We start from the raw sequence: 235,946 nt of genomic DNA, 5'->3' as shown, positions 1-235,946 counted from the left end.
CGCACGGAATGAGACTTTAATTATAATAATAATTAATAATAATAATAAAGTAGGACAGTCCAAAGTAGACTATAAGGAAACAGAGACCCCGGGAAGTTTTGTCGTTGTGTTTAGTTTATATATATATTTTTGAATTTTTTGGTTGTTTTATTTTGGTTATTTTTTTCACCTCTCCTGGCTATTTATTTGTTTGGTATGAATAGATGTTTTAAATAATATGAACCGGACCTTCAAGAGCCTTAAATAGTTTGTTTCTTGGATAATTTATTATTATCATGTGAACTCTACTCACAGGGGGAAAGATTATTTTGTGAGGCCAAGCGACCTGCTCAGAGTCTATTTTTCTACATGCCCCTCGCCCTGACTTTCAGAAAGCGAAACTCTGCACTCTGCATTCCTCGTTCGCCACGCGCCTGCTTCTCGGCAAGTGTAAACTAAAACATGCTTCACGGGGGTCCACAAAGTATATTTTTATACACAGAATTGTAAATTAGATTTTTTGAGAGATCAATACTTAACTGAATTACATTTCATTTTTGAAATAGTGTAAAATATGAAAATATATTATTTTAATTTAACTAGTTTCCAGTGTGACACCTCCCCACGTCTTCAGGGTTACTGTTTGCTCCGTCATCACCATTTTGGCCACATTCTTGAAGTCAAGACTGTTACACACACGCACGCACGCACACACACACACCTTTTTTTTTTGGACAAACTGGAAGAACTCTGTTATTTTTAACTTCAAAGAATTTATTAGAAAATAATATTTTTTAAAAGCACACACAGTGAGGAGCCCACGAGGATGGAGCCCGTAGTTTGTACAGAGAAAAACAAAGGATGTTTTTGCATTAATAAATTGAGAAATAACTGCTGTAAATTTACTAAAATGTATTTTTGAATATTTTGTAATAGTTTTATAGAAATAAAATGTGCCACGCACAGACTGGTTAGTATATAAGAACTAAGAATTCCTGTCGCAGCCCCATTTTCTTTTCTGTTTTGGCTTCTTTGTTTGGGAAACCCGGTGCTGACAGGAGCGCCCAGCGTTATACTTAGACGTGTTGCTTATACTGTGAATTCAGATCAGCTCAAGTAGGAAACCAAAGTAGGGAACCAAACCAGCTTGTTGATTTCCATCATGGAGAAACCTCAGCTCTGTTTGTGTTTGTCGTGTGAACGTCCTCGTGCACGTCACAGGCCGGGGTGCCGTGTGCAGGTGCCGTTCTGCTGCCACCCCCCGGCCCTTAACCAGCGCAGCCCAACGCCAAGGCCCGGCGGAGGAGGGCTGCGGGCACCCACCCAGAACTCTCTCCCTGTGCTCCGTGTAGCTGCGGGCAGATCTCATGCCCTCGGCTTGGCTGCCCCACGTTGGAGGGCCTGGTCCTCTGGCCTCGAAGGGAGGAGGCCCCTAGCTGCTTTGTGAAGTCCTGGGGTACCCTTTCCAGATGGGTCCCCAAGGAGAGGGCCCAGTATTGATCTTCTCTGAACTGCCCCCCCCGCCGGACCCTCGTGGCAAACCCACTGAGGAGTGCATGTTCTCCACCTGCTCTCAGGGGGGCCCCATCTCCCCTCCTCCCCAATCACAGCTGCTAGTCTCAGGGCTGCTGGGGTCCTCGGGCCACGTTGGTGTTGTTGAGTCCAAGCCGTGTGTCCGGAATGGTTGTTCGGTGTAGACTTTCGTCCCTAGGGCATGGTCCTACTTTAGCGGGTGCCCTGTGGTTGGCGCACTACGTCAGCTGGGTCTGGAGGCAGCAGTCCTCCGTGCTTGACCTTGTGTCATAGACTCAGCTGAGAGGGGCTCGGCCCTTGGCTGTCACTCTCAGTGCTTTGGCTTTATCAAAGGCTACTGTCCTGACGTGTGTTTTGGGCCAACTGTCTAGGCAGGCTCGGCTTTGGAAGGATGGCTGCGTGCGCATAGGGTCTCTTAGCAACTTAAGCCTGTCTGGAAGCTGGTTTGGGTTTGGGGAGCAGAACGGAGCCTGACGGCTTCGGGCAGGCCTCAGTCCCCCCTGGGCGGGGGCTGGAGATCCTGCCCCTAAGGTTAGGCCTGTGGTGGTGTCTTCAGCCAGAAACACTGGTCCCTGAGGGGCTTCTGTGCTGAGGTCTGGCATGGTGTGCCTTTTCCAGGAGGCCGTGGGCCTGGAGGGACGGCGCTGGGGCCAGGGGCCCGGCGTGCACCCTGGACCTTGCCCTCTGCATGCTTCCAAGGGGCCAAGACCTCCAGGCAAGAGTGGTCCTCGGTTTTTCTCTGTCAAAGACTTTTCTTTGGTCTTCTCGGTAGTTAGCAGGTGCAAGGTTTGCAATTCCGGGTGGCGTTTGGTGGTCTCTGTCCTGTTGACTGTCCGGGTCTGAGTGTAAGCCCTGGCACCCCAATGGCTCTGGCTGCACTGATTGGCAGACTTGCTAGCGGTCAGCCTCATTGGCCAAAGAGAGAATTGGAGCGCTGGCCAGGCCCCAAGGGACCCACTGTTGGTGACGACCAGTGCTGGGGCACCATGGCCCTCAGCAGCTACCCCCCTTCAGGCGTGGTGGCAGCACCCTCCCACTTCTCCCCGCCTGCCCGGTTCCACGGCTGCAGCCCCTTTCCCACCTTTACGTTCGGAATCCTCTCTCTCACCGCCACCAAAAGGGAGCCACGCCGTCGAGAACCTCAGCACAGGGCGTCAGGGTGGCGCAGCCCGGTCCCGCCAGCCAAGGCGTCCGCTCCACCTGCAGGGTGGACGGTGTGAAGAGCTTGTGCAAAGTGTCCGTGCAGTGTTGCTGCCAGCCTCCCTCGTGACTAAATGCGTATCTACTCCTGTCAAAAGCGTGTATCACAATGTACTTGAAACTGTTCTCTTTGTGCTCTATTGTTTGAGTGATTAAAGAAGTTACAGAGACGTCCGGCCATGTCTGTTCTGTGGCAGGCTTCCTGTCCCGTACGGTCCTCTGCGAGTCTCACTTTCCTCTGCGAGCTTGTGCTGCCGTGTGAGAGACGATGTCTGCGGGAGCGCCAGCCGCGCGGGCCTCGGTGGTGGGGCGTGACTGTGCTGTGGGCGCTGAAGCACGTGGCTGGGACGTCCCGTGCAGCCGCAGTGCTGGGGGACAAGGCGGCGCTGTCCGCTCCTGGTGGAGTCCCTCAGCTGCCGGCGTCACACCCACGTGGCAAACTTGCACAGAATGCCAGATGGTTGCAAGATTTGGCAAGAAAGTGGCAACGCGCCTGCAGTGAGCCAGCTGCAGGGCTGTGCGGGGCTAGGTCTCCGACCGCATTCTGAGTTCTCTGATGACCCATTCTTCCAAAAGAACACGGAGCTCAGAGGGATTGGGAGGCCCTGGGAAGTGGACTTCCAAACGGCTTCTCATGAACAAAGCACCCAACACCAGGTGAGCCCTGGTTTGCTGCAGGCGCTCTGCTGGGTATACGTTCGCGGACAGGGGTTGGCACATTCCCCAGAGAATAATCCGGTCCTTGACCTGTTCTTATACAGCCCGTGAACCGAGATGGGTTTTCACGTATATTTTTTTAATGGTCGGAAACAAAAGACCTAAAGAATAAGATTTCATGACAGGGAAAAATTACATGAAGTTCAGACTTCAGTGTCCATGAGCAAGTTCTCTTGGAACACTCCCCCCCCAGTTCCTTCACACGCTGCCTGGGGGAGTCTTGGGGCACAGAAGTTGCATCAGGAACCACATGGCCCACAGAGCCTGAGATATTTACTCACTGGATCTCTACAGAGAAAGTTTGCTACACATAGTCTAGGATGGGAAAACCTAGGTGTGGGGAAACTGAGCCCCGCTATGGGGGCAGGAGGCTGGGGCCGGAACAGAGCGGTGTGTAACCAACAAAGCCTGTTTTCTGTTGGGATCCAAAGGATCCCCCCTCAATTCTCCTTTCTCAGAACCGTAGAGGGGGTGACAGATCCAGGAAGAGCTGCCAGCCGTCCCTTGGCCCTGGTGGTGTCCCGGGCAAAGCTGAGCCCTAAGCGGGTGTGGGCTAAGCGGGGAACGGGTGATCAGCAACCTCGGGCAAGGGCCGGCACCAAGAGCAGAGGAAGACGGGCGACAGTCATCTCCGGGCTCCGGGAAAACAGCCCCACGGTGAGAAAATAGTAAGTCGGATTTGGAGATGATCTTTCCTTTCTTTGGCTGAGTTTGATTTTCTCCAATTAAGAAGAAAATCATAGGAATTCACATTTTACCCTATAAGCAAGCTCTGGGGCGTGCTCCGCGAGACGAGGAAAAGGAAGATCACCTTTTCAATGCCTCGCTGTGGTTTTCGCAACAAGGGCCGCTGTGTTCCCAGACGGGGGGGAGCTGGCTTCAGTAAGGGGGTTGAAAAACCTGAAGACTGAAGATAAATTAGAACAGATATTATGTCCAGAATCCAAGGAAACCATTCCCCTGAACAAGAGAACTCGGCTTCTGGATGCAGTCCTATTTATCCCAGGTCAGGGTCTAAGTGTTTGCTTCCAGGGGAAAGTGATGCTCTCTCCCCTGGATGCGCCCCTCGTCCCCGCGGGGGAATTCCTTCCTCCACACCCCAGGAGAGGTCAAGGACTCCCTTTGAGAACCCTGGCCCCTGGCACTACAAGGCAAGAAAGCAGCCCCTTGTCTGAAAGGAGCCTCTGCTCACCGGTCCCTGCGTCTGCCACCCTGCCATCCGGGTCATCTGAGTCCCAGCAAATCCTCCAGCCAGACCGTGCCCACGCTCCTAGCTCAGCGCTGGGCCACCCAACAGGCAGGCCATGCATGGGCCCAGCCAAGCAGGAGCCTTGGCAGAGAAGCGGGGTGGGTGGGAGGAGGCTGTGGGAATCTGATATTTGGTGTTGCGGAAAGAGCTCCCAAGCGTCAGCATCAACATGAGAAGACCAAACATCGTTGGACCTGCCCACTCCCCTCACGGTTTATTGTCGATGCTGCCCTTGTGCTTGTTGTTGGGACCCGGTGATGTACGTGGGAAGGCACAGTCATCTCTCCCGTGCCCGGGGCTCTGAGGCTCTGAGAGCCTTGGCCCGGCCCCCAGCTCCCAGCTCCGAGTAGGGCCTCTGTGGCTGGCTTCCCTCCTGCGACTGCACAGCCCCATCACCGCCAGCACAGGACAGCCAGCTCCCACGGCCGGCTGTGCATCCAGCCCGCTGCCCGCTGCCCGGCATGCCACTGGTCCACACTGGTCCACACTGGTCCACACTGGTCCACACGGCTGGCCTGGGGAGGCTGGCAGGAGCGGGAGGCTGCCGGCCGCTCCCAGGTGCAGGCCGCCCCGCTCCTCACAGGGACTGTTCCTGGCACTGCCCCTAGCATAAGGCTGAGCGTAAGAGGAGGCCGGCAGCAGAGGGAGCTGGGGAGATATGGGGTGCTGGGTCAGCGTGGCGTGGGTCAGCGTGGCACGCTGCCTGTGGCTCCGTCCCTCACCCCCTGTCCCTAAAGGTGTCCTAGTGCAGCCAGCATCAGCAACTGCATCCGGGCTGGAGACGCTCCGGTGAGTGGAGTCCGAGCGCCCTCTGCTGGTGGCAGTAGGAGAAGGTGGGCACTGGCACCGCAGAGGCCGCAAAGCGGGGACGGTGACAGCCAGCTGGGGGTTCCTCAAAGTGTCTTCAAACAGAGAGCAAGTGACAGGTCTGCCCCCAGAGAGGAGTGTCAAGTAGACGTGGTGGGTCCAGTTGGAGGGGGCTGCCAGGGCCATCCGTGCATTCAGAGCGGCCTGCCTCCTTCCTGTCCTCCGTGACCCAAATTAAAGCTCAGCCGCCCCAGCGGACCGGCCCGAGTTGTGGGTCAGCGCTCTCCAGTGACTTTATTCTTGGACGCCCACGGTCGGAAAGGAGCAACAAAGATGCCGTCTTGGGACACGGAGAGGCAGTGTTACTTCTCTACCTGGTGCTGGAGCGGCACCACGGTCCCCGCACTTGGTCTACAGTGGGGTTGAGGCCTCCCCTTTCCCTGCAGAGGGAGGGGCGGCTGCTGCCATTTACAGAGCTGAGGGGCTGGGCAGACCCTCCCCCCAGCGGTCTGGGGCAGGGGTGCCTGGAAGGAGCAGGCTGCTGGCCGTGGGGGCCCCGCTGGGCTGCGCGGCCCTCGGCTCCTCTCCCTGGACCCGCTTCGCACGCCTTGCGGTAAGTGGGCGACCTGAGGGGAGGGTTATAGGAAGGACGGGGCCGTACAGGGGGACAGTGGTCATGGGGCCCCTCTGAGAAGCCCTGGGGCACCATAACCGTTTTCGTCGTGTGCACTCAGCCTCAGCGAGAGGGAGCCAGGGACTGGGGGCCCCTGTGGCCCCACCACTAACCCGCCTCAACACTGCCGGGCCTCTGTCCGCTCACGGGGAGGGAGGCAGCAGACCCACGGTCCCTTCAAGCCCAGAAATGCTCCCGCTTGAAGGCCAGCCAGTTCCTACGACCGATGCTCGGGCTCCTCCCGGATACAGGTGAGGCTGAACAAGTCTGTCTACACCCAGAGAAAGACTACCTTACAAAGTGAACATTCTGGAGATGAAGGCACTCTGATTCTCTGGGAGCAGACCATGGGGTCGCCCTAAGTGGGGTCACTGCCATCAGACACCAGCTGTCTCCTCAGGGCTGGTGACCACACCGGGCGGGCTGCTGCAGGAAGACACAGAACAACGTTACAAAGCGTGACTTCCTTCCAGGGTGGCCCACCTAGAGGGGACCCCGCACGTCATCAACAGGAAAGAGAGGGCAGCCTTCCGCCAGCTGGGTGTCCCGCCCCGCTCCATCGAGGGCAGTGACGCTGTAAGGAGAGTACCGTCCTGCTGCAGTCCAGGGCTGGCCACGTGTGAGCAGGGTGGGTGTGCTGCAGCAGGGTTGGAGGGCAGAGCTGCAGTCCCAGCTCTCTCGCTCTCCAGGCCACTTCCTTCCAGAATGCACGTTCCTCCCGGGTGCCCCCGATTACAGCCCAGGGGTCACTTCAATGCAGATCCAGGGCCACGGCAAAGCTCTGAGTGGCCTCTGGGGCTGGGGATCAGGAAGAGCGTCCCTCTCAAGGCTTTTTCCTTTTTAAGGAAGAAGTTTCAGGAACAACAAGACGTTTAATAGACCAGTGTTCATCAGATGTCCAGAACCTTCCGGCAGGAGTTGGCTGTAACTGTGCGCTATGTCTGACCACATCTGACCCCCACTGTGAGAAGCACGTCCCTGGAGCGCAGCCCTTCTTTCCCACCCGCAGTGAACTCTGGTATCTTCCGCGCTTCCTATCCAGACCAGGGCACAGACTGATTTCGGGGCCTGCCCATGGGTTTGGGGAGCAGCAGTGAGGGGCTCCGCATCCCCCTGGGGCCATATCGGAAGCAGGGGGACACCTCCTCCAGTGGCACCGAGCAGTGCGTCCCTGTCCTCGTGCGGTGGCCCAGAGGACCTACCCCTCTGTCTGGTCTCCGTCTGGCGCCAGGTGAAGACCCCCAGTGCACATCCCCGTGACAGGCACCGAGTGTCCCATGGAGCCCTCCCGCCCCTCACCGGCTCTTCCTTCCTTCCCTTGTGGGAACTCCCTTTCTTCCCCAGGCCAAGCCCGGAGGGGCCAGAACCAGCAGAGAAACTGAGCCAGCCCCCCCCCCCCGCGCGCCTGGGGAGTTGGGCAGGCGGGTCAGAGAGAGCTGCCCGGAGAACTGGCCTCGGCAGAGCGGGCGTCGTACATCATCGGGCAATAATTATGCACCACTGTGGGCAAATACAAGTAAAATCTAAAGCTCCGGGGCAACTTGTCAAAGAGGGGGGAGCAGAGCGGGGGGGAGCGGCCCCCTGGGGCCTGGCGGCTTCCCAGACAAAGTGAGCCTGGGGGGCGTCAGCACCCCAACGTGGGTTGGTTGGGATTTGAGGGACTTTAGGTAGGCGCACGTTTATTGCATTTTCCGTGTTTTCCTAGTTCAATGTAAGGAACACACTTCCATTGTTCAAAAGAATAAACTTATTTTTAGATTCGCGGGGCTCAGATCCTGCCACTGTCAGCACGCAGCTGTGGTTGGAGGTCGGGCCCACCCTCCCTCACCTCTGCGGGCCAAGATGCCCGTGGCCTTCTGTGCCTCCCCACACCTGTCCCGAGGGGGCAGGACGGGCAGCAGCAGGGGCCCCGGGGGTGACCGGCTCCAGTCCACGACGAGCCCCAGCCCGGCCCCACCCCGTGTTCTGCCCATGCAGCGCCCCACGCCGGGACCCCCGCTCGGGGGCCCCCAGACACCTGCAGGGGCCGGAGCTGTCCCCAGCGGCCTGCAGGGGCCACAGCTGCCTCCCCGGCTGGGGTGCTGAGCTATTTATAGGCCATGCTCCTGTGTCGGTCCTCAAGACTAGGTGTTAAGTCAAAAAAGAGCCTTTTTAGGTCAGGGAAATGAGTTTAAAAATACTTCTGTCTGCCTGCGAGTATGCCAGGCCAAGGCACACAGGCTCTGCCATCTTGAGCAATCCAGGCTGGCTTCTTCCAGGAACATGCACTCTGGGCAGGTGCAGGCAGCGCTTCTGGCCACGCTGCTGCCCCCCGCCCCGGCAGGCCGCTGGCCCAGCGCCCCAGCCCCTAGAGGCTGGGGCTTCGTCACCTGGCCCCCTGCCCCTAATGCCACCCGTGACCTCTGCTGTCCTCGTGGGGCAGGTGGGGCCCAGGGCAGCTCTGGGGCGGCAGGGCTCCCGCGGCTTCCCCTTTCCACACCACGGAAGGTGTGGGACATGAAGGGGCACCCGCACACACACACTGGAGAGTATTTTCCAGGGTGGCTGTGTGCACCTGTGAGTGTGTCAGTGTTCTGTGGGTGTGAGGCGAGTGTGAGTAGTGAGTACGTGTGGGTGAACTGTGAGCGTGCAGGTGTGTGCACGTGTGAGATGTGGGGGCTGAGTGTGCACGGGTGTGTTATGAGGCATGTGGTGAGGGTGTGTGAGCATGTGTGGGTGTGCATAAGGGTGGAAGAGGAGGGCAGCGGGCGGACGGGAGAGTCTCTCTGGGACTAGGGGTCCATCTCGCCCGTGGCGCAGTCAGGAGCAGGTGTCCCGCCCGCGCCAGGTGTCCCGGTCAGGGAGCAGCCTAGGCGGCCATCCCCCCGTGAGGACAGCGCTAGCCCAGGGCAGTCAGACTCGCGGGCGCTTCGTAAATATCAAACCCTCCTCTGAGAATAGCCTTTGAGTGGAATGGAACAGGGAGGGTGACAGCCCTGGGACAGGCGTCGGGGGGTCGGGGGGCAGCGGAGAGGTGGGGGCAGGCAGGGTGCTGGCAGCCCGGGCCGCCAGCTCACGCGGGGAATGCTTTCCCTTCCCGCCCTAGCGCAAGTGGCGGAGAAAATGGGGCACGAGACAAACGGGATTCTGGGATTTCTGGTTTCGGTCAGTAAGTGCCCGTTTGGCTCCTTAGGGACTTAGGGGGCTGTTCCAGGTGCTCAGGGAGCTCTGCGAGGATTCATGCATTCGGGGCACCTGGTGGCTCGGGCAGCGAAGCGTCTGCCTTCGGCTCAGGGCCTGGTCTCAGGGTCCTGGGATCCAGCCCCGGGGAGCCTGCTTCTCCCTCTGCCTGCTGCTCCCCCTGCTTGTGCTCTCTCCCTCTCTGTCTGACAAATAAATACAGAAAATCTTAAAAAATTTTTATTTTATTTTTTATTTTTTTTTAAAGATTTTATTTATTTATTTGACAGAGATAGAGACAGCCAGCAAGAGAGGGAACACAAGCAGGGGGAGTGGGAGAGGAAGAAGCAGGCTCCTAGCAGAGGAGCCTGATGTGGGGCTCGATCCCAGAACGCCGGGATCATGCCCTGAGCTGAAGGCAGACGCTTAACTGCTGTGCCACCCAGGCGCCCCTTAAAAAAATTTTTAAAAAAATTTAAAAAAAGGAATTCACACACTCTTCAAATTTCCTAGCAGGAACGGAAAAAACCCACGTTGTTACGCGTGAAACACGTGGAGAGTGGTTTTTTCTTCCCATCTTTATCACCAGTACGCGGCAGCAGCCCGCACGAGGCTTTGATCCTCCTACGGCGCCAACACTCCCCCTTCACGGAGGACAGAGGTACCTTTAGGAAAGCCAGTGGTTCTTCCCAGATTGCACAGCTAAGGGAAGGAGCTGGGCTGTGAACATCCAGCTTCGGAGCTCCCTGCGCCTGCTGCTTCATCAATCCCCCCGCTGCAAGGAGGGAAGGAGGAGACCCGTGCGTCCCCCTCCCTGGACCCCTCCTCCCGGCTCGCCCAGGCCTGGCCTCTCTGCCGAACAGCGGCGTCCCCCTCTTCTTCCCACATCTTTAAATTCTGCCTGACCCCCAGGCCCAGTTCCAGAGTAGATGGCGGGAGAAGTGGAAAGAGGAAGAGTGTTTCGGGTTGGCCGGGGATCGGGGTTGGACGGCCATGGGAATTGGTGTCACTGTGCCACCAGTAAGGCATCAACGCCGGGCGTTCCATGTGCCCCTGGGCTCAGCAATTCTGCTGTTGGAATTTATCCCAAGGCAACGACCAGGTTTGCATATGCTCTGGGTCTTACCATGCTTCCAAGGTGGGGCCCTTCCGCCTCCAACGCTAAGGAATTGGTGAAGTAAATTCGAGAGCACCATTCAACTAGATGGATCGCGGGTGCGGTTAGGCGGTTAGGCCAGATGACGCTAACACATACCCAACCTCATGAGGGCTACTTGCAATGTATCATACGTGAGAAAGAGCTGGTTCCACATTGCGTACATTTTGATCCCACTTGTGTGTGTGTGCGCGCGCACTTTCTTAGAAAAAAGTTTGAGCACGCTGAAATGTCACCACTGTCTCCAGGTGGCGGAGTGGCAGGCGACCTCATTTTGCCCTTTTGCTTATCTTTATTTTCCACATATGTTCTCAATGACAGTTCTTTGTAAGCAAAAATAAAATATTTTCATTTGAAAACATTTAAGCAATTTCTTCTTGCGCTTCGCCTCTAAATCCATCCTGGTGACCCCAGGTCACCAGTGAATCCTGGAACAGCCACCAAGCTGCTGCCCAAGTGGAAATCCTAGAGATCTGGGCACCCGTGCATTTGCTATTGCTTCTAGAAGGTTCTAAATGATCAGGAGTCATTTGGAGAAGCAAATGAGTTTGGGATGAAAACAAGTAAAGTCACATGTGTCCATGAAGTGCTGAGGCTCGTTTTACCAGGCTCAAAGCCAGCACCGAAACGACATTCCCCAAATGTTCTCATTGGTGGAAAAAGTGCCTTTTCCCCCCAGGAATGGGGCCTTCCCCATGGAGGAGCACAGGGGACAGGAGAGCCGGGCTCTGCTCTCAGATCTGCACAGCCTACCGTGGTCCCCCACAAGCCACGATGGCTCCCACGTGTTCTCCGACCCGTGGCCTCAGTGCCCTGGGGCAGCTCTGTGCCTGCGCGTCACGGCTCACGGAGTGGGTGGGCAGGGCTGGCGTGGTCTTACTCGAGGCTCTGTCCTCGGTGCCCGCCACTGTCGGGAGGCCATGTGGCAGGCATTCCGTAAGTACTGAATTAATGAGTGAGCGAGCCCACAGATGAACGAAGGCCTCCGCGGCATCTCACGGGACTGCAACTCGGCCTTCCCCGGTAGGAGAGCACCATCTGCTGGGGAGCCTGGAGAGGCGGCCTTGGTCAGCAGGGGAGCAGGCGGAGTTCCCGGAGGAGCCCACACCCCACACCCCCGCACTCTGCGCTCCTGTGACCGCCCCAGGGGTCATCACCTGGGGGGAGAGCCCCTGACCCAGATAAGCCCGGCAAAGGATGGGTGGCACGGGAGACTCGCCCCCAAGGTGGGAAGACCACCCCCCCCCCGAGATGTCGGGCGTGGAGATGTACACACGCGAGAGCGTCCCCTGTTAATATAATGTCGCATTTTCAAACGTAAAGGGGGGCCTCAAAACATGGAATTCACTATGAATTGCCTTCATATCTTCCTAAGACTCTTCACAAATCAACAGCCCCACTTTGTGCGGCATGTGCGGCTGATGGGCAGGCACAGTGCGTGAGTGGCCCCGGGAAGCTCAGGGACACGAGGGCATCGGTGCCCACGCCGCCACAGCACACTTGCGGTGTCCACCGTCGGCTTGGGGTCACCCTGCTGCAAACCCAGCCAAGTGTGGCCTTGCCCATGGGAGGCCGAGGCGCTGTAATGGAGCTGTGCCGACCAGGGGCAGCCACGGGCAACCGCCGGGAGGCCCTTCTGGACACCAGCAGGCAGGGTGGAGGAAGGGAAGGTGTGGTTCTGGCCGCAGCAGTAGGATGGGACTAGCGGGGCGGACGCTGAGCAGAGCCCCTGGTCCACCGTCCTCTCGGCTCGGGTGGGGAAGTGAGGGAGGAGGACCGGACTTCCGCTCTGCTGGCAGCTTTGCTTGTCCGTCTGCACAGGCGGACCGTTGGCCTACAGTGACCTCGAGGGTTGTTCTCAAGACTCCGGGTTTCCCAGGGCGGGTCCTGGGCCCCGTGCTGGGCGACTCTCTGCGCTTCAGAAAGGCTCTCTCTCCCCTGGGTGCCCCTGGCCCCGACACCGGGAGAGTCATAGGCACACCGGGGGCACAGACCTCGGCCAGCACGCTTCGGTCCACCAGCCCGCAGCCACGCGGTCTACAGTCAGTGCCTGCCCCCCTGCTGGGGCACCAGGCGGCCATGGTCTGATACCTAAGTTGCTTCTAGAGCCCTCAGTGGGGAAGGCTCCGGCTTTCCTCGACAAAGAGCTCCTGCCGCTGCCATCCGCACCAGGGCATCTGGTAAAACTCTCCCCCTGACAAGCAGGCAGCAAGTGGGAAACGGACCCTCCCCGCACAGCCCCATGACTGTACTCTGGAGCCACCACGTGACCATTTGGGGGCATTGCAGACAAAATGTCAGACTGTGACTCCGCAGTCCTGCCCCCAGAGTCCCTTTGAGACAAGCGTGTTCATGGCAACATGACTTCTATCTAACTGGACGTGATTCAAGTGGCCCCCGACGTGGATTTGGTTAGTTACCGGTTAATCCAATGGAATACTTGCCGGAATGAGCCACAAGAGGCTTGACGGCCTCGTCCCTGCCTGGCCCACGGATGTCCGACCGCGCGAGAGAAGCGGGTTAGCACAGCCCAACAGTTAGCACCCCGCGTGTATGTGAGTTGCTGGTTCAGAGCCTGAAACTCCGCACCGTTTACCGGTTTTCACATACAGAAATGGAAATCTGTGCTTCAACTGATAAACACACAGGAACTTTCCTGGGGCTACGGCCACGGACGCGCCTCGGCAGCAGGATTTCAGGTGACTTCTACTGTCTTGGGCCACAGGACAGTGAAGGCGCAGCCTCCGGAATCAGAGAGCTGGGGTCCGATGCAGGCTGCAGGCTGCCCGGGGCGCCGTGACGGCCTCACCCGGGGTGCGCGGGACTGCCCCACGTAAGCAGCACGCGTGCCGCACACATGCGCATACCGCACACACGTGAGGAGCGTAGGCACCACAGCCCAGCAGGGTGCCCGGTGAGGGGAGCTCCGGCATCTGCTACAAACGACGCCTGACGACCAGCAGGCACTGCTGGCCGCGGCTCTCATGGCCTGGGCCTTCCTCACACAGAGCTCAGGCGGGTCTCACGCGCCTGCCAAGGCACTCGTCATCGGCGATGCCTCCAAGAGTAACAGCAGCACGTGTGCAAGTGCATCTGGAGTGCTTGCCGGTGGTGGTGACCGTCGGATGTGCCCTCCTGGGGATGTCGAGGGTGGAAAAATGGAGTATCTCAGAATCGAGGTAAGATAGTACATTGTAGATGTCTTTTCTAGAAAATGTTAACTTTGTTTTATAAAGAACAAGCACCATGGGGACACCTGGGGGGCTCCGTGGGTGAAGCGTCTGCCTTCGGCTCAGGTCATCATCCCGGGGTCCTGGGTTCGAGTTCCGGATCGGGCTCCTGGCTCAGCAGGGAGCCTGCTTCTCCCTCTCCCTCCGCCCCTCCTCCCTGCTCGTGCGCGCACTCAAATGAATAAATGAAAACTTAAAGGAACAAAACGAGCACCATCAGGCCATACGTCTAAGGAGCACTTCCGGTCCCTCCTCGGGCTTCCGCCGAGTGACGGGAGGCACATGGGCCACAGACTGAACACGCTCTCCTCTGCCAGGTGGCAGTCAGTCCTATGGGGGCTGACAGAACAACAGGATGGGACCTTCTTCCCATCACAATGCAGTAACCACGACCCAGGGGCTCTCCTCCTGTAACAGGCACCAGCTGCGACCCCACACCGTCAGCTCCAGGGTCACCCGGGCCCGTGCGTGGACGAACTTTCCTGACTTCAGCGCACGGGGATGGAGCCCACGTGGAGGGCCGCGGGAACCTCTGGTGCAGGGTCTTGGAGCACATTAGCTCCACGAGGGGCCTCTAGAAACCCGCAGAGGGTCCCTGTAAGTCCCGGCACGTGTCCAGGACAGGGCGCCGTGGGGCCGGGCCAGCCACCGCAGAGACTCCGCAAGACACGTGTCCAGCCATCAGTGCACCGCAGTAAGGCCTTCCCTGGATCTGGCCAAACCTGGCTGGGAATCAAGTCTCAAAAGGGCCAAGCGAACCCTCCATTCGGTCAGCTGCCTTCCAGAACAAAAACGGACAGTAAGGCAGACTCCCAAAATGCTGTGTCCAGAATGTCCGATCCACAATTACCGGACGTCCTGAAAAGCCAGCCACAGGCAAGAGCCCCCGGGGGAACCGCTCCAGTCCAAGGGGCCACACGGGCAGCACGGCACGGGGGTCGCTACGGCTGCGACCCTGCCTGGAGAGGAGTGCTCGAGGCCGAGGCCGCAAGGAGGGCAGGGCGCAGAGGCCTGCTCCTCCCTGAGGGCTGCCACCGCGCAGGGGGAGCGTCAGGAGGGTGGCAGGGAAGGACGTGAGAGTGGTGAGCACCACTGAGTGGCCCGTGGGACTTGCATTCATTTGCGAGTGGAGCGGAGCGGACACGATACCTCCGTTTGGGGCGCACAGCCCCGTGAGCGGACGGGTGTGCCTGCCGCCGTGCTCACGCTACCGCCACAACTCTGACGACATGGCCCTGGCTGTGCCTGCCAGGCGGGATTTCCAGTCTCGTCTGCGCAGGGAGAAGCCACTGCAGCATCTGGGACGCAGTCACCTGACTCCCACTTTACAGGATCCTTCCCGCCGACGTTGGTAACAGACGGCAGAGGTAGGGCGGCTGGGGGGTCCAAGGGGGGCCCTTGGAGACCAGTCGAACCCATGTGACAGAGTTCGGTGGCTTTCGCTGGGGTGGTAGCTGTGGAGCGAAGGGAAGGGCTGAGATCCCAGACACTCCTGGAAGACAGAGCTGGCCGAGTAACAGAGTGTGCTGGAGAAGGCACCGCTGACCCCAAAGCTTGGAGTTCCCACCTCCTGAGATGGGGGGAGACCGAGGGAAAGGTCAAGAGCTCCGTGTATTGAGTTTGAAACAGCTGCTGAACATCTAAGCAGAAAGGGGGGTCTGACTGCCTGGGGTCATGCAGGGAGAATGGGGGAGGTCCAGGGGCACCCACCTTCAGCGGACAGGAAGACGGAGGACCAGGAGGACCCCACCAGGAGACCAGGAGGCAGATCCCAGCCAGGCAAGACGGAAGAGGTGTTCTGGCGGTCACGGGAGGAACGCCACCGCTTTTCCTAAGCTGACGGGTCGACAGGCGTCCTGAGGCGCCTATGGAGTCCATGTGAATTCTTGGCAGAAGTTTTGGGGAAATGTTGGGTTGAAAAGCCGGTCAGTGTGGATTCAAGAGGGAATTTTAGGGAGAAAATGCAGACAGCAAGAAAAGAAAGCCAGCCTTCTCGGTGAGTCTGCAGGCAGTGGGGAGAATCAGGTTCGAGGGGGGAAGGGAAGCGGAGGGTCTGTGCTCCCGGGAGAGGACTGGCTGGGAAGAAACCCGCGGGCCGACCAGAGACTCCACAGGCGCGAGGTCTTCAACAGGTGCACGGAAGGGGGTGCAGTGCAGGTGGGGAGCTGGCCTTGCCCAGGAACGGGGACACACGCCTGCCAGGAGGGGGACAGCTGGCGCCGTGGGGGCTCCTGCGGGCAGCCTGGCAGAGCTGGTGCCCGGCACGGCGGCCGTCTGTCTTAGTGGTGACGTGGGAGGCCTGGGATCACCTGAGAGACAGCAGGGGAAGACGATGTGCGCAGGTGGGGTGACAGCAGAGAGGAAATACTCCCCCACGAGAGTGACCGTGAACTGAGGAGGACTTCCCTGGAGCCCCGGGACCCCAGCTGGGCTGCAAGGCTGGAAGCACAGGGAATCCGAGCTGTCCAGACGAGCACCCTGAGCCCCGGTTCCGGGAGAGAAGAAAACGCAAGGAGTCAAAAGGTGCTCAAGGAGGCGGTTATTAAGTACAGTCAGAAAACCGACTTTGGGTGAGAAGGGAAACCTCAGACCAGGGTGAGGTGGTGCTGGCGGGAGGGGGCCCCGCAGGCGAGAATCGCTGGCCTCCAGCCTGGGGAGAGCTGGGTTCCTAGGGGTGTGAAGCTCCGAGACGCACAGGCCATGGGGTGCTTCCTGGCCATGACCAGGTCGGCATAAGGCCTGGCACTGGGCAGCTCCGCAGGGTCGGGGGAGAGGGAGGCCCCGTCTCAGAAAGACCATGCTGCGGAAATGACAAAAGTCATGGTGGAGAGGAAAACGGGGAGCTAGGTCAGCCAAGGGGGAGGCGCGACCCTCCACAAAGGGCGGCCACCAGTGGGTGGCGGGGAGCTAGAGTCTCACCTCCGGTTCTTGCAAGGATGTGGGGTCTCAGGCCAGGTTCCCTGAGGAAGGAGGAGGGCCCCTCAGTCACCCCAGACCCCGAGGCATTGGGGCAGCAAGGGAGAAATGCAGCCACAGTCCCAGGCCAGCACACGTAGCAACACCCTCCGGGGCCGTGCCTTGGCTCGCAGGGTGGGGTTTGGGCCGCCGCGGTGAGCCCCTCGGGAAGATCCAGTGTGGGGGTGCCGCCCCCGCCCCCAGCAGCCCGAGTGGACTCTGCCAGCTTACGGGATAAGTGCGGGCCAGAGCCAGGGCCCGGGAACACAGCACTATGGGGGTCTTGCGGGTGGAGGGCATGGGCCCAACGCAGTGCCATGGCCGAGTCACCCCGGGCTCATTAGTCCCAGAGCCCTCAGTGCCACCCCCAGGCCGGTCTCCGCCCCCACCCAGCACTATGGAGGGGTGGTCAGGGGTGCCACACGGGGGCCCCGGGAGGGGTGGGCGCGGCAGACCCGCCGGGTGTTCCAGGACGCGGTCCCGCTCCAGCACCACCCGAGCTCAGGTGGGCGTTTTACATCCCATCTCTGCACGGGCCCCCTGGGCCAGCCCCTCGTCTCCTTCTGTAGCGCCCCCCGGCCACCACCAGCCACCCTCTGGTCCCCAAGCCCGCCCCCTCCGTGACACTCTCCACCCACCCTAAGTTCCGGACGTCTGTGAGGCTCCTGGCATTGTTCTTCCTGTCACCACCCAGGCACAAGTTTGGGCGCGCGGGCGGCGCTGGGGCAGTCTCCTGAGGCCAACACACACTCTTCTGGAATTCGAGTGAGGCCCCCCAGCCCAGTGAAAGGGGCTCTGGTCACCCCCCGGCTGGGTGCGGGGCCCCGGCCGGGGCGGCTGAAGGATGGCTGGCCTGAATCGCAGACCCGGGAAGGAGACCCCTCTGCCCCCCACGCAGGCTCCGGCAACAGCCAAGCGCAGCCGGAAAACACCGCTTCCGAGTGTGGATCTCGTGAGCCAGCGTCTGGGAGCCGCCCTCCAGCCCAGCACCGCGCCTCCGGCCTGCCGTCCCTTCCCGCGGCCACACTCCCTGTGCACTGCCCCTCTCCTCAAGAACTAACTCTCCCCTAGTCTCCCTTCAGACTCGCCTGTAACTTCTCTCCTTCAAAACACGGGAAAGTGCATTCTGGTACAAGTGCCTGTCGGAGGCGGCGGACAGAACCCGCCAGCGGTGCGGACTTCTGCTGCCCTTCCGGGGCGGTGATGCGGGCACAGAGCACCTCCCAGCCCCCCGCGTCTGCGGGCGGCTCCCACCGCTCCCCAGCGCCTGCCACACGCACGCAGACCCCCGCACAAACCCCTCCCCAACCTCGGGGGTGCGGCCCTGCGCGGGGAACCAGCGTGGAGAGAAACCTCCGAAGGAGATCCCTTCCACCCGGTACCTCCCACTTGCTCCCCGACCCCTACGGGCACTGTCAGCCCCGTCTTCTGCAGAGATCTCATCACTCAAAGCAGAGGCCAGGCTTTAGACAAAGAACAACTTATCCATGGAATAGGGATTAAAATGGAAGAAAAACGGTTTTGGCTTCAGTCACTAGCCTTCTTCAGATTCTGATTTAGGGTTAAATTAATTCCACTAATTTGTTCCTGAGAAATTAATCCAACATGAAGACCTCTGCTAGGCATGGCTTCCTCCTCACTCAGATCCGATCTAAGGCCTCCTCCTCCTGTCGGGAGAAGAGGGACCAAGGGTGCCGCGGGAGGTCTCCAGCAGGAACATTTTTGTCAGTGAGGCCGTGGCAGGTGCAGCCACCCCCGCTTGTGGGGGCACCATGGTCACCCCCTCCATGTTGGCCTTTGTCACTAGAATTCAAGTAGGTACCATGCAGAGGCCAAATGAGAGAAGGGACCGTGGCCTTGAGGCCCGCAACGGGGGGCCGGGCTGGAGAGTGACAGTCACTCTTAAGAGAGAACACAGGTGGTTTTCTTTTGTCCCATGAAGGGCACAAAGACCTTGTCAGGTGAGCCCATATCACCCACACAACTCGAGGGACTTACTGGGGCGGAGCGGGGTCCCAACTGACCAACACCGTTTCACTGGATCTTCACAAGGTAAGCCCCCTTCCTACAGGTAAGAAAGGTGGGCTTCAGGAGGTGAGGAGAGGTGCAGCCACCAAGCGCCTCCCGCCTAAATGCCGTCCCAGCACAGGGGTGTGTGAGCCAACACCTGGGTCTCTTCTCAGAGGTTTCCGTGAACAGGTGGGGTGGGGTGGCGGGTTATTTTCAAAATACTTTGTTTTCAGAACAGACCAGAACTTAGGAGCGATCTGTAGCAACACAGAAAGCGTGGATGATGCACGAAACGGAATATGGATGCCCAGCTGCACGCACCGTGCGACTTCCCAAATGGAAACCGGGCGCCACACACAGCGGCAGCGCACGGGTGTGACATTGCGGGTGACCGCTGCTCTCCGGCTTCAGTGTACAGATGTCCTTTGAAAAGTAACAATTATTTTAATGTCTTAAAAAATGTAAAAAGAAAATATAACTCCCCCACTTCCAACAAAAGAAAATACTGTCAGTTGAGATCTCTGCAGACCACAGACGTGGGTGAAGACGAGCGGTGGCTCTGACCTTCCTGGGGGTCCACTAATTAGAGACCATTTCCAAGCCGATGCCTACAGCAGAGCGGGCAGCTCTGGGGGGCCTGGGACGCCCCCCACTCCCCGGGGAAACCCCACCCCGGTCCTCTGCGGGGTGGTCACAGTGCCGTCTGTCCACGTGGCTAAGATGTGGGACGGACCGCGTCCGAGTGGCGAGATCAAAGAGAAGGTACACGACAGAAGCAGGAGCTGCAGAGTACTTTATTGACATCTTTCCAATTACAGTACAGTCCGAGACACGCCTCGGGACGGAGTCACACAAATGATACACACACAATACATTTCCTTCCAACCACGTCACTACTGCTCTTCACATAGATTCCTGATAAAGCTGTCACAGTGATCAGCGCAAAGTGAAAAATGGGGTAAAGCAAGGCAACGTCCTTTCCCACAACGCAAATGTAGTGTTGGGTAGAAAACATGAAGGAGACCAACCCAGAGGAAAGCAACTCGGTCATCTGCGGTGTCTGAACTCTCAACGCACTCCCAATAAACACAGCGTCCGGCTCCAGCTCGGAGCTGCCAGGCGCCGGCTCGGCCGCACGTGCGCACTACGGTTAGGAAGGATCACGGCGAGAGCAGTAACAAAGGCTCAAACAGGCCGCCACTTCCAGGGGGAAATAGGCATGCCCCAACTAACACTGAACTCACGCACAAGAGGTCCTGCAAAAGTAGAGGGTGAGAACAAGGGGGTGATTAATCACACGCTGCCCGCCTGCGGCACGGCCGGGCGGCTGGGGGCGCCCCACACTCCTACAAGTCAAACTGCAAAACAACAGAAATCAGGCATTATTCTCTCCAACAGAGACCTGGGGGAACAAACCATGAGTCAAACCTGTCAAAGCAAAGGATGAGATGCGATCGAATTCCCACAAGTGCAAAAAGATTCCCTCCATTCTCATGCCCCCCCCAAGGAAGTCTGAATGTTAGGACTGGACACAGGAGCAAGAAAGAACGCAGCACCGTCAGCCGACGAAGAAGTCCGTCATCAACGGCAGGTGGGGAGGAGGAGGAGGACATCAGAGACCAGCAAGTCAAAGCAAGGGATTCTCCAGAAGGGAAAGGAGCGCTCAGTGGTGGCTGGCAGGCAGGCTCAGGGGAGGAAAGTGCAAGAGAACAGGAAGGAGAGGGGAGCACGGGGGAGGCCCCCAGAGGACGAGGCGCCTTAACACGGAGAAGCAGCTCGGAATGGAAAGATTTCAGGCTTCGCTGTGGTTGAACCTGGAAGTTAAGGGGTGGAATTAAAGACGAAGATGGACAGCTAAAATCCTCACAGAGGAAAAGCGATTCTGGATCCCATGCCTGTGAAAAGCAAAGATGGATTATCAACACAAAGGCTCCCCTGCCCTTCGGCTGAGAGTACAACACCTACGTCAGCTAGTCCGTCTAAGGCAACACTGCGGTGCGTAAAACTGAAACAGTCCCTAAAAAATTAGCTTCCACTACGTGTGCCCTTACGGAGAAAACTAATTTAAACGAAAATCACGCTAAAAAAAGTCAGGATCTACTTTCTAGAGTATATTAATCACTAAATACAGAATATATTAAAATAGTACATCTGTCCACTCTGCAATGTATTAAAACTATAAAACTCCATTTTTTTCTTTTTAAAGGCCCTGTATTTTTCTACATTGTTTTAAAATTAAATAAAACAGAGCAACACACCAACATGATCTTTTTACATTTTAGTTGGTTAGAAATAAAAGGGAAAAGCAACTTCTCACTAAAGATACCTGCTCTCCCTGGCCATCTTAATGAAAAGATTTCCTACCACAACACGGCACAGAAAAGAGAGAGTTAAGAGTTTTAAAAAACATTCTCTAGAAAAGGCAGGTTACAACGTGTAAAACCAACGATCCTTCCCAACCATTCGCTACCAGAAGAAGGTATACCTGGGATCCAATATGAATCAGTGAGTTTTGCTTTGGTTCTAGGACACAAAACCATAGGCGTTTTAAATGATGACAATTAAATAGGTTGCAAAAAAAACCTTACACAAAATCCTTAGGATTTACTAGTGAATCAAGGCCAGATGCCTTTGGAGAATTCATATTTACGAATATCCAAAATAACATGTCATTCACAAGTTTTAAAAATCGTTGAAAAGGTTAATCGAGATGCTCGTTAAACACAGTAAAATATCTAAACTTTCCCCTACATGATCTAAACTCCTGCAGCTTCCTTGGGGGGGGGGGCAACTGTCTCCTGGCCCCGTCTCTATCACCCGCCCCCTCCCACCGTTCGGGAAATTCCCTTTTAGAACAATATCACTTAAAAATTTGTAAAGAACCAAGGGCTACTTCTCAGAAGCACCCCCCCACTCCAAATAAATAAATAAAAAAGGTGGGTGGGGGGGTGAGGGGGTGGGACTCTACCTGACTAAAGGAAATAAAATTAGGTCTACCAGTGAATATATGAAACCAGAACAGTCCTCCAAGCAGGGAGGGAGGAAAAATTTAAAATGACCCAAGAAGGGCAGTGCACCCGCCAGGGAGCCCAAAGCCGTCTGCTACGGGCAGCACAGGCTGACGGGGATGCACGTCCTGATGGCCAGGCACGTGGGCTCTCTGGGGAACTATGCGGGACGAGGGGGGCTCTAGGGCGCTCCAGGCACTCGGCACACAGGCCTCTACCAAAACCCAACACCAGGGTCCCTGTCAGTCCAGCGATCTACCAGCATGGTGAGCTTACCTTCAATTAAATAACAAAGAAATTAATTTTAAAAAACCAACAAAATAAACAGAACAAAACAGAAAATCACAAGCCAAAAGAAAATGAAAGAAAAAAAGAATGGAAGTGATAGGTTCTCAAAACCAACCCTCTGAGCAAGGCCCTGCCTCCGTGCATCTCTACCCCACCGGAGCCAGTCCGGCCCCCTCCTGAGGAAAAGCTCAAGGCCCACGCAGGGAAGGGTGGCTCTCCCTGACGGGTGGGGCACCCTCCCATCCCCCAGAGAGAGCCTTCTGCGAGCCCACCCTCCATCTTCCAACTTGACTGGCTGACTCCTCCTAAAAGAGCCCGTGTGTCCGAAGTTCATTATGGTATACTCATTACAACTCCTTCATTCTGCAAAACTCTCCTCCCCCCACCCTTCCCATCGTTCCTCACTCCCTCCACCCTGGACAGCTCTCCCATTCCCCTTCCACGGGCAACAAAGTCTTCTGTTTGCAAATTAAGCAAAATGTTCTTTGAGAAAAGACCCCTGGGTGCAGGATCTAAGCTCTGTCACAGTTTAGAAATGCTACAGAACCAAGCGTCAACAATCGTTTATCCAGGACTGTTACAAATCAAGAGAAGAACGGCCCAACGAAAAGTAGCTCTTATGAAGCCCCCCAGCACCTCCAGTCCCGCCCCCCCCCGGGGCGAGGGTACAGGCACCTACTTGGGATGTTGCCTGTCCAGAAAGGGGGAACCCCTCAACATTTCTTTTTTCTCCTTTAGAAAAGTACCAGCAGAAGGACTTCGCAAGCGGCCGGACCCACGGTGATGCAAGGTTATGCTCAGGTAAGCGGCTACGTGACCTCGTATTTACAGCACAAAATCAAAACAAGACAATGCAAAAAGAAAAAGTAACTTGGCTCCACATCATCACCTATTATGTTTACCTTATGCGATATACTGGTATTTACTGACTTTAAGCCTCTTGAATTTGGGAACAAATAATACACAGGTCAGGATAAATGTATTGACTTACTACCATCTTTATAAAAATCGAATGTACACACAAACACATCAACAGTTATGGAACTGTATCCATGTAACTTTGATAAGACAACACAAAAGAACTAACAAAGAGCTAATAAGATTGTTGCTGAATTGAAAGCATTTCCAGTAACATTGTAATTGTAAAAGGTCCGTATTTACACCGTATGCTAAATGCTGCTGCATCTCGTCTTAAATGCATGATAAAGAAAGAACAAAGATAATGGTTGCAACAGATCTTCCAAGAGGGCTCAGCTGACGGTGGTCTGACTGCCCTGCAGAAAGTGCGCGACCACGGCAATCGCATTACTTTCTAATTCTGCTTCTTTCCTTTTCCGCAGTCCCCCTCAAGGAAACTAAGCTTCTGCTCCTGGCCCGGGGCGGGGGCCCTGAGGAGGGCCGCTCCCGATGGCTGTGCGCGCGGAGGCTGCAGCGCTGAGCCTTCTAACCACCTGGCCCAGGGCTTTCAAGAACATCACAGCAAGAGGACGCTTCCGCGTGTGTGCACACTCACGGACACACACGTCCCGGACACCCGTGTCCTACTCAGTGCCAGCAGCAGACCTTAGAGCAGCCACAAGGGCTGTCTTCAACAGTGCCGCCCACGTAGGACTGGTTAGTTCATCAGCACTAACTAGAAAATGCATGTTTCTGTGCCTACCTTCCAGAGACAACGTGCAGCTTTTCAGTTTCAAGGCTACAGCACACTCAGACTCTCCCATCTTACGGCGTCAGTTGGTCCTCGGCGAGACAGTAAGTCCATCAGCTGAAAGCCTGCCCACTGGCCCTCGAGGAGGAGTGGTCAGAGCTCTCAAGGAGAGCTTCCAGGCCGTCAAGCTCTTCACTTCAATGCGGCTCTCGGTGGGCCAGACCAAAGAAACTACGCTTTTCAATACATCAACACATCCGTGTCTACCTGTGACAAGCAGACAGGACCACCCGCGCCCGCCGGCTGAGGGCAGGCTCCCAGCCCTGACTCTGCCACCCTCCGCTGGACCAGCAAGGCCGCCCGGCGCGCGACACCGCCTTCCACAGCTCTGTCGGGCCTTCGGAGACCAGCGAGGCCAGGCACCTCCGCTGGAGGGTGTTCTAGTGTACCCTACGAGTGCCTGTTTCCTGGCACAACGCCTTCTGCAAAGCAGCCCTCAACAATCACCTCCATCTTCCAGGCCGACTCTCAGCACAGGACACGCTTCAGATCCACACTGTGGCCTCACGGGGTCTGCACACTCCCCTCCAGTTCAGCTAACTTCAACTGAAAAAACGCTAGAAAATGTCACCTGGGGAAACACAACAACACAGGTTCCCAGGGCCTGTGTCCCAGCCCCCAGAAGGCGGAGGTGGGAGGACGCCCGGCCGCAGGGGCTTTGGGGTCTACAGGGGGCTGCGCTGGGCTCACCGGAGGCGGCAGGTGGCAGCGGGCTACCATTTCCTCTAATTCTACTAATAAACCTGACGTGAAATCTTAGGTATAAAACACAGCTACAAAGTCAGAGGATGCCCTAGTATCTAGTACTTGCTCAAAAGAGGTCAGGTCCGCATGAGAATAAATCCACAACAGTGAATCTCCTTCATGAGCAGAAATACAATAAGGCACTTTTTTAAACATTTGCCCAGAATGAATTTTACTAAAGGCTGCTTTATGGGGAGTAAGTGTCTCAGCTAAAGAACCTACCCAGAGCTCAAGAGGGCTCATGGCGATACGAACACACTGCGATTTCACTTTGGGCTTGGCAGTCCCTCACACCACACTCCATGAGGGGTGACCTGCTCCTAGTCTGCGGAAGGACGGCGCAGCCCTGCTCAAAAGGCCTTCCAAAACAAGAAGTTAATCAAAGCAATGATAACCAGGTTCCCAAAGAACGCCCTATGTCACCGAGCCAGGGACACAAATATGCCCCTATGGGCTGCTTTTAAAAAGAGGAAAAAACCGCGACACAGGTCTGTTCAAGCTCCGGGCCGTCCCTCCACCTCGCGTGGTAGATGCGTGCTGCAGCCCGCCCGGCAGGGCGCTCCGGAAGGGCGGCGAGGCGGCGGCACTACGGGCACCTTCCCTGGGCCCGGGGCGGCGGGCGGGGCCTGCCAGGTGTGCTGCCTGATTTGGGAAGGGTAGAGGGGTGGGGAGTCCCCTCCGGAACTGGGAACGCAGTCAGTGCTTTTGGAGTACTCACAAGAAGCAGAATCCGCCACACGATTGGCACCATTCCCAACCACCCTCATACCCCGCTTTCCAGGATATGCAACTGTCAGTCGTAATCACCCACATTTTAATCTACGTTTTTCCGAGAGCCTTTTGAGGGCTTTCTGAGAAGACAGCGCAAGTTACGCTGGGCTGGGAAAACACTTGTCTAGCCTGCACTGAAGATAAGTGCAACCATTATCAAGTATTCTTTGCTGTGAAAAACTACTTATAATTTGTGACATTAATGTTCCTTCCTGAATCTAAGTCACTGTGACCGAGGACACAGTACGATCACGAAGAACGATGTCTACATGCACTGTGAGCACTTGGAAAACAAAAGCAAACGAAAACTATAGTTCTCTGTGGTGACAACAGAACATGAAGCTGTCTAACAGCAAACCCCAGTCCGCCGTGTCCCCAAGTTCAGCTCTGCTGGAATCGACACTGGGCCGTGCGGCGCTCCAAACAACAGTTAACGCAAGACCGCGGACGGAGAGGCCTACGCTCGCGGGGATTCTGCGCTGCAGCTTCCGTGAAGAAATCCACAGCGCGTACAGTGTCAGGTCAGCGTCTCCTGCTAGAAATCACTCAACAATCAGGGCCACGTTTATGTGGGACAAATCTATCATGTGCCTGTGGAAAAGCAAACACACAGTCAACATGAACTGAACTCCACACCAGCAGTCAACTCACCAAGGGACAAGAACACCGAAGTCAAGCGGGGGGTCCGGAGTAACGAAAAAGGTATAAAAATGCAGATGGACAGAGAAGATCGATGCAAAAACAGGGGGGTGATGACCCACATTACAGAAGTGTGAGCCGCGTGCGCTCCTTACACACTACTGGTGCATTTGTACAGCAGCCGGTGGGCACACGCACGCGTGCGAGACCACAGCCGCTTTGGCAGAGAGGCTCTCCCGCCCCCTCCCAAAGCACCCTAACCACGGAATACACCGGTACCTGTGGAATTTCTGCTGAAATGCTAACGCATGAGCTGGTTCCTTGAACTTAGCTATGGCTTTCCGTTGCTGGGGAAGCATCTGTAAACTCTAGAGGAAGAGAACAGAGAAACGTTTTAATATCATGTACGTGCTTAAAAAAAAAGAAAAAAAGAACACCCAACATATTTACACATAAGCTTTAAGACAAAATTCGAGTCCAGGCTGATACCTGGATCACTGAAGAAAATTCTATCTCCCTAGCAATTTTTCTTGTCTTATCCAGAGTATCTATCCCAAAATGGTCACCCCCACGAGTAGCATGTGTAACCTCCAGCCTGGTGTTCATCCGGCCACATGAGCCACTCAATCTTCTCTCAACCTTCTTTGTGAGGCCTGGTGGCAGACCCTCTTGGAGAGTTGCTTCCTGTCCGCATGCCTTCCTGCCAGGCGATTCTCTGAGGGGCCCTCACAGAACTTTTTAAAATACTCATCGGACAAGAGGAAAACTGCTGTCTGGCAGCGGGACTCCGCAATTACCACTGGGGGGAGGTGAAGCTTTCCTACATCTAGCCGGTCGGGAGGCACAGCTTCGCCGGTGGCGGCTGCCAGCACAGTGTGGTCACATTTCGTACTGAGAAGCTGATTCCTAAGTGACATCACAAATGAAATCTTCAGGAGCTAAACGCAACCATTCCAGAGGCCACTACTGTCTACAGCGAAAACCAAGTTAGTTCGTGAAGAAGACAGACAGAAAGAAACGATCCGTCGAGTGAAGAGAACCTTATTCGTCTGAAAAGCAACATCTGGACAGAGGTATCTCATGCCTGGTCCTCTCGCCTGCCCTGAGGAGGACACACGGCTCTGAGTTTTCCCTGAGGCCTTGGGGTTTAGGATCCGAGGATCTGGGAGGGGCAGGTCAAAGGAGGAGACCTGTGTGATCTCTCAGTGAAAACCCCTCTTGAGAGCCTCGTGTTTCCCAAGTATCCTGGGGACGCAGCCAGCTCGGCTCGTGTGTCTGGGGCACGGTGCAGGCTCCAGCCTCTGCAAAGGGCAGGGCACCCGGCAGCTGAGGCAGGACCCCTGCTCACCCCAGGACACACTGCCCGGGGACAGCACAGGACCCCATGCTTCAGTGTCTGCGCTTCTGTCTAGTGAAGTCGGACAGCCAGGAAAAAACTGATGGTAACACAGGACCCCTGGAGTGTTGACCTATGAGACGATTTCATTTTAAAGCACGTGTCAAAGATCTACAATGGAAACACATGGCTGAAACATCAAATACTCTTCATTTTAGTAACCACAGAATGTCTACCAGTTAACACGACCAGGAGAGCGCTAGGAAAGCAGCCACCTTCCCCAAAGTCACTTCCGGTGCTTTACAAAGAACGACACCGTGTCAAGTGTGCAAACTACACTGGCTGTGCACACAGACCCCGGAAGAGGAGCGGTCAGCCGGGAGCCCGCCCAGCCGGCGGGGACGGCCCCTCGGGCAGCGCGGGCTGGGTCTGCCCGCCTGCTGTGCTGAATGAAGCAAGCTTAGGACAACGCGACATTTCTTCTCTTCTTTGGGATATAAACACGAGTCCTCGGTGGCTACACCCTCGGCAACGCGGCCTCTCTGGCCTCGGAGGCACACCTGAAGTGCGGGGGACAGGCCCGCTTTCCCTTCCAAGCGGCCGGCCTCACCCTGCTGCCCACGCCCAGTCTGTGCCTCGTCCGTGACTGAGTTCAGGCTGGTGCAACTCTGGAGCTCGGTCACCGGGTGGGGCGGGGGGACTACGGGCCAAGACCCGCGCCTCGGTTCATGGCAGAGCCAGCTTCAAATCCCACCTTGTCCCCGAGCACCCGCACAGGGCCCACTGCCAGGCCCTTCTTTTTGCTTCTGTGTGCCTCTGGCCTGCTCTCCTCTCCTCCAGCCACGGTACTCGCAGGCGCCGAGGGCAGCGCTCCCACAGCGACTGCCACCAGCGCTGTGACAGACCTCATGCACGAGTCAGAGGAACTCATCTAAGCTCGCCTCATCTAAAAATTTAAGAATTTTATTAGGAACAGACAGGAAAAACTAACTACTTATGACAACCCAAGTAATTATTGACACTACAATTCACACGTGGAATCTGGACTATGAAAATACCATGTTCTTTTTTTGAGAAAAAAAATGTTTCCAGATTTCTAGGGTGATTTCCTTTGGGTAACTTCACAATATGAAATGAAGGCATGAAGCTTCATTTTTACCATTTACCACATAAACGTAAATGGTAAAGTGCCTGACGCAAAAGAATTTATTTGTACCTAAATAGTTTATACCTCAGGCTGACCGAGGAGGTGCCAGTCAACACAGCATCAACTCTCAGTGAAATTCCTAACAAGGAAGGACCAGGTTCTCAAGTAACACTTTGCACTGAAAGCTGAAAGACTTCCTGACGCTCGCCGGCTTCCGATCGGAAAACACCTACGTCTGCAAACCAGCAGCACACATTCGCACAGTGAAACACCACTTCACACAGAAGCCAAAACTCAAAATGCGTCTCAAGGCCTCTCCCACAAGTGCCTTACCGGCATGCAGGGGGGAAGCGGACACACCAACTCTCATCCTGACCGGCTTCTCATTTTCAGAGTGAGACCACTTCACTTCCTGAAAGTAACTGTGCTTCTCTACGTAGCAAAATGCACGGAGCTTTGGTTGGCAGCTGCCTGCGTGGACACCCTGCCACCCCACACGGGGCCCGCCCGCTCTGTCCTGACATGCAACAACGCGAGCAGTGACAAGCTCTGACAGCCTGTGGTTGGATCCCAGGAAGACTTCTGTGTCGTTCAGAGCCCTGGCCTCCTTCCCCCATTAAGAAAAGCTCCTTCTCCTTCTAGGAAGTGCCTGTTTGCCTGTGTGCATGCATGCGTGTGTGTGTGTGTGTGTGTGTGTGCGCGTGTGTGCGTGAGTGCATACGCTCAGATAAACTAAAATGCTATGGAGACACAGGGTTCTGCAGCACTGAACATCTGTTTAGACTTCTTCCCCTCCAGGGCCACCTGGCTTGCTCAGTTAAGCATCTGCCTTGAGCTCAGGTCACGATCTTGAGGTTCTGGGATCGAGTCCCGTACCTCTCTCTGCCCCTCCCAACTCATGTGTGCACGCTCTCTCTCAAATAAATAAAATCTTTAAAAATAAACTTCTTCCCCTTACACCTTCAGTGAGTAGCCAAAAACGGTACCAGTTGCTTTAAACACAAGTGACACTGCTTGAGAGCAGCCCCACTGCAGCCCTGACCCAGACACCCATGGATGGGCCCCCTCTGAGGCCAGCCCGAGCGCCATGGAGAGCACAGAAGCCTCCCCTTGCGGCCAGTGCCACCGACCTGCTCTTCCCCAGGCCCAGCAGGCCCAAGTCCCCACGCGGCACAGGGCGCCCGCAGCAGCACACAGCACTGACGGCAGGAAGCGTGCACCGCACGGTGGGCCGGCCACACGCTCACGCAATCAGCCCCCGTCCCGTGCCTCCGACACGCACATCTGCTGCTGCAACGGCCTGGTCCGCTCCCGTCTGCTCTGGTGCCCAGTCGGGGTCGTTCCTGAGGTCCCAGGGCTTCGGCACATCCCCCCGTGGTTCCGCATGCCCTGCGGCATGCCGCTCATGCTGACAAGGCGCGACAACCTTCGATGGCCACCACTCCCCTCGCTGCTGTTCCCGCTTCCCTCCAAAGAGCTCTCGTGCTGTCGCACTGGTCTCCTGAAAACCTGTTCTCCTTTTGGGTTACTGACACGGTGTTTTCAGGGAGGGTTTTTCCCCAGTGCAGCTTCAGACCATGTGTCCACACTTGTATTTTCTTTACGCCTCGTGGCATGGGTCTGTCGTCCGTCTACTGCTGACCACACCTAGTGCTTTCTTTCCCAAACGTCCTCGACTTCGCAACGACTAAACTGCCTTCACTCGAGTCGAACCTTTTCTACCTGGCCGACCAGACTCGTCGGTGGGTCAGAACGAGGTGCACCTTCAGAGCAGGTCCGACTCCCGGACATGAGCTCCACGTGGGGCGGACTGAGATGCACTGCAGGACAAGACGCCCCGGAACTGCAGTGTCGTCGGGAGGCAGCGGGCAGGCTTGGTGTGTCCTGGAGGGCTGTCTTCTCCAGCCTGGAGCAAGTTCAGGAGCGCGCACCCTCTGGGCCAGCAGTCCCCTCCTGAGGGCACACTCGGACACCTGGCGCACCTGCGGCTCGGCTCGTCCTCACAGTCTCGATCGATGCCCCTCGAAGGTGATGTGGAGGCCATCTCTCCCATCCCCCGAGGTGTGCCAGGGCTTGATGGGACAGTTACAAAGGAGCGGTTAAGTTCTCCTGTGGGTGATGAGAGTCTGATGGGAGGACAAGTGCTCTGAGAATTACACACCAACCGGCAGAACTGGGAACTTGCCCCGAAGCCTTGTCTCAGAGCCCGACCCCGGCTGTGACCCCGGCTGTGACCCCGGCTGCACGGTGAGGGGCCCGTCCAGCCTCAACCACAAGCTGCCCGGGGCCACCTCCCCTCTCGTCTCAGCTCAGGAACGACTCACAGGACTGCTGGGAGAAGTGACTACAGAGGGCAGCAGAGAGAATGCCCACAGCACTCCTGCCTGTTAGGTCACGGTGACCCGAACACAGAACGGCCAGAGTCTCACTAAGTGATTTCAAACGTCCTGCTTTTGTGAGGAAACTACTTTTCTGTTCTTACACCATGACGTTTCATTTATTTATAGGATAACAAATTTTTCTCCTTGGCACCATTTTAGGCATAACCTAGTACTCGGGGAAACAAAGACAATGAAGCAAAAAACCCACAGGTGTTTTAACTAGCTTACTTCCTGACCTCAAGAGCCCCCTTGGCTCCCTGCTTCAGGACAGAGCAGGAGGTCAGGGTCACTCCTGCGGGAAGCCGTGCAGGTCCCCGGAGAGCAGGGGGCGTGTGCTCAGCGGCTACAGCAGCCCAGGCCCTCCCCGAGAGCGAGGTGCCTCCCACTGGGTCTGGGGCTCCGGGCACGGCCTTGTCTCAGACGCAGCCTCGTGGCATCGCTGCTGCTGAGCGCCCCGTGTGGCTCTCTCGCCGCGCCCTCTCCCCTGAAACTCTGAATACGTTCCTGTACTTTTCAGCCCTTGCTACCTTCCGTTGTAACACGTCCACAAAACCTTTCCGTCTCTCCTTCTGTAAAGAATGGGTCAGTACAGGACTTTAACATGGACTTCCTACAGAGACTTCTGAGCACCGTTTAAGGGGACACTGCACTAATCTGAAAGAAACGTGGCGACCTTGCCACAGCCCACTGTCAGCGTTCAAGCAGCAGAGCTCACATGCAGTGGCTGTGACTTTCTCTAATTTAAAGGCCCAAAGGAACAGGGGACGACCTTCCTGCTCTCGACACCACCACTTGCCGTTACACCAAGTGGACGCGAGGTGGTGCCAGAGTCCAACACACACAGAAGCTCCACACACACACTTCCTGCCGTCAGGACCGCAGAAGGTCTGGGTTACCCAGAGCCATCCCCGTCCAAGCCCACTTATACTTAAACCATAAGCGAGTCTTGTTATAAATATCTTTCTAAAATGTGTACTTAATATATCACTCTTCAGCTATCTAACATTGGCACGGACTTGTTATAGGAGTTTTTTTTTTTTTAATTAAGAAACTTGACATTTTGTGAATGCGGTATTTAAAAATTTACAAACTCCCCCTCAAAACCATCCTATGGGACTAAGACTGGCAAAATGTGAGCACTCCGCTTTGTTCCCCGGGATGGAAAAACAGGCCCTATCTAAGTGCTACATTCATCATTCCACAGGGACTTCACCAGGGGCATATGAAAGCTCACCTTCACCCCATTTGAAGGGTCACTGATGTAACCTAAACAATTCGTTCTCCTATCTTTCCCTCGCTTTCTAATTAGAACAAGGCATTAAATAATCCAACATTGTTTTTGTTTGCCTTTAGGTTCCCTCAGTCAAACTTTACTTATAACACCCTGATCTCTAATTCTTTTCCGAACAGGAAGGAAAAAAAAAAAAAATAAAGGCCATTCAAGAGATCTATAGGCCCCAAATGCAAAATTAAAAATTCAAGTTTTAAGATGGGTAAGACCAAGGTTAGGTGGCTTAGCAATGGCTGCAAGCAGCCACTGACCCTCAGTGTGATGAGAAGCAAGCAGCACCACTATTCAGATGTCAGCACCACTTTGATTCAGATTCAGATGTCTGTCAGCAGAAAGAAAACCACATCCCAGCTGAGGACACTCGGGAGAATTATCAAGACCGCGTGTAAGGAAGCAAAGTGGCTCACGTGTAGAAAGCGGCCATGCTGTCACCCCCCCGGGCCACATGGAGACAGAGACACGGGGACATGAAATAGCCCACGAGCCCCCACAGAAAATGCCAGTCCTCAGAACTCCCACATTAGGCTCTGGCTTGTTAGTCTGGACTCACTGGTCCTGGAGCCCAGATTCTCCACCACCACGTGCAGGAGAGTCTCAGACCAGGGCGAGCATGTTAATAAACCTGCCAGGCTCCAGTGTCACCTGTGCTCCTGCAGATCCGTCCCCGTCGTGGTGACCTGTCTGAAGGGGCTGCCTGCGAACACAGCACGAGAGCCCCGGGTGACCGACAACGGTCTCCACCGCACCACCGCGCGACCGACGGCACTGAGCACGGAAGCCCAGTGTTAGCTGTCTATTATGACACACAAATAGAAACCAACCCTAACCATCTCCCTAGGAGTCCAAAAATGACGGTGGAAGTTGCTATGCCTGAAGAACAGGGCGGGTTCTGGAAGGGCTTTCATCCACGCCTCACGTTTTGAGACTCTCAACAGCAGACAGATTTCAAACATGCTGAAAATCAACTCTGGCCTGAAAACGCTCCCCATTCACTCCTGCAGCAAGAGGCTATAAAACATCTTGAAACGAAAGCTCGCAGAAATCTGATATTCACACTCCACGCCTTGCCCACATGAGCTCTGACCGGTGCAGACGGCGGCTGGGATGGGGACCAGAGAGACACACGGCTCAAGGAACACCAGGTCAACCTGCTTCTCTGCTGCTTTACCTACAGGACTCGAGAAGATGCAGACACGAGGGGTCTGAACAGAGCTTTCTGCTCACTGCAGAACTGGAGACATACTGCAGCCAGCTCAGTGGACATGTTCAAATAAAGACATCAAACTATAGTCTACGTTATTTCACGTCTGTAAAATCTAAACCAAGTCTCACAGTAGTTAACATGTGAGCTATTTCTGGGAATTATGGTCAAGAAGGCTTAGTGTTTTAAAAGTTTTCAGTTATTACAAACAAAAGTGTGTGACAGCACAAAATCTACCTGCGTACAGATGCCTATGTAAACCTTAGGATAACGTGAGGGTTTCAAAGAATAATTTGTTCAGTTGGAAAAATTATTTCATAAATTTCGTAACTGAGCACCTGAAAATTTCCAGATAATCTAACTCTAAGGCAAAAGTCCTGCTATCAGGTATGCACAGTCAATAAAATACGTGTCTTTCTTCTTGAACGTACCACTTTACCATAAAGTGAGCAACACAGAGGGACTGTGAGTCCGGATGGAACAGTCTTGGCGCAGGGCCCCAGGCAACCCACCTGAATGGGGCCTACTGACATCAGCAGGTTCTTCAGCTGGACGTCGGTGGTGGACGAGGACAGCCCTTCCACAGACACGACGCAGGGCTGGGGCTTACACTCCACCACCCGGAGGTTCTGCTTGTTTGGCATCAGGCGTCCTCGGCCCATCGCTCCGGCCACGCCTCGGCCTCTCCCATGCATGAGCACCTGGCGACGGCAGAAATACCATTTCACTTTTAAGCTTTGGATTTTTTTCCCCACGGCTGCTAAGATTATACAAGTGGGCAAACAACTCAGAATCCATTAAAATACACCACAAGCGACAGGATCGTCTGTACTTTCCATCCACTACCAGAGCAGGGCTTAATGTCGAAGTGAACCCACCCCCAGCAAGTCCACGTGGAGGCAAAGGAAGGAAAGAGAAGTAGCTAAGTGTGACTCCATCTAGGTACCAAGAGCAGCACGAGGAGGCACTTTCTGCGTTAACCACCGTGCGCAGACGAAGCAGCAGATCAGAGGGGTTGAGAGACTTGTTTGGGTCTCGTCCTAACAGGCCCAGAGCCCAAACTGCCCCCAGCGTAGACGACGCACCCACCACAAGCCACAGCGGTGACTCCGTGTGGCCGGCACCCTGAGTACCTGCAAGGCGGGTTCTGTAGCTGGGGTCACCTTCCGGATGCTGCACGCCACCATCCCATACACCACAGCGCTTTAACAACACCAGAAAAAAACCCAAGCCACAACAATGCGTGCCCATACCCACCACAGTGATGATGTCACTGGTCTAAGGGAGAGCCCAGACCTCAGAAGGTTTTTAAGTTGCTCAAGGGTTCGAAACCACTGTTCTGGGGTCTTTTAAAGAAGAGGAGACGGCTGAATCTTTCTGGTATATTCTAATTAGAAAATTAGCTAAAGCGCCAAGTGCTAAGTGCTTTCTCCAAAACAAAAGTCCATCTCTGCAGGCAGCGGTGAAACGCAGGCAGCAGGTGGGCTGAACAGCACCAGAGCTTCCAGACACCCTAACCCCAATTCTGCCCTACAGCTGGGTACAAAGGGACAAAATGGCCCCCGTTCCATCACAGAAAAGGCAGAGAGGAAGGTAAATGGAAATCAGAATGGAACTTCTGCACATGAACAGGCACCACACAAAAGGAAAGGCGTACAAAACAACATTTCTTAACACGTCGCAGAAGGCGGCAAAACTCCTCCTGGGAACTGAGTTTTTGAAAAATGCAAAAGGATATTTCAACAGAAGTCACACTGGAAAACACACATCGAAAGGTGAACGTAAAACACATCAGTAAGAGAAAGGATAAAAACAGTACGATCATTTCCACAGATGCAGAAAAAGCATCTGACAAAGTACAATATCCATTCACAACAAAAACCAACAAAATAGATCCAGAGGGAACATACCTCAACCGTGATAAAGGTATATATATGAAAAACCCACAGCCAACATGATAGTCAAGGGGGGGGAACTGAGAGCTTTTCCGCAAAGATCGGCAAGGGGAAAGGGGTGTCCACTTCCACCAATGTTTTTCAACACAGAACTGGAAGTCCTAGCCACAGCAATCAGACAAGAAAAAGAAAGAGAAAGCATCCAAACTGGTAAGGAAGAAGTAAAACCCTTACTATATGCAGATCGCATGATACCATATACAGAAAAACCTAAAGACTCCACCAAAAAAACCACTAGAACTGATAAATGAATTCAGTAAAGTCGCAGGATTAAAAAAAAAAATGTACAGAAATCTGTTGCATTCCTATACATTAGTAATGAAACAACATAAAGAGAAATTAAGCAAATCCCATTTACAGTTACACCAAAAAAAAGATACCTAGGAATAAACCTAACCAAGAGGTGAAAGACCTGTACTCTGAAAACTATGCAACACTGAGGAAAGAAACTGAAGATGACATAAATGGAAAGAGATTCCATGCTCACGGCCTGAAGAACAAATTACGTTAAAATGTCCATGCTACTCGAAGCAATCTACACGTGTAATGCAATCCCTACCAAAATACCAACAGCATTTTTCACAGAACTAGAACAATCCTGAACTTTGTATGGAACCACAAAAGACCCCAAACAGCCAAAGCAACCTTGAAAAGGGAAAGCAAAGCTGGAGGCATCACAATTCCAGACTTCAAATTATATTACAGAGCTGCAGTGATCAAGATATTATGGTACTGGCACAAAAACAGACACACAGATTAAGGGAACTAGACAAAAAACACAGAAATAAACCCACAACTATATGGTCAATTAATCTTTGACAAAGGAGGCAAGAATATGCAATGGGAAAAAGACAGTCTCTTCAACAAATGGTCTTGGGACAACTGGACAGCCACATGCAGAAGAATGAAACCGGACCACTTTCTGACACCATACACAAAAATAAACTCAAAATACATTAAGGACCTAAATGTGTGACCTAAAACCACAAAAATCCTAGAAGAGATCACAGGCAGTAATTTCTCTGACATTGGTCATAGCGACATTTTCCTAGATTATGACTCCTGAAGCAAGAGAAGCAAAAGCAAAAAACAAAAAACAAAAAACAAAACTACTGGGACTACATCAAAATAAAAAGCACAGTGAAGGAAACAATCTACAAAACTAAGAAGCAATGGAATGGGAGAAGATATTTGCAAATGATATATCTGATAAAAGCCTAGCATCCAAAATACATAAAGAACTGATACAACTCAACACCCAAAACCCAAACAATCCAATTAAAAAACGGGCAGAAGACAGACATTTCTCCAAAGGAGCCACCCAGATGGCCAACAGACACATGAGAAGATGGTCAACATCACGTGCCATCAGGGGATGCTAATCGAAGCGACAGTGTATCACCTCACACCCGTCAGCGTGGCTAAAATGAAAACCACAAGAGCTGAACTGTGGAAGCAGCCCAAGTGTCCACAGAAAGATGAGTGGGGAAAGAAGATGAGGTGTGTGCGTGTGCACGCACATGCACACGCACATGCACACACACACACGCACACACACTGGAATATTACTCAGCCATAAAAAAGAATGAAATCTTGCCACTTGCAAGGACGTGGATAGAGCTAGAGAGTATTATTCTAAGCAAAGTAGGTCAAAGACAAATACCATGAGTTCATTCTTACGTGGAATTAAGAAAGAAAAATGTACAAAGGAAAAAAAGAGGCAAATCAAGAAACAGCCTCTTACCTCTAGAGAATAAACTGGTGGTTATCAGGGGGAGGCTGGCGGGTGGCTGGGTGAGACGGGGGAAGGACTAAGAGTGCACTTAGCACGGCGAGCACCTGGTGATGTACGGAACTCACCGAATCACTATACTGCACACCTGAAACTAATGTAACACTGATGGTGACTACAACGGAATCAGAAAAGACAAAGTTGCAAGTAAAACTGGCTGGAAACCAGCAGTAAATAAGTATTCTTATGTTCTAGCTATAAGAAGTTATAATACTAATAAGAGAGTATTATATAATATTAATACTATTAATATTATTATATAATATTATACTACACATATCATATATGTATTATTATATAATATTAATCAGACAGTATGTCCTTTACCAAATACTTCCTTATACACCAGGGACCATGCTATTTATACGCATGTTCTCAGGAAGTCCTCCCAAGAGCCCGCATGAGCTGGGAAACTGCTGCTCTCACTTCACAGGAGAGTAGACGAAGCCTTCAGAGGAGCACAGCTGTATGGGGGAGGGGGCCTCTAAAGTCACTCCTCATGGATGGACTGGGGAAAGCCCCTGACTGAAGCCGGTTTAGACTTGGGCAACCTTCAAAGACTGAAGCTAAGATTTAATGTCTGTACCCATCTTCTGTTGCAAAAAGGGGATAATTCTGTTTTCTCCTACATATTCAAGTGCTTATGAGATAACACAGACAAAGTCATTTAAATACTTCAAAGACCCAGAATGGCCTTCATATTAAGACTATTACTATTTAATTATCAGAAGGACAAGCAGATAGGAAGAGCTAATAGACTGCAGAGCTTTCTAGAAGAAACTCAAAGCAGTGTTGCTGCCCTGCTTCCTAGCTTGTGTAATTCCATCACACAAGGGGCATCTGGACTTAGGCCCCAAGAGGAGACAATATTTACTGTCAGGCAGGGGCGCCTGGGTGGCACAGTGGTTAAGTGTCTGCCTTCGGCTCAGGGCATGATCCCGGCGTTATGGGATCGAGCCCCACATCAGGCTCCTCTGCTAGGAGCCTGCTTCTTCCTCTCCCACTCCCTGCTTGTGTTCCCTCTCTCGCTGGCTATCTCTATCTCTGTCGAATAAATAAAAATAAAATCTTTAAAAAAAAAAAATATTTACTGTCAGGCAGAGAGGTGAAAGCTTTGGGGAAGCTACAGAGACGGCTTCCCTACCAGCTGAGGAGAAGGGCGCCCTACCACGGGGACATAACAGGATGAGGAGGACGCTCCTCTCCTAGGGGAGGTTTAAATTCAGTGTGCGAAAGGAGAACAGGCACCTCCGTGGGAGGCATTCTAGATGCCTTTGTCTCTCGTCACACAGTCCGAATAAGAGCCCCTTCCATCCCCAGGGCAAAGGAAGGAGGAAAGATCCAGAGTCAGGGCCACTTTCCTTGCACAGGATCCTTCCCCTGCAAAGGCCCTGCTTTCCCCCTTGTGAACTGGGTAACAGCAAGAAAGTGGCTGAGCAGAAGTCTCTCTGGCTCTGTGCCAGCAGAGTCTGGAGAACCAGTGAGCAGGGGGACGAAAGATGCCCAACTGGGATCTATGAGCACAGGGTCGTCTCCAGGGCAGGGGTCAGAGCTGCAGAAAACAGCCACAGCCCCGGCTGTGCGGCCTTTCCCCTATGAGTCTCATGACAAAGTCACGCGAGGAAAGTGCTTCTGTGAACACATTAACTTTCAAAGCCAAAACAAAGGAGATTACTGTTCATTTATAAATCTGCTTGGGCCCTCCTACTGCGCGTGAGGCACTCCCATCGGAGAACTGCCCAGACGCCGAGCGCTGTTTTAACTAGGACGACGTCTCCGCGTTCCCGGCCCTCGGCCTCGGTAACAAGCAGTACCTTCTTGGCCGGATGAACTCCCTGGATGCTCTTGATGGCCGGAGGGCCGGCCGAGTGCACGTGGGGCCCCACCGGCGGGTGCTGGGGCTGCTGAAGGGCCCCCTTGGTCAGCGTCACCTTGCGGGCGGGCTGCTGTCTCACTTCTGGGGGCTGCGGGAGCCGCTGGGGCTGGCCCTCAGGGTGAAAAAAGCCGTCGCTCTCTCCTCCCTGCTGAAACAAGGCAGCGTGCTGGTCAGTACCTGCGCAGCCGGGCGGCCTGCCCCAGCGTCGGGGGGTCCGCCTCGGTGAGCGCTCAACCGAGAGCAAAGCTATCTCAAACAAGTGAAACACCAAACCCGCCAGTTCACTACAGCCACTAAGGAAATTTCTCATCTGACCGTGTTTGGGTTTTAATCATATTACTGAAATTTAAAACACGAAGATCTTTAATTACTGTACCCACTCAAGAGGTCTGTGATTAAAGTAAGTGCTGTTCAGCCCAGTGAAATACGGCTGAACTTTAAAAACACTTCATACTCAACAAGCATTTGCCACTTTTGAGAGAGTTCTTGTTAAAATCTGACAGTCCGCACAGGCAGTGGTTTTAAACTTTTAACCCGTCTTCAGACCTAATGCAAAGGGGACTGTCGTCAGGACGCGCCTCACTGGCCCTGGGGACACAGCAATGACCCCTGGTCCTCTCTCGGCCCCTCCCTCCCGCGGAGCCGCAGTGCCTCATCCTCCCGTCAGCGATCTCAGAGGAGGGACTCGCGCGCCTGTGACAAGCTTTACAAGGGTCAGAAATGTAACCTTTTGAGTCTTAATAACAATCCCTTGTTTCTTGACCTTAAAAACCGCTGTATTTGTTAAAAAGAAAACCACACGCCCGAAATGGTGTCACTTAGACGGAGCTCCCAAACTGAGGCTCGTGGAGTCATCAGCCCCCCCCAAAGGTGGTCTTCGCCGGTCAGTTGGGAAGTGCCCCCCCCCCGCCCCGGGAAGGTGAGCTCACCTGCCTAAGACCCTCACTTTCCGCCTAGGGGAGAGTCACCTGCCTGAAACCATCCTGCCTCAGCCAATAGCTTCCCCGCCCTATTCTCCCTCTTTAAGCAGCTTCCATTCTGCACACCTCCCAGGGGCCTCCTCCTGGGGGCCTCCTCGGCTTGCCGGATGGGATGGTGCCCAATTCGCAAATCATTTAATAACGCCAGTTACATCTTTAAAACGTTCTCAAATTTTTGCTACTGAATACATTCAAGCTGTACTCTTTATGTTTACGATACCACCCGGCAGCACAAACAATCTCTCTGGATGGTGCCTGTGGGCTACTTTCAGTATTAAGTGCAGCGTCTCTCCAAGAGAGTAGCTGGTGACCAAGAAAGAAAGTGGACAGCAAGAAAATCCTATCTTGCCCTACTAAATTACGTAATCTGAGCAGAAACGGATGCCTGAATGTGCGCAGTGAGACTCCGACCCTGGTCAGCACGAGGCTCCAGTCCTCACGCCCACAGGGGCGGGGGGCGGGTGTCAGTGAGCCCAGCCCCGCGGCTTGCTCAGCGGCTTGCTCAGCGGCACCAGTGCTTCCCAAAGGAGCTGGCTGAGTTAGCGCAGCAGCAGCCCTGTAGCCTGTGCCTCTCCCGTCTCTACGCTCATCTTTCAGAGACAGGGTAACGGAATAAAGTGAAAGGACAGGGGCTGGAGCGAGATAGGTGTAGATAAGATTTGTGTAAAAACTGCCCAAAGTAATTGGGCCCCAGGAGAAATGGGATTAAAACTGTCACCTACGGCAGGGCTTCTGGCTACGGCAGGAGGAGAGGACAGCAAGTCTACCCCACCTGCCCCCCCCATAAATATCTGACAGACAAAACCACCCAGAACAAGCATTTCAGGTCTCTGGGAGTCGAAGAAAGTGAAATGAGTCACGGAGCAGCAACTACTCCTCAGACCTGGTGTGCAGGGCAGGCTCCCAGCTGACAGGGAAGGGGGTGGGGGCAGAGCGGGTGAGGCCTGCCAGCCTGAGAAGCCCCAGCAGCACTGTCAGTACCAGCAGCAAACCGGGGGGGGGGGGGGGGGGGGGGGGNAGCAAACCAGCCAGTAATCAGAGGCACAATGGGAAATTCTGGAAATCAGAGCTCCCGAAGGCCTAGGTAAGTGCTCTCCACGAGGGTGCCAGGGAAGCTCACACGGGTAGGGGGCGGGTAGGAAGGGCTAGCTGAGGTGAGCTCTGACAGCCGGTGCCCCCCACTCACAGACCACCCACCCGCCAATCTCTTCTCGAATGACTGACTGGCCGACCAACAAGCTATGTAGCAAAAGGGTTGACCCCTAGGAAGCCAGGCTAAGAAATGAGGTAAGAATAGAAAACTCATAAAAAAATATTCTGAACTGAATAAAAATGCAACATATCAAAATGCAACATATCAAAAACTCTGCAACTGAAGAGTTATGTCAGAAAGGAAAGAAATCTGAAATCAATAACCTGAGCTTTTATCTCAAGATGCTAGGGAAAAAAGGAAATCAAACCTAAAATACGAGGAAGGAAAAGATAAGATCACAGCAAAAAGCAATGACAAGGGAAACAGAAGAACAATAGAGAAAAATCAATGACACCAAAAGTTGCATTTTTGAGATCAACAAAACCGATGACCTCTAACTGAACTGATCAAGAAAAAAGGAGAGAGGGCACCAATGACCAAAATCAGAAACAAGAGAGCAGGTCATCACAACAGGTCCCACCAAAATGAAAAAGGACGTCACGAACAACTTATACCAACAAGTCAGGCCACTGAGGTGAAACGGACAGACTGCATAAGAAATGCAAAACACCAAAACGGATTCAAGAATAAAGAGAAAATCTGAAAATCTGAGAAGACACTGAATTGGTAATGAAGAACGTCCCGCAAAGAAAAATCCAAACGGACTCACTGGTGAGTGGTGAGCCCTGTTTCAGGAGGAAGACGACCAATCTTACACACAGCAGCCTCTCTCAGAGAAGAGAGGAGGAGAAAGAACCTTCCCACTCACCCTTTGAGACCGGCATGACCCGGATAGAAATGCTAAACACCTCACAGGAGAAGAAAGGCACCAAACCACACCCTCACAAACATAGGTGAAGAAAGGTCCCTACCAAAATAGCAGCAACCGGACGCATCCACACAGAAAAGGGACCGTGCCCCACGCCCGAGCCAAGATTGACCCCAGGAACGCAAGGCTGGCTGGACACCGCAAGACCAAGGAGTCTAGCTACACGGGTCTACTGACTGATTCTCCAACTTCCACCCTATTCACCCACGTGAATAAATGAACTGGCTAGGTGGATAGTTCTATGGGAACGCCCTCCACTGTAGCGACGCGGGGGGTCTAAATAAACTCCCTGGGAGCCTACCGACCAGGGACAAGTTCGAGGATTCCTATAGCATACGCTATCCTGTGAGCATCTACAGAAACCAGAGGTTTAAACCCTATCAGCCTGTTTTGTGCACCAAGCTGGAATTTCCTGCATACGCCAAAGGTACTGAGGTTATCTACTGAATGAATTAATAAATAGTGCATCACACTTTAAAAACAGGAGTTTTCAACCTGCCAGAAAAAAAAGGATAGTATCAGGAACCTAGGTTACAGCCACTGCTGGTTAGCACACGGGTATTTACTCCACGTCACTACGATACCGACCAGGCCAGCTTTCAAGGCAGCAGCACTACCTTGTGTGTCAGGAACGATTACGCCACGTTGCAGAACAGATAATTAGCTGGTACGTACGGCCTAAAAGGATAATGTCCATATACATGATGGAAAAAAGAACGAATATTGTCATCATTTTCTTTCTTTAGTAAGCCAACGCTAAAAACATGATCTAGACAGTGAACTTTAACTTAAAAAGAACAACTTGCACCAAAAGTTAAGATATTATAACTTGCCTCTTTTGAGGTAGACAATGTATATAAGTATTTGGACGATAAATATAGAACACTGGCGATCAGATGATTTTTAAACTGGGAACTGAATTGAGAACATAAACATTTAGTCAAGAAACACTCCAAATAATAAAAATTCTCTTCATTGTTATTTTGGGTAAGAGACTGGTGGTAATTTACTATAAGTGGAGACGTTAACGTCAGATAAAAACCCTGAAAAACAAAGTTCCGAACTTTCATTTTCTTTCAAGAGAAGTTTACTTTTTCAAGTAGGCTTGATCCCCTCAAAGTTCAGGACAAACAGGTACCACAAACAAAAGCCTCTCCTTTTCTCATCCGTGAGAACAACTCAGCTTTCCTTCTGCAGAGTATGAAGGCTCGTGACACGAAGAAAGGGTCCCATTCATGTTGTAAAGGCCTCTTTCAGGGTTTTCTAAGAGATCACCTGAAAAGACACGGTGATGACACCATTTCTGCAGATCTGCACGCACCTCGTCTCCTGCGGCTCTGGCCCCAGGGCGCGCACTGCCGGGCCAAGGGGTCCCTGTCCTCCTCCTCCCTGCCTGGCCTGCATCCTCCGAGGCCCCCACAGCACTCTCCGCCCCCAGGGCTCCCCGGCCAGGAAGTGCTTTGTGCTTCACACAACTGTTCTCAGCAAAAGTTGAAACAGAAAGGACTAGCCCTCCTGCACTGCATGAAGGGTCACTGTGATGCTTAAATAGAAGTTATTCCGCATTCCTGACTGTTCTGGACAGGAGTGTACTGCTGACGCCTACACTCACACACAGACCCAGACAGAGGTCAAGAAGCAGACTGAACGCGCCCGTGCATCTGGAATCTTCTGTAACTTACACAAACAGTTACTGCACTGAAGGAGGTCCTAAAATCGTTAGTACTTTGGTGTATACATTTGAAAATACTCTTGAATTCAAATTAGGATTTTCAGAAACCTGCCAACATTAATGTAAGGAGACTGGTCATTTGTGGACACAAATGATGACCTCTTCAAAAAAAGTCAGTTCCCTTTCAAAGTGCATCTCTCTAGGTGGCCCAGCTCCCTCTCAAATTCCTTGTGTAGATGCTAGTTTAAGGATCTGCCACTTCCTCTAAACACAGATGAGGCGAAAAAAGTTTAGCGTATCTTAGACCAAACCAGAACTATTTTGTTGGCTGTCTTCTCAAATGATTCTAATGAATACTGTAGAACGTCTTTTCGGAGTAGTTTTTCTTTTTTAAATGTAAGAGGTACTATCTGAATTAAGTAAGCCTAGGGAACACTCTGTATCAGCTTAATCATTACCAAAAAATGAGGTCTGAGGCCAGCAACATTAGCAGGACAAATTTATTTATAACAAATGCCTTAAATGTATAGATAAAAATGCCCATTGATACTGTCAGGGTTTCCTGCAATTTGACAGATCAAATCTTATTTTCATTCTTAAACCCCGTGAAGAAGTGATATCACTGACTCCCATTCACTAGTGAGCAAATTGATTAATCCCTCTCTATAGAAATCTCAACTCTTGATTACACCTATCAGACGTTAAGCAGCATTATTCTAGAGTGACAACACTTGACAAATTCCCCAACCATTTTTCTCAGCTTTTGTGGCCCTGCTAGCTTGTATTAACCCTGATGAAAAATTAATTTCCCTTATCTTCTTCTAAACCCCAAAATCCAAATCCGCCAAACTGGCAACTCTTTCTGTAAAGGTATTATGAAAACCTCTAAAAGATTAATTGCATGTCTTCAGGTGACATTAAATTAATTTCTGTACTCATGACAGACATTTGATACTCCGTACTGAGAGGACAGATAACATTGTCAGGACACACACAAGGACAGTGGTTAGGGTCCCAGGGCAGCCTCCTATGAATTCTCCTTCTGATAAGGCCCACTTCACTGTCATGGCAATGCTGCTGATCTTACAGCCCACAGACCTCACGGAACAGGTTTCTATTAACTGCAACAATGCTGGGCCTAGCCCTGTAATCTTTAGAAAGCTCACTCAGGATCTGGACAATAAATGATATGCATGCTACGTGAAGTTTCTAAATATAAATACATTTAAAGCCTCTATTTTGTTTTTGAAGACTACTCTTTAAAGGAGAAAAGGTAAAAGAAAATAAACAGGCTAACATTTTTTCCCCCCAGGTTTCCAGGTCAATTCCCTAATAAAACTGTTACAATAGAATAGGACGTGAGAATATTTTATATTTGTTGATTCTCTGCAATCAATTATCCTTACACGTAGCAAGCATGCAAAACATGTACACAACTTCAGTCTACAATACTTCCCGTAAAATTTCAGTAACAGGCCCACACGGGTTGAGTGAAGCAAAATCCGTAAGGTTAAAGAGACCGGGGCACACAGACCCCGTAAGTGCCTGGGCCTCCTGAGATAAAAGGACCTGACCAGTATGTACGCTGGACTTTACGGTACGGTGCTGACACGGCACAGTTCTCGAGGGCCCGCCCGCTTTCTCTCACCCTTTTACCCTTCTGAGATGAGTCAGGTTTGGGGAAATCTTTAAAACACAAAATTAACTGGCCTTTGGGGGAACAAAACAAAGCCCCAAGCCCCCCCGGGACTGCCCAGGACTCCCCAACCTCTCGCACGAATGGACGCCTCTCGAAAGGAAAAAGTGGCTGAGGGTAAGAGAGTGGGGCCCTGCACGCTCAGGCTCTCCAAGCAGCAGGGCTCCTGTAAACTCGGGCTCTTCCAGCGGAGCCCCCCACGTGGGTGGGGCTCCAGGCCAGGGAGAGAAGCTTCCAGCTTGCCCTCAACCAGCAGCTTGGAAGGAGCTACTTGATGGTGTGAGGCCAGAGGCAACTTCCCTGCGGAGGCAGCATGGCTCTATCTTTGGCAGTTGCTGCTAGTCAGGAGAGGGAAGTTAACCAAGACACCAGAGAAAAATGTCCTCCTCTGCTGGGGAGAATGAGTTACTGCATCCCGATTCCTAGTTATACATGAAGTACTTCTGATTTAAGCACTTATCTTACTCCCCAACATCATACCCCTAAAAAACCCCCAAAATTAACGTAGAGAGACTGATTCATTACAACTGATTTCTGTCCTCTAACGAACTGCGGATTTTGCCCAAATTTAGAAGCCACGTGTTTAAGAATGCTTAATCACTTGGGCAAACTGGGAGAATCTACTACAATTAAACATATATATCCTTAAACTCAGCAATGCCACTCAAAAGTATGTATATATTCTAGAGAAATTAATAAATATATCAGTAAAAATCATGTGCAAGAAAAAAAAGAAAAAAAAAGTCCTTTCTTTTTAAGTTATTAATTCTGCCCACTAAAGCATTTCAAAGCTTTACATACAATAGCTTCTGCTCCAAAAGGAAATTTCTGGAATATACATATCCTCAAACACGGGACTAATCAGGATTCATGCCCCAAGTCTCTTCTGCTAGTTGCCTTCAGGCCCTCTGATGGCTTATGAGCACCTGTCACAGGGAAAGGACCCTGCAACCAATGAGCCCACCCCCACCCCATCAGCCCCCTCGCTACGGGAGAGGGATGAAGCCTGCAAGGCAACAGCCTGGACTCACCCTCACCCCCGGCCCTCCTGGCTCCCCCATCTGGGTTCAAGCAGCTTCTCTTACACTCAGTTTCCCTGACCGTCTGGTCTTCCCAGAACCCTTCTATCCCAAGTCCGCGGCAGCTCTGTCCTTTCGTACCTCACTTCCAACTCACTTCCACCCGACTCACTTCTTCCCGATCCTCGAGCATGGTCTCCGCTCCCAGAGACTGCTTGACACCACGTTAGCTTCTGCCAGAAATCCAGTGAGTCAAGAAGGCCGTGCCCTCTGCGCTGGTGAGGCAGCTCAGCGCAGGTCAGAGAGTGACCTCCACCGCGCGGGACGCGCTCTGCCTTGGCCCACATCTCCACACGAAAAGTCCTCCCACATACCCGCCACTCAACACAACCCAAAAAGTGCCAAACCGTACGCATGATATAATCCCACTTTGTACATCAAATAAAAAAGGAGTTTGCGAGGGAACCATAAATGTTAGCGTGAAAAGACAAGCAGGAGGATTAATAACAAGAGTTAATGCTACTTTCCCCCATTTTGCTACCCGGTGCCGTCCCCATGTCTCCAAGAAACAGCTACTACTTTTAAACCGGAGTATTCATGGAAAACAGTGTTCAAATTTCTTCTTCGGTATTGCGTTAAAGAAACCACACACAATGTCCAGATTTTTAAAGCGAGAAGATACTTTCTCAATCTTTTCAACAAATGTTTTTTAAAATATTTATAGCATTCCTGAAACTGTCCTCCACCCTGGGCACAAAAAGTGAGCAGGAGCGCAAGCCCAGCCTCAGCAGGAGCAGTAACCAGGAGACAGCTCTGTGGACCCGTGGCCGCGCACGGCAGGTGGCACGCAGGGCAGGTAGCCAGCAGGCCAGAGGCAGCAAACAGGCCACATCCGGAGAGCGGGAGGCAGTGAAGGTGACCAGTCCAATCCCACCCTCTACGCGGAGGAGCTGTAACTCCCCCTCAAAGCAGGAGTCCCCACACGATGACAGACGGCTCCAGGATGAACACTGTCTCTAAATCCAACGCTCAGGAGTTGTGCCTACGACTTTCTGTGTATTAACGTTAAAGGTAGAGCCTCAGAAAAAAACCAGCAAGTAAGGACTAGTTTAGACATATACTTAAAAAAAAAAACAAACAAGGTTCAAAAACGAGGTCCATAATAATCCCTCTGCTGAAACCTCCCAATGGCTCTCACTGCTCTAGTGATCAAGACCCGAGGCCTAGAACAGCCTGTAAAGCCCCCCTCCACTCACTTGCTCTCCGCACTCTGGTCCACCTGGCCTACCTACAGCTAGAAAACTGGCCGTGACTTCCCTGCCACAGGACCATCGTCCAATCTCTCCCCCATGTGCCCAGAAGGCTCTTTCCTTCCCCCTGCCCTCCCTGCTTCAGCCAGGTGGCTCCTCCTCTTCACTCAAAGTCACTTCATCAGGTCTCCCTGTCTTGCCCCTCACAAGCCCCCTCAACCCGCACAGCACCCGGGCTGCGGAGCAGCTCCTACTCTCCTCGTGCAGCGGAAGGAGCTCCCATCCTGTTTGCCTGACACGCTCTAGCCCAGCTGCCCGGCTCAGGAACGCCGGCACCAGGGGAGCACCCTTCTGAGATGGACCCCACCCCGAGAGGGACTGAGCTGTGTCCTCGCTACAGCTGCCAGTAAGCCCTGCGCTCATGCACGGCAAACAGAACAAGACGCAGAGCTACAACTTCGGACCCTGCACATGCCAAGACCACCGGGCCCCTGCCACGGAGGGGGGACCCTCAGACACGCTCCCTCTTAGTACTGTGCACCTCAGCCACTGCCAAAAGAACATGCCGTGGCTAGCCTCTCCTTGTCCATCAAGACCCTCATGTTCATTCACACAGAAGCTCTTTTTGATTCATTCTTCTGCCTTTGGAACTCACCGTGGAGGGCTGGGCGTGCGCAGACAGGGCCCAGAGCAATGGCGCTCGGCGAGCACACCCGGCGCCCCCCTCTCCACGATGCCGAGGCGGGACTGACCGCAGAGCTGAGCCTCCCCTTCTTCTTGCACCAGATTTCAGGATGTGTTCGAGGAGTGATGGAGACACATCAACGAACACAGAGCCACCCTGAAGGGGCTCTCACTGGCCCATCTGGGACAATTCAAACCTCAAAACCAATGACAGTAACAATGCACTGGATAAAGTAAGAATCCATAAGCCCATACTGCTGTAAATAAATGAACCAATAAGTAAGTGAGAGAAAAGAGGGAGCTATCACAGTAAGCGCACAGAGTGTGCTGACATTATAAAAATGCCAAGGCTTGCTAATAAAAACAGTGAAAATCTGACTAGAAATGAGACATTTCCGTAGTCCGGAAGTATCTTCTCATAAATTACTTATCAATTACAAAGAGTGGGACCATAACCCTAGGGGAAGACTTGGCAAACACCACCTCGCTCAAGTGATCCGAGTTGCCAACACTGGACAAGCCCACCAGGAGCCTCCCGACAGGACCCACCAAGGACATGATGTCCTTCTGTGAGGCTCCTGCCCAAAATGCATAACCTGAAACAGCACGAGGAGAAGTAAGACAAATCCAAATTAAAGGGCATTTGACAAGACCACCAGCCTCCCCTCTTTAAAAAAGTCAAGGGCAGAACACACAAAGGCCGAGATGCTGTCCCAGAGTCGTGGGGACTATGAGGACCGCACGTGCCCCTGCGCCGGGGTCACAGAGGAACGCTGTGCCAACGCTGCGTCTGGAGTTCTGATGTGTGTACCTGCGGGCTGCGCGAAGGGACAGCTCCCTGCTGAGGAGACGTGGCGCGGCTCCAACGTCCTCCCCAACAGTGGCGGAGCATGTGAGTGCGAGGGGGGCAAAGAGAAACAGCGGCAATGCAATGTGGCAGAACACCACCTGCGGAAGCTGATAAAGGGGGCACAGGAGTTCTTACACTATTTTTGCAACTTCTCTTAAATTGTAATTACATCAAAATAAAATGTCCTCCACCAACCACAGACAACTCAGGTATGAGTGTGATGCCTCTTCTACCAGCTCCCTAAAGAAAGTCTGAGAATAACTTCGAGCGAGGGAGGGTGCGAAGGAACCTACGAATACAGTGCAACCCCTGAAAGCGAGCTCGAGCACAAATAAACTGGGACCTTTTGCAAGCAGCATTTGACAGCCTTTTAAAAGTAAAACACAAGAGTATCACAACTGGACAGCTGGCCTTCCTGCTGAGGCATTCTGCGCTTCTCCCATTTCTCTGTGTGGCCAGCAGGACAAAGGGCTGTTTACTTACTTTGCTGCCAAATTCTTAAAATTTTTATTACCTCAATTAGAATAAAGCCACTGAATTCAGAGTTTGCTTTCATCTTCTTAAAGAGCATTAGGAAGTCCTGCTCTGAAGAAGCCACTGCTCCTCCCTCGGGCTTCAAGGAAAGGGTGGTCAGTCACCCTCCCGAGAGGCTCCTCACACCCGTGACCACCTGGGAACCCCCCCTGCCCCCCGCCCAGCCAGCCTGGGGGAGCACGCCGCATTTTCCTGAGGAGACCGGGGCCCACTGGGGCCACGAACCAAGGTTACCTGAAACCACGACCCAACGTGCCCTGACCTGGACACGGAGCTGCAGTCCTGATTAAAGTCCTTCAGAGGAAGCGCCTGTGGCACATGCCTGTTCTAATTCTATTTCTGGTGCATGATCACAAAGGATGGCTGCATGACTAGTTTACACTGAGTAAACACTTTACATTTTTGTATTTGCTCTGATATTACTTGAATAGTTTTCCTGGATTATGTATTGGTTATGAACAAAATTACGATTTAAAAAGATTGCTCTTTGGGTTTCTGAAAATTAAATACTTAAGTGGCTTTCGGAGAAACGAGCAAATGAATTTTTCCATATTTTAAGAGTAATAATAAAGAACCATTCCATCAAATACAGCTCTTTAGGTAAATTACTTATATATAAGTAACCTTCAGGGAGGCATATGAAATTCTGGAACTACGCAAGAATATTCAACACTTTTCATAAACCACCACTCTACACACACTTACTCCTTTTGTAATCTCCCCTAGCAAAGCCAGACCACAAACTAGGAGTGGGAAAACTAAATCCACATATATATTGATGAGCCTCACAACACAGGTCTCTTTAAATAGCAAATTCCCCTGGTTTTCACCCCAGTGTTTTATATGTAAAATGTGCCCTAATCTGACTCACACGGAAATGTTCAAAGGTCCGTTTGGAGCACACGGCAGGATACCCTGCCCCTCACTGCACCAGACCAGGGCCAGGGGCCCTGAGCTTGCCTACACGCTACAGTTCCAGAACAGCAATGACGGAAACCCGGCCACTCTCCAGTCTTGTAACCACACAGCTGCGGCTCTGCACCCATCGTAACACTTCTCTCCTACTTCAGAATCCTTCTCAACACTTTCCAGTCAGTCACTACCACGTGGGGTTGGCAAGGAAAGTGAAACCTAATCATCGCCCTCATTCGAGAAGCCCCAGCTACAACTTTTCTGAATCAATTCTGCTACGTACTCACTGGAAGCAGTCGAATATTATCCCTGATCAAGAACGAAGGAGCACTTTGGAACAATGCAGCAGCAAGAACAACCATTATGAATACTAAGAACCTCAGCTCTACCAGCGAGCAGCTGGGTGGCCCCGGGCTACTCACGCAACGTCTCTAAGACTGAATCTGCTCCCCTTGAGACGGGAATCCAAGGCTCTGCCTCGTACAGGTGCTCGGAGCAGATGCTGAACACTGCTTGATGGCCACCCACTATGCTGTAAGGAATGAAATCACAGACTGCATTCTTGGAAGGGGCCTTAGGAGCACCCCAAAAAGAAAGCAGACACTCATGGAGTGCCTTCCACGTGCCAGAAGGCTCACTGACTCTGTCCCACAACTACTTTATAGCCCTGTCCACTGCCTGGGGACTGGGGTTCAGAGAAACGATGGATAACACACGCCCATCCAAAATGCGGGTCCTCCTCACACAGAGCCACGGTTTCCACCACATCGCGCCACCACGGACGGACGGATGGACGGACGGACAGAAGCGCTCGGTCCTGCCGAGGGACGGCTTCAACAGCTACCATTGGAGAAAGGGAATTTCGCAACAACCAATGACGAAGACGACGCTAACAGAGAGCCCCCGCAAAGCTGAAGAACCACTCTTCGAGCTTTCCCACGCCGCTGCTCGCCATGACTGTGAGAACCAATGCCAACAAAGAATTTGTATTAAATTCTTTTTGAAAACACTTCCTACGCCCGTGATGCATTAGCCATAACAAAGAAAAATGATATAAAAGGACGAGAAATTCCCTTAGGATGATTAGGGTGAATTAAAATCACTTAGAAATAAAATAATAAAAGAGAAGACTAAAAATACAACTACTGTCTTAAGACTCAGGCTCCTTCACATTTTAAAAAACCCAATTTAATAAAACCCAAAGATAAATTATCTGATTATAAATAATGAAAGATGGAAAATAACAAAAGAGAACTCTGTATTGATTCACAATCGCCTCACAGGTAAAAGTACACCAAGAGAATCCAAATTAAATTTTAAGGTACTTCCAGAATAAGAGTTCCAAGACTTTCTTACCCATTTGACGGACACCTATCTGAGCTGTGATCTTCACCAGGCCACTCTCTAGCATGACACTGTGCACTGCCATGGTCCTGTGTCCTCTCTGGAGACCAAACAGTAGAACTAGAGGCGGCTACTGAATGGAAAGAATAATCTAATTGCATATATTTGATGCCAGTTTAGATTAGAAAAAAGTAAAGGGAACAAAACTGACTCTCTCCAGAGGCAATCTCTCTAGGAAACCTCATAAATACAACATTCTGTGCCTTTGTACTAATAGGATGTATAGAAGTCCAGGGCTCACAACAAAAGACAAGAACATGAAGAGACAATGAGATGCTTTTATTCCATTAGTAATTATAAACCTGAAATGCATAAATAATATTTTGCATGGGTGTGACGTGCTAAGCCCGTCAGAGCCTTACAGGGGTGCTGGCTGAGCCCCAGGCCACGGCCCACAGAGGAAAGAGGGAGGGCCAGCAGGGGCAGAAACAACAGTCAGGAGAAATGTGAGCTCATTTAGCACCTAACAAAAGAGTTTCCTCTTTGTATCACCCACACAATTATTAATCAGCTTTCTTAAAAACAGTCCCTATCCACACAAAAAAACCCAAAGCCTCTAGGGAAATACTATTTTTTCCGGTTCAGAGACAGACACACAAGGGACATTTATCCTCTGATAAGTGGAAAGCTGCCAAGATGCTACTGTAGGACTTGCTGGTTAGAGAACTTAAGAACTCAAAAGAAAGCTAAAAAGTTGTTCCAAACTTTGGCAAGTAACTATTTTCACGTAGCATTCCTCTGTTGTTTCTCTGTGTATTGTAAAATTACACAGCATAATTCTGGACTACAACCTTGTAAAAAATACATCGCCCCCAACCCCGACTGGAGAAAAAAACAACAAAAATTTAAGTAGATAAATTCTTTTAAAGGAGAGGTGCTTATTAGTTTGAAAGCTGCGCCCTACACCCCCAGCCCACGAGAGGCCCTCACTTTACACCAGCCACACCACACACAGCACCAACCAGGAATGCCACGGGAAAAGGGCTACTCCCAATCGTGGCCCCGTGGCCCCATGGCCCCTCCTCCTAAGTTTTTAACTCAAGTAAAAAAAATGAGACCTTGACAAAGTCTCCCTAAAACAAGGTCAAAACAGAACACCAGAGATACCATGAAACTGCCTAATGCTTGGGTTCTGGCCTGAAGAAAACAAACGCACACAATGATAAAACACAATGACGTGATAGAGGCCATCTGCTTATCCACACTCTGAATCACGACGAATGGAGGTGAGAAAAAACAGATTTGAAAAACCAGCACTGGGTTTGTTAAAGATGGAATTTCCTACTCATATTATTCTATCAAAATTTTTCTTATCGCACACGAGAAAGTCACACTTTTAGTCTACAGACCTAGAAATAAAAACAATAAAACTCAACTCGTGAAACCACCAGTGAGGAGCCGTTCCTAGGCTGGCACAGCCGCGCCCCTCTGCACCCCTCCCCAGAGGCGTGGCGAGCCCCGGCGGTAGGGCCGCTCTGGTCCGGCAGGCCTGCTCTAACAGCCCGCATCTGCAGTTCCTCCCTTCCTTCTGCAACGTGCAGCACAGACAGCGCACGAGGGGCAGCGCGGCCCGTCCCGACGCAGAGCCAGACCGCGGGGCACCTGCGGCAGGACTCGCCGCCATCCACACTGGAGAGCAAGAGCACACGGCCGGGGAAGCAGGTACGGATGCTAGAGAGCGCTCCCCGACGGAGAGCCGTCTGCAGGGGGAGTCTCTGCGGCAACTGTGTTTACTCTGAGTACAGGACCATCCAAACCGCAGTGACTGCGCCTCACTAAAACTGATCTAGAAGGGGCACCGTCCAAAAGGAAAGAAAGGAGGCGCGCTCCACTTCTGAAAGCATATGGTCAGATCATACATGATTTCACTTTAGAATTCCGTTAATCCTTTCGTGTTTTCCACCAGGGGAGATTAGCCTGAAAAGAGAAGACAGGAAACAGCCTCCGAAACAATGCTGCTTGAAGGGAGCCACGCCACAGCCACGCTCGCCCCCACCCACAGGTGCTCCCTGAATCTAACGCTACACACAACAGATTACTTGTTTTGTGGTAAAGGAAATTTTATTTTTAAAACAAACTTGATGTTCTATCACAAATTATCTACAAGAATAAGCTAAAACTGAGAAACATCTAATTGGGGGACTGTCACATGGTCTTTCACGAAGACTCAAGACAGACAACTGAAACAACACAGGTCTCAGTCGGAAGAGAATCTAAATGACAACTCTCGTCACCGACTGCAAGCACGGAGAGGCTGGACCCCAGGACGGTAACAGAGGCGATTCTGACTTCCCTTTCTTCAGAACCCTTCTCTGGGAATTAGGACATTCTGAGTGAAGCACAGATTCCAAGAGGCACCAGTTACCTCGTCAACTTACCCCTCCTGACAACTTAATCACCCTGACCTTGGAGCTGACGTGTGGCCCATCTCCGCCACCGCTGTTTGCCCGGTGCATGACAGTCCTTTTCGCGCCAGGCTTGGCGTCCGGGGGCCGGCCCTGGAGGGACGCCACTCGAGCGGTCTGTGAGGGGGGTGGCGGCCCCTCCCCGTCCGCAGGTTTTACCTGCAGGACTTTGTGCTGAGCTGGACTCTGAGGTACGGTTCTGGCCTGTCTCAAATGTTTCAATGGTTTCATCTGTTGTCCTTGATACTGCAAGTTAGCACCAGATGGCACAAAATTTGATGTTTTGGGCTGAACATTTGAAACAGTGACATCTTGGTTTTTCACGAGAAGTCTGTTTTTCACATTTTGTCTGACCTGGGCGCCTGGGAAGGGTAACAGTGGGTTTCCATTGGTGGGCGACGGCGAGGCCACCGGCCGCTCCTGCTCTGCCGCGGCGGGGGGCAGGTGCAGTTGCTGCTGCTGGGCCAGCCTCTCGAGAAGCTCCTTCTTCCTTGCGCCCGCCTGCTGCTGCCGGCGCAGCTCCTTCTGCTTGAGGATCTCTTCCCGGAGCCGCTTCTGTTCTTCGATCTTCAAGCGATACAGCCTCGTTTCTTCGTCTTCGTCAGGAAACTGCAAGAGAACACATGTCTGCTTTACTGCGGAGGGGGAGGAGGCGAGAGTGGCCGACCTGGTCGAGCGCAACGGACTGAGAACATGCACCTTCCAAAAACGCTCAGTTCAGGATGGGCAAGAAGCCATTCAACATCTGCGTATAGACTTTAAGTGTAACTCCCTCCTCTGGGGAGGGGGAAAAAATTACACACAGCTAAAGCTCATTTGGAAAATCTTATCAGAATATTAAAAACTATTGAAATAATGTAAATTTCCACTCATTTACAAGTTTGAAACCAATTAAACTATTCATTTAAGATATCAAAATATGTTTCGAATTGAAACAGCAACAGTGGGGAGACCGAGCTGCCACAGAGGTTTTATCTGGCTCTTCTCTGACGAACCAACAAAAGGTGGGTATAAATGACCTGAAAGGGCCTGATTAGAACTATTGATTTTTCGTACAGAATTTTCAGCCTGATCTCAAACTCATTTGTCACAGAATAATTGGTTATAATGAACAGCACAAGTCAATCTCTCTGACCTTGAACTCATGCACTCTCCACAGAATCAAAATGCTGCCAATTGCAGTATTCGAATATTAATGGTATATAAGGAAAGCCTTTAATATGCCAGCCCCAAACCACTCTGAAAGTCTGCCCAAAAAATCTTTGAGAAAATTAGTAACTTTATAAAAAGCATCCCATGAGGAAAGTTTATTAAAAGTTAAACATTTCGTTAAGAATTATAATAATTTTCTTAAAAAAAAAAAATCGCAGCTACCGTCATCCAAGGATCCTCTACAAAAGAACATAATAGGATTTAATCTCTCTACAATTCAGCTAATAACAAATAAACCTTAAGAATTAGGAATTAAGACCAAAAGACAGCTGAGGAGTCCGTGGGTGCTCCTAGAACCCATGCAATTGACCTACGGGACAGAGTCGGGCCTCATCAGGACTTGCCTGGCGTTTCAGAAGCCATTCCAACCAATTTGGTTATCTATCTTCAAAGTCTACAACACATCTACAGCAAACCTAAAGGCAGATGAGCGCTCAAGTAGGAATCCAGAGCAAGACAAGCGTTAAAGGGAGGAAAGACCAACAGAAGGATGTGGATAATAGCTCAAAGGCGCTGGGGCTAGCCGGGCTTTCAGGGAGAGGCAGACTTCTGAGGGAAGCATGCAAGTCCAGAGCACCTGCTGTCTCAACACAGGAATAATTCACATTCACCAAGGATTCTCCCCAAGCAATCAAGAAAGAATTAAACTATGTTCAAATACACAGGAAGAAATACTTGTACACAGATCTGTCCTTTGTGGTATCATTACCAATTGGGTGAATTTAAGAAAATAAACCATGTTTACCCAAGCCAAACAAATACAAGACTTCTTAAAAAGTAGAACGGTCTCACTCTTGGTCCCACCGCATGTGTCCACAGAATGACAAGTGAATACATGAAAACAGTCAACTTACACTACGGCTCCCTGCAAGTCTCACTTCAGAAACAAAGCACCTGCTGGGTGCCACAGAAAACGTCCCCCAGAAGCGGGCCTCAACTGCTGTGAAGAGAACAGCCCGAAGTGGCCCGTGCTGAGCTTAAAGCTTACTCCGCTCAGTTCTGTCAGTGTGACTAGAGATATATAAATCAAGTCACTTAATTTTTCTGAGCCAAATGAGGTTACACATGCAAGGAGCTGCTAGCTATTGGGACTACAAGCAGGATAAAATTTTTAGCAAACACTTCTTTTTATAAACTACCCGGAACCACGTTATAAATCTACCTAATTTTTTCATACATTGACCTTAAAACCAAGAAACTCACCCTTTCTTCTAATATGATCTTAGTAAATATTAACTCTATAGTTTTACTTTGTGTTTACCTCCTCATGTGGCAACACTTCAATGCTACAAGAATTTAGTAGGAAAACCTGGGCACCTGGGTGGTGCCGTCGGTTCCACATCCGACTCCGGATTTTGGCTCAGTTTGTGATACCAGGATCGTGAGATCCAGCCCTGTGTGGGGCTCCACACTCAGCAAGGAGTCTGCCGGGATTCTCTCTCCCTCTCCCTCTCCCTCTGCCCCTCCCCTCCACACACTCTCTAAAAAACGAATAAATCTATCTTAAAAAAAAAAATTTATTAGGAAAATCTGACCCCACCCCCAAATTTCAATGGAAAGATAAGTGATTAAGAAAACGTGACTTATTCTTTCACACCTATATTACCTAAGGAAGTTCTTCACGCTCATATTTTCATTATATTATGTTAATAAATGACACTAACTTACTATATACATTCCACGTAGTTTTTAAAAATACTGGTCTTCCACATACTCGTCTTTTCCCACATCCCAGACACTAAAGGCCACTGCTAGCAATGGTGGACCCTTCCCAGGGCGTGTTACTAACCTATGGACAGCAGACTCCCATTCTTGGTCAGAACCTACATCTCACAGATACTACTCAACTGCTGCATCTGTATGTCTAGGGAGCAGCCTGGGATGGAACCCCCATCGCATGGAAGCATCAGGCAAACAGATCCGATCATCTGCTCTCCCCCACCCCCAGGAGACAACACGTTCGACAGCACCAGTTACAACTGCAAAATACAGAAACACTGTCTGACATCACAAACCCATGAGGATGAAAGTGTGTCTCACGTGGACATGGCTGTTAGGTTCAAAGAAGGATCCGGTTAGAAATAAGTGAAGATTTTATGAAAAACTCACTGGACCAGAGTACGCTAAGAGGTACAAGTTGATTATAAGGCTTCCTGTTTGAGATCAAATATTTTTTAATCAAAACAGTCTTACCTCTGGTTCTGTTTTTGCCTCCTCTTTGGGCTGAACCACAGGGCTGACTGGCTTGACTTTGGCTTCACTCTTGCCCTGTGCGCCCCTGGGCCCACCCCCTGGCCTCGTGGGCGGTGACGTGCTGGCAACAGGTTTTCCTGGAGCTGCGGGCGTGGAAGAGCAGCGGCTGCTACTCATCTCCATAACGTGCGACGGTGCTATGGGCAACTCGCGCAGGTTACTGTTTCTTGGAGCAGTTGGCTGCATTGGCTGCATTGGCCGTTTGGTTACATTCTGAGACGTTGTATTCTATCATAAGAAGAAATTCGAATTACAACAGGATACTTCGGAGAAAGAACACAAAAAGGCACATATTATTAGATAAAAATATTGTAAAAAGCATTTTAATCAGTAAGTGACTTCTCCTTCTGGGGTGCAGGTAACTTTCCCATGGTGAACACTTTTTTTTCATGCATGAATGTTCCTGCTCTATGGGGCAGCACACGCTACTGCTGAGGGAAGGACTGGTCAAGGTTATCCTACTTGCCTACAGACAAGGCTCCTCTTAAAGGGAAATTACACCAGGGGACCGCAGTTGGTACCTGAGTATGGGGACTGACATTTCTAACAGAACTCATAGGGCCAACAAAGGATTACTGGCACCACTTTTCCTGGGCTCCCTAAATTTAAGGTGCACCAAGAAAAGAATCAAGCAGTAAGTCAGTGTCCTAAGAAAGCTATACCCTGCCAGAAAAACATGCTCAAAGGTTTTACCCGAGAGGAAATTCTTAGTCACTCTCATCCCCTGGACTCTTCTTTATTTTTTATTTTATTTTATTTTTTTTTTTTAAAGATTTTATTTATTTGACAGAGATAGAGACAGCCAGCGAGAGAGGGAACACAAGCAGGGGGAGTGGGAGAGGAAGAAGCAGGCTCACAGCAGAAGAGCCTGATGTGGGTCGATCCCACAACGCCGGGATCACGCCCTGAGCCGAAGGCAGACGCTCAACCGCTGTGCCACCCAGGCGCCCCATCCCCTGGACTCTTAACAGAGACCCAAAAGCTGGAGGAGTTTACAGGTAGGAGGGATGGCTGGGAGAGGCCTGAGCTCTGAGAGCACCGGGTCAGTATTTAAGGGCACAAGGCAGGGGCTGTATCTGCCACTGCTGTAACAAAATGAAACCTCAGTAACAATGCACCTCTCCGAAAGTCCCTCCTCATTTCTTCTATCATGTTAGTCTCAATGCTACTTTAAGAAAGAAAGAGGCTGGTGTGAGAAAAATTGAAATTAAAAGTAGCTAAGTGGCATGCTTAAAGCTGCGGGTCAAAGGGACAATACTAAAAGGAAAACCCAAGTGCCTGCCCTTGGCCCAAAGCTCTAACCGTGAGCCTCTTTAAGGAGTTATTAATGGAGGACAAGGCAATAGCAATGACTACTATCGTGTGTTTGTGGAGCAATGCACACTTCCGAGTTTCCGTCAACGGGTACCTGAGCCCGTACCCTCACAACTAAATGCACTGTTAACCCCCCACCATTAAATACAGGCTTCAGGAAGGCAGGAAATTGGTCTCTCTTGTTCACTGGTGCATTCCCAGGAACTGGAATGGTGCCTAGCAACAGAGGCTAGTCAGACAATTCTGCCTGAATTCATTTACTTATTGATTCAGAGCCCAAGGAGAAAGAGACACCCTAGCCAGCAAAAAGCAAGCTACTGGCAAAGGCAGAGTGCCCACCACCCACAACTACTTGATGAAATTACGCGTCCACGAACAACACCATCCATCACTATGAAAATACCTAGATACACGCAAGGTGAGGAAGTACAGAATATCAACGCAGTCTTTTAGGCACAAACAGGGCTTCATTAATTTCTGTGGTCAAGAATACCCGTTTCCCAAGCAGTTTTTTAAACATACACTAACTTTAGAGAAACGTACCATACACGTTTCAGTCATTAAATCAGAAATGGAAAATATTCCAGCTCCCAGGTCTGCTCCTTAGTCCCGTGCCCTCCGAGCCCCCCCCCCCAGTAAGACACTCACATGCCTCAGCCCCTGGCGCTGGGGGCACTGCATCCGGCCGCTGCTGGGCGGAGGCTGGGCCGTCTGCACGTGAGGCCTGAACTGCGGCTGCGACATGGGCATGAGCGGCGGAGGCGGGACGGAGAGGTGGTGGTGGTGCTGGTGCTGCGGCTGGTGCGGAGGCTGTGGGGGTGGCTGGTGCTGCGGGGGCGGCTGGAGCGGGGGCTGGTGCTGCGGCTGGAGCGGGGGCTGCTGCTGGGGCTGGGGCTGAGGCTGGTGCGGAGGGGGCAGTGGCGGGTGCAGGGGCCCCTTCCGTGCCAGAAGAAAGAGAAACAACAGTTTATAAATGTAGATACTTGTGACGTTCCAATTTGGCCATCCCCTTAAAACCAACACCAGAAACTTGAAGTGGTGCTAAAATTCATTTAGAATTTGCAGTTTTTAAAAAGCCAAAAGCTATGCTCGTGCATTTTGTATTTGCCCTAAGTCCTCTTAACCCCCAAATCCAGGGATTTGTTCTAAGGAAACAACTAAGGGTGCAAACAAACACGACGTCAAGGATTCTAATACCAAGTACTGAAACCAATAAACATGTCCAAAGAGCAGTGGCCGCCGTAAAACACACACTTGTGCGGCACTTTTTAAGTGATGCAGTGAGAGGGAATTCTTGAACAGGAGATCCCGCTACATTAACAAGAGCACGGCGACGAGGATGCACTAGGACAACTGGGGAAACCATGCAAGCACCCAAATCCTGGTGGTGACCGTTCCTAGACGATGGGATTTCTCAATTTCCTTTTTAAATACTCAAATACTTCTGCAAAGGAAATGTATTCATATTTTTTAATACAAAAAAATGAAGACACATTTTATGCTACTTTATCACCCAAAATAATTTTTTTTTTTAATTTCCACAGTCCACGTGTTTTTAAATAGTTGATTCAAGTATACCATCCTTCTGTATCTTACCAGTAAGCTTAAATCTGAGCAGTATCACATGGGGCAAGAAGGATCTCCCAGAAGCTCCAGGCCCCCCATAAAATACAACCTACAGCAGAGGGCACTCAAATCTTTCAAACAACGGGGTAACAGCAACTCCGTTTTCTCCTCCATGCATACAATCTTTCTGCTACATTTTGCAGGAACATTATTTGACAAAGAACGTTACTTCCATTCGTGAACACTTCCAGAATCTTCCAATGATGAGCAAAGGTATTATCAAAACATGTCCTAACTTTATTAGCAGTACCACCAAAAAAACTGAATACTGAATTTTTTCATTTCCCCCAAACTGACAATCACTTTTTTCTATTTTTCCTACCATATCAGGGAGAAAAACAATATTGTCAAGAAAGTTGCCTTTAAGCAGTAGCACATTTAAGACTAAGCCCTTATTCTTTACATCATCTCCACATTCTAGAAGACTCAGAGAGCAACAGGAAACTTCATTTTACGAAACACAAAGACCCAAAGCTCCAGGTGCACGCCTCCTCCCCGCAGCCCGCCAAAATGCATACCTGCAGATTAGGCTGGGCATGGGCGGGCAGAAACGGCTGTCCCGGACCAGGCAGGAAGGGCTGCCGAGGAGGGATGAAAGGCCGCGTGGCCGCTGAGCCTGGCTGGCTGAAGTGAAGGATCCCCACTGGACCTGGCGGCTGGAGGGTAGGCCTGACGGGCCTCTCTCTCGGAAACACGGGCTGCTGTCCCTGCTGATTGAACGCTGGTCCAGGCTGAGTGAACGGTAAGGGACTAGGAGTGGGCACTGGGTGAGTGCTGCTAAGAAGCGTGGGGGGCGGTGGCGGCGGAGGGGGGCTTCGCTGTTCCAGAAAGAGATGACTCGGGAACCTTGGTTCACCTGAAACTGAACAGTGGTGCAACATTACCCTCAGCTTGTACACAACATGCCTGCCGCACAACAGCTGTTTTATGAACCATCTTACCAGAAACAAGAACTACAAGTGGTGGGCAGGTGTGATGTCCGAAAAGAATCCTACATTTTACAACTTATTTCTAGATTGTCTCATTACTCATTTTCTATGGAGCAAGGACTGCCTCCCTTTGTATGAGAGTCTCACACTGCAGCTATCAACAATGTCCAATTTTAGCATCTGAAATGACAGGAAGTGCTCTGGTACAAAAAACTGACACTCTTTACAAAAATCTACTGGAAGCTCAATTCGATCTAAAACATGAATGTGTTCAGGCACATCACCCAATATGACTTGGTTCTGGGAGCCTGCACCAGTCTTTACCTCCTAAGAAGAAAGGGTCTCGCTCCTGTGGCGGCGGCGGGGCCCTCCACTGGTCCTGGAGAGGAAGTCGTGGGGGCTGGCTGAAATTGCTGGGAACAGGCCCAGGCGTGTGCTGCGGGAACTCTGGAGGGCCCTACGGAACAACGGGAAAACAAGATGAGAGGCAGAGTAGTCTGCCATTTCCAGACATGGATACATACGTGCTTCCCACCTGAAAACATCAAGGAACTGCCTTCCATAGCCAACCCCCCCCCGATTATATAACCAGATGTTACAAAGTAAGTGATCCTACTATAATGAAACAGTCAACATCAAAATGCAGCATCGAAACACGGATTCCATTTTCTAACATCACTATAGCAGAACAAGAACATTATTTTTTTTTTAAAGATTTTATTTATTTATGTAACAGAGAGACAGCCAGCGAGAGAGGGAACACAGCAGGGGAGTGGGAGAGGAAGCAGCAGGCTCCCAGCCAAGGAGCCCGATGTGGGGCTCGATCCCGGATCACGCCCCGAGCCGAAGGCAGAAGCCTAACGACTGCGCTACCCAGACGCCCCAAGAACATTATTTTTAAGCTTCCTGAAATCCATGCAATTATTGACCCTTCTTGCCCATTAATCTAAAAGGCTAAATGTCTACTTTCAGCGTCCTTGGCATTGATCTTCCGGAACATGCCATAATTTGCTACATTTTGAACACAACCATAAGCTACAACTATGAAGCTGCTTTATTTCTAAAGAAGAAAAAGACATTGAATGTGTCCCATCATAAACATCAGTAAGCTCTGATGAAACAGGACAATGGAAAATGTTTAAGAAACCATATTGCTATAAAAGAAATGTTTCACAGTCGGATTCCACTGCATAAGACACTTTGAACTCTTACAGATTAACATTCTTCCACTAGAACTCTATTTAGAGACAAACTAAATTACTTCATTTTTCAACTGGCCTTTTAAGTACTCGTGGAGTTCTTTAAAAGCACCACATTTGCATTTTTTTTTTGGTGAGGCATTTAAAGAAAGCCTCACCATTTTTTTTTTCACTTCTCCAGAAAGAATTCATTAATTATACAGATCATCAAAATAATTTTCTTTTAAAAACATCTTCTTTGAAACTCAGCCAGTATTTTTCAACTTTTAAAAATCACATTCCCTTCTCATGAACTTGACCCTGAGCTCATGAACACACAGCAGGAGCAGAAGTCCCATTTCACAGCCAAGAAAATGGAAACTCAGGACATTAAATAATTTGCCCATGGTGATACCATTCTATTTTCTTTCAAATTTTATTTATTTTATTATTATAATTTTTTAAGTAGGCTCCACGCCCAGCATGAAGCCCAATATGGGCCTGAACTCACGACCCTGAGATCAAGACCTGAGCCCAGACAAAGAGCTGGGCGCCCAACCAACTGAGCCTACCCAGGCGCCCCTATTTTTTTCTTAAATCAGAGATTTCAGTACTCAAGAAAAACAAGTTAAAAAGCTCCCAAAGGGTTCATTTTATTCCTGACGTGAGAATGAACCAGGGGAAGTTTCAACCCATATGATATAAATCTTATTAAAATTACTAAATGTGGGGATTTTAAAAACCAGATTTTCTCTTGAGTTAGACATGAAAATGACAGCCTACAGCCAACTCAGAATTGTGAATTCTGGACACCATCACGTCATACACAAACCTCCGTATTTCATACCTCATCCCTCTCTTGGAAAATTTTTCACTCTACACGCTGTCTCAGCCAAAATACAAAATCTCTACAGAGAAGGACTTCTCCTTAAGTCCTCGGTACAGACACTCCACTTTCTCTGCCCTACTTCGCTCTCTCGCCAGCTCCCTGTCTGGCCGGCTCATGATTTCAGGAGACCCACCCTGCACATGGCCCATGGAGGGACCCACGCGTCCCACTTCTCCACACACCGAGTTGCTGGATGAAGCTGCAATCACTGGAAGTGTGGATTTAACTTTAACTGGCCAATCAATGTCCCTTGGCAGTTTCTCATCTACTCCTGCTCAGGTGCTCCCACCACCCTCACAATGCTGTCCTCCCTAAGGCTCCTATCACATTAGGTGCTTCCTCCTCTGGGCTGACAAGGACTCCCAGTCCTCTCCCCCTACAACGCTCTCTGCATCCTGTGTCATATCTGCTTTCATTCCCCTCTATCTACACAGAACATTCTAGCATGAATAATGTGCTTGCTGCTAATTTTCACTCTATTATTACACTGGTCAGATTTTTCATTAAAAACTAGGAACGGTATGCTAAACTATAACCAGGGTTAAAAGTATTACATTACATTACATCCTGAACTTGAGTCAGCAAACTTCAGGGCTCGTAACTCATGAGCTGCATCAGTCACTTCTATGTTAATGAGTTGACCAAAAAACACAGACACAAGGGCACAGTGTCAGAAAAGAGGACAGACAGAATAAAAGGTATTTTCTGAGAAAGAGTAACCTCCGGGGTTACTTTCACTCAGTCCTTAAATCCTGTGTTGTAACAAGAGCTGGAAAGCAGCTGCATTCATTGTGAGAACCTCTTATGAACTTACAACTGTTTCACCTATTCCAACAAAGGGGAGAGCAAAGTGTAATTTCTCCACTGTCCCGAACCACTCCTGGATCAGCACTGCTCTCTCCTGCCCTAGGCAAGCCCGACCTACACTCCTTTCCTGTGAGCGACCTACAGGACCCAGTCTGCGCAGCACTCTCCCTCCGGGTCACCCACGCCCGGTCACCACCCAGTCCCAGGGAACTGCCTCTGGAGCTGGCACTCCTTCTCGCGGCTGCACGGAAGCCGGCGACCAGCAGTTTCTCCTCACCTTCTGTCCCAACTCTACTCACAACTATGGGAAGAGGAAAGAGGATCCTGACTTTTCTGTCTCGACTAAAAACCACGGCTTACTTCGTGATTTAGTATGTGAAGGCCCGATACTTTCTGCTAGTCTTCTCGCCAGGCTCACATCATGCGGTGCTTACAGAGACCTGGAAAATACTCGGTTTCTTCTGAAATTTGTCGTAAGCGATAAAATTCCACGACTGCGTTTTACTGGCCCCCATCCCTCCCCTGCTGATGAAGCCCCAGACAGGACTGGTCATGTGGCTGCAGCAACACAGCTCTTCACACCCTTTGTTTTCTCCTTCCGTTAGAGAATTAATTTCCAGTCCTCCAGAAGATAGGTTTTCTCATTACAGATAAGGCAAAATGTAACGGCAAAAGTAGACTGGCCCCCCTTCCATTATAAGTAGAGGGTCTGCTAAGTTTTGATTTTGACTTTGCCACAGGCTGAGATCCAGAAACGTATTCTCAACCCCCTTCATCTGTTTCTAAAAGGAAGCAGTTACTGAATTACAAGAATGAACTCAAAGAGGAACCACTGTGGTTCGTTTTCAATAAAAACTCCAAGCTGCCTGAGAACTAGGTACATTCCTGGGAGATTATTTTAAATATTCATAACTTCTAAAGACGTTTTTTGTATTAAACTGAAAATACATTGGGATCATAAATCTTGCCCCCTTTGGAATTCTAGTATTGTGATTTTCATCTCTTCCCAGACCTTCTTTCCTTTTACTAATTATCTACATGCTGTCTAACTGCATTTAGACACAAGTATTCAAATGTAAGAATATGTAACAAGGCCCCCCAAATCCTTTCTTCATCAGTCACTATTCAGCCAGAACCTCGGTCTTCCAGATGGTCCTCTCTCCAAAAGGCGCGGGCTAGCAGAGGCTGAGCAAACAGGTGGCAGCGCCGGCCCTCCCATCACCTAACACAGCCCCAAGCATGCAGCCGAGCCTCTCTGGGCCTCTGTTTCCTCATCTGGAAAAGGCAGACACTGATGGTGCCTGTACCTCATGGGAGAAGATGAAAGAACACGTTCAAAGTACCTACGACAGTAGCGGGCAAATAACAGAAGCGCTCCATGTTTGCTATTATTGTCCTTTGTACATGACGTTTTTGCAGACAGCATTCCATACTGTAAGCCTAACACAGAGCTGCTGACAAGTGGCCTGTCTCCTTATACACTGCAAGACAGATCAGCACAGACCCCCTTCCTGCATTCTCTCTCCTGAGTCACAGAAGGAGGCCTTCACAGATGAGCCGTCAACATCCTAGCAATTCCACCCTGTCGCAAATCCACTCCCACCGCTCTCTGCCCTTCATCTGACAGGTCCGCGAGGGGTGAGACCATGGTCTGTTTTATTCACCAATGTATTTTCATGCTTGGCACAGGGCCTGGTACACAGACATTTACATGTATTTAACAAATGCATAAACTGCCTATTTGTAATAGCAAGGAAATCCCAGCCCCACATTCGAATCTAAAGCCTGGCTGCCCACAAAGCATACAGACAGCAGACAGCTGAGTGCTCCAGGAAGGACACAGGGAGGCGGCAACAGATCACCCAGGCACTGGGCAGTGAGTCCCAGAGGCTCATGGCTAACAGACTCAGAAAAACAGAGTACACCAGGACCAAAGAGAAGCCAACATCAACAGAATCTAGTTCTCTGACTTAACTGTAGGACAGAAATCATTTTAACTTGCTTTATCATGACATAAAATACTTAGAGGAAACGTGAGATGAACGTGGACTCTTCTTCACCCTGCAACCACCCCCTATTTTTAGAGAACAGAAAATGAAGAATGAAAATTAGATGGATGGTCTGTGGGATATCCTTCCAAGGCCGCTGTTAAGGAGTAAGGCCTAGGCCAGTTTTCTTCTGGGCTGTAGGCTGAACTTTAGAATCGTAACACCCATGGGCTGCCTGGGGGGCTCAGTCGGCTAAGCGTCTGCCTTGGGCTCAGGTCATGATCCCAGGGTTCTGGGATCAAGCCCCATGTCAGGCTTCCTCTTCAGCAGGGAGCCTGCTTCTCCCTCTCCCTCTGTCCCTCTGCTCATGCTCTCTCTCAAATAAATAAAATCTTAAAAAAAAAAAAAATCATACACCTGTAAAGATGCAGGACACTCATATAAACCACACAGAAGAACTAGAGTAAAATGAAAAAACAAATAAACAAAAACCCGCTTCACTTTACTCCAATAATAGTACTTAGCAATAATCGTGCCCCACACATATGATAACAAGGCATTTTTACAGGGTCAATCCTAAAAGTAAATACAGATGAACAAGTTAGAACTATAACCCTTCAGCCAGAAAATGCTCAAGGAAAAGTAAAACATGGTAGGAGCAAGTCTGCATAATGGCAAACCTGACCATACTACCCCAACAGCATGATAAAATACATCCATAAGTAAAATGTGTGTATATGTATATATATAAATGTGTATATACACACACACACACACACACACACACCCATTTGTAAACATAAACCAAAAAGTACACAATATAAAAATAAATGCCATTTTTTGGATAGACCTATATGGCAATCTGTCCAAGTTCTAAAGATAAGGGTAGAAGTGGATGTAACATCTTGTTAATGTTGCAGGATGCTCATGAAATAGAAGTCAGTCTGTATTTATGAGGTTATTTGGCTTTCTATAAAAATTAGCCGCCCTCCTCCCCAACGAGGGCACAGACCCCTGACGCTCCCCACATGTGTGCCACATCTTCCTGAGCACCAGCCAGGCTCCGTCTCCCACCCAGTCCTGCAAGGCAATGTGGCTGGCCGTGTGGGCACGTACAGCCGACAGCACATGAGCAGAAGTGATACAGGCCAGTCCCAGACCTGGCCAGTCACAAACTCCCAGGAGTGACCCTCACCCTTTCCCCACCAGACAAGTGAACGCAGAGGTCTGTGAGGCCCAGAGAAAGTAGCCCAGAGGGCGAAGTGAGTAGAGAACACCTCGCAGTACCGAGCCTCTGAGGGCTCAGGGCTGGTCAGTCACTGCACTTCAGCGGATCCTCATGCGGGACACTCCGGGGCCATCGCCACACCCCCTTTACGTGCAGGTGCTGCAGGCCCCAGCTGTTGCAAATGCTGTCCTGGCCGATGGGTGCTGTTCCTCCAAGGCCTGCCTGTGACAGTCCAGAGCAGACAACTCTGAGGGAGGGCTTATGCTCCAGAGGCCCCCTTCCACCCGACCCCACCCCCGCCCCCAAGGATCAGGACAGGGCCAGAGACTTTGACCTGAGGCTACACAGTAGCCCAGTTCCACCCCCTTCCCATCTTGTATCCCCAGCACCCTTACCTAAGCCTGTGCCCCCAAATCCCCATCTTGGGCTGTGCCCCTGCTGATCCAAGGTTGCAGCCCACCTACTGCTGCTGCTAGCTAACTGCAAGGGACTCCTCTGCCATCTCCTTCAAACCCCAGGGATTCTGCTCACAGGATCTTCTGAGCATTTCGATATCTCATACCCAGTACACGGCGAGTAGTGGCAGAGCCTGGACTCACTCCCGGGTCACCCATCTCCACAGCACACAGTCACCCAACCGTCCTTGTTATGAACGGTTATTTCATGTTCTGTCGTCTGTCTTGCTGTTTCATTATCACATATGTATATGTAACTGGGGGAGAGTATGTGAGTGCTGGAGAGTCAAGAAAAACCAATAAATACTAAATCAAGTCTACAGTCAGACAGCCATGAAGAAATTCCATGGCTGGCCTGAATGGTAAGAGAAATTAGCAGTTCTTATCTGATCAACCTATGAGAAACAGATAAAGGAGGCCAGACCAGAGATGTTATCTACAATTTAGAAGAAAGTGCTGACTCAAGTTGAGTAAACAAGGGAATTTCTGGCTTTGGTATTTGTCCAACAGAATAAGAATGGAAACAGAGGGTTTTGCCAGTGCAACCTTGAAACCACAGGCTGACACCAGCCAGGTGTGATAACCCAACCCGGGGCAGCCAGGAGGAGGGCACTGATTATGGTGGGTCAACCAGGCCCAATGACACTGGCACTGGGGGAGCAAGAGCTTTACTGGCACCTGCATCAAATCCAACCAGAAAGAAGCCCATTTCCAAGATGCCAAATGCCTGCATAAGAGCCAGGAGGTAGGAAGATTAGAAAAAAGGGGCAGATAATACAAGATATTATTCAGAGAGAAAGTCAAAAGCTGATACATAAAATAAACCAGAGTGACAAATGTTACTTCTCTGGAGGTAGCAGATCACGACCGACACAAAGGAGAAATCATCTGGGGAAGACACGCGGGCCCCTCGTTGTGTCCACTGGCCTCAATGGATAACAGACCCCGAGAATTTGAATACTTACATGAACTTTAAAACTTCTAAGCTTTAAGATCCTAAAAGCTTGACTATCATCAGTATGGCCTTTTTGAAATAGAAATTTAACAATTAGCAGGTATCATGAAGCTCACAGTGTCATTTTCCTCACTGGTTTCTCTTTCACTCTGAACACAGAGGTCACTTTTTCTGTATTTACATAACTTAAATTCCAGCCTTAAGTGTTAGCCATGTGGAAAAGATCGCTCATTGCTTACCTAGTATAATTCTCACTTCTTCCTAAGTAGTAAAAGGGCAGCACTGCCCATCTAAAAAAACCTTAAACCTGTAACAAGGATGGTCATGTGACCAGGTCCTGGCCAACAAGACTTCGCTGGCATTGTGGGATGGGGGCTCTAGGGAGGCTCCTTACAGGCTGCCTCAGCTGGCACACAGCTTTTGTCCCCATCCTTCCTCCTCTTTTGGCCTGCAAGTTGGGCAGAAAAATATATGGGTCCCTGTAACATCACAGAACTGCTATATCAACCCAGAGCTTTCTCATTTTTATGCAAAAAATAAAGATACTTGGATTAAGTCATTGTTAACGGAGTTTTCTGTCGCATGCAGCCTCATTCACATCCTGACCCCAAACAAGTCAAGTACAACACTGTATCTTTCACAAACACAGTGCCAAGAAACAGGCACAACAGACAAGTTTCCCTTTAAGGGATGAGGAGACTCAGGTTTACAGAGTTAAAAGTGGATCAGCCCAAGTTCCACTGTCCACACAGAACTCAGGACACAAAGGCCCATTTTCAGACTCTTGCTTTATAAATTGCTCTTTCTGCCGGCACACACTGCTTTCTGCTGTGACCAATGTGTCTTCAGGTAATGCTGAATAAGCCACGGTTCCAGGCTGGCATTCCCCATCTCGGAGGCTCTCCTGATGGGAGCATTCATTTAAGAACTTCTATCATTTCACGGGTATAAAAGATAATAAATTACCAATTCCCTCTACCAAATGCACAATTATTTTAAGACTGTTCGTGAGCTGTGAATACATCACTTAACAGAACTTTCAGTACTAATTCTTCTGCCTCTTGAAAGAAAAGGCTACCTTAATCCTCTCGACTAATTGCTCTATTTTGCTTTTCTTTATATCCCTTTAAGAGTCTAAGGTAAAAAAAAATTATCATTCTTTCTCATATGATTCTATACAAACTGCACTCTCACTTGTTCCGCATCTCTTGTTAATTACATGATGTTATCTGTGTTAATCCTCCTCCGGAGGAACTGACAACTTCAACCACAAAAAAAAGAAAGATGAGAACTCTGCATAAATTGCTTAGCCCAAAGTTAATCGTATAATGCGGAGAATAAAGAGGCTCTAACAGCTATTGTATGACTTATCAGCTTCCCTAACAGGGTCACTTGGTATATTTTAATAAGACTAATTAAATAACTAAACAATGTCATTGAGACTTCATGAATCTTTCAATGAATTACAACCATCCTTTACAGCATGTTTTCATTTATTAATCTCACTTAAAATGCAAAGAACTATATAAGAGACCAACAGACACTTAAGAATGCCTCTCAGTTAATTCTGATTAAATGTGGGTTAAATGCAAAGAATAAAGACCACTAGTAACCCCTGACACAATGAAAATTATGCCCTTCTATCACAATATTAATCCTCTTATTTCGGTATTTTCATAGATCTTTTTTCTTTCAGATCGCACCTTGTTTAATACCTACATTTATTCCCTAAAAGGTACTTTGGTATTGGGAGATGCTTTCTAAACGTTCTGAAGCAGCACAACTAGGGCTAAGCACCAGCCTTCACAGATGGGGGACTGGGGTGGGGGAGGACCCCACCTGGACTTAAGTACATGAAGATAATGCTGTTGGCTCAAGCAGTGAAGCCGGAGCACGGAGTACACACTGTAACATCTTTAACTTAGTACAAAACACTGCTTTGGATGAACATACTGAAGCCTATTTATTTCTCTTATTTCATACAATGAAAACCCCTTTATCCCTGCACCTTACCCCTCCCATTGTCCTCCCCAAACAATCCCACCCAAGCACAGTAGTGGCCCTCCCAGAACAAACAGCCACTTCAGCTCTTACTGACTGTCACAATCTTAAATACAGTTCGGATCCAATCTGCCAGTTTACTCATGTGCATTTTAATACTCAGAAAAGAGAGAGGTACACCATGACTAAGAGACTTGGGGCTGCCGGGGCTGCAACCCCATCTCCTGCACACAGTTACGTGAACTTGAGCAACTGAATCTTTCCAAGACTCAGTTTCCCCACCTGTAAACTGAAGAAAACGTTACCTTCACATGGCTGTTGAACACAATCTCTGAGCAAACTCTGAGACACAGTGAACACTCAGTAACTGTCTCCTTTCCCGATGATTTGCAACCGTATGTGCTGAAGAAGACTATCTCCTCGCTCAAAAAAGGACGAAGTTAAAAACCAGATCTGCAGCTCTACCAACTGAGAGCACAGTCTGTTTAAAAATTCTCTGTGAATACACCCACCACATGACCCACAATCCCCACGCCTAGCTATTTACCGACAACTACGATAACAAAGAAAACGATGCACACGTTTATACCAACTTTATTCATGAGAGCCAAAGACTAGAAATAACCCAAATGTCCACGTAGTGAACGGACAGACTGCGGTACATCCACACAGAATAATACTTGCCAATAAAAAAGACGAGCCACTTCCAGGTGCAACATAGTGGATGAAAGAATCTCAAGAGCACCGTGGCAAGGGCAAGAAGCCAGACTCAAACCAAATATGCCACAGGAGTCCACTCACAGGACAGGATTTCAGCGACAGGAAACAGATCGTAGCTGCCAGGGGCTGGGATGGGGAGGAGTGACCACAGAAGGGCAGCACGAGGAAGCCCTCCGGGAGACAGGACTGCTCTCGACATCTAAACTGTTGTGATTACACAACTGTATGTACTTGTGAATTTTCACAGGCTTGCGCATCAAAAGGACTAAGTTGGAAAAAAAGAGTTTAAGTGTCTCGTCTTTTGGAAGAAGTACTTTGCATCCTTTATAATAAAATAGCGCCTCTTTCAAAGCTTATCTTTAAAAATGCATTTTAACACAACTACAGGTCTTCAGAGACTCCAAAGAAAATAAGAATTTAAGATGAAAATTGGTGTGCTTTGCAGGATGCATCAATAAAAACAGGCCATAAAGATGTTCTTGGCACATACAGGAGGTTCTGAGAATTTGACAATCTGTATTATAGTCGACCCTGCACTGGCTGGAATGTTACATCACAGATGGGTAACCTGCACTCGAGACTTTTAGTCTACTATTTATGAAAGGATGCAGGAAAGGTTTTCATTTCAACGTAACAGTTTTACTTAGCCAAAGATTCAACACGACAGTTTAGCACACACTTTTAGAAGGTAGCTTTATAATGTGGCCTACTGGCTGACTTACTGTATTAGAAACCTACTTCATATAATTTCAGTCGGTACTCCCGGGGCTCGGACTTATGTGTGCGGACTCCTGCCCAGCCAATCTCTACCCGGCACATACGATGTACACTGGCAGGACGGCAAGTCAAGTCAATGGGGTGCTGAATCTCATAACCACCATACTTAATAGCTGTTACCATAGTGTTTAGCTGTTCCTCTTACTGCTGCAGATGGGAATTCATTGATATGATTAAATTTGATGGTATGATAATATATGGTAATCATGATTAATCAGAAACCCACTAGCAAATGGAGGCTGTTGGGTATTATGTCACCTGCATTTTAAACTGCATTCTCTCCCTGCAAGCCTGACAATTTTTGACAGCTGGAAGGCTCTCATCCCACACTCGCCTGCTACTACTCGTAGATCTGATAAGAGGAAATGCCCATCATTCCTTCCTGATCTTAAGTGCTAATAATTACAAGGCATTGCAGGCAAGTTGTAAAAACAGTTAGGGGTTCAAAAGAAAGGCTGGAATAAAGTCTAGATTCACATCTGCAGGGGCTCTAATCAGAAAGAAATGGAATTTGAGGCAGCAGTCTCATCAAACATGATTTGCATGAAATGCCATATAAAACACATCCAGGACCTGTCAATCACCACCACCTGATACCATGCACCCGCTCCATGGGAAAAGAATGCACTCAGACCTACCTGTGAGGTGCTATTAGCGCCACAGTAAACACAAATGGAAATCTTACTGGGTTAACCTAAATAATAATGTAATTGCTAAGAAGACTAATTTAAACTTATTAGTAGTCTTTTCTTTAAATGTAATTGTTAGTTTTAATTACAACAAAAATCACTGAGAAATTACTCAGCAGCCAAAGTACTTGGTATTTAACTGGCTACCCTGAAATACCAGCCTTTACCTAGTACATCAATTCAAAATCAATGACTGAACAGGTTTCAAAATACCCTAGGTCAAGAATCTTTACAACCTGAGTTACTCAGGATTCATCCATATGCTTAAAACCAGCAATTGCGCCAAAACTTAAAACAAATTAGGTTAGCAAAATCTAAAAGCAACACTTTAAAATTATTATTAACCAACATTTTAGTGATACTTTAAGTGGGCAAACTTTAAAAACAATAAACACCTCTCTGAGGATAAATAGGTAACTAGAAAATATACTTATGGATAAAAACAAGACTTCGAACTTTACATTAGTGGCAAAAACATCAGGGACAGCCTTTGTGGAAAGGGAAACCTATCAGACTAACACAAAACAAAGAGCATTTGGAAATGAAAACAGAACTGAGACACAAAGAGAACAGCTCATGTGCAGAAAGGTGAATGAGCCTTCCCACCCCACTCCCCCACAAAAACAAAACAACAAAGAAAACTACAACTGTTCTGTGAAACTACATTCAAAGGTCTTAAGGTGAATGAGAGCATGAGGGATGGCAGGTGGTAGACGGCAAGACCGGAGGAGCACACAGACCAGACGGAGCACAGAGCGGACGCCCACCGAGCAGGCGGACGTGGAGGAAGGGACGCACCCTCACGCAGCACCTGTAACACCTAAGGGCAGACGCTTACTTCCTGTGCCATCAACTCCTGGGAGGGCTCACTGTTCAGAGAGCTGAGCCATATTTTACATTTGGCAGAGTCATTGTGATACAAAAATGAGTATGAAAAGAATTCATTCTCTGATAACGCTATCAACTGAGATATATTTTTATATGTCAAAGAAAGGTTCACAATTCAGATCTGAAAAAATAAAACAACCTGGGAATTAAAGTTTGTGATGAGAAACGTTTTAAAGTGCAGCGCTAAGAGCTGTATCCGTAGCGAAACTTACATACACAGATCTAACTCCTGGATGCAAACCTAAATCACAAAGCACTTCACCTAATTCCAAAATTGGGGGGGGGGGGCAGACACAGAGCCTGATGGGAGCGCAGAAGGGGCAACTCGATGCCAAGAGCTAAAGCAGTATTTTCCAAAAGAATCAAATCGAAGGATGCTTCTGAAACTTATTACTTTGACATTCAAATCTTTGTCTTAGAAACTCTTTATTCAATTCTCTCAATAAAATTCACCAACAGGAAATAAAAATATTAGTTCTCCTACTATATCACGCATAGCCTAGAATACCGTATTTTCACCTAAGATTTGAATTTTTGAAACAATCTTAAATAATTCTATGAAAAATAGGTTTAATATTAGGTTGCCTAGAATTCTCTGATTTTTAATTAAAAAACTAGAGGCATTACCACCTAATACAATTTCGAGGCGTACTAGTTCTCAATTAAGAATTTCTCAAGTTTTCATAAAACTGTCAAACAAAATGGATTTTTAGGAAAGTAAAGCTTGTCACTGTAGGGGAAGAGCAGGAATACCTTAGCATTAATACCAACTAGATACTAATTCCTTTAAAATTTGGAAATTTAATGGTACTTGTACTGGCTGCCTATTTTACTCTTTAGTCAGATGGGTAGAGCTGAATTTTTGTAAGTGAGCGTGATGTAATTCTCCGGAGCAAATTCACATATGTATCATTGAAAACAACAAGTAAAAAAACTAAATTACATACCCCTTCTCCCAACTACTCATTTTATGGAGGGTTCATCATGGAGTCTGTCTGAGTCAGTAGGCGTCCCTGACACACCAACAGATGTGAACTACGGAAACATACTGAGCAAAGGGAAGCTCACAACAGTCCTGTCCTTCCCCAGCCTAAGCTCCTTGAATGACTCCGTACTGCTCCTCGCATCAGTGAGGTTCTCGCTGACAGCTCAGGAGTCCCTGATGCACGTCTGCAGGTCAGCTTCCATACAGAGTCCTACTCGCCCTGTGCCCAGCAGAGCTGGCCTAGCCCTGGGCCTTGTGCACACAAAGTGCAGATCAACAGCGGGTGCATAAGTGACACAGCAAATCAGTACTGAGCGATCTTGCTATGAGACTGCAGTGAACTTCACTTTGTTCAACAGATCAGCATAATTCACACCTGTTCGTGTGCCACGGAAGTCTACTGATTCAAAAAGACCCATGATGATTCTGAAGTTTGGCTTCCTAATGCAAATGTTTTATCAGTTTGGGGGGGGGGGTCATCTTACAAGCAAACTTCAGTTTAGTGAAAGTAACAGGACAGACCCCAGGGCAGAATGCCATCAGTAAGAAATCTCCTGCTGTGTTGTTAAAACACAGCAAGACTGTCCCCACTAGTTTTATCATTTTACTCTGGTCAAAACTGGCTTCACTGAACTAGCTAGTCTGTTTTATGGTTTGGGACTAGCACTCGGCAGAAGCACTTGGCATGAAGGAGAAGCTCAACACGCTCACAAAACTACATTTACACTGACAGCAACCAAGTCCGACCTAGGAGAAAAGGAAACAATTTTATTCAATAAAGATCTGGTCTACATAAAATAACAGGAGACGGCCCAGAGTTCGTCCCCCTTCTTAATGATATTTTAGTGCACTTTTTAAAACATACCACCTCTTGTGTGTGTGTTGCTGTTTTTAATTTTTTTAAGTCATCTCTATGCTCAACGTGGGGCTCCAATTCACGACCCCAGAGCAAGAGCGGCACACTCCGCTGACTGAGCCAGCCGGGCGCCCCCACCTCTTGTGTATTTTTAAAAAACAGATTCCACACCTGATTCCCTTCTCTAAGGAGGACCGACTACAGAAGTAAGTAGAGCACTGCACTTATCTTTCTTTTTTTTTTTTTTCTTCTCTTTTTTTTTTTTTTTTTTTTTTCTTCTCTTTTTTTTTTTTTTTTTTACAGTCTTGAGGTCTTTTATTTTCTTTACACTTATCATGCCATGAATTCATAGGGAATGGGTCCCAGCAGTTCAGGCTCCTTTCCACTGGTTCTCCCAAAGTGTGCTTCTCCGCCGGGGGGGGGCGGGGGGGCGGGCAGGCTGGCGCTTCAGCTGAACCCAAGTACCTTTCTCTTTGGCTTCCTTCTTTTTCTGATCATTTTTCTTCACACGCTTCAGGAAGCTATCTCGGCTCTTCGAGTGTTTAATATGCTCAATGTGTACGTTAATTCTCTCGGCAAGAGTCTTGCCCTTGTTTGTTTACAACAATGCCAACAGCATGCTGGGTAACATTGTAGACACTTCCAGTTTTGCCATGGTAACATCTGTGGGCATTCCCTTTTGAACAATGCCCACTCCCTTGATGTCCACAACATCCCCTTCCTTAAGTTTCGCATGTACGTGGCCAAAGGAACAACTCCATGTTTTCTAAAAGGCCTAGAGAACATACAGTGGGTATCTCTCCTCTTTTCCTTTGTGTTGGTCATTTTGGCAAATTACTGGAAGATGGGGGTCCTGGCCGAAAGGAGCACTGCACTTTCAAGAGCACAGGTACACTGTAACTGCAGCTCAAGGTTCAGCATTTGGGACTTCAAAGGTACAAGAAGTGCTAGACACTGACAGATACATGAGCTGAAGAGTCTCTCCTACCGTCGCACATACGTAATTCCTATGTTGCCCAGCCACTTCCTGCCACCCATACATACTGCCCATCTCAAAAACAGTAACAGAACAGAACATCACACCTTGCAGAAACTTTTCCAAAAGCAGTTCAACAGCATTTACTACCCCCACAGTACTACATAACTTAAAAATAAGTTCACAATTTCGGGGTGCCTGGCTGCTCCATTGCTGGAGGGTGTGACTACTGGTCTCGGGGTTGTGAGTTCAAGTCCTACGTTGTGCGTTGTGTGTAGAGACTACCCGAACATAAAATCTTTTTTAAAAAAATAGTTAAGTTCAGTTTCTCAAAGAAATATTGTTTAGGGGCTCCAGGGTGGCTCAGTAAGTTAAGCGTCTGACTCTGGATTTCATGATCTAAGGTCATGATCTCAGGGTCATGGGACTGAGCCCTGTGTCGGGCTCTGTGCTTGGTGGGGAGTCTGCTGCTTTCTCTCTCTCTCCCTCTGCCCACCCCCCTTGAGCTCTCTCTCTAAAATAAATAAATAAATCTTTTTAAAAAAGAGAGCAAGAAAGAAAGAAATTTTCTTTTATTATCCCCTTATCCTCCAGGATTGTGTGGTTTGCTTCTTCTAGCATCAGATAAATTATATTTGCAGAATGGAAAAATAAAAATAGATGAAAATTACAAATTATTCTAATTTTATATTAATAAACACATTTTTATAAAAATATCAAGTACACACAACACTGTTTCATGTTTTTCTTAAACTACAACTGGTTTTCACATCAAATTTTATCCCTATAATGCAAACAAAACACAAAAACAAGTGTAATAATGATTGTTAACACAGTTGCTTACGTTTCCGAAAAACAGCAAAAAGTACTTAAAATATTAGTACTTTATAGTAACTAGCAGTTAAGCTAGTAACTAGCAGTTAAACGTCACCAGAGAAATGCATCTAACAACTAAATCGCATGTGCCTATCACTGGGCCATGCAATTAATAAACCCTGGCTGTTACAAGTGCTTTGAACAGAAAATTGTACTCAATAAACACCACCTAATTTTAAAAACCTAGTTTTTGTTAGCACTTTGTAAATAATTTAAAGGAAAATTAGTTATTATAAGGGAATAAAATCATTAAGAATCAGTTTTAGAAACCATATAATTCATAACTACAAATCAAAGACGTTTCTAAAAAATACTGTGAACCTTAAATCCAACACTGATTTTATTTCTGAATAATCATCTGACTAGACACCTAGAGCTCTCGTTAAAACCTTTCTGCTAAATGCCTTATAATAAATATGCTATCTACTTAAGTGTCAAAGCCAGGGTCAAATATATCTTGTAGATATTTCCTGAAATCAGAGATTATCCAGTCTCAACAAAACTGTATCTGTTTTACATACAAATGATACTAAAATTTTACAGTCGGATCCATTTTTTTAACACTGTAAAAAGAACATGTCCTCACTGATTAAATGAAACCAAGAACTAATGACAAATCTAACCCAAAACCCAAAAAAACCCAAAATTTATTTAAACGGATGTAACTACTTAATGGACAATTTTCTTCTAGTTAAAATGTACTGAAGAATGGACAAAGTTAAGGAAAGCATAGCAAAGTTATGGAGGGGGGAGAAACCTGTGCTTTCTTGTAAAGATATTTTTAAAGAGAAAATCTTCATTTTAAACTATAAAACCCATAGCTCATTAAGACTTTTGAGGTTTGGCTGGTTGTTTTTTTCTTAAGCAAGTAAAGATCTCTCTTTTTTTTTCTTTAAGATTAACTTATTTATTTGCGAGAGAGAGCACGGACAGGAGACCGGGGGGGGGGGGGTGTGGAGCCCAATGCTGGGCTCAATCCCAGGACCCTGAGATCATGACCTGAGCCGAAACCAAGAGTCAGACACTTAACCAACTGAGCCACCCAGGCGCCCCGAGAGATCATTATTATTCCCTAGAATTTCACACACATACCCACATGAACACAAATTCACACGTGCGTGCATGCATGCGCACACACACAATAATAAAGCAAGGCCCTTTCTCACTTAACATACAGCAATAATGAAATCAAAATTCATACTCTTTAAGATGAAAAGCATTGTATGATGATCCTGATTCAACACTTTTACAGTTAAACAAAATTAATTCCATTCTCAAAAATCCATTGACCTTAAGCTTTTAACAAACATTTTCCACTGCAAAAATTATTGTCAATATTTACAAATCTTTAAACTTATATTTAGCTGGAACCACTTGTATTTGCTGTATTAATATTTCTTAGTGAATGTATGCTCATCGCTACCAGAGCAGAAGGAGCAGCTGCTACTCACTGGGAATCTCTGGGGCCCCACGGCGGGTCTCGGCTGGCTCGGGACTGGCAGCAAGGGCACTAGAAGAAAACACCTTTGGTTACAAACACCGTTTACTTCACAAACAAACCCACTGACAAAGGAATACAATATGTTAAGTTTAATATAAAATATATACTATGTGTAAAATACCAGTAATATATTAAGTTTACACTTAACCTAAATCCCATAAAAGGGAAAAGGAGAGAACGCTCGCCAGCATACAACAGCATATGCAGAAGCTAAAATTTCAGCAGGAAATTCCTATTTAAAACTAAAATTTTTGCAATAGAAAAGAGCTTACTCCTCTAAAATAAAAACAGCCTTGTGTTTCACATCCATATCCCAGTTATCCACACTATCTATTCCAGTTACATTTTCTGACCCCAATCAAATAAATTTAAATCTAAATCCTCTAGAAACATGGGGGGGGGCAGAGAAAGGAAAGCACACACACCCATGGTAGTGTTACGAAAAACCATCTACTAAACATTCTACTATGCCAAGACTTTCAGTTTGGTTTTGGTTGTTGTTTTTTAAACAAGCAGAACTCCAATCCATCTACCAGAAGAACACAAAATCATGTCATTTTAAAACAGGCATTTTACAGCAGGGAAGAAGCCACATGTTAATTTTATACCCTGGGGCTCAATCAGGTAGCTGAAGCTACTTGAAACATACGCGTTGTACTGATCTTGACTTTGGAGTGAGGAAAAAAACAAAAACAAACCACACCTGCCTGGGGAGGGGGCTGCTACCCAGTGGAGCGCCGTAGCTGTCATTAAAATGTGCGGCCGGATGCACGTAGTAAGCTCTCAGGCGTTCAGGTGTCATGGGCCGACCCGCGACCCCCTCCCAAATGTGTAGGCTGAAGTCCCAGCCCTCAGTCCCTCAGAACAGGACTGTATTTCAGCCAGGGACCTTTAAAGAGATGATTGCAGTAAAATGAGGTCATACGGGTGGGCCCTGATCCAGTGTGACTGGTGTCCTTATAAGACATTAGAACACAGACATGCACGGAGAACAACCAAGCCATGTGAGGATACAGAGAAAATAAAGTATCACATACCAAATTTTTTATTTAAAAAATGTCTGGTGAATGAGAAACAGAAAAATGATACAGCTTAAAGGTCAAAATTACTTTAAAAACAGGGGCGCCTGGGTGGCACAGCGGTTAAAGCGTCTGCCTTCAGCTCAGGGCGTGATCCCAGCGTTGTGGGATCGAGCCCCACATCAGGCTCCTCCACTATGAGCCTGCTTCTTCCTCTCCCACTCCCCCTGCTTGTGTTCCCTCTCTCGCTGGCTGTCTCTATCTCTGTCGAATAAAGAAATAAAATCTTTAAAAAAAAAAAATTACTTTAAAAACAGAACACTAAGATAAATATTTACTACAGGTATTCAAGGCATTCTATACGTCAAGCCTTGCGATGAGGGTCAGATGCCCACAGGTCCAACTGAAAGTGCCAGCGTGTATGGGGCAGGGTCGCTACCCATCCAACACAAAGTGTGGCTAAAGGAGACTGACTCGGATAAAATGTAAAACGGCAGAAGCCCGAGAGAGAGAGCTCCTAATCCAATGAGTCAAAATTTCAAAATGAGAAGAGGTCAATTTGAGAGACTCTATACAGAACAAGCTCCAGCCCCCAAGTCTACACAGCCTCCTAAAAAGCACTGGGGGAGGGGGAGGAGTTCATCAATTTATCTGAAACAAAATAGTAGATTGTGAAGTGGAGAAAGAAACAATCAGAGTCCCTCAAAAGATCATAATGAAAGGGAAGGAGAAATAAACTACCTATTAAACAATATAAAGACGATGGTGTTTAAATTAAGACCAAATATAAAGTACCCAGACCTTCAAGACTATGTGCCACTAATTTTTAAACTTGGCATTTAAACATCAATTCCTGTCAGAAACCTCCAATACAATGAAAAGATTTAAAAAAAAAAAAATTAGGTCTCTTTAACTGGGGGGAATGAGAGCAAGAAAGCTAGGAGCGATCCTGGGAAGAAATCTGATTATAATTAACAGATTTCTTACACAGAAGGAACCTGGTTAGCTGGCTTTCTTTTATTTGGGGGGGGGGGGCGGGGGTTGGGTTTAAGTAAACCGTAAAAAGCAACAAAAAAGAAAAAAGGGAAGAAAAACAGACGTTGACAGAAGAGAGCACCTAAGGATGGTGCCAGAGAGGCAGATAAGAACTCCAGCCAGAGGGAGGGCTCCGGCCAGCCGGCCAAGGCCTCTCTGCAAAGTGTCGTTCAGGAGGTCTGCGGGCTCCTGGGCTCGCAAGCAGGGACACTTCCAACTGGCTGCCTTCCTCTGTGCCGTGAGCAGAAGGATTTAATACTTGTAATGGTTAACACCATCCTAGTTGAAACCTGGACTCGGAAGATCTGATATTTAACATTTACCTTTCTGTTGTCCCATGTATTTAATGGACTAAACTGATTAAGTTTTTAATTCATTATAAGAGTTTAATAGGGAAAAAATCTAGAAAACAAGTTAAATTTCCATCAAAACTAGTTAATTATAATATGATGGAACCTTCTATCCCTGAAAATGTGTGCCAGTAGGAAAAGACGTGCTTATGCTGTTACTCTTTTTTTTAAAACAACACTTTCATGTACCTTTCAAGGGCCTGCAGCTCAGACCCTGGGGGAGTGAACGGCTTATGCACAGGAGACACGCACACACCACCAGCCTCCCTCAGAAAGAGCTCGCTCATTTAGTGAACACACGACTCGTCAATGGTGCCCTATGTACACGCCCAGCTAGGATAGGGCTGTGCTCTCCCCCAGCAGCCTAGGTCAAGATCAAAGGTGCGCTAACGAGAAGGAACATGGGCTCTACAGCAGTCACCTTCAAGTCGAAAAATCATTTAGCTGGTTCGAAGACTGTAAAAACTATTGTCAGAAAGCTGATCTTGTATTTACTGAACGATGAGCTTTGCGGTGTAAGGCCTGCATTCTGTATCTGTCAGGCTGCTGACTTTTCGGCAAGGCACACAGTTTTCGTATCTGGAAGACGTCCTGGGGTTTCCTGGGAGCTTTCCCACTCCGGACTTCTAATACTATTTGTTTTTATTAGGCTAAAGAAAATCTGTGCACCCTACCGACTGCCAGTTTTCCACTCGGTGCTTATGAGGAAATACACAGTAACAGATGCTGGCCTCAGTAAAATGCTTCTGACAATGACACTGACTGCAGGTGCCTGTCCAGGAAAGCCACTGTGGAAAGGGCTACTCCAACGTGGGGGTTCGCGCATCCCACAGCTGCTGCAGGAAACCCAGGCTGTGTGCCAGGCACAGGGACGGAGGCAGGGAAGTGCAGCCGCCATCCTGCTTGCCTTGGGAGCTCAGAGCCCCGGCAGAGGAGACCGGCAAGAGAGTCCAGTATAAGGAGGGGACAGGCGGAGACTGTCAGGGGGTCCGGGACCTGCACTGACTCTGCTTCCCAGGTGTCTGACACAGGAGCGGTCTCCCATAACAACACACCAAGGTCAGCCTGCCACTGTCACCATCACTGACGTGGCTCTAAGGGCACAGCACGATTTCAGAGTGCCTCCAGGCCACCGGCCTCCTCCCACACTTCAAGTCCCATCTCGGGCTTCTCCCCAACTTCTGCAACTTTGGGATTCCAAGTTCAGTGTCAGCAGAGCCCATGGGGGCCTCAGCCACCTCCTTCTCGCTCAAAGAGAAATCCAACGCTCTCAAAGATGGGGCTGTTTTCCTCCCTGCCAGCTCTGCAGGTGGGGTGGGGTCCCTCAGGTCTGTCAGCGCTGTTTCAGACCCCAGCTCTGGCGCTCACATCATCTGATGTGTCACACCTACCCCCAGCTGCTGTCTGTCTACTGACCCAATTGCAGCTCTGTCTCCCAGAGTTCAGCTCCTGTCTTACCACTGTCTCCAGCCCAGTCTCTGGCCTTCACAGAGACCATGCTTCCCAGACCCGGGTCCCCGACTACTGTCCTCTATCCCTCTGCAGCCACACCCAAGACCTGGCCGTCCAGGTTCCAGGCCTCGGGCTCTCCCCACACTTCAACTTCCGTCCTCTGGGCCTCTCGACCTGCCTGTGTGACAACCAGCCCGCAACTTGTGCTTGCGCCTAGGCCCCCTCGTCCGAACACTTACTACCTCTATACCAGACACCTCCACCTGCAGGTCTCGTTAGCACCTAAGACGCAGCACACCTGGAACAGAACCTGGGGCCTCCCCCCTCAACACGTACTCTGCCCCACCACACGTGGTGGCACGTCCATCCTTCAGATGCTCAGACCCCCTGGCCTCACGTCCGCCTCCTCCCTCCCGCACACCCATCCGGTCCACCACCAGCTGGCTCTGTCCTCAGCTCTATCTAGCATCTGATGGCTTTCCACCATCACTGCCACCGCCCCAATCTGAGCCACTGTCATGTGTTATCCGGATTAGTGTCATCTTCCCCTGGCTGGACGCCGGCTTCCAACCTTACCCCTACAGCCCACTCCCAACAGGGCAGCAAGAACGACCCTTTTAAGACAGACACCAGATCACGTCACTCCCCTGCTTAAATTCCTCCAGTCACAGCCCATTTCGCTCAGAAGAAAAGCCATAGCTCTTAGAAGGGCTTGAGGTCTTACATGACGTGGTTCTTTTCTGTTCTTACTCCACTTACGCCATGTCATCTCTTTTTGGTTTCCGGAACACTCAAGGCATGGTCTCGCCCTCTCTTGCTGACCCCTCTGCCTGGAATATTGTCCCCTGAAACAGTGACATTACTGGCTCCCCAACCTCCTTCAACTCTGACTTCTGCAATGAATCCTACCCTCATGTCCCACGTTACACAGCCGGCCCCAGGCCCTTGCTCTGCTCTCTGTCCATGGACATGCTGCACACGTTCTGTGATGCTTCTCACTCACTGCCCACCTCTGTGTGCTAGAAAGCGAGATCACCGCCGCAGAAAGCTGTCTGTACTGTTTTTCAGCAATGTATCTCAGATGCCAGAGATAGACAAGTATCTCAGTGTGTGCTGAACAGATGCATGACGATCTGCTCCACAGCCACTGCTCAGAAGTGGCTTCCTAGCGGCAGCACCATGTGTCTGTAGTAACAACACTGCAGGTTACTCACTTACAACAACCACAGAGCATACCGAGGGGCAGGCACTCACCGCGCACACATTCCCACTAGAGAATTCATGAAGGGTACCAACTCGGGCATTTCCACAATGACCTCTGCTGCCCCTGAAATTCAGAGGTTGCTCAGTGCTCCCCACCACATTATAAAATAAGAGGTACAAATTCTTAAGCAAATGAGCTGGCCCGTCAAGCTGACACAGGATGGGGGGGGCGGTGGTGTGCAAAGACGCCAGGTCGTCCTTACAGACTTGCTCGTGACAACGGCCTGGCCACCGCAGCCTGCGGCTGTACGACAGAAGACACACGTACCTTGCACGGGCGTCACCACTGCCCCTTTGAAGTGGGGGTTTATGTGTATGTTCTTGGGCTGCTGCGGGGTCACGGGGGGAGGGGTCATCATCACCCTCGGGGCCTCGATCTGGGGCGGCAGATGCACTCCCTGGGGGGGCGAGGCGTGGTGCGGGTGCTGCAGGGGGAGCAGAGGCTGCAGCTGCTGCTGCTGGAACAGACTCCGGATGGGTTGCTGCGGCGGCGGCGGCGGCGGCGGTGGCGGCTGAGGCTGCGGAGGAGGAATTAATCTTGGAGAGTGCGTCTGAAAACCAGCAAAAACAAAGACAAGTTCACAGAAATCAACACTTAGAGGGAGAGTAGTGAAAGCCTAAGGCCTCACGGATTTACACCGGCTCAACAGGAAGAGCGGCGGCTGAGAAGTCCGTGCACAGCGACAACCTGCACGAACGCAGCGGGACCGTACGCTGCACCGCTGTACTGGCGAGCGCCGTGGCCTCACAGTGTGAACCAGCTCCGGGCAAAGAGGGAAAACTGCAGCCTCAAAATAACTCGCACGGATCCCAAAGTTAAAAAAATTTCAGTTCAGCCAATAAAACCCCCCAGAGCGAGCCAAGCGCTGCGCTGTGGGCAGAGCCCAAGCTGCCCTCGGCCTCCTTGGAGCCAGTCCTGCTCCTCCTCCGCCAGAAACACCGGGGAAGAAAGACGGGGACGTGCACAAGCAACCGCACCAGACGTGAGGCCTGCCTAGCTCCCAGGAGGGGACGGGAGAAAGGACGGAAAGGGCAGACACACACCTGCTGGGGAAAGCCACAGAGCAGTGTGGCCACAGCCATGGAGGCGGAAGACGCATGGAGGCAAGGGTGTGAGAGCAGACACTCGAAGCAGTCAGGGGTCCCGAGGGCAGGGAAGCGGCCACAAGCACGGCGACTGCCGAGCATGGGGCTACCCCCACGGGGCTACCCCGTGTCGTAAGCACCTATTGCAAGGTCCGAGTACAGAGTAACTGTCTTCCCCCTGACAATGCGCAGAAGGGGGTCCTCGTGAAGATCCTGCTTTTACGAATCAGGGAGCTGGTAAGCAGAAGAGCTGCAGGTGGACGGCAGCCCACCTGACTCCCCAAGTCCTGCTCGTGGCCACGCTCTGCAGCACAGCCGGTGCGGTCTCACGCAGCAAGCTGCCTTCCCTGCGAGAGTGCCAACGGACGGAGGCTTCCAAACTCCACCACCGAGGGAGGGACACGTCGCTCCAGCACACACCGCGCATATGAGGAACTACGGACGGTGACGTGGCGGACGGAGTTCACAGCGAGGGAGACAGACCACTCAGCAGGCCACGGCAAGAGCTGAATGGATGGATGAAGAGTGATAGGGAAAGAGACATTTCAGAGAAACAAAGAGAATTCTGAAACCAAACTCTTTGACCTTGGTCTCAGGGAAGACTTTTCCAGAGACTCCAGTGCCAGGCTACATCCACGGCTATCCATGCTCCGAGAATCCCGCGTGTTCCCTCTTCTAACTCATGGCAGGTGAAACGTGCACCTCTGCACAGGACAGTTAGGGATCCCGTCCTATCACCACGGACAGAGGGTCACCTGAGTCCGATCGGATTGAACCGATGGTGAACACACTGCAGGGTCATCCACTCAAGGGCACAAAGGCATTTTAAGGAAATCCCGTGTATGAAACAAGTGAGTCAAGGGGCCGTGAGATGCCTGGGTGGAGAGGCACAGCGCAGCCAGAAAGCACACGGGGAACTCGGAGCTGGCAAGAAGTGAGGGCTGGAGACTCCGCCTTGCAGAGAGGGCCAGTGGCAGGAAGGTGAGGCCGCCCAGCAAGAGCTCTGGCCAAAAGGAGGGCTGACGAGAAGGAAGCTGAAGGAGGGAGAGGAAGGAGAGCAGAGCCCAGGCCTACGTAGGAGAGGCTCAGGGGCAGAAGCTCACTCGGACGCCCGAAGCGTCAGAACGCAGCAGGAAGGACTGGCCCAGGGGAGGCAGCGATTCTGACAGCACCCTCAGGAAGAAGTGAAGGGAGGGGAGTCCAGGCGGCAAGGTACCAACCTAGGAGAAAATGCACTGATGCAAGGACATGAGAAAGAATATTCTTCCCAGAACTCTGGAGAGTCAAGAAGACAGACAGCTCTGGGGTAGGGAGTAACCAGGATCAAGGGCGTTTGTGGTCTGAGGACAGACAAAGGTGGGAGCGAGGTTAAGGTGATCTCTGACAGCTTTGGTCCTCCCGATAAAGTGAAACTTTAAAACACCGTGACTAGCAAAGGTGGGCATAGAGCTTATAGCCCAGAGCACCACGAGGCCAAACAGGTCACGCCACAGGCTTATCCCCAGTTCACAGTGAGCTGCAGAGCCCACCTCGGTCATGAGAATTCTGGAGACACCACACCCCCCGCAGGGCGGCCAGGCCATCTTCCGCTTGGCTAACAACGTTGAGGAGCTCACAGTTCTCTCAGCCCAGCCACTCTTGAGGAAGGCTGGCTGGGCACACCTCCTCTCTTTGTGGATAAGAAAAGCTACCGTTCCAGAATCACAGAACTACAATTACACAAAAACAGGTCGCCGTGTGTGGTTGCCCCCCTCCCTTCCAAAGAGGCCAACATAACCAAACTGGCTGTTCAGTACATGGCAAGCAGAGGCTGGGGGTGAGGCTGGGGGTGAGGGTGCAGAACAGGGAAGAAAGGAAAGGTCCAGCCTTTTTGCTATGTCAGAAGCTTAAGATCAAAACAGCTGCATGAACAAATAGCAGCTATTAACATCATCAACTTCTCTACACTGTCATTAACCCACCGACCTCTCTCCTTCCTTTACTTCAAAATTGGGATTCTCATGCTGAAATAGTAAGGCACGTCTTCTACCTTGTTATTTCACAAGTGAATGCATCCTAACACTGACCATTTCTACAAAGAGGCAAAGTGTGACTTTCCCCTAAATTCGGATAAAAAGGTAGGAGGGACATGTGGTAGACAAAGTGGAAGACATATTTGTATTAAATAAGTTTGTCCTTCAAGACTGACTTCTGAAGGAAAAAGCCAGAAAATCCTAAAGCAAACCAAAAGAACATAAAAATCTCAATTCCTTGCTTTGCTTCTGTGATTATCTCACCTTTGAAATGCAAACTGAGCTGAAATTCCAAGTATATGATCATGGACAGGATAGGACGGTTACTGTCCGAGAAACTGCTATACTTAAGGAGAAGCCTCTGGTAAAGTGTATAAAAGACAAACTATTTGATGAAATACACACCACCGCCTCCACTCTACACGTAGCACAGCCGCCTGTTTGAGCTCGGTGCTCAGGAGCAGCAGCCCTCTACGAGCAGGGAGAGGGCGGAAGCCAGGCTCCTCTGCGGTTCTTGTCACTTGAGGACATTAGCCTCTTGTTACTTCTTTCTCCACAAGGAGCTGCGTACAGAATTCTCCCATTACTGCGCGAATACCAGGAGGACTGAGTTAATAAGACCACAGATGAGATCATAGTTTAAAGAAACTTTCTCCATTATTCCCACTATTAAGCCTTAATTTCACACTAGGAGATACACACCAAGTATGAAACCCACAACGGCACACGTTCATTTGTTCTAAGGTCTTGGACGATCACAATAAAACTGAACATTACCACGCCAGGAGGCTGCGTCGGAAGCAGGGCAGGTCTGTGATCTTTTATTCTCGCACGCTCGCTGTTCTCTCTCCTCTGGTCTCCCATTCCGCGACACACCACAGGGCCTCCTCTCCTTCCTCCCCGCCTCGAACCATAGCGCCCCTGCTTATGCTGTCGCTCTCTTTCTTCGAATTCAAGCAACGCAGCTTTGGCTTCTGCTGAAAGCTCTATTTGAAAAGATGCATATATGTTAGATATCTTCAAATAGCCTAAACCCGATTTACAGGGAGAAAACGGGGAAGACATACATGACAAGACATCCTGAAAGAGCAAGTGCCTCACGCCTGGGGAGATAACTAGACTAGCGGCAGCAAGCAGGGCCCAGCCAGAGCCACCCACAGCCTGTTAGCGACACCTGTTAAATGACGACATGCCCCTCCCAGGTACCACGTAGTGAGGCACAGGAACCATACACGGAATTTTCACCTGAGACCACAAAAATGTACAGAGGGAGCTAAAAGGAAGGGGCCGGGGTCCGACTTCACACAGCCCTCAAGCCGCTGCGATCCCTTCCTCACTGCCAGCGGGCGGCACCAGGGAGGAGCGGGCTCGGCCAGGCCCACGCCAGCACAATGGCCTCAGTGAGACCAGTACAAGTAGTGCGGGTGCACAGCCGCACGCAGGCTCCAAACGGAGAGGTAAAACACGTTCCTGCTTGTTCTGACGTAAACGAAACTATTAATGAAAACACTCTCAAATCTATTTCATACAATGGAAAACTCATTATCATTTCAGATCAAAAAAGAGCTTTACTCTGCGAAAAAAAGACTTCTATCCATGCAGTCTAATATGGAAGCTGTATCCGATGAGAGCAAAGTCACAGAAGAAAAAACTCATTAATGCAAATGCTTGTGGGACACCGAGGAGATGCTCACCTCTCTGACCAATGCTTTAAGGACATAAAACACACAGACTCTGGCCCTACAAGGCTTCAGCTGCCACATTATTCTAAATCCCTAAAAGGGAAAAGCTGACTTACTCATATACGGTTCCTTTACTTTAAAATATTATCTGAACTGTGGTATCTTACATTAACAAATGTATACCTTCTAAAGGTTTCACTGAATCCCAAGAGGCAGTCTTACACCTTCTTCTACAGTGAAGGGCAAATTTTAAACATTACCAGCTCATCTCCTACCTTGGATTCCATAATCATCTCCAAACTCTCCCAAAACCTCTAAGCCACATTTCATTTTCTTGATATTGTTTCTATGGTTATTCCCCTCCCCTTCAAATAAATCTAGACCCCATTCAAGAGAAAATTTAATCTCTTCGTAACAAGCACAGACTTTTACTCTAATCTTGACTACATGATTGGTTCACATACACATTTTATGCAGTGAATCAGCAATTATTTTCCTAGTGGTTCTAAGTGTCAAGATTAATTTCACTATCCCCTGTAATAAAATGGTTTCAAATGACATCTTTAATCAGCAAGTAAAAATGCTTTCCTCCAATTGAGACAAGCTGTCACAAAAGGTCACCAAAATATGACAGGATGGAAATTACATTTGTAACTTCAACTGAAATGTTAATTTCCTCTTAAGTGTTTTCTGAACTATGTCCATATTCTAAAGTAAAGAGATATGGCTCAATGAAACAAAGTTTTACACTGTATTGTCCTTTTCTAAAATGTGCTTAAGAAAAACATTTGCATACAACTAATTTTTATAACAGTTGGACTAATGCACAATGAATAAACATTTATAAAATACACAGCTTATTTGGCAAAATAAAAATAACAAATGGTAGTCTGAATTTTTTTTTTTACAAGAGAATTCGGATCAAGGAATTTGTAAAAAAAACAAAACAAAACAAAAAAACAAAAACAAAAACACCTTGCTTGTAATACAAGGACAGCTGTGTAAACTGAAGCCAGGATCCTACTGCCAGCACTAGCAATCTTGAACTGTTTATTACTAGATGAAAATATTCTTCCCACAGATCCTGCGCCTTGAACAAAATTAACTAAGGATATTATTTCAAGAGAACATTATGTGGACATGATAAGAATGTTCTTTAGGCTAAAACAATAAAATACAATTTAATGTATTACATGTGCCAATAAAATTTAGAATATTGCAAAATCTAGATGCCTACTCATAGACCAATGGATAAAAAAGGCCTAACTAACATTAATGTTGTCTTTCGGGTACTGTGTGTACTGCCCTCAAAGAGAATCTCAGGTCCACCTCCTAGGGCCAAAGAACCAGCAGCTCTGAACTTCTGTGCTGAGACGTTAGGAAAACCAGTCACGGACACCTACTTTTCAGAGATGGCTTTTGACATTTCCACTCAAAATACATCACTCCCTTACACGTATCAGTTCTAGAAACCCTTCTCAGCTGGGTTCCACCAGAGAGGTAAGTCCTTAGACCTCACGGCATCCTTCGCAGAAAACGAGCGAATCTACCTGCTAAAGCATGTGGCTGTGCACCACCCTCCGGGAAACTGAGAAAAAGTCACACTCGCTGAAAGGCTTAGTTCCCAGAACGCTGGCTTGAGCTCCTTACTTAAGATCTTAACCTATGTGAAAGCCCAAAATTCTACGTGAATTCAAAATGCACATCAGCAACGATGTGTCAGGTTCTATAGCCATATACGAATCCATGGTCTCCCCACCGAAGGATGGCGTCCCCGATCTAAATGCGAGAACCACTAAGAGAGACCCAGCACCTTGCAGGTTCTGAAGGGAACTCACGACCCACATGCAGACCAATGGGTCAGGACAGGGGACGCCAGAGCGTGAGTCCAGTTTTCTTTTCAAAGAGTGGAAGGTTCTCAACATTAATCGATGATACCACAAAATCATTTTTATTTGTATTTAAAATGTTAAAAGACATCATTTGTCAAGAAATACATACATAAGAGATGACGAATGGACTCTGGTAGCAAGACATTTTAATCCCATTACAAAGAGTGGGTAAACAGCTTTATACAGTCAAATAAATGTTAAGTATTTCTATACAGAACCTGGAACTGATATCTCTATCACCAGGAGCACACAAACTGATGGGTAAAACTTATGCAGATTTCTAGTTTACCAAATACTGTAGCAGCTTCTCTTTCTCAATCAGTATTTTCTTATATGTAAAACTAACCTTCTGTTGGGGGGAAGGGGGTCAGGGTAATAAGAGCACGCACTGTTTTAGGAAACCAATCTGTAAATGGACAGAAAAATCCTTTTTGTACTGGGAATAAGTCTAACTCTGAGTTACTAGAGAACTCGTGTTTCAAACACTAAGCTTGCTTATGTCAGGGCTCATGCATATGGAACAGAGAAAGACACTTTTAAGCCCCATTTCCACTTGCCCTATTCCTGGCCACAAACGCATTCAAACCTTATTTCTTAATGTTCAAAAGAATGGTAAATTTCAAACTGTTTATGCTTACAGTCCCTCTGCCTCTGAGGACTCCAGACTCTCTCCCCCTGTATTTAAAGTCTCCAGCTTGCCTACCACTAACCCCTTCCAACCTCTTCTCTCAAGAGGTACAAATGACCCTGAGAAAGGCAAAATGAGGCAAAGGTCCTGAGATGTAGGAATGAAAGCAACACAGATGATGAACAAAAACAGCATGGACGCCTCAAGATGTGCTGTCAGTGCCTGGGGCAGCTACAATGCAGAGAGATGACCCTGGCTGAGGACAGACGGAGGAGGACGGTGTCGAGGCTCAGGGGAAAGTGACCTCCATGCTGGCCTATAGGGAGCTGGCTATAGACGGGAAAGGCCCTTCTCGGTGTTTGCCAAGTGATTTCACATCCTTAGAACCTGTAGCTATCCCAGTTATAATCTGATACATCAAGTTCCCCAACTTATGTGACAATGTCACAGCCACTACAAAACCGCAGAAAAGTGATGGATTCACCCCCAGCCCCAACCCTAAGCCCCTTCTCTATTAAGATGCTGCCCGATACCCTCCGCTGTCCAGCCAGGGGCACTCACTCTCCCTTGTTCATCTTACTCCGCCGAAGCCTGACATGTCTGCTTCCATATGTAATGTTACCAATTCCTCCGGCTGAAAGATAACTTTTGGGTTTTTTTTTTCCCCATCCTCCTTTTACCCAAGGCCAACTTCAGATCCACTTTCTTAGAAACTCAGGTTGTCCTGCCTTCAGACCAACTGGCAACTTTACAGCATAACTTGAAAAAAGTCCAGGGAATTCTTGGGTCAAAAGCTAGAGGAGGAGGAAATCAGAGGGCAGAGACTGCCAGGAGTCTAACAAATTAGTCGAGTAACGTGGTAAAATTGGCTCACTATTGTTAATCTGTCTACACTGGGAGACTGGCTTCCTCATGGAGAATTCACATCTGCCACTTACAGATACGTATGCATGTTTCCAAATGAAAAGGGCTATAAATAACGGTTTAAGAAGTAATCAACGTAGTGACTGACGGTCCGTTTCTTGATTTTTTATCTTGACCAAGACCCGAAAGCGGGTAGACCCTGTGTCCTTCCACCCTCCCAAGAACACAGTACAACATCCCAGTGGTTCTTCAAGTACAGGTTCCCGAGCAGAGCAGCAGCATCACGCGGCAACTCATCAGAAATGCAACCTCCTTGGGTACCACCCTAACCCTACCGAAACAGAAGAGCTGGGAGTGGGTTCCGGAATCTGTGTTTTAACAAGCCCTCTAGGTGATTCTGTTGCTCACTCAAATTTGAGAACCACTGCAATATTCTTTGCAAAGGACCCTGGAAAAAGGAACCACTGGGGGTAGGGTAGGGTGAATAGTGAAAAAGGCTCTCTGCCGACCAGCAACAGCCTGCCGCAGATATCTAAAAGCAGGGTTTGCTCAGAATGACGTTCAATTGATTAGGTCTATAAACAAGTCACCTTATCTCATAAAACATGGAGAGGAAATGACATCCAGAAAAAGAACACAGAAAAAAGATGGTTGTAATGACACTAACAGGTACAAAACACAAATAGTCTGGTCCAGAATCAGCCCTCCAGAGGGGTCAAATGGCCCTGCACCACGCCCACACCACCTTCCCAGAGCCAGCCAGGACCTGCACGGTGTGCACGAAGCATAGGTCTAGGCCATCGACTCCAAAAGAAGCAGCTATTTAAAAAAATGAGCAATCAAATACTTTATTCAAACATTTTTAATCCAGAAGACAGTCATTTTTATAGAGTTTATAGAACGACTTTTACAGCACCGTGACTCAGCTCTAACTTCACACACCATCCACTCTGGATGGCACGCACAAGAATCTACAAAGTCGAGCTGTTTCTACCGATTTCATCAATCATAACAGCACTACGGAGGAAGTTGAAATGGGAGTGAGGAAGGATGGGAGACAGGTAAAAAAAGTTACCCAAAGTTTCTGGAATGTTCCTTCTCTCTCTAGTTACATCTGAGAGCCTAATAATTGTTCCTTCTTTCCTTTCAGTTTTGAAACGTAATCGTCCAGACTCTTCATCCTCATCATCTTCCTCATCTGATTCTTCTTTTACGTCCTTCTGGAGTTCCAAAGTTTCCATACCTCCCTGCAAGGCGGACATACAAAACAAAAAGGGAGACTGAGTTCACATTCTTTTGAATTAAATATTGAAGCATGATTTTATATATAAATATGAGATTTATATATATAAAGATCCTTTATATTTAAGATGTAAAGATACTGTAAAATGTTCCATGACAAGGCCATGTAGAACACTAAACTGATTCCAGGAGCAAATAATCTCAAACATTAAAAAAAAGTTCAATTCCTACTTGTAATTAATATACAATATATACTGTTGTTACATATACTTCTGAGAGAGGAAACATAAATTTTTTTTTCTATTTTTAAAAATTTTTTTAAAGTAGGCTCCATGCCCAACTTGGGGCTCGAACTCACAACCTTGAGATCAAGGGTCATATGCTCTACCAACTGAGCCAGCCAGGGGGTCCAAGAAACAAAAATTTCAACAAGTCCCTGCTGGCCTCAAGTCTGATCCAGATTCCAGCAAAATTCAATACATTCATTAAACTAACACTGGAGTTCCATGAGTTCTGTAACTTAGATTCGATGAGAGCATGCTCCTTCCTGTCACACAGGCTCGACACTTTCAGTAACTCCTGACCTCATCTACCATGATTTTACTCTAGGCACGCACCCCAAACCTGCTGTTAGGTTGGTTGGTTTCTTCAGACTCCAAAATCTTTCCTCACTCACTCTTACCCTCTACTTTATTCCACTGTCCAGAGTTCGTGCATCACTGCCTCTGGCTCAGAATACTGCGACAGGAAAACTTTTTTTTTTTCAATCACACTAAAAGCAGCTTTTATCTTTTATTTTATTATGTCAGCATTCCTACAAAAATACTGTCTAATCTAGTCCCAAGTGAAAGTAATTTCTTCATCAACAATTCTTACTCTAAATGTTCCCTTTGACACTGACCACTTTTCCCCTTCTACTAGGTTTTAGTGGCCTCCTGTGAGATAAGACAGGGGCTTACGAGTGCCAGGTTCACTTAAATACTTTTTGTAAACGTAAAGAAAACAGAATTTGTCCCTTTATTTTCGTGATTCATTAATTTTAAATATCCTTTACTCTTAACAGAAACAAGATGAACTGCTTTATTAGAAAATGCCCAAGAAACAATTTAACATAAACCAAAGATACAATTGTTTTGTATTCTTTTCCCAACATTTTCTGTGCAAAAAGATAAACTACAAATGCATACTCATTGCTATAAATACTTCAAGTCTCTAACATCTTCAGGAGTTCAAATGCCTGAAGATAAAATAATGAATGTAAACTAGATTTTAAGCCTCATGACTGTGATACCACCACCTTTCAGTATTCTGACATTTAGTATACCACGGAATTTTGAAGTACCACAGTCTTGGCATTTTGGTGGTCTGAGATCATTATTTCTGTCTTACTGAGTATCTGAAACCAAAATGAGTAACATCTGATGGACCCAGCTAGCTTTGTGCTGTACTACACTCAAATCAAACAAAGGTAAATTCATGTACAAAGTACTCTTCCCTACTTCCCTAATTCTCCAGAGCAGTGCTTCTCAAATTTAATGTTCATTCCCATCACTGGGAATCCTGTTAAAATACAGACTGTGATTCTACAGGTCCACGGTGGGGCCTGGGACTCTGCATTTCTAACAAGCTCCAGGTGAACCTAACATGCTGGTCCAAACACCACACATTTTGAGTAACAAGACCACAGAGGAGAAAAGAAATGGCTACCAATGAAGCAAATATTCTACTTCCCTACAATGGTCATTTCTAAATCAACCATTAACAGTAATTTCAGTTCAAAGACTTTCCAAACAGGTTTTACATAAAACATGGAAGACTGAAATTAGTAAAGCTTATTTTGCATACAAATCTCCATCTAAGAAATCTAAAGAGGACGAGTTGAAAATTGTTTCTTTGAAACAAATGCTACAAGCCACCAAAAACAAACAAATCAAGTCTATGATCCAACGACTGCATTCCTAGATATTTACCCAAGAGAAACGATCATTTACATTCATGTAAAAAACCTGTAGGAAAATACTTACTGCTCTCTTCTGGATCACCAAAACTGGATCAATAGTAAGGGAATAGATACATAAATTGTATCTACCCAATGCTCGTGAGCAGTAACAAGGAATGAGCTATTGATATGCACGTGGGGTGAAATCACAAAAGCCACGCGGGACGAGAGAAGCCAATCGCGATACACTGCAACGAGTCCACTCACAGGACATTCTCCGAGAAAGAACCATCATACAAGTTCCAGTGATTAGAAATGGAGGGAAGGCAGGACCGCAAAAGGACAGCATAAGGTAGTTTTCTGAGCAATGGAATTCCTGGAATGCAAGCTTCTTGTCTAAGTCTCAGAGGCCAGTTAAGCCTTGCACTACATGAAGGACTACACTGGAGCGGGGCCTGGCCTCGCCTGCCTCGACTGCAGCCTACTACTGGACAACCTTCTCTGAGCCAGACCCATGCTGTCAGGCACTGGTTACTACCTCTGATTCCAAACACTGGGCTCAAAAAAAAAAAAGGCATCTCTTTCGGCCATATGATTTACAGAATCAAATAACCTATCTGCCAAACTGCTGACTTTCTCCACAGTTTTTAACAAGTACTAGCTGGTATTCTATTCACAAGTAAAACTCCGATGAAAGGCAGTGTCAGTGACATAAAAATCAAATTATCCTAAGAGTCTATTGTGCAAGAAGTTAAATATGTGTGTATATCTGTGATCTCATTATTAGGCTTTGCCAAAAATACTCAACGGCTTGATTTTTAACTACTTAATTATCTTGAAAACCTGAAAGATGTAATTGGAATTCTTAACAGAGGGTACACATGAAAACCATTATGAAAGTTCCCTAAAAATAGACAACTCTATCAAAATCTTACCACACACAGTTGACCCTACGCAGGTTGGAAATGCACAGACCCACTTATATGTGATTTTTGGGGGGTGAATACAGTGCTGTAAATGTATTTTCTTTATGATTTTCTTAATAACATCTTTCCTCTAGCTTACTTTATTGTAAGAATACAGTATATAATACATATACCAAATAGGTGTTAACTTCTGTTATCAGTAAGGCTCCTGATCAACAATAAGCTATTAATAGTTAAGCACTGGGGGAGTTAAAAGTTACACACAGATTTTCAACTGAGCGAGGACCAGTGTCCCTAACCCCAGCATTGCTCAAGGGTTAAAAGTATACGTAAAGAATTACAAAGTCTAAGGGGAAGCAAGACGCAGACCTGCATATGTGTTTAAGTTCTCCAGATAATTCTGAAATGGGAAAAAAACAGGTAGTTCTCTGACGGGGGGGGGGGGGGGGCATAGAGAACAGTTTCACAAAACTTCCCAAAGTTTTTAATGCTTACAGGATATTTAACAGAGAATAGTTCTTTATTATACCATGAAATACAAATCAGATACAAATACTAATTCTGCCAATAGTGAACATTTAGGGGCACCTGGATGCCTCTGTCTATCAAGCATCCGACTCTTGATTTCTGCCCAAGTATGATCTCAGGGTCCTGAAATTAAGCACTGCATCAGGCTCCACACGCGGCAGGGAACGTGCCTGAGATTCTCTCTCTCTCTGCCCCCTCCCCCCTGCTCGCTCTCACACACACATACACACACTCTCCCCTGCCCCTCTCTCTCCAAAATTAATCTTTTCTAAAAAATGGTGAAAATTTATAAGTTGTAAAGATGGAGCAAATTGCAAAAAAAATTCTAAGAAAATTACAGACCAATATTCTTCATAAATACAGACACAAAATTCCTTTAAAAAATAAAAGCACATGGCATCCAGCAAAATATAAAAAGGAAAATATATCACAACCAAGTGAGGTTTAGCCAGAAGCACAAGGCCGATTTAAGATTCAAAAAAATCAATTTAACAGATCTTATAGAAAAATTCCAAATATATGTAGATAGCACTGTCCCCACACCCTCTTCCAGAGGTGGAACTCCATCCTTCTCTCCCCTTGCTTTAACGGCAAACTACTAGGGATTTGCTTCTAAGGAACAGAGTACAGAAAAGGAAAGACCATACTTTACAGACCTACTACCTGTAACTGGCAAACAGGACATGACCACATGATCAAGACTAACATTGCCAGGGAGGTCTTGTACACCCAGTGGTATGATGGATGAGAAGGGCACCGAGCCTCCGTGGCATTCCTTCCAAAAACCCATAGCCCCAGTGTAATCATGAGGAAAGTATCAGACAAGCCCAGACTGGAAGACATGCTGTAGGGTATACCTCTAGATTGGCATGGCTGTGAAACGCAGGCGAAGACTGACAAACTGGCACAGACCAGAGAAGACACAACAGTGTGGGCCCCGGACTGGATCCCAGAACAGTAAGAAGATATAAAAAATGTCTTGTTAAAGGAAAATAAAGTCTGGAGTACAGTTAGTAGTTTTTAAAAAGCCAGTTTAATTCACACAAATAAAAGACAGGATAAAAGCCACAGGAGTATCTCAAAAGATGCAGAAAAAGCACTGACAAAATTCAACACCCATTTCTCATTTTTTAAAAAAATCTCAACAAACTAGATAGAGAAAAGAGCTTCAATCTGATCAAACAAACACAAACCTCCAGTGAGCTCCTATGACTTACCTGGTGAAACACTGAGCACTTCCCCTACCATCGAGAACCAGGTAAGAATGAATGCCTTCAGTATTTCTATTCTTTCACAGAGGTAAAAGACATAAAAGCACAGGAAATGAAGAATTAGAAGAATTAGAGTGTGTTTATTAACAGGCAACATGATTACTAAGGCATTAGCTTTCCCCCAGTGTGATGGAAAGATAACAATGCGTTCTCTATCAAAATCCCAATCAGATTTTTAGTAGATATTGGCAAGTCAGTTACAGAATTTATATGGAAATTCAAAGGACCTAGGATAGCCAAAACAATCTTGAAAAGAAAGACAAAACTGATCGATTTATACTACCTGCTTTCATGCCACAGTAATCAAGACAGTGTAATACTGGCAAGGGAACAAAAGAGGTTCCGAAAGAGACCCAAACTAAAATGGTCAATTAATTCCCAGCACAAGCACTAAGGCAATTCAATGGGAAAGGAAGGTTTTAAAACAAATAATGGTGCAACAATCATATAAACATACAGAAAAAAGTGAAACACACACAAACACATAAATATATTAGTTGAGATAGATCACAGACCTAAACTACAAACAGCTAATACCACAAAGCTTCCAGAAGAAAACACAGGCTAGGGGCGCCTGGGTGGCACAGCGGTTAAGCGTCTGCCTTCGGCTCAGGGCGTGATCCCGGCGTTATGGGATTGAGCCCCACATCAGGCTCTTCCACTATGAGCCTGCTTCTTCCTCTCCCACTCCCCCTGCTTGTGTTCCCTCTCTCGCTGGCTGTCTCTATCTCTGTTGAATGAATAAATAAATAAAATCTTTAAAAAAAAAAAAAAAAAGAAAACACAGGCTAATAGTATCTTTGCAACTCTGGGGTAGGCAAAGATTTCTTGGGTCACAGAATTATCTGGTCTTCATCAAATCAAAATTTTCTGCTCACGGAAAGATACCTTTAAGAAAATTAAAACAGAAGGGGCGCCTGGGTGGCACAGCGGTTAAGCATCTGCCTTCGGCTCAGGGCGTGATCCCAGCGTTCTGGGATCGAGCCCCACATCAGGCTCTTCTGCTGTGAACCTGCTTCTTCCTCTCCCACTCCCCCTGCTTGTGTTCCCTCTCTCGCTGGCTGTCTCTATCTCTGTCAAATAAATAAATAAAAATCTTAAAAAAAAAAAAAAAAAGAAAATTAAAACAGAAGCCACAGGCTCAGAGAAAATATTCACTATACATATAAACATCTCTCTGTCTATCTAGGGGCACCTGGCTGGCTAAGTCAATTAAGCATCCGACTCTTGGTTTTGGATCAGGTCATGATCTTGTGATTGTGGGATCAAGTCCAATGTCGGGCTCTGTGCTCAGTGGGGAGTCGGCTTCAGATTCTCTCTCCCTTTCCCTCATGTGCACACTCTCTCTCAAACAAACAAATAAATAAACCTTTAAAAAATCTATCTAGGGGCACCTGGGTGGCACAGCGGTTAAGCGTCTGCCTTCGGCTCAGGGTGTGATCCCGGCATTATGGGATCGAGCCCCACATCAGGCTCCTCCACTATGAGCCTGCTTCTTCCTCTCCCACTCCCCCTGCTTGTGTTCCCTCTCTCGCTGGCTGTCTCTCTGTCAAATAAATAAATAAAATCTTAAAAAAAAAAATCTATCTAGAACACACAGACAGTAGATACAGACATATACATATATAGATACATGTTCTCTGCAGAGCCTATACAGACAATATATATTCTCTATGTGGTGTACGTACACTATGTATAGCATATATAGACAAAGATTAAAAAGAACCCACATTTTTTTAAGACTAAAAATGAACACAAGGAAGATCTAGAAGTGAAATCAGCACATGGAATGGTGCTCAATATCGTCAGTCATCAATGGAACACACACTAAAACCATAATGACACACCAAGTCAAAGGACTACACAGAAACGACCGACACTATCAAGTGATGGAGAATGGAGACTCTCCGGCAGGACCACAGGGAGTACAAAATGATACAACCACTCTGGGAAACCATTTGGTGGTTTCTTATAGAACTAACTTTTACTGTCTCTAGTAACTCCATTCGTACTAGGAAAACAAAAAGATACATCCACTAAAAGATACCTAAAATAATCTTTATAGTTACTTTATTCATGACTTTAGAAAAAAAGGAAACCTGGGCACCTACGTGGCTCAGTCGGTTAAGCATCTGCCTTTAGCTCAGGTCATGATCTCAGGGCCCTGCGACTGAATCCCACGACAGGCTCCGTGCTCAGCGGGGAATGTGCTTCCCCCTCCCCCCTGCCCCTGCCTGTGCCCGCTCTCTCCCTCTCAAATAAGTATCTTTTTAAAAAACATTTTATTTATTTATTTGCTAGAAAGAGAGAGAGAGAAAGAGCACAAGCAGGGAGAGCGTCAGGCAGAGGGAGAAGCAGGCTCCTTCCTGAGCAGGGAGCCCGATGCAGGGTTGGATCCCAGGACCCTGACAACATGACCTGAGCTGAAGGGGAGAAGTGTCACCAACTGAGCCACCCAGGCACCCACTAATAAAGATCTTTAATCAAAAAGAACGGAAAGAAAGAAAGAAAGAAAGAAAGAAAGAAAGAAAGAAAAGAAAGAAAGAAAGAAAGAAAGAAAGAAAGAAAAAAAAAAAGAAAGAAAGAAAGAAAGAAAGAAAGAAAGAAAGAAAAAAAGAAAAGCAGAGAAAAGAGAAAAGCAAAGGAAAGAAGAAAAAAAACAGGAAACCCAGATATCTATTATCAGGAGAATGAACACGCACACGGTACATCCCTAGAACGGAATGAACTACCGACATACACAACTACTTGTATGAGTCCCAAAAACATTACGCTGAACAAAAAAAGTCAGACACAGAGTAATAATTACACTACCTGAGTACATCTATGAAGTTCTAGAGTAGGAAAGACTAATTTAAGGGGACAAGTAAGAACACTGTCTGCCTCTGAGGAGTCAGGACGGACAAGAAAGAAGAGGGAACATTCTGGGGCCACAGAACCGCTTCCAAGCAGAGGAAGCATGCTAACTTGCACACACACTCGGGTCCAAACACTGAACTGCACACTTCAGACCGCTGCCTACCACGGACTGTAAATGGCCCACAATTTAGAAAGTAAATACTTTCAACAGTGCACAGATTTCTTGACACGTCTTTCACTGCTCTCCCTCTACATGAAGAAAGCATCTCACGCAGCAAGCCTGTTTAAACCACGGTGACGAGGACAAGCACAACTGGCCCTGGGCATCTTCATACTCACGTCCTCCTCATCCGCGGCGAGTACAGAGTCTTTGTTCTGACCAAGCAAGAGCACTAATGAAGCGGAGTCCCCTCGAGCAGGCTTTCCAACTGAAAGGCCTCCTCGGCCGCATCACGCACACGCTAACAGGTACTTCAAGGCGCTCCCGGACCGAGGCCGTGTGCAGGATCGCACCGCGCACCGTGTGTCCTCCCTCCTCCCTCGGCTCTACGCGCACCCTGCGCCCCCCCCCACCGCCACCGCAGACGCTGCAGGGGTGCCAGCGGTTGGCTCATCAACACCCTGCAGACACTTCAGAAAACAGATGAAAAGGCTAGAAAGACACCCAAACACAGGCACTGTGGCAGACTAAAACCGTTACTCCTCCTTAAGGACTCTAGTCTGACTTCTAAAAAAGATGGAACAGCAGCTCTCCAAAGGAAAACCTACCAAAAGGTACTAAAACAGCACGTGGCACCTTTTCAACACCTGAAACAGTAAAATGCACACAACTTCTCAATAATGGTATTTTAGGCTGAATGACATTCAGTGATTCTACTATAAGAACGAAAACAAGCCCCAAATATTTGTTGGTAGGGGCAAGACCAGCACATTACTTGCCTCCAAGAAAGATGATCAAAAAAGTCCAGAGAGCAAAGTACATTACAAAGAATTCTCAGTCAATACAAAACAAGCAACATAAACAAGGTAAACTTAAAGCAACCATCAAGGACAGAAAGATAGGAAAGCAAAGATATTTAAAACCCTGTTACAAATACAAATACAGTAAATATACAAAATACAAATGCAGGGGCGCCTGGTGGCTCAGTCGTTAAGCATCTGCCTTCGGCTCCAGTCATGATCCCAGGGTCCTGCCATCCAGCCCCACATCGGGCTCCCCGCTCAGCAGGAAGCCTGCTTCTCCCTCTTCCATTCCCCCTGCTTGTGTTCCCTCTCTCGCTGCCTCTCTGTCAAATAACTATCTTTTAAAAAAAAAATACAAATGCATTAAAAATATTTTAAAATATTTCAAGCAACATAAACAAGGCAAACATCAACCAACCATAAAGAGACAGAAGGATAAGAAAGTGTAACGGTGACTTTTTAAAAATACTTTCAAATACTAAATTTAAAATTAAATGATGGTACATACAGCTCCAAAGAAAAAAGCAAACACTATACCTCCTCACCGATGGCATTAAAAAAAGAGAAACCAATCAATCTGGAGGAGAGTTTACTTTCTGCTCTATAAAAAGATTCATACTGAAAACCACCTTTCGGATGTTTCATGCGAGACTTGACAGCAGCTAGAAGTCACAGGAGTTAACAAGTGCAATCCCATTCTCTACCTTACTCCAGGGTCAAAATCTTAACCATCTTCTGTTTCCCCATTTATAAAAGTTATTCTTCTCATAGCAAAAATATTTTTAAAATATTTGGGGTACGAAGTATCAAATAATCCCACCATCTAGGGGTAATCACGGCCATCGTTTTTGTCTGTATCCACATAGATGTGCAGAGTGACACACATCCAGACGTGCAAGGTTAAAGGGAACTTAGGGGAGGAACTATACTACCTTCCTCTTACACTCTACATGTCCGACAGAGAGCTAGAGCAGCCTTCACTTAACCCTCTAGAAAAATCTACATTGGTTCCATTTATACTCATGGCTGCAAACGAATTAACTGGAGCACGTATCTTTGAATACATCTTAGATGAACTCTTCTGGATGACTTTATCAAGGTGGAATTATTGAGTCAAAGGACTTAAGGCTTTTGATCCTGTCAAGGTGAGTGGAGAGTGTGTGATTTTCCCCTTCATGCAAGGCGATGAGGTAGCTTGCCACTGTTTCATGGAGGCTGTGAGAAGCCATTCGACCCTACTCACGGTTGAGGACAATGCATTATTTGACCCAGAGCAGTGGCATTTTGGGGCTGGCTCCCTGAGCTGATTCCCAGTGTGCCATGTGAACAGAGGGGGCTGTGCTACAGGAGAGACTCTGAGTTTAGGGACCCCCAGTCTGTTAAAAGGAAGAGAAAGCACACCTACCCCAGGCCCCACAGGAAGATACTCCATCTTTCAAGGCTGTGTGCTTGAAAAGACAGCTGAGAATAAAGGGGCAGTCCGTGCTTTGCCCACAAAATACGCAGAGACACGAGAGACCCACAGAAAACAGTCTCTGGGCAGTTAACATTTCTAAAATGGTCCCCCAACAGAGACTGTATCTGACCAATAATTCTGATTTTTGCCAGTATTAAAAAAGGTTAAAATTACCAATTTTAATTTATTTTACTGAATATATTTTATATGCTTAATGGTCATCTGCTTATCTCATTTTTGGATTACTTTCTCATATTATTCACCGTTCTTTCTACAGGAGTGCTCATCTGTAGACACCGATTATATGACCTTCGCTAAATATATTAACTCTTAGGCTCACATGTAAATATTTCCCCAAATTTGTCATTGTTGAACTTCTTTGTGGTGTTTTGGGGTACTTAGAGGTGATCAAATCACCCCTTCCCTTTACTACGAGAAGTAGGAGAATGGTAATAACCAAGACAACTTGGTGCTCGTTTTTCCTCATTTTCTATCATGTCCTTAATAATAAAACTCCCAATTTTGGCTGAACACGTCGTCACCTACTATCTTCACCAGCTTCCCCTGCTGTACGTTCAGGCCATGTGACCAAGGCCTAACTCCTGAGATGTTTATATAGGGCTATATGAGAACTCTGGGATGTGGGTTCAAAGGGTGGCATGGTCCCCTGAGGTCCTCCTGCAATCCACTGTTTGGATGTGGACCACGGTAAGAAAGGCAGCCCTAGAACTTACTAGCCACATCCAGAAGCAGCCTGGGTACATGACTACCTGGTGAGGCCTATACCAGATCTGAAACGGCCTCTGGAATTTTTTGACATTAGTGAAAAATGAACTTCTCACACTTGCTGGGTTTTCGGTTTTACAGGTAAGCTTAAGGCCAGTCGGTCACCATTATTAAAATATTTCCTTCTAATCTGCTGACAGTTTGGCATGAGTATGTGCATGTACACAAGTGTTATATCTGGTTATTTTTTTACACTGCAAGATTCAATCAATCTGAGATCCGCACTGGTACAAGGTATAAGGGAGGGATCTAACTTTTCCCCAAATGATCAATCCTTTCTAAGTGTGTCTGCGATACTCTGTCATATTAACACACACGTTATGAGTTCATTTCCTTTGAGGCTGGGTCCGATCATTAATGTTCCTCCAAAGACATCTCTTTCTCCAGAAGATACTTGAAAATGGAAGGCAAGATTACATTTTTTTAAATAATAAACCACTTTTGCTTTAATATTTTAATGAATACAGTTCAGAAATCGAAAGTCTGAAATACCTAGATCTACAAGTCAGACCCAGAAGGCACTTCCAGAAGGCACCCAGGCAAGGGTAACACCTGATTTTCTTTGACTGCTTCACTCAAAAAAGTTTTTATCTCCAGAGATCATTAGGCCTTTTCTCATTTTAAGTATCCTATAAACAAGATTATCAAAGGGTAAAGAGACTATTACCTAAAATACTGAAAGAATAAATTACAGACAAGTATCAATGAAATTAATTTTCCAAACTCAAAATCCCACAAACTAATAAGCAGGACATGAACTAACAGGTTTCCCTCTCAACTATTCATCACTGGGAACGATCCCTGCAGCGCCGTATCTGCGCCTTCCCCTTCTCTCCCTTCCTAGCTTCTTAAGAGTTTTTCTTAGACGCCTTCTGCCTGAATCAGCCTCTCACAGCTATGACCTAGACGTGCTCCAGGCCCCAGACCAGGCGGAGCCTACAGGACAAACCTGCACACAACTCTGGTTTCCCTCAACCTCGGGGCAGTGGCTCCTTGGGACAGTGGCTCGTTACTGCCGGCACAGAGTAATCGTAAGGAGGGGAACCATCTCTAATTTAACATCTTCTTCAGCTTTGTCTTGGTTCCTTATCCTGGTTCCTTCTGCAACTGGAGAATCTGGGTAAAGAATTCTCCATACTATTCTTCTATCTTTTCTCTAAGTTTCAAATTATTTCATATAGTAAGAGACAGAAAGCACAAAAAGAAAAATCAAATTTAGCTTATTAGGGAGGAGAAAGGATATGTCCTGGCAAGTGTCTGCCCACAGCATGCATGCCCACGCACTCTGTCACAGCACTGTGTCAGGGAAAAGTAAGAGTAAACAAAATGATCTGTATACTGAGTTTCCAAAGCACTGGCATAAGTACCTCAAGTAAACAACCTACGCCACCAAAATACTGCTTTTCGTGATTTTTAAAGGAAATAACTGAGGAAAAGAACATTAATGAGGAAAAAGAGTTTTTAAACCAACAAATCCTAAGGCTATAGAATGACTACAGCTTACATGCTTGGCCCACCAGACAAGTTCTAAGGTTGGAAAATGGACTCTGTGCCTCGTACCACCTCTATTCATCCAAACGACATTTATTTTTCAGACTAGCCCACAGATCACCTCTTCCACAAAGCCTCAACGCCCCCCCGCCCACTTTCCCCATGCGCTCCGAGACCCACTCCCAACTAGAGGGCCCCTCCGTGAGCTCCCGAAGCAGGGACTGGAGCCTCTGTGGGCAAGCTTCACTTCTCCTAGGCTTACATCACAGGAACTTGCCCACACGTCTTCCCTCTCCTGCATTAAGCGGCACGTTCTTGAGTACAGGGGCCGAGCTTCTCAACCACCCTCGTTTCTTTGACACCTAAGACAGCCCTAGGGGCGCCTGGGTGGCGCAGTCGTTGAGCGTCTGCCTTCGGCTCAGGGCGTGATCCCAGCGTTCCGGGATCGAGTCCCACAGGGGCTTCTCCGCTGGGAGCCTGCTTCTTCCTCTCCCACTCCCCTGCTGTGTTCCCTCTCTCGCTGGCTGTCTCTCTGCCACATAAATAAATAAAATCTTTAAAAAAAAAAAAAAAACACCTAAGACAGCCCTAAATACAGGAACCTGGAAGTATTTTTGTAATAATGGTCATAACTAACAAATGGTAACTAATTTAACATGATTACAGCACTCCTTTCAAAGCACTAACACATACATCACATTTTTAAAAGATTTCTACCCACGCCCCCATAGAGCACTGAAAATACTCTAACACTTAAAGGGCAAACAGCTATGTGGAAATCACAGCTCACCAGAACTCACTGCCCAAAGACTCTAGAGAGCTCAGGCTTTTACTGCACTCATAGTTGAAAGAAGAGATGTAGTAACTTTTCACTAATGCTTAAAAAAAATGCTCATTTTAAATCTGGAAGGAAAAAAAAAACCACCAAAATTTTGGACTCTTTAAAAGACGAACAAATACCTCTTCAGTTTCAGGAGCAACCTGGGGGTCAGTAATCTCATCTAATTCATCTTCAGCAACACAGTCTTCCTGCTCTTGCAGCCCTTGTTGCCCACAAGCCTGCAAGTATTCTTCATCCTAACAGCCATTAAAGAGAAAATAAGTCTTCCTCATGGAGCATCAGGTTTTTGAAAGCACTTTTCATCTTCACGACTCATGCTTCATTATTTTAGCAAATGTGACTATGGCAATTACCCGACGAAGCAGAAAGCACGAAGCACGCACATCGAATGTGGCCTCCCCTGCGTTAATGAGAACGGACTGCAGTATGCTGGCCCCATCCCTAAGGTTAGTGCCACAGCTCTGCTTCAGCCCCAAGCGCCCTGATAAATAGCTCTTCTTAAAAGGAGCACTAAGGAAAAGCAATCCTCAAAAGAATGTGCTGGCATGGTGCAGCTCAGCAGCAGGGAGGGAGCTGCACTCACACCCGAAGTGCACCATTTTTACGGCAATAAAAGGCAATGAAAGTATAAGCCATTCAATTCAACACAGGAGCTTTATTAAAAATCACATTAGAATCTGCTTCTCCATCAGCCCATCCCGTGAATCAGAGGGTGATTCCAGGTTTGTATGAAATGTGAGGGGCATGTCAGCAGGCAGACATCCCTTGAAGGGCATATGGAAGGAAGCAGACAAGCTGGCTAGAGACAACTTCAAGAGAAGGAAGGGTTCCTACAGATACTACCATCCAGTAATAAGAACATCTGATCCTTCACGGGGAGCTGAACTTGCCAGCATCTCCCCACACTGGCTGAAATGAACAGTAGTTGGTTACAAGACAAGCAACCAAGACAGAGCACATACAGAACCTGAGCAAGCTACTGGGGGGGGGGGGGGGAGGCACAGAAGCCACACCTACAACCCCCCAAGAAACCAGCTGTATTCAAGGTGACAAACCATCGTAGGTCCCACAAGTGTCTCTCAAGGCTATCTGAATTCACTGTATCTCACTCTCCAGATGAAACCATCGCATCAAAAAGAGAAACTATCACTACCCACAATCCACTAGCAGAACTGTTGGATTTCAAATAAGGCCAGACGATGCTAATCAAAATTTTCAGTTAATATGGGGCGCCTGGGTGGCACAGTCGTTAGGCGTCTGCCTTTGGCTCAGGGCGTGATCCCGGCGTTCTGGGATCGAGCCCCACATCAGGCTCCTGTGCTAGGAGACTGCTTCTTCCTCTCCCACTCCCCCTGCTTGTGTTCCCTCTCTCGCTGGCTGTCTCTGTCAAATAAATGAAACAAAATCTTTTAAAAAAAAATTTTTTTTTTCAGTTAATATATAATGGAGAATAGTCTATACCACTGGATCCTCCCCAAGAAACAAAAATCTGCTGCCCTTCACATAAATTACCAATCTGAAATTGTTTTTACAGAACAATGTTTTATGAAATCTCAATCTACGGTAATTTTAAAAACCCTGAAAAGATTGTGCTTAAAAGTATACATCATCTGACAATTTTCTCATATTTTGTCGAATAATAAGGGATAATCGTCTCTTACTACAAGAGTACAAGTTTTTAAATCAATTCCCATTTTGCTCTCAAGAACAGGACTGGCGAAATTCACAAACCCAAGGAACGTCCTACTTCTGAGTGTAACAGGAAAGAACACTGGAGTTCTGCTACCAACTTTTAAATGTGGACCTCAGCTTCTTCCTATGTAGAAGTGTCCCTTGCAACTGTAAAATTCTGTGGCTTTACGACTCCATTCCCCGTTACATGCAAAATCCGTCCACGCAATTTTAGGACTGAGCCCCAACGGACAGAACGTGCTCATGCTCAGCGTGTCACCGAGCTGGGTTCCAGCTTGAGAGGACATGTTAACAGTTCCTAACTAGGACACAAAACACAGTGAGAGAAACCATCCCACAAACTACGACGCCCCTGGGACACACAGGGGCACAATCGACTCGTGCGCTCGTTCGTCCTCTCGTGACTACTTCCCTCACAGTGTGCCCGTCCCAGAGCCGGAGCAAGGCGCACCAGATGGAGGCCAGCTCTCTCCTCCGTCCAAAGAACAGGTAATGGTACACTCCACCACCGTGGCAACTGTGAAGAAACCAACGATCCGGAACAAAGAGGTAAGAGGCTAAGACTGGCCAGGGCTGTGAAGCCAGATGTGTGGAGGTGAGCGGACGTGGCTCGCGGGACACTCCCCTCACCTCTCAAGTCTACAGCTCCCTGTGAAAATATCGAGACACTTTCAGAAATTCTAAGCAAAACTGTTTAAGGCTTTTTTTTAATTCTGAAAAAAAATTCATTTTGACGTGGAAAAGTACTGTAAGTCTACTGAACTGCCACACTGTTTTTCTTCTGGATACCGGACTCTGAGACCACAGATGTCAGGTAACAAAGTTGGATTTTATACAACCAGGAGCCTGAATGTAACCTCTAGCTTGACAACGGAACACAAGAGACGGAAGGTCCCGACCTACGAGAATTCCCTGGACAACAAAGTAGGGCAGAAGGCAACGGTGAGAAACACCTCCTAAGTGGCACACTAGTGCTTTTCACACTGATCTATTTCACCAAATTCTAAGTTCACAGAAGGCAGGGGCCATGCCTCATGTCTCATGTTTCAGCAAAACTGGTGCCCCCAGTGCCTGGACATCAGTAAAGATGTGCTGAACTGTTGAATTTGCAAGGGAAAAGGACCCACATATGATTAACCAATCGTCTTCTCTGACCGATGAACAGGAGAAAGAATAAATGCTCTAACCAAGGAATAACTAGGTACATTTTTAAAAGATCTTGGCTTAATCTTTAAGAATCATTTTAAATTTATAGTACCCCACTTTCAGACAGTATACAAACACACCAGTAAACCAGAAGAGAACCTGTCCACAACAGTGAAGGATTTATTACCAGAACAAACCGTTACCGTTAACAAAAGACCAAGTAGCCAATGAGGCCTTTTACATGACTCCATTTACCAAAATGACATTTTCTCATTACTAGATCTGCTAAAGAGAAAGCATTCAAAATGAATCAAATCTTAAAAATAACTACTGAGATAAATAAACACAATTATGATTAGAACTAAATATTCTAAAGTTCCACATAAACAATGCCTTTCAAAATTACTCCCATTTTTATATATGTATGACCAGGGACCAAAATTCAGATTTTGAAATTTTTTCTCAAAACCAAGCTTCCTCTGAATAAAAACATTAAGGGGTTAAAGGCAAAAAGCTATTACCCCTAACTCTGCATGCCTCCACCCAGCCCCGCAGCACTGTGGACAATGCGTCTCAGTGGAACTACAGTACCACGAAAATCCGAAGATTCTACTATGAATATCACGTCCTTCCCACACAAATTTCATTAAGTGCGTATTTTAAAAGTATCTTTTAATGATGAATCATTAAGACAGATGAGCAATCTTCACTAGTACCTTTTGCTTTCTTGACAGTTCAACCTTAAAAATAGCTACCTATCAAAATCATCTTTCTGAAATAGAAATCAGCAATCTCTGCTTCCTGATTACAGATAACAAATTATGGGTGACATTTCCAAAACTAACCTCCAATCTCTTTATTCATGTTTAGACGGTTCTCAGTTACAAAAGAGGATGAATGAACAGGACATCAATCACTGTGGAATATTAGCACCTTAAAGATGTCTTTAGCAGGTCAATAATCTTTTCACCTTGGAAGGACTTTATCAGATCTTGTCTAAAGCCTGGATAAAAGCTCTGCATTAAGTACTTCTAACAACTGACAGTGTATCTCCACCACACAAAGCTGTTTTCTTCCTTAAGGTGCAATCCTCAAGGTCACGATTCTGTGCAGCCTTCCACAATGACAAAGGGGCATTACCTCCAGCCAAACAAGCTGTCAACACAAACTTTGTCATAGCTCAGATAAAGAAACTGGCAGACAGTGATAATAAGGTCTAATTTCCCTCCCTCCCAAGGGAGGGAAAATAGATTTCAAATCAGTCTAGAAAACTATGCCCAGGCAGCCATGTTATCTTTGGCCGTACAAAGGAAAAAGACTCACTGTGAACTCATCTAAAGGCTCATTGATCTCGATGTCTAACACTTCATCATTGTACAACTGCTCCTCCTCGGGCTCCTCCACATACTCCATGTGGTCCTCTGTCAGCTCGGCATCGTGGCCTTCATACTGTCCTTCTTCTGGGTACTCATGAGCATACAATTCAGATCCATCGGATTTGTGATAAACAAGTTCATCCTCTCCTTGTTCATACTCGGATTCCTGTTCTCCAGATTGGTCATTAGTGTTGTCAGACAGTTCAAATGATGTGACCATGCCAGATGTGGTATTTAAACTAATTGTGACACCCTGAGAACTAAAGAGAACAAAAATATAAAGAAAGGTGCCCAATTAGAATCAAGTTCAAAATTAAGTCAAACTGTTACAAAGACGTAGATCATGACCAGTGAAAAGCTGTTCCAACGACTGATAAACGCCCATCACTCCACCTGTGAGGAAAGCAGAGCTCAGCGTGCCACGGTGAGCCTGCACCCCACGCTCCGAACGCAGAGGGCACCCGCACATCACCAGCTGCAGGTTATCTGCCCAAAAGAATCAGATCAACCAGATGGGAAACAAGTTTGGCAAAACTCCAGGGCTGAAAACAAACAGACTATATTTCTTTCTAACTTCCAGAACGAAAAGGGTGGTGGTATCTGTTTTCTAAGACTCCGACGTAAAAATAGAGGAGTATTACTCTATTAACAGAAAATGAGACTGAATTTGAGAACAATTTGTTCTTTTTAAATCTACAATGCAAATTATAAACTCCTATTTAAAAAATCAAAATATTAAAGATCTGTGTGGAAATACATTTCAATATTCAAATAAAATAAAATTTGTACTAATCACGAATTTCAAAAAAAGGGTTTATAATTTCTGAGTAAAATACCAAAGACAGTTTTAAAATTTTTTTTTTTTAATTTTATTTATTTATTCGACAGAGATAGAGACAGCCAGCGAGAGAGGGAACACAAGCAGGGGGAGTGGGAGAGGAAGAAGCAGGCTCATAGCAGAAGAGCCTGATGTGGGGCTCAATCCCATAACGCCGGGATCACGCCCTGAGCCGAAGGCAGACGCTCAACCGCTGTGCCACCCAGGCGCCCCCAAAGACAGTTTTAAAACCACACACACAAAAAATCTTATTTCACCCACTGAATCATAACAGCTACATGCCTAACAGTAAGCTGCAAGATAGCAACACTTACAGCGCAAGATTTGCAGAAAAACCTAAGTGCGCACATATCAATTAGGTATCTAATCCTAACAAGAAACCTGAATGCACCACACAGACTTGAAGACATTACTTGGCTGTAAACTCCAAACTGCCGTATTTCGAGGGCAAACTTAACTCAACAGACCAAAATATAATAATGATGTTAAAGAATGGAACTGGGTAGGGGCGCCTGGGTGGCACAGCGGTTAAGCATCTGCCTTCGGCTCAGGGCGTGATCCCGGCGTTGTGGGATCGAGCCCCACATCAGGCTCCTCCACTATGAGCCTGCTTCTTCCTCTCCCACTCCCCCTGCTTGTGTTCCCTCTCTCGCTGGCTGTCTCTATCTCTGTCAAATAAATAAATAAAAATCTTTAAAAAAAAAAAAAAAAAAAAAAAGAATGGAACTGGGTAACTTACATAACTGGGAGAAAAAACTAACTTAAAACTGTATTTCTATCCATAAAAGTCATCTTAAGTTAGAAAACCTGTTACAAATCTGTAGTTCAATAATAAATGGCATATTTATTAACCTCATTTATAACTGAGAGATGTCTCTTTAAATTTTCACAATAACACTGAAAAAATTACTCCACCTACCAGAGTATACAAAATACCACTTCCTCTTATAATGGAGCTTACTATGTCAACAACAAAAAGACATTCACAATTGCTGCGGACGGGTTATTTGTGTCCCCCAAAACTCATCCTGTTGAATCCGTAACACACCCAGTGTGATGGTGCCTAGAGGTGGGACCTTTGGGAGATGATTATAAAGGTCATAACGGTGGAGCCCCATGAATGGGATCTGTGCCTTTACAGAGAGGGCCCCAGAGAACCCCCTCACCCTTCCACCCTGTAAAGACATAGCAAGAAGGTGCCATCTATGAACCAGAAAGTAGCAACTGACCACACTGATACCTTAACCTTGGACTTCCTAGCCCGAGAACTGTGAGAAATAGATTTGTTATGAACTACCCAGTTCATACTGTTTTGTTGAAACAGCTGAAAAAGACTAAAATAAATATGTTCACTAAAACAATTACATTCAGATAGTCAAGCAGGGTCTAAAGCACAGTCCAAGGGCACCCGGGTGGCTGGGCTGCTGAGCAGCTGTCTTCAGCTCAGGTCAGGATCTCATGGGTCCTGGGAGGGATACCCACATGGGGCTCCCTACTCAGCAGGTGGTATACTTCTCCCTCTGCCTCTCCACCCCACCCCTCAGGCTCTCTCGCTCTCTCTCAAATAAATAAAATCTTTTAAAAAATATAAAGTACAGTCCAAAGGAATTTCCAAAATGGCAATTCAGTAAACAGATTTCATATAAATAAAAATGGTCTAAAATAACAAAAGGAGCAACATCAAACTGCAGCCAACAGTATTAAGAGCCTAAGGCCATTGCCCCCATCCAAATAAAGGAATTCTTTAGAAGAGCAGTACATACCTTTACTGAGTTTTCATAATCTGTATTCAACAGAACTTACAGAGGTCATCAAATGCAAGACCAATACCTATTTACACAAAAATATATATGGCTTCCACATAAGAGAGTTATATTAATATCCTGTTTAAAATAAAATCATACTGAAGATACAATCACACATTAGCAATTATATTCCATTATAATTATAAATTAGTTACTAATAATTTCGTTAAAGAAAATTTTTAATGAGCTAATAATACCTGAAATTTTCTTCATCCTCATTATCACTCTGTAAAAGATCATCATTCAGCTCTTCATCTGACAAATCCGACTGATTCTAATTAAAATAAGAAATCTAATTAATGCAGGCCACTTCCACAAAGACTTGTTACAAGTGTGCAAAACTATGTTGACTGCATTACTTCTAACCCTGTTATTAAAGCATGTGCCATTCAGTGTGCTATCTCACTTTGATATGACAGCTAACAATTGAGAAATTCCACATATGGTATACTTGTGACCCCAAATTTTCAGATGCAGAGTCAAGTAAGTATAGAAGCAACAGGCCTAATGATCACATTTATTCTAAATCTAACAAAAAAGGAAAAAGAGTCCTTTAGCAGTATCCTACAAATATTTCTCCCATCATACACCCCAAAAAAATGGTATCCTTAAGATTTGACTAAATTTGATTTTACTCATGTGGAATTTAAGAAACAGAGTAAGAAAAATGAAAAAATAAGACACAAACCAAGAAACAGACTCTTCACTAGAGAGAACAAACTGACACTTACCAGAGGGGGGGGTGGGGGATGGGTGAGATGGGTGATGGGGATTAAGGAAGGCACTTCTTGTGATGAGAACAAGGTGGTGTAAGGAAGTGATAAATCACTTACATTGTATACCTGAAACTAACATTACACTGCATGTTAACTAACAGGAATTAAAATAAAAACTTAAAGAAAAAGGATTTGAGGGGCGCCTGGGTGGCACCGCGGTTGGGCGTCTGCCTTCGGCTCAGGGCGTGATCCTGGCGTTGTGGGATCGAGCCCCACATCAGGCTCTTCTGCTATGAGCCTGCTTCTTCCTCTCCCACTCCCCCTGCTTGTTTTCCCTCTCTCGCTGGCTGTCTCTATCTCTGTTGAATAAATAAATAAAATCTTAAAAAAAAAAAAAAAGGATTTGACTAATTTTAACAGTTAGTACCCAAAATCGGAAGACTTTTTAAACAATAAAAGTAGAATTCCAGAAACAGGCAGATTTTAGGGGCGCCTAAGCGTCTGCCATTGGCTCAGGTCATGATCCCGGGGGCCTTGGGTTTGAGCTCTGTCAGACTCTCTGTTCCGTGGGGAGTCTGCTTCTCCCTCTTCCCTTCCTTCCCACTCATGCATGTGCTCACTAGCTCTCTTTCTCTCCCCCTCTCTCTCAAGTACAAAAAAAAAAAAAAAAAAAAAAAAAAAAGAAAAAAAAAAAAAAAAAAAAAAAAAAAAAAAGGAAGCAGATTTTAGATAACTGGATCACCAAACTGAAATGGTAAGATACTAAAACAAACTTTTCAGTTTATTAATAGAGATGACACATGGAAATAAACATGCCTAGCTCAGGCCCCCACCCCTACTCTCAACAGTCCTGTGCATTCACGGCACAAGTAGGCAGAGGAAGCCTAGTGATTTTGTCAACTGCTCAACTTTCTATAGTTCCAGGTTTTGTTAAGTTAAATACATACCAGTATTGTACACTTACACAGGGGGGTCCTTCACAATTTCCTCCCTATTCAAATTACCTTCACGGTATATATAAATTACCATACCCCCTCCAAAAGAGGCCCCATGAACACACACACACACTAGGAAAAAAGTAGACAGAAAAAGGAAAAAGAGAAAGACTTCATTTTCTACTTAAAGATGAAACAAACAAACAAGCAGTCTTTTCCTGGCATTTTACAGCTTTTAAAAATAGATCTCTCAAATTTATCTATTCATTTTTCATTATAGTATATTTCTGATATAAGCCAAAAAATATGAACCTTATTAGTTCTTACTGGTCTCAAGGGACTCTACTTAGTGGCTGACATTAAAAGATAAAAATAAAATAACATGGGGCGCCTGGGTGACTCAGTTGGTTAAGCATCTGACTCTTGATCTCAGGTCAGGTCTTGATCACAGGATCAAGAGTTCAAGTCCCATGATGGGCTCCACGCTGAGTGTGGAGCCTACGAAAATAATAACAATAATAATAACATAACACAGACCATGTAGTTTTCTTGAAGAAGGGACAATGGATCTGTACGTAAAGAAACAGATTGCTTAACAGGGCCAAAATAAAGTTTTGCTTCGTTGCCCACATAATCTGTCCTCTACTAAAGGAGATGAGCCAGGCCTGCCTAAATTTAGCTAATTTATTAAATAAAACCACAGGAAATCTTTAAAAATTAACAATTCAATGAAAGCCAAATTTCATTCAGTAAGAGGCTGCTTGAGTTTTTTTAGTTGAACTTTTAAGTACTCCTCAAAAATCAGTGAACAAATAAATAATTCACCAAACAAACAGGAAGAAAGGCGTGCTGTGGCGGGCCCTGGTGGTGACCAGATCTTACTTTTGGACTCGGAGGATTCAACCTCCCGTATCAATTCTGAATGTGAAGAGGAACATACACAGGAGGCAGCTGACCAAGATACCACTTTGCTGATAAAGCCGAGATGCAAGATGTGGGGCTAGACTCAATCTCCAAGACAAAAACTGATTTTCAACCACATTCCAAAGAACTGAAGAGAACTGTTTCCTCAGGCAAGGGTGGAGTCACCAGGGAGGATCCTGTTCTGGGTGGTCTGCAGGAAAGAGCAGCAAACACAAGCCCAGAGAGGAAGAGAAAGTGGCAATGAATACTACAGAAATCCTTTCTCCCAACCTTACCACACAGACAGGTCATTCTTCTCCCGGAAGAGACCCAAGTATGAGAGAAAAAGCAAGCTTCTCCGGGACTCCCCAGAAGGCGGACCGTCTACAGTAGATCTGGAACTGGCAGAGCACCTGTCCGGCAGTATAGCTGCTGCTGCCGTAAAACAGAGAAACTGAAGAGGGGGTCACGCGCTGGCAGGCAACTGGCACCAGGCTTCCCCCATTTCTCAAGGCTCTGTCTGGGTCATGCCAGCATGCTTCACCTTGAGTTTACAACCTCTCCTTTTCCACCTGTATTTAAAATCTCACCCTCACAACTTCCCTTGTTGAGCATGTCCTCGAGCTGCCCCTGTCGGTGTGATGCTGTCACTGTTCTCAGTATGTGGCTGTGCGGCCCTCTGACCCTTCAGCCTAGGAGCCTCTGTCCAGACAAAGCGACTTCACCACTGCACAAGGTGGGTGAGGGCCTTCCCACCGAGCAGAGGCTGCAGGCTGCTCCACGGGAAACACACCAATCAGCTAGCCCAGGAAGAGAAAGAGAGACTACTTCCCCAGAAGAGTCAGTATTACTATTCAAACCAAACTATGCTTTTCCATCTTTATTGGTAAGAGACCTGACCAAAGCTTTTACAAGATGGGGACAAATGTACACCAAAAGAATTACCAGGGCCGGTAGAGCATCCTGATAGAGACACGGGACAGATTATGCTGCCCCAGGCTTGCCAAGGATAGAAATCCAACTTAAGTAAAAAATATCTTACTACATTTAAACATTTTAACATCTAATTGGTATCCTTCGCTAATGTATCTTAAATAATTACAAAGGAAAAAAACGCATTTACGTTAGGGTAGTGAACTCCCAGGTACACTGAGAGCACTTCAAGGATGTGCAAAGTAATTATCACTGAGTCATCAAGAAAACAGTACCACTTTCCCTGTGACCATGACACAGGAAGGACTAGCCCTGCAGCCCGAATCACACGACACACGCAGGGCATCCTGAGGCCAGAGCATGAGCCCCTCACACAAGGACGGGCTGAGGGGCCATCTCTTCTCACTTTCGAAATTTTGATGTTTCCCCTTTTACTTACATGAGATAAGTGGATCTACAGGGAACTCAACTAATTTTTACTGAGAGTGACAGGTGATGAGACCCACTTAAAGGAAGAAAGGCTGAGGCAGGCTGAAGCCAGGCCACCTGAGGGCCAGTGATGCAGTAAGAAACAGGAAAGACAAAGGAAAGTGCCTTCAAGAGAATCCTGTAACAAGTTCATGTATTAGCAAAAAAGCTAATAATGCAACACAGTAAGTTACAAGTAAATGGCAACACGGGTACCTCTCCTACTACAAGACCTTCATTAGCTTCATTATAAATGATATTAAAAGGAAAATATAATCAGATGTAATAAATTAGACAAAGGACGTGACCTTATCACCTAAAAGTATAATGAGCTTACATATAATAACTATGGACAGTAAGAAGCCATCACAATCTTAAGACTTTAAAAAACTAAGCATAAAAAACTACCTTGATACTCAGTTAAGAACAAGCATTTTTACACTGTTCATACACATACATTATACATAGATACACACATATCAGAGTTAATTACTGCAAAGTTTTGCTTGATCAAAAAGATTTAGAGAAACCTATATTATGTTTTAGACTTTTAGTCTCATTTATCTGAATGCGTGTTACATTTCAGTACAGCTACCTTCGAGCTTATCTCCAGACTTTCAAAAATGGAATGCAAACTACTAGCCTCCAAATGTTAGTTTTCTTGCGAGTAAGTGGTGGTTTTATATTGCTGCTTTCACAAACTCAACACCCGAGTGCCTCGGACTGAGTGAGAACTAAAATATTTGCATCAAAGGACTGATCACTTGAGGAAGAAGTTACTGGAGAACTTACTAACAGACTAAACACGTCAGCTCTCTGTGCATTTAAAAGATAATTCGATTCCCAACACTGTAACCTGCACTCAACCTTACAGTACCACAACCCATTCATGATATATTCCTGTATGATCAGTCCAATGAAGCAGCTGGAGGCTGGCTTCAGAAAGACCTCGATTTCTTACCTTTTTGCCAGACAGCAAATCTTCTCCAAGTAAGTCATCTTCAAGTTCGCTGGAGAGAAAGAAAAAAAGGCATGCCAATGCATTATTCCTACAACACCGGAAAGTCTGCAGATCACTGGGAAATCTCCCCAGGACTTCAGGGTTTGGGTACTTTCCTGTTTGCTTGCTTCAGGAAACTTGCTATGCTTCCCTTTTGCTTTATTAATAATGAGAACATTTTCAAATATACAGGGAACATGTGGTCTTTGAAGAGAGGGAGGTTCTGCTAGAGGACGTGGCTCTCACTAGATTTCTGATCTCAGTTTTTTACCTCAATCTGGGATCTTTTATTTCTTTGGGCCTGTTCAGTAGTCAGTAAAGGAAGAAACTACAATAGGTAACATCTAGGCTTTCTCCTGCCTTGAAAAACCTATCATGAAATAGGAAAAGATGTCCAACATCATTAACTAGGAAAATTAAAACCAAAACCACTGAGAGACCATCTGACACTCATCAAACTGCAAAACCTGAAAAGATGAAAAAAAGGATGCTGATGAGAGCATACAAGTAAATCATCGTGACTTATTTCGTGAGAATTATCTTTGTAAAACATGGAAGTCCTATCAGTCCTCTGAAATTTTTTGTCAGCATGCTCATGCTCTGAAGTGTAAAAGAGGAACAGATTACATCACAATTAAATTCAAAACCCTCACCAGATCAAAAAGCTAAAGAAATTTCCCACTGTATCTATTTTTGTGGGGTTTTGTGGTTGATGAAGAGGCTACCACTGAATTACATTCTCAGCGCTAGGGAACCCAATGTCTTAAGAACAAATATGCCTTTTAAGGACAACATCTAGAAGGAGAAAATCAGACTATGCTTCCAGGTGCAAATGCACCAATATCCTTATTAGGGCTGTTACTCTTTTTTATAAGCACTCTGCTTACCAATTTCTGTAGGTCTGGGGCACAACTTTATCCGAAAACCTTGTTTACTTGAAGTCTGCTACTTTGCAGACTACCAGAATACACAGAAACACCTAGTGGTGGAGTTATGACAGAAACACCCATTTCTATATGCCACGTTTTAGGACTAGAAATAACTCGACAAATCTTTCCATTCATGCACTGAATACCTTTTTGTTATCTTATTACCCTATTAAATCCTTTACACCCTCATTTTATAGATAAAGAAAACAAGAATAAGAGATTAAATAATTGGCCCAGGGGACGCCTGGGTGGCTCAGTCGTTAAGCGTCTGCCTTTGGCTCAGGGCATGATCCCAGCGTTCTGGGATCAAGCCCCACATCAGGCTCCTCCGCTGGGAGCCTGCTTCTTCCTCTCCCACTCCCCCTGCTTGTGTTCCCTCTCTCACTGGCTGTCTCTGTCAAATAAATAAATAAAATCTTTATTAAAAATAAATAAATAAATAAAAATAAATAAATGGCCCAAAGTCAAACAGCATGGACAGACCCAGGACAAGAGGTTACCCATGGGGTAGATCTTTCACAGACCTGCATGACTAAGACAGCTATCAGAGAATAACATGTAACTTCTTCCAACATTTCCACAAATCACCTAATCAGCTTTCAGATACGGCTGCATCTTCAGTGCTAAAATCATCCTCTATGGGTGAGGAAAAAAGGATCTAGTCACCATACTGACAGGAACCCCATTTGAGAATTGATTCTAGACCACCAGAACAGACACTCGACCCTTTGAAGACAAGCACCCCCACTAGGCCATCACTCTAAATAACCAAAAATGACAGGTAACACCACCTGCCCAGGGGATATTGAGAACTCTTAAAACCAGAATACAAAAGGGTGCTGATAAATAGACAAGCAAAAATCTAGAAACTACCTGTACTGTTTGCTAACAAGGGATCTATACGGAAGAAATCAGTCTTTGAGGACCACCCATTTTTCCTAAACAAAAGCATTTTTTAAAAGAAGATAAAGGAAAACTAACAGTTATAAATGAGTGGAGTGTACAGAGATGGAGAATAGTTGCTTCCGTGACTAACAAAGACAACAGCGTGAAATCAGAAAGCAGGACGGGAGACAGAAGGATGAGGTCCATACAGCCACAAGAGACATAAATGATAGCTCAAGAAGTCGTGAGCTTCCACTGAGTCTATTACTTCAAGAACCATTCTAAGTGTTTCACATGTAGTAGCTTTTTTGTTGACACATCAACCCCATTACATAGATATTTACATCATCCCCCATTTTAAAATGTGAAAACAGGGGCGCCTGGGTGGCACAGCGGTTAAGCGTCTGCCTTCGGCTCAGGGCGTGATCCCGGCGTTGTGGGATCGAGCCCCACATCAGGCTCTTCTGCTATGAGCCTGCTTCTTCCTCTCCCACTCCCCCTGCTTGTGTTCCCTCTCTCTCTGGCTGTCTCTATCTCTGTCAAATAAATAAAAAAATAAAATCTTTAAAAAAAAAAATAAAATAAAAAAAAAATAAAATGTGAAAACAAAGACACCGAGATGTTAAGTAACTGGCTCAAGGTCACCAAGCTAGGAAGTGTCAAAGTCAACAGGCAAACCATGAGACACTCTAGCTCCACCAGGGTCCAAGTCCTAACCACCATGCACAAACCCCACCCAGAAAGTAACTGTACTTCCCTGTCATCAACAAGTTGGATCCTTACAAAAGATGTACCCAAAAGGAAAGAAATTTATACAATATAAAGCACTACTGAAATCACACCAATTGTCACCAAAAACAATAATGAACTCGTGGGAGTGACCAGTCCAATCCAGTCCTTGCGAAGAGCTGAGCCTCAGCGCCCCTGCCAATGACCGCAGCTGTGTCAGGAAAGGAGAGCAGCACAGGATGGACTGAGACTCCCTGTATTCAACTGTAAGACGCCCTCAGGCTCTCCCCCACCATCACCACCTGAGGAAGAAGCACCTCTTGGGCAGCTGTGTCTTAACCAACATTAGGGACAATCAGCACTTTGACAGCAAGTATACTTTTACTAGTAAACAGGTGTACACTGAAAGACACTTCCAGGAAACAAGTATTTTGTAGTCAGCCACATGGCTGCAGCCTCTCAAAATCCCAAGTGTAAGTGACAACAAACCCTGCACTCAGTCCATTCCCTCGGTATGCCTGCCCCCTCCAGGCCACGCTCTTCTGGTCTCTCCCAACTCCATTTCCGGAAGCTTTCTCTGGGGAGACTCGTGCAGGCTCTCCCGGCCTTTGCTTCTGGATGGCCTTAGGCCATGGGATGACCCAATGGAACATTACCAACCAGGAGGAGAGAGACTGCCCCCTCCCTGACACCTACGCTGTCCAGTCCCATCCACTGCTACGACTGAGACCTCCCACGGGCCCTAGGATGCCACTTCTTCCCCCTCAGGCCTCGGGCTACGCCCTGACACCCAAGCAACTCTTACTGCTTCTGTAACACTCTCCCGTACACAGCCCGGCATCAAAGGACTTCCAGTTGGAGCCTCGAGTATGTGGTCCTCCTCCTGCATGGATACAGACTGATACAAGCACATCCTTCAAAAGAAACTTCAGAACTTCAGGGGCGCCTGGGTGGCTCAGTCGTTAAGTGTCTGCCTTCGGCTCAGGGCGTGATCCCAGTGTCCTGGGATGGACCCCAGCATCGGGCTCCCTGCTCCGCTGGGAGCCTGCTTCTTCCTCTCCCACTCCCCCTGCTTGTGTTCCTCTCTCGCTGGCTGTCTCTCTCTCTGTCAAATAAATAAATAAAATCTTTACAAAGAAAAAAAGAAACTTAAGAACTTCAGGTGTTGGTTCAACAACGGCACCAGGTTCTTCCAAACACACCATTAATGCAGCACCGCGGCAAGAGCTGGTCGTAACAATTTCTGACTCCCTCTTCTCATTAACTTTCAAATTTCTCCCTCTATTAGCCAGTACACCAAGGAGGTGGTTTTATGTTTTTAAAATATCAAAGAAACACACAAGATATAAAGCCTCCATATGCAAACGTGCACTGAAAATGAAAGAAGAAAGGAGGCGCCTGTTGGTAAATAATGCTGGGACAGCGGCCATTCACAGCAGGGAGGACGAGAATGTCCGTGAGAGCAGAAAGCCAACTACTTCCTGACAACTGAAAGTCCCACTGAACGGATATAGGAACGGTTCAAATGTTAATAAAAATAACTGCAATGAATTAAAATACATATGCAGTATTTAAATCTATGAGTTGGAAGGGATTCAAAAATAAAACTCACCTTTGGAGGACGCTAAGGAACTGACCCATTATTCCGAAAACCGGTAAATAAAAGTAAACAATCAAGTACTTATTTATAGTACCTCAGAGGAGACAGTTTGCAGAAGTTAACTGAGATCATCCAGCCTCCCGGCCATTTTCAAACCTAAACCTAGATCAACTCCTAGACCTATCAATTTACAGAAACCGCAAGAGATGAAAGAACACATTAACACTCCAGGGGACAAAACAGCAAAAACAGAAACTCCACAAGACAAACCACCTTGTTTCTTCAAAAAGTTGCAGAGAACTAAAAAAAAAAAAAAAAAGATGCATGAAAACCTACACATGAAACACTTGGAAAATCTACCCATCAGTGGCAATCAAGGGATCTACTATGGACTCCACAAACTATAAAAGAGAATACAGAACCACATCCACACTGTGTGTGTGTGATACACAGATACTTAACTTACATGAGATAATCAGTAATAAGACATTAACATCCAGGGAGTTTTTCAAAATATAACTCTATTGTGGTTGTCTTTGTAAATCCTTTATTTTTTAGAGAAATACAATCTGAAATTTTCAGATGAACTTATGTCTGTGACATGAGGAGTGTTACAAATTACAGATAAAACAAGACTGGCTTTATACCAACCAGTAACTGTTGAAGCTGAATGATGGTACACTGGGTACACTGTACCAGTCTACTCACACATTTGCTTGAAATTCTCAGTAAGTTAAAAATCAATCAATGTAATCAATTTCAGGCAAATTATAGATCTTAACTATAAAAAATAAAAACACTTCACAATTTTCATAGGAACATGCAAAACATTCCAGAACACAGGGCAGGGGAAAATCTCTTAAGGACAGAAAGTGGGAAACACCTTTACCACACACCTCCGTTAAGCGATGCCCTCAGGAAGGCCACAGCACTGCCAACGAGTATTCCCGACCAAATACACAACCCACATCTATTCTGAAGAGACACCTGCAAATCCATGCCGAGGGGAGTCTACAAAATAAAGAGCTGTCCTCTTCAAAAATGTCAAAGTCATAAGAGACAAGGATACATAATTCTTCCAGATGAATAAAGAGAGGACAAAATGCACTGTATGATCCTGAACAGAAACTTGAACCAGAAAAAAATAAACTCATTTTGGGCTATAAAGCACGTTTTTGGGAGAACTGTCAAAACTTGAATAACCACTGTAGATTAAAAAATACAATTCTGTATTTGTTAACTTCATGATTTTGAAATGATCCAGTGGGTATGTAAGTGAATGCCCCTGTTCTTGGGAAGCTCACCAGGAAAACTACATGCTGAGGCACACGGGAAGCACAGGGCCTGATGCCCTCAGACCACTGTGCAGCAGGGCAGGGGGGTACCTCAGTGAGCGGGTGCGCAGAGGGCACAGAGGACAGCGGGCGGACGTGGCAGGAAGCAACTGGGAGTCTGGGGGCCCATGAGAGTGTCTGTGTCACTCTTGCAACTTTCCTCCAAGTCTGAAAATGATTCCAAAGGACACTGCTCATATTTTAATAAAAAAATAAACAAAAGCCATAGAGGAAAAGATTATACATTTGATCATTTATAAAAATCCACCTGAAGGCTATTGTTTAAAGGAACGCACATCATAGACTGGGAGGAGATATCTCCAACTACAAAAAATAAATTGCAGAAAGTACAAAGAATCCCTAAAACCAATAAGGAAAAGACAAACAGCCCTAAGAAAAATACACATAGATATGAATAGACAACTGACAGAAGAGAAAATCCAAATGGTAAGTGAACTACTAAACACATTTTTTATTCAGCTCCCCATCACAATCTTTGAAACAAAACTACTCATCAATACTTCCAGCAGGGGCGTTTCTCTTACAGGAGATTTTTGTTGAAAGCTCTAAGTAATTTTTATAGACTGCCTAAGAGCCACTAAAGAATAATTATCTTTATGTAGGCTCTAAGTTTTTAATGTATATAATTTTTAATGTAGATTATTCTGTAAAACTCCTGGAGCATCAGTTTTCAAATGGCAATCACGTAATTCTTTTTACTGCAGAAGATCATTGTTGTTCTTTATTCAGATCTACTTACCTTTATTATTAGATTTTCTGACTGCAACTACAAGGTAATTTTTTTACATTTTCAACACAGAATATTTAAGATCTTAATAAATATGTAGGGGTGCCTGGGTGGCACAGCTGGTTAAGCGTCTGACTCTTGGTTTCCACTAAGGTCATGAGTCTCAGGGTCATGAGACGGAGGACTGCGTGGGACCCGCACTAGCGTGAAGCCTTACGATTCTCTCTCTCCCTCTTCCTCTGCCCCTCCCCCGAGCTCTCTCTCCAAAAGAAATAGATCTTAAAAAGAAAAAAAGTGTGAAGAACAATCCTCATCTGAGAACCCCACCACCCAGACTATGCCCCCATGTACTTCTCCCGGTACACGTCCCTCTAACACCTACTAGAGCTGCTCACCAGAAGTCATCACTATACGGAACTGACATTTATCACGACTATGAACATTTCTAACACCTTTAGTGCATGTGTGTGTATCCCCAAAGATACTTTCATCTTCACCAGTAATCAGAGAAATAAAAATTTAAATTACAGTGAGGGGCGCCTGGGTGGCACAGCGGTTAAGCGTCTGCCTTCGGCTCAGGGCGTGATCCCAGCGTTCTGGGATCGAGCCCCACATCAGGCTCCCCTGCTATGAGCCTGCTTCTTCCTCTCCCACTCCCCCTGCTTGTGTTCCCTCTCTCACTGGCTGTCTCTATCTCTGTCAAATAAATAAAATCTTTAAAAAAAAAAATTTAAATTACAGTGAGATACTATTATACACATATTAAACTGGCAAAAATTTTAAAGTCTAGCCAAATATTGGGTAGGCTATAGAACAAAAGAACCCTGGCAATGATACCTCTGGGAATCCACCAAATCAACACCACCACTGTGTAAAAACAGAGACAGAACGGACAACCAGGGCCCTAAAGACATAGAGGCCTGGAACGGAGCCTACCAGAAACCCTTCTACCTGGAAGGCCTGCCCTTGCCCTCACTTCAGCCAAGCAGGGACAGGTGCACTTGGGAAAGAGCATCAGGGAGCCAACATACTGTTCTCAGTGAAGATCTCTGCAGAGCCGGGGCACCTGGCTGGCTCAGTCTGTAGAGCACACAACACTTGATCTTGGGGTTTTGAGTTTGAGCCCCACACTGGCTGTGGAGATTACTTAAAAATAAAATCTTAAGGGGCGCCTGGGTGGCACCGCGGTTAAGCGTCTGCCTTCGGCTCAGGGCATGATCCTGGCGTTCTGGGATCGAGTCCCACATCAGGCTCCTCCGCTATGAGCCTGCTTCTTCCTCTCCCACTCCCCCTGCTTGTGTTCCCTCTCTCGCTGGCTGTCTCTATCTCTATCAAATAAATAAATAAAATCTTTTTTAAAAAATTAAAAAAATAAAAAAATAAAATCTTAAAATATATATATGTATCTGCAGAGCCAAGTGGCAGAATGAGAGAAATGAGCATGGACTACAAGTAACAGCTTCTGTACCTGTCCNAAAAAATAAAATCTTAAAATATATATACGTATCTGCAGAGCCAAGTGGCAGAATGAGAGAAATGAGCATGGACTACAAGTAACAGCTTCTGTACCTGTCCCAGTCCTCGTCTGCAGCTCTTCTTCTCCAAGATCGCTCTGCACCAGGCTTATCAAACTGGTCAAAGTCATCATCTGTGAAAGAGAGGCCATGAAAGTCAGTCTTACGAAATTAAAACAGACACAGATATTCAAATACTGACGGCCCCTGACTTACAATGGTTTAACTTACGATTTTCAACTTTACAATGCTGCAAAAGCAATATGCGTTCAGTAAAAACCATACTCCAAATTTTGAATTTGAGTCTTTTCTCAAGCTAGCAATACACGGTACGATTCTTCCTCATGGTGCTGGGCAGTGAGCAGCAACAGCCACAGGTCCCAGCAGCAAAGGGATCATGAAGGTAAACAATGAATACACTAACCACCATCTGTAGCCACACCACCGTTCTGTCACTTTCAGTATTCAACACGTTACATAGCACAGTCAACTTTATTACATTATAAAATAGGCTTTGTGTTACATGATTTTGCCTTAAAGTAGGCCAGGCTAAGCTATAATATTATGTTCAGCAGGTTAGGTCTACGCTTTTTTAAATTACAGTATCTTCAACTTACAGCAGGCTTACCAGGACATAACCCCGTTAAGCTGAGGAAGATGTGCACTGAAACAACTTGTTCCTTTTAAGGATTCCTGACGTAACATTTTAAAACGTAAAAGTTCTGGCTCTCTGCTCCTTACTATCTGACAGATGGCCACTTCTTCTTACGCAGTGTCAGCCGCACCCCAGACACAACGGTGAAGGTCCACACGTTCCAGTTACGATTCCACCCATGGCAAATTCAACGGCACAGTCAAGGCTTATCAAGGAAACTTGTCATCAATGGAAAGCCCATCTCCATCGGCCAAGAGCGAGATCCCACCAACATCGAATGGGGTGATGCCGGTGCTGAGGATGTTGTGCAGTCCGCTGGGGACACGGAGAAGGCTGGCACTCGCTTGAAGGGTGGAGCTGAGAGGGTCATCATCTCTACGTCTTTTGCTGAAGCCCCCATGTTTGTGATGGCCATGAATCATGAGAAGTATGACAACCACCTCAAGACTGTCAGTAATGCCTCCTGTACCACCAACTGCTTGGCCACTCTGGCCAAGGTCATCCGTGACTGTGGACGGCCCCTCTGGGAAGCTGTGGCGTGACGGCCGAGGGGCTGCCCAGAACATCATCCTTGCTGCTTCCGGCACCACCAAGGCTGTAGCCAAGGTCATCCCTGAGCTAGCTGAATGGGAAGCTCACTGGCATGGCCTTCCCTGTGTCCACCCCCAACGTGTCAGCCATGGATCTGACCTTCAGAAAGCCGCCAAAAACGATGACATCAAGAAGGTGGTGAAGCAGGCATTGGAGAGCCCCCTTGAGGGCACCCTGGGCTCCACTGAGGACCAGGCTGTTTCCTGCAACTGTAACAGTGACATCCATTCTTCCACCTTCAATGCCGGGGCTGGCACTGCTCTCAATGACCACCGTGTCAAGCTCCTTTCCCGGTATGACAATGAATTTGACCACAGCAACTGAGTGGTGGACCTTATGGTATACACAGCCTCCGAGAAATAAGAGCCCCCTGGACCTAGCAGGGGCACAAGAGGAAGAGAGAGGCCCTGCTGAGGAGTCCTTGCCCAACTCCTCCCCCAGCACACTGAGAATCTGCTGCCCTCCATTAAGTTTCCATGCCAGGCCCCCTGAAGCAGGGAAGCGGCTTAGGGGGCCCTACCTCATCATGAATAAATAAATACAGAAATTCCACACACAACTATTATAAATGCTGGGGCACCTGGGTGGCTCAGTCAGTTGAACTCTGACTCTTGGTTTCAGCTCAGGTCATGATCTCAGGGTTGTAAGATGGAGCCCTGTGGCGGGCTCCACACGGGGCATAGAGCCTGCTTAAGATTCTCACTCTCTCTCTGCCCTCCCCACCTCCACTCATGTGCACTTGCTCTCGCTCTCTCTCTCTCTCTCAAAAGAAAAGTTAAAGAAAATTTAAGTACAAAGCTACTGAATACCATTAGGCATGAAAAATAACTAACTAGAATTTTTAAAAAATCATAAATTTTAATAAGATATTTTCCTTAAAAGGAAGTTTTTCAGTATTTATATTACAATTACATGAAAGGGAAAAATTACTGCTTTACTAAAAGTTAAAGATACTTTTACAGTATTTTTCTCATCTTTATATTTTCCCAAACTCAGCACAGGAGACAAAGAGCTTATTTAGGGAAGCAGGGGTAACAGAGAACTGCTGAGCAACAGAAATAAAATGCAAGTCACCTATGTAAGTTTTCTAGTAGCCATGTTTAAAAGTAAATTAGCATTTTCACAACGTACTTCACTGAACCTAGCAAATCCAAAAGATTATAGCATGTAACAAATACGGAAAACATTAGTAAGACATTTTACGTCTTCCCCACACCAAGTGTGTATCTCACTTTTTAAAAAATATTATCAGGAAAAACAGAATTGGAATGGGAGTTTCTCCTCTTGGGTACACATGCGAGCCAGAGGCCTGAGGAGCAGCGGCAGACAGACAGCTCCCCAGAGAGGGCCTATGGAGGGGGGAGTTAGCAATAAAACACCAATAATCCCCCAGGAAGTTTTCCAGCCTAGGGCTAGAAACTAGCAAGAGTTCTAATAAGGTAATAATACACCAATTCCAACCACACACTTCCAAACAGAACAAATGATTAAAAAAAAAAAAATCCAAGAACGAAGTACTAGAAAACTGGTATCCTTGAGGAGTTCCACGACCAGCATGATGACACAGGGAGCACCACCAACCCCACTCCCTGGTGGAAAATATTTTTATTGAAATACTTTTGAAAATTACTATTTTTAATGACATGACTATTTAAAGTCTCTGGAATTGACTCTAAAGGCATACATCAAATGAAAAACACTTTTTCAAGAAATCTATTCAAAGAACAGCTGCAAGAATCTGTGGCTTTTGAACCAGGACCTATTATTCCCTCCTCTCCCTCCCACTTCAGTGAGGCTTCACCTCTACTCCAGACTGGTGCAGCCAAGAACTCAGACCTCCGCATTCCTCATCCTGCCCCTGGTGCACAGGCCTGGGCTAAGTTCTGGGTGAGCGCCGCTGAGAGGCAGGAACTCCCCTCTTCCTTCCATCCATGCCCCAAGGCCCAGATATAGCTCCTAACCCAATCCATGGGGTTTCGCACGGAGAGACACGTAGGACAAGGAGACCTAGAGCTACTCCACCCCCCAGCCCCAGCCCCACCATCCAGACACTCAGCTCCCAAAGCGAGGATGCCACTCAGAGACAAGTACACCACTGTCCCCACCCACAGCACAAGAGCTGTGACTTGGGGTTTGCCCAAGAAGAAAAGCAAGGCTTAGACCAACAGAGCTCCAAAACTCTCTCAGAGGAGCCAACTTCATGGAATAGAATGCAAAAAAATTCTAGCCAAAAGGTACTCTCAGAAACAGAACTGTGGAGAGAGGTAAAGGGAAGGAAAGTTAGAGTTACTGGAGATAAAAACTGAACTGTCAAAAGACAATTCAATCATAAAGATAAAGACTGAACTTCTCTCTGGCTGCCTACCATGCCAGAGAGAAATGGGAAGACAGGTGGGAAGGGCTCTCTAAGTTAAAACAGATCTCAAACACTGAACCCAGATACCATCCAGTCAAAGAAGCCTGAATTTAACTGGATCAATTTACAAAGCAAATTACACCCCAGGACATTGCTAAAGGTGTGATCAGAGAGACACACTCAGAAAAGAACCCAGCCAACTCACCACTCTCCCAGAGTGACTACATTCCCAAGGCTGTGGCCTCTGAGGAGTGCTATAAGAAGTTTCACACAGGGGGTGCCTGGTGGCACAGCGGTTAAGCGTCTGCCTTCGGCTCAGGGCGTGATCCCAGCGTTATGGGATCGAGCCCCACATCAGGCTCCTCCGCTATGAGCCTGCTTCTTCCTCTCCCACTCCCCCTGCTTGTGTTCCCCCTCTCGCTGGCTGTCTCTATCTCTGTCAAATAAATAAATAAAATCTTTAAAAAAAAAAAAAAAAGTTTCACACAACCCAAAATAGAGGGGGGAATGGAACAGACTTCAATTGAACCACCTAGCCAATCACCAACAAGTAAACAATCAAGTAAAAATAATAAGCCCAGGGGTGGGAAATAGGGAGGTCAGCACCCAGAGTGGACACAATACATTATCTAAAATGTTCAAATTCCCACAAGAAAGTACAAAACATACAGAGAAACAGGAAAAGCATAACCCATATCCCCCTGGGGGAAAAAAAAGTAGGCAACAGAAACTGCCTATGAGAGGACCAGATGTTTAGATTTAACAGAAAAATCTGTTGTAAGTACATTCAGAAAGCTAAATGAAACATGACTAAAGAACTAAAGGAAGGTATGATGACACTGTTCCATCAAATAGATATGAGTAGAAATTATAAAGAATCAAAAAGAAATTCTGGAATTGAAAAATAACTGAAATGAAAAATTCACTAGAGGGGCTCAGCAGTATATTTAAATGGACAGAAGAATCTATATCCTAAAAACAGATCAAGAGATGATCCCATCCAAAGAACAAAAAGGAAAAAAATAAAGAAAAAATGAATATAGCTTCAGGGAAATGTGAGACACCATTAAGCATACCAATATATGTGTAATAGGCGTATGAGAAGAGAGGAGAAAGAGAAAAAATATTTGAAGAAATAATAGCTGAAAACTTCCCAAATGTATTAGTAAATATTAATCTATAAATCCTGAAAGCCCAACAAACTTGAGGTAGAACACACACACCCTAGTCAAAATGTTTCGGAGACAAGGAAAGGCCCCCAAGAGCAGCAAGATAAAACAACTCCTCACTTACCAAGGGAACTGCAAGTAAGATTAACAGGTGAGTCTCATCAGACACACAGCCGTCAGAGACCTACACAAAGTGCTCAAAGAATTCTATATCCAGCAAAAATACCAAAAATTAAGGTGAAATATATTCACAGATAAATAAAAACAGGAGGAATTTGCTGCTAGCAGACTCTGTGTAGCTGACTGAATTGCATGCCCTAAAAAGACATCTTAAAGTCCTTTCTCCCTATTCCCCCACTTATGAATGTGACCTCATTCAGAAACAGTCTTTGCACATATAATCGTTAAGATGAGATTATACTGGATATCAGACCTAAAAGACAAGTGCGGGACACTCAACCAACAACAGAATAGACATTCTTCTCACGTGTTCATAGAAAATAGTCGAGGGTATACGTTAGGCCATAAAACAATTCTTAATAAACTTAAAAAGGATAAAATCACACCAAGCATAGTCTCTGACTAAAATATAATAAAACTAGAAATCAGTTAATAGAAAGAATACTGGTAAAGACTGAATGCTTTCAATCTGGGATCAGGAACAAGATCCAGATCGTCACTTAGACCACTTTATCAGCATTGTACTGGAAGCTCTACACAGTGCAAGCAGACAAGAAAAGAAATGAAAGGAATCCAGACTGAAAAGGAACAAGTAAAACTGTCTTTATTCATAGCAAACATGATCAACTTCTTAGAAAATCATATGGAATCTATTTTCAAAAAGTACTAAAACTAGTAAGTGAATTGAGCAAGGTTGAGAAACATAAGATCAATACTAAAAAATCAAGAGTTTTTCTACATACAAATAATGACCGATTGGAAACTGAATTAAAAGTCAAAACTTTACAGTAACATAAAAAATATGGGATACTAGGAATAAACTTGATAGAAGATGTGAGAGACCAGCACATTAAGAACTATGAACACTAGGCTGACATAAAGTAAATGAAGTGACAGTGATGTGAAATGTTGGGGTTGGGGGTCAAGAAAGAATTCTCAAGACGTCTTCAGTACAAAAAGCATGGTTTTATTAAAGCACGGGGACAGGAGCTGTGCACAGAAAGAGCTGCACTGGGGTCGCGAGGAGTGGCCCATTACACACTTTCAAGTTGGGAGGGGGTCAGGGAGAGCATAAGTCTCTAAGGAACGTGGAAGCAAGGTTTCCAGGACCTCAAGGCGCTAGCTGCTGTCAGGAAAGGGCCACTTACTACTGTCTAGGAAAACCACAGTCATGAGACCCTTCAGATGCGTACTGGTGGGCCATGTGCTTGGAGGATGCCCGCCCACACATATTTTGGGGGGGAGGCAGAGATAAAGGAAATTTCCTTCCAAAAAGACTTTCACAGGATCCCGGAGGTCAGGCTAATGTCAAGCTAAGGCTGCCTTTCGCCTCCAGCAAAGTATTCATGTTGAGGCGGCCGAGCTCCTCGAGGAAGGTCACCCTGCCTGTCCCAAGAACTTGTCAATAGGCTGCAAGTTGTAAGGAGAGCTAATTTTTTCTGTATTTCTTTTGCCTTTGTTCTCACATCAAGAAAGACTCATTATTACTGAAGTGTCCATTTCTCCCCAAATTGATCCATAGATTCAATGGACTCCCAATCAAAATCCTAGCAACTTTTCTGTAGAAATTTAAAAAGTGATTCTAAAATTCATACTGAAATACAAAGGACCTAAAATAACCAAAACAAATATGAAAAAAGAACATGTTAGAGAGCTAACATCATCTGATTTTAAGAATTACTAGAAAGCACATAATTTGGTAAGTTTGGATATGGGTGACAATAATGAAAGCTGTAATAATGAAAACTGTGGTGTTGTATAAAAATAGACAAATAGGGGCGCCTGGGTGGCACAGCGGTTAAGCGTCTGCCTTCGGCTCAGGGCGTGATCCCGGCGTTCTGGGATCGAGCCCCACATCAGGCTCCTCCGCTATGAGCCTGCTTCTTCCTCTCCCACTCCCCTGCTTGTGTTCCCTCTCTAGCTGGCTGTCTCTGTCAAATAAATAAATAAAATCGTTAAAAAAAAAAATAGACAGACCAATGGAACAGAACAGCTGTCCTGGACATACATGGACAACTGATATTTTACAAAGATTCAAAGAACAGCCTTTTCAAATGGTACTAGAAGAACTGGACTACCATATGGTGAAAAAAGGGCAGGAGGAGAAAGAGAGAAGGATGGAAAGAAGAAGGGAAAAAAGTGAACCTGGATCCATTCCTTACAAAAACACAGAAAAAAATCTTTGTGATCACATACTGGTGACAGCAAAAGCACAATCAGTAAAAGAACAAAATGACAATCTGGAATTCATCAAAATTTAAAACTTCTATCCTCCAGAAGTCATCATTAAGAAAATGAAGACAAGCCAAAATAACAGTAAATCTTTGTAAAGTATATGTTTATTAATAAAGGACCTGCATGCAAAAATATTAAAAACTCTCAAACTCAACAATAAAAACCCAACTTTTTCTAAAGGGAAACTTTTTTTTTTAAGATTTTATTTATTTATTTGAGAGAGAGAAAAAGAAAGAGCCACAACCAAGGGGAGAAGCAGAGGGGGAGGGAGAACGGGGGGAAAGAATCTCAGGTTGACTCTGGGAGGAGCCTGGACACAGAGACCCATCAACCCTGAGATCATGACCTGAGCTGAAACCAGGATTCAGATGCTTAACCAAGTGAGCTGCCCAGGCGTCCTTAAGGGGAAAAATATTTAAATACAGACTTCATCAAAAAACATGTACATATGACAAAGAGCATATGAAAAGATTTTCAACATTACACTGTCATTAGGGAAATGTAAATTAAAACCACAGCAGTATACAAGGACAGAGCTATGAGAATGGCTAAAATTTAAGACCTACTATACCAAGTGTTATCAAGGGTGTGGAGGAACTGAACTCACACTCTGCTGACAGGAATGAGAAGTGATACAACCACTTAATAAAACAGTTTGACAGTTTCTTTTCTCTTTTTTCTTACAATTTTATTTATTTATTTGAGAGAGAGAGAGCACAAACGGGGGAGTGGCAGAGGGAGAGGGAGAAGCAGGCTCCCCACTGAGCAGGAAGCCCGCTGGGGCACTGGATCCTAAGCCAAAGGCATGACCTAAGCCAAAGGCAGATGCTTAACCGACTGAGGCACCCAGGTGCCCCATTTTGGCAGTTTCTTAAGAAGTTAAATATACCCCTACCACATGATCCAGCCATTCCTCTCCTAGGTACCTACCCAAAAGATAAAGAAATATAAATCCATGCAAAGGCTTGTACACAAATGTTCATAGGCACAATACTGGTAAAAGCCCAAAACTGGAAACAACCCAAATGGCCACCAACAGGCAAACAGATCAACAAACTGTGGAATATCCTTGAGTACAATTCTACTCAGCAGTAAAGGAGAGTTAAATACTGATATACTCAACAACATGGATGACCTTCAAAATAATTATGCCGAGAGAAGCCAGACAAAAACCAGAACACATGTTCTCAGACTCCTTTTTATAAAATGGACCGTTACAACAGTAATAGAATCAGCAGCTGGAATCAGGACACAAAGACACTTCCGACAATGACACATTCCTTACACGGACTGTGGTTGTGGTTTCATGGATGTATACACATATCCAAACTTACCAAATTGTGTGTTTCAAAGACATGCAATCTTCTGTATGTCAATTACACTTCAATGGACTCCATTTTTTAAAAAGATAATTAAGAAACTTTGGTCAGGGATGACAAACTCAAACGTCTACAGGAAGTACACAGGATAATATAAATGACCAGGGTGGGAATTATGTCAAATTAGCAGGACTTTACCTTATTTAGAGCATTACCACATATTACAGGAAATGCAGGCCCAGTGAAGGCAGATTCTAACTTTTCAAGAAAAGACAAAAATATGGATTGTTCCCTAGTTTTTAAATGTAAGTAACTAACTCAAGTTTCTGGGGGCGCCTGGGTGGCTCAGTCGGTGAAGTATCTGCCTTCGGCTCAGGTCATGATCCCAGGGTCCTGGGATCGAGCCCTGAGTCAGGGTCCCTGCTCAGCAGAGTCTGCTTCTCCATCTCCCTCTGCCCCTCCCCGCCACTCATGCGCTCGTGTTCTCTCTCTTGCTCGCTCTCAAGCTCTCTATCTCAAATAAATAAAAATCTTTTAAAAAAATAAATAAATAAAATAATTTACGTTTCTGTGGTTAGTTTTCTGTTAGGTTTCTGTGTTAGTTTTCCTTCCTCCCCTGGATTACACACTTCATGAAAACAGCATTCCGTAGCTACAACAACAAGAACAAAGTCCCAACATTTTATAAGCAGAATGGCTTGTTCGTGGCTTTTTTCACATCAGTTCACAGTGAAGGTATTAATGGTCACAATCACCCTTGGCAGACACTGCTAATTACAACGCCTAATTCTACTGAGGACAAAAAACCCTTATGCCGAGGTAACAATCACCTAGAAACCTTGTCAAAAATTATACAATCCCAGGGGCGCCTGGGTGGCAAAGCGGTTGAGCGTCTGCCTTCGGCTCAGGGCGTGATCCGGCATTGTGGGATCAAGCCCCACATCGGGCTCCTCCGCTATAAGGCTGCTTCTTCCTCTCCCACTCCCCCTGCTTGTGTTCCCTCTCTCGCTGGCTGTCTCTATCTCTGTCAAATAAATAAATAAAATCTTTAAAAAAAAAAATTATACAATCCCTGGCCCCACCCTGATTCTGATTCAGTGGGCTCTATTTTTTGTTTTTTAAAGCTTCCCAGTAAGTGTGACAACAGCTAGAGTTGGGAATCCCTGCCCCCAGTCCACCACAATCCATCAGAGAAGATACTGCACAAGAAATTTTAACTGTCATCTTGCTATATAAGTACTTCTTGCAGTTAAATCCACGAAAGTCAAAATTAGAAGAAAAAAGTTAATTACTTCTCCAAAGGAGAGACCCCCATACAATGTCCAAGATAATTAGCTATGAAATCATTCCAAAACAAGGATTAGTGCAAGTTGAGCAGAAACTATGAACAGAACTGAGGTCATGAAACCCACATCCTTCATTCAACAATTATTTGAGCACCTAATGTATGCCTGGCGTTGTTCTAAACACCTGACATACAGGGGTGCACAAGATAAAAATTTCCACCACGTATAGGTTACAGTCTAACAGGTAGAGACAAACCAAAACTCCATGAATAAATATATATGGAAAACAAGGAGGAGGGGAGTAGGAAGTGCTAACCAGGCTGATTACAATTTTAAAGAGAATGGTCATTGTAAAATGCATTAAAATGGACCTGGGAAGCACTGCCAATATAATCAAGGACACTGTAATAGCACCGTATGGTGATAGATGGGAGCTAAACTTGTGAGCGCAGCAGAAGGTACAGAGGCACAGGTACACGGTCGTCAAATCACTGTAACCTTGAAACCTAGTATTTTGTTGATTATATTCAAATTTTTTTAATTTAAAAACAAAATGTACATGGGTTGTATCTTTCAATATTTACTGTATTAGAAATTAAAACCAAGGCATTTAAAAAATATTTTATTCACAAATTGATGTAAAAGAAACAATAAACCCATTACATGTTAACGTAACATTTCTTAATGAAATCTGTATTAAAAAAAGGATTTTTGTTTTGCAAAACTCTTTAACGCCTGTCTTTACAGGGGACAGCCTGATTTTCGCATCTGCTTCTGCATTCTATCTCCTGCAATACACTGTTCTGACCGAAGTGCATGAAAGAGATCCAACTTCAAATATACGTGACGCTGTAAAAGAGCATTCCGTGTTTTCAGATAATCTCAGATATTCTCCATGCTACGCCAACACTCACAAGCGGTAGTTTCTCAAAGGCTGTTTGCAATGCAGATCTGAAGCCTTATCAATGAGCATTTCATACTCTCCTCTCACCTGTTCAAATGCACTGGTATGTCTTGCACTGTTAATGTATCTTATAACATGAATGATTGTATAACGTCTTGAAAATACTGGTTCACTGAGTTATGCTGTGCTTTCAAATGTGGACACCTTTCATTATTCAACATCAAAAATTACATTTGTTAATAGCACCACCAATCTCATCAGAAAAGTCTTCAAGTATTGGGACGTTTTCAAGTTCGCCACAGCAAATACAACTTTTTCAAAATTCTAATTTTTGCTCGAAAGCTTGGATTTTCTCACCGGCAATCAATACTGTCAGTTGTTTCCTTGAATAGACAGGCTCACTTCATTTGCAAGAAAACATCTGCCAACTACTAAAGTCTGAATAATTCTAGTTTTGTCAGTTGTCTTTTCAAGTAAGACTGGCGTTCTATAAAAAAAACAAAACAACAAACAGCAAAATCAGCTCTCAATCAGAAAAGTACTTTCCCTAGAGGCCACAGGAGGTAGTGACAGAAACACCTTATGCATACTTCCCATTTTGTCGCAAACCTTTTTTTTTTTTTTTACGAGGGAGGGAAGGTGAGGAGGTGAGGAGGTGCAGAGGAGAGAGAGAGAATCTTAAGCAGGCTCCACATCCAGGGTGGAGCCCAAGAAGCATGGCTGGATCTCACAACCCTGAGATCATGACCTGAGCTGAAATCAAGAGTTGGACACTTAACCAACTGAGTCACCCAGGTGCCCCAAACAATATCATTTTTTTAAAATGCACCTCAGGGTCAAGATTTAATAAAATTAATAACTTTACTGCTTCATCAAGGATCTTCCTAAACAAACTGCTGTGTTGTTTTTTTTTTTTTCTGTGTGGCCTGACTTCTAAGTTTGTGGTCACTGCCCTGATTATGCTAAGGCAACAAAATGACTCACCATTACTTTTGCAACATTGGTGCGAATGAAAGCACAATAAAAAAGGCACGTCGGATTTCAGCACTCTTATGAAAACAGCCCTCACAGACACTCTGAAATAGTCTTGGGGCGTCTCTAAGACTTTGAAAGCTGTTGTCATCCAATCAGTGAACATAGTATGGACAAGGACGCTCACCAAGGCATGTTTTATCAATAGGGGAAAAGTGGAAATGGAGCAAATATCCAACAAAAAAACAACAAAGCAGAGAGGTAAAATTAAAATACAGTCTTGCAATTGTATACTAGGCAGCAATAAGAACTATCACTAGTATTATTTTCTGCCATGGAAAAATGTCCATAATAATATAACATGGGGGAAAACACTGCACTGTATCATGCAGTATAACGCACCACTTTATGTGTAAGATATATACGTGTATGTGTGTCTGGAAGGATATAAGCAAGACCACAAATGGCAGTTATCTTTCTGTATGGAATTAATTACAGATTGTCTTCTGTACTTTTCCTTACGTTTTTACAGAACCTATTCTCTTAGAATAACAACAATGTCCTTACTAAAGTAATATACAATCATAAAAACTTCTTGCAATACCTAAAAGGTACAAAGGTACTGAAATCACCCCAAATTTCTCTGATCAGAAATAACAGGGCAACTGCATGGGTCAGCTGGTTAACCATCCAACTCCTGACTTCTGCTCAGATCATGATCTCAGGGTCAGATCAAACCCCACATCGGCCTCTGCTGTGGGCATGGAGCCTATTTTAAGATTCTCCCTCTCTCTCCCCCATCCACAGCTAGAGCTCGCTCTCAAAAGAAAAAAAAAAGAGAGAGAGAGAAAGAAAAAAAAAGAAGTAACAATCGTAACACCAAATGAACATCATTCTAAATGTTTATCTATGCACACATTTGAACATACAACGTGCAAACTTTAAACAAGATAGTATGATGTTTTTAGATGTTTTTAATTAAGTATGAAATTTCATACCATTTAAATTTATCAGCAGAAAAAGCCACTGAAGCTGTGCCTGGGTGCCTCAGTTAAGCGTAGGACTCCTGATCTCAGCTCAGGCCTTGATCTTAGGGTCAGGAGTTCAAGCCCTGCACTGGGCTCCATGCTGGGCATGCAGCCTACTTAAATATGTATCTTTAAAAAAAAAAAAAAAAAACCTACTGAAGTAAAATCAATGGAATATCTGAAATTCAAGTAAAAATTTATTCAACCCAGGAGATACTTTGAGGTTAATTTCCAGGCACCCCCCCGCCCCCGCCGCAAAAAATGCATACAGCATGACAGGAGTTGGGGAAAGTGAAGTTTGGTTTTACAGTAACAGAGACGAAGGCTGGGCAATGACTAGATTTATGACAAGGAGATGGGCATACAGGGAAGACAGCAGAGAGGATGAAAAGTGCTGTTTAAGCCCAGAAGACTGAATAGTTTGGTAGGTTTGAAACAGCCATTCATGGAGAGAAGCAACAGGAAAAATAAATGCTGAAAAGGTAGATTTGGGGCATTACTGAAGAATCAGTGTGAGAAATCTACACTTAATACGCAACATGATTGCAGTTTAGAAAAATTATCTAGCAGCAAAAAGCAGCAATGACTAAACTGATAACAGATAAACAATGGTCTGAACAACAAAGTACTACAAACCAAGTAATAAAAAAAAAAAATCCTGGCTAACATCACAGTAAAGAATAGATGGGAAAATAAGACAATGGATAAATCAGAATCTATTTTTTTTAAGATTCATTTATTTATTTTAGAGAGGCAGAGAGAGAAGCATGAGCAGGGGGAGGGGCAGAGGGAGAGAGAGAAACTCAAGCAGACTCCCCACTGAGCGTGGAACCCAACTCTGGGCTCAGTCCCACAACCTTGAGACCATGACCTGAGCCAAAATCACATCGGATCCTCAACCAAGCCACCCAGGTGCCCTGGAATCTGTCCATTCAGAAACTCCAAGTCATGTCAACTAAATGACAAGGACGAAAGAGAAGTCAAAGAAAACATCAGTATTCTGAATCCAAAATATTAGAGGGATATGAATTGAATGATAAATGTGCTGGTTTATTTTGGGGTTGGGCATGGGTAGAAGGTAATGAGTTTGGTTTTTAAAATGTTGCATGGGTCTTATTACACACCAGGCACCTTTTGTAATACTAAAAGCAAGTCTGACTTGCTGACTGTACAGGACTGAACAGTCTCTGATTTTCAGACCCTAGGCAGATCTTAACAATTCCATTCCATTCTGACCCTCATAATCCAAAGTTAACAAAGAGGTTAAGGGCTCAGTCCCACGACACTGCTCCACTTTAGACGGTCAGCTGCAAATGGGGTGCCCTGGCTACCCACACTTCTACTGGCCAACTACAAGTTCAGGGGTTCACACAATTACCCTTCCCCCAGGTTAAATAATTAAATCGAACAACTTGCAGAACCCCTCACAGAACCCAGGAAAACATGATACTCTGACTGTTTATTATAAAGGATAAAAATAAAGAGCCAGATATAAGCAGGATGCAGCTGGGAAGGGTCCAAGGGCAAAGGCCTCTGTCCCCATGGTAAGGGTATGCCACCCTCCCAACACAGGAATGTGGGAAGCTATCCCAAATCCCTTCACTGAGGGATTTTTATGGAGGTCTCATTAGATAACCATGACTGTTAAACCACTGACCAAAGATGACAGAACTCAATCTCCAGCCCATCTCCTACGTCCTAGGAAATGAGGTTGAGGCTGAAAATTCTAACCCTTTAAACATGTGGTTGGTTTTTCAGGCAACTGGCCCCCATCCTGAAACTATCTAGGTTACCCTCCCAAACAGTGAATCATTCATTAGCACAGGAAAGACAATAAGCTCAAAGGGTTTTAGGAGCTCTGTGCCAGGGAACCTGTTCACCAGAACCTCACAATGCAACCTTATTTAGAAATAGGATCATTACAGATATAATTGTTAAGAGGAGGTCATACTGGATTAGGATGGGCCCTAAATCCAAGGACGCCTGTGGCAATGCCACTTCTGGGTATACTTACAAAAGAACTGAAAACACAGGTTTGAAGAGGTATTTATACACCCATGTTCATGGCAGCATTATTCACAACAACCAAAAGGTGAAGCAACCCAAGTGCCCACCAATGCATAAATGGATAAATAAAATGTGGTCTAGCCATGTAATGGGATATTATTTAGTCTTGGAAATTCCGACACCTGCTACAACATGCATGAACCTTGACAACACTATGCTACGTGAAATAAGCCATGCACAAAAAGACAAATGACGAATGACTGGTCTTATACAAGGTCCCAAGAGTAGAAATCATCACGACAGAAAGTCATCTGGTGGGTACCAGGGGACGGGGGAAGAGGAATGGAGAGTTAGTGTTTCATGGGGGCAGGAGTAAGAAGGTAGAATATAGATGAAATATGACTGGCCATGATTTCATATTGGTATAACCAGATGATGGTCTATAGGAACGATGCAATTATTTTTAAGTTGAAATTTTTCCCACAAAAGGTCTTTTTTTAATAAGAGATATTTTAAAGTAAACTGCGAATAATTTCCTACTTCCGATAAAGACTCAAAACATCTGACTGTATACTGTTGATGAGAGTGTGGGGACATAGGCATTCACTCTGACTAGTGGTTAAGTGCAAAATGGCACAAACCCTACACAAAACTGTGTTTGACAGTATCTTGCAAAAATCTACATGTCTTTATCTCTTTTTCCTCACTCTGACAAGTCGAAACCAAAGGCACACTGGAAAAATACAAAATGACGTACCCACAGACTAACCTTCCTGGCATAAAATAAATACTATGTATTGGTTACGAATACATATACCCAGATGTATTTCTTAATTTAACATCTTGATATTAATACATAACAGAAATATATACTGGAAACACACCAAATTCTTGACAGTGGGAGACTGTGGAGAAGAGTTAGGTGATCATGCAAAGCATAACGGGGACCTTATCTGTAATACTGGCCTTCATTTAAAAAACAAACCTGATGCAAATGTGACCAAAAGTTAAATGCTAATTCCAGCTGTGAGGTTAATAGATTTGTCCTGCTATTCTTTCACAGATTCTTTTATTGAATGATTTCTCCCGCACACAGGTCAACAGGAAGTGAGAGGGACCCAGACAGTATTGCTTTACACAGGTTACATGCCCTCTCAAGCAGCTTTGGCCACAATGTACGAACATGGAACAGATGCCTGAAGGCGACCATTTATGATAGAGAAAAGGTATTTGTTTTTTCTTTTAATGCAGAAGCAAGCCATAACGTGTAGGTGTCTGTGTGCAAGGGAGAAGTGATCAAACATGAGGGTGAAGCAAAGGAAGGAAAATTACTGGCAGTGAGGTCCCAAAGGGAAAACTGCTGGGAATCCCAGTCCAGGTGTAAATCCATGCAAGCTTCAGGGAAAAAGTTTGTGGCTGAAAAGGCTTTTTCTGAAGAAAGCAATCTCATCTCCTGACACCAAAGAAATAAAAAAATTTTTAAGTAGTGCAGTGAGATACAGCTACAGCAACAGTGGGAGCAGAAAACAACTAGAATTCCAAAAGGAAGTTAGAATGACTCTCAATGTGGGTGAACCTGTGCCTGGACAAAGACCACAGGTAACGAAGCAGAAAGCAAGCTTATTTTCTTCCCCCTGGAATACAGAATATAAAAATGCAGATGGGAAGGACCATGACTCGAAATCCTAGGAAATACACTAAGACAAGGACTCTGGGCCCGTTTTTATTATTCTTACATTTCCTACAGTCATTTCCCTTCTGTTTGCCTTTAGAACACGGATAAATCCTTTTTGTAAAGCTGCAGCTTATATCTGCCACACTGAGCAGAACCAAGAGAACAAAAGGGGTCCACACAGGCCGGCTGAAGCAAGAACAATGCATCCCTGAAGACCAAGGGGAAGATGAGCTTTGGCAGGACAAGCGTGGTCCATGCCCCTGCCCACGGACTCTCCATGGAAAGCCAAACGTGGTGCTAGACAGTCATTCTATTTCCATAAGGGAGCACCTCTCCTTAGAGCAAGATTACAAGGATCTACCAGAATTTTTACGCCTTTCAATTACACAGCAACCAGATGTCTATAACTAATCCAATTCTCTTACTTAGCATTCTCACTATTTCCTCTTTTCCAAGAACCCCAAACTTGGATTAGAAACAATACAGAACATTAGCTTGAATAGGGTTCTTCTCAGTTGCGTAGTCCAAGGGCCAGAAAAATTACAGTCCACAGGCCAAGTAGGGTCTGCCACCCATTTCTGTCCAAATTTGGCTACTACTTGTTTATGTAAGTAAGCTTTTATTGGAACACTGTATCCCAATTCAATTACATATTGTTCACAGCTGCTTTCAACCTACAAGGGCAAAACAGTAATTGCAACAGAAGCCATGTGATCTGCAAAGCCTAAAATATTTACTATTTGGCCCTTTAGACATGAAGTTTGCCAATCTTCGCTCTAGTTCAAAGTTCTCAACCTTCTTTTTGCCTCAGCATCACTCTCGTGAATAATATGCTCACATTCTGAATCACTAACAGTCAAAACTCCGTATTTTATAGGCACGTAAATCTAGACCCTTTATTTAAACTAGAAAAAACAATCAGGATAATGTTCGAGACCTTTGAAAGTGAGCGTATTAGCCCTACAGAGTAAAACTACCAAACTGAGTAACCAAGCAAAATATTCAGATAGAGCCCCTATACCATGTTGTTTGGAAAATAATTTGCAGTCATTGTTTTAACAATCTCTCACCTGGGGCGCCTGGGTGGCTCAGTCTATTAGGCTTTGGACTCTCGATTTTGGCCATGATCTCAGGGTTGTGGGATCAGACCCCACATTGGGCTCATGCGCTGGGTGTAGAGCCTGCCTGAGATTCCTCTCTGTCTCTCTCCCTTTCCCCCTGCCCCACCCCCAAAATAGTAAATAATAAATAAATAATCTCTCACGAATATGGGCCCCTGGAGAGGTTCTCCCTAAAATGAACTTTGTATTTTGTTTACGAAGTGTAGTGCACATTGACCATTTTTGCCTGTCTTACTACTGAATTTCTCCTTCCTGTGTTTGGATATCAATCACAGTGAGTCCTAACAGAAGACAGGGCTCTGCCTCCCAATATGGAAACTATAAAAGGTAGGTCCTTGATTCTCTATCAGCCTGGGCAGCCTGGAAGAGGACAAGTGGTCTTAGCCCAGCCAACCAGATGGTCCCATCATGACTTAGAATTAGAGGAAATGACACCCCATTTCTTTTCCCAAGAATCTAGACCCTCTTTTAAAAAAGTGAAACCTTCAAAAATAAAAATAAAAAAAATAAGTGAAACCTTCTAAACTGGTGAAGATCAGCTGCTAAATAGGTGAAATTTAGGGAAGAAACGTCAAAGAAAAGGAGAAAGTCCACCCACCAATCCCTCTTTTGCCTTCACAGACATAGGGAACACTTGCGCTGACTGTGGTCACCATACTCGCCGCAAGGGTGCAGTGGAAATGCAGGAATACGCTTCTCAGAGCCTTTCTTTGTGGGGTTCTCAGTTAGGCTGTACGGGGCGAGGCAAGGCACTAGCAGGAGGTTTGAGTCCCAAGTATCATTACAGGTATCCTCAGGTGGCAGAGGCAAGACACACACACAGGACAGGAGGCCTTAGGGAAGGGGGGAGGAGGTCTGGAAAACCGTGTTGCTGCACCTGGGCTTGCGAGAGCCAAGGGAGTCGGCAGTGACTTCTTGAGAACCGGCAGGGTCAAGAGTCAACACCTGCAGCGCCGCAGACCAAGGTGGCCCGTGAGCTTCCCCACAGTCTTCAGGGTCACAGGGCTTCCAGGCAAACTCCTGAGCTGAGATTATCCAAGAACGTTTTCCTGACCGCTGTACCTCCACCTTTCTAAGGATTGTGTAAGCCTCTAATTCCTGTATGAAAATAGCTTCAAACTTGAAAAGCATAGCATGGCTTCTGTTCTGACTGAAACACAGACTGATAAATAATACCAGCACTACTGAAGAGCTTAACAGAGGCTTCATTTTACTTCAACAAGCTATCATTTTCACATCGGTTTTCTCCTTTAATCCAACCGCGAGTTTTCCCTTTACAGATGTGAAAAACAAGACTAACCAAAGTTAGGAAACAACAAAACCAGTTTTAAACTCACATCTACCCAACACCAAGTACAGCACTCATACATTTATTTAGGAAGCCCCTGTAGTAATATACCCTCTGATTTCATATAAAATATTACAGGGCAACTATGACTTCATTGATGTTTAGGTAGGAAGATCACTTATTCATGGCACCTACTAAATCACGCGGGCAAAACCGCTAAGTATAGGCTGCAATCTGGCGGTGTACAAGACGCATACTCTCTGAATTACACTGTCTTTTCTTAATTGACTTGTTAACATTTTTAAAGTGGTATTAATATGTAAGTATTAGAGTCCCACCTTCTTTCAAAAAAGAGAAAAATATCAAAAGATCCAGAACAGCAGACACATTTAGCCATAACTAAAACAGCTAAAGCTAAACAGCATGTGGCCAAAGGAACAAAATCCCTCCTACTGAAGGAGTGGTAACCTCGGAGCATCCTTGGAGCACAGCGCCTGAACGAGCAGCCGAGGGCGTGTGAGGCCCCAGAGCAACCCTGAGCGCTGTGCTTCTCCAGCCTTCATCAGTTACATATTCCTTTACTTCCCTCTGTGAACTACCAAAGTGCCTCTCTTCCCAAAAGCATCTTAACGAACTATCTCATTCTTGTGTTTTGTACGTAACTGAAGCATCAGAAACCAATAATAAGAGTTTCAGAAGGTGTGAACAGAAGAAATGAAAGGAAGAAAAATACAATTTCCCAGAACTGAAAATGCACATTTCCACACTAAAGTGTCCACCAAATGCAAAGCACAATAAAAAGACCTATGCTAATGAAATTTTGGAACACTGAGGAAGAATTGTTAAAATTCTCCAGGGAGAGGAAACGGTTATGTACAAAGGAATCAGAATGCCATCAGACTTTTCAACAGCAAAAGTGGAAGCCAGAAAACACAGCAACCAAAAATCTAAGGAAAAGGAATTCAAGTCCAGAATTCTGGGCCCAACCAAATCATCCATCAAGTATAAGAATAAAGAATTTGTTCACACACCCATGAGCCTCAAAAAATTTACCTTTAACAAACTAGAAATGGTAGTATTGAACCCTACATTAATTCAAAAATATAAACATAGGGGCGCCTGGGTGGCTCAGTCGTTAAGCATCTGCCTTCGGCTCAGGGCGTGATCCTGGGGTCCTGGGATGGAGCCCCACATTGGGCTCCTCTGCTGGGAGCCTGCTTCTTCCTCTCCCACTCCCCCTGCTGTGTTCCCTCTCTCACTGGCTGTCTCTATCACTGTCAAATAAATAAATAAAATCTTTTAAAAAAAAATACATACATACATATACATACACACACACACACACACACACACACACACACACACACACACACACAAAGAATTGTTTTTCCAGAAAAATTTATCAAAACTGACCAACTGAGGGGCGCCTGGCTGGCTCAGTCAGAAGAGCATGCATCTCTTGATCTCGAGGTCATGAGTTCGAGCCCCATTTTGGGTGTAGAGATTAAACAAATAAACTTAAAGAAAAAAAAAATAGATCCAGAGATTTCTAAAAAGCTAAATAGGCCAATAACGGTAGAAGAAACTGAAAAATAAAGAGCTACCAGACCCAATCAATGGCTTTGCAGACAAAAGTTCTCCCAACTTAAATTTGATACAGAGATTTTTATACTGTCCCAGAAAACTTCAAAACTCATTCTAGGAAGCCAGCATTTCATTTAAAAAAAAAAAAAAAAAAAAAAACAGGATAGTACACATGTACAAATACAAAGGAAGAAAACTATAATCCAATCTTTCCTATGATCATAGATAAGTCCTAAAATGAAACCCAACAATATATTTAAAAGAACAAAGCATGCAGAAGGTCTTGCGACCAAGAATGCAAGGTTGGTTCAGCACAAGAAATCTATCAATATAATACATGAAGAGATTAAAGAAGGGGTCCCACAGATCACCTCAACAGATGCAGAAAAAGCATTTGATAAAATTAAAAACCCAACTCAAAAAACAAATTTCTTCGCCAAAAAACAATAACTATCAGAAATCTACAGTAAACACCGTATTTAATGGCAAAACATCAAAAGAACAAGTTAAAACTCAGAAAAGGGGCGCCTGGGTGGCTCAGTCGTTAAGCATTTGCCTTCGGCTCAGGCCGTGATCCCGGCATTCTGGGATCGAGCCCCGCATCAGGCTCCTCCGCTGGGAGCCTGCTTCTTCCTCTCCCACTCCCGCTGCTTGTGTTCCCTCTCTCGCTGGCTGTCTCTCTCTCTGTCAAATAAATAAATAAAATCTTAAAAAATAAAAAACAAACCTCAGAACAAGATGACAAGATAGAGATGCTTGTCGCCACCCATATTCTTCAACATCGTACTGGGGGGCTTGACAATGAAAGCCTCCAAGACAAGCAGAAGACAAAATAAACAAGAGTTATCAATATCAAATAGAAGACTTTATAGGTATGACTAACCAGAAAATGTGAAGTACCAAACTATTAAAACAATGTTCCAAAAACCAGCTATATATAATTCAATTATATTTTTAAAAAAGCTTTTCTATAATAGACTGATAACAAATGTGAGAATGTAATAAGATAAAAATCTATGCCATCCACAATGTAAAATATAAAATATTTAAGAATAAAACTAACAAGAAATGTGAAAAAACTACCTAAAGAAAATTTTAGTGGGGAGCCTGGGTGGCTCAGCTGGTTAGGCATCGGGCTCTTGATTTCAGCTCAGGTCATATCTCAGGGTCAGGAGACAGAGACCTGCACTGGGCTCCATGCTCAGCAGGTAGTCTGCTTCCTCCTCCCTGCCTCCCTGGAGCACAGATGCACTCTCTGAAATAAATAAGTCCTAAAAAAAATTTTTTTTTTTACTTAATGTAAGTTCCTAAGGGTAGGGATCTCTAGTATATTCGCTATGCACCCCAGCCTCTTACATTAGTGCCCAGCAGAGTAGGTACTCAACAAACATTTGGTAGAGATGACTGACTGACAAAAGAAAAAGCTTGACAGAAACACTCTTGTTACTAGATGAAAGGACCCATATTGTAAAAATATCAAACATTCAAATTATGTAAATAAACTCAATGCAATCTCAATAAAAATTCCAGTAGAATTCTTTATAGAACATGACTGATGATTCTGAAGTAATTTTTCTTAAAAATGTGCAGGACTAATTGAAGAAATTTCTGAAAAAGACCATGCCATAACATATACCCGTACATAACCACATATATATGCACACACACACTATGAAACAGTAATTCTAAAAGACTGTTAATGAGAACTTAAGATATTACGAAGATGGAAAAGATGGAGAATTCCATAAATCATATCAGAGCTGTTATAGGTCCCAAAAGCACACAACACCCAAAATGAAACTCCATATGGAATAAAAGCTGAATACAAAAAAGCACAGGGGCGCCTGGGTGGGTCAGTCGGTTAAGTGACTGCCTTTGGCTCAGGTCATGATATGGAGGTCCTGGGATCGAGCCCCACATCGATCCCTGCTCAGTAGAGAGTCTGCTTCTCCATCTCCCTCTGCTGCTCCCCTGTTTGTGCTCTCTCTCAAACAAATAAATAAATAAATCTTAAAAAAAAAAAACAAAAACCGGGGACGCCTGGGTGGCACAACGGTTAAGCATCTGCCTTCGGCTCAGGGCGTGATCCCGGCGTTATGGGATCGAGCCCCACATCAGGCTCCTCTGCTATGAGCCTGCTTCTTCCTATCCCGCTCCCCCTGCTTGTGTTCCCTCTCTCGCTGGCTGTCTCTATCTCTGTTGAGTAAATAAAAAATAAAATCTTAAAAAAAAAAAACAAAAAAACCGGGGGCGCCTGGGTGGCACAGCAGTTAAGCATCTGCCTTCGGCTCAGGGCGTGATCCCGGCGTCATGGGATCGAGCCCCACATCAGGCTCTTCTGCTATGAGCCTGCTTCTTCCTCTCCCACTCCCCCTGCTTGTGTTCCCTCTCTCGCTGGCTGTCTCTATCTCTGTCGAATAAAAAAATAAAATTAAAAAAAAAAAAAAAACCAAACCACCACAGAAGCATATAATGTTAAAAGCATAGAGGAACTCTTGGCATTGAGCCACCATTACAAAAAGAAAAAAAAACTTATAAAAACAAGTGACATATTTCAGAGTANGCCACCATTACAAAAAGAAAAAAAAACTTATAAAAACAAGTGACATATTTCAGAGTAAAAATTTTAAACTTCCATATGGTGAAAAGTTTAAAACACAGTTATTTATAGGACAAGCACAATTTTTTTTAAAAAAGGGGGCTAATAATCCTGATAAAATATACAAAGAATGAAAAATACATAAATAATGACAAAGAGATCAACCACTTAATAAAAAAAAGGGAAATGATATAAACATGCAATTCACAGAAAAATAATATTATGAAAAGATGCCTAATTTCTCTGGAGATCAGGAAAACATAACAACATTATGGCTATTTTTCTGTCCCAAGATGAACAAAAATTAAAAAGATTCTTAGAAAGGGTATGGGAAATGGCATGCTCCCACACACTACTGAGGGAGGATAAAGCAGTACGAACTTTTTTTTTAAGGACGATTTGCAATAGCTATCAAAATTTTAAATGTATATAACTTGCAACACAGTATTTCCACTTCTAGAGGTACGTATCCTCCAGAAACATCTGCATAAGCGCACTAAATTGTGTCTATTGATGTTTAGCACAGAATTTTCCACAGTAGCTTAAAAAGCAGAAATAACTGAAATGCCCATCAATAGAAAAATGATTAAATGATCAATAGTGGATCCGTAAAACTCTCACCTATTGACATGGAAGATTCCCCAGGACCTACTTTTTTTTTTTTTTTTAAGATTTTATTTATTTATTTGAAAGAGAGAGAAAGAACTCGAGCCCATGCACAGGGGGCGGAGCAGAGGGAGAGGGAGAAGCAGACTCCCCACTGAGCAGAGAGCAACACTTGGGACTCCATCCCAAGACCCTGAGATCATGAATTCAAATGCTTAACTGACTGAGCCACCCAGGCGTCCCCCCACAACACCCAAGACCTACTTTTAAGTGAACAAAGCAAACTGCAGAATACTACATGATGCTGTTGGTACCATAAAAGGCCACAAAGCTAAAACCGTTCAACTTACGGATGCACATAAAAGGGTATAAAAGGATTCATAAGGAAAACATTTCAAACTTTAATTCACTCATTTGTCAAATTACTGGCTGAAGATACACAATGTGCCAGGAACTTGGAATAAGCGGCAGGTAAAACAGGCAGCATCCCGGTCTTCGTAGGGCTTACAGACTAGGGTAAGAGAGATTTAAAAAAAAAAAAATAGTAGTAGTAAATAACAAAATGAAATTACAAGTTGGGATAAATGTTCTGCAACAAGGCTACCACAGAACAAGAGGGAGGGAGGGAGGCTCCTACCAGGAGGTGGACAAACCTTAGGTAAGAATGCCTCCTGGGGAGCCTGAGGCTGGCTAATGAGCAGCCAGCCCCCACAGTGCTCCTAGAGCCAGCAGGAGATACTCGGGTTTTTGGTGAGGCCCTAAGAGCCAGGTCCCGTAGAACTCACAAAGATTTTGGCTTTGGTGTAAGGAGGGGAAACCAGGTGCCTGTGATGAAATGGAAGGCAAACCCCAAAACATCAGGGATAAAGCCTACCTAAATCCTCTAAAATAGCAATTCTCAAACTTTCTAGACTCAAATTCATCCAGGGCACCGAAATTCTTTTACTCATGTGAACTGTATTCATTGACATTTACCGTTTTACAAATGAGAAACTAGTAACTTGAAAGAACATGCCAGCACACATTCCAGCAGCCATCTGTGTAACATCTTCACACATCCTACAGCCTCTGGAAATCGCCACTGTACACCATGTTTGCTCTACTAATGAAAACAGTGTTGACCCAGGAGTTCCCAGACTACACTTAAAGAGGATGATACAAAACACCGGATTCTGAACCCCAGAAAGTAACCAAGTAAGGGACACCGTGCATTTTCAAATTTCGACTAGAAAGCCTCACCTCTAACAAGCAAAAAAATCGCCTGACAAAAAGGCGGTACCTAGCAAACTTATTGTCCAAAGTGACATATCTGCGTTTAGTCTCTGTGGTTTCTTCCATTTTGCCATACAAACGTTTTAATATTCAGACCAAAGTTCTGAGCAAGAAAACTGCAATGTATTCATAAGGAAGCATGACTCAAAAAGACCTCTAGAGTGGACACTGGAATGATGCTCTTGTCGATGATACTTGACCATCTAAGGGACTCCTTTCCTTTACCAGAGCTTTCAAGCAATCATTAAAGTCACTCTCAAGAAGTTTTCCATATTTAAGATTTAAAAAAAAAAAAAAAAACTTCAATCAACTAAATGTGATTTCACCACTGATTTTACCTGGAATTTGTTGGTGTCCTGTCAAAATCACTGATGCTTGCGAAACCAGAGAAAACCACCCAAGGGAACGGATTCAGTATCTAAAGCTCTTTTGCCCTGTTTCGTCTCTGTAAACTGCTGATGAAGCACTCAGAGACGTTCGTTAGACCAGTGAGGAGTTCACGCAGTAGACCCACGAGCTGGGGCTCTTCCCTAAGGACCCCCAGTTTTTGAAACGCCGCACTGCCCCACACTCCTGCACAATGGGGCTCTCCCAGCCGCTTTTCTGCCCCGGGCGCGGAGCCCACCCATGCTGGTCAGAGGCCACCCTCCCACAAGCTGGGCTCGCCGCGGCCCCGCAGGCCACAGCCTTGCCGTCCGGGGCCGGCCGCCGCACCGAGGAGCCCACGGCTGCGTGCAGGCTCGCGACCGCCAGCCCCGGCACCGAGGCTCGCAGGCCACCGCGGCGCGGTGACCGACGGGGGAGGCAGGACAACGCGGGCCGAGAGAGCCCCGGCCCGTCCCCCCGCGCGGGGCGGCTCACGTACCTCCGGCGCCGGCTCCTCCGCCCGCTCCCAGAGCGGCCGCCATGGTGCTCGCGGGCCCGGCCTTCAGGGTCGCCCCGCCAAGCCAGCCGGTGGGCCACCGGCCGGCCGGGGCCCGGGGACGCGCGGCGGGGACGGGGGACAGCGGGCCGAGACCGGAAACAGGGGAGGGGCGGCCGGGGGTCTCCGCCACTCCGGCCCGGCTCCTCCGCAGGAAGAAAACAACAGACTATCGCAACATGGCCGCCGGCCCGCCCGCCGCCGCGGTGCACGCCGGGATGATGGCGACCGGCAGGGCGGGCGCGGGCCGCCTCCGCGGCGCAGAAGCTCCGGACCGCCTCCAGGGACGCAGGGCAAGCGCGGAGGGCGAGCAGGCAGGCAGCCGCCGCGCTCGATTCCTGCAGCTGTAGGATTTGCAGCGGCGGCGAGGGCGGTTGCCGGCCGTACTCCGGTCCCAGGTTCTGTCGTACGGCGCTTTGCAGCAGTTGACGCCGCGCTTTCCGGCTGGCGGCCCGTGGGGCGGTGGGCGGGTCGGCGGCGCAGTCAGGACCGGGGCAGGGCGTGCTCGGAGAGGCGGGGGCGGATCTGGAGGGGAGNGGCCGTATCTGGAGGCGAGCTGCAGGTGCTACCCGGACACGCTGCGCGACGGGGCGCAGAGGTCAGTGGGAGTTGGCTCTTCTGAGCAGCGAGAAAGGCCAGAGAACGAGGCGCTAGTGAGTGACGTCAAGGAAAGGACGCGGGGTTTGGGGAGCCTTGGGTGCTTGTTGGCACTTGGGGTGTGGGGGCTGTGAATGCAATGAGGTCGTAGAGTACACACGAGCTGCAAACCTGGACTCAGTGACGGTGAAGGTGGAGGGTTTGCGGGGGAAAGAAAGAAAGGGCTGTCAGGGTAGAAAGAGGAGGCTGAGCAGAAGCTCAGAGATGTCAGAGGACTTGCTAGGAACCGAGAACTGTCCGCAGTGCGTGCGGCCGCGAGCGTATTGGAAGAGGGTGCTCCGTAAGCAGTGACTGCAAAGGGGAGCAAGGGCCAGATGCACCCAGGATTTTGGGGCATTTTCCTGATGCTGTAGGGCGCATGAGAAGGTTCTAACAACAGAAGTTACAAGGTAAAATTTGTGTTTCAGGAAGACGGCTCTGACAGCAGGAGAGCGGATGGGCAGCATGGAGAGGTAAGACACTCCTAGGAAACGGCCGCCGCGGTCCAGGAAGCAGGTGGCTTCCTGCATGGGAAGATGGGCATGTGACAAAACCTTAGTGGTAGACTACATGAACTTTTATAAAAGCTTTAGGACTTTGACATACGTTTGAAGTTTTCCATAAGAAAGTGTTTGAAAAAAATAAGCTTTCCTGGATTAATAACTAATGTAAGTAATTCTCATCTAAAAGATAAAAACCAAAGAACAATTTTAAAAGTTATTTTGATTCAGCCGCATGTCATCACTGCAAAAAATAATGATAAGCTTGGTAAGCAACCCGGAACAACTAAGTCTCCATCAGAAAGCACATCCACACATCCAGATCTCAAATGGCTTGAACCTCTAATCCCCTTGCATTATTTTTTGAACTGTGGAGGATGGAATTCCTAACTCAGATGTTTTTCAGGATGGTTTCACTGGTCTCTAACACTCCACACACACAAACTGGTGATCTTGAGGAGGATGATTCCAAAAACCAAATACCCAGAGATGAAACAATCTCATAGTTACTTTGTAGCCAGGTTGTAATTGAGGAAAGACCTCTATCTCAGTTGTGAATGACCTAAAAATGAATTTTTCTAGAACAAGAATCTCTACATTTTTTTCATCAAACACCCACTGGAAAAACTTGAGCATGGACACCAAATATTTGAAGATGCTGACAAATTACTGTGAGTAGAGGCTTAACAAACCCCTTTTCTCTCATCAGACACATTTCACTTTGGGTTGACTTTTTAGTTCGTCCTAGAAACCCAAGGAAGTCAGAATGTCAGCTGTGTTATAAAACATCATTGCTTGTGTTAAAGATGCGCTCTGGCTGGTACACTGCTGCTCGATGGAGGAAAACTGAGTGATCTTTAAACATCTGTCAGGAGGCCAGACTTTGGGCTCCTTTTTACTGAGTTTGGGGATCTAAAAGATAAACTAAGGTAACTTATTAGATGTATTAGTTTCCAGGGTCAAAGACTTCTAACCTAGGGCCACTCCGATTCCTTCATCTTGCCCCTGCGTCACAGCTGTGGAGTCACAGAGCAGCTCTGCTAGGAGCTCATGCATGCCTGTATGGACTGCAGGGAGGAGCACCCGATAATGCCCTGCCCCCAATGTATGTTTCTTCTCTATCCGCTTAAATGAAGCTGCTGCCAGGTGTGGCATTACAGGAGTGTAAATGGTTAAAGGTAAGAAGACCTCCTGGTGAGCACTTACAATTTCATAGATCTGAAAATCTTACAAGTTCAGCTTTAATTTGAGTTAGAAGTGAATATAGCAGCTTTCCTCTTCTGTTAATATGGATGGAAAAGTCTAGGGCCCCTCCCTCCTGCTATAAAACAGATTTTGCAGAAAAAAAAAAAAACTTGTTGGATTGCTGGATTTTAGAAATTAAAACAGATCTCCAGGGGATCGAGAGAGAAGGGGGGAGAAAAGGCCTGAGCTGTAAGTGAGCATATAAGAAAGGTTTCCCTGAGGGAAGGTACCCCTATTAGCACTGCTAATAGGAAATACGTTCTTAGACCTCTGGCAGAGTGAGAGAGTATGAACATGAGGCTCCCAGATTAAGCCATTGATCCTGGAAGGGCTTCCTCAAATTATGCTTCCATGTTTTTCACAGTTTAGGATCAACCAACTGTGAACTTACAATCAGAGATCACAAAATATACAAGGGAAGAAACCACTGTAATTGAGAGTTGGAAATGTAAACTGTAGATTGCCCTCCCAAGGACCTCAGCTATTGAAATTAACAGCAACAAAAATATATGAACTGTTTAAGGAAATGAGTTAAAGTGAGAAACCAAGAGGAGACCCTACACTGACCACAGAGCCCTGTAGCTGTCCTTTTCTTCCCAGCCTTCTCAGTCTTGTCCTAAAGCCATTAGGTGACACCGGTGACATGGCAGGGGTGGGGGAGGTGGAGATGGCTGTGCTGACCCAGATCCGAGTATTAGACCTCATGCCCCATACGAGGGCTGCCCAGTATGGGAAGTGAGATCAAAAAGGTGACGAGTATGTCCTTGTTGGTTGGCAGGCCAGGGTAAGGACTCACCTGGACAGAGTAAGGAGGGCCTCCACCCAGGGGGGCAATGCAACACAGAGAGTCCCAGCCTAGGCAGAATACCAGGACATCACCCTGGGGTGTGGACCCAGCATGAGGTGGGAGTAGCTCCAGAGGGGGTGAACTCGGATGTCAGCACATCAACACTGTGAGAGGGCTTCCATAAAACTATAACAAAATTAACCATTGAAATAAAATGGCAACAGAAAAGTTAAACAGATGAGACCCAGTGAAGGGCATTTTAGAGTTGAGGAGAGGCAGGAAAGGATTGCTGAGAATGGACCACAAAGAGAAAAGGCATGGAACAGTGTGACTGAGGCATTTAGGAACTGGGAGGGCAGAACGAGAGTGTCAGACTGGAGGTCATGGAAGAGAACAAAGACCACGGAAGAGAGGCAGTATTTGTAAACATGACGCTTAAGAATTTTCGAGAGCCAATGAAAGACATCAGTGCACAAATACAGGAAGCATGATGGGCATTAAGTTAGAGAAGTTAGGAGAAATCTACACCTAGATGCATGTGATGCAACTAAAAAATATATCCAAAGAAAGAGGAGACCTTAGAAGCAACGAGAAAGAACGTGCCACATCTGGTCACGGCACAGCAGCAGGGGCAGGCTCCCCACACGAGTGAAAGCTGGACAAATGTGAAACGCACTCTTTTCTGGCATTGGACAGCACACAGCACTGGACCGCGGTCACCGAGAGAGGAAACCACCACGGTGGGCCTTACTGTCCAGTTTTCTGCCGGGAAGCACTTTCTGGACTGTGGGGGAGGAGGGGAAACTCAAGTAAAACACAGCAGTCGCAATGCGTTGAGAGATCAGTCTCGAGGTGCTGCCGGTGGGCATTTGTGGGGCTCAGTGCTAGAGATGATGGAGCTGTGTCGGGAAGGAGCTCCAGAAATCTGCGTCGGCTCACCTTGAATGTTGCTGCAGGTGAAACCCCAAGAGAATGGGAAAAGTACACCAAGAGTCAGGCGAAAATGGAACAATTCCCCGAGCTCACACCACTGTCCCCACGACCTCCGCAGCCAGTGTTCAGAGTTCCTGAGTTATGTGCGGCCCACTTTAGATATGGCTGCTCCCCCAGTCCCTAGACCAGTGTCTCTCAAAGCGCCATCCAGTTTAGGAATTTGCTTTAAAATCACTTTGGGGGGGGGGCGCCTGAGTGGCTCAGGCAGTTGGGCATCTGCCTTCAGCTCAGGTATGATCCCTGGGTCCTGGGATGGAGACCCACATCAGGCTCTCTGCTCAGCAGGGAGTCTGCCTCTCCATCCCCTCCTGCCGCCCCTGTTTGTGCGCTCTCTCTGTCGAATAAGCGGACCACAATCTTTAAAATACATAAAATCACATTTGGGTCCTTGTGAAAATGCAGATTCCTAGGTTTCGTGCCAGTTTTATCAACTTTTGATTTCCGGAAGTTGGATCAGGTAATCACTTCCCAGGTGCCTTTTATGCTCAAAGTATAAACCCAGCTCCACAGATGTGTCAAGTTGGGAAATGTTAGGTTATTCGACTTAGCTTTCTTGCACTTCCCCTGTTATGGAACTCGATGATGAATTCACATTTTACAGTGGAGGAGCTATGTGCCTCCTTAATTTTACAGTTTCAAGCTCAGGAGTCTAGGGGATGAGGTCTTTAGGAAACTCTCTGTGGCAGCTTCAGGGTGGTGTCAGTGCTGATGGGGTAAGTGGTGTCAACGAAGGTGAGGGAAGGAGGCTCGCCAGGCATAGATGTCCAGCACGTGGCAAGTTGCTAGACTCCCGTCTGTGTAGTTGGCTGTGTACCTGGCTTGCTGTGGTGCTGGGGAGAAAGCGCGTGGCTGAGTCCTCAGGAGAGTACCTTGCAACGCAGACTGCTTCGGGCCAAGGCAGAAAAGCTGATGAAGCCACACTTTGTATTTAAATAGCCCTGTTTCCGCAGGGAGCTCAGAATCCTCGTTTATCCCCCACATGTCACCTGTGGTAAGGCGGTGAGGTAGCCTTACGTTACTGGTGAGAAAGCTAGCTGACCCACATCACAAAGGGGCTCATGACACTGTCCCCGCTGTGAGAGCCCACCCTCCCCACTCTCCTGGGTGCCCTGTGGTATCAGCAGGGTAAGGCCCTGCCTCTCCTGGGACCCCAGCACAACAGGACAAACCCGTCTTTCCCCCTGCGTGCACCTGCAGGTGCACCCAGCCAGCCCCGCCCCCCACTTTGGCCTAAACCCTCACAAACTCAGGCATTCGCACTGTGATCCTTTTGAGGGGTTCATTGCTGTGACTTACATATTCACCCTGTTCTTCTCAGTTATTACTTTCTGTAATCGTTCTTTTTATGGTGCTTTCTTTTCTTAGCCTGTTTTTCTCTTATTAAGAACATTTGCTTCATAAAAATATGAGAAAGATGTTGCCCTAAGTCACACTAAGAGTTAAATATCCTATGTGAATTGGATAATTTTAGATGTAAAGAGGCTAAATAATGCATTTAGTGCTGACAAGCAGAGTAGCCAGCGAGACGTCAGATATACGCCTGAACAGCCTGCTGTAGGACTGCGCGCAAACCCAGGGTCCCGAGCCTCGGGGCTTGCTGGAGTTTCAGTTGCATCGAAGTATAAGCGTAAGATGGTAACCGACAGATTGACGACAGAACAATGGTAAGTCTGATTCTCATTTCTAGCGTAGGAGCAGAGCTCCACACCGGAGACAGCCCCACTCCCCAAGTACAAGTGTGCGAAGGAAACCGCTGGCGCCCCAGGATGCTTCTTTGCTAACGGTGACTTACCGTGTGACACCTGAGGTCCCTGGTGTTACTCTGGTAAGATAATGTTTGCAGTTGTGTTTCAGATATGTTCACCTAATCCAGCCAAGAAATGGGCAGAAGACATGAGCTGACATTTCTCCAAAGAAGACATCCAAATGGCCAAGAACACATGAAAAAATGCTCCCCATCAGTCAGCATCAGGGAACCACAAATCAGAACCACAATGAGATACCACCTCACACCAGTCAGAACGGCTAAAAGTAACAACTCAGGAAACAGCAGATGTTGGAGAGGATGTGGAGAAAGGGGAACCCTCTTACATTGTTGGTGGGAATGCAAGCTGGTGCAGCCACTCTGGAAAACAGTATGGAGGTTCCTCAGGAAGTTGAAAATAGAGCCACCCTACAACCCAGCAATTGCACTACTAGGTATTTACCCCAAGGATACAAATGTAGTGATCTGAAGGGGCACCTGCGCTCCAGTGTTCATAGCAGCAATGTCCACAATAGCCGAACTATGGAAAGAGCCCAGATGTCCATCGACAGATGAATGGATAAAGAAGATGTGGTATATATATACAATGGAATAGTACTCAGCCATCAAAAAGAATGAAATCTTACCATTTGCAATGACATGGATGGAACTAGAGGGTATTAATGCTAAGCAAAATAAGTCAACCAGAGAAAGAATTATATGATTTCATTTGTATGTGGAATTTAAGAAACAAAACAGATGAACATAGGGGAAGAGAAGGAAAAATAAAGTAAGATTAAATCAGAGAGGGAGACAAACCATGAGAGACTCTGAACTCTAGGGAACAAACTGAAGGCTGCTGGAGGGGAGGTGGGTGGGGGGATGGGGTAACTGGGTGACAGGCATCAAGGAGGGCACGTGATAGGATGAGCATGGAGTGTTATACACAACTGGTCATTCAACTCTACCCCTGAAACAAATACTACACTATATGTTAATTGATTGAATTTAAATTTTTTTAAAAAGTATGTTAACCTACAGAGAGTGCTTTTGAGCATTGCAGATAGTGCTGGCAGCCCCCCTCCCAGCTCATTGCCTTTTCCCTTTGCTGTTTTACAAATGGGAAGCAGGGAGAGAAACGGTCCCGTATGTGCCAAGGACAGAGAAGAAGACAAAGCTCCTCGCTTCGCGTGCAGTCCACCCAGCGGATGACTCCTGTCTGATCATGTCCATGTTGTGGAGAGTTGTGGGAAATCACTGCATGATACTAATAGCGACACTGGGAATTGTATAAAAGCAAATAAAACTGCTTCCGTAAGCAGCAATGTAAAATCACCTTGTAAATTACACCTTCTGTCCGCTTGAGAACATAACTGATGTTTCACCATGCGTGTGTTGCACATTTGCTCCTAATGAGTTCAAGCTCCCACCTTCTCCTTGCTAGCATTGTTTTATATTTCTTTTTTTTTTATCTATTTATTCATTTGACAGAGATAGAGACAGCCAGCAAGAGAGGGAACACAAGCGGGGGAGTGGGAGAGGAAAGCAGGCTCATAGCGGAGGAGCCTGATGTGGGGCTCGATCCCAGAACGCTGGGATCACGCCCTGAGCCAAAGGCAGACGCTCAACTTCTGTGCCACCCAGGCGCCCCTGTTTTATATTTCTGAGTCCAAATTATTTGGGCTATCCAAATAGCCCTGATTCTTACCGCTCTCCATTGTGCCAGCTAACAAGTAGTTACGCGTGTGGCCCTCCTTGCCTTTGGTTGCCTTCCAGAGGGTGAAGGATGGCAGTCCCTGTGTATTCACTTCCCACCAACATTACGTGTTCACCCAGCCACCATGTGCAGAGGTGTACCAGACCTGGGAGGCACGAACAGGACCGAGGTGCCGCCCTGCCCTGGGGAGCCCTACCTAGCCTGGCATCAGCCGACAGCCCTGTGCCACCCTCATGAGAACAGCGCAGTCCTGGAGTGACTCTGCAAACCTAAATCATTAAAGCATACCCGTATTGAATGAAGTTAGAAATCCCTCAGAATCAGTATGTCGTGTCCAAAGCTGGCTCTGTTGCTCTAACAACCATAAATTTAATTCCTCGAGTATTGACTATTTATTAGATACAGCAATCTGGCCGTCAATTATCGCAACGCAACATTAAGCTGTTGTTTGTCATTTTAATGACAAATCTCAGGAGGCCACACCTCCACAGAGCCCAGAACACTTTTCGGGAGCCTTCTATGGTGTCTAACCCCACGGCAGTCACTTTCCTGTGGACCTTAGCTTCCTTATTTATGGGTGAAGGGCAGGTGCTAATGTGTCCTAAGGCACTTAGCTATGTACCAGGGCCTCATAAGTACGCTGTGGAGTTCTGTAGCTTCAAAAACTTGAGGAGGCCTCGATATCCTACAGAGTTCTCGAAGGAGAAATCCTTTGCCCTATTCCTTCTACAATTCTGGGATTGTGAGACAAAGTGCGTGATGGGCTGAAACAGACGCCACGTGAAAATCAAGGACTTGACCGAGGTCGCAGAACCTAGAAGGATCTGAGCCAGGACTGACACCCCGTGAGTTAGACACATTCTAACAAGTTGGGGAGAATCACCCTCCTCTTTGGGTAATTGCTCTCTCCCACCCCCATCCCAGTCTGTGGCTAGTGGGGGCCACTGGGATGCTGTCTCCCCAGCCTTAGTAGTTGGCTGGGGAACAGCCTGAGCCCGTGGTGGAATCTGTCCAGCATACTCCCTCCCACCACCCCATCTTCTGAGACTGCCCAGACAGTTGGACATGTACCCCAAGCCAGGGGCCCTGCTCAGGACACTGTGCACCACAGCTGGGGGATGGGGCAGGGGCTTCCTTTCCGGCAGTGAGGTTGGGAGAGTGTGGCCTGAAAGGTGCCAGTGGGCCATGTCCTTCCTCCGGAGAACCCTGGGCTCAGAAGATGAGAACAGAGAGCAAGAATGAGAGAGTCCAAAAATAACCTCTTACAACTCCAAAGGCTGGAATTTTCACCAGCAGAAAATGAAAGGAATGGGTCGCTGGTTTCTGAGTGGTAGATAAATATTTACCAGCCATATGAAGTCTAAACAATCCTGTCCAAAGGCATTCACCCAATGTTTCTTCAGCTTTTCATTTAACCACCTGCCATTTTAACATGCTACACAAAATGCTGGGAATGATAACAATCTAAGCCATCTCTGGCCAGAGGAGCTTTGATGGGGCTTAAGTGATGAGGGAGGGCCGAATGTGGGGCACTAGCAAGCAACGTAAGTAGCTGGAGGAGGGGGAGGCATTTTGAGAATAACGGCCTGGACAGATCGAGGGGAGCACGGTCCGAGTTTGTGGTGTAATCCACATCAAAGGGCATACAACTAAGCCATTGTTAATTTTCAAGTCCTCAATACTGAACTAGATGTCTGGACAGTTCGGAGATCTCCTTTTTTAAAAAGATCATGTATTTATCAACTATTTCACTTGAACTGAAAACCATCTGTACAAACTTTTGCTGCCAGAGTTAGTGTTAACATTTTAAACAATTGGAACAGTGATTACTGAGATTACCAAAGTTGATTCACTGGGAAAGCCACTAATAAATCTCATTGACCTACGTTGGAACTTAGGGAAAAAAATCAATGTTTTGATAAGCATTTTCCTAATAGAATTATATCAATTCAGTGAGTAAGGAAAGATCAAAAAAAGATTAAGAAGAAAACAACATAAAGGCAGAGACTGATGAATTTGAGCTCATTAAGGTTTGAAACTGCTCTGTATGTAAAGATACGATTTAAATGTGAGAAGGCAGCCATAAACTAGGGAAAGATACTTGCACTTAGGACTAGCAGAAGATTAGTATCTGGAATATACATGTATCTCTTACTAACCAATAATTATAAAAATCAAATAGTCCAATAGGAAAATGGGCAAAGGGTATAAACGCAGAGATTAAAGATGAGGAAACCCTAATAGCCAAGAATAGGAGAAGCTGCTACCCCCCACTTTGTGTAAGGGGTGCACAGACTGAAAAAATTCACAGCTATCTGATTGGTAGAAATTTAAAAACCGGACATGCCAAATCTGGTGAGGATGTGATGCTGGTTGAAGCATAAACCAGAATCAGCATTTTGGAGAGTAAGCTGGCAATGTCTGCAGAAGTGGAACAGGAGCATTCTCTTCTACCCAGCAGTTGTACTTCTGGTTGCATACCCTAAAGAAATTCCTACTGGGTGCCTGGGGAGCTCAGTCAGTTGAGCGTCTGACTCTTGTTTCGGCTCAGGTGGTGATCTCAGGGTCATGAGATGGAGCCCCGTGTCGGGCTCCATGCTAGGCAGGAACCCTGCTTAAGATTCTCTCTCTCCCTCTGCCCCCAACCCTAAAAAAAAAAGGGAAAAAAAGGAAGGAAAGTCTTGCACGTGTGTGATAAGTTGTGAACCAGAATGGTCCTGCTGTATTACTATCACAAAAACAAGCAAAACCCCCCATAAAAACATAAAACAAGAACAGTATCTAAATGCACAACGATGGCAAAGAATGGCTAGATTGTGATATATTCACCAAGTCTACAGCATGCATTCCAAAACGCAGCAATCTCAAAACAGTGTTGAAAAAAAAGATTCAAATATGACTACATCAAGCTAAAAAGCATCTGCACAGCAAAGAAAACCATCAACAAAATGAAAGGACAACTTACCGAATGGGAGAAAACAATTGCAAATCATACATGTGATAAGGGACTAATATCTAAAATATATAAACAACTCCTATAACTCAATAGCAAAAAAAACAAAAAAACCCAAACTCACAAGTAATCTCATTAAAAATGGGCAGAAGACACGAACAGATGTTTCTCCAAAGAAGACATCCAGATGGCAACAGAGACATGAAAAGATGTTCAAAATCACTCATCATCAGGGAAATACAAATCAAAACTACAATGAGAAATCACCTCACACCTGTCAGAGTGGCTAATACCAAAAACACAAGAAATAACTGGTGTTGGCGAGGACACGGAGAAAGGGACCCCTTACGCTCTGTTCGTGGGAATGCAAACCGGCACAGCCTCTGTGGAAAACAGTATCAGTTTCCTCACAAAGTTAAAAACAGAGCTACCGTGTGATCCTATTGTGGATAGGTATGAAAATGGAAAGTCAAAGAAGAACTTTCATGCCACCTAGAAGCTCCAACCGCGTGTGAAGACGAATAGATGAAGAAACGGCGTGTCACAGTTATGAGGGGCATGTCGCAGAGCTCTGTGGGGCACGCGGGAGGCTCCAACCCAGCCAGGACTGTCAGGGACGGCACCAGGGGAAGTGAATTTTGCAGAAATTTCTAAGCATCCAGTGCGGTGTACAAGTACAGTGGACAAAGTCGTCATTTCCTAGCTCTGTGATCCGAGGGTTTTTTTAACGCTTAAAAGTAATGTATTGAAAGAGGAACTGAGGTCTGCATGGTGGAGGTGTGACAGTGACCGCTCAGCCTCTCCTCCAGCGTTTGGAGCAACACACACCCACACACCCACCCACATATACACATGCGTGTGCCTCACCATGGAACCAAGTGTGGGGTCTGCCTTCCTTAGGCTTCTGGGTCAGGGAGGGAGTGGGTTGGAGTGTTTTTCTTGGAGTGCGTCTCTCAAATGGAATTCTAGTAAACATAATACTTGCCATGCTCTACATGTCTAGTGGGTTTTTATGTGTGTGTCTCATGCAGACTGACACAGCAGGAAACTGCCCAGCTGGTCCACCCTTAGAGGTGTTGTCGACCAGATCTCTGCACTGTACAGTTACTTTTCCCTTTGTAATTAACAAGTACCTCATGGGGAGATACTTCGAGACTACGTCAATAGTCTGTTTCTAATCAAACATCATCCACTAGTTTAGCGTTCATGATTTTTGCCTGAATTGATCATTATGTTGGGTGCCAGGTGATGCTTTTATAAAAAACTTCATAATTCTACACGTATTACTTATAAGGCTACCATAAGGAAGAGCTCTCACAGCTTCCCGTTATTTATTCAATTATTTATTTGTGTCCAGATGGACTTTTGAATTTTTATTTTTTTCTATAGATTATCACCTATTATTATCATTGTTTCCTATGTTCAAATTGTCACAGATTTGCACTTTGAAAAACCCTTCTAGTTGGATCTGGTACCCTCTCACCTTTAGCTTTAGAGGGTATTATGGAGAAATGGTCCCCCCTCCATCCCTCCATATTCATATGTTGAAACCCGAACCCTCAATGTGACAGTATTAGCAGATGGGCCTTTAGGACCTGATTAGATTTAGACGAAGTCACAAGTTGGAGACCCCGTGATGGGATTAATGCCCTCAGAAGAAGAGACGCCAGGGCACGCGCTCTGTGTGAACAGACAACAAGAACACGGCTGTCTGTGAGCCAGAAGAGGGCTCTCACCAAGAACTGATCTGCCAGCGCTTTCAGCTCAAACTTCCAGCCTCCAGAAATTGGAGAAATGAGTGTTTGTTGTCTGAGCTGCCCGGGTCAGGGCTATCTCGTTACCAGAGCCCGAACTAAGAGTATATAGTCAAATTACTGGTTCCCAGAATTACGAGTCCTTTTCTTGTGCACCCGCTTCCATGTAGTGATGTTATGTGTTTGTAATACAGGTAGGTTCATTTGTTCCTGTTTGTATGTCATTGGAGTTCTTCTCAGTCCTTATTGACTGACTGGCTTATGGGGAACATTCATTTGGGTCTGCAGCCAGAACTACGCAAAGGGCATGTTCAGGGAGGTGTCTCTCCCAAACTGACCCTCCGCTCCCACCTGCCCTGCAAGTAACCGGCTCTTTCGGCCCTGATTCCTCCTTCCTGAATTTAGTTTTTACACAAATGAGCAGATAATGCAGTTTTCTTATTCTTATTTCTTACATGAAAGGAACTCCAACAACTAGACACACACAGGTTGTTTGATTCTTTCTCTCTTTTTTTGAAGATTTATTTATTTGAGAGAGAGAGAAAGAGAGGGTGGGGGCGGGGCAGAGGGAGAGAAGCAGACTCCCCACTGAGCGCAGAGTCCGACACGGGACTCGCTTCCAGGACCCCGAGATCATGACCTGAGCTGAAACCAAGAGTCAGACGCTCCACCACCTGAGCCTCCCAGGCGCCCCTCATTCTTTCTCTTTCGCTGGTGTCCTGTTATTTGGCGTCTGGGGCCTGTCAGCAGTGGCCTTCGTCCTCCTCGGGTAGGATGTGGCCTGTGGGTCCAGTCCCTCAGCTCTCTTCACTGGAAGTGCCCATTGGGAGCACAGAGGACCCTCGGAGACTTGAAGGCTGCAGTGGGCCATCCCTGGCCAGGCTCCTTTGCGTAGAGATGCTCCAGAGAGTAGAGTAAATACTGCAGAATAAATCCCATTATCTCGGAAGCTGTCCTGCAGAATGATAGAAACAGAATGGTTACTAGGCAGTGCCAGGGATGCCCTGCTTCTCAGCCTGGTCTGGACACACGTCTCCACTATCCCATGCTGCCAACATGGCATGTGGCCACAGGCCTGCGCCCTACTTAACTAGGAAACCACAATGAAGTCTTCAAAAGAGGGTTGAAGGGAGATGGTTATCGCAGTAAGTGCTTTTAAGGTGGCCCCCGGCAAAGTCCAAGCCCCCAGGGGTGGTGTCAGGAGGGCAGAGGGAGGCAGGAGGCGTAGTCCGCATGCAGCACTAGGGCAAGCTGCCGCCTGGGGAGTTTCGGTAGCCGTGCCGAGGGCCTGGGCCCGTGCTGGGGCCGGGCTGCAGCTTCTGTTTCCAGGCTTGAAGCCCAGGTGCCAGCTCACCTAGTTCAGGGAGCTGAAGCAAACTGCAGCCTCCCGGAAATACACAGCTGGTCTGGCCGCGGGGTCCCTCCCCAGGCCCTGAAGGCCCAGCGAGGAGAGCGTGGGACGCATCTTCCCTGCTGTGCCTGGACCAGCACAGAGGAGAGGAGGAGGGTCAGGCAATCCCAAGCCTCCTCTCAAGCGTTAAGTGCAAGTTTATAAAAACTGATCCTTTTTGAATAAATCCTACTTGATTTTATTTGACCTCGTTGTAGATTTTCTTTTGTATAATAGATGAGAAAAATAAGATTTCTTAAAAATTTTCTGTTTTAAAGTCATAGCAGTTAGAGTCACACTGTGGCGGTGAGATAGGGGAGTCAGGAGACCAGACCAGCCACAACTGTGGGACCCTAACAAGTCTTGTCCCTCTTCGCTGTCTCCCTGTGCTCATGTATAGGGTGGACGATTATAGTGTCCATCTCTGGGGCTGTAGACGGGACTGAGCGAATTAATGCACTTAGACGGTCCTTGGCATTGGGTAAATATTGATCAGTGCCAGCAGCTTGATGGCTTCTCCCATCAGCAGACCAACAACAATACCATCACCACCACTAACAGGAACGCCGCTACCATCACCCCCACCACCGTCATCACCAACACCAACACCACCGACACTGCCACCACCCAGCTATTGCTAGCAGAGTGTAGACACTGAGTTAGTCTGACAGCATTCAGATAACAATGAAGTCCAAACAGCTGGTGAATACCAGGTAATGGATCAGAATCCGGGTCTGACTCAAGTGCTCTCTCCATGGTACCGTGATTCACTTGGGAGTGGGAGTTGGGGCTGATTTAAAATACAAATTCCTGGGCCCTGCTGTCAGGCACTAATGTGGCAAGTCTGGGGTGGTGTCCAGGAATCTGTATATTTAATAAGCACAACGGGTGGTTCTGCCACAGGTTCCTTCGGCCCACACTTTGAGAATCATTGTGCCACCCCAAGCCTGGGGCTGGGGGATATGTGTAAGACCCCAGAACCATGTCCCAAGCTCCTCCCCCCTTACCAGATACAATGTAAAGCTTGTCACTCATTAATTCTAATTTACAGGAAAGATGTAAGAAACGGCCCATCCATCCATTCCTTGACCTGACATTCCGTTAGTTCCTGTTAAATATCTGCCAGACTCTGCTCTATTCCAGTTGGACTATATTAGGAAAAAAAAGGCAAGGATCCTTGCCCTCATGGAGTTCTACTCTTACTGGGAAAAACAGGAAATAAGCAAAACATAATGAATTAACTAAATAGTCTGCCGGGTTGTGAAGGTGCCCTAAATTGTAATGGAAGTGTGCAGGTGACGGATGGTCTGGCTGGCGCTAATTGCAGCAGCCACGGTGGGCCTCGCCGAGAACATGACATTGGAACAGAAACTTGGAGGAGGCAAGGGCTGAGTCACAGAATATCCGGGGAAAGCTGCAGGCAGAAGGAAGAACCAGTGCAAAGGCCCTGGGGCGGGATGGTGCCTGGAGGCCTGAGGACAGAGAGGTCAGCCATGGGACAGGCCGCAGGACTAGGAAATGAGGCCTGAGAGGTAAGGACTCTATTTTTTAGTCAGTTCTTAATTTTTAAAAATATTCAGTTCCCAAATAGTTGAACAGCCTCTGTGTATTCTTGAGTCTTTCCCTGTGAAAATTGCCAGTGAGACATTCAGGTGGTGCTGCCAGGCCCCTGGGTTTGCTTTTCAAGTTGTGCATTACTACTCATGAGTGGGTGATAAAGTCAATTAGTGACGAACGTTTTATAAAAATGAAACAGTATAGAGGTGCCTGGGTGGCTCAGTTGGTTAAGCGTCCAACTCTTGATCTCAGCTCTGGTCTTGATCTCAAGGTTGTGAGTTCAAGCCCCACACTGAGCTACGCGCTGGACATGGAGCCTACTTAAAAAAAAAAATTACATATATATACATATATACACATACATAAAATACATATACATGTATTCTATATATATATATATGAAATGGTATAGAACAGAATAAAAAGCACCTAGGGGCGCCTGGGTGGCACAGCGGTTAAGCGTCTGCCTTCGGCTCAGGGCGTGATCCCGGCGTTATGGGATCGAGCCCCACATCAGGCTCTTCTGCTATGAGCCTGCTTCTTCCTCTCCCACTCCCCCTGCTTGTGTTCCCTCTCTCGCTGGCTGTCTCTATCTCTGTCAAATAAATAAATAAAATCTTTAAAAAAAAAAAAAGAATAAAAAGCACCTAGCTACAGTGTTATTATACGAAAACTTTTGTTTCCTGTGTGTAGCAGAAAATTAATGGAACAGAAGCATATGCTTAAAGTGAGCTTTGAATCTTATTGAATCAAACCTCTGCTTGCACTGCTGAATGAAATTAATTAGTGACCAAACTGGCCTTGTTTCCAAAAGTCCTCATGTAGCTTCAGACAACCGCTCTGCTGTCACTCAGCAGAGAGGAAGAAGGAGCACCTTACCCTTTCTGGAGATGAAGTGGCTGGATAATGTGGATAATGTGGAGGGGAGGAGTGCCACGTGCAAGCTTGGTGGCTTAGATCACGGGGCCACCTGGACCTGTTTTCTGACCTTTAGAAGGGAGTGATTCAAAGCCTAGTGCACTTCACAGGGATGGTGTCAGGATTGATGATGTAACAAAGATGGACATGTTTTAAAAATACAATTGCTACCCAAAGATAAAATAGAAAATTTTGTTTTAAAGATTTATTTGTGGCAGGGGGAGAGCACTTGCAAGCAGGGGTGGGGAAGGAATGGGCAGAGGGAGTGAGAGAATCTCAGGCGGACTCCGTGCCAGGTGCAGAGCCCGACGTGGGGCTTGATCCCACCACCCTGAGATCACAACCTGAGCTGAAGTCAAGAGTCGGACTCTTAACTGAGTGAACCACCCAGGTGCCCCTAAAATAGGATATTTTTAAAAACATTAATGATCGGCAATCATGAAGCTGTTTCTACAGTGAAAACATGCATAAATCATGAAGTTTCCATGTTAACCATGTCTAAGTGCCCAGTTCAGCAGCGCTAAGCGCACGCACGGTGTTGTGCTACCACAACCACCATCAGTCATCACCTCCAGAATCTTTTCATTTTCCCAATAATTATGAAACTTCATTCATGAAATTAAAGAGTAAAGTTCACAGTTTCTAGGATACAACTATATGAGTTCTGACACATGGATAGAGTTACAGAACCATCGCCTCAATCGAGATCTAGAATACTTCTGGGGCACCTGGGGGGCTCAGTCAGTTGAGCGTCTGCCTTCAGCTCAGGTCATGATCCCAGGGTCCTGGGATCAAGCCCCACGTCGGGCTCCTTGCTCAGCAGAGAGCCTGCTTCTCCCTCTCCCTCTGCTGCCCCCCTATTGTGCTTTCTCTCTCTGTCAAATAAATAAATAAAATCTTTTTAAAAAAAGATCTAGAATACTTCCAAATCTCTCCAAATTCCTTCTTGTTCCTTTGCAATCAACCCCTCCCACAACACCAGCCCTCGGCAAACCACTGATCTGTTCTTTGCATTTATTTTGCCTTTTCTGGAATGTCATGTAAATACAATCACATGCACGGAATCACACAATACGTAGTCTCTACATCTGGCTTTTTTATGTAGCATGGCGCATTTGAGATTCATCTATGTCGTTGAGTGGGTCATTGCACTGCGAAGGCAGACCCCGGATTCTTCATGCATTCACCAGCTGATCCGGGTTGTTTCCAGTTGTTGGTGATTGGGAATAAAGTGCTTAGGCAGGTTTCTGAGGGAGCGTACGTTTTCTTTCTTTTGGGATTGGGAGCGTTGGGATGAAACAGCTGGGTGATGTTGCTGCACTGTTGCATTTACGGCAAAGGAATATGAGAGATACAGTTGCTCTGAGTCCTTGTGCGCAGTTGGTATCGTTAGTGTTTCGTTTTGTTTTTAACGTAGCGATCCTCAGAGATGTGCTGTGGTGTTTCATTACGTTGTTGTTGGCATTTCCCCAGCGGGACCAAGGATGCTGAAAAGCTTCTCATGTGCTTCTCGGCCACCCGTCTCTCTTCTTCAAAACGTGTGCCCATTTTTAAATTAGGCTCTTTGTTTCTTATTGTCAAGTTTTGAGGGTTCTTTTTATATGACGGATGCAAGTCATTACCACACGTGTGCCTTGCAAATATTCTCCTGGTTAGTGACTTGTGTTTTCCTATCAGTATGAGATGTCAGCCCGTATCTTTCCAAGAACAGAAGTTTTTAAATCTAATGAAGTCCGATTTATCCATTTTTCTGTTATGGGTTGTGGTTTCAGCGTCCTAAGTAATTTTTGCCTAACCCAAAGTTGCAAAGATTTTCTTCTAGACGTTTTATGATTTTAGGTTTTACATGGAAGCCTATGGTCCATTTTGAGTTAATTTTTACTATGGTACAAGTTATGGGTCAGGGTTCATTGTTTTCATTAATTTTTTTTTCTGGTACTGAAAGATATGTATGCCTGTTGTAGAAAACTGAAAATAGAAACAAGAATAAAATTACTCATAACCTAGTCATACATGATAACCACTTTCAACCTCTTTTGTGTTTCCTTCCTTTATGCATGTGATCTTACACAGTTATCTAATACTGTGTATTACATTTATACCTTCCTCTTATCCACTTAGTATTTCAACACAAGCATTTGCTCATACACACTTAGTTATTTTTTCTAGATTTTTAAAAGATTTTATTTTTCTATTTATTTTATTTTCAAGATTTATTTATTCATTTGGGGAGGAAGAGAGAGTGCAGTGGGGGAGGGAGGGGCAGAGGGAGAGAGAGAATCTCAAGCGGACTCCACACTGAGCATGGAGTCTGACACGGGGCTCCGTGTCATGACCATGAGATCACGACCTGAGCCAAAACCAAGAGTTAGACACTTAACCGACTGTGCCACCCAGGCACTCCTAAGATTTTATTTTTAACTAATCTCTACACCCAACATGGGGCTCGAACTCACAACCCCAAGATCAAGAGCTTGTGATCTTGGAGCACGTGAATGCTGTACCGACTGAGCCAGCCAGGCACCCCAGTAAATTTATTTCTTAAATGAAATATCTTTTTAGAGTTTTCTTATTACTGGAATAAACATGGTTATTGCATAAAACAAAAGAAGTAGGTAAAAGAATAGTGTGAAAAATACCCGTTTTAAATCATTTAGAAACAATTTGCCTACATTCTTTCAGATGCTTATCTCTGAAACTGTGTATAGGTATCATTCTATTGACTAAATATGTATAATCATATGAGTTTTATAACTTAGTTAACTGTTTTATTGGCGATATTTAGAATGTGCCCCGTGTCTTTCTCTTGCGTGCACTGCGGGAATAAACAACCTCACCCATTATCTTTGGATTTGACATTTTTTTTCCTGGATTAGATTCCCAGTAGGGTCACTAATGAGTCAGAGGCTATGAACATTTTTAATGCTCCTGAATCGCTGTCCACATCTCCCCTGCCCCCAAGAAAGATTGGATCAATGTATATCATCTCTCATGCAGTTCTTGTGATTAATACATTTTTTGTGTGTCATAATTCGACTGGTGGGTCATAACATCTCAGTTGGGGTTTCCTTTGTATTTGATTGCTCCTGAGGTCAAACACGCTTTCCAATGTCCACGATCCTTCATAATGACCCCTTTCATGATTTGTCTGTTAGTCCTTTTACCTATAAGGGGTATCTCTATTAGTAGGCATACTGAGGCAATTCACCTTTANTCATTAATTTTTTTTTCTGGTACTGAAAGATATGTATGCCTGTTGTAGAAAACTGAAAATAGAAACAAGAATAAAATTACTCATAACCTAGTCATACATGATAACCACTTTCAACCTCTTTTGTGTTTCCTTCCTTTATGCATGTGATCTTACACAGTTATCTAATACTGTGTATTACATTTATACCTTCCTCTTATCCACTTAGTATTTCAACACAAGCATTTGCTCATACACACTTAGTTATTTTTTCTAGATTTTTAAAAGATTTTATTTTTCTATTTATTTTATTTTCAAGATTTATTTATTCATTTGGGGAGGAAGAGAGAGTGCAGTGGGGGAGGGAGGGGCAGAGGGAGAGAGAGAATCTCAAGCGGACTCCACACTGAGCGTGGAGTCTGACACGGGGCTCCGTGTCATGACCATGAGATCACGACCTGAGCCAAAACCAAGAGTTAGACACTTAACCGACTGTGCCACCCAGGCACTCCTAAGATTTTATTTTTAACTAATCTCTACACCCAACATGGGGCTCGAACTCACAACCCCAAGATCAAGAGCTTGTGATCTTGGAGCACGTGAATGCTGTACCGACTGAGCCAGCCAGGCACCCCAGTAAATTTATTTCTTAAATGAAATATCTTTTTAGAGTTTTCTTATTACTGGAATAAACATGGTTATTGCATAAAACAAAAGAAGTAGGTAAACAAAAGAATAGTGTGAAAAATACCCGTTTTAAATCATTTAGAAACAATTTGCCTACATTCTTTCAGATGCTTATCTCTGAAACTGTGTATAGGTATCATTCTATTGACTAAATATGTATAATCATATGAGTTTTATAACTTAGTTAACTGTTTTATTGGCGATATTTAGAATGTGCCCCGTGTCTTTCTCTTGCGTGCACTGCGGGAATAAACAACCTCACCCATTATCTTTGGATTTGACATTTTTTTTCCTGGATTAGATTCCCAGTAGGGTCACTAATGAGTCAGAGGCTATGAACATTTTTAATGCTCCTGAATCGCTGTCCACATCTCCCCTGCCCCCAAGAAAGATTGGATCAATGTATATCATCTCTCATGCAGTTCTTGTGATTAATACATTTTTTGTGTGTCATAATTCGACTGGTGGGTCATAACATCTCAGTTGGGGTTTCCTTTGTATTTGATTGCTCCTGAGGTCAAACACGCTTTCCAATGTCCACGATCCTTCATAATGACCCCTTTCATGATTTGTCTGTTAGTCCTTTTACCTATAAGGGGTATCTCTATTAGTAGGCATACTGAGGCAATTCACCTTTATATAGAAAACATCATGAAGTCCTGTCAGCCTGACATGTTTTCCTGTTTAGTATAATGTGCAAAAGAGACAAGGAAAATGTATTTCTATCGATCTTTATGTTGTTGGCCTCTTGATTTCTCGAAAAATAAGAAAAACAAAATAGAATTTCTGACCTTTGAATTTTCAATCCCCATGCCACGCTTTCAAGACAATTAAGATATGAATATTGTTTATCTAGGACCTTGTCCCTCTTAACCCATGCTTGATACCTTACATTAAAGTAGCACGGTGGCACACAAAAGACTGTCTCAGACAATGCAAATACTCACGAACGGTGGGTTGTCAAACAGGTTTGGGAAGGCACACAATGAAGAGAGAACATAGTTTGCCTTTCTTAGCTGTCCTGACAGTGTCCCGGTAGGCTCCTAACACCACCTGAACTGCACTCTGGGTGACTGTCACATCACGCCTGCTGGTGGCTGTCAGCACCGCGTGGACAGCTCCCCAAAAAGGACCCATTTTGGAACGTGGGCTGAAATTTGGATTGAGGATGTGGGCCTGTTTCATATTTCTGACTAATATATAATGCATTTTATAAAGATAAGTTGTTCAAGATGGTCTGTTAATTGGATTAACAATGGAATACAGACCACCTAACTGTGGTCCCACTTATGTGGTTTTTCCACCTTACGATGGTGGAAAAGCAGTACACACTCAGTAGAAACCGCGCTCCGAGTTCTGAGTGTGGATCTCTCCCCGGGCTAGTGATAACGTGATCTGAGCCTCCCCCATGATGCTGGGCGGTGGCCGAGCTCCCAGCAGCCACGCGATCACGATATACCGTCCCCACACAGCCGACCCGTCCATTACTTTCGGTACAACATTCCGTGCATTCCAGGAGATATTTGACACTTAATTGTCCAAGAGCCTTCCTGTTCCATGACTTCGCCCAACTGTGGGCTAACGTGAGAGCTCTGAGCACACTTACAGTGGGCTGGGCTACGCTGTGATGTTTGCTAGGTTAGGTGTGCGAAATGCATTTTTGACTTAATGATATTTCTTTTTTTTTTTAAAGATTTTATTTATTTATTTGACAGAGATAGAGACAGCCAGCGAGAGAAGGAACAAGCAGGGGGAGTGGGAGAGGAAGAAGCAGGCTCATAGCAGAGGAGCCTGATGTGGGGCTCGATCACGCCGGGATCACGCCCTGAGCCGAAGGCAGATGCCTAACGACTCTGCCACCCAGGCGCCCCTTGACTTAATGATATTTCAACCTACAGTGTGTTTGCCAGAACATAACCGCATTGTATCTCTTCACTCCGTTTATTCAGAGGGAAGACAGGGGCGGGAGCAGGTGAGTTCAAACCATGCCTTGCAAGATGTTCTTCTTAAGGAAAACAAGATCTCTGAAACTCCAAATTGGTAAGTTGGATAATTTAAAATTAGAATTTGATTGCATTACAGAGGATTTTTGCAGTTTAGAAAAACATACTTTATATTTCTTATAAATATCTACTCTTTTCGTTCATTTAAAATACTTGAGTTGAGGGGCGCCTGGCTGGCTCCGTCCGTCGAATGTGAAACTCTTGATCTTAGGGCTGTGAGTTGGAGCCCCATGATGGGTATAGAGATTACTTAAAAATAAAATGGTTACAAAAATAAAATAACCGAATTGACACATTTTTTCATAATCTTCTTCTTTTTTTTTTAGTGCACCAAACCGGTATCTTCAAACTAGTCTGAAATGCAAAATCTTATTAACCTTGTATTCTCCCTTATTCTCTCACAGTTTCCATTAGTTACATAGGGAGACAGTAGACCGAATAGGGACACACGTTGTCAGTCCCTTTCTAACTGAAATGGGACTCATCAGATATTTATCATTCAGTGTTTGGTGAAAGATGCGCATTTTTTTTTCCTTTCCTGTCAGAATGATTTTTTTTCAATAAATTTCCTGCTGGGAAACTATTAGGGCTGATATACAGGAACAGAGCAGACCCATTAGGCCTCTTACACAATGCGATGTGCTCGTCACAGCTCAAGTCTCTGAACCAGCTAATGATTTGCAATTTGGAAAGATAAGCCTGTGCGGACACCCAACTTCTCAACTTAATCATTTATTCCATGAAGGCTGCTGTTCTCGGAGCTCCCAGTCCATCAGTGAGTGTTAAAACGAAACAGAAATGAGATTTGGGGACCCAAGAATTAACACAGGCCTGCGTGTTACCCTGTTTCTGCGTCTTCAGTCACGAGGAGCCCTTCCGGTCAGACGCGGCCACCCGTTTAAGTTGGTGGGACCCCGAGACCCAGGCTGACCAGCACAGACACACCCGGCTGCTCAGGGCTGATGGGTGCTCGTGGGTCCGCTGCTCGGTTCTGAAGAGCCCCGTGTGTGTGGCCGCAATCTCATCTCACCCCGAGTGGGGGCTCATGGGGGGGGCACGTAGACTTTCAGGCAGTTTTGTAATGATGGAGTATTCATGACAGATGAGCTCATCCCAGGAATCTTGCCTGCTTTGTGCAGCAAAAAGAACATCTCCCGCCTCCCGGGGAAGGAGGCCTTGACTGACGTCCTAAACGGAAGGAAAAGCTGTGATCTCTTCAGAGGCCATCAGCTCAGGGCTTTGAAGATAAATGAGTATGTACATATTTCGACGTGCAAAACACTGCTCCGTAACTTTAGAAGAATCTCGCATCCCCTTGCCTTTTGAAGCTCCCACAGATACAAAACACAGTCATTTTCCTAGGTAACGGTTAGTTTATTGATCTAGTCAGACAAAAAAGAGCAGAACTATGAAAAATTACTCCGGCAAACATTTCTTTCATCTTCCGGCAGTGAGGCATATTTAAAATCTGATGAAAACACTTTAAAACAAATAAAATGGCTTTCGGTTGAACAGCAGCGGAAAGTCCAGGGATCTCCCCCGCGTCTCTAAGCTTCGGGAGCTCATGTTGGAGCCAGAAAACCATAGTCTCCAACCTCAAGCCTGCATTCTGGACTATGTCTTCCTCCATCGCCCTTTTGCAACCTCCGTTGTGACGTATGTAATTCATTTCTGGACGCGGTCTCCTGTCTCTGCTCCTAGATTCTATGCAATTTGGGGACCAGGCACAGGTTGCTCCAAGGGTCCCAGCCTCCCCGCAATCAAGGAGATGGGCTCAGATGGTGGGAGTGGCTGGGGCAGCAGGGGTCACGGCCAGGTGGGACAGGGCGCTGAGCTGGTGCAGATGGTGACCACCCGAGTCAGCTGCCTACCACCCTCTTCCCGCCCTTCCACATCTGCTTTGGACGCATCCTGGGTGTTAATTTTAACATGATGTCACTGATGTCACATGTTTTGAGAACTTCTTATACAAAGACATGCCCTGTGACTCGTGGCAGTGGTTTGAAGGCAGAGAAACATCCAGTAAGCCCGTCCCTGCTTCCTGGTGGCAAATGAACCTGGATACTTTTGAGGAACTGTCTATTCCATATTGTGTGGCCTGCACTTTTTGGGGAGGGAAGGGAGGCGCAAGCGTCTGTATTCTGCAAAGTTTCCGACAGTGAATTGAGTTCCCTGTCCCCAGCTCCCCTGCCCCTTCCCCCGGATCCAGTGATGTCCCTCTTTGGATTTACAAAGCTGTCTGCAGACATCTGTACTCATTAACTCTTCTGGTAACAGGGAGAACAGGGGGCATGCCACGGTCACCTGTTCCCGAAGAGCAGGAGTAAAACACGCCGCTCACCCAGACTTCCTGTGAGAAGGACAGGAAATAAGCTAGAAAAGACTGCTTGTGAGGGGCCAAATTATTGGTCAGAAGCAAAGTCAGTCATTCCCATAGCTCAGATTTGTGGAACGCTAGTGACAAGGTGACAGATCCTGGTCACAGGAACTCTCACGAATAAGTGAGAATGTTTCTTGTGAAATTAACTTTTTCTCATTAGATGTTGGCGTTTTGTTCTCTTCTCCCCTCGCAGGTTATTCACTGAATATTTGTTTGGTTGGTTTTTTTTTTAAAGATCTTATTGATTTATTTGACACAGAGAGAGAGACAGCCAGTGAGAGAGGGAACACAAGCAGGGGGAGTGGGAGAGGAAGAAGCAGGCTCCCAGCGGAGGAGCCCGATGTGGGGCTCGATCCCATCACACCGGGATCACGCCCTGAGCCGAAGGCAGACGCCTAACGACTGAGCCACCCAGGCGCCCCTCTTTAAACATTTTTTAATGGAATGCATTGTAAATCTCATGAGATTTTGCTATAAAAGTGATATGTCAGATTTCTAAAGCAACACAACTTCATAGTGTGAACTGCACTTTAGTGACTGAGAAAATATTCAAACACGGAGCAACCTCTCACACCTGAGGGCACCCTAGCACGGCACAAAACAGGCTCGAGACATCGGAGCCTCCAGCAGGGACTGGGCAGCCTCCCAGCGACTGCGGGCCATCAACACGAGAGGAGAGCTGCAAAGTAAAATAAATGTGTGCAAACAACTCCTAAGGGACGGGACTCCAAATATAAACGTGGCCAAATACGGGTTATGTGCAGCCAGGAAACGCCACGTTCGAAAATAATTCTCAAGTTCAGCCGTGAGTTGATCGTTTGGAGGTTTGAATAAATGTTTCCAAAGGAAAACAATTCCAAACGCTGGGCGTCTCCTGGCGGCTGGGAAGCCTGGCTGGCCATTATCGGTCAGGGCCTGGCCATTCTGGCCCAGCTGTTTCAGCGCTTCCTAAGCTGGTCACTCAGGAGAGAGGTCTGGCATCCTGGGAGTGGGGCTGGCTCCTGGGCTGGTCCCTGGACTGTGGGATGCTTTCCAGACCTGGCCCTTGTGGGCTGCGGTGTTTTCATTCTGGTCTGGCAGTGGGCCTGGGCCATCCAGCCTCTCGGCCCTGACCGCACCTCTGGCCTCTCACAAGCCACAGGGCCGACGGGGCGGTCCGTTTTCTCGTATGTAAACCCACATGTTTAGAGTGGACAGGCGCCGGGACAGCTGCCGCTCTCAGGCTCCCAGCAAAGAACAAGCCTCAAGAAGGACAGTCTCCTGTCCACCGAGGGCCTGCACGCATGCCCACCCCCAGGCCGGCCCTGAAGCCCGGCCACATCCGTGTGGAGCCACCGTCAGCTCTGCCGGCCCGCCCGGGGGCTGGGAGGGTCCTTGGACACTCTCCAGCCCTGGACCCCCAAAGTCCAGAGTGGGGAGAGCCTTTCCCAGCTGTGTGACTCCGAGCCCAGGACAGACGGGCATGTGAGGCGGAAGCTCCTTTGCTAGGCGTTTCCGGCAGTCCTGGGTGCTGTCAGGCCTGCAGCCGCAGGGGCGGGTTGCTCTGAGGCCCCAGAGCAGCCCAGCACCTGCCGCGGGTGTGCACGCAGCACACGGGTTCTGCCGCTGGGGAGGAGCAGACGGCTCTTCCCAGACACGAGTGTCCCATTAGACCCGGGGACCCACCTGGGAGCTGCTGGGGCCACTGTGTGGGTGATGCCCACGGGGTGTCCCTGGGCAGACAGAGCCCAGGCTGCCCGCTAACGTTGGAAGTGCTGCCTCTGGCGGGATGGGCGCTGTTTCCAGGAAGGACCATCCCCACTCGTACAGCCTTGATTATTTCCAGCGGAAACCGGGAAACATGCAAAATGCTAACACAATATTGTTTATGATCCGTTCGCGCGTTATTTCGCGAGCATGAGCCCGTTATACACAGCCCTGCCATGCTCAGGCAAGCGGGCACACATGTTCCCTAACCCCTATCACAGCGAGATCAGAGCGGTGGCCGCCCTGCTGCTGGGGAAGTTTCCTGAGAGCTGGAGACTCGCGGGGCCCACGGGTCTGGCCAGAACGGCGCTCCCAAGGTCACAGTCAGGGCGGGACCTGCCGAGTGCAGCCAATGAGAACACTGGCCTCTCGTGCCAAGTTCTGTTTCCCGTGGCTTTTAGTTCAAGGACAATTGCTGAAATGTTCAAGCTGGAAATGCTCTTGGAGTTCACGTAATAATATCCTCTTTCTTATCGTTGGAAAGATGGAGCCCTGCAGTCACAGGGAGCTGCTCAAGTCAGTCTGTCACGGATGCGTTCAGAAGCTCTGTACCAGTGTCCACGGCCCACCCCCCAGGCTCCTCCAAGCAGATGGATTGGCAGGGACCATCACAGTGCGGACGGAAGGGGGCGCTCTGACAGATACTGAGCACTGCCCTGGGGGCGCCACAGCCAGACCCAACCTTGGACTGGAGGGCAGGCAGGTGTTCAGGGAAGGCTTCCTGGAGGAGGTGACGCTTGAATCAAGTCTTGAAGGACCAGGAGCAGTTGGACAAATAAGGAAAGGTCTGGGAAGGGAGGACCAGCCTGAGGGGACACCTGTAAACGGGGTGCAGAGGTCTGAAGAAACATGATAGGGAACGTAAACCCAAAGGCAGAGAGAGAGGCCGGTGGGCTGGTTGTGCGGGACTTCCACACCAGTGCTGAGGACACAGTGTTTGACCCTCAGGGCGGTGTGGCTGCCACTTGGGTGTTGGGTCTCAGTTGCAATTATGTTGGTGTCTTTGGAGCAACTTGGCTCCAGCCTGGAGGAGGCAGTGTGGGGGGAGCCGCGAGCTGAGCCGTGTAATCCAGACAGGGAGGAGGGGGGACGGTGGGGTAAAGGGGATGAGAGACATCCAGACACTCAGTGGGTTGTTTAGAGCAGAGCAGACAGGGTGTAACCCCAGGCCTCCGTGCAGGACCCTTCCTCCGTCCCTTCCTCCGTCCCTTCCCAGCCCTCCCGGAGCCCCGGGGGCCCGCCCAGTGGGGGGTTCTCTGCTTCAAGCCCTCCAGTGCCGGCATGGTGGCCCGAGGCTGGAGCGTGCAGGGTTATGCTTGCTCCCGGGGTCGGCAGGGGCTGTGGGCGTCCCTCCACTGGAGGTCACGATTTGTGAAGCCGGCCTTTGTTACAACTGTCCTCTCCGAGCTCTGGTCGTCCTTCTGGGCTCAGAGCTGGCAAGGCCCCAGGGACTGCAGTGTCCTTCCCACTTTGCTTCAAGCTGCCAGGCCCATTAGTAAACTCTAATGCCATGCCTAGCTTAGGGGCCTGGGGACAGCAAGCAGCTGGAGGTCGGAGCCCGGTGGCCCATGTGTGACCTCTGGCTCCGCCCCAGGTCTACGGCCCCCAGTGGGGTCTGCATGTCCAGGTGTCCCTGTGGCTCCCTGTCCCAGTTCCCATCCAGCCCACCTGCTGGGGCGTCAGCCTGCTGCTCGGGGGCCCAGGTCCTGAAAGGCTCCCACAGCAGCAATATTTCTCCCAGAAAACACAAGACTCTGATTCTGTCTCTCAGACAAATACGTTGAAGAAAGGAAGGTGAGCAGGGAGAAAAGGGGTCGGATGGAGGAGATTCTCAGATTCTCAGCTCATTTTCCTCCCTCTTTCTAGAGTTCCTTGGCGGCAGCTTAGGGAAAAGCTCTTCTGGCCAGTCTCTACACCCAAAGGAGGGAGCTCCCTCCTTTGCTGGCCAGCGGGGTTAATTGTCCAGCACTCTTGCTCCAGGGGTCCCTGCCGCAAGGAGGACGGTGCTTTTGAGAAACAAAAGCTTGTGCACATGCAGGGTGTTGAGGAGGCATCTGAAGCCCCGGGGGGGAGGCTGGGGGCAGGAGGCCACTTTGCCTGAGGACACCCCGGAGGAGGGCTCGCTTCCTGCCTGCACCGGGAAGGAACCCCGAGCCGGGAGGGGGGTCACAGCCCTGCTTTCTTCCTCTCAGACGTCCGTGAATCTGTTCTGATATTCTGGCCATGACACGTGCACTCCTTTCTTTAACGCAAGCGGTTATTGTTGCTTCCGATGAGGGGCGGGGAGTCACGCCGGCCGTGCCCAGGAGGTTCCAGTCTAAGTAAAAGAGACAAAACAATTCCATGACAGAAAAATACCTCTCCCAGTAAATGAGATGGTGCTTGAAACCTCAGAGGGGTGAGGTTATTGGCTTTTTCTCTTATTCATTCTTTCTTGCCTTGAGGGTCAGCTCAACACTACCTTGCCACAAAACCTTTACATGTGAAATGCTATGTTAATACAAGTTGATGGCATCCGGTTCAAATGGGATAAATACACTGATTTTATTTATTTTTTAAAAGATGTATTTATTTGTTTGAAAGCGAGAGAGAGAAAGTGCAGGGGGGAGAGAGAGAGAGAATCTGCAGCAGGTCCCTGCTGATCACAGAGCCTGATGTGGGGCTCATCTCACGACCCTGAGATCATGGCCTGAGCCGAAATCAAGAGTCGGACAATTCTAGGGATTTTAAAATTCTAGGGAATTAAAAGACAATTCTAGGGACACTTGGGTGGCTTAGTTGCTTAAGTGTCAGCCTTTGGCTCAGGTCACGATCCCAGGGTCCTGGGATGGAGTCCTGCATTGGGCTCCCTGCTCAGTGGGGAGCCTGCTCCTCCTTCTACCTGCTGCTCCCCCTGCTTGTGCTCTCTGACAAGTAAATAAATTTTAAAAAATAAATAAATAATTTTAAAAAGAGATTAGCAGGAGATAAATTTTGAACATATGGCAGCCCCCAAAATATGAGGCTGATATGGCGGCCAGGTGATTGAGGCTTTCAGAACACCCCAAGCAGAAGGAAGGGGTGGGGTCCGGGGCTGCAAGGGGGAGGAAGGCCAGGCAGAGGAGGTGTCTGGAAAACACAGGCTGCCCTGTGTTGCAGGTGGGTTTCCTAGGTAAAGAGGAATCTCTGGCTTTAGCTTCCTTCCTGGCCCAGGTCCCCTTCCCAGTGGAAATTCAGGCAGCTGAGGGGGAAGTGAAGAGCTTTTCCTGGATCTGCAGTTTCTTAAAAATAATCAACCTAAAATAATCCTTATGCCAAAGAGGCATAATCTGGGGCGACAAAGTCTGCTCCCCTTCAGTAGCACATGACATCATACACGTGGTTTGGAACCTTTTTTTTAGCTCAAATATACGTTTCGGGGATGACCCCAGAGCAGTACATGAAAAGATGCCTTCCTTTTCCTGACCGCAGCTCGTCACGCAGGACGGTACCGTTTCCCGCCGACGGTGGATTATTTCCGACCACGGCTGTTGCAGTGGTGCTGCCGTGCGTGACCCTGACCCATTCTGTCCCCGTGCAGGTGTGTGTGGCGTGGATTCTAGAATCCTGGGGTCACCCCCTATGCCTATTTGTCGCCTGAGGGGCTGTTTGGACACCACCAGGTGGCCTCGCACGGAGGCCATACCCGTTCACGACGCGGGAGGATGGTGCTTCCTCACGCCGGTACCAACTTGCGGTGTGACCAGCTCTTTGATTTTGCTCATCTTCCCATTCAAATCCTTACTCAGTTTTCCGTAGGTTGTTAGATTGGAATGTGTTTTGTTTTGAGTGGTCTGTATTTTTTAGTTTCACAGCGATAATGAGCAGAATTACTGACTTCCCATGTACCCTCTGCACCGCCCCCCATGGCCTGTCCCGTCAACAACACACCCCCATTTGTTGCCTTTGTGACCGACGGTGAGCTCACACTGACACATCTTCATCGTGCGGAGTCCACAGTTTACACTGGGTTCAAGCCTACGGGCTTGCACAAATGTATATTGTCACATGTCCACCGTAACAGGATCACCCAGGGTACTTTCACTGCCGTGAAAATCCCTGTGCTCTGCCTATCGGTTTCCTTTTGTTTTTTAAATCATTATAGGAGAAGGGGCACCTGCCTGGCTCAGTGTGTAGAGCGTGCGACTCTCGATCTTGGGGTCATGAGTTTGAGCCCCACATTGGACGTAGAGATTACTTAAAGAGAAATGATTACAGGAGTGTTCTCTTTCTTCTGTGTTATGGATTTTTTTTTCTGTTTCGGTACTGGTTAAAAAGCCCTGTCCCATTCTGCAATTATATTAAAAATACTCTCCCATAACGTAGTCTAGTATTTTTATGGTTTTGTTTCTCAGTCCATCTGGAGTTTGCCTGGGGTAAGGTATACTCCGAGACCACTTCTTGAACAACCCCCTTTTTTGGAAAGCCCACCTTCCTCCTGTCCTAAGGCCTGTTTGTGAAAAGCTCCCTCTGGCGGCATGGGGAGTATAGCGGGTGGGCTGAGGGTGCCCTGGTCAGGACCTGCTGTGGCTGCGGGCGGAGCAGGTGGAGGTGGCGGAGATGGACAGAAGCTGACCCATTTCAGAAATATTTAGGAGACAAAATCGACAGGATTGGTCCCGAATTAGGTATGGGGCCCAAGGAAAGGGGTTGCTAGGGAAGACTTCCAGGTTTCTAGACTGTGTAATAGCTGGATTGTGGCCCTGCAGATAGAAGGAAACTGGGTGCTTATTAAGGGTCCAGAGACCCCCAGAGCTGAGGAAGGTAAGCCAGACCGCATGGGGTCTAGAAGGCTCTCACTTACCCCCCTCTGGCTCCTTTGCTCTCTCTGGGGTTACATGGGACACCACCCCATGCTCCATTTTCCTCTTCTCCTGGCTCTTCAGCAAGGTCCTTTGGTCTCGCCTCCAACAACTGCACTGGCCCAGCCCAGCTTACTGACTGGTTCCTCTGGAATGGGGTGACCCCCCAACCTGCTGGTCCAGGAGGCTGGGGTTCGCTGGGGCTGACACGTCTGCACTGCAGACTAAGTAGGCTCTCTAACGAGGGGGGAAACAATCACCTCTCTGCTCTCCTCCGTTAGGAATTTCATTCAGCTTCTGGCAACATAACGCCAACAATAACAATGGCTTAAACCTGGAGGAATTTACTTTTCCCCTTAGATGAAAAGAAGGCCAGAAGTTGACAGTTACGGGGCTGGTATGGAAGCGGCACACAGGTCTCATGGTCCAGGCTCCTGGGTTCTCGCTCTGCGTCTGCTCTCAGCTTTCCAGCCTCAAGGCTGCCTCAGGGTCTGGGATGCCTGCGGGAGTTCCAGCCATCAGATCCACATTCCAGGGAGGAAGCGGAAGGTGCAAAGGAAAGGCAAGAAGGACCCGTTGCAGCTGCCTTCCTGATGTGGAGAATAAAGCAAAAGAAACGTAGAAAAAATTAACTCTCCTTACAACTTGTAGCCCATTGACAAGTCCTTGGGACAGGCAGGGTGACCTTCCTCGAGGAGCTCGGCCGCCTCAACATGAATACTTTGCTGGAGGCAAAAGGCAGCCTTAGCTTGACATTAGCCTGACCTCCGGGATCCTGTGAAAGTCTTTTTGGAAGGAAATTTCCTTTATCTCTGCCTCCCCCCCAAAATATGTGTTGGCTGGCATCCTCCAAGCACATGGCCCACCAGTACGCATCTGAAGGGTCTCATGACTGTGGTTTTCCTAGACAGTAGTAAGTGGCCCTTTCCTAACAGCAGCTAGCGCCTCGAGGCCCTGGAAACCTTGCTTTCACGTTCCTTAGAGACTTATGCTCTCCCTGACCCCCTCCCAACTTGAAAGTGTGTAATGGGCCACTCCTCGCGACCCCAGTGCAGCTCTTTCTGTGCACAGCTCCTGTCCCCGTGCTTTAATAAAACCATGCTTTTTGTACTGAAGACGTCTTAAGAATTCTTTTTTTTTTTTTAAGATTTTATTTATTTATTCGACAGAGATAGAGACAGCCAGCGAGAAACAGAACACAAGCAGGGGGAGTGGGAGAGGAAGAGGCAGGCTCATAGCAGAGGAGCCTGATGTGGGGCTCGATCCCATAACGCCAGGATCACGCCCTGAGCCGAAGGCAGAAGCTTAACCGATGTGCCACCCAGGCGCCCTGGAATTCTTTCTTGACCATTCGCTCCAATACCCCACTTCACATCACATCATTCCCACTTGTTTTTTTTTTCTAAAGATTTTGTTTATTTATTTGAAAGAGAGCACAAGAGACAGAGAGAGAGAGAAAGGACGGGCTCATGAGCAGGGGGGATGTGGGGAATGGGGAGGGGCAGAGGGAGAGGGAGAAGCACCCTCCCCAGTGAATAGGGAGTCCGATGCGGGGCTCCATCCCAGGACCTCAGGATCACAACCCGAGCGGAAGGCAGATGCTTAACCGACTGAGCCACCCAGGCGCCCACATCATTCCCACTTTTAATGAGCTCTTCCGACATCCCACCCAGCTCCTTCTGCTTACAACTCAGTGCCCAGAAGTTCGTCTAGTGGCCATCCCTGATTGCCAGGGGGCTGGCACCGGAGCCTTTTAGCTGGGTGCCCTGCTGCCCTGATGGGAAATAACGTCCTCGCACCCAGCACGCAAGCTGGTGCACGGGAGCAAATGGCTAACTGCGGAGGCTTAGGGGACAGAGCAGGGGAAATGAGCAAAGAAACCCTGGAGAAAATGGGAGCCAGCTTTCGTGCTGCTGGAGAAGGGACTTAATAGTGTCAGAAAGGGAGGTTAGGAAGAGTCTGAGGTGTGCTGGATTGGGCTTGGAGGTACTGTGTCTGCTTGGGCATCGAGATGTGTGTTGGGGGGTGAGTGTGTCTGAGCCTGTTGACCCATACACACATTTCCTCCTCTTCCACTGAAAGAGCCTGGGAACAGTGACATTCCGGTAGCAAGAAACAATGAGTCCCCCAAACTTGGCTTCCAAATGCTCTTCTCCACTAAATGGTACCAAGGCACCTAGAAAAATAGCCTGTTGGGGCTGGGGCAGGAGTTACAAGTGATCCTGAGACAGCCTTCCCTCCTTTCTTCCCTCCCTCCTTCCCTTCCTCCTTTCCTCTTTCTTTCTTTTATCCCCCTTTCTTTCTTTCATCTCTCCCCCCACATCCCCCAAACGCACCCCCACTTGCATCTTCCATGAGCTAGTGTTGTTTTAGTAGCGAGGGGACGAGCCTTCACGACCAGACTGGACAGAGTTGGACCTGCTGTGCTCTCCCAGAAAACGGAGATCAGCTAAATTTGGGGAAATTTATTCACCCAAAAATACTTACCCCTTTTCTCCATCTAAACCCCGCCCCCGCAGCCTGCAGCTGGATGGCAAGCCTGGCCCTGGAGAGCAAGGAATGTGTGAGTGGAGACCCAGGAATGGGGAAGGCTGGTACTTGCTGCTTTTCCTAGCGAGATTTCCCTGAGACTCGTTTGGATAAAAGATGCCCTGCTGCTTTATCAAAGCAGCGTCCGGTTCAAATGTAAATGTGGTGCTCTCGCATCACCCTTTCCTGTACCTGGCTCTGGGGTGGGCAGACATAGGGTGGGAAGGAACGAGACCTACAGACGGGTGCAGGGGACACTGGGAATGTGGTGGGGGGACCAGGGCAAGGACCCCCACAGGAGCCTGCAGAGGAGCCCCCCCCACTGCCTCTGCAGCAGTGCTGAGAACAAGGCCCAGCGGTGCCAAGTGACCGGCAGAATGCACACCTTCTCCCGCAGGGGAGGACCTGCACTCCGCAGCATGGACACCAGAGCCTGCGGCGGCACCCAGGGGCCATCTGCTCCGGGGAGCTGAACCCGCCAATGCAGCAGCACTGGGTGAGGGGAGCCGGAGCGGGTGTGAGTACTGAGGGTGGGACCACAGACCGGGATGGAGCTCAGGGACCTGGGGTGGGGTTAGGGGTTGGGCAGGGATGCGGCCAAGGAGGGGGTGACGAGCTGAGAGGACGCCAGCTGCCAGGGCCTGGTCACAGGTGCAGGTATGGCACCTGCGGGGCGGGCACTTGTCTCCAGGTGACACCTCCCACTCCCTGGGGGCGCCCAGCAGCGGGCCAGCTTCGGAGGAGTGTGGCTGTGAAGCATGGGGTCAGTGCTGCTGCTCGTGGTCCTGTTGACCCTGCCGGCGTGCCCGGCGCAGGCCCTGGGTGCTCAGGACCCCAACGTGCTCTGCGGAGGTGAGTGTGGCTGCTGGATGGCCTCTCCTCTGCGCCGGGGCGCCCAACCGAGCAGCCGTCCGGGGCTCTAACGAGGCCCAGGCATGGGTCCTGCTTTGGAGCCGGCTGGGCCTCCTCTGCCTGCCATGGCTCTGTGGTTTGGCCAGTCCCTTCACCTGCTAGCCTCCCTTTCAGGGTGGACTTGGGGGTGCAGGGTCAGCTGTGGGGGTCAGGCTGGCACGCCCACCCTGAAGCACTTGGGTGACATCTCTTACAACTTATTTCAGCAAATGCCCTTGCCGGTTTTCTCGCCATAACATTGGCCCCTGGATTCTAGAAGCATAGGTGGGTTTAGGTTTCCTCATCGTTAGAAGGACAAAAGGCAGCAGGGGCATTCTTCCCGTCTCTAGAGGTGCTCGGGTGAGAAGCAGGGGACGGAACAGAGAATGGCAGTCCTGTGATTGCCCTTCATGGTGGGGATGGGGCCCCTGTCACAGAGAGGCCTCCAGTGCTGGGACAGAAGCCTGGATGCTTCCGGTTGGCTCTGGATTCACAGCTGAGTCTAGCTCTGCAGTTGATGCATGCTCCGTGGCCCCATCGCAGGGCCCCTGGGTCTCTGGGTGGAGGCAGGCCGCTCCTGCCTCTCCAAGCTCTACTCTGACCTGTGCTGGCTTCCCTGGCTGGGCTCTGGGACCGGGGTGCAGGGGAGTCCTGCCAGTGCCCTGTGTGGCCAGGACTGGGGGCGTGGGAGGCAGGGCGGGGCTGGGGGCCCCCAAGCTGGTGTGAGCAAGGCTGGAGAGAGGACGTGAGCTGGGGACCGAGGAGTGCTGGGGGAGGAACGGCTGGAGAGAGGACGTGAGCTGGGGACCGAGTGAGTGCTGGGGGAGGAACGGCGCAGGTGTGCACGATGGGTACTCTGCTCAGAGCGCCCATCATCTCACCTTTTCCGTGTGGCCTCAGACATTGTCCCCTCCCCACCCCACACACAACCAGCAGTCACCCCTGTATTGTCCTTCGTCTGGACCCAATGCCTGATATCACTTCCTGCTAAAATGCAAACATGTAACTGAGCCTGGGAGGAGCCGTGTACCGTGTCCCGTGTCCCGTGTCTCGACGAGAGACAAAGATAGTTTGCCAGGTGATCCAGGACAGAGCCGTGCCGGGAGAGGAGGAGGCACGGGATGAGTGAGCTCTGACAAAAGAAAGGTGTTTGGACCCGTCTAAAATTCTTCTTAGCAGTAGATCCCTCTTTTCCAGTGAAGTTGTCCGCAGAAGCACTCTGTGGACAGCGGATAACAGGGCCGCCTGGCCGGTCCAGGGTCTCCAGACTGAGACATGTGCTTGGAGAGAAGGTGAAGAGCCTGGGGGGCCAGGAAGGAAATATTAGACCTTCTATTTATGGATCTTTTATCTTAAAATGATACATAGTATGTTTCAAAGGTGTTTTCGAGCCTATGTATAAAGCTTTGAATCAACGTATATTGGGGTGCTCACAATTCCTTACTTACTGACGTGCCTCGGACCCACCCATGCAGAGCTTGGGGTCCCCAAGTAGCTGCAGAAGCAGGAGCTCTGAGAAGGGGGGTGGAGAGTGAAGAAGTCTGTCTCGAGGCCCTGGGCGTCGCTGTGGGAGCCGGAGAGAAACTGAGGCACCAAGGAGGGGCTGAAGGTGGTTCTCTGTGGGGGTTCCCCAGCTCCCCCAGGCCAACCCCAGCTCCACTCGGGAAATACTACCCCATGGCTTTGTCTCTTTTCTCTCTCACTCTGTTTTGCTCTTTGAAAATCTCTTTCAGGGTCTCCTTGCATTTGAAGCAAACTCATTGAGGGAGACCTGGGAGGGCACGTCCCCTTCCATTCGGTTGAACCCTGTCTCTCTTGCACAAATGGCCCTGAACACTGACAGTTGAAGCAACGTGGCTGCTCTGTGCCCCAAAGCAATTCTCCTAGTTCTGCCATAGAAGGAAGTCGAATACAGAAAACTTTCCCAGCGGGGCGAAGGAAGCAACCTGCCTGCCCTCATTCTAGGAGTAATATTAGCAATAAAATGCACGAAATCAGCATTCTTTGCCACTTTCCCCCAACCCTTGTCCTTTTTGCCGAGAGTGTCGTTGGCAGAGCAGACTGCTCTGGACATGGTTCCTCTTCCGGAGCCCTGGGATGGCTGACCTTCCCTCTGAGACCCTCTGTGGTCGTCGGCTGTTCTTGGCAGGCTCTGTGGGAGAGGCCAGTAGGATCGAGAACTGAAATTCTGTCTAATTTCTGTGTCCAGCACGGACATCAAGCCGGCAAAGTTCGGCACGATTTGCCTTCCTCAGACGTGTCACGGCCCTGTGAGCCGGCGGGGCGGCCGATCCATCAGCGGTTTCCTGTTGGGGCCTCCCCGGCACCTGCTCCTGCAACAAAGAAAGCATGCAAACAAGGGGCACGGCCGTGTTTGAATAAAGCTTTTTTTTTTTTTTTAAGATTCTATTTATTTGAGAGAGGGAGGGAGAGAGTGCAGGGGGAGGGACAGAGGGAGAGGGACAAGCAGTCTCCACGATGAGTACGGAGCCCGACTCTGTCTCTATCCAATGATCCCATAACCCTGAGATCATGACCTGAACCGAAACCAAGAGTCGGACGCTTCACCAACTGAGCCACCCAGGTGCCCCCCAATAAAGCTTTATTTATAAAATCGGGCACAGGTTGGATTTGGTCCAGGGCTGTAGTTGGCCCTGTTCTCTACAGTGTCCCGGGGTCTCCAAGGATTGCGCCCCCGCCACCCACACTGAGGCGTCCTCTGCTCTCTGACCTTACTCCGTTGTGTGACGGGGGGGACTCAGCTGAACACTGGCAGATGGAATTATTACCCTCATTTGACAGATGAGGAAACTGAAGCAGAGCCCAAGTTTTTTTGCCCAAGGCTGTTGAGCTGGGAGGGGGGAGCCCGGGGTCCTGTCCTGGCAGGCTGGCTCTGCTGGCCCTTCTCAGGCACTATGCTCTCTTGCATTGCTGCTTGTTCAGGCGGCCAGCAGACAGTGGGACTTCTGGGCACCGCTGGTACCAAAGAGATAGAAACTGTGGCTCTGTAGACAAAAGGAGGTGCACAGATGCGCTGGGTAGCAGCAGATGAGAGGACTGAATCCGCAGGGGGCAGGGATCCATGCCCCTCCCCCCACGGCTTCCACGTCGCCTGATCCGGGGACTTTGCTCCTCTCAGCTGGGCTGGCGGGGCCAAGGCTCCACACTGTCCGCATCTTTGCTGTCATGCTCTCCTGGTTTTCTTGCGAACAGCCTGGCTGCTCCTTTTCCACTCTGTTCTGGGCGTTCCCTCCCCTGCCCACGTCCAAGTGTTGGGGGATCAGACTTGCCCACCGTGAGCTTCCTGGTTCACTGTCTCAGTAGACGCCCTGGGGAGAGACTCCCCCTCATGGTGCCCGGCCCTTGGGACGTAAAAGCCACTTTGGAGATGTGACGCCTTCGTGGACCAGACAGCCCCCAGAGCGGTTGAAGCCTGCGGGTGGGCGTTGCTATAAAACTGGCTGATGGCAACTTTATTGCAACATAGCAGCATGAGACATGAGCGTGTCTTGTAAATATTTGGTACTTATGATGAGGCTATGATGCTCCAAGCCCTGCGTGCCCGTCCACCGTCCGTGCGCTTGGGCGGCCTGACCCAGAGTGTCCCGTCATCCTCATGTGATTAGGCTGCCAGCCCCTGTTGCTTGGCCACCGAGGATAAAAGGTACACGACACCCAACTGGCTCCATGGAGGGTGGAGGGCTGGTGGTGCTGGTGGCCTCTGTCTCGGGCAGCCTGGGGCAGCGGAACCCACGGTCGGCCCGTGTCGAGCTGACCCTGCTAGGAAGGTCTCAGCCCCTGCTGAGATGGTAGGAAAGTAATCCTGAGTTCCTTCCTTTCCAGGGAAGCCCCTTCCTTCCCTGCCAGGTGCAGGCAGGACGCTGCCCTGGTCCCGCACAGCTGGGGTCTGTAGAGAAGGGTACTTTCCCAGAGGAGGAAGAGCCCATGTGCTCCGCCCAGGGTCCCAGAAGAACTTTTTCCATTAGGTGAATCCATCTCCGTACTTGATTTTGGTGATCTCAGCCACGGCCTGGCATCACTCATCATGCCACGCCAGCGGCTCCAAAGTCCCTCTCCACACGGCCATTTTCCTTGAGTTCGTGGTCATATGCACAACCCCCACTGGTATTCCACCGAGACGGCCCACCCTCCCGTGTCCACACGGACATCTGCACTCGGTTCCCTGCCTGTGTCACTTCGCTGAATTCTCTGTGTCCCTAGAACTCTTTCAGGGGATTCATTTGCATTTTCCAGCTGTCCAATGCAAGTAATTGTCAATTTGCTTATGTCTTGCCGATGGTTCAAACTTTCCAGCTCATTCTACTTCTCCAGATGGACCTTTTCCCATTCGGACTGGGACCCCAGACCTTCACACCCTCGTCGGCCCATCTCTATGGGCCCAGAGCTCCCAGGGTCCCAGACTCACCTACAGGCATCCACCCTGCTGCGCTCCGGCCCCAAGGTGTTCCGTGCTTCTGCCCCAACAATATCCCATGGTGAACCTGTTCCCATCCTAGGTTCTGCCTGAGGGTGTGTGCACTTGGAGAGGTGGCCTCTGCACGCGAGGATGGATATGTACGGTCTCAACCCTCCCGGATACATTGGCGTCCCGAACAACTTGTTCTTGTCATCCTAGACCAGCTCCCCTCTCTCTTAGTAACACACACCCTCTTAGAAAGCTGAAAACACCAGCTGGACCCTGTCTGAGCGTTCCTGAAACCCACGTCCTTCTCGGTGGGCGTGTTAGCTGCTGCCAGGGGTGGGGGCCGTCCTGGGGGAGCAAACGCTGGTGCTTATTCCCGGCACCCACCCTGGGCTCCTGTCCCAGGATTTACTTCTGCCCCTACTTTCACTGAGAAGAGACAAAGATGGATCGAGTGGGGAGAATCCTGCTGGGTGTGAGCACCACAGACACAGTGAAAACGTTGCCCTGGTCCCACCGCACGAGCGTCTGTGCAAATGCATTTCTTAAGGGAGCACCTGCATCGTCGTCCTGCTGTTCTCAGGATGCCTGCGACATGGAGAGGGTCACCTCTCTCCCCCTCTTGGGGGCCTCGGAACGGTGGACTGAGCAGATTTTTATCTCTCCCTGCCTGCAGCCCGACGGCTCTGTGGAGGTCACCGGGCAGTCTCCCGCATTGTGAGCAGACCTTCGCGCGCACGTCAGCCGTCAGCGTGATGGCCAACACGGGCTATCGATTTAATGACAACGATCACTGCGAGGAATTGATCTAATGCTTTCATTACACTAAAAATGCTTTAACAAGTTCATTCAGAATCGGGCGATGGTAAAGGTCCCCTCAGTCCTGACTGTGTCCCCGAAGAAGGGTGACTCATAGGCGACCTTCTGGGAGAAGAGCTGCCCCCCGTGCGGTGACACAGCTTCACGCCGCGTGGCCGCCTTCTCTGCCGAGACCAGAGACCTCACTGTCTCTGTCAGGCCTTCCTGCTTGGAAATACTGAGGGCGGCAGGCAGCCGGAGCTCCCTGTCCGGGGGCCCTGCCTCTTCCTTGCCTCCCCCCCGCACCCCCCACACGCAGGCCTTCCTGTCCCAGCTCTTGGACAGGCTCAGCCCCCACTCTGCCTGCTGTCAGTCTGCACACGGGGAGGTTAGCTTACCTCCCTGGTTTCCCCGGCGTGAAGGCCGTCTCCAGCGTGTGCGGCCCTCAGTTTGAGTCCTGACTGCTTCCCAGCCACGGGACTCGGGGCCCCAGACAGAACTGTGGCTGAGCCACGCCTGGGGGACTCAGTCGGTGAAGCGTCCGACTCTTGGTTTCAGCTCAGGTCATGATCTCAGGGTCCTGGGATCGAGACCCATGTGGGGCTCCACGCTCAGTGCCGAGTCTGCTTGAGTTTCTCCCTCTCCCTCTGCCTCTGTCCCTCCCCCCGCTTGCACTCTCCTTCTCTAAAATAAATAAATGAATCTTTAAAAAAAGAAAAGAACTGTGGGTGAGAGCCCTGTGTGTAAGGAGGTCACAAGCATTCAGTGCGAGGTAGCAGGAGGCCGTCTCTCCCCGTGGCCTGGCTGGCACCCTGGGCTCCAGGGCCCCCAGCCAGCTCTTGGGGCTGACGTCTGCCTCGCCTGGCCCCGGTGCCCTTCTCCCGAGCCCTGGTGCCCAGCCTGGCCTTGTTCAGAGGGCTGGCTTTCCGCTTCAGCTGCTGTGCTGAGCCGGCAGTCAGCTATGGGTCACTTGGTCCCCATGACTGGACCCACTATATCATTTTTTAGGCCCAGTGTGAAATGAAGATGCAAGGCGTGTTCACAAATCGGGAAAAATTCCCAGACAGCAACACAGCACGCTCACGGAGCACAGGTGGGGCCCGCCCCGGAGCCCCCCGCCCCACCTGCCAGCCTGTGTCCCAGGAACCGGGGTCATAGCCACCTTGGGGCGTGGGTCACCTGCCCAGAAGCCCTAGCAATAGACTACTTGTGGCCCTTCCTTATGTTTTCTCTTTGCCTGGACAGGGCACCTGACTCTGAGCCTGTGGGGTCTGCTTCCCTAGGGGCCCCTTCAACTGGTCAGGCCGGAGATCAGACCCACGGGTTCACCGGCCAGCTCCATAACCCAGAGAGGCCTGAGGCAGGCAATTTGTTCCTTTGTGGGGTTTTGTGCTTTTTTTTTTTCCCTCAAAAATGTGTTTCTCATCTTTTCTCACGTGGCAGGTGAAATCCACATGTCTTGGGGGGTGGAGGTAACAAATAACCCCCAAGCCCTGTGTGTATGCCACTCGGCACATGGCAGCCCCAGGGTTGCCTGGGCTTGGAGCTCGGCGGGTCCTGATCAGAGCACAGGCCCAGACCCGGAGCTGTACTCACACTTGTGCTCACTGTCTGTGGGCCAGGACGGGTGGTTTGTCACCACCCAGAGCCGTGCAGCAGGGAACACCACCTTCCCATGGGCAGGGAAACGAGGGGCATTCACCCTGCCATGTCTCTGAAGAGGGGCCGGGTATAAGCATGGTTCCCAGATGCCAGCATGAGTCAGTGGCATTGCTGTGGAGGCCAACACAGGCCCACCCCATTTATTTAAAGGAAATAAAAGCATCTGGGGGTCTTTCTAATGCCCATCTTCCCTGTGCTGTGTGATAGGCTACTGGACCTGAAAAACAGACAAGTAACAAAAAACCCCAGCATCTGGCATCCACCCCCAGCCTCAAGGTTCTCGATTCTTAATTGATTTGGACATACATTTCAAAGGAGTTCTTTTCCAAATGCGACTGATGAAATGTCCAAGCTTATGGGGTGCAGATGCAGCAGTGTGAGATAAGTGCATAAACCAATTCACTTTTATAACCTGGCTTCCCATTCCTCATCCCCCGTCACACACTTGTCTTCATACTGTGTCAGTCAGCTATCGCTGGGTAACAAACAACCACAAAATCTCAATAGCATTCTTCTCATTCTTCTCACAAGCCTGCCAGTCGGCTGGGGGTCAGCAGGCAGCTCAAAGGGGTAGGGCAGGTCCACATTCGTGCCGGACAGGACTTCTCCTCCTCTGACCCACAGGCTGCTTGGGACCTGTTCTTCTCCAGCAAGGGATTGGGGCTCCAGGGCAAGTGGACATAGATGATGACTCGGGGGCACAGGCTCAGAACTGACGGTTGGCACTTCTACCATAGTCCACTGGCACGTCAGATGTCCGAGCCCAGAGGCCAGGTGTGGGCTAGCAAGCCCTGCAGACCTATGCAGCAAACAACTCGGACAGAGGGCTGTAAGAAGGGGGACAATGACCTGACATGCCACATGACTCACCTCCTTGTCTTTAAATATCCTTCACAATCGATGGGGGAATCCCTTCCCTGGCTCTAGCTTCAGCCTGATCTTTCTCTGGAAGTTAAACCGGGGCTTCAGCAACCAGGTCTGTGTTCTCCCTGTTGTCCCCTCCTCAGCGCTGTCCCTTCCCCTGCAGCCCCAGCTCACTCCGTCCCTGCAGAAAACGAGATGCTGGTCTGTGTTTACTTGGCGCATCCCTGAATTAAGGCGAGGGCCGGTTTGTGCTCTGGGGGTCCTCGTCGCGGCAGTGTTGGTGGTGGCAATGATTTGTGGGTTTTTCTTGGAGTCCTCAGCAGTCGATTTAGAAATGTAAGCCCGCTTTGCCACAGGTTTGCCTGTGTGATACACAAAAGACACAAAATGCTGGCTTTTAACGTCATTTTTTCTCCTCTGATTTGAATCCCCACTAAAGGCACACAGATGGCATTTTAAAGGTGGGGACACGATAATGTTATTCACCCCAGTTAGAGAAGCAAACTCGCGGGCACCTGGGGGCTCAGTCAGCTGAGCGGCTGCCTTCGGCTCAGGTCATGATCTCAGGGTCCTGGAATCCAGTCCCGCATCAGGCTCCTGCTCAGCGACGACCCCGCTTCTCCCTCTCCCTGCTGCTCCCCCTGCCTGTGCTCTGTCTCTGTCAAATGAATAGATGAAATCTTAAAAACAAACCAACCTGCATGATTCCTGTTTTGTTTGGTTCTCAGAAACGGTTGCTATCGGCGGCATGTTCCATAAGTTTCTCGATCTAAGTGGACTGTCTCGTGAGCGTCTGGTTGGGCCAGCGAAGCCAAACCGGTTGGTGCGGGGGCTTGTCCGTGCCCGCCAGCTCTCACCAGCCGCCCCGTCCGGCCTCCTTCCCTCTGCCCTGAGGTACCCGACTGGACCAGTCTCTTGGTATCAGTTGAGGAAGGCTGTGGGCTGTCTCTGGAGGTGGCTCGTAGTGTGGCTTCCTGGCCGGACACCGTGGCTGTGGCCTGTGGATCGGGAACCTCTTTAGCAATGCTCATGCCAGGGCTGGCGGGAAGCTGCGTGGTTTGGCCGCATGGACACCGGACACGGTGGCTCCGGCCTCGCCTGTGTGTCCGCGCAGGGTGCGTGGAAATGTGCAGTGCTTTGAGCAAAGGCACCGCCCGAGGGTGGCTCAGATGGCAGGGATCCAGGGGGTCTTCTCCCTCTGCACTCTGCAGGGGGACTGCATCCACAGAGGAAGTCAGGCCCGAGCCTTCGAAGAGCGCTGTGCGCCCCTGCTCTGGAAACGCCCACGTGGCCACAGCCAGGTGCCTCACTGCTGAGTGGGATTCGCTGACGAAATGCCCCCGGCTTCCCCCATGGAGCCAGAGACACGCTCAGACACGGGCCTATTTTCACTGTATCGGGAAGTTGCTTTCTTCCTGGGATAAGCAGGTGTCTTTCTGAGAAGATGCATTGGGGAGGCTCCTCTTGGCAGGACTGGAGCGCTCCCGGGTACGCAAGAGCCCATTGGCCCAGAGGGTCGGGCTCACGGCCCGCGAAATGAAGTCAGCCTGGGCTGTTTCATGGTCGACGTTAGAACTCACGCTACGTCCTGCATTTCGGCTTCCTCTTACGACCAAGCCTTTTCAAAGAAAATGATGAACCCTAGCGAGAGTCTTTCCAGAGCTCTCATGAGATGACATGCTCACGTAAACTTGCTCTCGCTATTGTCCTTGGAAGGCGCCCTGCACGCTGGTGCTCGCCCATCACCAGGGGCATTAATGCCTCTCCACACAGAAGGCGTTTGGGTGAAATGAGGGTGAATTCTAGAGACGCACGTGCTCTGGAAGCTTGGTTCTGCAGCCTCGTGTGACCAGAAGCAAGACACTTAACAGCTTCAAGGCTCAGTTTCCCCATCAGCAAGATGGGATGACAACAGTCCCTACTGTAGAGAGCCTCCCGTAGGCTTCAGTATGATGGCGTGTGGAGTGCCCAGCAGTCCACTGATGAAAGCCATTGTCCCCTGGCAGGGAATTCACCAGCTCCCCCATGCGGAGCGCCAGAGCTGACTGTCCCTGGGGATCCTTATTCACATCGTGCATGGTTTTAATGGACAGGGACCCAAAGGTTGGAAGCCCTGCTCAAAATAGCTGTGTCTAGGCCTTGTGAAAATAGCTAAGTGACCAATTTCCCAGACTTTTCTTAACACTATCAGGCCTTACAGAAGAAAAATGTAGTACTCAAGAAATGGACAATAAAGAATTTCTAAGAGCAATCAAAGGAGAATCACCTGACTAGAATAAAGTGATTTCCGGTGGGTGTTCTGGTTGGTTGGATTTCTGGTGTCCGATGGATGCTCAGATACCCGTGTTTCTCTAGTTCCAGAAATCTTTCAGCTGTGTGTTCGTCCACATTTCTCCCAGAGTAAACAGCATTTGCTGATCTTAATTATCTCTTCCCTTGGTGACTAAAGGCCATTATCCTGAACATCAAGGATGACTGAGTGAGACTGGAGGTAAATAGAATTATAGCAAAACTAGAACGTTCCCTGGAAAACAAACACCACCAATAACAAATTCTAATATTGCTTCTTTTCCTTAAAATCCTGTAGATGGAAAATGCCTGTGGTTTGGGTTGAGTAAAGTATTAATAAGATTTTTCTCTTCTGCCATTCATGTCTCATCTTTGCCTCCTATCCAGAGCATCTCAAAGTTGCTAAAATGAGTTCTCCTTCTCACAGTGACTCTGATTTTAGGCCTGGAAAATATAATTTGGGTTAAAACTCGATGGGGAGTCGCTCACACGGATGGGTTGCCGTGGTGATGTGTTGGCGAGGGGAGATGAATGGCCAGCGGTATTTGCAAGAGCCTCGGGTAGGGCTTTGTCTCTGTACCAGCTGGTGGGCTCCTCTTTCCAGCACCCCTCCCCACCTGCTGCCTCCCTGAATCACTGCCCAGTGCCGAGACTCTCATGGAGTAGGGCATTTCCTGGGGTCTCCGTGCGGGGCACGTCCTTGCTGACAGATCCCTGATTTTGTTCAGCTAGAGAGTGGCCAAGTGCTTCCTGGGACAGCTTGCGCTCTTTGTAGCACAAGAAGATACGTCCCCACTGGTCTAAGCTAAACATAGTAATTTCATTTCCATGCCAGTAACTGGGTTGGGCCAGGCCTTAGGACAGTTCCGGCCAGGGAAAGTAGGAGGACGACTGCTGCGGGCATCTGGGAACACTTCCCTGCAAACAGAAGTGGACGGGGGAGGACTCTCGTCTGTGACCCCGGGTGTAGGAGTCTGAGAACTGGAGGCTTGGAGCCACAGACAACATCTCGCCACCGCGCAGGGGAAGCTGAGAGCAGCGCGAAGAGGGAGCAGCAGAGTTGGGATGTCCCTGAGGGGCCGAGCTAACCAAAGCTGAAGCTGCCGGCCCGTGGCCGTCCTGACTTGTGCAAATAAACTTTTGACCTTATTGCCGAGTGGTGTGCCCCCCAAATTTGTATGCTGCAGTCCTCACCCCCTTGTACCTCAGAATAGAACCATTGGAGGCAAGGTCTTTAAAGAGATAATTAAGTTAAAATGAGGTCTTTAGAGACCCTAACCCTAATGAGGATTAGGGTTATAATTAACAACCAACAAATTAGAATCAATAACTCACAATCCAATACGACTGGTCTTCTTAGAAGAGCGACTTTAGACAGAGACGTGGGCGTGCACGGAGGGAGGACGACGTGAAGACACGGGGAAGACGGACATGGACGAGCCCAGGAGAGACGCCTCGAAGAACCCACCCTGCTGACACCTTGCTCTTGGGCTTCCGGCCTCCAGAACCGCGAGGGTAAGTGTCTGCCGTGTAAGCCTCCACGTGTGGTACGGACCTACGGCCACCCTAGGAGGCCGGCCGGGCTTCGGAAGCAAGCCGGCAGCATCTACCGGGACTCGCATGGCTTCAGCACCGAGGACAGTGTTCGCTGCGTCAGAAGTCCGGCAGCCCCGGTGGTCTCTGCGTGAGGCCCCGAGGCTTCCATCTCTCCCTTGCTCGGCTTGTGGGCTGGCTCCGCGGGACGGCCACCACATCCCCAGCTCCCTCCTGTGTGTCAGAGGCTGGGAGGACAGCACGACTCTGTGTTGTCCAGGAGAGGAGAGCCTTCTCCTGTGTCTCACTGGCAAGAACTCCAGCTCCCATGCATCCCAAACCAAGAACTGGCAACGTGCGAGGAATTACTGTGGTTGGAGGGAACCGGGAAGGAGCCAGCCTTCAGCTACAAAGCGCTGCCAGGAACCAAATATGAGTGGTGCTTTACTAATACTGAAGGAGAACGTGGAACGGAGATGGTGGTGCAACCAGCAGGATCCGCCCAACCCGCACACCAATCACCACTGATCCTACCGATTTTACCTCCTGAAGAGCTCTCAAATCCATCAACCTCTCTGCATCTCCTCTACCGTTTCTGTAACCCAAGCTGCAGTCATCTCTTGCTGGGACTGCTGCAGTAGCCTCTCAGCTTACCTGCACACACCCTGGTCCCCTCTGTCTCTTCTAACAGTAGCCTAAACGATTTTTGAAGAATGCAAATTACATCAAGTCTCACCTTAGTCAAAATGCCACAGCGGTCCCGCATGGCTTAGAATAAAGGCACACCTCTTTACCTCTGCCAGCAAGGCTCTGCCGGGTCCGCTCCCTGCCCACCCTGCAGCCTCGTCACGGGCCAGAGACCTTTCATACACTCTTCCTCAGGAGCGGGGCTATTTTGTTTTATTGTTCCTCAAATTCACATTATGCTTTTCCATTGTGCTGTTTCAGCCTGTGCTGTCCCCGCTCCTGAGGACCAGGTCCCCTCCACTCCTCCCCTGGTGGATGCCTCCCCACCCCTCAGGCCTTCCCGGTCCCTTTCTTGGGGAAACCTCCCATCCTCTCCTACAAAGGCCAGCCCACGACAGTGGGACCACCGCACACTCAGACGCCTAAAGGAGAACTGGTTATTCTCACGGGTTGAAGTGGCTCCATCTCCCCCTGCCCTCCCCCCTGTGCCCACTCATGCAGCTTCCTCCTGCAGCGGCCACCCGGCTCCCCCCACACCTGGGGCCTTGGTGCGGCTCTCGGTTCGATTCCATTCCTCAGCCGCAGGTGCGGTGCGCATGCCCGGGGTGAACGCCGGAGAGCCCGGGAGCCAGGCCCCGGGAGCTTCTGCAGAGCTTCTCCCTCCTGTTGGACAGGCCGGTGCAGGCCTCCGGCACCCCAATCTCACAATGTGGCGGCCGTGTTCTCTAGGCCCGGCCTGAGCGGAGGATCTCGGAGCGTGCGAGCGCTCCTGTCCTGAGCTTGCTGGCACCACCCCCCCACGTGGGAACTCCAGGAATGGCTCCTCTCACTCTCCACTGTGTCCCCTGCGCCCTGGCTCAGGGCCGGGAAGGGAGTCAGGACGTCGATACTGTGTGGAATGGTCAAGCCTACAGGACGTTCCAGGTTAACTGTGAAAGGCGGCTGGGCACAGCCTCACAGGCACAGAGGGAAAGTTAGCGGCATCATCAGGGCCATGCAGCAAGGAGAGGAAATACTTCGGATATGCTGTTGAGTTACAAACAATGAGAGAAAGAGTACGTGGTTTCGTAACGAAGTCTTCCCTTGCTCGAACACGGCCTCTCCAGCTCGCTTCCTCCCAGCGGCCGACACCGGCCCCTCTGGGTCCCAGACCAGCTGTTCCGTGTGTCCTTGGGGCGTCTCCTGAGACCCGAGCCAGCAGGCGTCCTGTGAGCCTCCTGCCCAGCTCTGTGGCGCCCTCAGTGTCAGGCTGTCTTCCCGGCTGGAGTGCAAGCCCCACAGGCCTGCTGTCCACTCCAGCTGTGTCTCTGTCACCCAGCATGGTGTTGGCATAACGCTAGGTGAGTCCAGTGACTTTCCTCTCAGTGACCAGGTGGCTTAAAACCTCCTGGTTCCTGCAGCCTGGGCTCTGAAATCCAAGTGTCGGCTGGGCCATGCTCCCTCTGAAACGAGGGGCCTTCCTCACCTATCCCCGAGTCCGGATTGTTGGCTAACAGACCCTGCCTCTGTCGTCACAGGGCTCTCCCCACCTGTCTCTGTGTCTCTCCTCTCACAAGGACGCTGGTCATATGGGATCAAGGCCCCCAGCTTAGCCTAACTGTCCGCAAAGACCCTGTCTCTCGCTGAGTCACATTCACAGGTACCGGGGGTTAGGCTGGGGACATATCCTTCTCCGAGACACAATTCCACCTGCAACGGTGAGGGAGGAGGGGGGAGGAAGGAGGTGAAGTGAGATTGACTCCCCAGGCCCTGGGCTGCTTCCTGCACTGCACCCCCCTCCACGGGCACCTCCCCCTCTGTCGGGGGCTCCTGGCTCCTCCTGCATCCTCAGCCCCGATGGAGGCACACGGCCAAGCTCAGGTCATTGTTTCAACACAGGTGTGGCTCACTGTGGGTCTCTCGGCTCGTGTCTCTCTCACCGCCTCCTAGGATTGTTCAACACCCCAGCAACTCTTGGATGTCTAGGTCTAGCGCCCACGGTATCTCAGAAAGACCTCTGCTTGCGGTGAAAGTGTTTCTTGATGGGCGGAGTGTGGGGTGGTGCTACCCTCTCCGGGACGTGTCCCCCACCCCAGGGACCAGGGCTTCCTCTACGCTGAAGGTGGGCTCCACTAAGCAGTACACAGGCATTTGGGTGGTGGGACAGTGTGGGTCTTTGAGTAGCCGTCAGGTGCTCGCCCCAGATGCAGACAGAGCCCAGGCCACACCCAGACCAGGGAAGAACCAAGGCTTGGCCCCGGGGTCTGTGTCTTGGCATCTTCCCACGTGCGTCTGGGGTTCAGCTGCATGTGCAGCTGGGGGCTGGGCATTGCTGGTGGCTCTGCTTGGCTTGGACTCCGACACCCCCTCCCTGCTTGTCGAGGTCTCTGCGGGTGCCTCTGCACTTTCCGGGCCCCTCTCCACATCACTGCCCCTCCGCGACCCCAGTCGAATGTGAGTTCCTCTGAGGGCCTGGGCTGCGGCGCACCCTCTGCTCCTTCCTTGTACTTGGCTCATCATGTTCCTGAAGACGGCAGGTGCTCAGACACCAGTGAGTCAGGAGCGTGGAGGGCAGGTGCGGAGCGGGGGGCCTGCGGGAGGGCAGCCCTGCTTCACTGCAATCGCTAGTCCCCTGTGCGAACGCTTGCACCCCGTGGCGACTCTCAGGCCTCCTGTGTTAGGTCGCTCACCAACGGCAGGGCCGGGACGATGTGAGCCCTCTGCAGACGGCTGCAGCCCCTGAGCCCCAGGGGTCACCCGAGCCTGCCGGGCCATCCTCCCATCCTCCGCCACCTCCTTGCCATCCCCAAATCTCACTCCAAGAAAGAGCGGGAGAGCAAGGGCGGGAGAAGCGAGGAGGCAGACAGACAGAAGAGGTTGGCGGGCCCAGCTGGGAGGAGGGCTCGCCCTCTGGCAGGCAACGTGACCCGCCAACCCCCCCATGAGGCTCCGCTCCCGCCGCCTGCTCTAATAAACTCGAAACTCCAGTGACTGAAGTGAAGATTTCAGATTAACATTTAAATTAACACCGGACTGGAAATCTGGAGGCCCAGGTCGCTGATGTGACTCTGTTAACTTGTTCTGTGACCTGGGGCAGAAATTTAAAATGATCTTTTTCTCATTGAGCCTCCCCTCCACGGGGAGGTCAGGGTTGGCAGCCCTGGAGACCGGCTCCCTCCCAGCCTGTCCTGGAAGCTAGAGCCTTCCGTGCAGGTGGGGATCCCCTTTGACCCTGAGATGCTCTGCTTGACCCGTGAGTGTGGACCCTCCCCACCCTGGCGGTCTGGGACTCCAGGCAGCTGGGGCCACAGGAGAGAAAGGCAGGAGTCGTGGGCCTCCTTGACCACCAAGACTTAGGGATGACCAGTGGCCCCGCCATCAGCTCAGTCCCTCCGGGGCTCCCTCTTTCACAAGCCCTCCTTTACGGGGCCTGTCTTAGAGCCCTGAATCCTGAGTGGAAGGGAACAGGTGTTATGACCGGATAGCCCCAGGGGCCAGACAGCTCCAGCCTTGTGAGCTTTCAAGAGCCAAGAATGTCCCAGATCAGGCTGGAGTCTGAAACGTGGTTCTGCAACACAGAACAGAGAGACCTTGGAGATCTGGGATCCCAGGTGGGTCACTGGGTCAGGTTGGGGATTCTAAGAGTCCGGACTCTTCCAAAGGGTGGGGAAGGGGCCGGCCTTGCACATGCCTGACACTTTACAGACTCTGTAATCCTGAGCCTGGGATGAGGGAACTAACCATAAGTGAGGTTTGCCCTGGAGTATGGTGAACTGCGGACAGCAGGGGTGAGCAGTGTGTCCTGGAGGACAGGGCATTGCTGTCCCGGTCAGTGCGAGGCCGAGCCCGGCAGCTCTTCCCCTGCTGTATCTCTGCACTCCCTAGTCCCGGGGGCTCTGGCCGAGCTCATGGGGACCCCCACCACGGGTTGGGAGGGGCAACACCAGGGCCAAGGGCGAGTGCCACTTCTCTCTGCAGGAAGATCCTGGAACCGGGTCCAGAGCCACGCTAGCCGTTAGGGTGAGGGACAGGGACAGGAAGTGTGTGTTCTCTGTGGCCAAGGGTGGGGCCATGCGTTCCTTCACTGGCGATGGAGGGAGACAAGCGGCGGGAGGAGAAAGTGCCAAGTGGACAGCCCAGGCAGGGACTGATGCCTCTGGCAAGGGGCCGACAAACCTTCCGTCTCCTGCTGGCGACGGCCTTGGAGAGACAGGCTGTTTTGTTCGGGGCAAATTATGCCTGGAAACTGAGATTGTCTTCGCTAATAATTTATTTAACACAGGTTCACTGCAGGAATTATAATAATAATACCTCACAAGCCAATAGCATACAGGATAGTGTCTGTTAATAAGCCAATAAAGAATAACACACCCCGAACCAATGATAGATTAATTCCACTATTGCTCCTGGCAAAGGAGGGATGAAAGAAAGCAAGCCTGGGCTTAGTGGAGGTGGACTTCTCTACCAGTTTGTTTCTTGGCTGCGTCCCTCCTTCCAGCCAAAAGCTGTGCCAGCCGCCTGCGCGGGTCCCTCGCTGCAGGGTCGCGGAGCTAAGGCCAGGGCACCGGGGTTGGTGGGGGGGTGGGGGGGGCTGTCCTGGAGCGTCTCTCTCCAGGGACCACTGCACACTTCAGCCGTGCCCATGAGAAGCCTGGCCACGGCTGGAACAGGTGTCTCGAGACCTTCGGAGACTTGCCCAGACCCAACGGTCTTCGGAAGGGCTTCCGAGTTCTTGGTATTTACGCGATAAGTGAGATCACGTGAGGACGGCTGCTCGGAATGTTCACGCTGATAAGCACTCAGCAGCACAGCGATTTTGGTAACATCATCCTGACACGGCCTCCCCCACGTCAGCCATTTCTTTCTGAGATGAAAACAAGTTACTCAAAACAGGTTCAAGCAGGGGCGCCTGGGTGGCACAGCGGTTGGGCGTCTGCCTTCGGCTCAGGGCGTGATTCCGGCATTATGGGATCGAGCCCCACATCAGGCTCCTCTGCTGTGAGCCTGCTTCTTCCTCTCCCACTCCCCCCTGCTTGTGTTCTCTCTCTCGCTGGCTGTCTCTATCTCTGTCAAATAAATAAATAAAATCTTTAAAAAAAAAAAGGAATTCATAAAAACAGGTTCAAGCAACTTTGTCCAAAACAAGCCTGCACAACAGTTTGAAATCCCCACCACGAGCTGCGTGTGGTCCTGGGGACCCAGGAGGACTGAACGTTCCATAATAGTAGGCAAAAGGGTCAAGGGCTGCTCACAAGGGCAGAGAGGGTCCTGGCCGGGAGGGGTGGAGGCAGGACGGCACCGGGCTGGTCTGCGCCCAGGCCCGAGCTCTCAACCTGCGGGCCGGTGCAGCAGCTCAGGGCGGCTGGTGCCCGGAGACGCGCTCACTCGCAGTTGTGCCTTGGCACCTCGGGAGTGAATCCTGGGGAAAGGTGCTTGATCTCCCAGTTCCGGCCGAGAGAGGGGGGTGGTACTGGGGTCGTGCTCACGGGGCTGTGTGCGTGTGGGAGGCACGCCACGTGGGAGCACAGCTTAGCCCACGCCCAGAAGGCAGGGAGCAGCCCAGACAGAGTGTTAGCGGCCGTCAGGGTTCTGGTTGGCCTTTGTTCTCACCGGTGCAGCTGAGCCCTCAGCCATCCCGTTCCCGTGTACAATCAGGAAACAGCAGTAAAGCGATGGGGTCTCTGGTGCCAGAATTCACATTCTAGACATTTAAAGGTTGTGCTGTTCTAACAAAGACACCGAGACGCTTGAGTAAGACAGAACGTGCTCGTGCCTCCTTCCACACCAGAGCGGTCTTGAATGGTGGAGGCCTTGCTTGGGGCGGGGGCGGGGGGGGCCTCATGCAGAAAACCAGGGTCCTCCAACATCCGTTGTCTACGGTTGGGACAAAGACAGCAAGTCCAGAATCAGTTTCCTGCTGAGGAAACGAGGCTGATGTTGGAGGCATCATTCGTTTACTTGTTCCTGGTGACGGTTCTCAGCGGGGAGGGCGGGGCGTGGCAAGGGACCAAATCGGCCGAATAGCCCATAAGAGGTAAGTTTCAGAGGCTCCCTGAGATTTTAAATCCAGCAAAAATGTGTCATTGGGAGCAGGGCCCAGTTCGGGGCAAACCTTTCCCATAATGCAAATGTTCCCTGAGTGTAATTAATGCCACCCAGTGGGGTTTGGGGTTCTCTGACAGACTAGGAGCTAGGGTCTCTCTATTCTTTAAAAAAACATATTTTAAATGAAAAAGTCATATGTATGTGGTTTGGAAAAAAGTCACTGTGCAAAGGAGAATACAAAGAAAATGGGTCTCAGTCGACTGTCATTGAAAGCACCGCACATCTCTGCTTTCGGAGACACAGTTGGGGGACGGGAACCACTCCCCGTTTCCGGGGAGCGGGCACTTGCGGAGGTCCAGCTAGAGAAGGGCTCGGAGGGGACTTCCTCTGCCCCTTCCAGAGGTAACAGATGCTTTGTGTCTTGTCTAGCATGCAGGGCCCTGATGGATGAGGTGGAGCACGACGTCACCAAGGCTCGGCAGAAGAAGACCAAGGTGGGCTCCTTCCGAATAAATCCTGATGGGACGCAGGAGAGGAGAAAGGTAGCGGAAAAGAAATCATGCGCCCGTGTATAATTGCGGATGTGGGCAATTACCAACCATTTATCCAAACAGCAGTTGGTCTTAATCTTGTAACCTTCCTCTTGTTCAGGGTATCAGCTCTAAATTGCTTCTGAGTCCTGGGGGACCCAAAGTAATCTTTAAGCTTGAAATTGAAGTCTCTCTCTCAGCACCTAAATTTTGTGTCTTGTCATGTCGGAAGACATTTCGGCACTATTGTTCGTCAGGATAAAAATAGCACTTCCATGGTTCTTGGCGAGGCCAGCAGGGGTCCCAGAGCAGCTTAGGGGGCTGCCTGGAGCCGCTGGAATGCTGAGCACCCTCCCCTAGGCACCCACCCCTCCCTCCAAGGTCTACAGAGATGGCTAGTGGGATGAGAACGCAAGACCCATCCCCGGGACAGACGCGGACACTTGTCCGAAGGGAAAGAAGGGTGTGCTTCCTCCGCAGAGACCCTCTGGAGAGGGGCCGGCCCCTGCACCTCTGATAAGCGGGGAGGGTCAGGTGGGGCCACTGTGAGCGCTGGCTCGTGTCCTCCCCAGCCCAGCACTAGGGTCCTAATGCTGCAAACACGGACGCCGACTGCAATGTCATCATAAGGAAAAAGCAATGGGAGAAGTTACCCCTCAGCGTCACCTGACTCACTCCGCACTAAACAGAAACCAGTTTGAGATTTCTTGCTCTTTTGCCCAATGCACTGCTCTCTATGTCAGAGCGAATAATCCAAGTGGGCTGTCTGCTTTTTCCCCGTCTTCTGGGATTGCGTGCCCATCAGAGAGGAAGGGAGGAGGGGAGGACAAGGTCCAGCCGAGGGCTCCGGGGGGTGTCGCGCTGCGTGAATGCCACAGCCTCTACAGAGGGCCTCGGTATGACATTCAGCTCGGTCCAGAGGGCGGGACGCTCTTCTCCAAGTCGGTCACCTGCTGCACACGCAGGTGGGGAGCTCGGGTCTTTCTTGGGTTCGTTGTGTCTTGAAGTCATAGACAAGGATGGACCCCTAAAGTTCAGATCATGGTAACGGTGCAGGCTGTGGTCCCTGCTTATCCCCACGTTCCCCCCGGGCCCACGGGGTCGCAGCAAACCGCAGAGCTGTAGTCCCAGGCACTGGCGCCCGCCTGGCAGACTCGAGGGTCAGGCAGCGCTGGGAAGACATTTGCACACAGGCCAACACAGCCACGAAAACGAATGCGGTGTTAATGCCAGAATAGGCTAAAATGTGGGTTGTCTGACGCATTGTCAGTGCACCTAGGCCAGGGGGAAGGAAGACATCTGTCTCTCAAGAGTAACAGGGCAAAAGGGAGGGACGAAGAAGAGAGGGGAGGGTCCCTGCAGAGGGAACGAGGCTGGCATGCAGAGCTTCGGGCTGCGTGGGGGCTCCCGCGGACACCCCCGGCCCTCCCGCATCCTGGCTCGCCCAAGTCCCAGCTCATGTTTCCGTGGAGGAAACAGGCTTGCTCCCCCGTTCCTCTTGTTGCCGAGACAGTCCACTTGGAGTCAATCGAGTTGCAATGACTTGTTCAATGTTGCCGTGCACACTCACTCTGCACGGCTCTTTGAAAGCCATGCTTGTGCTGCGTTCGTCGGCTTGACCAGGTGACCTCACAGTCCTGGCTACAGGCAGTCGGTAGTCATGCTCCCCTTGGAGCTGCCGCCGGCCGTGGAGCAGGGCTCCCCCGGGCAGGCATGTGGGTGGGTGTGCGGTGCCCTGAGAAGGCTGGTCTTCAAAGCCCCTGTTTGGGAACCATTCGGTTTTGGGGTCAGGGGTGGAGGTCAGTTTTCCTGCCTCTGGTCAGCTCACAGCAGAAGGACCCCAGTGGCCCCCATTGTTTAAAGAACCCTGCAATCTTCCCCAGAAAGCTACTGGAACGTCCTCCAACTCAGAAAACTGTCCCCTGCTGTGATTCACAGCCCTGTGGCATTGTTTTCTTGGGCCAGCAGGCGGCTGGGCCAAGCTTGAAATGCAGGGGAGCCTCGCGCGGTGTGAAGTCAGGCCCTTCAAATGCCAGTCTTGGCTGGGGGCCAGGCGGCTTTTGCCTGGTGTGGGTCCAGAGGCATTTCTCCGTCCTTCTGCTGAGAGCTTGCGGGGCGTGTGCTCAGCTTGGCATTCGGCGAAGAACAAAAGAAGTGCCCGCACGATGCTGGGGGAGGGAGGGTTTGCACCAGCCGCCCTGGCTGGGAGAGGCTTCGGATGCCATGGGCCCCTCCCGGGCCTCAGGGACGTGGCTGGCCAGAGGGGCGACACCACACACTTTCTTGCATTTTTCTGCTTTTTCTCTCCTCTTCTCATTCTGTGTTTCTCCGAGGATCAAAGGAAACACGAATGTGCATGGTGCGTCCTCAGAGCTGAGGGAGCGAGGAACGTCGCAGGGTCCTTGGAAGCCTTCCCTTCCTCGGAGCATGGGTGGGAGCGCCCCCTGAGAGAGTCCAGGTTCTGAGGGGGATGAAGTGACAGGAGTTGGCCTTCCGAGCACAGCATGGATGATGGATGCACAAGATGGCCCGCGTCCGTGCGGGGCTATTCACTCTGCGTCCGGCCTGGTGCTGGGGCTGGTCTGGGGAGGGCAGCGTGGGCTTGCCTGCCCCTGGGGTCACTCGCTAGAGCCACAGACTCCCAGACGTGGCCGCCAGCAGGAGGCTGGGAGGTGGGGACGCTACGAGAACTGTCCCCTGGAGGAGTGGGTGGGACCCCAGTGGGTCAGGGGTAGGTTAGGAGAGTGCGGGGAGCCACAGCGGGTACAGACTCTCCATCTCCCTCGGGCCGCAGCTGACTTCCAGCGAGACCTGCTCGCTGCCTGACAGGTTTCTCTGCTGAGCAAGAAGGGAATAAACCCCCAGGGAGCAGCCCCAGGAATGGGGTTTTCAGGCCTCCTTGGGATCTTCTGAGTACTTCTCCAGGGTGTGGGGCACAGCTTCCGGAAAGTCCCCAGTGGAATTAGGCCAGGGCCACTCCTGGAGAGCACGCCCTTATTGGCTGCCCCCACTTCCCATAGCTCTGCCCCTCCCGCTCCTGTGCCGTGGGGCCTCCCAGACGAAAACCCCAAGCAGGCGCGGTGGCTGAAGACCCCCTCAGGCACACTGCCCCTCCGTGGGCCTCCACATTTCCTTTGAGTTGTGCTCACAGAGCTGATTGTGGAAGTGTGGGTGCTCCCAGACGGACACCGGAGCCCCCGCCAGCTCTCTACCCAGCACAGGTGGGCGGCCAGACCCTGGGGCAGGACGCCCGCATTTCTCCGAGTGATAGTGGGGCTGGGCCAACACGCGGTTGCTGCATAGACTCAGTGGGCTGTGGGGGTCTTAGGGCCCCCGACCGGAGCAGGCCGCAAGGGCACGGAACGTGGGGCGGGGTCTGAGGAACTGTCTCCTCTGGTTTGATTAACATCACCTTCCAGGCAGCTCGGAGGTCTTCCATGTTCCGATGTTAGGGACAGCCTCTACGACAGATGGTGCAAGACCCGGCGATGGACGCGCAGCACGTGGGCCACCACCCCCAGAGACTTACGAGGCTTTGCCGGGAATGTTCTCCTCTTTCCCGGTTCTAAATGGAGACATTGAGGTCACACACAGCAATGTTTCGCCTGACGTTGTTTAAGGAGACGCACCTGCCTGCCCTCCTCTTGCTGGGCGGCGTCTCGGCTGCAGAGCGGGGACAGAGGGTGCCCTCCCCGCAGTGCCCGGTGCTGGCGGCCCGGGAGGGACTCTCCCGCTGGCTGCACGCGAGCGGGCTGTCCCCGCCCGACATCTCCCCTGCGTGTGACAAAGCCGCGTCTGGGCGGCGAGGGGCAGGTGGCCTCAGCCTCTAGGTCACCTCTTCCTTGTTTTCAACAAACCGGAGGAGTGGCAGGTGTAGCGACACACAGCGAGCGATGGCAGAACGCAGTCCGGAGGCAGCGACGTTATGTTCGGTTTTTAAGCAAGTATTTCCCGTCCTCTCCTAAGAAGTACAGCAGCCGGACCTGCAGGCGCAGGGTGTCAGTGGCGGAGACCCAGAGTCTGGGAGCAGGGTCTGAGCGCTTACACACGGAAACTCCACACTCCGTCCACTGGACGCGGGACCCGAGTTCTGTGCGCCCCCACCCGCCAGGGCCCAGGACACACCTGCCTCCTGTACGAGCAGTAGACGAAAACGCAGAACACGGAGGCCTCCTTTGCCCCGACTGAGTGAGAATATGCCAAGTTCTCCAAACTTTGAAAGTTCACACAGCAAATCCCATCAATCAATAATGATGACGGTGTGGACTAGAATGTAATGCCTTTTTTGGTAGATTCTTTTAACACCTCTGGAAGGTAAATAAGGCCACTTTAATTAGCTTCATTTTCTTTTTTTCCAAGTAATTTCTACGCCCAACGTGGGGCTCAAACTCACAAACCCGAGATCGAGAGTTGTGTGTTCTACTCACTGAGCCAGCCAGGCGCCCCTAATTAGCTTCGTTTTATTTTTTTATTTTTTTTTTTTAAAGATTTTATTTATTTATTTGACAGAGATAGAGACAGCTAGCGAGAGAGGGAACACAAGCAGGGGGAGTGGGAGAGGAAGAAGCAGGCTCATAGCAGAAGAGCCTGATGTGGGGCTCGATCCCACAACGCTGGGATCACGCCCTGAGCCGAAGGCAGACGCTTAACTGCTGTGCCACCCAGGCGCCCCTAGCTTCGTTTTAGAAATACGGAAGATGAGGCTCAGAAAGCTTTAATAAGTCACTAAATTTTGGCACATTGGTATTAATTTAATTAGCTAATAAGTCGATTTAGACAGATTCCACATCATTTGCTATCAATAAAGTTACCCCTTCCTGTTACATCCTGTATGCTACGGCATCTCAGAGTTGTGCAGTGCACAACCCGCACAACTGTATGTGGGGCCTTGTTTGCTATCAAGATGACACGCATGGGCCTCTGTAATAGGCCAGCTAGGAAGCAGACGGGAATTTAGTCCCTTGGTAATTTTCAGACTATAGTGTGCCACCTGCTAGTGGGCCTAAAATCGGTGTGGTGGGGGGAAACCAGCATGTAAAAATACACATAGTGTATCAGAGTGCATCTTATAGCAAAGGAAACTGCTATCTCATGACACCATGTAATGAGCTGCAATGCATAAAGTGGGTCATGTCCAAAAAACTGAAAGCCACCATACCAGATGGCTGTTCTCAGCATGGGACGGCAGCCTAAAGATATTTCATTTGGGAAGAATATTAATACCAAACAGTGCTGCAGAATTCCTGACTCCCTCTACAGAAACCGCCAGCACCTGTCTGAGACCAGACACCATGGCAGACGTAGCTGGGAGCTTGGTGGTCTATACAGTTCCTAGGCCAAGGATGCAGGGCAGGGGGTGGGGCCCATGTCTCCCGGCTCCCGCAGCCTCAGCGCCGTGCCCCCGCACTGTGGTCTCCCTGCATCAGGACGTCAGGTGCAAGTGCAGCCCGTGCTGAATGTGGTGTAGACAAGACGAGGTCTCACCCGGAAGGAATGACACCCTGACCCCCGTGAACACCGTGTGTGATAACTGTAAGACCTACCTTTGGTCTTTGTCTTCCATTCCTGGCACAGAGCTTCTGAAACCCGGGCAACGTCCTGAGTGACCAGGACGAGAGCTGAAGCTAATAAGGTGGTCCTTGGGGTTGAACTCTCAACCCCCCCCCCGGAGCCCTGGGGAGGAGAGGAGCTGGAGACAGAGGTCAGTCCCCAACACCCGATGACTTACTCAACCACGCTGAGGTAATGAAACCTCCAGCACAACACTCAGAGCACAAAAGGGAAAGCTTTGTATCGTGTTAAAAAACACGTGGGAAACTTGGGGCAACCCTCTTGGATCCCCTCCCGCTTGAGAGCTTCGTACTATCACTTTGATATTGCTCAATAAACCTTGCTTTGCTGCCCCCCCCAAAAAAGGAGGGGACGCCTGGGTGGTTCAGTTGGTGAAGCATCTGCCTTCGGCTCAGGTCATGATCTCATGGTCCTGGGATCGAGACCTGCATCGGGCTCCCTGCTCCACGGGGAGCCTGCTTCTCCCTCTCCCTCTGTCCCTCCCCCCCCCCCCCCCCCCGCCGACTCATGCTCTCTTTCTCTCAGTCTCTCGTTCTCTCTCTCAAATACATAAATAAAATCTTTTAAAAAAAAACACACACGTGGGAAATTTGTCCCGAACCCCCAGGCCACCCCTAAAGCACTTCTCTCCTGGGTCAGGGTCAGGAGACCCCAGCTAAACCCGTCTCTGGGAAAGGGAACCAGCCCACTGGTGGTCTCCACTGATGGAGACCCCAACGCAGGTCTCCTGAGGGTACCTGCTTGAGCACAGGAGGGGTGGCAGGAGTGCGGTCTGTTCATGGGAGGGTGGAGGTGGGCTCTTTACCGTTCAGCATCTGCTGCTAAGCGTGGAGCGCTCGGGGGATGGGGGGACAAGCAGCCGGCCAGAGCCCTGGTGTGGTGGGGGAGCCTGGAGGTGGGGTAGGGGCCAATCCGGCGTTCTTCCTTGCATTTTCTGGTCAGCAAGAGGAGGAGACGGTGTGTGGATGGACTGCAGGGCTGGGAACTCTACTGAGCAAGCAGGAATTTGGGGGATCACCTGTAAGTTGGTCTGTGGACATTGTCAGCCCACAGACCACATTGTAATAAGTGTTACTTTGGTAACAATTGTGAATAAAAATATGCCTCCGGGAAACTGTAGATCACCAACAGAAAAAAACCAAAACCAGAAAGGTGTTTTCCAGTTTTCAAGTGCAGAAAAGAGGTTATTAACCAGCATGTACAGACGACCCTATGTGTATGTTGTGGGCAGAAAGCTTCCAGAATACTCATCACAACGGTGGTCTGCTTATCTTCGGGTAATACCGTGACTCTCTTCTCTTTTGGCTTGTCTTTTAAATTTTTTTCCCATAATGAACACATTATCACTATAATTAAAAAACACAAAGTGTGGGTTTTGGGGTGGGTTTTGTTTTTTTGAGAAATCAAAAGAATTCCAGGTTATTTCAAGAATTCCATGTTGTTTCAAGAATTCCAATGCTAAAATGTAGCATTGTGTTCTTGGTTGGAAAGCCGCGCATGGACTCATGACTTTCTTTTTTACAAAATACTTGACAAAAAGCCACACTGCGGCCTTCTCCTGATTTGTTCAGTGCCCGTTCCTGGGGCTCATACTGTCGTACCAGTAATGCAGTCCTCATGCACTCGTCCTCTGGACGTTGTGAGAGTCCCTTGAAGACAGTGTCGGACTGGGTGGCTTTCCAGCTCTGTCTCTGGTCCGGCGCTGTCTTCTCTCGCAGCCCTTGCCGGCCAAGAACCTCCCCTGGGACGCAGGTCTCGTCTCTCCCAACCTTCTAGTGGGACATGAACAGGTGTTAGTGCGTTCAGCAGGAAATAATGCTGACTGGTCTGCTTACATCCTTCACCTTCCCTTCCTCCCAAGGGAGAGTTAAGAGGCATGAAATCTAGTCCTCGAGACCGTAACTCTTGGGGTTGTGTGCACCTGTGAGGAAGATGTGTTTGGTGACTTTTATTGTGTATCATCTTTCATTTTACTTCTGTATTTTTTTTTTAAAAGAGAAACACTACCACTCAAGCTTTCGCTTAAAGCGCCAGCATAATTGACGGTCGCACGGTGGGAGCCGACTCCTTGCTCAGCCGGGTCCCATGTGGGTCGGCAGGGAGTCTGCTCAACCCAGACTCCTCGTCATTGTCCTTAGACTCCTGGTCATGAGCAGAATGGTGGGGGAGGGGGAGGATTCCTTGGGAAGGTTTCTGGGCAGACCTAATGGGAAGTGGGATACCTTACTTCTGCCCCCGCCGAGGTTGGGTTGTCATACATCCTCACCCACCTGCAAGATGGGCCAGAAGCGGCTGAGCTGTGTGTCCAGGAGAAGAAGAACACGGGTACGGGGACCATCTTGCAGTTGGCCTGGTGACACGGCGCGCATCCTGGGGCTCGGTGCGCATGAGCAAAGTTTTCGCAGACCCGTTACCATAGAGCTAGAGTTCCGAGCAGCCCGAAGCTTGTCAGCCTTCCAGGGCAGGGGGAGCCACCAGCTCACCCCGCAGGGCTTACATATTACCCCGGTGCCTCTCAACACCCCAGGTGAGACCAGCCCGCCTGTACTCTGGCCCCGAGGGTTTCTTGCCTGAGGCCAGTTCTTCCACCAGACAGGGCTCTATGGAGAATAAGAATCCCTCCAGCTATTTGAAACAGAAAGGAGTTTGATAGAGGCTTTTATTTTTTTTAATGATTTTTTTTATTATATTATGTTAGTCACCATACAGTACATCCCCGGATTCCGATGTAAAGTTCGATGCTCCATTAGTTGCGCATAACACCCACTGTACCATGCAATACGTGCCCTCCTTACCACCCATCACCAGTCTATCCCATTCCCCCACCTGCCTCCCCTCTGAAGTCCTCAGTTTGTTTCTCAGAGTCCATAGTCTCTCATGCTTCATTCCCCCTTCTGATTACCCCCCCTTTCTTTATCCCTTTCTTCCCCTACCGATCATCCTAGTTCTTATGTTCCATAGATGAGAGAAATCATATAATTGTCTTTCTCTGCTTGACTTATTTCACTTAGCATTATCTGATAGAGGCTTTTAGATGCTTCCACACAGCACACCCAGACCACCAGGGAGCTGCCCACAGGAGAAGGGAGAGTCCAGAGGCCATGGCCGGCCGAGTGGCCCTGTTGGATTCAGGGGAACGGTCGTGGGCTGTGACTGAGGGCCCAGCAAGCGGCTGTGGCCGCTGCTCTTGCAGCCGGGACCTGCCTGCTGGGTCCTCTGCCACAGAGGGAAGAAAATGGAAGCCCTCACCCCTCCCCGTCCTAATACGGTTCCCATGCTGGGGTGCTGGGAACCGCCTGGGCAGCCACGGAGGGCTGCGGACACTGCCCGGGGCAGGACGGCGCAAGCCGCTGATGGATGGCCTCCCCTCCCCCATCTTCCCAGTCACATGGGAATGCATCCAATTGGCAAGACCTCGGTCCCAGAAAGAACCCTAGCTGCCAAGAGGGCCGAGCCATCCATCCCCCAGTGCCCGGTGGAGGCGGCGGGCTGGGGGCTGTATGCCAGGCTCCCCCTCCGCCCAGCCCCCCGGCTTCCAGAGCAGAATGGCAGCCTGTCTGTGAGGGGGAGCCCGTTGGTGCCCCGATCCAGGTGTGTGCTCTGTGTATGGGCTGCTTTCAGGTCTTTCAGGGACGCCTTCCCGTCTTATTCCCATGGCTTCCGTGAAGCCCAAGTTTCCTTCTTTGAGCCAGGGCACCTTTGTCATTATTGTGACCGTGGACCTAGGTTCGGCCTCTCCCTGTCTTTGGAAAAATCCTTCCAGTGCTCCGGCTCTCCCCTCCCGGGGGCCCCTCGCTGGCGCAGGGAGGCTGACCCAGGGTCTTGGCCCCGCGGTGCTGACTTCCCCGGACGCAGGGGCGGGAAGGCAGGCGGAGCCGCAGACAACGGGCAGAAAACACACACCGGCACCTGGACAACGTGTGGTGGGGCCCTGGTCCGTCCCGGAGCGCCGGGACTCCGTGGGTGTGGAGTCTGCACGCGGGAACTGGGGCCACCCCTGGTCTTGTCTGCTTGCTCTGGGGCGGCAGGAGCCCTCTCCGCACTCTACGTCCTGCCACTCGTCCCACCACCTTCTCTGCTCCGACTCAGCCCAGATGGCTCCCTCATTAGCCAGGGCAGCCTGCAGCTACCTTCCCCCCTCCCAGAGAACACTCCTGACCCAGAAATACCCACCTTCTCTACCACCAGCCTTTTTCAACCGCATCCCTCACGGAAAGGTGACGCGTTCCACCTTCCCTTGGCTGCCAGCCACCGAGCGCTGAGCGAGGGCTGAAGGTTCCCGTCCTTCCCCCAATTTGTCACTTGCAAAGCTGCCCCCAGCTTCCTCACTCAGTGTCTGGGAGGCTGTGCTGCACAGGCAGTGTAGGCCCCCTGTGTCCTCCTTCACCCACTTTCCCGTCTCACACAGCCCCTCCTCGCCCCCACCTCTGAACTGCCCAGGACCTGTCCCGGGGCTGCCTCGGGGTCAATGCCCTCAGCCACCCCCACACTGAAACTGCCCCTTCAGCCAAATCACTTCCTTCTCAGCCTGTGAGGTCCCCAGGGAGGCCAGGGTGACCGTGCAAGCCTGGGGGACAGGAGCGAGCATCTTCAGGCTGTGTGGGTGTGCGTGCACACATGTGTGTGCATGTGTGCACGTGCATGTGTACACGCCACTCAAACGCGTTAGCTCGGGGTTGCCTATCGCAGAGCAGACTGTGAGACTCGGTCTCATGACCTGGGAAGGTGAGCAGGCCTGGCTGGGACCCAAAGGGGGCCCTCGGGGCAATGGGACTGTTTGTGGCCCTGGGCTGGGGCGGGCACCTGTCTCCTGCCCGGCTGTTTGCCCCAGCGTGGGGGCGCTCGTGCTCTTCCCGGAGGGGCCAGCAGGGGGACCTCTCCCCAGGGCTGCCCATCCTGGCCACGGCGTTCCCTGCCCCAAACCACGGATTAGACATTCCTGCTGTCCCCAGGGATGGGGGGCGGAGGGCGCTGCAAAATGAAAAGGGAAAGAGATTAGTTTGATCCTCTCGGTGGCCTGCAGCAGCCAGGGGCAGAGTGGTGGCGCGTTCGCCCCGTCTGGCTGGCGCGTGAAGGACAGCCCCCGAGATTGCTGGGCGCCCAGACTTCCGCAGCGATGAGACGGCCTGCAGCCACCCCCCCTCGCCCCCAGGCAGCGTCTCCCGAGCAGGCGCTCACAGCTCCCCAGCCTGGCGCTGCCGGCCGGTGGGATTCAGGCTCGATGCCACCAGGTGCCTATCCGGGGTTTCGAACCAGGCACGCCCTATGGGAAGTGGCCGCGTGAACCCTCAGGACTGCCGGCCACGGGGTGGGTACACGGGTCTCCTCCTCACTCTCAAGCCCGGCCGCCCTGGCCCGCTGGTAGACGGGTGCCCCGCAGCCTCCCCCAGCCTCTCCCGGGGCCACGGACTGAAAAACAAACACAAAGTGAACTTGAACATTGAGCTGCTTTGAGAATCTTTGGGGCGATGGTTTCCCTCCCTGGCTGACGAACCAGCGTCTCCAGGACTGAACACAGAGCAGCTCCCGACACTCGCCAACTGAAACCATGAGCGGCCTGCGATGCCCGGCCTGTTCCCTTCTCCCAGCCTCCCTGGCGTGGCCGGGGCAGAGGCTGCGAGAAGCCCGTGCTCCTCTGTGCGGGGCTCGGTGGCCCTGCGGTGACCATGGAGGGGCAACACGTTGGAAACCTGCTTCTGAGCTTATCTGCCCCGGGGCGTAAGAAGGTTCCGGTCCCCACATGCGGGTTAGCTCCATCTGGTTTGTTCTCCGTTCCTCTAGTGGCAACAGAAGCTCCCCTAGGCCTGTCCTGCCGTCTTCTCCGGAAGGAGCCAGTCTGAACGCGTATCCGTGGGAGGAGCAGTTAGCGTATCTTGTTTTCCAATATAGACCGAGCAGGTGAACTCTCGTGTCTGATTTGCGAGTCTGATTTGTTAACAGTGTCCCCAGGGGCCGAAGGCACCCATGCGCAGGAGAAGCCANGGGAGGAGCAGTTAGCGTATCTTGTTTTCCAATATAGACCGAGCAGGTGAACTCTCGTGTCTGATTTGCGAGACGAACTTTGTTAACAGTGTCCCCAGGGGCCGAAGGCACCCATGCGCAGGAGAAGCCACAGCCCAGGCCCGTGGCCAGGCTGCAAGGTACTACTCCATCCACACGGCAAGCTTCTCATTCCCGTGATACGGGATAGTTTCGTAAGGGTGTAGCGGGAGTTTTCAAGGCAAGCTTTTCTCCGTTGGGTTTGAGAAAGTTTTCCAGCAACATTTCTAGGAGGAGATGGTAGGCAACATGAAATAAAGCAATGGCATATACAGGTGTCCTGGTTCCAAAATGGTGAGGAATTACTGTCAAAGAATCGTACAAAAGGCAACGGCCCTGGGAAAGAAACGGGAAACAGCCTCAGGACCAGTGACAGGTATGTCTCTCGGGCCAGCAGAAGAGACAGGAACTTTCACTGTTAACAAATTGGCTTGGAACACCAGGCTGAACTTTCAAGATTTTTTTTTTAAGATTTTATTTATTTATTTGACAGAGATAGAGACAGCCAGCGAGAGAGGGAACACAAGCAGGGGGAGTGGGAGAGGAAGAAGCAGGCTCACAGCGGAAGAGCCTGATGTGGGGCTCGATCCCATAACGCCGGGATCACGCCCTGAGCCGAAGGCAGATGCCCAACCGCTGTGCCACCCAGGCGCCCCGAGGCTGAACTTTCAGAACCCGTGTTTTTCCTCTCTACATGTCCGCATCGGGGCGCCTAGGTGGCTCAGAGGGTTAGGCGTCCTACTCTTGATCTCAGCTCAGGTCTTGATCTCAGTCAGGGTTGTGAGTTCGAGCCCCACATTGGGCTCCATGCTGGGTGTGGAGCCTACCCCCCCCCACTCACACACATCAATATCACTTTTACTTATGGTGCACCCTACGAGCCACCCATCCAAGTAAACTCAAGTTTATTATTCTGAGCCAGTGTTTGCATATATTCTATTTTATGGGCTCAAACTGTCATCTGGAATCCAAGCTGACTTGGTTGTCACACTTTAATGCAAAATGGGCATTGGGAGTTAGGACAATTTACAGCAGGGAGGGGACCCCTTTTCGCTGCGGTCCTTTCTAATGTGTCTGGACATCCTAGGTTGATGGTGTTCAGGGGCTCAAGACTTAAACATCTAGGCAACAGACGAGGCAAAATCCCCCTTCCCCATTTCCGAGGCATTTCCCTGGAACTCTGTCCCTGTAGCTGTCACCACTCGGCCTGAAGCCTGGCCTGGGGTTTCCTGTGGCCGGACCGTGTGAAGGTGAAAGCAGCCAGAGCTCTCAGGAAATAGGAATACCGAGAAGGAATCATCCCGCCTCTGAGTGTCCGTCTGACAAGGAGGTGCCCGTATCCTGACCTGCAGGGAGGGTGAGCCGGGCAGGGCGGCCCACCCGGGAGAAATCAGGGAGGCTGCCGCCACCCCGCCCCTGCTGTGCGCTGGGCAAGCCCTTGCTGCCCCGCACCAGCACTGGCCCCACTGTCCAGCACTGCGTAGACTTGCTAAATGTTCTCTGAACCTCCCAGATTGAAATGCCATGACTAGTGTAATGACCTACGTGCTCGATTCACCATGTTGAGGGGAAGAAATTCTGCCATTCAGCTTAGCATTAAGCAACAGAGGCTACTGCCAAATACCGACACTATCCCGTGACTTTCAATTTTAAAAAATAACAAGGAACATAGAAGGCAGAGATTAATGGACAAGAATTTTGACATAGCGTGACCCAATTTTTTCTTCTGTAGAGAGTCTATCTACAGCAAGAAGTCTACTAACAAGTAAACAGGTCCCACATTTTGCAGTGTGAGTGGGCCGCAGAGGCCCGTCGGGCGGGCATGTGCACTGGGGGCCAGCAGATGGGACTGGCCTGGGCTCAGCGGCCACCGATGCCAAGACCAAGCAGCCGATGTGTTCAGCTGGATGCCACTCCGTGGAAGCCCAGGCAGTGACTCAGGGGCCTTAGAAGTCCCTGCAGACACGTACAGCCTAGGGAGAGGAGGTGCTCCTGGCCTCTAGTGGGTAGAGCCAGGGTGCTGTTAGACTCCCTGTAAGTGCAGGAGAGGCCCCACAACAGAGGATTCTCCAGTCTTAAATGTCAGCAGTGCTGAGGGGGAGAAGCCCTGTTCTACGGAGATCAGGCGTTTTCCTTCCTCGGTGTTTGGGGAAAGTTGTGGCTCTAGCTGTTCAAGGAACTCCCGACTCAAGGAGCCTCGCTGCTTTAGGGTGAAGAACGCTTGCTTCCGCTCTGGACCTGGACTGGGGTCAGATCCAGTGGGGAGAGGGGAATGCGGCAGCAGGACACTGAGGATCGAGGTACCCAAGTCCGGTGAGGCAGTGCATTGGGGCTACAGTGCCCCCCAAATTCACGTCCACCCGGAACCTCAGAATGTGACCTTATCTCTAAATAGGATCTTCACAGATGTTTTTAGTTCAGACGGGATGATCCCGGATTAAGGTAAACCCTAACCCAAGGACCGCAGTCCTTCCCGGGAGGCCAGCAGGACACGGAGAGACGCGGAGGGGAGAGAGGCAGGGATCGGAGGGTGCCGCTGCAAGCCAGGGTCCCCGAGGAGGGCCGGGACGCCGGCAGCTGGGGCCAGGCCCAGAAGGACCCCGCCCGCCCCGGGAGCCTTCTGAGGTAGCGAGGCCCTGCCGACACCTCAGTGTCACATGCGGGCCTGCAGAATGGCCGGGGCACATTTCTGCTGTCATAAGCCACCGTGTGGGGAAGCAAACAGGGCCGGAGCACGGCAGGGGTGAGGCTGGTGGTCCCGCAGGGGAGAGAGAGTGGAGGCTCGGGCACATCCAGTTCTCACAATGTGCAAAACAACCGAACAAGACCACGAGCCAACAATCATGTGTGCACGATTTCCTATCAGCAGTGGCGTGTCTGGCTCCTCTGGGAGATCGGGAGACCGGCCCCTCGGGCCTCAGTCATCCCTCCCCCCGTCCCACACGTGCTTTATAGCGCCCACCGCCCTCCGATGGCCTCGAGGCGCCCAGCCCGGGGCTCACGCTGGGGCGCAGTGCTTTCCGCACAGGTGGGTGGTCTGGGCCCACAACCAGGTCTCTAACAACAGAGACACCTTTTAAAAGACCAAGATGCCCCATGTTTGGAGCAAAGTGGGAGCCTGGGGCTGTCCTCTGGAAGGAAGTACAGACAAGCTCCCCTTCCTCGGAGTTTGGCTCTAGACGAGGGGCTGCCTGGCACAGTGCGGGGGGTCTAATTCAGTGCCCGGCTTGAACACCCCTTCTGTCCGGTTTCCACGTGACCAGCACGTTGGTGACAACAGCAGAAGGGAAGGTGACCTGTGGCCAGGGCCAAGGTCGCCCGGCTGCCTGAGACCTTTCCGGTGTGGCTCAGGGACCGGCCCCTCGGCTGTCCCACACCAAGAAGAGGAGTGGAAAGCTATGAAAGGAAGTGTTGGCGTGGACAAAGCTCTGATTGAGAGACTTTAAATTTTATATTAAGAGGGTCTTATTCTCCTGCCCATTGTTTAAGTCAAGTGAAAAAATAATTAGGCTCTTTGGGCCCTTCTCATGTCTATCTCTGTGAACTTTCTGGAAACATCAGAGGGAGGGAGCCTGTCCAGCCATGTTGAATTGTTGGAGTTTGGGCCCGTCTGGAGAGCCCTGCTGTCCCTTCTGCATGAAAATGTAGAATTAAGGGTCGTCTGTAATATTGCAGAGGCTCTTAGATTTCACTAACAAGATCACCTGTTCAGCCAGGCAGTTCTTGGGCTGTCCTGATGTTTCAGGACGGTGCCGAGTTCTAAGGGGGTCAGGGGATGCCGCCCGCAGGCTGGGTCTCTGTGGGCTCCTGGGGTCCCCCCCAGCAGTGGGTTGACTGTGGGCTGGGGGCACCTGTTGGGCTGTGAGCAGCTTCCGGGTGGGAGGAAGTCGGACCAGGGACACTTGTGTCTGAGGACTCCACTCTGAGCTTTCTGATTTTTTCTTTCATTAAACATTTTACGTTACCCAAGTAACGCACAGTGATCTTAGCTGGAGGTATGCAGACGCTTTTGTAATCCACCGTTCCCACCTACCCAGATGGTCAGCAGTCAGAGAGTCCCCGCCAGCCTTCCCCATGCTCACCCAAACTCCCAGAAACATCCACATACTCAGTATTCTTTCTGTTTTTGTCTTTTTGTCATTTTAAAGTAATAGTAAAATCATGCTATAATTATTCCTCCAAAGAATGTGGAAATGTTAAATAAAATAAACCCCAATGTTCCATGCTTTCCCCAAGCCCTAGACTGAATTGCGCCCCCCCCCATCCGTATGTCAAAGTGCTGGCCGCTCGTGTGAGCACATTGGACATGGGGCTGTTAGGGAGGTGAGTCAGGTTCAAGGAGGCCACGAGGGTGGGGCCCTGATCTGATGGGCCTGGGGTCCTCATGAGAAGAGAGGGAGGCATCAGAGCTCTGTCTCCACCCTGTGAGGACAGAGAGCGAGCCAGCCAGACAGTCCTCACCGGGAGTGGAGCCAGCCAGCGCTTCCATCCTGGACTCCTAGCCTCTAGAACCGGGAGCAGTCCATCCCTGTTGCCTGAGCCCCAGAGAGGGCCGCCTGAGCAGATGAGGATACCCCCCTGATGGAAATGCCTCAGGACCCCTCCAGCCCAGTGGACAGAGACCCCACCTGTTTCCGTCAACATCTGCCCCCGTCAACTTCCCACCATAGGGTGTGTCCCGCTTGGTACAGGACCCAGGGACCCAGCCGCACTGCAGCCAGCCTCCTGGCGGCATGTCCTCCTGGACGGCGAGCATGCTTTCCCCAGCGCGGGCTCCCCGAAGGGCGCGGGCGCCACCATATGTGCGCTTTGCTGGAATCGCGCTGCCCGATTATTCTCCCCAAAGCTTGCTGCATTTGATCCCCCGCCCTCAGTGTACACGGTGGATGAGAGCTCTCCCGCGTTTTCTCTGGCCTCGAATTACATCATTCTTGATTTTGGGTGATTGAATCAATGAAAGGTGGTATTTCACTCTTGTCTCAACGTTGCTTTCGCCGGTTCCGAATGAAATGCAGCATTTTTTCGGCAGGGACCTTTCGGTTAGATTTCCTGGGTTTCCAGGTGTGTTTGTGTCCTTTTCCCCCTTTCTGTTGGCTTGAGTATTTCACAGCTCCGCAGACAGGGACAGGCGCTCTCGTCCACCCTCCCCGCTGTGCCCGCATGTCCCTGGTTGCGGTGTGTGGGTGGCCTCGCCCTTTTTTGGCGCATGGACTTTTGACGGCTGGGGGTTTCTCATCTTGGCGAAGGAGGCCTCCCCACTCTCTGTCCTGCTAACAGTCTCCTGAGTTTTCTCCCGATGGTTTGTGCTCGTGGGCGTAAGCGTTGTGTCTGTGTGGCATGGGGCTTTGAATGTGGCTGGCGTGAGGTGTGGTCCGTCCCCCTCTCCCGGGGTTCGGATGACACCTTGTCAGCTCTTCATGAAGACGAATTTGCCAGAGCCTGAAACGCGGACGTTCCCTCACGAACCCCTGACGTCAGAGGTGTTTCTGAGGCTCCCTTGGAGCATGCGCTCATTTCCGCCTTCTCAGCTGTCGGCGCGCTGTCCTTCGTCTGTCCCGAACCACACCCTGTCCTTGCGCCCCCACCCCCTGCCCCTCACAGCACAGGGTCGGCTTCTCGTGTGCTCTCAGCGTCTGCAACATGAAAGAACAAATGAATGAATGTCTGCTTGGAGACGTGCCCCGTCTCTACTGGTTCTGTGACAATTTGCACTATTTTGTGAAGACTCTAGAAAACTGAAAGAACGTCAAGGAAAAAAGAGGATTCATCACCTGTGAACCCTCTGAGTAGCTGACGTGAGGATACGCGTCCGCGGTACAGGTGCGAGCTGACCAAGCGGGGCGCGATACAGAGAGAGTGTCTGGGTGAGGTTGACGTTTCCGGACAGGAATCGGGAGCTGTGGCTTTGTGCTCTGGTCAGTCCTGCTCCCCCAGAGGGCAGCGTCTCATAGCCTCTGGTCCAGGAGGTGAGCCTGCGACAGGTGCCTGTGTCCCCGGCTCCGCCTCCTTCCCTGCGCTCGCACACGCACTCTGCTGGCAGCGACAGTGCCCAGGACGGACTTGAAAGTTGGCTACGATCTATATCGAGGGGTGGAGGCACCGTGTTCCGATGAACCGAAATATTCTGGTGAAGGGAGAAAGCTGCAGCTGTAGCAGTTGGGCATGTAGATGGATTAAATGCTATACCATCCGCAGGGAGAAGAAATAAAACAGATGATTCAATACCCCCGACCAGATTAAAAACAATAATTATCAGAGGGCATAAAGTGATGGGAGAGAACGAAAGACCGTAGCAGCTTCTCACAGAGGAATAGGGTTAAGTAGCCACACGCTGGCCACGCACGGCACGCTTTCTTCCTTTGGTACAAACAAAAGGTGTGCTAGGACGTGCTCCCCACCCAACCTAAGACTTCCCCTGTGCCCTGGGCTGATGGAAAACCTTCCTCTGACCACGCCTGTCCTGGGGGACGAATTCACATCTCCACCTCTAGCTGGGGGGGGGCAGCCCATTGGACCCCCCATCAGTTCTTTGTGCCTGATACCGGACTTGCATGTCTCCTGGGGCTGCCGTGAGGAAAGACCACAGACGGGGTGGCTGAAACAGAAACCAGATTTTCCCACCGGTCAGGAGGCCCAAAGTCCAGACCAAGGGCTTGGTTCTTTCCAGCACTCAGGAAACGTGGATTCCCTGTCTCGCCTAGCTTCTGCTAGTGGCTATACCCCCCGCCCCTGCCGTCGCTGCCTCTGTGGGCACATGGCCATCCCCTCTATGGATGTCCATGTCTTCTCCAAGATTTTTTGTTTTTTTTTTTTTTTAAGATTTTATTCATTTGTCAGAGCACAAGCAGGTCGAGAGGGAGAAACAGGCTCCCTACTTAGGGATACGGGGCTCGATCCCATGAGGCTTGATCCCAGGACCCCAGGATCATGACCCGAGCTGAAGGCAGATGCTCAACCGACTGAGCCACCCAGGCGCCCCTTCTCCAAGTCTTATAAGGACACCAGTCATGTCAGGTTAGAACCAATCCGAAATGAATACGACCTCATCTGAGCTAATTGCATCTGCACAGACCCTGTTGACAAATAAGGCTGCATTCACAGGTACCAAGGTTTGGACTGGAGCATGTCTTTTCTGGGGGGACACAATTTGACCCACAATGGGCTTTAGAGTTGACGACCTGGGGCCTTCCTGCTGTCTTTCTGATTCCATGAGGCTGAGTGGGCTTATCCTCTCTCCCCCGTCATCTGCCAGGCTGTCTCAGTCGATGGGGGTGCTGAAGGGTGGGGTGACGTCCCCTCTGCAGCCCCCCTTCATGTTGGCAGGCTGCTAAGCAGCTGCTGGCCGAGGGCCACCTGGCTGGAGCTGGCAGTGCCCACCCCTCGCATCGCCCCGTGGCGGGCACAGCGCCTTCCCCCTGCAGATGAGTAATAGAGGTGTTAAGGGAAACCAACCCTAACACTGACCTCCACAGCCCCCCAGGAAACAGCGCTCCCTTCCCCCGCCACTGCCGACCCCCATCTGGCTATGCGGCTGAATGCCATTTACCCTTTGTCTCTGATGTTTGAGTTCATTTCCGGTACGTGAGACTGTTCTCATCCAGGCTGGTTCAGACCATTTGGCAAGAATAATTTCACAAGCCTGGCATTAGACGCTGCACAAAAGTCTAAATACATAATGCATTTCGTAATTCTGTCACACTCAAACCAAGCTGTCAAAACTGTCTGCATGACTTATCCTTAATAAATCCCTAGTCCTGTTAATTGCTCCTTATTCCTCTGAATAAGGGTTGTTGGAATCCACAAATCGGGTAAAGAATGGAGGGATAATGGGGATGCATTTAGAGGATTGCCGCTGTTTCTCCCCCAGGACAAAAGGGGCGAGGACTGACGGTGGGCACCGAGCAGCCCGTGAGCGGGGAGGCTTTGAGCCTGGTGGCGTTTGCACAGTCCTTTCCATGGAAACTTCCGAGGGAAATTGAGGCACTGAGTGCCTTTGACAGAGACCACCAGGACGGGAGATGAGTTCTGGGACACTAATTCTCCTAGAAACGGGGACTTTGGGGGCACCTCCTCTGTGCTGCGCGAGGGCGTGCACGGCAGTAGAGACACCTGCGGCTGGCTCTCCGGAGGACGGCAGAGATCCCCAGCGGGGAGGGGTCGCTCCCTCCGACCCTCAGAGAAGGACCCGAGCCTCAGGTAGACCCGGCTGTCTTCTGGCTTCCGCATAGAGACTGGTTTGTGACCTTGCATGAGCCCTCCCTCTCGGGGCTGCCGACCGGGGTGGATGGGCAGGACCAGGGATGGGGGGCGCACCCCGGGGCTGCACGCAGGCGTCACCATCGTACGCCTGGGTGAAAACTGCTCTACTCTCCATTCAGGGCAAAGCAGCTTGCCCATGGTGTGTGTGTGTGCAGGTGTGTGCGTGCGAGTCCACGTGTGTGCAGGTGTGTGTGAGTCCACGTATGTGTGCACGTGCAGGTGTGTGCATGCAAGTCCACGTGTGTGCAGGTGTGTGTGAGTCCACGTATGTGTGCAGGTGTGTGCGTGTGAGTCCACGTGTGTGCAGGTGTGTGCGTGTGAGTCCACGTGTGTGTGTGTGTGTGACACACATTTAGAACTACTGCCCCATCATCCAGGAGGGAAGTGCTGCTGGCATCCAGGAAGGGAAGAATGATGCTGGCAGGGCGGTGGAGATCGGAGCACGTCCCGTGGGCAGGGGCGAGGGGGCAGCGGGAGCGAGACCACCTGGGCAGAGGGGCTTGGTCCACGGAGAAGGGCTGGGCAAGCGGCTTCTGGGAAGAACCAGGCGGTGGATGGTTTAGGATCTTTGGCCCCTCTGTCACTGTAGCTGGGCGGCAGCCGTGGACGAGGTGTGTATGGACAGGTGTGCTGCGTCCCATGAAGCTTTACTGTCGACACCGGTATCTGAATTTCATTTCATTTTCACGTCTCACGAAATATGATTCTTTTGATCTTTTTCAGCCACTCTAAAATGTGAAAACCAGTCTTGACTCACAGGCTGCACACACACAGGTGGTGGCCTGGGGACCCTGGCACCACGGGGGCGAGGGGCTCCATCCAAGGCCAATACGGTCCCTGCGTGACTTCGGGTGGGGGGCCCAGACCACCAGTGGCCCCGGGCTGGGAGGACAAGGACCACCTGGATCTTGCTCACTGCCGTCTCCTCGCGTCTCGCACAAGCTAGCACTCAGCACGTGGTCAATAGTCAGGGGCCACGTGATCAAATGTCGCAGTGTGGCTGTGCGCCGTGCTGGCCTCTCTCTCCTGCAGGCTCTGCCTCGTCCCGCCTTCTCCTTGCCTGGCCTGTTAGAACAGACCACGTGTCCTGGCCATCCGTCCCCAGCTCGGCACTCGGTGGACAGAGCTCAGCGAATGTGCTCGGCCTCTGCCGTCATCGGGCCCGGCTGCCGACCTCCCTGGAAGGCTGGTCGCACCCACCACCGAGGAGCCGGGAACTGCAAGAACCGTGGGCCAGGATTTCTTCTCTGTGGGAGTTTACGGGGAGTCTTTCTTACCCTCAATTTAGAAATGTAATCTTCTAAGGTCTGGATACTAACTAGCAGAAAGATAATATTTACGTAACTACACAGAGAATCGGGAAGGAACAGATGTAATATTATCTCTTGGGATTAATAATTTTTAAATAGTGGAAAAATAATTCGGTTCCAACAGAGCAAAATAATCTCATATCCATCTACTTCAGAACACATGGCAGAGGCCACAGTGACAGCAGCGCCAAGAAGGAGAACAGAGGCTGGTGGTCGCCGCCAGAACGGCGCTGAGAGGGCCTCCAACCTGTGGCTGTGCCTCGTGCCGCCACGACGGATCTGAGCGATGGGCCCTTCCGCCACCTGCTCTCCAGCTGGAACGAGGAGGAGAAAGACCTAGGGTATCTGAGAGCCTCGGGACCTGGGAAGCCACTGGAGAAACTCAGTGATCTGGCTCATACTTGATTTTTAGAGACGTCTTTCTGTTCTGAGCCCGCACAGGTTTAACGGGCTGCCTACAGAGAGCCGGGTCACCGATAAAACACGCAGAAGTGTGTATCAGGAATGACCTCGTTACCGCACGCTTACACCCACGGCCCAAGAAAATAATCCAACAGCAGGAACGCTGCATGTACAACAATGCACGGAGGGGAGTTATTTTTACACGTGGGCGATACCCTCGCCGTCCCAGAGTCAAGGAGCTGTGAGATGGGCTCTGAATGCTCACGGAGCGCTCTGCCACCAGTGAACGCGGACACCAGACCGCGACGCCAGAGAGTGGGTCTGCGGTCGGGGCCACGGTGTGCTCGGGCAGACCCGCAGCCGCGGTTTCCAAGGGGCTGGAAGCCTGAAGGGGACCGGGTCTGGTGGGCACGTGCCGGTCCCGTTGCTCCAACAGAAGCAGCCTTTTGTGGGACACGTAGCTTGGAAGCCGTGATTTATGAAGCCTCAGGGTCACCAGAGGAGGGAAACCAAAGCAGGCCAAACACAAACACGTCCTTTAAGAGCAGTAAAGTTCATCTATTAATAGTCCCTTTGCTACAGACGTGGGTTGGCTTTGGTCTCCATCAGTTCTCACACTGGCACCCGGTCTTCCCAGGCCAGAGGAGACGGTCCCAGTGTCGCTGGGACACCAAAGACACAGAGGAGCCTTGTCCTCTGGCCCTGAGGCCTGGCGGTCTCCTCAAGCACTTCGAGAGTTTCCTAACGACCTCCCCCCTCGGCAGCTAAGCCACAGCGCGTCCGGTCATCTCCCCGTGACCGGCTGCTCAAACCGGGCGTCTCTGAGACAGAGAACCCGGTGAGGCAGGAGGAAAGGCTGCGTCCCCCGTGTGACTGGCAGAGCCGTTTCCAAGCCGCCTGGATTTGGGGCAGCAGAGAAAACGTCACCTTCTCGCCCCCTGCCCGTCTTACTGCGGGGCCCTGGGGCAGAGGGGTGTGCATTTCCATGGGGCTTCCAGCCCCGAAGAGCAAGGTCGCAGTGGCACCCGCTCTCCGCCTGCTGTGGGTCCGCAGAACAGAGCGAAGGTCAGACTGTGCGCGAGAAAAATACTGCCACAGAAAAAGGGCTGAGCAATGGCTTAGAGAATGTTCGGCCGTGGGATGCAATAAAAGACCCTCCTCGTAGGACAGGTGCCGAGGAGCTACCAGACACTCTTTGTCATCCTTCGCTTCCTCAGTTTTCTGTGAATGTCGATAAAAGACCTCCAGGCTGGAAGCATGTTCTCTAATTAGCAATACGGGGTCTCACTGCACTCAGCCCTCGTCAAGAAAATGGGAGCATCCGGCTCTCCCAAAGGGGCCGTCTGCGTGCCATCTGGGTCTGAGGATGGAGGCATCCTTTTCGGGCCATCACACACCGTGTCTCTAAAGACAAGCCCTTCAACCAGACCTCTCACTAAATCGCCCTTCCGCCGCTCTCTGCTGGCGTGCTTCCTCAAGACGAGCCCGGCAGCTTGGGCACCAACACGCTTGTCTCCACCACACGCATCGTCCTCGGGACTCTGAGCCACACGGCCCAAGCTTCCCTGTGCACACGGGCCGCCTGAGCGCCTTGAGACCGTGCAGAGCGGCTCGCGGTCGGATGGGGGAGGCCAGGGCTGTGGGATCCAGGGCGGCCCGTCCAGGACACGCTTGCCATGCCAAGTGCCTAGATGGCCATCCTGGCAGCTCGCGGCTCTGAGCAGACGGGAAGGGGAAAGGGGCGGCAAGGAGAGCTTTGAGGAGCTCGGCCCTGATCTGGAGGCCACCAGTGTGTCCTACGTCCCGGACACGTGAAGGACGGCAGCTCCTCTCCCTCCAGCCTGTCAGCAAAGAGAGCACAGAACTCGGTCTGTGCCACTTACACCAGCGTCACTTGAGGGACGCCGACAAGCTAAAACGGCATCCAGCAAAGTGGAAGTAAGAATTGCACCCTACATCCATTTGTCGGGCTCCAGAAGGGTTTTCCTCCGTCACTCCGCCTGAGCCGACGCAGCACGGGCCGTGTTACTGTGGTCCCAGTGTTACGGGCGAGGACCGTGGACGAGCGGGCAGGCCGGCAGCTGGCAGGGCCACAGCAGACCAGAATGGGGGCATTTGGAGGCTCTCCCCACCCAGCACGGCGGCAGGACAAACGGAGAAGATGGGGCCCCTGCACGCACACCAGCACGGACCCCTGTGTGCCTCGTGCTGTTCAGTATTCGTGGCTCGGCCGGGCCCGCGTCTCCTCGAGCTGTTCGGCCTGTCCGGCCATCGAACGCCCAACAGTCCCTGCAAATATTCGGCTCGATGGGCTTGGGCCGTGGCTGGCAAGGCTTCAGGCTGGGGACCTCGTGGTCTGTGGCTGTATTTGCAGCTCAGGCCGCCACCGTGAAGTGCCGAAGACCGGCAGGGCTTAAACACCAGAAACCTGGTCTCCTAGTTCTAGAGGCCGGGAGTCCGAGATCCAGGCGTGCGCAGGGCTGGCTCCTCCCGAGGCCTCCCTCCCCGGTGTGTGGGCACCATCTTCTTATCGCCACACATGGTCGTCCCCCTGCACGTCTGTGTCCTGACCTCCTCTTCGTATAAGGACAGCAGTCCTGTTGGATCAGGGCCCGCCCTAGCGTCCTTAGTTTACCTTCATGACCTCTGTAAAGGCCCTGTCTCCAAATGAGGCCACATTCTGAGGTCCCGACAGTTGATGCTTCAACATAGGAATTTGGGGGACACAATTCAGCCCTAGAGTGCCCCTTCCTGGTCACTTGGTGGGGGCGTGGCACGCGGCTAGAGCTGAAGGCAGTTAGGAAACAGCCTGCCCCCGAGGTCCGGCCAGCGATGTCCCCTGGCCAGGCTACGACCCTGGCTCCGTCCTCCTCTCCATGTCTGTCCCCTCCCCTGGCATGTGGGGGGCTGGCTGCAAGGTCTCCAAGCTCCACTGCCCTTGTGTCCAGCAGCCAGGGTCGGGGGAGACGTGGAGAGCCACGGCCTTGCGGTGACAGCCACCACCCCCGGGGTCTGGGCCACGGCACGCCGTTCAACACCCAGCTCCTCACCCAGGAAATGGCAGCAAAAACGCTCCCCTCATCCCACTCAAAACTGGCGTCTGGGGATAGAATAAGGTAAGACTTACCCTAAAACCTGACTTTTAACAAATATTCCAGAGATTTGCCACCGCTCACGATGGCCAGCAGCCCCTCCTTTGAACCAGCACTCGGTGTGAGGTGCCTTTGCTCTTTCTCCCATTGGCGCCTCCACCGTGAGTGTGCCTCCATCCAGGGACCGGTCAGGGACGGACGCGGCTGAGCCCCCTTGTCACCAGGTGAGAAAGGGCACAGCAGATCACGTGTGCACTGTGCTCTAGTCTGTGTGCAAAGAGGACAAGGGGCACTCCCAAATGCATACCCATGGTCCCATGTATGTGTGTGCACACGGTCACATGTATGTGTGTGGACACGTAGGTCATGTATGTGCGTGCGCATGGTCACGTGTGTGCACACAAAACCATATGTATTCACGCACACACGAACACGTGTGCACATGCAGACACACACACGTACAGACATGCACGCGGAAGGTTTCTGGCTGGTGGAGAAGTGGGACCTTAGGGTCTGGGGTATCAGCCTCACTTTGACTCTGCCCTTTTGCTCCTTTTGGATTGTTTTTCAATCAAGTGAATACGTTATGTTTTCTGTTAAAAATGTTTTTAAAGGGGCGCCTGGGTGGCACAGCGGTTAAGCGTCTGCCTTCGGCTCAGGGCGTGATCCTGGCGTTATGGGATCGAGCCCCACATCGGGCTCCTCCACTGGGAGCCTGCTTCTTCCTCTCCCACTCCCCCTGCTTGTGTTCCCTCTCTCGCTGGCTGTCTCTATCTCTGTCGCATAAATAAATAAAAAATCTTTTAAAAAAATGTCTTTAAAGAAAATGGTGCTGTGTCTCTGGTCCGTGGAAACCAGCGTGTGCGCATTGCCACATCTGTGGAGAAGGAACAACACGGGCTCTCGGGATCCTGGGTATCTGTCCCTCTTCCTCTGAGCCCGCCCGTGTTTCTAAGGAAATCTTACCATTTGCCAAGTTGGGAAATGCCACAAAAGTTTCCACAAATGTTGAGTTTCCACCTTCTCTGTTTGGGGAAAGTGTTTTGCGGAGCTGGTTAGAAACAGCCACTCGAGGGGCGCCTGGGTGGCACAGCGGTTAAGCGTCTGCCTTCGGCTCGGGGCGTGATCCTGGCGTTCCGGGATCGAGCCCCACATCAGGTTCCTCTGCTATGAGCCTGCTTCTTCCTCTCCCATGATCCTGGCGTTCCGGGATCGAGCCCCACATCAGGTTCCTCTGCTATGAGCCTGCTTCAAAAAAAAAAAAAAAAAAAAAAGAAACAGCCACTCGATTGTCGTGTTGTCGGCAACGAGATGGTGAAGGACACGCAGATTTGGGGAGAGGGCAGGAAGCTGTAAAATAAGGAGGCAGACACTGTATTAATGAGATCTTTAGCTCCACCGACGGAAAGGAGCCACATTATCGTTCATCAGCATTTGCTGGACCTCTACCAGGCCCATCGTCTCCCAGCATCTTAATTTTTATTCAGAATCACCGAGAAGTCCCCCTCCAAACCACCTGAATGATCTGTCTGACACGTAATGGCGTTCAATAAATGCGTGTTGAATGAACAGACAGATTCACATCTTACTCTGTGAACGCGGCCCAGTGCTGCCTCTGCCCTTTCACGCTCTTTTCTAGCCCCTTTCTTTCCTTTTCATCTGCAAAATCCTTCCGGGGCATCCGGAGGAGGGCACAGCTCAGGGACACACCGTGGGAGGGGCGCCCAGAGCCCTTGCTTCGGGGGTTCTTTAAAAAGATTGAAAAATTGTGACATTTTCATGTGGATAAATGTGTTTTCTTTCCATTTCACCTAAAATGCGTGAAAATTAAAGGTTTTCTTGAAGATGAACAGAATACTTTTTAGAATGGGCAAACCAAATGTGAGTGCCAAGTTTGCATCTGATAATGAAAGTAAAGTTTTTCTAACTGTAGCTAAAAGTCAAAGTGAGTTCAATGAGCCCATTTGGAGTTCATCAATGATGGTCCACTATGCAGTTTTTCTCTGATTCTGTTTATCACTGTGGAGTTGGAAATAGGTTCCAATTTTTTTTTTAAAAAGTGATTGAAACTTTCACAGCTTCGAATTCTAGGAAAATTTCCCCCCAGATCACATGGTTCTTTTTCCCTATTTCTATTTTGCTCGCAACCTGAGCATCTAACTTGTTATAACGTAACATGTCCAAGAATAACAGCAGGAGACACTTGCAAAATGTTTTATTTTAAATGACAAGAATGACTCTTTTCACTATTCAAATTAAGGAAGGCAAAGTGTTGATGTTATTTTCATAAATTGACTGCGTCTTTGTGGCAAATCATGCTGAAATCTTTGTATTTTTGTCCCCAACGTTTCATTGATTGCAGAAATTCACCTGTTTTAACATGGAACTGATGGTAACTGGAAAAACTCATATTAATTCTGTGGTCTGTTGGCTGACTTTAGTTCCCTACACAAAGGCTACTTAAAATCTCTGTTATTGACTAAGTCCAGATGGAATTCACTTCTCCGGATGCAAAGAACACGGTCAGATTTGTCAGGCTGTATCATTCCTCATCGCAATGAGCCCCTTTAGCTTTCTAATTATATTGTCTAATAAAACTAAACAGTCAATGCTATTTGCATATTATATGAAGAAGTGTCAAACAACAAACTCATAGCAGTCAATTAACATAAAAGCTAATTATATGTCTCATCATCTTACAAGTTTCTGAATTCATGCTTCCCCTGTTGTAGCCTAGAGCAAAGGAGGCTTGAATTTTCACTTCTAAATATTGACTTTTAACTAATATCAGAAGTGATTTCAATATTTTTATGGATGAAAAGTTAGTGATTAAGCTAGATGCAATATTTGCTATAATGCAATTAAAATTTCTACATTAACTAAACCTCTGGAAAGAGAATCTTTGCATCAATATGAAATCAATTATCAGTCACTAAGCAGGTTAAGTACTGGTTTCATATCTGAGGAAAAAGATAAGTGAGATTTATTTGAGATTGCCAGACTGTTATGCAAAAGACAGAGCTACCACAAGGACGTTTCCACGTCCAATTGTACACTGTAACGTACTTGTATTCCTGCCTCATTGTGATAGCCATCAAGCAAGAAATTCGCTACAAGATGAAGAGACACAGTAATGAACGCACAGGGGAGGCACTCTGTAACGGGCTGTCTGGAATAAACCCCTCTCTCCAGTCTTCTAGAGAACCCAAAGCCAAAACTTCCAGCTACTCCCCCCCCCACCCCGCTGCCCCGCTTTCCTGTATGGGTACGTCCGTCCACCCCCATTTCATTGCTCGCAGAACAAGCACATGGTCAGAAGCCTGAAGGAAAAAGGAAACAGACCCTACGTACACTAAGTAGGGTTCAGAGCTGGAGGTAGGCTTCAGAATGGCAGAAGTCGGCGTCTGCTTCGTGGACAATGAAGTCCTAACGGATCGCTTCTGCACGTATAAGTCGTACCGACGAGCGCTGGTGGAAAAGTAACGGTGATAAGAAAACTGCCGGGGACCCGGGTTTTCTCCTGCCGCAGTGATGGCGGCTGTTGCCATTCATATTGTAATGAGGCCAGTATCTCCGAGCCGGTCCTTCCAGGGTGGAGACAGCCCTCCCCGAAGATTACAATAGGAGTTGCTTTATTGACAAGGACTATTCAAAACCTTCCTAGTATAGAAAGAAAGACTTCGTTTTATTCCACTTGTCTCGATACTTATTGCACTCTCATAATCAAAACACTTCGAGGGGAGGAAAAGGCCCAATTATTCTATGAACAGTCTTTAAATTTCCCGAAGGCCGTTGGGCTAAGAGGACTCAGTTTAAACTCCAGTCGTGTGCGTTTTAGCGAACGTGGAAGGAGCTGCGGTGCTTAAGCGTCTTTTTCTTTAGCATTTTGTCATAAAATTGGATGCTTTGATTGAGATTTTAAAATCTATTTTTTAAAATCTTCTGAAAGCAGCCCCCAGTCATCTCCCGTTGGGTGTTTTTCCTTTCTTGTTTTTAGTGCAGATTGTAATGAAGCATTTTCTGAGCTATCCGCTGGCAAACATTTTCTACTATTCACGAATGCTTATTCAAAGAGCCAGCTGATGACATTTTTAAAAGCCCGTTCGCCTTCACACTCATAAAATCAACAAAATTTACGTGTTGATCTCTTGCTGCAACGTATTAGTGTAAAAATAGGCACCATACTCGTATATTCAGACATGTAAATTTACACTGTCAAAATTAAAAAAAAAAAAACCCGTTTTGTGGAAAGTTTTAATGTGGGGACTGTTTTAAAAACTCCCAGCCCTGGAAACAAACAAAAAGCGTCTCAAAAGTAAGTTGTGGGGGCCTTGCGCCCATTAACCTCTGGTCTGCTCACATCTGAGCTGCTCGGCGATCTCTGCACACAGCTCAGGACGTCAGGTCAATTAAAAAAAAAAAACATTTTCGAGAGCGGCCTCAAGTCAACGTGAACTACTGGGATGTATTAGGGTGGTGCTGAGGGTTCCCCAGGCTCTTCCAGGCTCAGACCCCTGCCCTCCTGACATTACCACCCCCACCCTGTTTACTTTTTGATGGGGGAAGGAGGGGGGAGGCAGGGGAATGAGCGCGGATTTCTCAGTTACAGTTAGATTTTTTAGGTCAAAGAGTCTGCTCGTCACTGGGAAGTAAAATGCCGATTTGCTGACATCCAGAAAGTACCACGAACCCATCTCAAACGTATCAGCGAAGGAGACACACTGAAGGCACGCGCATGGCAGGAAAAACCCTCGCGTTCTGCTGATGATCTGCTTGGTGAACTGTGATTAAGAATTTACCTCCGTGTTTCATAACCTGCAGACCCAATACAAATTTAATCCTTAGCTCCTGTGAGTTAATAACACAGATTTTCGGTTTGCTTGTTAACCCATGTATTATCGTTTTTTTTTACAACTCTCAGTGCTCGATTGGCATCATTAAAAGTGTAAGTAAAACAATTTGTATTCAGAACGCACTTTAAGCCACTTCCTTTAGGGTCTTTTGACTGAAACATTAAACATACATACACACACACACACACTCGGGAGTTTTTAAAAACTTGATGGTTTCATGAACAAATAAATGCGGTGGGATATTTTAATAAAAGATTTAACTGCGAGAAGTGAGCGCGTGGGCCTTGGAAGAATCAACCTCGGATCAAGTTTTGGGAGATAAGGGAGGACATCATTACCGTGCACACGGTGGGGGCAGCGGGAAGTTAATCAGTGGTGCTTTTCTTTGGCTCTTTCCCCGTCCACGTTTCTGTGAGCCTGTGTGTCACAGACTCGACTCCTCCCGGAGACTGGGGGCTGACGGCGGGGACCCCGGAGCGGCCTCCCCCGGGAGCAGCGGGGCGAAGGCGCAGGCAGGGCCACCGCGCCGGGCGCTGCGCTCGCCCGGGAACCCGCGGCCAGATGGCGGGAGGCGCGGGGACCCTTTGTGCGCCAGGAGCGCGCGCCTCAAAGCCGCGCGGTCGCCGGCACCGGAAGGGTTCACACTGCGTCTGAAAGGGGACAATGGAGTCTGGATAGATCAACATCGCAGAAATCGAGTTCATTTGTGATTCAGCCCCTTTCACCATGGTTGTCATGCAAACTTCCTACTTTGATCAGCAGAGGGTGGAGAAGGAAAAAGCCCGCGGAGGCCGGGCCGCGGCGCGTCCGCGGCGCCCTTGGCGGGTCCCCGCCCCCTTCCGGAAGGAGCCGCGGGGACGCAGCATCCTGCACCTTGACCTGTCTAGACGGGCCCCGAGTTTTTGTCTCGGTTACCAAGGGCGAGGGGTG

At 48.8% G+C, this 235,946-nt stretch overlaps 2 protein-coding genes, 1 long non-coding RNA gene and 1 pseudogene across 12 annotated transcripts in view; 2 read left to right on the top strand and 2 right to left on the bottom strand.

Annotated features, from left to right (window-relative positions):
• The window catches only part of SHH (sonic hedgehog signaling molecule), a 12,725-nt gene extending 9,865 nt beyond the window's left edge, over positions 1 to 2,860 (top strand). The window contains 4 exon segments of the mRNA XM_034650041.1: positions 2,527 to 2,599; positions 2,719 to 2,756; positions 2,759 to 2,811; positions 2,813 to 2,860. Of these exon segments, the coding sequence (XP_034505932.1) occupies positions 2,527 to 2,599; positions 2,719 to 2,756; positions 2,759 to 2,811; positions 2,813 to 2,860 (212 nt within the window).
• A 16,584-nt stretch (positions 2,861 to 19,444) lies between these two features.
• RBM33 (RNA binding motif protein 33) lies at positions 19,445 to 152,682 on the bottom strand. Of its 8 annotated transcripts, none has more exons than XM_034639915.1 (19): positions 152,184 to 152,682; positions 126,527 to 126,605; positions 118,694 to 118,742; positions 113,975 to 114,051; positions 111,082 to 111,394; positions 107,040 to 107,156; positions 93,694 to 93,865; positions 88,330 to 88,538; positions 84,723 to 84,972; positions 79,286 to 79,344; positions 61,891 to 62,023; positions 61,156 to 61,499; positions 59,660 to 59,947; positions 57,638 to 57,925; positions 54,206 to 54,841; positions 38,744 to 38,953; positions 33,695 to 33,883; positions 26,106 to 26,194; positions 19,445 to 25,778 (listed from the first exon to the last, which is right to left on the bottom strand). In XM_034639915.1, the coding sequence occupies exons 1-19, from the start codon at positions 152,224 to 152,226 to the stop codon at positions 25,730 to 25,732; spliced, it is 3,594 nt and encodes a 1,197-aa protein (XP_034495806.1). In that variant the 5' UTR covers positions 152,227 to 152,682; the 3' UTR covers positions 19,445 to 25,729. The 8 variants fall into 8 exon arrangements, with proteins under 8 accessions (XP_034495806.1, XP_034495790.1, XP_034495798.1 ...); XM_034639899.1 differs by having other exon boundaries at positions 84,723 to 85,005; positions 152,184 to 152,679; XM_034639907.1 differs by having other exon boundaries at positions 38,744 to 38,950; positions 84,723 to 85,005; positions 152,184 to 152,679.
• LOC117795410 lies at positions 63,306 to 77,339 on the bottom strand (annotated as a pseudogene).
• An 85-nt stretch (positions 152,683 to 152,767) lies between the features above and the next one.
• On the top strand, positions 152,768 to 158,506 carry LOC100480784. Of its 3 annotated transcripts, none has more exons than XR_004619409.1 (4): positions 152,768 to 152,838; positions 153,305 to 153,349; positions 153,959 to 154,047; positions 158,094 to 158,506. It is a non-coding gene; the product is annotated as an uncharacterized LOC100480784 (long non-coding RNA). The 3 variants fall into 3 exon arrangements; XR_860971.3 differs by having other exon boundaries at positions 158,089 to 158,506; XR_002144543.2 differs by having other exon boundaries at positions 152,770 to 152,893; positions 158,089 to 158,506.
• The last annotated feature ends 77,440 nt before the right edge of the window (positions 158,507 to 235,946 follow it).

This window comes from Ailuropoda melanoleuca, chromosome 1, assembly GCF_002007445.2.
Source record: "Ailuropoda melanoleuca isolate Jingjing chromosome 1, ASM200744v2, whole genome shotgun sequence".
Lineage (NCBI taxonomy): Eukaryota > Metazoa > Chordata > Mammalia > Carnivora > Ursidae > Ailuropoda > Ailuropoda melanoleuca.
This window is presented reverse-complemented; position numbering and strand designations above follow the sequence as displayed.

Coding starts and splice junctions, on each gene's coding strand:
- RBM33 (XM_034639899.1), bottom strand. CDS start 152,226: ATGGCGGCCGCTCTGGGAGCGGGCGGAGGAGCCGGCGCCGGAG. Junction 93,866..107,039: donor TTGCTCCTGAAACTGAAGAG/GTATTTGTTCGT, acceptor TCCGCCTTGCAG/GGAGGTATGGAAACTTTGGA. Junction 85,006..88,329: donor CGACGCAGCCTCCTGGCGTG/GTAATGTTCAGT, acceptor GCTGGTTTTCAG/ACGCACTCTCCAAGATTAAT.